This window comes from Macrosteles quadrilineatus, unplaced genomic scaffold (genome assembly GCF_028750875.1).
Source record: "Macrosteles quadrilineatus isolate MER2022 unplaced genomic scaffold, UCM_ALF_1.0 Scaffold_7__1_contigs__length_78375512, whole genome shotgun sequence".
Lineage (NCBI taxonomy): Eukaryota > Metazoa > Arthropoda > Insecta > Hemiptera > Cicadellidae > Macrosteles > Macrosteles quadrilineatus.
This window is the reverse complement of record NW_026542600.1, coordinates 2,092,066-2,380,423: the sequence shown is the minus strand read 5'-3', so window position 1 is coordinate 2,380,423 and position 288,358 is coordinate 2,092,066. Positions and strand designations below refer to the sequence as shown.

At 36.1% G+C, this 288,358-nt stretch overlaps 7 protein-coding genes and 3 long non-coding RNA genes across 18 annotated transcripts; 4 read left to right on the top strand and 6 right to left on the bottom strand.

Moving 5' to 3' along the window:
- Positions 1-24,917: 24,917 nt before the first annotated feature.
- Positions 24,918-79,791, bottom strand: LOC128998035 (TBC1 domain family member 5-like). Of its 3 annotated transcripts, none has more exons than XM_054423976.1 (15): positions 79,437-79,791; positions 73,406-73,492; positions 71,956-72,130; positions 63,711-63,881; positions 49,001-49,089; positions 48,265-48,315; positions 46,195-46,297; positions 44,639-44,766; positions 42,707-42,849; positions 41,632-41,738; positions 40,824-40,975; positions 39,028-39,112; positions 36,342-36,491; positions 34,199-34,273; positions 24,918-30,217 (listed from the first exon to the last, which is right to left on the bottom strand). In XM_054423976.1, the coding sequence occupies exons 1-15, from the start codon at positions 79,520-79,522 to the stop codon at positions 30,077-30,079; spliced, it is 1,743 nt and encodes a 580-aa protein (XP_054279951.1). In that variant the 5' UTR covers positions 79,523-79,791; the 3' UTR covers positions 24,918-30,076. The 3 variants fall into 3 exon arrangements, with proteins under 3 accessions (XP_054279951.1, XP_054279952.1, XP_054279953.1); XM_054423977.1 differs by lacking the exon at positions 79,437-79,791 and adding an exon at positions 76,901-76,979; XM_054423978.1 differs by lacking the exons at positions 73,406-73,492; positions 79,437-79,791 and having other exon boundaries at positions 63,711-63,879; positions 71,956-72,117.
- Positions 79,792-84,206: 4,415 nt separating this feature from the next.
- On the bottom strand, positions 84,207-91,620 carry LOC128998037 (uncharacterized). Of its 2 annotated transcripts, none has more exons than XR_008491178.1 (4): positions 91,498-91,620; positions 86,142-86,312; positions 85,523-85,625; positions 84,207-84,421 (listed from the first exon to the last, which is right to left on the bottom strand). It is a non-coding gene; the product is annotated as an uncharacterized LOC128998037 (long non-coding RNA). The 2 variants fall into 2 exon arrangements; XR_008491179.1 differs by lacking the exon at positions 91,498-91,620 and adding an exon at positions 87,687-87,945.
- Positions 91,621-92,867: 1,247 nt separating this feature from the next.
- LOC128998036 (uncharacterized) lies at positions 92,868-97,383 on the top strand. Its single transcript, XR_008491177.1, has 3 exons — positions 92,868-93,278; positions 94,184-95,943; positions 97,167-97,383. It is a non-coding gene; the product is annotated as an uncharacterized LOC128998036 (long non-coding RNA).
- A 6,073-nt stretch (positions 97,384-103,456) lies between these two features.
- LOC128998105 (uncharacterized) lies at positions 103,457-104,380 on the top strand. Its single transcript, XM_054424101.1, has one exon. It carries the CDS (start codon positions 103,457-103,459, stop codon positions 104,378-104,380), a length of 924 nt encoding a protein of 307 aa, XP_054280076.1.
- Positions 104,381-104,551: 171 nt separating this feature from the next.
- On the top strand, positions 104,552-106,870 carry LOC128998104 (uncharacterized). The gene has a single exon (XM_054424100.1). It carries the CDS (start codon positions 104,552-104,554, stop codon positions 106,868-106,870), a length of 2,319 nt encoding a protein of 772 aa, XP_054280075.1.
- Positions 106,871-108,834: 1,964 nt separating this feature from the next.
- On the top strand, positions 108,835-214,590 carry LOC128997887 (deubiquitinating protein VCPIP1-like). 5 transcript variants are annotated; one of them, XM_054423668.1, is made up of 18 exons: positions 108,835-108,922; positions 111,719-112,192; positions 116,679-116,826; positions 118,301-118,496; positions 130,308-130,439; positions 132,286-132,393; positions 142,296-142,433; positions 156,209-156,338; positions 157,003-157,150; positions 164,636-164,687; positions 172,937-173,115; positions 180,863-180,966; positions 185,316-185,412; positions 191,688-191,799; positions 195,303-195,496; positions 199,262-199,515; positions 211,646-211,735; positions 214,275-214,590. In XM_054423668.1, the coding sequence occupies exons 2-18, from the start codon at positions 111,723-111,725 to the stop codon at positions 214,339-214,341; spliced, it is 2,619 nt and encodes an 872-aa protein (XP_054279643.1). In that variant the 5' UTR covers positions 108,835-108,922; positions 111,719-111,722; the 3' UTR covers positions 214,342-214,590. The 5 variants fall into 5 exon arrangements, with proteins under 5 accessions (XP_054279643.1, XP_054279644.1, XP_054279645.1 ...); XM_054423669.1 differs by lacking the exon at positions 108,835-108,922 and adding an exon at positions 109,892-110,073 and having other exon boundaries at positions 172,937-173,106; XM_054423670.1 differs by lacking the exon at positions 108,835-108,922 and adding an exon at positions 109,892-110,073 and having other exon boundaries at positions 191,688-191,784.
- Positions 214,591-219,005: 4,415 nt separating this feature from the next.
- On the bottom strand, positions 219,006-238,513 carry LOC128998349 (uncharacterized). Of its 2 annotated transcripts, XM_054424452.1 has the most exons (6): positions 238,401-238,513; positions 227,239-227,356; positions 226,326-226,445; positions 224,692-224,933; positions 223,970-224,103; positions 219,006-219,485 (listed from the first exon to the last, which is right to left on the bottom strand). In XM_054424452.1, the coding sequence occupies exons 2-6, from the start codon at positions 227,347-227,349 to the stop codon at positions 219,223-219,225; spliced, it is 870 nt and encodes a 289-aa protein (XP_054280427.1). In that variant the 5' UTR covers positions 227,350-227,356; positions 238,401-238,513; the 3' UTR covers positions 219,006-219,222. The 2 variants fall into 2 exon arrangements, with proteins under 2 accessions (XP_054280427.1, XP_054280428.1); XM_054424453.1 differs by lacking the exon at positions 227,239-227,356.
- A 12,850-nt stretch (positions 238,514-251,363) lies between these two features.
- LOC128998033 (protein yellow-like) lies at positions 251,364-273,633 on the bottom strand. The gene is made up of 6 exons (XM_054423974.1): positions 273,541-273,633; positions 258,368-258,650; positions 257,719-257,928; positions 256,953-257,189; positions 253,690-253,991; positions 251,364-253,346 (listed from the first exon to the last, which is right to left on the bottom strand). The coding sequence occupies exons 2-6, from the start codon at positions 258,647-258,649 to the stop codon at positions 253,088-253,090; spliced, it is 1,290 nt and encodes a 429-aa protein (XP_054279949.1). The 5' UTR covers position 258,650; positions 273,541-273,633; the 3' UTR covers positions 251,364-253,087.
- Positions 273,634-278,216: 4,583 nt separating this feature from the next.
- LOC128998102 (major royal jelly protein 5-like) lies at positions 278,217-283,236 on the bottom strand (the record flags this gene model as incomplete). The annotated part of the gene is made up of 3 exons (XM_054424097.1): positions 278,217-279,580; positions 280,078-280,232; positions 283,000-283,236. Coding segments are annotated over 3 exons (873 nt in total), but the record flags the coding sequence as incomplete, so codon positions are not given.
- Position 283,237: 1 nt separating this feature from the next.
- Positions 283,238-288,130, bottom strand: LOC128998553 (uncharacterized). The gene is made up of 3 exons (XR_008491218.1): positions 288,043-288,130; positions 284,393-284,596; positions 283,238-283,281 (listed from the first exon to the last, which is right to left on the bottom strand). It is a non-coding gene; the product is annotated as an uncharacterized LOC128998553 (long non-coding RNA).
- Positions 288,131-288,358: the final 228 nt, after the last annotated feature.

Here is a 288,358-nt window from a genome sequence, read left to right as displayed (position 1 = left end):
GTCGTATTATAATCTGTATTATAATGTGTTTTCACGCACTATCCAAAATAGGATAAATATGCCCACGCACCAAACAATAATTCTTTCTAAACACAATTATGTAGACTAGCCTGACATAACTTTTCAATTGGAACGTATCAAAGCCTTGCCGTACACAACTAGTATTGAGTTAGGGCCTATGTTTGGTAAACATTCAGTAGGCCTACTCATGAGTCATTATTACCACACTGTTATTATTGGTATTTACACTTTATAGTATTGATGTTGTATTGATTTTTATATAGGTAAACTTGTATTGTTTAATTTTGTTAATGTCGTCTGTTAGTCTATTAGTTGATCCCTCGCTAATCTATTTGACTAACAATTTATGTCTCTCGCCAGTTGTTTTTGTTTACTTACTGAACGAGTTACATATTATATGATAAATGTTCATTGGGTTATGGCGTTGAAAGAGTTAAAGAGAGCTGAGTCTGCTATTAGTTACTCTTGAGTTACGCACTATTCTACTTTTAGCTCCATAATATTTCTTGTTGATAAATCATTGTTTTGAATTTATAAAACTATAGTTAGTTATATTAGAATAACAATTGAACCACAAAGAAAACCTGCGTCACTCTGTTCCGAATTTAAATGTGGCCGGCCTAGTGTTTAAATGTCGATGTGTGTGTAGGACGACGTTTGTTGTATAAACTCTCTTCTATTTTATGTCAGATCGGATAATGGGTTACACTAGACCCGAGACTAGTATTGCTTTGATTGTCCAAAAAAACCTAATTCGGACCAGGTTCGTTAATCATTTATCAGACTCGATGGCAATAACTCTTACTAATTCCTTAATTTCTAAACCAAAATTGCCATTTAATGATAGTAGCTTTATTGACGTTGCTGAATTACTGATATTGGGACGAGTTCTGACTAGGTTGGATTGAGGAGACGTATCCCTTGCCTAAGTTAAGTTACTCGTATTGTTGTTTTCATCAAAGGATAGGCCTACATGAACCCTATTAAATATTTTTTTCAATATTTTTTAGAATCTTCGTTAGAAGAAGAATACAAAATTGTTTTCCATTTCATTGCCTTTCCATTGCATCAGTATATATTGTGAAAGTTTTCGGTTGCGAATTGAGTTTCATGCAAAGGACGAATTTAATCAAAACTTTGCCGCTTGCTGCAAGGTGATTTCCATGATGTTAATAACAGATATTCCACACACTTACCTTTTTTTATCTACATCAAGAAGTATAAACTACTCATATTACATGTCTAGATATATTTATATCTAAGTATGTTAGAAAGTGGGAAAACAATTTGTTTTATTTTCTCATTTTATAATTTGCAAATGGGTTACACGAAGAAAACAACTCAATAAGGTAAAGTTGAAAATCTACTCTATTAGTTTTCACTTGGAGGTAGTATCTAGATGTCCTAGCGTATGCACTTACTGGCCTACAGTGTACAATCAATGTTTGAATCATTTCTCACATGTTAACACTAAACTTGTTCAAGAAATGCCTCTGTCGCATCAAATGTGCATATTAAGCTTGTTTCCAAAACTGCAAGATACAAGAGTATTTGAGTACTGAGTAGGCGTATTTAGATTTGCTGCGGTATGAGATGCTGATCGATGTTTAAGTAAATGTGTGAAGAACGGGGGATATGTGGTGAAATCATTCCCTATTTTAGCGAATTTCCCATATAGGGAATAAGCTAATACCGTAGGTCTCATGGTAAGACCTGGACCCGGGACCGATTTACTTTTTTCGTTTTGAGGTCCCTGAGGCCAATAACACCCTCCGTTCAAATATATATATATATATGCATGTGTCCGTTAGCGCGATAACTAGTTCAAAAATGATGCGATTTTCATGAAATTTGGTAGAAACGTGTAAGCCTATGTTTGTTCGAACGAGTTCGCGAACCTGCATGATCGGGCTATGGGAACGGGGGTTTATGGGGGAATTTATGGGGTAAAAATTTGCTTTTCCCATTTTTGACTCTAAAAACATAAAATTTCACAATTTATTTCCAGAATATTTTGTACGGCTTAAAAAAAATAATTTTGTATATTGGAGCGTTGTTGTATGCCTAACGGTCACGGAGATAATTTAAAAAAAAACTTTAAATTTAAAATTCCCATGTTTTTCTTATTGAGAATAACTATTGTAGTTTTGTTTGTTTATGGATAAATTTTAATCAAATTTGGCAATTTTGTTTATATAATACTAAGCTATCAACATTTCAACAAAAATCTCACCTTCCCTGTAGCAGCAAACCTAGGTACTCACTAAAATGTATGATATTTAAATAGGAAATAAATCTGAAAATTTTCAGGGAATATTTTAATAGAAATCCAGAGCCCGGTTAATGGAAATTCGCTAGTCTGCAGGTTTGAGGTTTCTTTCTGGGACATATGACTTTAAACATACTACGTAGCATCCACTTTTGGTAGGCATTCTAGTTACCACTTTTACTGTACAAGACCCTTACCATCCTATCACACGTATTAAATGTATTATTAAGTCAGTTGTTAAGACGGTGACACACTATCGATCTTTTTTCCGAACAAGACCCCGAACCGAGCAGGGAGCAGGGAGAAGGGAGGTCGAAGGGAGCATGTTCGATAGTGTGTCACGGGTCCGTACAACGATCCAGACGGCGAACCAGACATCGGGCCGAGCAGGGAGACGAGCGCTCTGGAGGCGGTTTTTTGGCGAAAGATCAAAGAAAAGATCGGTCCGATGTACGGAGTGATGTACGATAGTGTGTCACGGTACATTTTTTCCCCGTACGCCGTCGCGAGCGCCGCACCGAGCGGCCGCCTGTGCTAGCGTTGAGTTATAATTTAATATGGCAATTAGACCCTTTAATTGGTAAAATAAATAAATGTTGGGTAATATGTTGCCGTTATATATTATGGCCATTTAAGATGTAATGTTGTGGTTTGTTTGGTCAAGGTTGAAAATGTAAAAACCGTTAAATTAATTATATCAATAATATTAAAGTGAAATGAGTAATTCATGTAGCTTAAATTCTTTCAAAATTAATACAAACATTAATATTATAAAAAAATGATCATTCTGTAACGTTTTTTTAATGAATAAAACCAATAAAAATCAATACATATAACTCAATACATATCAATCCACACATATCAATACACATACAAGCATACTTTCTAGAATATTTTATTTTTGCGACAAGTTTTCAAAAAGCGACTTTTAACGCGCTCTCACTCGCACACACTCTCCATCTCTCTCTAAACTCCCTTTTGCCGCGCTCGGTAGGATTCGTCTGGTCTTGGTCTTGTTCGGGGAAATGTTCGGAGTGAAATTTTTCTTATATTTATCTCCCTTCTCCCTTTTCCCTGCTCGGTTCGGGGTCTTGATCGGGGAAAAGATCGATAGTGTGTCACCGCCTTTATATTGAATATTGTACCTAAAATATATCATTAGTCAAACACACATATGTCACAGACTGATAATGAAATATAATTATAAATTAAGAGTTAAAACAAATAAGACATTGCATGTTTTATCCCTACTATTAATGTTAATGTAGAGTTAAATGCTGCTTTACACGTTAGGTAGTCTTTTCACTACATGAGATTGTACGACTAAACTGACACTGTTGTGAATAAACCGATGTAGATTAATAATAAATATTTATTTGTCGTAGGAATACGGACGTGTCATTTATAATGTAGTTTGATTGAGTATAAATGCCAGGTCATGCTAGTTATTTTAGGAGCTCTGTTAAAAATACAGGGTGTGGCAAAACACCCGATTTCTTTTCTGCAGCCCACAGTTCAGCTTCACGTTGTCTGAGGGTGGTGGGTAGAACACTTGCGTTTGAAAACGAGTCGTATTTAAGAGTACTGATTCAGTCATTACAACTCAGCGGCAGTTCCATGCATTCTTCTAATTAGGTTAGGTTAGGTTAACATGGAGAGGTTCCGTCGCGTAGCACAATGAAATGAAATGAGGCGAACTTAGGACCTCATGGTTAAACATTTCAATAGTTATAGTGAAACTTACGTTAACTAATGCATTCATACAAGACCAAAATAGATAATTTCGTTACAAGTATGGTTAGTTTTCCAATTTCTTATATCTAACTAATTGTCAGAGTTTTGTACAATATTTTAAAAGTTATTAGCAGACATTTTTATGAGAAAAAATCGTTTCTATCAGAATCTTTAATAAATAAAGCATTCTATTTGGTTTTTTATACATGTATTAAGTTACAGACAGTCATCGATTTTGAATAAGTTTAACAGTTAAAATAACGCCTTGGGCTTTGAGCTTCTACCATCACCATTTAGCACGGAAATTACACAACTTTGAGCATAACGACAGAACATAATATTTGGGGCTTACTGAAACTGCCCTTTACTTAAGGGCAGCAACTGTGCCAAATATAACCATTGAATACTCAATGATTTAACACAACTTGCAAAAATATCCATACGACTTTCACCTAAATCCCAGTTTAACTTATATTTCAATATATAAGTTTCAGTTGATTCATTTGGGAAATATTTAGTTAAAATTATCGCATACGATATGTTTAATTTACTGGATATTAAACATAACGTATAACCGAACACAAAATGCGCTATTGTACTGCTGTATGCCTGTTTTACTTTTGGAAATATTACACAACATTAAATAACTTCTTGATCAGCATTGTACGTGTTATTAAATTTACGGAAAGTAAATAAAAGAAACGTCTTATAACACTTTAAACATATATTTACGCTTATACTGCTACTCACAAGACGGTAAATATACAAAACAGATTTTAAGTGGTGATCGATTTCGATTGGACACTCCAATCATCATCAGACCCAATAGGCGAATCTATTCTAATCAGCTAATCTAAATCTATCTAATCATTCGCCTATTGGGTCTGATGATGATTGGAGTGTCCAATCGAAATCGATCACCACTTACCATCTGTTTTGTATATTTACCGTCTTGTGAGTAGCAGTATAAGCGTAAATATATGTTTAAAGTGTTATAAGACGTTTCTTTTATTTACTTTCCGTACACAACATTCTCACCTAAAACCTAAATGTTGTAAACATAAAGATTTGTTGGTAAAATTAAAAGCATTGACACGATTGGCTTGTAGATTTTTCTTTATTTCGTATCATGATATATTTAAGTTTTAAATAGGTACACTGATTTTTTATTTTAGTGTCTGCCATAACGTTTTAACATACATATTTTGAACAGGAAAGTTGATGTCAGAATATAATATACAAAGATGCAAATCCCAATAGCTCTGCAACACAAAGTTTCCATACAGAGAGCCAGGCAGGATTATAAACGCCGAGCCGGATTACTGACTTATCTATATTCACGATAGAAAAGTCGGTATATTCGTGTATGTATAACTGTGCGTCATATGGTCATACAAGTTTTGTTCCCCTGATATGGATACTCGAAACTACCGAATTATTTACAAAATATTCCCACTTAAATATAAAACGTATATCCGACGGTTCCTTTCGTTACTTGTGAATGGTGATTATCTATATTATGAGTTTCGATGTTGCCACCTTGGCGTTTTGTGGAGGAAGATCTCTGATGAAAAGAAAATACTCCAGTCCTAGAGAGCTGTCTGGAGGTGGACTTTGCATAATCGTATCACTACACTAATATGTAGTAGATAATAGTCATTAGGGATTGGCGGTATTTGAACACGGAACGCCAGGGCGGAATTCCCATCCCCCTAATATTCCGTTGAATATTTATTTTCACCGTTACTGCAATCGCTCAGTTACTGATGTAAGATGGTTCAAAAAACAGATTCATTAGCATTTTACGTGTTGACATCGTTACAATAGTATAATAAAATTAAATACGTCTTCCAACACTTTGAACATACTGAGAGCAGAATCAAGTCGGTATATTTCACACTATGTACAAAACCAGACGTTTAGCCCATACTACGATGACGCATTCTCAGGCCAAACGTCTCGAAAGATCAAGAATTCAGTGATGTCACCGGTAGCCCACGAATAAAGACTACTAAACATATTTACTTTCATTTGATAAACATTTACTAAATAATGTATAGAATAGATATATGTAATATGTTACATTGTACATGCATTTTGAGTCTACCGGTCACCACCAGACTCAATTGAGTCTGAAATAATCAATTTGGCATCCATGCTTGAATAACATTGACTATCGAAATATTCAGGGACGAACAAGTGTGTGTGCAAACTTGAACCAATAGTGTTTTTGGCCTCTGTAGTAAGTTTTCTTCCCTATTTAAGAAATTCGGTCACACCGGATGATTATATATTCAAAATGATTTACGTCTAAAAGTTATTCTTAAGTTGTATAGAATATTTCAATTTATAAAACAATGATTAAACAAATTAATCGAGGTAAGGTATGTCTTTTTTGAAACATTTGGGATTGAAAACGAGAGTTCAATGATCTAGTATTGAAAATATACAGAAAATAAAGTTAAATCTAGGTTTATATATTATTTAAATAAATTAGATGAAACGATACACAACATATATGCTTATAACGATATGTAAGCTCTGGAAATAGTAATTTTACTGCTTAAAGAAGAGAAATTAAAGACTACATCTAAAATGTAGATGAATTAGTCGAAAGACCCAACTGAATTATATTCTTGAACATGATTTTACGCACAATAACTTATACCTACATTATAAAAAGAAGGTTCAGGAATTTAAAGTGAAATAATTAACAATGAATTTATTTCTTGAATTACATATTTCTGATGTCAATATCCATATACCTGATACTAAATTAAATGGGAATTTTCAAAGTTGTTAGACTGGAAAAAACTATTTTAGGTAAGAGTGCTGAAGAACGTGATTAACTTATTTATAGTGATATATTTTATAGAGATCATAAAGATCAATAATCTAAAAATGAAAGTGTGGTTAAAATATTGAAAGAAAAAGTGTGGAAATTGCCAAGTTTAGAAATCAGGATATCGGAGAAAGATTAATAACTGATATTCCAACAGTTGCTGCATCGTGGTAGAAATGGGCTTGGGAAATGCAAGTTGGATTAAAATGCTAACCTATATATATGAAGAAAGTAATGTTGATTTTATACTGACATTAAAAAAACAAATATTCTGATTTAAAGAATAATAGGGTAAAATTTTAATTTGAAATAAAGCAATTTAATAATGATTAAAATGTTAAGGTATATTATTAACTAAAAGACAAATCTTTTTAAATTGATTAAATTACAAACTAGATTAATCTTTTACGAGGGCACTCGTGTGCAAAAACTTGTCCAGGCAGAACGAATAATTGATTTATGTTCTTTTCAGTTATATTTAAAACATTGATAAAGGAAGCTGGCCAGCATCATTGAATCTTTAAAAGAGAAGCCTAGAAATAAATGAAGCCCTCATTCGTCACCTGGCTAGATCCAGCCGTAAAAGTCGGCTAAGTAGGGTTGCTGATGAATGGGTGTTACAGCGAAAGCCCTTAATGTATTATTGTATTAGATATGTGAGTTTTAAGTTTATAATCCCAAACATCAAGAAAGTGGTATATAGACAATCGATTTTACCATTTCATTTAATCAATCACAATTAATAAAAGATAGCGAGTTGTTAACAATTAATTATTAAATTCATGTTTTAGCCTCTGAGGAGTGATACTGGTTTACTTTGTCTACACCTTGCGTCACGGCCGTTTTGTCATTATAATGCCATCATCAGACACCTTCAGTTAAAGCAGCGTAGTCTCATTAGAAACTCACAACACGAACGATATTTTACATTTAAATAAACAGGCTTGTCGCACACACGGTACATGATCTGTACTGGATGCCGACTGGAGGTTAATCCTGCATCGTTCTTGACGAGGCGGTGTTATTCTAAATATACAAATCTTGTTGATAAGTTAGATCCTGAGTTAAGATTATGTACAAAGATCTGGATTCAATTAACACACTTTAAAATACTGTATGAACAAATAGAAAAAACAGCTCGACCCATTAACAAATTAAGGCAAATTAGAAAACTTATCCATAAATATATGCTCCATTAATCCGTCAATTTGATCTAAAATTATGTATTTTAGTAATAAAAAAGTGTTGTTTTGACAGAAATTAAGTGTTTATTTAAGTAAATCATTTATTTGATTAGAAAAATACCTGTTATATTATTTTTTTAACCTTTCATATTATAGTAAGTTAGTTTTAGAATTTATTCTAGAAATGAAAAACGTCCTATCAAACTATGTTAATACTTTTTCCACGAGTACAGGTAAAAGAGTCCTAGAGACAGTGGTAAAAAGACAAACAAGGCTCTCAACCAATCAAAGCCTCAAAGATTTGTTCCTAGCCGTGGTTATACAGTATACAGCTAATCTGTAACAGTTTACCCTATTTTCAGTTAGTAGCCTATGTGACGTAATCAAATTCCGTCAAATCTAGTTTATTCTCCCCACTTAGGATAGGTATGTTTTAGAGAATTTCCCATCTAGGGAATACGCTATTACCGTAGTAGTCATAGTAAGACCTGGACCCGGGACCAATTTACTTTTTCGTTTTGAGGTCCCTAGAGGCCAAAAACACCATCCGTTCAAATTCATATATATATTACTCATGGTATATATATATATATATATATATATATATATATATATATATATATATATATATATATACATAGCCTATGTGTGCCCGTTAGCACGATATCTTGAGCAAGAATGATCTGATTTTGATGAATTTTGGTATAAACGTGTAAATCTTTATTTTATTCTAACGAGTTCGCGAACCAGCATGATTAGACTATGGGAACAGGGGCTTATGGGGGTTTTATGGGGTAAAAGTTGGTTTTCCCCATTTTTGACCCTAAATACATACAATTAACCATTTTATTTAAAAACCATTTTGTAGAGATTTAAAGAAAAAACAAATAGGCAATTAAGTATATTGAAGAGTCATTATACGCCTAATGGATGCGGTGAAAATTCCAACAATTTTAATTTTAAAATTCCCATGTTATTCTTATGGAGAATAAGAAACGTGTTTGCTTGTTGTGTGGTTTGCTTGTTTATAAACATATTTTGAGCAAATTTGGAAAAATGCATTTATTTCATTCTAAACTATTAATATTTTACAAAAGAACACTTTTTACCCTCCCTGTTTCAGCAAACCTAGGTACTTGTTAAACTAATGCTATTTAAATAGAGAATAAATGTGATATTTTTAAGGAGACATTTTAGTGTAAAACCGATGAGGCAAATGGAAATTCGCTTATTCTACAGGTTTGCTGCAACAGGGGTATTTAAACTATAGTTTTTGTAGATAACATTTAAAAATTGTATAACATTTTAACTTAATAAATTAATAAAAATGGTATAACGTTTGATTTAATATTGGCTTATAAATTACGAGGAAATTGGATCATACTCAATAAATATGAAAGGTTTGGGAGAAACACTATTGTGTTAGAAAGATGCCATTTGAGATTGAACACAAATTTTGAATAAGAATGAAATTTATTTAAGAGCACTTAAAAATATAATTTTATTGAAATAAGCCATAACTTTTAATTTAATATATAACAATAGATCAAGAGTAGGTCTACATACTCACGTGAAAAGTTGTATTCTTGATTTTTTATTCTAAGTCCCTTCTTTAGAGTGTGTTATGATTTTATAATGTCATTGCATTGGATAATAAGTTAAACCGAAAGAAAAAAGTATTATTGCTTGTTGGTGTTTCATTGGCATAATTCAGTATCACTTTAATAACAAAGAACTTTACCAAGTCCAATGTGTTAAGGTAAAACTAAATATAATGCTGCGCTAAAAGCTTGGAAGTCTGTCTGTAAATTGAACTTATGGTCCCCTAGAGTGATTCTGGATCTGTAAGGGTTCCATGGAAGCTTATTTGATAAAGATAAGATACACTTTAGTCTAAAAAGCAAAAATGTATGTTGTTATCTACCATTGAAACAAAGCATTAAAAGCAACAAATCTTACAACATCTAAAATTTGCATATTATTCTAATGTAATACAAATTAAAGAACCACTCTTGGCATAAGTCATATAAACGAGTGAACCTAGTATGTTTTCTATGCTAGTGTGGGGGGGGGGAGATAGTAAGATTCTGGGTCATACAAATTGGTTTACTGGCCTGGGGGGTAAATTTCCAGTCCACACCCTCTTGGTTTTAGTGAATTTCCCATAAAGGGAATAAGCTATTACCGTAGTACTCATGGTAAGACCTGGACCCGGGACCGATTTACTTTTTCGTCTGAGGTCCCTAGAGGCCAAAAACACCATCCGTTCAAATTCTTATATATAAATAAATAAATATATATACATTATATACATATGTGTGTGAGTCCATTAGCGCGATAACTCGAGCAAAAATGTTCCGTTTTTGATAAAATTTTGTATTTACGTGTAAACCTTCATTTATTCGAACGAGTTTGCGAACTATGATGATCGGACTATGGGAACGGGGGTTTATGTGGGGTTTTATAGGGTAAAAATAGGGTTTTCCCTTTTTTGACCCTAAAAACACAAAATTTCACAATTTCTTTCCAAACAATTTTGTAGAGCTTAAAAAACAAATAATTTAGTATATTGAAGCGTTATTGTGCGCCTAATGGTTAAGGAGAAAATTCCCAAAAAATTTAAATCGAAAATTCTCATGTTATTCTTATGGATAATAAGTTAACTGTTGTAGTTTGCATGTTTATGAAATATTTTTGATCGAATTTGGGAAATACATTAATTTCTTACTAAACTATTAACATTTTACAACAAAAACACTTTTTACCCTCCCTGTTGCACTAAACCTAAGTACTCATTAAACTAATTATATTTAAATAATTAATAAATGTGATATTTTTAAGGAGGCAGTTTAGTGTAAATCCAATTAGGCAAATGGGAATTCGCTTAGTCTACAGGTTTGCTGCGGCGGGGGTATTTTAAATTATATTTGATGTGATCAAATTCACAACCATGAAAATATTTGCCCCCTTTAATTTATTCTACTCATACTGTGCAATTCAAGTGTTCGCGACCGCAATTTTACCCCCCAGGCAAGACTGACATTACAGCACAAGGGGGATAAAATTCCGCTTACCCTAACGGACTTCCAAAATTAGGGTTGGCTTATTAAGAGAAAAATGTTTACAATAGTTGTTCTGAAACGTTGGACAATGTTTAATTGTACAGTTAGAACGATTGACGTTTCTGGGCCTGTTCCTTTCTAACAATCAACCATGCGTTATACTAATATTCTGTAAAAAGACAATAGGGTTCATGTTTTGTTTTTGTAATATACGACCCACGGGTGTGAATTTATTGTCGACTGAACAACGCTAAACCGGAAATGGTGATGACAATTATAGCTCTAGCCATGACGTCATCAACCGGACATCCGCTTTAATGTGTCATTCTAGAGGTTAGGTTTGGCGTTTCTATAAAATATATTACATCTTATATTGTTTACTCTTGAACGTTCATTTTATATCCCTAAAACCCATTAGTGTGACTACTAATAATGAAATAAATCTATAATGTTCGTGGCATTATTAAACAGTTTTTTATAAATATAAATACCACAAAAATGAACTAGACGTATACATTTTTGAGATGATAAAACCTTATCATGTTAACAGACATGACACCGATTGAGAATAAGATCTGACAGTAGCCTTTTAGAAAGAAACTAATCATAATTTACTTAAACTGAGATATTTATACGTAAAACTTCATTGATTTGGTGAATATTAACAACACATTTGATTAAAGCATTATTTAACACCTACTATGTAATTTACATGAATGTAATTAAAATAGTTATCACTATTAGGCTAGTTGGGAAATAACAGCTATGCTAGTGAATCTGTGATTTGACCTGTAGCTACCCTACTGTACTGGATTAATGGATTGGTGTTGGTGACAAAATATTCCCACTTAAATATAAAACGTATATCCGACGGTTCCTTTCGTTACTTGTGAATGGTGATTATCTATATTATGAGTTTCGATGTTGCCACCTTGGCGTTTTGTGGAGGAAGATCTCTGATAATAATAAATCTGAGATAATAATAAATAATAAGATCTGATGATAAATAAGTCGCGAATCCCTTAATCTAACATCTGACACGTAGTAAGGCCAAGCTAGAGAATAATCTAATCTAGATATAGCATGGCATTTGGATTATTTTTGAGAACCAGATATATCAACCACTTTTTTCATTATATTTATGGCAGAGTTGCTTGCCAAATTTACTTGAGCAACAAGTCTTTCAGCTTGATGACAGCGTTGATATTGACCTGATGTTCTGGTTCTGCAATCCGCTCAGGGACCTTATCAAGACTCACTCTCCCTGGAAACGCGTAGGTCACTCTCACTAGCCTATGTGGTTCTCAGTGGAACTACCTAGTCATCCTCAAGAAGACACTCCACAGGCAATACAAAACATCTCTTGATTGGCGGGACTACCAATAATTTTGCAGAATTGGTGACCATTTCAAGAGAATTTCAAGAGAATGCCGATCAAGGTTCATCGACCACGTCAACTCAACCATCACCTCCAATGTCAAGGTGTTCTGGAGCTTTGTTAAAGACCTCAATCGTTCGCCACGTATTCCTGCAACTGTCAGACTAGGTTTGTATGAGGCTTCTAAACATGCGGAGTCGTGTCAACTCTTCGCTGACTTATTTTCATCCGTCTACTCTCCCGCTCACCATTGTGAACTGCCGGTGCGTGTGTTCAACACTCCCTTCATTATCTCCTAATGCTCCGTCTCAGTTCATGATGTCGACAGGAGAGGCCGAAGCTGTTGGCTCTGGACGCAACCAAGGGAAACGGGCCAGATGATATAACTCCAGGAGTGCATAAGTATGCAGGAGTGCATAAGTTCTTCCACTCTGAATTAGCCTTTCTACTCCAATACTTGTTTAACTGTAGTCTGTCCACTGGCACTTTTCCATCGGTCCTGAAGAATGGTTTTGTCGTCCCCATATTTTAGTCGGGAAAAAACCGCGACGTTATGAACTATAGGCCAATTGTCCTTTTGTCTGTTCTAAGAAAATTGTTCGAAGGCCTAATCTTAGATATAGATCGGCCCTTGATCAGACAAGTGTTGATAGACAAGCAACACGGATTCACCTCTGGCCGCTCTACTGTGACCAATCTCCTCTCGCTTCAACAGTGCTAAGTCATGGATGCCTTCAGCCAACGAAGCCAAGTTGATGCTATATACATATATTTCAGCAAAGCAAAGCTTTTGACAAGATTAGTCAAAGTCATCTTCTTGCTAAGCTGGAGGGCTATGGCGTTGTTGGCACGATGCTTCGATGGTTTGTAAGCTATCTTTCTTATCGACGTCTGGCTGTTGTCTTTCAGTCCCACGTCTCTGCTAGTTTCAAGGTTCTCATCTTGATCCACTCTTGTTCTCAATTTTTATCAACGACATTAAAGAATAAAGGTGCCTTTCTACTGTTCGCTGTTAACATAAAGCTGATCGCGGAAGTCAGCTCTCACTCTGACCGTCAACTACTTCAAGAAGCCCTCGACAACGTCATCAGTTGGTATTTAGCGAATGATATGTCAGCAAATCCTGCCAAAACTTGACGGGAACAGGGTGGAAAGGTGCGACACGATCAAGGACCTAGGCATTCTTATTGATGCTTCGTGAATTTGGACCGCACATAAGTCATATATGTACCAGGGCGTCACGCATCCTGGGATTGATCTCTCGGACGTCAAGACATGGTTTGAGTACCAACTGTTCAACGATCCTGTTCAAGTACTTAGTTCGTCAGCTGCTCGAGTACGCCTCTGTGGTCTGGTCGCCCTATCTCCTCGGCCAAATCAATCATCTTGAATCAGTCCAGCTCCAGAGAAGCTTTTTGAGACGTCGAGACGGTTGCCACGCTGGGTTTAATTTCATGGACGTCCCAGTCGAGACAATAAATGCAGCTTATGGTCTCCAAAGCTCGGAGTGTAGAAGAAGAGTTGCTGATGTTGCCTTCCTCTCCAAGCTGCTTAACAACCAGATCAGCTGCCCTTTTCTGCCGAGAGGATCGATATACACGTTCCCAGAAGTACCAGGCATCAACGCTTGTTTGAGCTTGACCATGCTTCGACCAGCTATCTACGCTTCTGCCCCATACCCCGTCTGATGCACTTCGGGAACGAGATCTGTTCGTCCGTTGAATTTTTAGCTTCTAGTTTGGAGGCTGAGGCGAGTGGCGGCAGAGGGACGTGACGCTCTATAATATTTCACATTGTTGGTGATGTAATTGATATATGTCGCATGTTTTCTCAAATCATTTATTATTGTTGTTCATTTAATCATTTTATTATTGTTATTCATTTCATTATTTACTATTGTGACTCATTTAATTTATATTGTTATTCTTTTCATTATTTATTATTGTTAACCAAGTATAAAACACAAACATTCATCAGAAACATTCAGTTGTATCTGTCAAACTATTATCTTTGTAAATTGGTGTATTGCCGTTGGTAAATAAATAAATAAATAAACTTAATTCTTATCGGCCGTCCCCCATAGGAGACGTCCGATAAAAAATGTACACAAAAAGGTAGCTTACTATTACCAGTAATGATGTACCAAATTTGGTTGTGATATATCTTTTCTTTTTAAAGTTATAGAGTCGTCCTAAGACTTAATAATTGTCACCCTGCATAAAAAGGCTTTATTGTCTCTAGTCAAAATATACAGCACCAACTCGAGTTAAAAAATGCTAGGATCCAACCCTTGGTATAAAAATTGTATAATGTTAACGCTCAATGAAACAATTTTTATTCACTTAAAACGAGCCTACTTTTTGGATTCGTAAATCAGCTCTTGGCATAGGAAGAGAAACGTTTGTAGAATGTAAATTAGATCCCTTTCAACTCGTCGAGTCCCTAAATACAAAGTTTTATTGTGTTGTTTTGTTAGGCGTTAACTTTGGGACAGGAAAGCCATTTAAATTAAACAACGCATTGTTACTAATTCATTGAGGCAACTTGCTTTCAACTTAAATTTTGGATATATGTTGTGTATAAACGTTAAACTCTTGTATTCGACCATAATCCTCAACTCATAATGCAGTGTATACAAATTGTTTTTCTAATGTTCTAAAAGACCAAAAACACAATTTTTTAGGTTAAGATATAACGTGGAACAATCTACCCAATAATAATTTGTAATTACTTTTTTCATACAATAATGATTTGAACTATTCAATACATGGTTATTGCATATGACAAGTTACAGCATCATCTATGAATACATGGTTTTAATTATATAACAAAATAGATTATACACCAAACATCCTAATCTGACTACTTAAACAGGCGTGCAAAGTTAACGGATTCTGCACAATATTACGACGGGAGCGGATTCGATTCCCGACATATTTACAAAATATTTAATGGGTTTAATGACCCTCCTTCCAAAACGCCACTAGCATATTGGCAAAGTTGCCTATGGGTTAATTGGTAAAATAAATGAATTGGTTATTGGGAATCATAATTGATTTAGAGTAGGCCCTTAACACACAAATGTGTGTGTACCGTGGTCTATCGATTCAATGTTTCTATAGGATAGATACTACTACTAATTTATCTAATTATTTATTTTACTCCCAATGGCTATTTGCCAATACACACAAAACATTAGGAGCAGTAACATGCAACTAGCACCATACATAAAATGCAACCAGAAGTAAGTACAACATAAAATAAAACCAGCAGGACAAAATAAAATAAAACTAGTAGTACAACATAAAATGCAACTAGCAGTATACATAAAATGCAACCAGCAGTACATCATAAAATGCAACCAGCAGTAAGTAAAACATAAAATAAAACCAGCAGTACAAAATAAAATTAAACTAGTAGTACAACATAAAATGCAACTAGCAGTATACATAAAATGCAACCAGCAGTACATCATAAAATGCAACCAGCAGTAAGTACAACATAAAATAAAACCAGCAGTACAAAATAAAATTAAACTAGTAGTACAACATAAAATGCAACTAGCAGTACATCATAAAATGCAACCAGCAGTACAACATAAAATAAAACAAGCAGTAAAAAATAAAATAAAACTAGTAGCACAACATAAAATGCAACCAGCAATACAACATAAAATGCAACCAGCAGCATACATAAAATGCAACCAGCAATACAACATAAAATGAAACTAGCAGCATACATAAAATGCAACCAGCAGTACAGTACAACATAAAATGCAACCAGCAGTACAGTACAACATAAAATGCAACCAGCAGTACAACATGAAATGCAACCAGCAGTACAACATAAAATGCAACTAGCAGCATACATAAAATGCAACCAGCAATACAACATAAAATGAAACTAGCAGCATACATAAAATGCAACCAGCAGTACAGTACAACATAAAATGCAACCAGCAGTACAACATAAATTATAAACAACAACGAGTATACCAATAAATATTGATAATTAGCAGAAAATAAATGGCACATATAATTTATAGTGACAGACTGTAATATAAATATGAAAAGAATGTGGTAAAAATAAAAATTATATCTACTGAGAAAAAAAACAAAGCTAAGGTAACTGAAATACAAGAAAAATAATTAAATGAACATTGCAACTTGTGTTTGTTTAGTTCAGTTCGAAAAGACTAAAAGTCCACAAAATCACAAAGAACTAACTATCACGACAAAGACATAATGGTAGTGACTTTTGACGAAAACAGGTACACTTGGAACAAAAACAAACTTTTGTAACTTTGGTTCCGTCCATTTTCTCTTTTTAGTATTTCAGGCTACTGCAGAAAAGGTCCGCGTCGGCAGGAAAAGAGTTATTGCTAATAAAAAAAATACCTATCAGCCAGCGTTTCTCGTTTCTCTGATACATATAAGTTTCATAATTTTTTGTCATTAAAATAATTATCTAAAACTAAACATTTATATTTTTTTAGAGTTTTTAAAAATTAATAGTAAAGGTATTGCTGGATGCAACGGTTTTTAGGCTTTCGGGTAGTCCGTTGTACAATGGGTTCAAAACGAGAGAAACTTTTATTTCCCATGTACACAAAAAGGTATCTTATTACTATTACAAGTAACTATATGAAAAATTTCTTTTTGTTGTTTCAAAGTTATAAAGTCGTCATAAGACTTAATTGTCACCCTGTATAAACAATTATATGTTACATTTTTGTTAAAATGCCTATTTTACGTTATTTTATGTTTTTGTTTTTGTACTATGGAAGCAAAAATGATTTACGAGTAGAAGAAACATTATTTTGGACTTTTGGAAGGCCATGACTCTTATTCAGTACGTAGGGAACGTTTTATACCATTGGAAATAATTATCTTTATAAATAGCCTCCATATTTACTATGTATTTTAATCCGGTCGGTTTAGCTTTTTTCTTTTTAGCAAATTTCCCATATAGGGAATAAGCTATTACCGTAGTACTCATGGTAAGACCTGGACGCGGGACCGATTTTTTTTTTCGTTTTGAGGTCCCTAGAGGCCAAAAACACCATCCGTTCAAATTCATATATATATATATATTTATATATATATATGTGTGTGTGTCCGTTAGCACGATAACTCGAGCAAAAATGATCCGATTTCGATGAAATTTGGTACAAACGTGTAAACCTACGTTTATTCGAACGAGTTCGCGATCCAGCATGATCGGACCATGGGAACGGGGGTTTACGGGGGGTTTTATGGGGTAAAAATAGGTTTTTCCCATTTTTGACCCAAAAAACATAAAATTTAGCAATTTCTTTCAAAACCATTTTGTAGAGCTTAAAAAAACAAATAATTTAGTATATTGAAGCGTTATTATGCGCCTAATGGTTACGGAGAAAATTCAAAAAAATTGTAAATTTAAAATTCCCATGTTATTCTTATGGAGAATAAGTAGTAAACTGTTGTAGTTTGCTTGTTTATGAACATATTTTGATCAAATTTGGAAAACGTTTTTATTTCTTACTAACTATTAACATTTTACAAAAAACACAGTTTTACCCTCCCTGATGCAGCAAACACAAGTACTTGTTAAACTAATTCTATTTAAATTGGGAATAAATGTTATATTTTTAAGTAGACATTTCAGTGTAAATCAAATCAGTCAAATGGAAATTCGCTTAGTCTGCAGTTTTGCTGCGGCGGGGGTATTAGATTTATATTACGTAAAGAAATATGTTGTTTCACGGTGATTCATGTTGTTGCTTATTTTTCAACACTATTTGCTATTTCTAAATTCACTAGTTTAATAATCGTATCGTAATCCTCGGTCCTTCGCAAACGCACAAAGCAATGACAACACCTGAAACTGACAACATCCGGCATTCGTTTCCTGTAGAGCATTTCCTGTTCCCGGCACACTCGATTGTTGTATTTGCATGAAGGGGTACATTCAATGTCATTTAGTAAACCCTTAACATTTACATTAAATAGTAGTAAAGTATTAAAAGCACGTGCTGTCAATGTGAAAGTTCTGTTATATGACGAAGCAATATTTGCATAGATGGTTCTTCCGCACTGTAAAGAAAGAGTTCTTAATATGGAACAAAATTATATATTTTAAACAAAATATATATATACTTTTTCATGATATATAATTTTTACAAATATTAAAAATTTCCCCCACTTAATTAAATAAAAGTCTTAGATAATTTTAAATAATGTAATTAACTAGTTTTATACTAAATTAACAGTTATTTAGGAATATTAAACATCTAAATAAATAGCCTGTTTGTCATTACAGTGTCAAGGGCCTCGAACATAAATAGTATAGTAATTATTTTGGTAGTTTTTAATGCTTAATATTGAACAGCTGTTTTTTTTATTATTTAAATTGAATTATTAATTTATGTCAGTTAACTGCAGTTTTAACTTCCCTAACTGACTATCCCTACATTTTTCTGATTAAATAGGCCCACACTTATTTAGTATGCGAATTTTAAACGTGCTGTTAGTATCTTATTTTCTCAACTAATAAATAAATAATATATCTTGACATATTAACTACAAACAAAAACTGTGCATACCTAAAAGACAAATACAAATGTGTGTACATAGAAGACATTAGTACCAACATCATTAACTTGTGCCTACTTAAAAAATGAGCTTCTACTGTCACTACACATTAATTCAGATTTGGTAAATAGAAAACAAACAGTCTATATGCATTGTCGTTCTATTTGGAAGTAATTCCTACAACCAAATATTGCTGAGAGAAATGAAAAATTCCTGAGGACCAATCGTCTACGTGATGTTGCGTAAATAGTTCCAGAGAGGCAACAACTTCGTCATAAGATTCATTGCTTGATATTGTGGTAGTTGTCATCACTATGAATATAATCCCACATATAGCCTCTTGGTTTTAATAATAAAATATTATTCCATAGCCTATTTATACTCTCTAAAGTCATAGCTGGCTTTACAATTTATTTAAAGTTTGAACAATATGTCTTCTAATAATAAATACATACATAGTGCTCCTGATGAGCTAAATGGGAAAGTCATCCCTACATGGGAAACCGCTAAAAGTGAAACTTGGGGGAAATATATATTTGATTAATAATACACCTTTTATAATATAGGCCTAGATGTAGTGTAGCGTTTCATATTTTCTATTTGAGGTATTTTGCAAAATAGCATGTACAAATTTGTATCCAAACAATAAAATGCTTGTTAAAACTCTGTCTGGAATTAAGTCTAAAATTCACTTAACTCATAAAAATACCCCCGCCGCAGCAAACCTGCAGATTAAGCGAATTTCCATTTGCCTGATTGGATTTACACTGAAATGTTTCTTTAAAAATATCACATTTATTCCCTATTTAAATAGCATTAGTTTAACGAGTACTTAGGTTTGCTGCAACAGAGAGGGTAAAAATGTGTTTTTTGTAAAATGTTAATAGTTTAGTATGAAATGAATGCATTTTCCAAATTTGATCAAAATATGTTCATAAACAAGCAAACTAACACCGTTTATTTATTCTCCCTAAGAATAACATGGGAATTTTAAATTTACAGTTTTTTGGAATTTTCTCCGTAACCATTAGGCGCATAATAACGCTTCAATATACTAAATTATTTGTTTTTTTAAGCTCTACAAAATGGTTTGGAAAGAAATTGCTAAATTTTAAGTTTTTAGGGTCAAAAATGGGAAAAACCAATTTTTACCCCATAAAACCCCCCATAGACCCCTATTCCCATAGTCTGATCATGCTGGTTCGCGAACTCGTTCGAATAAACGTAGGTTTACAAGTTTGTACCAAATTTTATCAAAATCGGATGATTTTTGCTCGAGTTATCGTGCTAACGGACACATATATAAATATATATATATATGAATTTGAACGGATGGTGTTTTTGGTCTCTAGGGACCTCAAAACGAAAAAGTAAATCGGTCCCGGGTCCAGGTCTTACCATGAGTACTACGGTAATAGCTTATTCCCTATATGGGAAATTCGCTAAAAGAAAACATTTTATTGATATTTCATTAGGTAAATATTTGTCTAATTGAGTTGCAAATTAGTACTCTCATGGAGATCGTTATTAATGAAAATTTAAAACGGATTTATTTGTATTTTCTATATTTTATATTGTATTAAAACAAGAAATATAGGGGTAAAACTGTGTTTCCTTAAAAGGCAAAGTATTGCATCTTTATACGGGAGGAATTTGTTTAAACAATATTTTATGTTCCACTGTCGGTTTTCTGGAGAGATTCCAGAGAAAGGAAAGGTTAAAATAAATGGTTTGCCATGTTGTCCCCCCCTTTCACCTTTTCTCTTTAGACTGGAGTGTTTTAAAGTATTACCTAGAATTTTATTTTACATATTTGTATTTTTAACTAGTGGCATGTAGGGACACAAGTCCCTAAAAAGCTCAAATGCAAAACAAATTATTGTTATATTTAAACAAACTAAAAATCAAATGACCTTGGACACAGCATTGAAATTGTCATTAATCAATTTAACCCACTTTAGTAAAAGCAGAATTATTCATCAAAATTTTGTAATATAACTTCACGTTCTCTATCAACAGAATTAAAAGTAGAATTAAATGATAATACCCCAAGTAGCAATAAAATGAGGAAAAAATTGTTTTGATATCAATTTTAAACTTGTAAAACTGTTATTAATATGAGTATAGTTGACAACAGGCAAATTTTTAAATAGTTCAAAAATTGTTTTACAACTATAGTGCGGTAACTTTTACAACAATTGTACAAGAATTTAAACAAATGTTTTTACAACAATTTTAAAATTGACTTTACAACAATTTAAAAATTGTTTTCACATAGGACCAACCATCACATGGGGGTATCATACATAAAACACAAAATAATGAAGATTTTGTATGAAATGCATATTTATCAGTTGAGTATTTTGACTAAATAGTTCATAAAAACAAATAAATAAAAAAAAAACTAAAACAAAATATCTTCCTCGCCGGCCCTGAACCTGAGACATCCAGATTATGAACCCCTTACTAAACCTCTGAGCTATCTGTGACTGTTGATATTTGATGTTTCCAATCGGTCAAAGAAAAGAGGAGCCGACAGTTGCAATAGTTGCAATACTTAATACTTTTGATACTATGATTATGTTTAGGCATTATGTTGTTGAATTGTTTTCTGGGAGTTGAGGAGGATACCGGTATTTGAATATAGATTAATTAATTAACATTACTAATGTTATTATTATATTTGTTGTATGAGTAGGCCTAATTCATCTTCCCCCCCCTTAAATTGTTCAACTTCTAAAAATTTGCTCAAATAAGTTAAAGGAAATAAAACAAAAAAAATATTTGTATTATTATTATTATTAAATGTTAAGCAGGTGTTCCACCACTGTATCTATTATTGCAACTATTACAATTAACGTAATCGGTAACTTATGCATTATGAATTTACCCATTCAAGTAATTCAATATTCATAATGTAATAACTACTACGGAATTATAAACAATTGTATTATATTTAAAAGAGATGCTTTATAAGAATTAATTAACTGTCAAGCTTTGCCTGTACAATAAACATAATTTTTTAAATATTTTAATAGGTACCTAGGTACTTTTCCAGTTACTTCATTTCATTTTCAACTTCTTTTAATTCTTCTTATAAAGCATTTATTTTAAATATAATACAATTGTTTATTGTTTATTCCGTAGTAGTTATTACATTATGAATATTGAATTACTTGAATGGGTAAATTCATAATGCATAAGTTACCGATTACGTTAATTGTAATAGTTGTTATAAGAATTATTGTAATTTCTGTAACCATTTAATTTTCATGGAATAAATATTTGATTTGATTCAATCGAAAAATTTAAAACATTATAAGCTGTTATAAACATGATTGATAAAACCTATTAAATACAAATTGAATGCAAGCGAGTTTAAAACCGGCCAAAACAGGGATACAACACATCAATTAATTAAACATCTCATATTAAATCAAACACAAATTATCAAACAAATAAATTGTTGAATCTTGTATTTTAAGAACTACACAAACAATTGTAAAATAGCATTGTAAACAATTTAAATATTGTTTAGAAAATTGTTTATAACAAAACTAAGAATAAAACAATTTTAAACTTGTAAAATAGTTACAACTCATATTAAAAACTTATTTTTTATACTGCAAAAAACTGATTGCTGAACAATTTAAAGATTGTTTCAATCTTATATTAAAATTGTTGTAATATGAAGTTTGTATCAAAATGTTTTAAAATTGTTAATATGAACAACAAATGTAATACAGCTTTTGACTATTTTTCAATTGTTTTTGATTATTGTGACATTTGTAATCACATGTTTAATGTAAACAAAGCAGACGTTTTTCAACCCCAACGCATTTTAATGGAAGATATTTTTCGTTATTTCCCATTTGCTGGTGGATTTGGTCATTATCTGCTATTTTTCCAGACCCCCTGGGACCAAGACCTTTAATTTGAGCCCTGCTCATCATCCTGCAAGGTCAAACTCTCAAATTTTAATTTAAAAAAATTCTTACAGAATTAATAATATAGATTCTTTTGTATGCAAAGTTTTTCAAACCAAAGATTGAATTTTCTATCTTGCTCAGAAAATTTTAAACGTTCTTAAAATATAAATTTGATAGTTTAAAATAAATAAATAGTTATATTTGATTAATTTGGTCTAAGTGTTTGGAAAAGCTGGCATAGAAAGAAATATTTTTATGTTGTTACGTTGTGTTGAATATTTTTCAAAATGCTAATTTCACAGTTAATTGTATTTGAAAAGCAGAAATACAATAGTATATGGGCTACTAGTGACACAATACGTAACTGAGTGATCTCGCAAAACTATTTAAATTTACCAGGTTGTTGGAATATTTTCTCTGTACAGGGTGGCTGAAAAGTAACTTGCACCCCTCTTTAACTTGTCAACCATTTGATATATTTGAGCGGCAACCTTCTTAGATATGAGGGGCTACAATAATGATGGTCAATTTTGTCCTTAGGGGTAGTGGGGGTAGGGGTTAGCTCAAAAATTTCATATAACATTATAGTCTAGATTGGTATCATTTTACAGGTCTTGAGGAAACATAAAAATTGACATAAAGAAAACCAAAATCGGCCCACTAGTAACAAAATGGCGCCCTAAAACGTTTGAAATCCAAATAACCATGTTTTTGTTTATAACCACTCATCGCCAAATAGAGTATAATCAGGTGGTTGGTGTCAGGTAATAGTAGTTTACGCAACGATTGCGTTAAGTTAGTCTTTACGACACGAGTAGAAAATTTAAGGAACGAGCCTTGGCGAGTGCCTTAAAAACTTCTACGAGTGTCGTAAAGACTATTAACGCGAGTTGTGTACACTACTTTACCTACAACCGTTTTTTAATTACTAAAAATCTGGTTTTTTATTACTAACAATCACTACTCATAACTTCCTAGAGAGGTTATGTTTTAAAATATATTTCAGATTTGAGAGCACTGACAAGAATGATGGCTTATAACACAACCCATGTTCAGTACCTAATACATCAGAATGAGCTATACAGGGTGTCCCAGTACTCTCTACCAACTTGTTCATGTATTATTCCTGGACCATAGACAAGTGCCATGAAAATATTCACTCTACAATCTCATCGCCTCACTTGCATTTCCAAAAGTAGCTCCATAGAGAAATGCATATCACATTCACAATACTCAACAATACTATAGCTAGCCATTTATCAATAAGGACAAACTGAACAAATTAATAAATAATAATAATACTAGACCAGCACACTGATTAAAAATAAGCAAAACACCCAGGAAATAATCACATTTTAACAATGTATGGTTTCAAACAGCTGATAAGTCTAAATAAGCATGAAACAGCTGATTGTGGCTCACTAGCAGTGGTTTTACATAGTAACAGTTGGACATCTCAAAAATTAGTTTTCTCCCTTATTCATGAACCGATTTTTAAAATTTTGGTATCATAAGATTTGTAATTGAATTCTGTTAAAAAAAACATAATAGTTGAAGTTGTTTCATATGCAGTTTTTGAGAGATTTACGTTAAAAATTTTTAATCGCCTGCAATTTTGAAAATAAACACTCTAAAAAAATTGTTTTTCCTTTATTAGTTCTTAATGTAATAAGGAGATATACCAAATTTAATTTTTTTTTACAACAAGCTGTTCTTGTATTAAAAATGTTTTTGTAAAAAAAAACTGAATGGCGGCTTTACGAGTAACTTTTGAGTTTTAGAAATTTTGAATATAATATTTTGACTTGTCTATGGTCTAGGAATAATACCTGAAAAATTTGTTAGAGTTCTCGGACACCCTGAATAACACACAAACTAAGTTCCATTCGATAAGGTGAAAAAGACAATTAAACACAATTGCTTTTTATTGCATAAAGAAAATAGTTTTACAATAATATATTAAACTTTTTACAGGTATATTATTTAATCACAGTCTATAATATTCAAAAGTTAGAATGAATACTTTCCAAGAAACTAGAAAAAGCAAAAGTGGAGAATACTCTTGATCCTTTCTCTTGAATATGGAATGAAAACGATCATTAGAAACTAAAACAAAATTCTTTTTTGAGAACAACTGAGAAACAAGCTAGGACCTGAAAAGACTTTTTGAATCTTGTGGTAAAGTATATTTTTGTCACAATAGACCATTCTTTAGCTAATCAATTCACACTTCAAATACATACACTGTTTACCTTAACTAATTAATTATATTTTAAAACAGTTTACATCTAGATTTTAAATTAAATACAAACAGATTTACCCATATTTAGATACATTAAATACTGATTCCCCAACAGAAGACTGAATTCAAATTCAAATTGCAAAAAAAATTATACAACTCATTTTGCCTAAATGTAGGAGTATTTTTATTTCAGTGATATTTTAAGGTAAACTACAACTTATGATAAAAACAAAACATTCAATAACGGGACATGTAATATTTTTATTTATAAGGAACATTTCTTAAAAAAAGTCTGCAAAACTTACAACTACAGCAGATTGTAACTCAAACAAAGGGTAAAAAGTATTTTAAAAAAATTACCGGTACCTCACAACATACATATTAAATAACAATTTTTGCAGCGGTAAACTATTTTTATTACTATACAATTTTTCATTAAACTACATAGGTAGTAAAAGCTCACAAACTATGGTGAAAAATGCATTAAGTACAAATTGTCATACCTAGAGGAACAAATTAACCCAGTTAGATTTGCTAAAATGCCAGCACATTTTTTAAAGTTAATTTTAAAAATGAACACAAAATATTATTTTTAACCCCTTAACCGTAAATTGGCGCGGTACGGTTTCGACGCGATCAGTGGCGCATGGTTTAATTATGCTCGCCAATGGCCCAGCACGGGGTTTTTTGCAATTTTTTGTGGTTTTTTAGCATTCTGAGGAATTCTAGTTTAAAACGCATTTTAAAGCAATTAACTATGATAAATGTTATAATAAACATTTTAATAGTATTCATGTTAACGAAAATGGTAATATAATTTTTTAGTTTTATAAATAATTAATAATAATAAACTAATAAATAAATAATAAAATATTTTACTCATCTTATTTACTTACGGGTTTTATTTAGTTTTCTGGTCACATGAGTGGATGTTTCAAGAAGTAAATATTGGAAAAAAATATATATACACTATATTCAAAGGTTACTTTTAACTTTTTAGTATTTCTTCAGGCTATGATATTCCCTGAAGCATGGCATTACGCACAAGGAGACCGCGCAGTCCTGGTACTGATACCACGACTCCCGCCTGGCTGGTTCACGTCGCGTAGTGTGACAGCAAACATAATATTGACGTGAGGTATACTTTTTTCAGTTGAAGGAATACATGATGGAAAATGACGCTGAGTCAATCTTAGTGGTGTATCACTCGGGGAAGGACAACCACCAGTTTTTTTTACTGTAGGTCTGAGCTGCAATGTTTTCCGCTAAACGTTGGCGAACTAGCTCTAAATGAAATTCTGTCAGTGTTTGGTTTCTTGCCAATTACACATAGGTATATTGCATGGGAATTGAGTATTGCCAGATCCACAAAATGTAAAGTAAACAGTTTTTACCACTTTTGGGTGTGCCTAAGACATGTAACATTCCTTAGCATCATATCTGTGGGTCTACCGAGCCGATTCTATAGTTATATTCTTGGACACATTTTGGCTTCATTCAGTGCCGGATTTAGGGTACTTGTGGCTCTAGGCCAAATTACTTGAGCGGCCCTCCCCCTGTGGTGGAAATTCCTTGCGATCGCGGAAATAACCGTGAGTATTCCTATGCATCAAAGAAACATCATCATCGACACCTGTGTCATGGATGAAATCGTGGAAATCTCTCCTAAACCAAGTCAAAGCCATCATAGGTATCCGTGACCATGACCGCAGCAAAATCATGAACATCCTCCACGGGCTGCAACAAAGGGACATCATCCTCGACACTCGCGACCGTGGCGAAATCGTGATCATATCCCGTGAGCTGTAACCATGAGTGTATCATCGTCACCCGTGACTACAGTAAAATCGTAAACATCTCCCGCGAAGCAGCAAGCACGGGGACATCATCATCAACACCTGCGATCGCGGCAAAGTCGTGTTAAAAACATCTCCCGTGGACTGCTGCGATCATGAGGATATCATCATTGTCACCCGCGGCCGTGCCGAAATCGTAAGCATCCCCTTCGGAAAGCCATCACGGGGACATTTTCATCGAGTCTCGCGAAAGCGGCTAATTCTTGAACGTCTCCCACGGGCTGCGATCGTGAGGGTACATCACCATCACCCTCGGCTAAATCGTGAACGTCTCCCGCGGGCCCCAATCACGGGGATATCATCTTTAGCAACCGGGGCCGCGGGAAGATCGTTAACATCTCCCTAGGTTAGCGGAGACATCATTATGTTCACCTGTGATCGTGGCAAACTGGTGGGTTTAAAACATATTTTTTTATCTATAACATGTTTTCCTCAATCCTCTGCGGCCCCCTTTTGCTTGCGGCCTAGTGGTAAATCCGGCACTGGCTTCATTACCTTTTATTTGTAATGTAGTTTACTTTTCCAGAGTCTAACTACTTTATCATCATGTTCTGTTGTGATCATCATAACTTCTCTTTTATCTGCCCACCTTACAACCATGATTGTTCCAGTATTGACAACCTCCTATTTGCAAACTAGTAACTCTTTCTGAAATTCAGGCATATCTATTCGCTCCCATCCTACTGTACCACAGGCATTGGTGTCATTCAAATGCAAAAACATAAACAGATCAGGACTACTATACCAGTTATCAACGTACAAACAATAACCCCAAGTTATGATCTCAACGCGACAAAAACAAATACCAAAAACAACTATCACCTTTGATACTGGTCTGTCAATTCTCAGTGCCACAAGGGTGTTGCACGTGATATTCCGTGCGTCGTGACAGTGTGTACAGAATACTACTATGGAATAATGCGTGTGTCGCGATTAAGGGGTTAAGAAAGTTATACCAGGTACTATATTGTATATCAATTGATTCAGGAAGAAACAGAGAGTGTTATTATGTTATTTGTATAGTGAAAACTTAACCATAATTTTGGAAATAAATATAATTTGTTGTAAATTTTCCATAAAATTTGAATGTTTTAAAAAAATTTTATAAAATGACTCATCAGCTGACCTTGGATTTCCAAGTCAGCAGACAATGAAAACAAGAATTCAATCAAGCTAACCAAATAAAAAATATTACAGCTGAGTTAGCAGGATAGCCAAGATCTTTAACTTTACATCCATGGATAATCTGGTCAATCAGTTAATCCCAAGCTTTAATGTATGTATAATAAATGGATCGGTCATTTTGTGACTGATGGCAGGAAACAAAGTCCCCCGATCGGCCATAAAATGACCGATCGTCAGTCCTAGGGTTAAAGAAATGCAAATTTTTATTTCCAGGATATGTTGCACATTCTTTGATTTCAATCAAAGACAGCAAACAATTATTAATTAATTAAATAAACAATATTTGTAAACGTTGCCATATATTTTACTGTCATAGATATAAGTTAAATACCTATTGCATGACAAAATAACTGAACAAATTAACATAAATAAAACCAATATGGATATTTTATTCACTTTAAATATTTAAAACCTCATACATAGAAGATATTGTAAACTTATCATTTTCAGGAGGTTCTTAACTTCTTGTATCAATACTATACTTATTAGTTAATGAGAGTATCTAGGAAAGAGAATTCAAAAAGCTAATACTTTTTTTTAGACTACATAGGGTACTACTAACATTACAGTAGGCCTATTAAAAATTAACCTAATCTTCGATGACAAATAATTAAGCTATTAATCTACAATAATAGAACGTACAGTAGAAGCTCGATAGCTCGACACTCCATATGGTTCGACACAGGCATCCCAGGATTCTATGACGTAACATGTCGGCAGCGGTCGATGACGGGTTTGCAGAGGTACTGACTAAATCCATCTTATTGTTTATGTGCACGCAAAAGATCTATACTTGAATCATCCCATTAATTAATACTTCTTTCAAACATCCAAAGTAAAAAGTAGTTGAAAATTACAAACTATTTTATACAGCCAAAGCTATTATTTTTTTTTTTGTAGCCAAAGAACGTTTAGTAGAGATGTAAGTCGATAAATTTGTTTATTTTGTCCAGTTTTATACTGTTCATTAAATTTGATTGTTTTATCCTGTAAATACTCCCTTATGTTTAAAATGTCCAATGGTTTGACTCCCTATAGTTTGACATTTCGATAGTTTGATACCATTTTAGTCCACAAAGTGTTCAATATCAAGGTTCTACTGTACTTTATCATTAGGTATTCTGTTTAACCCAAAATACCAAACAACTGAAACACTAGTATTAAAATGGCTTTTAATAAAGAGAGAGACAGAAAACCAAGATCGCATTCAGTCTTATAGTTTAAATTTTTGAAACAAAATTAAAACATTACACCCACCACAGCAAACCTGCAGACTAAGTGAATTTCCATTAGCCTGATTCAATTTTTACTCAAATGTTTCCTATACTTATGTTTGCTGCTACAAGGAAGTTAGATCATCTAGAAAGCCAAGAATATTTTCTATCATTCTAACCATAATCATTACACTATTGTACAAGTTAAAAGCCTGTTTTCAGAGTAATACAAAACATAAAATGTGAGAGGTTTTACACCAACACCGTGTAAAATAAATTGAGTTTTAAATATAAAAATATGTCTTGTTATTTTTATCTACTGTATTCCCTAGGACACTATTGCCTTTCCAAAATAGCACAATACCTTGATATTTCACAAGGCGAGACGACTTTGAGTTGATGGTATAATCCTCTAATGCTTTTTATATGTGTTATTACCATATTAACACTATGAGAATATAAACAACACTTTTTAAACTAATCACAAAAATAAGTTGAGGACTTCCTGAGGATTCACAATACCAAAACAAATGTGATAAAGACAAAGACAGACAAACAAGAAAACAAATACATATAAAGTAAAGGATATTATCTCTTAACAGGAGATCGCAGTATATCTTCAGTTGTGTCTATCACAGATCCTTGAGTCTCCCGGAAGACAGTCATGTCAACGTTGGAGCATGGAGGGGGGAGGTTTGGTGGAGTAGGAGTACCCACAATCTCGCCAACCTATCAAACAGAAACTTATCTATAATAAAGATGAGGTGGTACTGTGTGTGTGTGTGTGTGTATTTACACAATAAACACAAAAACTAATGAACCAGCTAGGCTTAAACTAATCAGAAATAAAACTACAGCTCGGAGGATTTGTATACAACTATTCTCGCTTCCCACTGCTTCCAAAGTTTAGAGGGGTGAGGTTCATTAAGTCCAAATTTCACAAAGTCCAAAAGTGAAATACTAATAACATAACATATAATACTAAAAACAAAAATGAAAAATGAAGTGAAATACTAATAACATAGTAATTCACAACTTCCAAGTTTCATTAAGTCAAAAAAAATCAAATGTTAAATAAACCTTGTTTCACAAAGTCCAAATGTATAATATTTAAATAAGCAGAGCGTTTCACTAAGTCCAAAATTAGCTTAAAGTACATTGTTGTTAACTTAGTGTTTGTGTTTTTCTACGCAACTACTTAAATTAAGCCCAAGGTAATAATATTTAAAACTAAGTTGTATACAGTTGACTTTTGTTTCTAAAATCAATGTTAAATGTGTTACTGTCTTTTTCTATAATCAATGGTAATAGTGTAAATGTAAATGCCTTGGACTATGGAATGGGTAAAGTGACACTTAGTATGCTGAGTTACCATATGATGCCAGCTGTTGTGTGTTTTTGGTGATGACATTTCTGTAGTAATTAACAATAGGGGGTGTTTTATAAACAAAAGGTAATGAACAAATAAAATAATGATTTTCTTTTTGCTTACTGTAAAATCCACTAAATGATCTGCAAGTTAAATGGGCCTAAGGCTGGGTCCACACTGTTTTTGAAGGAAGACGCCAACACACAGTATATTAAATTGCTGCGCACACATTGTTGGGTTAACTTTTATGTGGCACTAATGATTGTTTGCTTAGCTACAGTACTCTAGGCTGTAAGGTTCATTTGACCCATTAATTGACTTCAAAAATGGGTTTTTAATTAAATAGACTTATAAATAAGCGTATATTTTAAACCGTACACCACTTTTATATCATTTAGGGTCAGTGGTGCCCATACCACCCAAAGGCTTATGATGCAAATCCCCCCCCAAAACTGGTCAAGAGGCCAGTAGACCATATACTATCAAAATCTGTCGTGGAGTTCTGAATCCACCATCCTACCATCCACCCTCTAAAATGTTGATGGTACAAATGACAATGTTTGTTATGCATATTTCAATATTTGGTACTTATTTACCACCAATATTGAAATGCTGGTCAAACTCTTTGTTGCAAGAGTAGTTAAATAAACTTAACTTTCTGCAGTTTTAACATTTGTTGTTACACTTAGAAAATTACGAGCCGTGCCTTGCAATGTGAGGGATCTTTAAATCTATTATGAAATAGTTACACATCCACCATTGATTTTAGAAATATTATTCAACTATACTGCATAATTTGATGAAATTCTCTGTCTTTTAATTCAGATAAGTGGTAAGAAAATATCAAGCTACCTAGAACGATGTAAGTGGCTCTGATACAAGTCTCAATTACCGTAAATGTATTCAAACTGTTTTGACAAAAAATTAGTTTCTCTAACTATAACTAAAGAGAATAGCTAAAGAAGAATACAGCATGTAACATGGTACGGTAGCAAAGCAAATACGGAATTATCAATTCCAGGAATCGCTTTAACAATTGAATGCTTGGAAAGCAGTCATAAAAGGTGTTGTTTTGAATGAGAGAACTAAATATAATATTTTTCCATCAGTTATTAGTGAAAATTAACTTTTAACTGCAACAATTTAACAACATAACATACCAACACCATCAACAAACAAGAATAAAATTAGCATTAGTATGGCTCAAGCTAGAATATAGGTGGGTGGTAATCTAATCTATTTTGGTGAATAATCAAAAAACGATCGATGAAACAAAAAAAGGGCTGGAAACCGAACAGATAAAAGTTGTAACAGACACATCACTAAAAGTTACAAAGTTATAAGACATGTATATTTACTAAACAGTAAATAAATTGGCTTGTAAGTTGCTAACACATACAATCAATACAAGAGACACATTAATAACGCCGACAACACAAGCTATGTGGTAGGTATAAAGCAGAAGCAAATAACATTTTTTTAGTATTCATTTATATTTAATATGGCATATATGTATGGAACTAAAATATACCAATGGCCACTCCCATATACTGCTAGATAACTGGAATAACAAAGGGGAATATTGTCCCACCATAGACGATGAGTCAAGAATATGTATCATATAAAGTCAGTCGCTAGCTTTCCTAGTGGTTTGGTTTGACACAATCTATATCTGAGATTGAACCAATAGTACTCTACAGTTGACCCGTTGGAAGTTCAAACGTTGACACACACGTGGCCGTGAAGCAGAGTCTCAAACACAAGCAAATACAAGAATGAATCGTACGCTAAGCAGCAGGCTAAATCAACTGTGACATTTACGCAAAGTCTTCTCTAATGAATGTCTTATTATCCTTTGTTTCACTCGATTATACTGTCTGGATTAGCCTCTAGGGGAAGTAACCAACATGTTGCAAAAGTTTTGAAATGGCAAAAAAGGCTGCAAGAGTAAATCTGGGCTTAAGACTCATTGTAAACCTTTATCTAATAAAATAATATTGTTACTCTTGTTCATGTGATGACTCTTCTTTGTGAAACTCAAAGATAATTTTCATCTGTTTAATACCAAGACACAAAATTGGTTAGATTCTATTAGTGTGAAAATGTTTACAGTAGACTCCCTCTTATTCGGACAACTTTTATCATCATATCGGTTTAACCGGAAATGAAACCGACTTTCATCGTGGGAAAGATTTGACACCAGTGATCACGTGCCTGAATAAATATTCTCCCAAATTAAAGTTAAATATTTGGCTTAGTTTTCGAGTGATTCTTGCGACGTGCACATGTATCATTAGTAGACGTTCCTAATTTAACGAGTTTTATGGAACGTCGGTTTAACCAGTTAACCCGTTATCCGGACTAGCTTTGGTCCTGAGGAGTCCGGATAAGAGGGGTTCTTCTGTTATAAGTTACTATTACATGTACATTAAGTGTATGTTAGTTAACTTTAAACTGTGTTGGTTTGTTGCATAGAATAGAACTGGAATTTTAGTAAGTTGACCTTTTTTATGATATAGATGCATTTTTTAAAGTCGCTGCTGGTGATTTAAACACTGCATTTACAAAATGATATAATCTTATTTTAATTTTTGTTAAATTTTTATTTGTTTTCATTGTTATCATTTTATTGACCGTGAAATATTATTTAACTTATTGACTATTCAAGTCCATCGAGTGTTGATATTCATTAGACTAAATGATTTTAGACCTATCTATTGTTTTTGACGTGGTATATTATAATAATTGTAATTGTTCAATGACCAATTAATGGATCTTGAATCTTTGTTGGAAATACAGAACTCACATATGTGCGCCTGCCACCTGCTAATAAAAGAGCTCATCACTCCTAGACTGTGATTATTCATTGTTATTATTTTTGTCACAACTTTGTCAATCATTGCTCTTCAATAAAAACATAAAACAGCAGTACATTAAAGCATTGCTGTTAGATTTGGCTGCCTAAAATTCACTAATGGTTAATCTAATTCACAGTTTAAATGGTCTCTTAATGGTCCAACCTCCTCCTAAATCTGGCTTATTGCCGCCCATTTCAACTGGATTATCGAGGTTCTACGGTGTTTTGGAAAAAGGTGTACGAAATTCAGCTCTTAATATAACACATCTGAAAATTTTACTTGCACACCCACTATGGATGGTTTTTGTGATCAATTAGAGAAACCACTTGCATATCTCAAATAGAACGTGTGAAGAAGCGTTTCACATAAACTTCATGATGGGCCTCCCGCAAATGATAACCCACTTATGACCTTTTATATTGCCAGCTTATACTGGCAGTAAGAGTAAGAAGATGTAAAAGATGGTTAATTACGATGAGGTACCTCAAAGGCAGGTTCCACTTCAATTGAGACCGAAGGGGACGGACTTCCTCGATGTGGGTCCAACAATGAACAAAGCTGAAACAAACATATATAGTGATGGATTCTGAGATAATAAAATATTAAAGTTTGCCGCGTCCACACATCCTCATGTCTCCATGAAGCTCGAGGGGGTTGAGCCCTCCAATGTATAGGGTTTGGCCTCCCAAAAACTATTATTATTCTTATTGAAGGTTTGTGGGAATCACCAAAATCACAACAGGATGGGACTAAAGTCATTTATGACCTAATTTTGGGACAAAGAATTTTGGGGGAGTTTGGGAAAAGGACAGGATCAGACAATTTCACTGAGATCACGGAAGACGATCAAAATTGTTCTACGTTCGTGGGAGATGATTATTATACCCTCGGGGCTTATTTATTTTAGTTATTTATAAAGTTATGTTATTTACTTTAACGAGAGGCCCTCCCAATAATCTTCAAAAGAAGGTGTCCATGCGTGTCTTTGTGTTGGCCTGTTTGATCATCTAGTAGAAGTGTGCGAGCCCAAAGATTTTAGATCAAGCCGACCTCAAGTCATCTCCCATGGGTGTGTTGACATAATCATCATCTCCTGCAATTACGCAGATATTGTCTCCCGTGATCTCGGAAACATTAGCTTCTTTATCCACTATATCAGTGAAAGCTAGATTTATTGATTATGCTCTTAGAATATGCGTTCTGTTACTGTATCACAATTGAAATACTCGCCTTGAGCTTGATTTTTTTACTTGGTGATTGGGAAACTTTTGGTAGATATAACAATATACACACAACAACAATATAACAATATTGTTGTTGGTACTCATATGAAAATAACTCATATGAAAATATTCTATGTAAAAATATTACAAAGTAAGTAGACACATGATAATCCACGAGTGGATTAACTACAATTGCCTAGTAGGCTATGTTATACAGGCGACAACCAAGATGTTCAGCATGAGGAGACCAATCATCATTTTACAGCCAGACTATTTAGTTGCCATTGTTTACTTCATTCACCAACAGGGCAATTGATTATAAAACTACATTTTGGGTGTTTTAATTTTTAGAGAATTTTCCACATATGGTAAGACCTGGACCCGGGACTGATTTACTTTTTTATTTTGAGGTCCCTAGAAACTAAAAACACCATCCGTTCAAATTCATATATATATATGTCCATTAGCACGATAACTCAAGCAAAAATGATACGATTTTGATGAAATTTGGTATAAACGTGTAAACCTACATTTATCCGAACGAGTTTGCGAACCAGCATGATCGGACTAACGGGGGTTTATAGGTGGTTTTATGTTTTTAAAAATTGGTTTTTCCCATTTTTGACCCTAAAAACACAAAATTTCACAATTTCTTTCCAAACCATTTTGTAGAGCTTAAAAAAACAAATAATTTAGTATATTGAAGTGTTATTATGCGCCTAATGGTTAAGAAGAAAATTCCAAAAAATTGTGAATTTAAAATTCTTATGTTATTCTTATGGAGAGTAAGTCAACTGTTGTAGTTTGCTTGTTAAAGAACTTTTTTTGATCAAATTTGGAAAATACATTAATTTCTTACTAAAATATTTACATTAAAAAAACACTTTTTTACCCTCCCTGTTGCAGCAAACCTAAGTACTCGTTAAACTAATTTTATTTAAATAGGGAATAAATGTGATATTCTCAAGGAGGCATTTTAGTGTAAATCCGATCAGGCAAATGGAAATTCGCTTATTCTGCAGGTTTGCTGTGGCGAGAGTATTGTTATTACTAGGCCTGGGCTCTCTACTATATTTTTTTTGTAAAATTTACATAGGCATAATGTAAAAGAAAGTTAAAGGATATGAAGAGTGCATTTGAAATGTTTCATTCTTAACCTAAACCGGTATAAAAGATTCACCATACATTCAAAGTCGATGTTAATTGTTTTCTGAGCACTTTTGTTTAGGTTTGCATTATCCACAATTTCAGTTATCCACGATCATTTAGCCACTCATTATCGTGGACAATAGGAAATCAACTGTATTCGGTTTGATCCGAAAATCACTTTTTGCACATCCATATGTAAATCATAACAAAATTAGAACTTACAATAAAGAAGTAGTTAGATAAAATGAAAGTACCTCGTGGATGCCGGTGAGTGCTTGTTGTGCTGGAATGTTACTGTGAGGTACACATTGCTCTAGGACGCTGTGGTACTGAGCAAGCTTCAGTTGTACCAACGACATTACAGCCCGGCAATGCTTGAGCTCACTACGAACCACCCCAGGATCCTGCAATACGCAATACAGTGATATCTAGACCAATGCAGAGTTTCAGACTATTTATCACGATAATTCTTCTCAGGTTATTGTTGGTTGCCAATGATTATAGCAAAAATAAACTTCTATGGCTTTGTGTCTTGGATTCAAGTTTTGAAAGGGATATATTTTGTTTTATTTAAAGACAAATTAATGCAAACAGAGGAATAACTTAAGAGGTCACAAGGCTGCTAACACTAACTTGTCTTCAGAAGGAGGTCTTATCATCGTAAAAAAAATTTAACTTTGAGAAGTGGCCAGATGAAAGGACATGAAAACTCAAGAAAACTCACTGAATATGTGGAGTTTTACAGCATTTTGTTCAAACAAAGGAATTTTTAACAACTCAAATTATCTCGAGCATGAAAAACTTGAACGATGTATGTGTAAAACATTAATTAAACTCTTTATTGTATAATCTCCTGTCATGTGGATGTGAGCAGTGATGTGTCATTGTGAAGGGTTACAATCAAAATCCCAACCATTCAAAATGCTTAGACTACTACAGTCGCATTCAAAATGCTTCGACTACTACAGTCGCATTCAAAATGCTTCGACTACTACAGTCGCATTCAAAATGCTTCGACTACTACAGTCGCATTCAAAATGCTTCAACTAATACAGTCGCATTCAAAATGTACTTGACTGCAACTGCACAATCTCACACTTGGACAATGAACGGGAAGCTCGTTTTTATCTTGAATGATTTCATTTGTCACGGGTTATTTCTCTTCTTAAAATATCTCAGAACTTATATATACAGGGTGTCTCACAAATAGGTTTAAATGTTTAATTTTGTTGCGAATTTCCCTATGGTGAAGTAGCTATTACCATAGGTGGCACGGTAAGACCTAGGCCAGAGACTGATTTACTTTTGTCATTTTGATGTCCCCAGAAGCCAAAAACACTTTTTGTTCAAATTTATGTATACATATATAGCTGTATATGTGTCCGTGATCGCAACAACTTGAGTAATTTTTGCCCAATTTTGATTAAATTTGGTTTAAAGATGTAAGGCAGGATAAACTTGAATGAGTTTGCGAACCAGCATGATTGGGCCATGATGGGAACGGGGTTTTACAGGGGGTTTTTATGGGGTAAAAATTGGTTTATTTAATTTTTTACAATCAAAACACAAAATTTCCCAATTTTATTTCTAGACCTTTTTAAAGACCTTAAAAACAAATAATTTAATATGTCGAAGTGTTTTTGTACATTGGTAACGGAGAAAATTCAAAAAATTTAAAATTCCTATGTTATTCTTATGGAGAATATTGTAAAATGTAGTTTGCTTGTTTATGGATATATTTTGATCAAACCTGGCAATTTTTTTTATACAAAGCTATTAATATTTTACTTAAAACCACACTTAATTAGTTTTCTTGTCGCAGCAAACCTAGGTACTCGTTAAACCCAATGTTATTTAAATAGATTTAATTTGAAATAAATTCAGACAAATGGAAATTCGCTTGGTCGGCAGGTTTGCTGCAGCGGGGGTATTGTATTATTTGCCAATTCATGCATTGAACATTTTGAAACATGACACAATTTATAAAGTAGATTCTGAAAATATTCTTGGAAAATTTCAGCTCCCTAGCCCTCGTAGAATAAAATAGTGTCATATTGAAAAATTATACTTTAAAAACTTTAAAAATGTTTTTCATGTTTAATAAAATATTTTTATTGCCACATCATAAGGGAATACAGCTTTTTAATCAGGAAACTAGAACATAGCCAAATGAAAAACCTAAAAGTAGAGTACTAAATTATTCAAAATGAGATCCATCCACAGCGACACACTGATAACAGCGATTTGAAAATTAATCGTAAACTTTTAAAAAGAAATTCTGCGGTATCCGGAGAGGTTCCTCTTTAATTGATCGTTTTAGTTCCTCGTCATTATTGAAGCTATGAGTATAAACTTGAGCATTCAAGTAACCCCATAAAAATAAGTCACACAAAGTTAAATCTGGGGATCAGGGCTAAAAAATCACTTCCACGACCAATCTAACGGCCATGAAGGTTGTCATTTGGTTGACGATTCATTTGTTAAGCGCTGTTATTAGTGTGTCGCTATGGATGGATCACAGATGGAATAATTTTGGACTCTACTTTAAGGTTTTTTATTAGGCTTTGTTCTAGTTCCCTGATTAAAATCTTTATTCCCCTATAATGTGATAATACAAATATTTTATAAAACAAAAAACACCATTTTAATGTTTTTAACATTTTCAATGTGACACCATTTTGTTTCTACAAGGGTTAGGGAGCTGAAATTTTCAAAAATTTTTTTTAAAATCTACTTTATAAATGATGTAAAGTTTCAAAAAATTAGGTGTATGGGCTAGTAAAATGAAATCAAACGTTTAAACCTCTTTGTGGGACACCCAGTATATATTGGTGGGTTTGGCCTCTGGGGACCTCAAAACAAAAAAATGTGGTATTTTATACATTTGTGTTTTGTTAAGTCCTAATTTTTGAAAAGCTGGATAAAGAGATATTTATTTACATCAAGTGTGAAGCCATCAATTATGTTAGAGTTGTCGTGTGAGCCATCAGAGATACTGGCGTTTCTGGTTGATAGCTTCTTCAGTCTGTAAAGTAATAAAGATGTTATTAAACACTGAGTGAAGTTATGAATGCATTACACAAATAGATAAATACTAACTCTTATACTGTTTCTGTCGACATTCATTGTGGTTTAACTATTTTATAATTAAAACAAAGGACTTGGATTGACTTAAACACATTGGAATACCATTACAAACATCTTAATATCAATTGCACAGGTGTTGTTAAAAGAAAATGCATCTTTTGTAAAAAAAAACTTAATTCCTTAATAAATATGTATCAAATGTACCGTTAGTAGTCCACTATCTTGATATTCTAGTTGGTCTGAACGTGGACTCACAGTATGCAGAAATATATTGTCATCTATGGAATACGTAATTATTAAAAAATAAAATGTTGTCTGATAGAAGTAGTCTTTTTTATCTGAAAACTCAGAAATAAACATGAATATCTCGAATGAAGGTGGCTTGTTGAGGCTAACGCAACAACACAGACATTACAATACCGGGACTACAAACACAAAATACCTAGGCATCATAATTGACTCTAAGCTGTCATGGAAACCCCGCATAGACCAGCTCTGCAAAAATCTATGCTCATGTCTCTACGTCATACATAGGATCGAGCAAGCTTGCAGCCCAAAAGTAGCCAGGGTTGCCTATTTTCCTCTATTTGAGTCCCACCTCAGATATGGCATTGCGACTTGGGGTGGAACCTCAAAAGGCAACCTGGAAAGAGTACTCCTAAAGCAAAAAAGAGCAATTAGATTCTGGCCAACCTAAACTATAGAGACAGTTGTCGAGAAGCCTTCAAGAACCTTAAAATTCTCACATCAGTTTCACTCCACATAAGAGAAGTCATTATCCACACCACTACAACAGCGCAGCCAAGACACAGAGACATACACCAGCACAACACACGACATGCAGCCAATATTTCCCTCCCACAACACCATCTGAGTCTGTACGAGCAGAAACCATCCTATAAAGGTGCTCTCTACTTTAACAACCTACTAGAGCACCTTAAGAGAGAACAACCCAATCTGTTCAAGAAGCACCTGACAACATGGCTTATGGACCGGCCATTGTACTCAGAGGATGAATTCCTAAACAATAAGCTATTATAAAAAAATGCTAATTGTAATAGCAAATAACTGTAATAATTGTACCTGACGCATGAATGTTCTCAAGGAATATTTCAATAAAGAATTTATCTATTGTCTATTGTATAGTTAGCTAAAATACCATATTATGGTGGTTTATTCACAATTTGGGATTTTGTAATCAACACTTTATTTGAAATATAAACTTAATTGGCACTCTGAATCAAGCTGAAACCAAACAAAATCATGATGGTAACTTCAAGAAAATATAACTATAGAAGTGTTCATAAAACTTTTAGAATAGTCAGTAAAAACACTTTGTGATGTAAAACATAAAAATATACAACACTATTTGTATTAAGTGAATGGTTCTGGTGAATAAAAATGTTTAACAAAATCTTCAGTTGTCTCTGGCCAAGCGACCTCCATCGGCTGTAGAATCCTGAAATACATCAAATATAAACAGTTTACACAAGTCAGAAACATTGGTTCCTTATACAAACAAAAGCCAGATCTATATCTACAACCCAAGTTAGCCATACTTTGTTTGGGGAAAGTTTTCATCTTGATACTTTATGTGTAAGGAGTATAATATATTTCAATCCTACAACTCATGAGATTCTGCAACTTACCTGGTGGTAATGTAGCTAGTCTTGTGAGTTGTGGACTCACTCAGTTTCTGAGGTCTGGGATAGTGGTTTGGAGCTCGATGCATATCTGGTCTTCCCCCCACTGTCACTGGAATGAGATTGGGGAATGCTGTCTGGGTAGGTTGTTTGTAGCTCTGCAACAAAAAAGAATCTTAATCAAACTTTGAAAAATAAAATACCCACATAGATTTGATGAGAAATTCCAATATGAAATCATTTTCAATTGATCAACAAAGTCTTTACCCGTCAAAGTACAAATTTGTTCGTTTGAAATGGTGTCAAGGGGTTATAAAGTAAATAAGTAGCAGAGAAGAAAGCCATTAAGTGATACCGGTGCTACTTTTGCTGCTCTAGTGACCTTACTTGTGTCACACTGGCTGGAATGTAGATCAGTCTACGGCTTCCGCAGTAATGACCGTTTCAAGTTTATTACAACAGCTGATGATTTAGTATTCATTTTGCCATTTTAATTACCATATCATAATGTAGAATAAGACTGTTACAGTCAACTGAAAATAAATAAAAAATATACTTTTAATCATTATAATATATATAGCCAGTTGATCTAAAATGTATTATTGCAATATGTCTAGAATAAGCTGACCTAATTACGTTTAGTGTTTTGACAACAGTTATATTGAAAAACAAAGAACTGTACTTTGAATAACGCTGGCTCAATAAAGACGTTTTTCAATTCATTTCATAATTAATTATAAATAAATGTTTACACTTTGGGATTGACCCATTTATTTGTATTTGAGCATTACTTATACATTCAAGTAGGCCCTACCTGTGGGTTTTTAAGGTGCAATGCATGGTCGATGATGCAGGATATATCCATAGTTCCTGGATATCTCATGAGCATAGTAAGGCACGAGGTGTAGTCTGAAATGAGCACTGCAATAACAAACAGTAAGAGTACAATTATAATCAAACATTAATAATTTTGAGTCAGGTCAATTTAATTGCAAAACTTCTACAGTAACAAAACTGAATAATAGTGTATTTTCAAAACGATTATCTATATATTACTACTCAATGAAATGCCTAAAGATCCAGTGAGAACACTCTTCTTCTTCTCATGTGCAATCTGATGCAAAAGTAATTCTATATTTTAACTTGTCAACTGCCAAGCCAATTTATATGTATGGCACCAAATTTTGACTAACCTGGTTTCTTGAGATTTCAATGAACTAGTCATTATATTTATAAATGTGTAATTTTGCTATTAGTAAGCATTTACGATGCAAATAGTGTTACAAACCTGGCCCTGTGTTCAGCAGGGCTACCTGTCTGTTGGTCGTGGTCCAAGCAATAACTGTGGTCGAAGGCAGTTGGCGTGTGTGTGTGTATGTCTGTCAGAGAGAGAGAGAGAGAGCTTGTGTGTGTGGTTGTGTGTGCGTGTGCGAGGAGGTATAGTCTCATTTTGTCTGGACTTTATTAGTCCAAATTGCACTAATTGTCCAAATAAGAAAACTGTCTTACCGGTATTTTGTATATATTTTTATTTTTTATTGTAGTTGTTCCATAAATATCAATTTTTTGTTTATTTCTAATATTTATTTCCTGATAGCAAAAATCTCTCATGCATGGGCAGTAGCCTATGTGAGAGGCATTTCATATTTAATGACTATGTTAGTATATTATTACATCACTATAGCATAACTATAAAATTTGTACTGACAAAGTATTGTAACAGTGTATTTTACTTCCTGAAATAAACATGATTTTATTTTATTTGATCAGCAAGGAAGTAGATTATCAGATTATGTTATGATTGTGATAAAAACTATTGTGCATTGTAAGACATCGGTTCTCTAACTCCGGATTGAAATAGCCTGTTGTTAACATGTAACATAACTCACACTGATGCCTAATGGCGATGAGCATAGCAACAACAATGTAGTCTACCAGTTGGAAGACGGTGCCTTCAGCAAAGATGGCATCCCATAGTACTAGAAGGTCTTGTAGGGGGAACTCCCTGCCAAACAGTAGCCTCAACCATCGACTGTGACAAAACAAATACATATATACACTCATACTGTTGACTCAAGACGGTAAATACATATAAAAGATGATTAGTGTTGATCGATTTCGCACCATTTTGGCAAATGTCATTCGCCAATTGGGGATTGGAGTGTCCAATCAAAATCGATCACCACTAATAATCTTTTATATGTATTTATCATCTTGAGTCAACGGTATAAGTGTAAAAAAATAATATATTATATTATTACAAATTTTATACTGTTATTAGTCTATTTCTAGTTACTCTAATTACTATTACTATCTTTGGATTTTTAGAAAAACTAAGTAGAAAATAAATACTAGTGATATAACGAGGAAAAAAATGTATTTATTCTCGCTACTGATAACTTAACATCTATTTTTAATTATTGATACCGATACCATTTTTTTATACTATACCAAATTTTCTCTATGGAATGGTTATACTAAACCAACCCCTATCTTTATGTCCGTCCATAAACTCATTTTGGAGTAATAGGGTGTTTTTACGGTGAAGAAAAATATAGTACACAAATGGAAAAACCCTTCTAAGCACATAAATAAAAATACCATATCAAAGGAAAATGAAGATAGCCTACCTGTTACAAAAAATATCAAAAAGAACAAGTTTATTAACTAGAGGGTATAACCGTCAACCGACCTAATATTTTCGATCAATCCAAACTCGAGATAATATTTGTGAATACTCCTGCAATCAATGGGTATGCGATCACTGCAAAATTATAAAAATCTTCCTCAGTCACGGAAACGTCATCACTGTTTTCTCTGGTTGCAGCAAAATCTTGAATAACGTTCAGCGGTAACAAAAACATAATTATTGTCTCCCACGGTTACGGAAAAATTATTTTCCTCTTCTGTGCTCATGGAGATATCATCATAATTTTACAAGATCGTGGCAAATCATGAACTCCATAGTCCATGGTCATGTTAATATTATCATCGTCTTCCGCAATCGCGACAAAATCCTGATCTGTCTCCCACGGTCACAGCAAAATTCTGAATATCTCCTGCGGCCATGTAAACATAAGCATTTTGTCTCCCCCGGTCATGGATTCATCACTGTTGTCAAGTGAGATTGGGTCAAAAGCGGTAATTTTACAATCGCACACTCTTTACAGACAGGTATCGGCATCGACTTTTGACAATCAATTTTTTATATATTTTAAAACCTGGAAAATGAATCTAAAATTGATAAAATCTGAGGTGGCATGTTCCATTTAATTAACAGGCTTGTAAATCTCACAAACATTGTATTTTATGGTGCAAAGCTTAATTACAATGACTTCAAAGATTGATCAGTCACTTATATGAACATTTCTGTGAATTGCACTTCTGGTTTTAGTTCATTGCCGATGTCACAGGAATTAATGATGTTCAAACCTAGTGAATTATGTTTCAATTCAATAAAGCATTTTCTATTTAATTCTCAGTGATATAATGTTACTTACAGTAAAACCTCATTAATGTGGACTCGATCAATTCATAATATGCCTAATCCGGACGGTTATTTGACAATAGTTTATAAACATTGAAAGCAGCTAAGTCAGGAATGAGGTATAAAAAACCCACAAAGTTTTATAGCATGCTGTTTAATAGTGCATGATTGCCTCTGTGCATGCGGGGATAGAGGTAGGTGAGTGTACTGTTGCAATGTAACTCACAAATCTTCTGTCTTTGTAGGGATTGAACCTTAAAAGAATGTAATATTCCTTGATAAAAAATGCTACTGACATAAAAAATTTCCAAAAATGTTTAAAATAATAACTCACATTCCAAACAAAGGAAGAGAAATGTCAAGCTGTTGGAGATGCTGGTGAAGCTCTGGATCAATCGGAGCCAAGAGTTGATCTTTGATCCAGTTCAGCTGCTGCAGCACTTGGTTTTCACATAAAGGACTCTGGAACGACATTAGTTAAACTATCAAAAAACTTAAGACACAACTCTTAACCCATAGGGTCGTCCATAGCTTAAGGTCTCAAATCAGCACTCTTTTTATACTTCTATAAAATTTGTTCAATAAACACCTATCAACTAGCGATGGATCTACTCCTTCCACAGAAATATAATAATAGAACGTAAATTGGTACTTGGCGTGAGTGTCAATTTTCCCATCGGAATTGGCTACTACGAGGAGACTAACAGGAGTAGCATAGGGGAGACCAGCTCACAATGCTGGTGTCAGATTTGGACTAGCTCACTTGGAGGCCTTTATTTACAGGCAACTCTTGTACTTACAAAATCAATCGTTGAATGACTGATGAGAGTAAGGTGCAATAAACCCATGGAAGGGTTGGAAAGCTATATCTGCCCTGGTCGAAAATGTCTATTCCAAAAAGAAATTATGTTTTGGTGGGTAACCAGACTTCTCACAGAAGACCACAAAGGAAAAATGGTTTTCACGGCCATTTTTAAACTCCCTAACTGTTGATACATATGCTATATATTTTATGCCAACGTTTACAAAAGTATTACTCTTTGTTTATTCTCTTTTAAGTAGGATTACATCCCCAACAGAAAATTCAAGATATCGACTCAACAACTGCAGCCTGTTGCTATATTTCAGTAGACTAAATGGTATAAATATTTAAATTCTAATAAATAGTCTCAAAATTTACCTAGTGAAAATTAAAGACAAACAACACTAACCCATTTCTGCACTATCTTAACCTTATTATTACATTAGGGCCATAAACTTCAGTCATCTTCTTATTATTATTATTATTTTATTCAATAATTTTGAAAATATTTCTTGACACACAGCAAAGTGTACACGATCAGCTATGGAGCTGCAAGCAAATGGCGCCGTAGAAAGTGGCAAGGAGCCTCGTTTTGGCATTCCTCATGAACTAAGAAGCAATAGGCATTGCAAACACGGCCCTTGCTTGAAAAACTGACTTTTGGTTTGGATAAAACTCTACGGTTTAAAATCAATTGTTTTAAGAGAAAGAGATATATTGCATGAGGAAAGTTAACTTTCAACTCTGAAAGAATATGATGTTTTTGTAGTTTTAAATTAAGTAAAAAGTTGATGGTTTAAGTTTTTAATTGGTCAACACTTTACCAACAATTAAAAATATGAATTAACTATAATTTAACTACAAAAAACTCCAACACAGATTTGTTTAGCTTTTACTGTTTTTAAATATACATAGTTTACTTACAACAAAAATGTAATTATATTGCCGAGTTCTTGAGCCAACTAAGAATATGATTGTTATTGTATATTTGAACATACCGGTATGTTGTTCTCTGATAGGGTCTTAATAGAGAAACAAAAATTGCTAATATTTATTTGGAAACAAGTTAACCAGTTTTGGATACTTACTGAGGGGGAGGAATCGGTTGGGAAATAACCAGTGCTGGACAGTTCAACATTAGTTATGTGGTAGTAACCTTGAATTGCAAACATCACTTTGAGGAACAGAGCGCTGTGAAACACATAAACAGTTAGAAAAGTTCTAGGTAAAGTTCTTCCAGGTAACTAAGGACTAAGCAAATTTCAACTTGTCTGATTATAGTTTTGCGCAATTAAAGGGTCACCGAAAAAGGCCTATCCTAGGGTTGAAGTAGGGATAACTTCACTTTTGGCAAAAATTGAAAATTGAGCCGCGCAGCTCTAGTCGCACGGCTCTAGTGGCTCTAGTCGCGCGGCTGTAGACGCTCGATATGAATGGGTTGCATTTACTTTGCATTGAAGCAGTCAATTTTTAGAGTCGTAACAGTTGCAGGATAGGAATCAGACCTTTAATGAGAAAATTACATTTCTATATAGGGACTAATGCCAATACTATGATGCAATATCAGTGATATGATTTGTCCTAATGGTAGATTATATGAGCTTTGAAGAACTATATCTCGCAAACTGTTAGGCTTACTTTTAAAATAGTCATGGTTGTTGCAGTGAAAAAGTTATGCTTCAGGGTAAAAATTATCCAAACTTTAACAAATTATTTGCAGAGCATAAATCTTGGAAGCTAATCAAATCAAATCAAATCAAATTATATCTCTATTCACTTTATACATTTTACATAAATGAATAGTGTCAACAGGCTATTAGGTCTATTAGTGCTATTAGGTCTGTAATAACCAATTTGGTCTTAAACTATTGGTAATTTAATATAATCTACTTTTGAAATGACTATAGTTGTTTTCATGTAAAAGTGATACTTCAGGGTCAAAATTGGACAAACGTCAAAAAAGTGCAAAAATCTGCCGATTTCTACGCTTTTTGGCAATGATCCGATGATTTGGCAATGAGGTCGATAATTTGGATTTAGCATCTCGGTACTATCACATACAACGCAAAAAAATAAACCTACTACCCCATTTCATGCAGGGTAAAATGCACAAGGTTACTGAATTATCTATTTTGATTGAGACAAGATAAAAAAAAAAACAGTTAAAAACGCCTGCAGAAAGTCAACACAATACCCGCAATACAGGAACGTGTTGTTGTTGCGTTTCCTTTGCGAAGGCGTTCTTATTAAATTAATTCTTACATGTATACATTAATTTTAACATGTAAATATTGCTTTAATTTTTTTATAATTTTTTGTTCTGACATTGCAAATGATGAGAAGTTTGGTTAAGTGTAAGCAGTGTGAGACATGTTTCAATACTGTAAACATAGCCAAAACAAGTCACTCCAAAATCATTCCAATCCTAATATATAACATAAGACTGAAAAATTGTAACTTGATACTTCACTAGTAAGAATAATGTTTTAGACTGATAAATTTGGTACTTTTAAAATTCTACTATTAATACTTAACTAGTAAGACTGATAAATTTTGTATTTATTATTTTTAAGGTTATCTGATAAAAGATATGAATTATTAAAGAAATTGACAGCAAAGCAGGCTTACCTTTACATATGTCCATAGAGACGTTTTTGTGTTTTGTATGTTATGTGTCTCTGTGGACGTATTTAAAGGTAAGCCTGATTTCCTGTCAATTTCCTTAGTATTTATTATTTTATTTTTCAAAGTTACACAATATTCTAAATTGATATCACCATGTTTCCTATGCGTACGAGTTATTTTTAATAGGGTAGGCCTTATTAATACTTGATTTTATAACTTATTTTGTTATTATTACTTTTTTTTGTTACTTATTTTTATATTACTGGTGTTTTTATCAGGGTTTTTATAAAAGATTTAAAATATTCTTGAATATTATTATTATTTTTATATTTAACTATGTCATCTGTCATAAATCATTAGGTGTTTCACAATGTTACAAAATCAGATTGAAATGTCAAGATCTCGTCTCAAAATTTGATGAAAAATAAAAAAATCCTGCCTTGTCCTGTCTTGAACTAAAAATCCAATCTCGTAATCCCTAGTATAAATTTATGCATTTCTACTTAATTATACTTATGCTTAAGTACACTTACTAACTGTCTTCTTCAACATATTTTGGATCCAAAAGGTCACTGATGATTTCACTAAAAATAGAACAAAAATCATAAGAATACATTAAACAAGAAAACTTGGCAGTTCACTGTTTTTATTGGTTTTTTTATCATAGGAAGAATTCATCCAGTTACTTCAGTACAGAATAAAGGTATACGATGTTTCTGAGATTCATTTCTCAAAATAAATTTCAAACTCTATTTTGGACTAGCATGCAGGTCCAATATTTGCGTATTTGTGTCAATTTTGAGGGCAAACAGTGTAAAAAAAGAACTATGCTAAGTCACCATAAACTAACTAACCAAATAAAAAAGAAAACAAAAACCTAAACATAACATTAAGCAAATGAAAACTAACAAAATTGAATAAAACTATAGAAAGAACAGACTAATAAGCTAAAATTAGTTATTTCATTAGTCCAAAATAACTATAGGATACACAATCGAATTAGCTGGAAGAGTATCCATGGATTGGCAATAACGTAAAATATAAGTAAGTTGTAACTTAATGTAGGATATGTTAGAAACGTATTCAAAAGCACACTCTTCACACAACACTGAAAAATATCACCCAACTAGTTCATTTTTTAGGCTTTCTTTGGGGCATGATTTTTTTCTATCCCAAAATGTTCAAATAATGTTAAAGTTAAACATAGTAGAAGATGTACATGTACAATTTATTACCTACTGTATAAGTATATCCGAGCTATTGTCATACCTGATTTGGTCCAAGTCCCGTACATGCAAGTAGGCTTGATGATCACAATGTATCACAAATAATAGCGGGGCCAGGATTTCATGCATGCCCTGTAAATATAACCAACTACATTGTAGCACTACCTATAAATATTACCATAACTATCTGACATACATAAACTGTATTCTACAACTTAACCCTTTCAATATATACGGATATGGACAGTTATATCTGCCAATCTTTGTTTACTTTCTTTCTGGGCTGAAAACAGATATACTGTATCCGTCCCGAGAAATTTCTTTTCTGGTCTTTAGATGGATATATCCGTCCAAAAAACTAATTGATATACAATGTTTATAAACATTGCACTGGATTATAAATGGGTTATTTTCTTTTTTGTGGTTGGCAATAATAATTTACGCAGCTGTTTCAGCTATTTTGCACCATAGAGTGTGTGTAAGTAAATATTGCTGTCACTTCACACATGGTTGTTAGTGATGTTTACATGTTGTATTTTGTACTATATTTTTATGTTTTAGAGCTAAAGTTACTAATGCAAACGATCTGATATTTAAAGATGTTATCGAGATGCTTAGTAAAAGTATGTCTGAGGGGGTTTTATAAGTATAAAACCCCCCTCAGACATACCAAGTGGCACCAGTGGACATACTGCCAAGTGTTAGTGAAAATAATAGTATGGAATGTGATGGATATGATGAACCTGAAGAACAGTCTTTACGTAGTGGAAGTCTTGGCGGGGAATGGGATTGAGGACATGGGAGCAGAACTGAGTGGTTTAGATTTACTTGAGAATGATAGATACATGTTAATGGAAAAAAAATAAAACGAGGGAAGGAATAGCTTAAGGTTGACGGATATATCCGTCTGCCACCCACAAGAATACTCAAGATTATTGGTAGTGTTCATATTTCGTGATTATCACTAAGGGTGGCAGATAGATATATCCGTCAAATCAAATTTAATTTTGTTAATAACTTTTGTACAAAAATTAATGTTAAATTAATGTGCTGCCTGCAGTACCCTCAGTCGGCAATTAATTTTACTGAATCCGTCCAATTTTACTCTAATTGTTATAGAAAGAAAACCTTAAGTAATAAGTTTTTTGCCATTTTGTTCACAGTAAAAATGTCTACAAAACAGTGGTAATTAAATAATCAAAGTGTTATATAAAAATAGAAATAAATTATAAAATTACAAAGATTAAATAAAAATAAAATATTAAAAACATTTTTTTAAAGTAAACTTGACTATCAAATTCCAAGATTAATCCAGACACCAAATGACACTACTATTATAAAGTTTAATTGATTCCCTACGTAGAAAAAAATCACAAGTTGTTTACTTTTATAAGTAATATCACAAAGAATATAAGTAATCACAAATACTTAAGTAATAACATGGGAAAAGTTTTGTTTACCTAGCCGCAGCTGATTTTGGGTGATATCTGGTTTCCATGGCAACACATTAATGTTTTTATTTGCAAAAATAAATGAGTGAATACGCAAAACAAGAAGCAAGATATTTATAAACATTATAAAATTAAGACAATAACAAAAAGGGGGAAAAATAATAATAAAATAACTACCGACAGTGGTGCTGCGAAGCGGTGACACAAGCAGCACTTGTAAGTCAGCCGCCGGGCCTGCAGCGGCCATACGAGTAACGCTTGTAAGTGGGCGCCAATGGGTTTAATATACAACAAATGTTCCCACAACAATTTTGATCAATCTAGTTCTGACCTGCAGAAGTCTCTAAGCACCTGGACTCGATTTTATTTAGGTAGCTAAGCTAAATGTGGATGAACTTTATTTTTATTTAGGTAGCTAGGCTACAGGTGGCTGAACTTTATTTTTATTTAGGTAGCTAGGCTACAGGTGGCTGAACTTTATTTTTATTTAGGTAGCTAGGCTACAGGTGGCTGAACTTTATTTTTATTTAGGTAGCAAGGCTACAGGTGGCTGAACTTTATTTTTATTTAGGTAGCTAGGCTACAGGTGGCTGAACCTTATTTTTATTTAGGTAGCTAGGCTACAGGTGGCTGAACCTTATTTTTATTTAGGTAGCTAGGCTACAGGTGGCTGAACCTTATTTTTATTTAGGTAGCTAGGCTACAGGTGGCTGAACCTTATTTTTATTTAGGTAGCTAGGCTACAGGTGGCTGAACCTTATTTTTATTTAGGTAGCTAGGCTACAGGTGGCTGAACCTTATTTTTATTTAGGTAGCTAGGCTACAGGTGGCTGAACTTTATTTTTATTTAGGTAGCTAGGCTAACAGGTGGCTGAACTTTATTTTTATTTAGGTAGCTAGGCTACAGGTGCCTGAACCTTATTTTTATTTAGGTAGCTAGGCTACAGGTGGCTGAACCTTATTTTTATTTAGGTAGCTAGGCTACAGGTGGCTGAACCTTATTTTTATTTAGGTAGCTAGGCTACAGGTGGCTGAACCTTATTTTTATTTAGGTAGCTAGGCTAACAGGTGGCTGAACTTTATTTTTATTTAGGTAGCTAGGCTACAGGTGGCTGAACTTTATTTTTATTTAGGTAGCTAGGCTACAGGTGGCTGAACCTTATTTTTATTTAGGTAGCTAGGCTACAGGTGGCTGAACCTTATTTTTATTTAGGTAGCTAGGCTAACAGGTGGCTGAACTTTATTTTTATTTATGTAGCTAGGCTACAGGTGGCTGAATCTTATTTTTATTTAAGTAGCTAGGCTACAGGTGGCTGAAACTTATTTTTATTTAAATAGCTAGGCTACAGGTGGCTGAACTTGCCAACCCCAAACAAAAGGATCTGAAGAGGAGAGAGAGAGAGAGAGAGAGAGGGAGGTGTTTGGCCGAAGCCCAGCGGTCCCTCCACCACCCCTGGTTTAAGTCAGAGACTTATTCACCAGGCCGCTTTCCTGAAATATCTTCGGATTCCTCTTCCTGCTGTCAGCTTCAATCCATGTCCTTCCAGGCACATTCTGTGCCTAACCAACACCTCTCCCCTCACCTAGTACCCTCTGTACTAAGATCATCGGATTTTTATCTTTCTTTCCAATCTTCTTAATTTTATCTTTCTTTCCTAACATTTTTCTTTTCAAATTCCAGCCTGTCTTCCTGCATTTTCAAATTCATGCTTTTTCTTCCCTATCCTTCGGCACATTCTGGCAAACTCTAGCGCGGATTCTTTGGTTCTCAAGAAGTTGATCTTCTCCCAATCCCATGTCTTTTGTTGGAGGAATTCCCTCATGTCACTTCTTTCTTCTTCATAGAATGGGCACTCCATCAGTACGTGCTGCGATGTCTCCAGCTCTCCGCAATGAGTGCAATGGTCATCATCGACGAGGTTGAAACTTTTCAGCTTTGCCTTGAAGTTGCCGTGCCCGCTGACGAACTGTGTCGTGTAGTGATCGGTTTCCCAATGGACTTTCTTTCTGAACCTCACGTCCGGAACGAACGCAAAGGTTTCCCTTCCTTTTGTGCTAGACTCCCACCGTCTCTGCCAGTCAACGAGTGTTTCTTCTCTTCGGATCCTCATGCTATCCTTGATGTCGATACCTTCTTCTTTGTCCCTTCTTCTCTTAATCCTTTCTTCAACCATCAAGTCAAGCGGGATTACCCCGGCAATCACTCGGACCGCTTCGTGGGATATCGTGCTGTAGCCCTTGATCACACCCAACAACAGTTTTCTCTGCAGACTCATCAACTTAGACTTCTCACCTCGTCCTCTCATTCGTTGGCCCCACATCTCACAGCCGTACAGCATCATTGGTTCAAGCGCACCGATGTACAATCTTCTCAAGTTCTCGCATCTCATGCCGTTGTTTGCCTTGGCCAGTCCTTTCAACTTTCCGAATGCCTTCATAGTCTTGTCGATTACTTGCTCATAATGTCCTGCAAATTTCAATCCACTTCTTACTGCGACTCCTAAGTACTTTGTCTCATTTGAACACCGAATTGTCACGTCTCCCATGTCGACACGGATAAATCTTTCAACCAACCTTCCTTTCAGGAGCACCATCACTGTCTTTTCCCTCGAAAAAGTCATCTTCCTGTCTTCCCCCCACCTAGTGACCAGTTCCAAGGCTCTTGATGCCTTCCTCATGAGATCAGGGCTTGTGTTCGACTTCACCAATAGCAGTCCGTCATCCGCATAGGCTCTCGCGGAGATGCCTTCCTCGAAAGGCAGCCGCAGAAATCCATCGAACAGGATGTTCCACAACAGAGGGCCCACCACAGACCCTTGGGGGCACCCTTTGGTGATGTTCTTGTTCACCTCTCCGTTGCCAGCTCTTAGTGTCACGGTTCTGCCTCGGAAGTAGTCCCTTACCAATCGGTAGATGTTGTTCGGACATCGCCATCTCCTCAAAACTCTCAGAATCTCTGGCCACCAGGCGGAGTCAAAGGCTCCAGAAATATCCAGGAACAATCCAACTACGTATTTTTCTTCTGTCTCTTCTACTTCTCTTCTCATATCCAGAAGTGCGTCTACAGTTCCAACACTTTCCGTGAATCCATATTGCAGTGGATTTGCCCTATTTTCCCTATCCATCCATTCTTTCATCCTTTTCACTATTAATCTTTCGCCTAACTTTCCTAAGACAGGTAAGAGGGTTACTGGCCTGTACGATTTAACCTTACTTGGGTCCTTTTCCTCGCTCTTTAGAAAAACTTTGACGATTCCTTTTTTCCACACATCAGGATACCTACCTTCTCTCAGCATCTTGTTGTACAGGTTCAGCAGCGTCCCCTTGATCCTTCCAAACATTCTCTTAACTACTTCGTTCTTTATTCCATCCACTCCCGGGGCCTTCCTATCCTTCATCAGTGAAACACATGCAGTTAGCTCCCCTTCCGTGAAATCTTCCTCATCTGTTCCAGTGCTTTCATCAATCATCCTACTTCTAATTCTTGCTTGTTCCTCTGTATCCTCCTCTTCTCTATCGTCTGGCAGCAATCCTTGTATCATTCTCTCTAGGGTCTCTTGCACTGTCTCTGTCATTGTTCCGTCTTCTTTTTCCAGGCTAACCAGCACAGTATCCTTTTTCAGCTTCTCTGCAGCAATCTTATAAACCTTTCCCCACGGGTCACCCTCTTCCTCCGCAATTAACTTTTCCCACATCTTCTTCTTTTGCTTCCTGATTCCCCATACGTAATCTGTCCTTGACCTAACAAACGCTCTCCTGTCCACTTCACTCCCTGTCCTTCTCCAGATCCTACTTTTCCTTCTCATATTTACTCGCAATTCATCCAGCTCTTCTGTCCACCAGTATACCTTTTTCGTACCTAATTTTGCTTTTGGGAACTGTTCCTCCATCAGCTTGCATGTCATTTCTGTAATCCTTTCTGCATGAACCTCTGTTGTAGCCGTTTCAACTTCCATTTCCTGCATGCTTCTCTGTAGAGCCTCGTCAAATTTCGCCCAGTTTACCTTCCTTAAGCAGTATGATCCTTGCCTCTGTTCATTCTGGATTATCCGATTACCTTGATCTCCTCGCAATTTCATAGTAATTAGCCGATGATCACTTAATGTCTCTTCATGAACTAACCAGTCCTCCATTTTTCCTGAAAGATCCCTTGTCACCAATGTCACGTCAATGTTTGATTTGCCTCCCTGTGTATTTTCAAACGTTGTCCACCTACTAAATTTGTTAAGAACCTGCAAATCCCAAGCCAGTACAACATCTTCTACCTTAGATCCTCTCTCATCCGTTGATCCACTGAGCCATAACCCTGACCTCGCATTCAAATCCCCACCACACAGCACTCCTTTATTTCCTTTCTTTCTAATGATATCAGCTAACCATGTCATATGCCCATCTATGGGTTCCGATGGCCTACAGTACAAACTGATCACTTGCATAGCCTTTCTATCATATTCCAGCCTAACACTGACGCACGTTCCATTCGTTTCTCTGGCTTCCATGATTGCTCCGATCTTCTCATTGAACACAAGGATCACACTCCAAATATCCTCCCTTCCGCTTCGATCATGAAAAACCCTACATCCTGATATCTTTACCTTTCTGTCCACTGTGTATGGCTCCTGAACCAGAAGAACGTCAATCTTTTCCTGTAAACACCTCCTAATTGCCTCATCTGTAGCTGCCTTTCCCCTACCTAAATTCCACTGGGCTATCCTACAATCCATAATCAATCTTCTCGTTGTTCCTCTTCACTGCCTTTTCATAAGCAGGACACTTTCTTGACCCTGCATCGTGCTTCAAATCACCTCGATTTTCTCTTTTGCAGTTGGCACAACAGACTGCTTCTTTCTTTTTCTTATTAGGGCACTCCTTGTAGTCATGCTCACCAGCGCAGTATGAGCAGCTAGGCGTTGTCGCAGTGCAATGCTTCGCTATGTGGCCGAACCTTTGGCACTTAAAACATCTGGCTATGTCTACGTAGTCCTTAACCCTACAGCATTGCCATTCTACAAATATCTTGTCCTGCCTTCGCAGCCAGTTTCGTACTCTCACAGAGCACTCCACCACGATGTGATTCTTCTTCCCAGCTGATTTAACGTCTTTGTACTTATGTCGCACCTCAAACTCCTGAATGAATTGTCCCTGCTCAATTTCACTACCTTGCATATTTCTGTTGAAGACTTCTTCCTTAACCTCGTTTTCTGTCAGCTCAGCGTTCACGTCATAAATCATTATGACGGGTCTCTTCTTTGTCGGCTTCTCGACTTTTAAACCTGCATCCACTAGAGATTTCTCTTTCATCAGATTGTCTATTCCTTCTTCGTTCTCTGCTTCCACGATTACTCCATTCCGGATGTTAACTATTCTTCTAACCTTTAATCCTATTTCCTGCGGTTTCACTAACCTCTTAAGAGTGCTTAGAACTTCGGCGCTCTCCTGGTTGTCACTCTTCACTGTTACAATCTTAGGCGGTGGAAGCACGGGGCCTTTCACGCCTGTGACCTTTGGCACCGTGACTCTTGGAACGGTTGGGGAATCCTTCTTCAGAGCTGCAGAGTAGCTCCCTCCACCTGCGCCTGATCCGATCTTATCCTTCAGATTTTCCATCTCGTGCCGCACAGTTGAGCTCACAATCTTCAAAAACTCTCTTCGTTCCTCCAATCTTGTCTCCATCCTGACTCTCTCCTCTCTAGCCCTAATCAGCTCTTCCTGGAACTTGTTTAGGTACCTCCCGAACCTCTCCGTCTGAGGCTTTGTCACCATTTTTATGATGGTTGGCTGCTTGAACCATCCCTTCATCTTCTCCAATACCAAGCTCAATCCTTCTAATGGGTCCTCATCATCCTCCTCAATTTCCTCACCCGATTCCAAATCCTCAGTCTTCCTGGTTTTCCGCTTTTTCTCTTTCTCCCTTTCCTCCGGACTTCTAATTCTCTTACTTCTTAGCTTCTCCGCCTCGGACTCCGACTCCGCCATACTGCTGGTCCCCGAACGATAGCCTTCTCCTAACCCAGGCATCCTGGAGCTACTCAACCTTCTGTCCCTCTCCTGTTTCTCCAGAAACTCCTTTTCAGCCGCTATCCGGTCCTCATCAGCCTTTCTAGCTTCTTGTTTCCTAGCCTCCTCTTCCTCCTTACGTCTTATTTTCTCCTTCTGTATTTGATCCATAGTTTTTAGAATTCAAATTGCTATTTGTAATATCAAAAGTTTTTTCTCTTAAAAAATATTCAGCCTGGAACCTGAAAACTACAAAACAAATTCATTAGTGTTGGGGTTTTTTTGAGTTCCCCGGTTCATTGGAGTATTGCCAATCACTCCTGCACCGTCCATCGGCCGAGGCCCTACATTTCACCAATCAGGCCAAACCTCCTCGGACACCGATGCCCACCTATCACAGTCGTAGGCACCCGCATATGCCCATGGTTCTTGAGCCGATTTCCGACAATTTTGAAGCACCGCTTTCAGCGTGGCGAGGCTGCTTACTAACGGTGGCCCCCACTGATGTCAATTTCACAGCAGTGGCTGCCATCAAGCTTAGGTCTGGAGTTGGCATGTGAAGGCATCCCCACTAGCGTCCCCCATTACCCCGACCAGAATGCAAGGGGAGGTCTGGTTCACAATGGTGACCAGCTCAGATTCAGGGCCGTTTGCCATGGGCAAGCCATGACGTCCCCGGACACCCAATCCGCCTTCATGTTTTTCAAAGACCCCACACACACCGCCTCTGTTCCACAGACCGCCACTTGATTTCCCTTGATTCCACTTCAATGCCAGGGGTAGGCAGGCACGTTCTGGCAGTGAAGGTCGGGACTCGTGTGAAACGTTTTGTGGGTTTTTGTTTTGCTTTGTTGTTTTGTTTTGTTTTTTTTTTTTTTTTTTTGTGATTTTTGTGTTTTTTTTTTTGTGTTTTTTTTTTGGTTTTTGGTTTCACACGTCAGGTCAAGACCTAGGATTTTTAGGTCAAGACCCGGGATGTCAGCCTAGCTATCAACAATCTATGGTTGATAGTACAAATCCATCCAACGTCCCTTAAACTTGGCTTGTAAAATACAGCCTAATCTCCTTAGGGGAGAAAAGGTTTGGGCTATTGCGACTCCTAGGAGCCGGGCCATGCGTTCGCCAACTCGCCAGGCCGGAGAGGTGTTTGGCCGAAGCCCAGCGGTCCCTCCACCACCCCTGGTTTAAGTCAGAGACTTATTCACCAGGCCGCTTTCCTGAAATATCTTCGGATTCCTCTTCCTGCTGTCAGCTTCAATCCATGTCCTTCCAGGCACATTCTGTGCCTAACCAACACCTCTCCCCTCACCTAGTACCCTCTGTACTAGGGTCATCGGATTTTTTTTCTTTCTTTCCAATCTTCTTAATTTTATCTTTCTTTCCTAACATTTTTCTTTTCAAATTCCAGCCTGTCTTCCTGCATTTTCAAATTCATGCTTTTTCTTCCCTATCCTTCGGCACATTCTGGCAAACTCCAGCGCAGATTCTTTGGTTCTCAAGAAGTTGATCTTCTCCCAATCCCATGTCTTTTGTTGGAGGAATTCCCTCATGTCGCTTCTTTCTTCTTCATAGAATGGGCACTCCATCAGTACGTGCTGCGATGTCTCCAGCTCTCCGCAATGAGTGCAATGGTCATCATCGACGAGGTTGAAACTTTTCAGCTTTGCCTTGAAGTTGCCGTGTCCGCTGACGAACTGTGTCGTGTAGTGATCGGTTTCCCAATGGACTTTCTTTCTGAACCTCACATCCGGAACGAACGCAAAGGTTTCCCTTCCTTTTGTGCTAGACTCCCACCGTCTCTGCCAGTCAACGAGTGTTTCTTCTCTTCGGATCCTCATGCTATCCTTGATGTCGATACCTTCTTCTTTGTCCCTTCTTCTCTTAATCCTTTCTTCAACCATCAAGTCAAGCGGGATGACCCCGGCAATCACTCGGACAGCTTCGTGGGATATCGTGCTGTAGCCCTTGATCACACCCAACAACAGTTTTCTCTGCAGACTCATCAACTTAGACTTCTCACCTCGTCCCCTCATTCGTTGGCCCCACATCTCACAGCCGTACAGCATCATTGATTCAAGCGCACCGATGTACAATCTTCTCAAGTTCTCGCATCTCATGCCGTTGTTTGCCTTGGCCAGTCCTTTTAAGTTTCCGAATGCCTTCATAGTCTTGTCGATTACTTGCTCATAATGTCCTGCAAATTTCAATCCACTTCTTACTGCGACTCCTAAGTACTTTGTCTCATTTGAACACCGAATTGTCACGTCTCCCATGTCGACACGGATGAATCTTTCAACCAACCTTCCTTTCAGGAGCACCATCACTGTCTTTTCCCTCGAAAAAGTCATCTTCCTGTCTTCCCCCCACCTAGTGACCAGTTCCAAGGCTCTTGATGCCTTCCTCATGAGATCAGGGCTTGTGTTCGACTTCACCAAAAGCAGTCCGTCATCCGCATAGGCTCTCGCGGAGATACCTTCCTCGAAAGGCAGCCGCAAAAACCCATCGAACAGGATGTTCCACAACAGAGGGCCCACCACAGACCCTTGGGGGCATCCTTTAGTGATGTTCTTGTTCACCTCTCCGTTGCCAGCTCTTAGTGTCACGGTTCTGCCTCGGAAGTAGTCCCTTACCAATCGGTAGATGTTGTTCGGACATCGCCATCTCCTCAAAACTCTCAGAATCTCTGGCCACCAGGCGGAGTCGAAGGCTCCAGAAATATCCAGGAACAAGCCTACTACGTACTTTTCATCTGTCTCTTCTACTTCTCTTCTCATATCCAGAAGTGCGTCTACAGTTCCAACACTTTCCGTGAATCCATATTGCAGTGGATTTGCCCTATTTTCCCTATCCATCCATTCTTTCATCCTTTTCACTATTAATCTTTCGCCTAACTTTCCTAAGACAGGTAAGAGGGTTACTGGCCTGTACGATTTCACCTTACTTGGGTCCTTTTCCTCGCTCTTTAGAAAAACTTTGACGATTCCTTTTTTCCACACATCAGGATACCTACCTTCTCTCAGCATCTTGTTGTACAGGTTCAACAGCGTCCCCTTGATCCTTCCAAACATTCTCTTAACTACTTCGTTCTTTATTCCATCCACTCCCGGGGCTTTCCTATCCTTCAGCAGTGAAACGCATGCATTTAGCTCTCCTTCAGTGAAATCTTCCTCATCTGTTCCGGTGCTTTCATCAGTCATCCTACTTCTGATTCTTGATTGTTCCTCTGTATCCTCCTCTTCCCTATCATCTGGCAGCAATCCTTGTATCATTCTCTCTAGGGTCTCTTGCACTGTCTCCGTCATTGTGCCGTCTTCTTTTTCCAGGCTAACCAGCACAGTATCCTTTTTCAGCTTCTCTGCAGCAATCTTATAAACCTTTCCCCACGGGTCACCCTCTTCCTCCGCAATTAACTTTTCCCACATCTCCTTCTTTTGCTTCCTGATTCCCCATACGTAATCTGTTCTTGACCTAACAAACGCTCTCCTATCATCTTCCCTTCCTGTCCTATTCCAGATCCTACTTTTCCTTCTCATCTTCACTCGTAATTCATTTAGCTCCTCTGTCCACCAGTACACCTTCTTTGTTCCTACTTTCGCTTTTGGAAACTGCTCCTCCATCAGATTGCACGTCATTTCCGTAATCTTTTCCGCGTGAACTTCCGCTGTAGCCATTTCAACATCCATCGCTTGTATACCTCTTTGTAAGGCTTCATCAAATCTTGCCCAATTTACATTCCTTAAGCAGTATGACCCTTGTCTCTGTTCATTCTCATGTCTCCGATTAATTTGATCCCTTCGCAATTTCATTGTTATAAGCCTGTGATCACTTAGCGTCTCTTCATGAACCATCCAATCCTCTATTCTTCCTGTAAGATCCCTCGTCGTAATCGTCACGTCAATGTTCGATTTCCCTCCCTGCGTGTTCTCATAAGTCGTCCATCTACTAAATTTGTTCACCACGTGCAGATCCCAAGCAATTACAACATCTTCCACCTTCGACCCTCTCTCATCCGTTGAACCACTGAGCCACAGTCCCGATTTTGCATTTAAATCCCCTCCGCAAACAACTTCTTTATTTCCTTTCTTCCTTATTATATCAGCTAACCATGCCAAGTGACCTTCAATGGGTTCCGACGGCCTACAATAAAGACTGATCACGTGCATTGACTTTCCATTCTGCTCTAACCTAACACTAACACACGTTCCACTTGTTTCCTGAGCAACCATTATGGCGCCAATGGTATCATTCATCACAATAACTGCACTCCAAATATCTTCTCTTCCGCTCCTGTCATGAAATACTCTGCAACCAGCTATCTTCACCTTTCTCCCTACCGCGTATGGCTCTTGGACAAGAAGGACATCTAATTTTTCTTCTATACATCTTCTGAGTGCTTCATCTGTAGCAACTTTACCTCTCCCTAGATTCCATTGCCCAATTCTACAATCCATAATCTATTTTTTCATTTTGCCGTCTGACTGCCTTCTCATAGGCCGGACACTTCCTTGACCCAGCTTCATGCTTGCTATTTTCCTTCTTATCTCTTACGCAGTTTATACATCTAACCTTTTCCTTCTTACCCTTGTTGGGGCAGTCCTTATAGTCGTGCTCCCCAGCACAGTGGGAGCAAGCAGGGGTTTCACTCTTACAGTGCTTTGCCACATGTCCAAACTTCTGACACTTAAAACACCTAGCAACATCCACATAGTCTTTCACCCGACAACTTTGCCATTCTACGAAGATCCGCTCTTTCCTTCTTAGCCAGTTCCTCACCCGTACAGAACATTCCACCACAACATGACACCTTTTCCCTGTCGATCTTAAATCCTTATACCTATGTCTTACCGCAAACTCCTGCTTGAAATCCGCCTCAACAATTTGGCTCTCCCCCATGTTTCGGGAGAAAATCTCCTCCTTGACCTCATCTTCCGTCAGTTTAGCACTAACATCATAAATCATGATGAAAGGTTTTTTCTTCTCCGGACGCTCTACTTTCAACCCTGCCTCTTTCAACGTCTCTTGCTTCATGAGATTTTGCACTCCATCCTCATTTTCTGCTTCAATAATCACACCATTCTTGATATTTATTAGCCTCTTAACTTTCAAGCCGATTTCAGAAGGCCGTACTAACTTTTTCAAGGTTTTAGTCACTTCTTCAGTCTCCAAGGTGTCATGCCGCACTATAATTTGTTTCGGTGCTTGGACTACGGGTCCTTTCATTCCAGTTACCCTTGGAACCATTGGGGTATCTTTCTTCAGCACTGCTGAGTAGCTCACTCCAGCCGCGCCTGGAACAACCTTGTCCTTCAGATTGTCCATTTCATGTCTCACGGTGGAGCTCACGATCTTTAAAAACTCTCTTCGTTCTTCTAACCTTGTTTCAATCCGGACTCTATCCTCTCTTGCCCTAATCAGCTCTTCCTGGAACCGGTTCAAGTACCTTCCAAACTTCTCTGTCTGAGGCTTTGTCACCATTTTCATGATGGTTGGCTGTTTGAACCATCCCTTCATCTTACCCAGAACCAAACTCAAGCAAACTAACGGGTCTTCATCCTCGACCTTTTCTTCCTCATCCGATTCCAAATCCTCAGTCTTCCTGGCTTTCCTCCTTTTCTCTTTCTCCTTTTCCTCAGGGCTTCTATTCCTCTTCTTTTGCTTCTCCGCCTCGGACTCCGACTCCGCCATACTGCTGGTCCCCGATCGATAGCCTCCTCCCAACGCAGACGCGGACCCCCTGGAGCTACTCAACCTCCTCTCCTTCTCGTGTTTTTCCAGGAACTCCTTTTCCGCCGCTATCCTGTCCTCTTCAGCCTTTCTGGCTTCTTCTCTCCTAGCCTCATCCTCCTTCAATGTTCTCAATTGATCAGCCGACATCTTGATTTGCAATTAATGTAATATAAAAATCTTTTAAAAAGCTTCTCTTTGGTGTAGGTCAAACTGAAACCTGAAAACTACATACAATTCATTAGTGATGGTTTTTTTGTGTTCCCCGGTTCATAGGAGTATTGCCAATCACTCCTGCGCCGTCCATCGACCGAGGCCCTACATTTCACCAATCAGGCCAAACCTCCTCGGACACCGATGCCCACCTATCACAGTCGCAGGCACCCGCATATGCCCATGGTTCTTGAGCCGATTTCTGACAATTTTGAAGCACCGCTTTCAGCGTGGCGAGGCTGCTTACTAACGGTGGCCCCCACTGTTGTCAATTTCACAGCAGTGGCTGCCATCAAGCTTAGGTCTGGAGTTGGCATGCGAAGGTATCCCCACTAGCGTCCCCCATTACCCCGACCAGAATGCAAGGGGAGGTCTGGTTCACAAATGGTGACCAGCTCAGATTTAGGGCCGTTTGCCATGGGCAAGCCATGACGTCCCCGGACACCCAATCCGCCTTCGTGTTTTTTAAAGACCCCTCACACACCGCCTCTGTTCAACAGACCGCCACTTGATTTCCCTTGATTCCACTTCAAAGCCAGGGGTAGGCAGGCACGTTCTGGCAGTGAAGGTCGGGACTCGTGTGAAACGTTTTGTGAGTTTTTGTTTTTGCTTTGTTGTTTTTTTTTTTTTTTTGTTTTGGTGTTTTTTTTTGTTTTTTTTGGGGGTTTTTGGTTTCACACGTCAGGTCAAGACCTAGGATTTTTAGATCAAGACCCGGGATGTCAGCCTAGCTATCAACAATCTATGGTTGATAGTACAAATCCATCCAACGTCCCTTAAACTTGGCTTGTAAAATACAGCCTAATCTCCTTAGGGGAGAAAAGGTTTGGGCTATTGCGACTCCTAGGAGCCGGGCCATGCGTTCGCCAACTCGCCAGGCCGGAAGCCAGGCCGGAGAGAGAGAGGGAGAGAGAGAGAGAGAGAGAGAGAGAGAGAGAGAGAGAGAGAGAGAGAGAGAGAGAGAGAGAGAGAGAGAGAGAGAGAGAGAGAGAGAGAGAGAGAGAGAGAGAGAGAGAGAGAGAGAGAGAGAGGAAGAATCAAGGAAGGAGTAACCTGTGGTAGTTTTGACTCGCCTTTTACCGATACCGCATAATATGCTATTACTACTTGGCAGAGTTGATTTTAGTTTTGTTAAATGTCTGTTTCATCTCTATGTTTAGGTGTTATTATATTTTGTGTCCAACAACCATGACGAGTTTGACTTTTAAACCTGAAAATTTACTCATACCGAGTATGAAACAGCTGTAGTCACAGTAACTACAAAGGATCTACAATTTTTGACCATGAAAGCTTGTCCATGAATATTATTTATGGATATTGAGAACGGGACATATTTCATGGCTTATGTAGGCTGATGTTGACACTTACCTGTCTATAGCACATGGTGGGGTGGTCACGGGCGTAGCAGAATAATATATTGACCATGGATTCCTGTATTCTCTCATCCCGGAAGAAATCTACTCCAGGAAATGTCCGGATCACATCCTGTTTGATGACAAAACGCAGATCGTTGTTGCAGAAGTACTGGTGCCAGGGGCTCTAGCAGAAAAACATATGTTATTTGCGGAGGTCTTTACACTCTTAATATCTTGCGAATAATTTGGCGAAGTCTCAAAGGAGAACCATAACTGTAACAAATTATTAGTTTTGAGTCTTTAAGGACTGTAATTAATTTTAAAAATATTTAAAGTTTGATTTTATGACATTGTTGATTTTTTATGAATCAATGTTGTAAAATTACTTTTTTAATCAATACAACTTAGAATTGATAAGAGTTGTACAAAGTTGACATTTTTAACTAAATAAAAATATTCACAATAATTTTGTTGAGGGCCATTAATCTGTAAATTATAAATGTTTTTTTTCTGTTTTTTATCTTTTTTTTAAGAAATTAACATATGTTCTGAGATGGTTAAACTTTAATTTAAATCATTTAAAATTGTTGCGTAAAAAGATTGTTTTATAGATTATTTTTTAGATTTTTATGCAGTGTTATATTTAAATAACATAATAACAATAAGATTGACCATAAATTAGTAAACTGGTCTTTGTCTTTGAGTCGTATTGTCCCCAGAGGCCCAGATGTCCCCAGAGGCCCAAAATATACTCTGTTCAAATTCAAATATATATACATACATATACAAATACTCAGATTTGGATGACATTATTACTTATTAAAGAATAATTCTACATATTATTATGAAGCCACCATACAAATCCTGACAATCTACTTGATACAATGCAAACCCAAAAATAAAACCAAATATATGAACAAATCTTATAGAAAATATAAAAGATAACTCCAGATCCAACTGTGTTACAAGACGAACATTCCAAAATCATATGATAATTTTAATTTAATTATTTATATTTATTAATTTATTATTTACTGTTTACTTACTATTTAATCACATAACTGTGATCCTAAGAGCCGAAACATGTTAGCTATAGTGAAATAATAACTTCAAGGGTGCTAAATGTTTAATACTTTTATTATATATAGCAAATACCTAAGTACTTGTCAAAACTAATAAGTACTCGTTACTTAAACACTAAACAGTGAATAAAGCTGGAGATATTTTAGTAAAAATACAATTAGGCAAATGGAAATTTGCTTAGACCGCAAGTTTGCTGCGGAGGGAGTATTTTTATATCCATTATTTAAAGACATTTACATAAGTATTGTCTGCATTCACTTGGATAAAGCTGTCACAAAGACACATTTAAAACATGTGTGTAATTCATAGATTGTAAGTCTTTTAACTATGTCATCATGCACTAGCAGCAATTTAAAACAATTATAACACACCACATGTGGGAAACCAATTGGATATTTGACATCAGGCTGTGTAGTAAGTGTGTGTCGAGTATTTTACTTGATAATGCGATATGGGCCCCAACTTCATATGATAACCTGGGATTTCACAAACTCGGCACCCGTCCAGTCCACATTACGCTGAGTTTGCGAGACTCTACTGTATCAACAATTTTATATAGCAAAAGAAACAGATCAAACAAAGTTCAGTAAATTACTGTGTGTGTATATATATATATATATATATATATATATATATATATATATATGTATATATGTATTTTATATATAATAAACCTAGCTATTTATTCCATTGATGAATTCTCCACCTCCCACATGTAGTAAGCAATTTAGATAAGAAATGATAATGTTGTAGATTTTATGATGGTAAAAATGGTCATGTTTTGGTCTCACTGGTAAGACCTAAAAGACCCGAGACCGATTTTTCTTTTGGTTTTGACGTCCACAGAGGCTAAAAACACAATCGGTTCAAATTCATCTGTATATATTTGTTTATTTATACATTTATTGTGTATGTCAGTACGTTAGCAAATAACTAGAGTAAAATTCATCCAATTTTGATGAAATACTAACATGTAGGCATAACCCTAATTTTATTTTTATTAACAAGTTTGGGAACCAGCATGAATGGAGTATGAAAACTGCATTTTATGGGTTAAAAATTAGTTTTTCTCTTTTACCTTCAAAATACAAAATTTTACATCTTTAACTAATCTAACTATCTAACTTTACATTTTAATCCTAGCCATTTTGTAGTAGGCTACTTTGTTGTAGGCTTACCCTTAATGGTTAAACAGAAAAAATGTTTATTAAAAATTCCTATGTTATTTTTATGGAGAATATGAAGAAAGAAAGAAAGAAAGAAAGAAAGAAAGAAAAAAGTGCTTTATTCTTCACAACTTATTTACATCTTTTACAATAAAAAACAAAACACACAAAACAATGGTTTATTTAAACCGTCTGTTTGGTTGGCACCTTGCTGTAAAATAACATATTTTAAAACTGTAACATGTAAGTAACTATTTAACTAGGTATACTTATATAAAAAGTACATTTATAATTATTTTTAAATTTATGTATACAGCTCGTAAAAAACATAAAATAAAAGCAACATTAATTCGTTTAAAAATGTGGTTCCAAGCGAGTCTCATGATTTTTAATTATAATTGAAGAGAAATAAATAAAGAAAAAAATTTTAGCTATAAATTGAACTCATTAATTATGTCCCACCTATATTTCCATGCCTTACTTAAATACTGGGCTAAAGCTCGCCAATTCCACCCATTTAAAAAACACTCATATTCTGTTTCGTTTAAAGTATTTTTTCCAAGCCAAAGACGTCTGATATGTTTTAAAATAGGGCAAATTGCAATAAAATGATATGCAGTTTCATTTTGTTGAAGATTACAGAGAGTGCAAAGATAATTTTGTTCAGACCACGGCTTGTAGTTTAGATTTATCAGTTCTGCTCTAGCTTTAATAGCCCAAGAAGCGATATGCGTATTGTTGAGCATTATTGGGCTCCTATCGCCAAGTTCAAGGTCGAGCGTCAGTAATTGCCTGTGGTGGACAGAGGTCCGCGCTCGGCCTACACACTCCTCCCTCCACCTGCCACGCAACACTTCCGCCACCGTCCTCAGCTGGAGGCCCAACCCCTCTGGATCGAGATCTTGGAAACTAAACTCAATATTGCATTTTTGTCCCAAATACTCCCATTCTCTACACCAAGATGTTTTTTTCTCGATTATTTGTTTTGCTAAAAAGTTTGGCAATCTTTTGGGTGGCAAAGTTAAACATCTCAAAATATAGTTAATATTTAAATTTATAGTGTAAAAATAAAGTTTATCGAAGTATGTTTCAAGGTACAATACATATTTTGGCGTATTATAAGGCAGTGCAAATATTCTTTTTAGAAAAAAAGTTTGTACTGATTCAATTATTTCACTTTCTATGAAACCCCAGGTCTGTGCTCCATAACAGATTGTCGATCGTACAACAGCCTCGAAACACGATATTTTGGAAATCATTGGCACTTTATTGTTTTTAAATAAAGAATTCCATACAGAATTGATAACAAATTTTCCTACTCTGGCTTTTTCCTTAAAATGGCTGTTCCATGATAGGTTGCTTGTAAATGTAACCCCTAAATACTTATACTGATTTACCACCTCGATAACGTTTCCTTTATACCTCCACTTATCACCTGCCTTTAGTCTTCCACCCTTTCTGAACACCATTATCTTAGATTTATTTAGATTGACAGTTAGATTCCAAGTGTCACAATAGTTTTCTAATTTTTTAATCATATGCTGCAGCCCAGTGTTTTATGGAGAATATGTTAACTGTTGTAGTTTAAGTTTACTAGTTTCCTAGTGTATAGATATATTTTTATCAAATTTGCTTAAAGGACTTACTTTACTTTATAGTAAGCTATTAAAATTTCAATAAAAAATATACTTAGTTTATTACATTCCCTGTAGCTGCAAGCCTAGACGCTCAACTAACCTAATAGATAAGTAAGAAACAGAGGATAATTACATTCAATGGTACACTTATATGGTGTCTAGCACCAGTCGCTGGTGTCCCCTTCCGGTGCGATACCAGGGGCTCCCGACGACACAGACTCCCGACGACACAGACTTCCGAAATGTGACGTCACGGCCGACCACCCCTCTCTCTATCTGAGTGGAGTGGGAGAGAGTCGTTGCGGTAACGCCCCCGATCCAGCCGATGGCTTGTCCTCCACACGAAAACCCCTACAAAACTATGACGTCTCGGCCGTCTATCCCTCTCTCCGGGTAAAGTGGGGAAATGTGAGTTTTCGTCCGCGATTTTGATGTTGTTGATTTCCACTAAATTAACGATATAATTGTTTTAAACCAAATTTGTAAAGCATGGCATAGACATATTTTTTTGATATTGTTCATTCCCACTAAATTAGCAATATATTTTAATCAGATTTGAACATAATTTTTAACGCAATTTGGACATTATTGGGAAAGTGTTGAGGTTTGTGAGTTAGTATGACATCCACATAAATCACTAAACTGATTAAAGTGAATGTTGGCTTTTGAATGTAATTATTGTATATTGTATTCATGAAAGCAATAGGAAGACAATGTGATGAATTTACTCTGACTTTTAATGTAAACCTGTAGAAGTTTCAACAGCACATTGGGATATACAACGTCACACAGCTGATTTAAACCAATAATTTAATTCAGAATAATTGTTTCGTTTGTTTAAACCATCGATCTCTATTACTTAGAGATCGATGGTTTAAACTAATTGGTGGGTTTATTAATTATAATACTGTGTTATTTACTGTAGGACATGGGGATTCTATAATGTTAGGGAAAACAGACCAATTATGTATTATTCAAGAGTATTTATGTTTAATAGATTATTATTACGCCACACTACAATGATTTAACGAACTTCCCACGAAAGATTTAGGCCTAGTCCAGAAAACAGCTGTTTGCCGCCAGCTTTAGTCAAATGTGGTTTCATTACGTACTAATGTATTGTAATGAGTTTTTACCGGACAACAACCAGCTGGATGATTACATTAGGCAATGAGTGGTTATAAACCAAATCATAACCTCTCTTAGAGGTTATGAGTAGTGATTGTTAGTCCTTTAGTCGGTGGATATATATAAGGATTTTTTATTGTTAAGTTAGCTTAGAGTGGTATGGTGTAAAATATCTTACACTCGTCCAAAATGTGTTTACCGGACTCGTATGGTAATCCCGTACGACTTCGTGTCGCACGGGAACGACCACACACTCGTCCGGTAAACACCTATTTTCAGGACAAATAACGTAATAATATACTATTACGTCACACTACACTGTTTTGACGAACTTCCCACGCAAGGATTTAGTCCAGAAAACAGCTCTTTGCCGTCAGCTTAATCAAATTGGGTTTCATTACGAACACTGTACTGTAATGAGTTTTACCGGACACCAACCAGCTGAATATATAATGTATTTTGCTTGGCAATGAGTGAGTGTTTAGTTTATAAGCTAAAACATAACCTCTCTTAGAACTACTACATCGTAGATTCAAAAGTGCAACGTGTTTTATTAGAAAACTAGTTATAATATTTTACCATAGAAAATAATGTTTTTCTACTGTAATTTTAAACTGTAAGAGATATAAAGAAAACTGAAATACCGTACGTAAAATGTTTGTTTGAAAAGGACCTTCCACGTGATATGAAATTGTCATACCTTGCTATTTAAAAATTTTGAGTTTTCAGCTTTCTTTTATTCTTCAAATTTGAGATTTTTTCAAATGGAAAAATAACACGGAAAATGCCCTTAATACAAATTATTTTAAAGAGTAGCTCAAGAATAAGCTAGGAAAAAGAATTGGCGCTATTCCGTTCAGTTGTTAAGGTAATACGGTACTTATCTTCAAAGTCCTTTTTTAAAACGTTTTGACCCACCCTGTAAATACGGTTAAAGATAATTAAATTTTTTTGCACCAAAATGATCAGGGTATATAGACCTTTAAATTGATGTATCACACAACCCGTGTTAACATTTGAAAATTTCTCAAAAAGCATCCCTACCCCCCAAATTAGGCCCTTTTGGGGCATTTTTCAAAATTAAAAATAATTTTATTAGATTCGGAATGTCCAAATTAGGGGGAAATGAGAACGATTAAGTGTTAAAAGCCTTACCTTTGGATACAACAGATATGGAAAGTTTTCAAATTAACACCCTGTATATAAAATCAGCTTATTAAAGAAAAGATTTGTTCTGCAAATATTCAATGATATGTGTCTATTTAGCAACGAGAAATCAGTAGTATGTGGCAGTGTTTCACAGCAAGAAGCTGCATTGTTTATATTTTGATTCGATACTAAGATTTTCCCATAACTAATTTTAGTGGACTAGTATTTTTTTCTGACGCCTCAATTATTTTAACCCCAATTTTAATATTGCTTGAAAATAAACCTGAACTATTACGGGGTGTATTTTTATTATTCTCCGGATGACCATACATGACTACCCAGATATATAATTACTAAATAGAAAACATTATATTATTTTGCAATCTTTTATCAATAATACTCAAATTAATTGGTAACTTCCATATTTAGTTTATGGGGTTTCCAATAATTCAATCCCTCCTTATTCAATCCGATGCTCTCGGGTCAAACACCTATTCGGGGAACCGAAATGTTTTGGAATTTGAGTGACGCATACAGTACTTATTTTCGCCCCTCCTCCTACTTTAGAACGAATCAGATAGTTTTTCAATATACGCACAACCCACATTACCCTAAAGCCACTTAAAGGTTTATTTGTTGAAATGTTTAAAGGATTAAAATGTTGATCGGGAAGTAGAACGGCATGTGGTGGGTAACGGGATGCATCGAAGTCACTAAGTCGTGGACAGGGCATATCTGAACAAGGAAAAGGCTACCTACCTACCTCGGCTATTGTGGGGTGGTCCGCCTGGCCGACCCTAATTAATTTCGCTTGACTGCGCTCAACAAAAACAACTACTATACCCAATACCAAAAAGTAAGTTATCTATACAAAATATTAACATTCATTATCATATTATATTTTGTTTTTTCATGTCAATTATTTTGTTACTAAATTTGATGTACTGTAATGAATAATAATATAGTTTAACCATATCCTGTTGTTGTAATATTTTGCTAAATCTATTATGTTGAAAAAATACAATAAAATTATACATATGGTCATAATGTAAACAGATGTGTTGAGGGGACTTTAAAGGCCTCTGGGGCAGAGCCCTAAGGGAATTTATCTCGTTTCTCTTTTGATGGCTCATCTACAGACCAAGACCTTTCTTTAGAGACCCCTACCAAGTTTCTACGCCCAGCCGTTCTCTGAAATTAGCTGTGGCAAAAACCCGTTTTTCCTCCATAAGAATAACATGGGATGGGAATTTAAAGGCCACTGGGGCAGAGCCCCAAGGGAATTTACCACGTTTCTCTTTTGATGGCTCATCTACCGACCAAACCCTTTCTTTAGACACCTCTACCGAGTTTCTACGCCCAGCAGTTCTCTCAAATTAGCTGTCACAAAGAAAAACAGTTTCAAATTAATATATAGATCATAGCATGTTAAAATCAAGCCACGACCTAAACACAGTACAAAAGGAAAAAATGCAAATGGTGATTACTGATCAAATAATACAGAGAAAGTCTTAAGTTGACATTTAAATCACAATTTGGAAACGACCACTGATTGAATGGGTACAGTATTTTACGGATTTGAATAAGGTCGTTTTTTGTATGAGCTAGCTCCCTATGGAATAAGACATATTTAAATTGAATATCACATGGCCAAGATAATCGAGTTTTGGCAATGAACAATTTAAGGATTTCGGGTGACTATTTTAATAATTCTAATAATTTATTCTAATAATTTATTGCTAATTCAGTGGTAATTACGTGCCCTCGGCTGGACCGGGGGGGGTTGCCGCAGGGAATTACGTGTGGAGGTTAAGCCGTCGGCTGGACCAGAGGGGTTGCTACAGAGAATTACGTTTGAGGGTACTTTTTTACTACCTTCGGCTGGACCGGGGGGAGTTGCCACAATGACTCTCTCCCACTCCACTCAGATAGAGAGAGGGGTGGTCGGCCGTGAGGTCACAGTTCGGAAGTCTGTGTCTTCGGGAGTCTGCGTCGTCGGGAGCCCGTGGCGCGTTCCCCCCCTTCCGCTCTCCTTTCTCCTCTTGCCATCGCATACTACAGCACTCACACGGTAGGTTTTACTGTAGCTACTCACCCAAGCTTCCTGAGACAGGGGGTCATCTTCTGTTTCTTCATTGTGGGGGTCCACGCTATGTTTTTCCAGCAGCTCACGATAACTCTCTCGAGCCACCCGAGTCTCTTCCACCCATCTTTCTGGATGTCCCGAACTCAAAACCCCGAGTAGCAGCCGCCAACACACACTTCGGAACCTGCCGAGTCAGACATTTATTATCAAAATAGATTCGTTTGGTGTGAATGATAAGGTGTTACACAGCTAGGCCTTGTTACAGCAATATTGTATGATTTTCAGATGGCAGAATAAGTTGCAAGGATCTAGGCACTTCTCACTTTACAGAAAATAATCAAAGTAAAGAAAAGATAAGTACTTTCTGTAAAACCCTAGAGAAAAATATTATTTACTAAAATCCACCCTCCTACCAGCCAGTGAAACTTGTGGGGCAATAACCAGACAAGCATGAAATAATTAGGTACACCTTTGTCTAAGAAATTGAATACCAGCATGGGCTGCCATGACCCAAAGAGAGAGGGAAAGAACATGATAGGCCTACAAGAGAAACTACCACTCAGGATATCTAATGGACTTCTAGTATGTGGCACCTTATCCTTGTCCACAATAAGACCTCTTTAAAAATAATACAAACCGCTAAAACCCCAAAATTATAAATGTTCAGTGGCTACTTAAATTTTGCTGACATTAACATTTGCTTTGCTTTGAAATCAGTTAAACACCACTGAGGTATCTCCCTGGTGATAAATGCTTAGTTGCACTATTTTAGAACCTCACCAATAGCAGATGTCTACTAAACCTCAAAGCAAAATGCCCTCAGGAACCCACCGCAGTTAACACTCAAGCGAATTTCCATTTTCCTGATGGGATTTTCACTTCAATATTTTCTAAAAAACATGATTTTAATAATTGACAGTCATAAAGGTTTAAATACTAGAATCACACCAATCTTCAGCAACTGCAGCAATACCTGCGAGCATTTCTTGGGATAATGCAACATTTACTAACCACGTTTGATTATACTAAAAGAGAACCTGCGGAAACGTTCAGCCATAGGCTACTATCCCAGATTTCACTAGCCCATGTAAAATTCAAGTAGCCAACAACTCACAGACTTTATCCTGGCCATCAAAATTCACGTAGAAATCCCCTGTTGGTTGGCTGGACACACTGCTACACTCAATCAATCAATCATTGAGATGGGGACGCCACCTAGGTGTGTATTTTAACCCAAATATGAGTGAAGGATGAGTGTAGAATGGTTTGTGATGACCTGTGTAGCTTTTTTTTTGTTACTGACTGAGATCAGCGGTTTCATTAGTCAGGATAATTTATTCAAAGCCCAATGATCAGGAACAGCTAAAAATGACAACTTGACTACTTGGCAAAATGACTAATTAGGCCAATAGTTTTCTCTTTTTTAAGATATACTTGTTGATGTATTTTATTTTCTTACCGAAAAGCTCTCAACCCGCCTTCTAACGCGCGTTTGCGCAGGTTTGTCAGCTGTTCATCCTCAGACTGCAGAAACCTCCATTCCAACCTAAAAACATAACGTAGTTGGTCATAAAACTTACTCAATTTAAAAACACATGGCTGTGACGTTGGTTCCAATATAAATAATGCTTAGGATTGTTATATTTGTGGTTTTTATGTTTAAATGCACATACAATAGGATATTATTTCACTGACCACATAACTAGCTAAAGTAGTAATTCTTTATTTCTAAAAATGGTATTAGGCTAATATAAACTGTATGGTTTATAATGTAAAAATATTGGCTAAATTCTTTTATTCATAAATCATAATACACACAAACTATAAAAACAACTCCATGATTAGGCCTATAGTGCATTTTTTGTGCTTCCTAATGGTTTAGAAATAATGATTTATGCCCGACAGTAACAGTAACCATTTGAAACTGGTGTCAAGATGTCTAAGTTTTTGTGTGCGGCAACAACACATAAATTTGATCATAGTCTATGCAATTAAAAGGCACTCAATTAATTCACAGCACTTAAACTAATGATGACGTCATTTGCTCCACCACAGTTAAGGCTTGTGGCAAGATTAATTGCTCAATTTGTACTCCAACAATAAGCTTTGTACAAAAATGTTACACTTGTTTTCTGAGGATATTCTGTTGCTCGTTAATTGTATTTATTTTAAACAACAAACAACTAGTAGGCTATCTAATTAAAATCCAAATCAAAGTTTACTAGCTTGTAATTTGGTGAGGGCACTATGAGCCTATATGAAAACACAAAAAATAAATACCCCTGCCACAGCAAACCTGCCGACAAAGCAAATTTCAATTTGTCTGAAAGTACTGATTTTCAATTAAATTTAGATAACATTAAGTTAAACGAGTAGGCTATCTAAGTTCTCTGCTACAAGGAAACTAATAAAGTGTGTTTAATTTTTTTGTAAAATATAATATATCTATAAACAAGCAATCTAAAACATTTTACAATATTCTCCATAAGAATAACATGGGAATTTTAAATTTACAGTATTTTGATTTTTCTCCATTAGCCTACCAATAACCGTAAAAAACACTTTGCTATAACCTATTAAATTATTTGGTTTTTTTATCTCTTAATTCTCTTTTTAAAGGTCTTGATAGAAATTGGGACATTTTGTATTTTGAGGGTCAAAAATTAGGAAAACCAATTTTTACCCCATAAAACCCTCCGTAAAACCCCGTTCCCATGGTCCGATCATGATGGTTCGTGAACTCATTCAAGTTTATTCCACCTTACACCTTTAAACCAAATTTCATCAAAATCTGACAAAAATTACTCAAGTTATTGTGTTCACGGACACATATATAACTCTCTCTCTCTCTCTCTATACATATATATATATATATAAACATACAGTAGATACAAGTTTGAACAAATGGTGTTTTTGGCCTCTGGGGACATCAATATGAATAAGTAAATCGGTCCCGGGCCTAGGTCTTACCGTGCCACCTACGGTAATAACTACTTCCTTATGGGGAAATTTGCTAAAAACTCAAAAAGTTTTGCCAACTGCTGTGACGTCACTAGGACCTACTTAATTGTCATGTCCACAGAACAAGCAGCACTAACGTGCGTCAGCCATTCCTGTAGCCTTTGTTGAAGGGATCAGAGGTTTAAAATATAACTTATTTTTTCCAAAACAATGTACAAGATGTTGCAGACAATAGCTGATTTAGCTGAGGTCGGTGGCAAAATTGTACATATTTGAAACAAGGAATAACAAAATAAAAATAGACTAGTTTGTTTAGGATTAGGCTAAGAACTGGGTGGACCATGGTAATGTTATGGAGATTCCATTGACAATATTATTTCATACTTTAATGGGGGACCTATAGTTCCTTATGTAAGCAAAAGTGTTCTCACTCATCAGTCCTCAGCCTCACTACCGAGTCTGATACTAATCTTCATAAGCCTATTAACAGTAACATCGATTTTATTTATTAGTAAATGTACAGGAAGAATACAAGATTTCTGTATGACAACTAACTAATAGTCCAGTCATTTTAGGGAAAAATACCCCTCTACCTGGAAATAATTCCCTAAGTGGTGAAACTTTGCTCATGTGTAGTACTAGTACCCAGTAACAACATATCACAAATCAACATTCGTGCATGCTGTGCTACAGCCGCCATCTTAGAAAATGGCAGCCTCCGATTTTTACTTTTTTGCTCATATTTCACTAACCATTGAGAATACAGATATTTTGTTCAAACAACAGTTATAGAACACACAAAAATACATATTTTACTTATTTACATATTTGCCCTATCTCTAACGGTTATTGAGAAAAATTGAAATTAATATTTTCAAAACATTAATTTTGTTTAAGTTCTGTCAGTTTCATTTTTTTTAACAAATATTTCATTGTAGCGGACCTGCTACAAAAAAATCACATAGGTAACAGTAAGGTTTATATATGAAATGTATACATTATAAATATACATAGCTATTGTAAAATACCCCCGAGGCAGTAAACTTGCAGCCTAAGCGAATTTCCATTTGCCTGATTTGACTTTCATTTAAATCTATTTAAATTACATTAGGTTTAACATGTACCTAGGTTTGCTGCTACAGGGAGGGTAATAAAGTGTGTTTTTAGTAGAATATTAATAGCTTGCTATAAAAAGGTTTGATCAAAATACATCTATAAACAAGCAAACTGCAACAGTTTACAATATTCTCTATAGGAATAACATAGGGATTTTAATTTTTTTAAATTTTCTCCGTAACCAATAAGCTTACTAAAAATGTTAACATACTTAATTATTTGTTTTATAAGCTCTTCAAAATAGTCTAGAGAGATATTGGGAAATTTCGTGTTTTGAGGGAAAAAAAATGAGAAAACCCAATTTTTACCCCATAAAACCCCATTGCCATGGTCCGATCATGCTGGTTATCTCATTCAATGTTATCCCGCCAGAGACCTTCAAGCCAAATTTCATCAAAATCGGACGAGCATTACCCGAGTTATCTTGTTCACGGGGACACGTATATATATCTCTATATAGGCCCTATATATATAACTTAAATATCAAACGTTTAAAAATATAGGCCTTTTAATTTCAATTTTTCTCAATAACCATTAGAGATAGGGCAAATATGTAAATGAGTAAAATATGTATTTTTGTGAGTTCTTTAACTGTTGTTCGAATAAGAATTCTGTACTTCCAACAGTTAGTGAAATATGGGCAAAAAAGTTAAAATTGGCCGCCATCTTGGAGCACATTATAAACATGCATGCACGAATGTTGATTTTTGATATGTTGTTACTGGGTACTACACATGTGCAAAGTTTCACCACTTAGGGAATTATTTCCACCTAAAACCCTAATATGACTGGACTATAACTAGTTGAGTACACAAGTAGTGAAAAAGAAAACTATGGAAGCAAGAAGAGGATGTGGAAAACACATCCACCGAATGACCTTGTTTTTCTACTCATTCATAGTATTTCACTTGATGTTGATTAGGGCTGCTATTGGACGAGCTGATTTCTGCGTCGTTCTCTGACTCTACCACATCTACAGTGGAATTTTGGTCAACTTCCAAACAGAGATCACCACCCACTGGGACAAAGAATATGTCAAAACCATTGTTTTGTCAGAGGTTTTCAAATAATATTTTATAAAAGTGGTTTGAAAGCTTTCTCACAGCTATTGCAAGAGCAAAACAGACTTATGCATAGGACTTGATTATTGGAACTTTTCTATGTATGACAGTTTTCTCAGTTAACCAATATCCATCGAAACGGAACGATGGAGCTCCTGGCTAACCGTTTTATTAAAGAGTATAATATCTAAGTAGGCCTAAACCTATGGAAACTTAAGACGGGTACAGTTCCGCAGAGATATACAATCAGATGAAATTTTTGTTTGATATACGGTATATCGATTAAAATATTTCATTCTCGATATAAATATTGATTTACTTTTTGTCCTCTTTTTATTGGTATATACCGGTACTCAAGAAGAGAGCCCACCACGCACCACTCTTTAACAGTGCACTGCGGCGTTTAATTTTGGTTAATTGAGATCAGTTTAAGTTTATGATGATAGCAAACAAGGTAATATATATATAGATAGGCCCTACAATTTACAAATTTATTTTAAACTTGTGAAAAAAGAGGACAGAAAAGCAAATTGACAAATTTGTAAATGTATCTCTTTAACAAATTACACGAAATGTCAACTGTGTTATAGATGTTAGGCCTACCTTGTCTTGTTTGTTCCTACCTATTGTAAACTAAACCATGGACAAAAAGAATTAAATATAGACCGTCAGCTGTGCTGCGGTTACCATAGGTTCAGGCGCACACCGCTGGGAGCGCCATGTTGTTATGGCCTACGCACTACGTAACTACACGGCGCTCCCAGCAGTGTGCGCCAGAACCTATGGTAACCCCTGTACGACTGACAAGTCTATTAATTCTTTTGTCTATGTCTAAACTCAACTAAACTTGCATAAGTAAAAACTAGTCACCGCAGAATAGTGAGAAAGAGTATTTTTGGAAATACACTAAGTTTAACTTATGACTTTAAAAAAATTGTCTAGTTAATTACATAGGCTACACCCGATATAAAATTGCTGGAAAACAATACCTGATTTGATATGTATACCCTAATACAGGGTGTCCCGAAACTCTCTACCTACCAATATTTTAGGGCATTGTTCCTGGGTAAGAAACATATCTGAATATCATATTTTAAATTGTCCGGAAGTCCTTAGTTACTCACATAGTCACCATTTTGTTTTTTCCACTAATAAATTTGTTTATGAAAAGCGGTTAAACATACGAAATTGAAACTTTGCACACACATTTATGACAACTAGACAAAGCTACAAAAAAATTATGACAATTTTCAAAACTCATATAACAAAATGGCTTCCATTTATAATTTTGTTTCTTGAATCAACGGTTTTTGAGTTATTAAAGAAACAAAGCTATAAAATGGCCGGCATTTTGTTTTATGAATTTAGAAAATTGTCATAATTTTTTTGTAGCTTTGTCTAGTTGTCATAAATGTGTGTGCAAAGTTTCAATTTCGTATGTTTAACCGCTTTTCATAAACAAATTTATTAGTGGAAAAAACAAAATGGCGACTATGTGAGTAACTAAGGACTTCCGGACAATTTAAATATGATATTCAGATATGTTTCTTACCCAGGAACAATGCCCTAAAATATTGGTAGAGAGTTCCGGGACACCCTGTATATTTTACTTATAGGTACATAGCAGTCTGGTTTTGTCCTTGGCCGGCATTGCGGGCTTGTATATAATCCTGTAAATCAAAATGTTTCTGTACGGTTAACTTAAATGCTTAAGTAGGCCCTACCTATGAAGTATTTTTGACAATGGCAAATGCACAAGTTAATATATGTTTGACAATTGACGACTGAACAGAAAGATTTGAAAATGGGGCTTTAACTCAGAATCTATAGTCATCTACGACAAATAGAATTGATTGACGACAGTTTGGTAACCTTATTTTATGTCATATAATAGGCCTATGTACAAGTTATTTCACTAATCGGCTGCACTTTACTTGACGTCCTACACTCATTTGAATGAAAATATCGAACCGATATATCGATTGCTTCATTATATATATAGATTGGTTAGTTAGGTAAGGTTAACCTAACCTAACTAACCAAACGATATATCGAATGAAAATATCGAATAAAAAAAAACAATCGAATGAGTGTAGGACGTCAAGTAAAGTGCAGCCCACTAATCTTTCATCCGATAATATATTGACGGATCTCTGCCGAATTCGAATTGTACCTTTAAAGACTAGCCTAGGCCCTACTTAGATTTCCATTCTAAGCTGTAAACAATTAAGCTAATATTTGCTGGGTCTAGCCTATATGTGTCTAACTTGACCAGAAGTGATCTTGCTTGACTAATTAATCATAACATTTTAAGCATTAAAAATATGTGTATACATTAGTGGACTTCCTTACCAGGTAGACCTAACTGAGGACTTTCCATTAACACTAATTAATTCCTCTTTAAAATATGTATAACACAGAGATTTTGAATGGGACATGAGCAGTAACCTACTAATTATTGTGTCGACCTAACAACTGAAAACGGTAAAGCAGTGTTGAAATTTAACTTTTGGTTCCCTAACCTATCAAACACTTGCAATAGCTACAATCCAATCCAAATAATCAAAATCAAATTATCACGAACAAGGCCTGAAGGATAGTGTTAAGGAATAAAATTGGTACTTGGCAGTTGAGTTGGTATGGTTGACAGCGACAGTTGACACTAAGCTAAGCTGAACAGCTGAAGCTAGCTAAGCACAGTCTAACAATAAATAATTTATACAGTCCCGACATTCCCTATCCTTTATAATGGGAATGATGTGTCGCCTGGAAGCGACTGCAGCGCTCGTAGTTTTTGGAGGTATAACTAACACGACTGCCATATTGGATTTTTGGATTTTGTATTTTTTGGCAAAGGCATTGGGCAAAGCTCAGTGGGCTATACAACACTTTATTGGTCCATGAAAATATAATTTACCCATAGATCGTATAATATAATTAAAAAAATATATAATAAAATATAATAAAGCATCAGCTTGTAATTAGTATAAATTACAAGGGCGGTTCCAGAGAGGGGGCCATGGGGGCCATGCCCCCCCCCCCCGAGAATGTAGATAAACAAAATTAAACTCCAACCATAATAATTTATTTTTAAAGTTTTTTATGTGAGTAGGCTATCAAGTACAGATGTATTCATTAGGACAAGAATAGGTAGCACAGGTAAGGCGGAGCTGGCGTTTACGCGGAAAATAGTACGGGAGTGAGAGCGCGATAGTCATCGTCGTACTCAAGTTGTACTAGCCTGGGCCACACACATTCGCCACAGGTGCGCGGTGCCGCCAGCTCGTAGTTAAACGGGTAATGGTTTTAGGCCGGCGCGTAGTACACATCGATGACTCATCACCATCACGCCATGTGACGAGCATCGATATATAGTAGTTATATATCGATGGTGACGAGTAGCCAATAGCACTGCCAGCACTGGTAGCAGCACTGCTGTGGTAGTAGTAGCGACCAGCCGACTACCACTACAACACTGCGACTAGCGAGTAGACACTGAGTAGAGCAGCAGTGAGAGTGAACTGAACATCTACTACAACACATTTTAGGATAGGTTAAATCCAAGCGTTGAACAAAATGGGAAACACTGGAACAGCTGATTAGAATGTAGTCGTAGTACCAAGTGTTGCCAACTTATTTTCAAGCGTACGCACCTTATAAAAGCACAATCTTTTGTGTTGTTTATTTTGAATACTTGAGTGCAGAAAAAAACAAAAAATTGGTGCGGCAAAAGTAAATGCAGCAATTAGCTACTTTGCATTCTATACCTAATCAGTACACATGGAATTTGAATTTATGCTACGTTGTCACTAGTTGATTTTATACCCTTGCATTGTGATTGGTTATTTATGGGTTCTTCGTCGGTATTTGAGTAGTAATAATGCAGTATCGTAAGCACAACACAAGATTATAGGTCTCTGTCAGTAAATTCAATGGACCATGGACGCCATATTGAACCTACAATTTCAATTTCCTAAATTAGCCGAGCCTGAAAAAAATGTTTCAAGCTGATACCTTACAAGCATTTTGCAGAGGTTTGTTTTCAACGCAATACAATTGTAATTATTGAGCTCCCATATGCATTTAAAGATATTTTAAAGTAGCCTATTAAATCTGTGTACATAACCTCAACAAATTAACAAGGACCGCACATAGTCGTCCTAGTCTAGGACGACTATGTACAAAGTTAGAGGTAGATAAAGAGGAATAGATTATAAAGGCCAACTTGTATAGTTTTTCATAAAGCCCAAAATCTCTTGAACACGTTGATTTACTCAATGACACAAACCAATTAATTACACGGCTTTACATTGTATAAAACTATTAGACTTCTCATCTATACAAGTAGATCAGCCAACTGTGTTAGAGAGTGTTTTAGGCCTACGTGGATTTTTTGCTCGTCTATGATAAAACTAAGAGCTTGCAAAGGCACCCGAAAACCAGGGCTAGAGATATCCCCGAAAACGGGCAAATGACACTACTTGCCTATGCTAGGTAGGCTATTTAGTCGACACGAGACACACTGGTGTGACATACAAGTACTACACCTTAGAAAAAGCTTCACATTTTAACATTGGATGGGAAGTTTTTTTTGTGTTAGCTTGTATACGGTTCAACATGCCTGATGAGTTCACTGGAACCACTACATGCGCCCTCCGTATATTTCTGCCCAAGTCGGCACCAGGTGGTCAAGAAGTTTTATTGCATATAACCAAATTCATGCCTATACTATTACTATACACTTTTCTTGAATTGTATCAATAAACCTAACCTAAAACTAGGTTCGAGTTTGACTGTTTGCACTTTGTTGCTGAAGAAATGTTCATGAAATTCCACAATTATTCTTAATAAGGCAACAACCTCAAATGTTACATTTTTTTAAATCTTAAAGCTAGGGTCTCAAAATAGCTTTAAAAACGCTAATTTCAGCACATAATTTTCACAAATTTCCGGGGGAGGACCCCCAGACCCCCCGGTGGCCCCCCCCCGAAACTCAGCCCTGGAACCGCCCCTGATAAATTATTTAAGAAATTGAAATATATTTACAAATAGGTACTAGTAAGATTTCTACAATATAACAATAGCAAAATATACTTTTTAAAGGTAGCCTATATTTTTATTTTATATTCTGGATAGGCCTAGTTGGCTTTTTAATTAAGCTATAGTGGTTATAAAAGTGTTATATATATGTTTACAATGGTTTTTTTTTATAATATTAAGCTATGCAAGCTATATATGAGCATAGATTATCCAACTCCTTAGTTCATCAACGAACTTATTAACTCTTGAAAATTGGTTCATCTAGCTATGTGGTATGAGTTAACAAAATCTAAATGTTTTCTTTGTAGGCCTATTGGTTTTAATTAATCAATTGATACAGTATAAGAAACAATATCTTCTCGTAAAAATTTCAAATAGGCCTACGTATTTGTATCGTGAAATGCCATCATTTTCTTTTGATTCAAATATTAAATTAGGCCTAATTCATTCGGACAAATATCTAAATACTGTGCCTAGGCTATGACAATATTATAAAGTTGCTAAGGGTATTTTATTTTAATAAAACTACCGGTACTAGGCGCAGCTCCACGAACGCCAGTCTTAAAACTACCGACCTTATGAGCGGGTTTTGAAAAACATATTTTATTTTCATAAAATGACCTAGGGTAACAATCCCTTTTCAAAGGGACCACTCCCACACTCCCTGTTTATTATGTTTTAATACGTGTCATGTGCTATTTTCCCGTGCGGAAACGTGCATCTGCTGGTTTTAATATTTAGGCCTACAACTGTCGAATTATTCTCTTGACTCACAAATACAGGCCCTAAAATAGCAAAAAAAATAGAGTCCATTCGCAAACTAAATGTAAGAGGTCAATGTAAAAGCACGCCATGCACAAAAAATAAGCGTATGAAAATAATTGTTGTAAGTATGGAACCTAAAATATGCTAATCCAATCAATATCATAAAAAATCAACGATATTCGTATGTAAGGATTTGCATTAGTTTATCTCTTTTTCAAACGCGGCGTCATATTTAAGGCCTAATGCTAATGCCATTTTTAACATAAACCAAGGTTTTCTATTAAGGCCTGTCGTGAGTAAGACCAGTAGACTGTGCTTCCGCTTCATTTTTCTTTTACTTCTTGTCTTCTATGAATGCAATGCATTTTTGTGTGGTCAAATTGGTGCAATATGCCCAGATAGCAAAAAATACTTGATTAAAGCTTGAAACAAGTTTGATTTGTCAAATCTGCAAACTTGATTCAAGTTTGCTCGGATGGGTTCGTAAACTTGATTCAAGTTAATATCATGCAACGAAATTCCCGCTCTTCAAGTTTGAATAAATCTTGAAACATTCAATTAGAATAACACTAGAAATTTCTAATTTGAATAAAAATTGAAACATCTAACTTGAATAACATTTGAAATATCTAATCTAAATATAAATTGAAAAAATACTTGATTCAAGCTTGAAATAAGTTTGGTTTGTCAAATCTGTAAACTTGAAGGATCGGGTTTGCAAACTTGATTCAAGTTAAAATCATGCGTCGAAGTTCCCGCTCTTCCAGTTTGAATAAAACTTGAAACATCTAATTTTAATAAAACTTGAAATATCTAATTTGAATAAAACTTGAAAAGTCCAAGAAATAATTGTTTTTTAGCCACTTACAAGCCCTTTTTTATTTCTGCAAATTTAATTCATATGCTTTTACCAGGATTCACTTATCCAAGTAAAGCATACGACACTCAAGGCTTGTTAATTTTTTTACTAAAAAGTATAAAATGTTGCACTTGCCTTGACACATGTAATAACAATTTCATTTTTTTTTAGGTTGAGATGCATAGAACATATAATTTTCTAATATTTCAGATATTTTTTCACAATCACAACATAATCTAATAACTTCAATACCTCTGGTTGTTAAATGCCAAGACACTTCTCTAAATAAAAAAGCGAGATATCATCTAAAAACTTATTTTTATAAAAGAGCAGGAAAAGACGAGTTATTACAGTTTTCAATCATACAATTAATTTTACCTATTATTACTATTCAGTGTACATGGAATTCCAAATTCTTTGAAATTAAAAATAAAACACAAGAGGTAATTTGTCTAAATAGATTTATATTGAAGATTTACATAACACATTTACATTTGAAAATGCCACGTCTCTTAACTTTCAACAACATATAACGTATAATGTTATAACAACTTATAACATATAAGTTATTTTTAATTGAATTAAGTGGTAATATATATGTTTTCCGTACAGATCTTCATCCCCAATGAGTGGAACTTCTTCCCCAATGTCCACAGTGACAGGTTTTTTCCCTCTGAAAAAAGTAAAAACAAATAGAATCAATATTGAATTTAAGAATAATTAACCAGAATGATTAGTTTTGTATCTGGTACAACAAAATAGGCAAGTAAGAAAAATTTTAAACTAACACAGTTTAACTCACAACCAGGCCTGTTTAGTGAAAATTAATTTATTCCTACAATGATATACAAATACAATATATGATCTTCCCACAATATGTATAAAACACATTACATTTTTTTGTCAAAAAATGCTAGACACGAGCCCAGGATTGTTTTCACATTACTTCAGGCGAGATCTAGGCGTTGCGGCATTACCACTTCGATAAAATCCGTAGGTGAATCTGTGAGATTTTATATTTTATCGTTTAAGTATAAAACTAGTGATAGTTCTTGGTAGGTTATCCTAAATATATCCAAGACATTTGTTACAAATTTTGCTCATACTTTACAAATATATTACCTTTAATTTAGTGTATAAATAAACCCAGGTAAGCCCAGCATTGCTATGAAACATGAAAACTTCTCTACAAGAATAAAAATACTAGCATTTTTATTTTTTTTTAGCTTATATACAGTACTTGAGTACTGTAATCATAATGCCAAATAAACAATAAAAAAAATTTTATGAAAAACCATTACCGTATGCACTATGCAGTAGACTCGCATTTTACCCGAACACCTTGTAACCAGACTGTACTCAGCAGAAGTTATATCTCTTAAACCAGACAATTTTTATCAGTACGGTTTAACCCCACTGGATCGGCAGGAAGTGGGCGGTACTGAAACAACTTGCCTTGTAGGAAAGATTTGAGACCATTCATCACATGTCTAAAGATCAAAAGATTTAAAAGATACAAAGTCTTTGCATCTTGTGTTTTGTTTACAGTAATTATCCCGAGGTGTCTATAGTTTGGCTATTTTTACAGGATTATCATTATTGGCTTATATATTTTGCATTAGACTTTTATCATGTAACAAGTATGAGGGCACGTCAGTTTCAACTGTCTCCTCCCCTGTATAATAGAGTCCACTGTACAGTATTATTATGCTACCAATGGAATTCTATTAATGATGAGTTTAATAGTTAGTTGGTGAAAATTTTTTATCCTTACCTTCTTTCACATCTGGTTTTGGCTTGTTGAAGCCACTTAGCAACAACGCTTGAAACTTTGGCTTCTGTGGCTTCCCTCATGCTGAAAATTTTCTGTGCAGCAACTAAAAAGAAAAAAAAAATACTTAAAATGAACTTAATACAGAATAGTACATTTAACCCCTAAGACCTAAAGTTTATCTTCCCATTTCAAACCTGGGGTTAAGTTTAATTTCTGAAGCAAAGTTTAACATTTTTCTTTCATATAATCCTTAATATTTTAATAAATCAACTGTTTGAAAAGTTCGCTCCTGATCGCGCCGATCAGGGTACATGCGCCGGTAGGGCAATCAAAATAGACCGATCCTAATATTCAACGTCACTGATAGACTAAAGGTAGTAAATTGGTCAGTAGCTCAGACCGGAAATAAAAACCTGTTATAATCAATTGGTAAGTAGTATTCTTGCTTAAGATATTTTTTACATGCTTTTGTCAAACAATAAATCTGTTTTATTGCTCCAAAGAGTAAAAGATAATATTGCTCTATGACAGGCAAATCCAAGGTGGCCATTAGCCACTAAGCCCCCCAAAAAATGGTCTCTTAATGGTTAATGGTCTCTTAATTAATTTTAAAACTTACCAAGTATGCATTTGTTGAGCTTAGTCCTCTTGAATTCTGCCTTGCTCTGCCCCCCATGACTTTTCCAGAATAGGAAAATTTTGTGGCAAGCTGGTCAACAAACACCCTGCGCAGCATATGGTGGATGGACTGCTGGAGATCTTTGCCACCCAAACTGCTCAGCAATGTAACCTGTATACATGAGTGTGTTAGGCAGACTGAAACGGAGCCTTATATTTTGTTATATGTGGTACTTTAGGTGGATCACATTTGTTTGCCTAAAAGTAAACCTAGAGTATAAAGAAATAGCATTTAAAAATCACAGAGTAAGTTAATAAAATCTTGAAAACAAGAATCAGTAAAAAATATCAGATTCAGTTTATGAGTTCTTGTAGGCCTAATTATTAAAATAGGGAATGAAGATGCCTCCATATTTGCTCGGGGCTTTAATAAAAAATTGGCCATGGCTGTGGGAGACAATGAGTTTCAATTTTTCTAAGATAGCGGGGTACGATAAATATATCTTTGCCTTCGGGGCACGATTACTAGAAAAATACTGGTATGGATCATAAACATAAACAAATGACGTTTTTGGCCCGAAAATAAACATTAGGGCCTATTTAAAACATTGCTTAAATGGAACTGCCAAAACATATGTTCAATGCTATTAGTATAGGATTCGGGCCAACAAAGTCATTTGTTTATGTTTATGATCCATACCGGTATTTTTCTAGTAATCGTGGGTTGGTTTATTTTACAATAGGTAAGTAACTTAGCTAAGTTTGAGTTAATATTTACTTTTTCGTATTAAGTTAACTTGTGGTTAGCGCAGCCTATTTTTGATTGTAAAATGTTTATAATTTGACATAGCCTAAGTTATTTCACTTTAAATCCAATATATACTTAGGTAGGCCTAACTGCTGAAATAGTGGTCTCAAAACTACACATTTACCAATATTTTTGCAGTTACAGTCAGGTAACTTATCTGAGGGTTTATAGCATTTTTGCTTGAACAAGTTTCATACCAGCTTATACCCTGGTTCTCTACCATTCCGTCTAGTCTAATGATGTGCCAAGTTGTGTTGGTGGCTGCACTTTACGTCCTACACTCATTCGAATGAAAATATTGATTATTCAATTGTTTCATTCGATATATCGTTTGGTTAGTTAGGTTAGGTAAGCTTAATCTTACCTAACTAATCAAACGATATATATCGATCGATATTTTCATTCGAATGAGTGTAGGACGTCAGTAAAGTGCAGCCGTGTTGGTGACAGGTTATTTGTAGGCTTAATTTAGAAAAATGTCCAGCTTAAGTTAATTGTAACAATGGCCGAGGCCTAACTTACTTACTTGAGGGACATTTACTTAGACATAGCCTCTACCTACCCAAATAATTTTTAATTCAATTACAACTATACGACCTTTCCATCAAGGCATATAGGCCTACTAGCCTAGGTTTAAATTAATGCAAGTAAGTTATGTACCAACTAAATTAGGGCCTACTTAGGCCCTAACAACATTATAAATAACTTATGCTAGGACCAACAGACATACACACTTACCAAAAGATTATAATTTTGAAGATAACACTTTCAGGTTCGTTGCAAGCGTAATGAAGATTTAATGATTGGATTACCGTGTTAACAACCACAAGGCCCTAGCCTATAAGTATTTATTAATTGACAACTTGTCAACCTTTACGATTGGGATTGATGAACTCACTTTCTCTTCTTTTTCAAATTCACAAACACTTCCCTTACAATAAATCTCTATAAGTATTCTTGTCGTGTCATCTCCATACATTTCCTGAATAAAATATAAGAATAAATGTTGAAGAACCTAGGCCTATTGTAATTTACAATGTTGGACCGTTGGACCGTTGGTACAACCGTTGGAATAAATAAATGAATAAACAACCCTACTTGCAACGTTGCCAATTCTACCAGGCCGCGGCCTGTAGTTAAAGGTGGCCGTGCTTGAGGGCTGTGAAGCATTCCTATCACATTTGTGTAAGTGTTTGGTTTTATATTTTTGGTTTACATTTTTCTTTTTATGAAATTGTGGAAGTCTGAGTTCTTGGTATATTTTAATGTCAGTTCTGAGAATTTCTGGTAAAGAGTCGGAGCTGTTCCATTTAATATCCATATCTTCTGACATCTTCTGACATCCATATCTTCTGACAGCTCGTGACATCTAAGCTGGCACTTGGCCGATCGCTAATAGTACCTTTTTCAAAAACATTATGTCCCGTCATGCGGGTTGCATCAACTGTCCTCGCGACCCATATGAAGGCGCTCAAGTACATAATACCGATAATACAAGGGGAGTCAACCCCGTGACGCAGCGGAAATGTTTGCAGTCCGATCTTTTCCCTACCTCCACCCTCCTCCCGCCTACACTGCCCGCGCTAGCCCAAGTGCCAGCTTAGGTGTCACGAGCTGTATTAGGTTGACACACCTATTTCTGGCGAATTCATGTACCGGACATTCGATAATTATATGTTGTACTGATTTCTTTCAACCAGCTTGATTCCTTGCAGCTTTTTTATGCCAGGGTGCCAGTTGAATAGAATAAAAATTCTAGTGGTATGGAATCTAATCTGGTAATAAATGTTGAGGATTTATTCAACTGGCACCCTCTGGCACACTGGCATGAAAAGATTTCTTACGCACGGATGATGATTTTAAAATTTTTTCTAGTTGTTGTAGGCTTTAAATTTGGCTCAGCCAGCAGTAGAGTATTACGTCATATACACTACCATCAAATAAAAAAAACACTTTATATTTTATTAATTTATACCGTGATTAGTGTGAGCATAGAGAGTGTGTAAGCGGAAAAGAGAGTGCATCAGGCATTTTGCTGGAATTACAAAAAAACATTCGACACAATAAACTATGGAACAATTAGCTACACAAATTTCAACGCAGTACAAAATCAATATGAGTAGGCTACTTGATTTGTTAAAAAGTAATAAACAACAATAATATGTAGAATTGGAACATCAGATCAACAACAATTTAACACAAAATAATTTTTACTAAGAACATAGAACAACCACCAGAGGCATGTCTCAAGGATCAATACCACCACTGTCCACTGTCCACTATTTTTACAGTCAACCTAAACAATTTCCCGGAAAAAGTTAGACAATAACTCAGATACATAGCCTACTCTTCACAGATGACATGACAATCATACTTCCCACTGGCCAATCAGCAGATAACACAAATATCACCAACGAAATACTTAATAAGGCCACCGAAATATTGCAATACAATACGCCTGAATATAAATAAAACCAAGACGATCCAATTAAACAACAACAACAACGCAGCAGAAGAAAGATGGACATTCAAACGACCAACTCGACCAAATTCCTTGGCATTATTGTCTACAGAAACCTAAACTGGTAAGATCATTCAAACTATTTATGCAAAAAAACATTCATCTGCAAAGCATGTGATGAAAGGAATCCGCACATACCCAAATTATGATGTACCTGTAGTGGCCTACAGTTCGGCCAAAACTTCTACGCGCAAGGACGGGTCGCTACTAGCCGAACTAAAAGATACGGGTACCGGTTATTGGCAGTGCTGGGGAGGGGGGAGTGAGTAGAAAGACACAAATTTTTTTCACAAAAGTACCCCCACCAACTCAAAACAAGATATGGTCGCGCGCACAGAAACTTCGGCCGAACTGTACCACTCGCTTTTTATACCCACATAAAATATCACCACCTGGGGATCAGCAAGCTCAAGAAACAATAAAAGGATCTTAATCATCCAAAAGAGCACTATCCAATCAATCCTGAGACTACACTACCCAGAACACTGTAAACCCCTTTTCAAAAAAAAGATCCTAACAATAACCCCCCAGTATATATTTGACACAATAATCTTAGCCAAAAAATCATACCTCATCTTACGATCAGATAAACACGCTTACAACACCCTGAACAAACACAAAATTAACACAAAGAAATGCCGACAACAAAAAATCAAGCAATAGCCCCATCAATACACCCCTCAGAGTATTTTCATAGATTAAACATACTCCCACAAGTACTATAAGTACTACTACTTGTGGGAGTATGTTTAATCTATGGTATTTTATACTTTTACAAGTTATTGGACATATAAAATCAACTACCACATCAACAGTTTCACAAGAAAAATTCGAAACCCCTAAGGGAACAAATCTGACGACTCCCCAATGTGAAGATTGTGGCAAGGACTACGTGGTAAATGGTAAAAGGCAAAATCCAAAAACTCTTTCGTGGAGGATTTTTCGTTGTCTCCCGTGGCATAAAAACATCGTCATCGTTTTTCGATATCACTACATCTTGAATCTTGAATGCATCCTGCGGTCTCACCTTGGGGGAGACTTCACTTGAGGGAGACGTCATCTCATGGTCTCCCTTGGTCACGGAAACGTCACCTTTTTCCGCGATGACGGTGAGTGTTGACGATAGTCCCTGGACCTCGGCGCCCCCCCCCTCACAGTGGGGTTTATGGGGGTGTTATTTACGCCACTGAGACACTGGTATCTATAGAAACGTTTGTTATGTTATATGAACGATTAGGGGTCCCCATAACGTCGACAATATATTTTGTCCATCTGGGATCATATGCTTTATCCTATAGAATCGTATGAAAAGAGGCCTAATATTTTTTTTTTTTATATCTCTCTGTAGCTTATTGTTTGCATTTTGCACAGTGTGGAAAGATATCTTTAAAAAAACAATAGAAGGAAAAAATAACCAATGCTGCTTCCTTGATATTACTATCTAGTGTACCTTGAAGTTGCATGGATCTTTAAAAGCCATGTCCTAGCCATCAAGCCATCAGCTTAAAAAGAGAAAAAAATGCCTACTGTCTCGTACTGTCACTGAGGGTCGGTTTCTCCAAACCTCGTTTAACTTAAACGCTGAAAATTGTAAACGCCCGTTTAAACGCTGGTTCGGTTTCTCCACGATATTCATCTTTGAGTTTAGTTTAAACCATCTAACATCTTGGTTGGCTACCCTGATCGTTCATCCCGGCCTAGTTTTCGTCTGCTGGAAGATATTAGCCTGACTGACCTCGCTGTATTTTCTGTTTGGATTTTGGAGGTTATATTACCGTAGCCGTAAGCTAAATAACTGAGCTCCAGAGTCCAGCTGGAGCCGAGTGTCGTCGTAGTATCGAGTGTCGCTCATCCTTCACTGTCATTGTCATTGTCATTTGCTTTGCACGTTTGCTTGAAATATCAATCTCAATCCTGTAGCTGTAATTTATAACTAATTCTTCAGAAGCAGTGAACCAATATATTGTGCAAATTAAGGAATTTAAGTTTCCTATATTTCTGTGACATCGGTTCAAATAATATACCTACCTGATTGTTTAAAAGGGTGATGATTTCCTGTTGATATAATTTGGTTTTTTCATAGTTATTCCTTTCACGTATGCACGTAAAACTAAAACTGCCAATAAACCAACATTAAGCTATGACGTCAGCGTCAGATCAGTACATCAAGAAGGCCGTGGCTGAAAAACTTCCTAACCTCAAAATGCATTGTTCACTATAAGATGTAAAACATATCTTTAGGCAGTTTCATGAAAGTTTGCTCATAAGAAGCATTTTGGTTTGATTTTATAACACGATTCTTACATTACACCAAAGTAAATATTAGTTAAAATTCGGGCCTAACCACTAGCCTATTATCATGAGTGAATTAACCACTGTCTACTATTGTAGTAGGCCTGAAACTAAAATTTAGTTTCGAAACATTGATCGTGTCTAGTGCTGAGTAGCCTAGGCCTGCCATTACAAAGGATAGGCTCTAGTTTTAATCTACATCAAACATTAATTTTGCATCTTTCCCAATATTTTATTTTCCCATGATTGTAATTAATGCAGTTAGTTTATGCGTACAGTAGTCCTACTGTTTAATTAAGTTTATTGAGCTTAATTAAACACAAGAAATGAAATGCTTAGGCTATAAATTACCAGTAGCCTACAAAAAAAAAATGTTTGTTTTTTAATGTCAACAATTGGAGACAATGACACGAATCTTAATACAAATAACCAAAACAGGAGATAATTAATGACAGATTATGTCATAGTGGGGAGCTAAACAGCTAATATTGCAGACGAAATTGCATAACAGTGTTGCCAACATAGCTGCTTGCATAGAAAAGCTAGGTTAAACTAAACTTCCATGACAAAATAGTGGGGAAAGCCATCCTAAGTTTAACCCGCCGATTAAAGTTAACCGAGATTAAGTTAAACTTGATTTAACTTGAGCCGCTGGTCGGAGCGGCTGAAGGGAGCCTCTCGGGATGAAGCAAGAAGAAGATGACGTCACCGTCTCTCGCGATTCGCGAGCGGCGAGAGCAGCAGACGTGATCAAACCCGGTGGGGCACACGGGAGGGACTAAGGCTAACATATCTTGTAGTGTCAGCGTTCGCCGCTAGGACTGCCAAGTTGAAAAAATTTAAATTAATTTTTAATTTTTTGTTATAAAATTAACTTTGTAATTATTAAATTAAAATTACAAAATAAATTTTTAATTTTAAAATTAAATTGTCATAACATAACCTAACCAACCAGACTTGCTGATAATATAAAAACTATATAAGATAAAAATCTAATTAATGATAACTTATAATTTTTAATTAATTATAAAATTAATTTTAAAATTTAGTATTATAAAATTAAACTGTCATAACCTAACCTAACCAACCAAACTTGCTGATATGAAAAATTTGTTGATAAAAAGTTAGTGCCACCGGCGGGTTTCGAACCCCGGACTTGCTGAACATCAATCCGAAACGCTACCAACTATGCCACGAACGCCGCTGCAATCACATCGTTTCGTTACGGTAATCGTGTCGCCTCAAGAGAAGACATTAACCACTAGAGATATGACGTCACTACACCTTTAGCCTTAGTCCCTTCCGTGTGCCCATTCCTGATCAAACCAATTTGTGTCCAATGTAAACAAAAACACTCAAGAGTCAAGACTCAATCACTCAATGTTAGTTGTTTGTTAGTTTTGTTTACTGTTCGTTAAATGAAATTTTAAGTTTCACCATCGACTATACGTTTTACTGATGAACTGGTGGATGATTGTACTATGTTATGGTGTTGGCAAACATTTTCCTTTTTAAAGGTAAGAAATCTAAATAGGTAACATAATAATTGTAATTCATAATTTAAATGGCATATACTATATGCCTATTTTCAGGCTTCTGCCTTTGTTATTTTTGTCCCCCAAGGAGACATCATACGCCCTATGGTAACAATGTAAAATTAGCAACCTTAATGTCCCATTTGCTTATAAACCACTAGAGCTATCAACCTGACTTTTTTAAGGTTATGGGCCTTTTTATACTTTAACTTACCAAAATTACTTACTGACCCTAACTACTGAGTAGGCTCGGGTACACTTCCATATCTGTTGGCACAAACAACCGAATGAGAATATCGATCGATAACTTATATAGATTATTCGATATATCGTTTGGTTAGGTAAGGTTAACCTAACCTAACTAACCAAACGATATATCAAACTAAACAATCGAATAATCATCATTACTCATTCTGTTGTTTGTGCCAACAGATATGGAAGTGTACCCGTAGGCTCTGTCAAACTACAAATTTAAATTGTTTCGGGTAACTTTTAGGGCAGGAACACTTGTCGTTAAGTTAGCATGAAACAGTTTGATGGCAAGGGAAGGATGAATAAATTGTGTGACCAAGCCGACAGGGAGGTTGATCCAGGAAGCTCTGCAGGTGTCAGTAACTTATAAACTAACTGTAGGTCGACAAAGTTACTTAAGTGGCTCATCCAACTGTCTTAAGTTAATTTGAATAAAAAAATGGCTAGTCTACAGTAGGCCTATGTGTGATTACATTAAGTCAAAGTATTATCTTGGTCAATTTTAAGACTAACTCATCTTTCACCTCCTTGAGACAGATGATAAGTTAACCAACACCATTTAACCCAGAAGTTATATGTCTAACCAAAAAAGTGATAACTTATGTTTAACTTACACTATTATTGTCTTGTTACAGATTCCTTGAAGGTGGCTCAATAAAATGCTAGGCATCAAAAGTAACATCTGATCTTAATTTAATTACCTTAATTACCTCCTTCGTCACCAAGACCAGCTATGCCGGATAGGTTGTGTCAATACTATTTACATATATTACTAAAAACAAAACTTTTCTCTTTAGATAAACTTTTATGTCATGGCGGTGGATACACCCATACTTTCAAAAAAATCTTTCAGGCTATAATATGGCCTATCTTTTAGCCATGTCTTCAGGGCAGTGCTAAACTTAGGAGCTTCCAGGTTCTTCAGTGTTTGGGGTAGACTATTGTAAATCCTGAGTGCCATGGTCGGGTATGAATTTTTTGTTTTTGAGAGTCTGCAGAAAGGGATGTCTATTTCATTGTTACGCCTGGTTTGATGTGCATGTATGGTACTTCTTGTAGGGAAATTTAATAGGTTGTCTTTAACATGGACGGAACACAGAAGGATGTATTGGTTATAGACTGTTAGGACCTTTGTTTTCATGAAGAGCGGCTTACAGTGATCCAGTCTCTCACTAAAAGTAATTACACAAATTGCCCTCTTCTGGAGTATGAGGATATCCTCACAAGCAGGCGCGTGTCCCCATAGCATTAGACCATAGCTCAATACACTATGGAAGAGAGCGTGGTATATCACCAGCAAATAGTGTGGACTTATCATATGGGTGAGCTTTCTAAGTAGGTGTACAACTCTTGATAGCCTTGTGCTGACCGCGTCTATATGATTGGTCCATGTAAGTTTTTGGTCTATTTTAAAGCCAAGGAGAGAGACCACGCTATTTTCTTGGACATGCTTAGCTAAGGTGCAGACCATCGCTTGTGTTTTGTCCTCATTTAGTTTTAGTTTATTGGCTGCAAACCATTGTTTGGCTTCATCAAACAGGACTTCCGCTGCATCAATCGCAAGGGCAGGGGTAGCACCAAACGAGAAGATGGTGGTGTCGTCAGCAAATCTGAGCGCGGTGCCATGGAGCTCCAAATCGTTAATGGCCACCAGGAAAAGTGCAGGCCCTAAAACTGAACCCTGCGGAACGCCTTGATTTAGCTCTGGTTCAAGAAGAAACGGGTGTTAAATGCTGATGTTTGTTTTAAATCAATATTACTTGGTAAGAACAGTTAAGACTATTTTGTGATCATATCCATGGTTTTAAAGATTAAAATGTGTGTAATAATGATAAGTCAACTTTAGTCTCTTGCTGGATCCCGTTTGGCTTAGCCAATCAAATCAACACGGTCAGAGCCACGTCACAGAGCCGGTCAGAGCCAATCAGCTGTTAGCTTGCTGAAGCATCTGACAGTCGAGGCTTTACTATAGTTTAATGATAGTTGGTTTACAAGTAGCCTATATAAACTTACCAACATACGAAAGTATTTGGGAAAAATTAAATCATGTTCAGCCCAGCTAGAGAAGATTTTATTTTATAATTTTAATAAAATTGTAGGCTATTGCAAAGCTATCCTCTTAACACTTCAGGTAGTCACATTCAAAAATATGTAGCCTAGGCTTATAGAGGATCAAAGTAAATGTTTACCTAAATTTGTTAATGTCAACAGATTTTTTAGATTTCTATTTGACTTTATGATCCTAATCATTATTCAACCTATCACTAACAAATTTGTGTTATTATTATGTTTAGACTCATGCATCTTCGGCTAAAGCGACAGACTCTAAATTAGAGGCAGTTAATCAATGACTGGCTCGGACAAGCTAAATCAAGAGGTCTGAGCCAAATACAATGTAAGTCTTGGAATAGGCTTTTATAGTACAGTAGAGTCTTGCTAATTCAAATTTTAGAGGAAAGACAATATACAGTGGAGTCCAGGTAATCCGAACTTCGGTAATCCAAAAGTCCGCTTAACTTAATCTGAAAAAAAAATTAAATTAAAATTTTTTTTTTATTATTAAACTTTTAACACAGTTAGCTGTACTTTGTCAAAGTATTCTGTAGCGGCCTGGCGAGATAGACGTTTTTTGTTGAGTATTTTAGTAGGCCTAAATATTTCCCCATTTTTGTTAGGCCAACTAACATTTTTCATTTTCGTCCCGTGTTCCAATCCCGCCAAATCACAAATGGATTTTACTAAGTGATAATGCTGCAGCCACTAGGTCTAGCCTTAAGTAATGTAAAAAACTATCCCGGGCTCGTCCTAAGACAAAAAAAAATTTAAAAATCAAAAAACCGTTTAATCCAAAATGGGTCCGGTTCCAACCATTTTGGACTAACGGGACTCTACTGTATTTCGAATCATGGGAAGTTTAAAAAAATGTAGAGAGTTTGATTTATAGAGGTCAGAAAAATAAAATTTGAATTATGGAGGTCCCAGTTTTAAGTGCAGAGACTTTGAGAGGACGGAGACTTATGAACACATCGTGGGGGACAGATTGTCAGTTTATGTTTCAACACCTATATTTTTTAGGCTTACGGTAATACAGTTCAAATTGTAGAGGTTGACTTCGAATTTTGGAGGTAACAGTTTGAATTACGGCAACAAAATTCAAATTGTAGAGGCTCGAGTATGTGCAAATTCTAATTGTAGAGGCTGCATTAAGCATTAAATGGCTTTGAATTATCGGTACCTATATTATTTTTTGGTATTTTAGAGGTTTTCTGAGGGTAACAGATAAACATTTCTAACAATAAGTTAAAGGTTTTCGAATTAGCGAGGTTCTACTGTATGGGTACAGTTTATGACTTGACATAGTGAAAAATGTAAATTTAAGTTCCAGAACATTAAAATTTGACGATGAATGTTTTTTACATAGTAAAAATTATTTCAAGTATTGCAGTAAGAGCTGTTTGCCATGTCTTATTCTGTTTCTTCATCTCTAATAAATATTTAGCCAGCAGCCTATCAATTTGTCTCTGTTTTAAATCAACGTCAGTCTGCAGACAAAAAATATTGTTACAACATAACAATGTACATTGCCATATTGTACTATTGTTTTTCAATTTTTTTTAGGAACAAATGGGACAATATTCCTGGTACTGGAGCCAAGCAACACCCGATACTTCAAGACACAAACAAAGACCAAGAATAATGTTTTTAAATTTAAAGTTTTTACCCTTTTACTTTACAAAATTAACACCTAAATTTTTAAAGCTAGCTTTGTTAAATAGATATGTGTGTTTTATATACAAAGAATTATATGTGGGCCTATTTTACGAGTAAAACTATATGCATTTTTATGTGTAAATAAATATATGTGATTTTATAAGTAAAACTATATTTCAATTCAACAACCCTTTTGATTCAATTGATATGCCAAGGTATATTGCTATTTTTGGTTTAAGAGAGAAAATATTAGTCTTAAGATATATTTATTTGACCCTATCAACCATATCATGTATTTAGCTTGTGCCAAATGTTCTCTATAGAGAAGTAACTATTACTTTAGGTGGCACGATAAGACCTAATCCCGGGACCGATATTTTTTTATTTTGATGTCATTTAACATTCAACAACGGCTGTTACGGTACGTCCAGAGTGCACGCCGATTCAGATGTTCGGCGCGTGGTTAATCTGAGTCAGATACTTTGTCAGTGGTCACAGTGGAAGCAGGAAATACAACACCGGTGCTGACTCGGTTAGCAAAGAAGCAAGTCAGTCATTGTTATTGAATTGTCGGATGAGGAATTAACGTGTGAAATAATAATGTCTGAAACTGTTGTGAAAAATGGAATTAATGATATTATATGTCTTTTTTCCCATAGCTAGAAATGAAAGAGCTTCTTTATTTATTGTGTTGCATGGAGCCCGAAACCATTGAAACAAGAAATTTGTGTGACCTGTACAAACAAAACAATTTTCCTGAAGAGCGTAAACAATTTTCCTGAAGAGGGTTTAGTGGTAACCCTAAGAGTAAGGATGAAAAAATTAAATAGTTTACCATAAAAACGAAATTTATTTAAATAAATAGTATGCGTACGAGCAAAATCTGAATCGAAATCTGAAACCAGAATTCCGGTAAGTAGGTGCCTGTGCGCGGGCTCGGAAACAGGCAGCCACTACGGCCACTTGCATTTGAATGCAAGTGCCATTCCTGCCGCCGAAAATCTCAATCAGCGTGCACTCTGGACGTACCGTTATATGATATTAAAAATTACTGGTTCGAGAAGTACACCCAATCCCTGCTGCCTATGGCGAAGCAACAGATTATTCACTATAGAGAGTTATAAAGCGACCTAAGCTTCAAATTTCACTTATTTTAAAGTCTAATGGCAGCTGGGCAAAATGTAAAACAGAGAAGTCTGAAGCCTTTGCTCAATACTTTGAGGATGTGTTCAAATGCGGAAGTAAACAATGAGGAAGAGATATTTGAGCATTTGGAGTCTCCATTGCAACTTGACTTCACATTGCAGTTAGTTAAAACCTTCGGAAGTGAAATCAATCATCATCAACGATCTTCATTCTGACAAGGCTCCTGCTTAAACCTCATAACTGGCAAAATACTTAATGAGCTTCCACATAAAGGAATTACGTTTTTGACCATGTTATTTAGGCCTAATACAATGTTATTAATTGTAATGTTGTATATTATTACGGCGATATCTTGATAAATATTAATCAGCGGTGAAAAATAATGGCATATTTGGATTCAGGAGGTAAAAAACTAAAAAAGTTAGACATAAAAATTAATAAATAACTTATACTAAATAACTAGGATACCTCAAACTGAGTTGATATTGATATATTAATTATTAATCAATACTTAATATGTTAATATATTGCAGGTCCTCTGTGGAACTTTAAGTAAACCTAAGATGGTGTAGGTTTATCCGTTGACACGAATGGATAAAAATAACAACACCTAAAGTTTCATCAATAAGTTTTTATTCGATAAATACTTAAATGTCATTAGAACACTAAGTTACACAGCCTAAGTAAGTTAATTTTCAAGTCGAAGCTTGCTTTTATATTAGGATCTTAGATGCTAACTTAAAGTATTCCAGCAGACAATCTGACATCTTTGTTTCAGATTAATCCTGACCAAGTAAGTTTAGGCAAGGCCTAAATAGATTGGGTTTCAAATTTATCTATCGACTGATTTGTTAACAACTCAATTGATTAGGCCTAGATAGCCTTAATTCAAAGGCTTTGAGTTTGTTTTTTTATTTTAGGTTTATAAAAGCTTAAGTTTAACTTAGTATTTTATTTTACTGGTTAAAAAATGTAATAAGACTTAGTATTGGCTTAAATATGCAAGATTAATTTCATATTCATGGCTAAGTAGTTATGAAATTTAATTGGGATAGCTTTATGTGTAACCGGCTGCACTTTAGTTTACGTCCAACACTTATCAGAAGGAATTTATTGATCGATAAGTTATATCGATTATTTCATTCAATATCAAGTTTGGTTAACTTAGTTATTTAGGTTAAAACTTAACCTAACTAACCGAATGAAATAATCAATATATCGAATAATCGATAATTCGATACTTTCAATTTGAATAAGAGTGGGACGTAAACTTAAGTGCAGCCGTGTAACCAACTAAGTTACTGACTGGATGTTATTGAAATTGAAATGAAATCGTTAGGCCCTATACCTACATCATTTAAAATTTATGGGTGTTTTTGTCACAGTGTCATATCTTCACTTATATAAATGTCCCACAGGTAAACTTGGTTTTAAGGCCTAACTTACTTGAGCAAGTTACTTAACTTATTAAATTAACATAATTTACATCGATAAATTATGTTCACTTAATTACTTACTCTCATTCTCATTTCTCAAGAGACGTTTGAAACCATAAAGGATTATGACCATAGCCGAATGAAGTGAGATCAATGTGCTACTATTGTACTATTAGCACTAACTTAACATCCACTTCACTTAATTAATCAAACTGTATTATTATTACAAACCAAACCTTACTACAAGTAGGCTTCTTAACCTAACCTAACTCAACGATTGAACGATTCAACAGTCAACAAATCAAGTAGAAAAAATGACGTCACACGCCAGTATCAGACAATTTTGTTTACGACTGCTCTCGCCGCTCGCGAGTCGCGAGAAACTGTGACGTCATCATCTTCATCCCGAGAGGCTCCCTTCAGCCGCTCCGTGACACTGGTATCTATAGAAACGTGTCTCTTCTATCTCTTTCTAAATACTATACAGCCGCTTGTGAAACTAAGGGATACAAATTCTAGACCACTTCTATATGAGCTAGAGACTTGAAATTTTCGGTGGTTGTAGGTCTAGTGCCCAAACCCCCAGGAAAATTCCAAAAAGTCGCGTTTTTTAATTTTAACCCCCCCGAAATCTCGTATTTCCCCCCCATGTTATTCTTATGGGAAATAACATTGAAAAATACCGAATTTCGTATGCTGATCTGAGCCGTTTAGAAACGTGCTAGAGACTTGAAATTTGGTAGTAACGTAGTACGGTATCTTAAATTAACGGGGAAATTTGCAAAAGTCCCATTTTCAAATTTCAACCCCCCCAAAAATCCAAAATGGCGGACATCTAAAAACGACAAAACACGTTTTTTTCAAACGGCTATAGCTCGAAAACGGTAAGAGCTAGAAAAGATTTGAAAGAATTTTCATGAACGGGAATTAAATTTTCTACAAAACCCTCTTAAGCGTTTTCCGAAAATCGCACTCATTCAGCTTCAAAAAACGCCCTACTTTCAAAATTTTGTAAATTTCTTTCATTTTTATACCGGTTTTCGCTATTTTTTCATACTTAAATAATTAATTTCTGCAAATATTATTATTGATTTGTATTCTCCTTTCTTTACCTTAAATTTTACTCTTTACATGTTTTTTCGTAACTTTACTCCTTGACCCCCAAAACTTAATTTTAATGTCAAAACTTGAAAGTTTTTACGAGCCCCATGTTATTCTTATGGAGAATAACATTGAAATTTAATGACTTTGTTATGGTCATCTGAATCGTTTAGAAACGTGCTAGAGACTTGAAATTTGGTTGTAACGTAGTATGGTATCTTAAATTAACGGGGAAATTTGCAAAAGTCCCATTTTCAAATTTTAACCCCCCCCAAAAATCCAAAATGGCGGACCTCTGAAAACGACATAACACGTTTTTTTCAAACAGCTATAGCTCGAACACGGTAAGAGATAGAAAAGATTTTAAATCATTTACATGGTCAGGAATTAAATTCTCTACAATATACTCTTCGGCGTTTTTCGAAAATCGCACTCCTTTACCTTAAAAAAACGTCCTACTTCAAAAAATTGTAAAAAAGTTATTGATTTTTTACGTTTTTTTTGTTAAATTTCCGGACATAAAGTTTTATTTTTTATGCTCCTAATTTTTTATGCTGAAAGAAAAATGCCCTAATACACATAAATAAACTTACAACCCTTAAAAAGATTTAAAATGGCGGATTTTTGGTAAGGACACAAGTCGCTAATGCAGTATAATGAGTTGGTTCTCGCTCTTATTTTCGCTACCAAATTTGACTATACCTGTTACAGTTTCACGTTCAGTTTCTTACTCCTATTTGGACTATTATATTTCAGATTTTGCGATCTATACTTGTTATTCGATTAAACTGTTAGTATGGATCACTATTGTGTTGCTGCTGGGTCTTTCCATCAGGGAGATCTTAGATTCACCGACAGCAACAATGCTCAGTGCATGGCTAATTCAGCCTGTGCACTCGCCTGGCAAGTGTTCTGCGGTGGATTCAGTACCAATGCCATTGACGAGATACTCATGGCCGGCGACCGTTTGTACACTCAATCTCGCCATGAGTATAACGTCATTCACAGGTATCTGTTTCTCGAGGACCTTGCCAGGAACTTCGTGGTTGCGGACAAACGTGTAACCATCGAGGAGATTTCCAGTGTTGGAGATGGTTTGTATCCGCGTTGCATCGCCGGCTTGGATGACGTGACCAGGTCCCTATCATCGATGTTGGAATCAGTCATGCCCGGTGATTCTGTTGATGGCGGCTTTTTGTTCACGGGTCAATTGGTAGCAGTCGCTTTTTGGCGTTACCAAGGGCGGCTCTACCTCTTTGATTCTCACGCGGTGAACGAAAGCCGTCGTCGTGACATTGATGAGGACAAAAATAAGGCAAGGCTGTTTGTGTGTGACAATTTTCCTTCTCTAGCCTCCCTTATACTGGCAAATGCAGCCTTCGTCGGAGGACAGTACTCCATTACAAAAGTTAAATTTTCCATCGATCAAATGGAAATGATCGAACGTCCAGACAATTTGTTGTCCCAATTATCAGAGTCTCTTTCCCAAACAACCGCGGACAAAAGTAAAGGTCCTGGTAGACCTAAGAAAACCAAACGTGGTCGTCCAAAATCTCTGGACACGACCCGGGAAGAGCAAGTGGACGCGGCAAAAAAAAATACCGCGAGACGCATCCGGACAAAAACCGCCATGATGTTCGCACGCACAGTCAGCGTCACCCCGGTACTTCTACTGAAAGGGTTCAGATATTTCGATTGAAATATCCTAATTTGTCTGAACTTCGGTATCTGCCTACTCCGCTTGCTCGATCAGTAGTGACAAATGGTCCAATGTCTGTTTGGAGTGGAGACTTATTAAACTCAATCCAACCATACACATTAAAAAAGGTCAGTCTCTGGGTGGACGATGTTTACAAATGTCGTCATTGCCAGGCACGGCTCTTCGAGGAAGAGAGGAATCCAAAGCAATGGTGCTGCGGTGAGGGAGCCTTTAATGTTCTCGAACTTCCTCCTCTACAAGAACTCTTCTATTCCAATCGTCACTTCCTGGAAAGAGCCCGTGCGTACAACGACCTGTTTGCTTTCTGCGCGCTCGAAGTGTTAGGCGGGTATCGTCATCCCAGTGGTCTTTCTTTTTTCAAGATCGAGGGAAGAATGTACCACCAGGTCTACAATCTGGACGCCCCAGGACAAAAGTTCACCACTCGTTCTGGGAACGTTCAGTTTGTGAATCGGTCCCGCCTGTATATTGACGATGGCGAAGAGCGCCGTAACATTGCGATGGGTAGATCGCTTGATGCCGAGATCATCGACGGTATTGCTGATTTCCTGTCTAGGGAAAATCCTTACATTGAGCATTACCGTCGATTGAGTAACGAGCCTTCCGTTACAGCTCACTTGGCTTTTGAAGTAACAAGCAGGTCTACCCATGGCCCTGTTCTCGGCGATCGGCAAACAGGCATTGAAGTGCACGCCGTGCTCAGCAATGATGAAAACGACACTGAGCCCCGGTGACTGACAATATGGAAATCTGGTTCTGACAGACCTACTTTTATAGATCTTTTACATCCCCTAATGGAACCTTTCCAATATCCCCTACTCTACCCGCAAGGCACTGTGGGATGGCACGTTGGTCGCCTTGACAACAAGGGTGCCAAACTAACTCAATTTAAGTACTCGCGGTGCCTCCTACTTTCGGAACCTCGCTTCTCTCACCTAGGCCGTCTCTCACAAGCTTGGCAGGTTGAGATGTTCGCGAGATACGAGGAGGAGAAACTGCGTTATATTAAGTTTACGCAGCTGAAGAATACCGATAGTGCCTTGCGGGTAGGGCCGGTTGACGAGATTCGGAATGCACAGCAGGTCTTGAACGACATCGCTGGTGATGAAACCGTACAAGGCGAGGGCGGGGTGCAGGCAGGAAAAGTCTACCTCCCAAGTTCGTTCACCGGGGGACCCAGGTACATGAAAGTAAAATACGAAGACGCTATGGCAATAGTATCGCGCCTGGGTTCCCCCACTTTCTTTTTGACGTTTACGTACAACGCGACTTGGGAGGAAAACAAGAAAGCTTGCCCTCGTGGAGGTACTCGCAGTGACCCTAGCACTGCTTGCAGAGTTTTTAGAATTAAACTTCTGGAACTTCTCCGAGACCTGCGCAGCGGAGCAATGTTCGGACGCTCTGTCTATATCGTCTACGTCATCGAGATGCAAATGAGGGGCCTTCCTCACGCCCACATTGTTTTCAAGATTGACGGAGACGGACCAGTTCAGGCGTCCGAAATTGACTCCATCATCCGCGCGGATATTCCCTCGGAAGAAGAGGCCGGAGGCCGACTGAGGAAGTTGGTCCTAAAACACATGATTCACGGTCCATGTGGTAATGATCATAGGACTGACTTCCTCTGTTGGGACTCTGCAAAGGGTTACTGCACCAAGTACTTCCCCAAGCCCTGCTGTGAAACCACCCACGTCGACGAGAGGGGATTCGTCCAGTAAAAGCGAGATTATACCAATCAGGGGACAATTATTTCAAGAAACAGAAACATCACCGTTCACGATGGCTGGGTTGTGCCGTATAACTCCGCACTTTTATTGAAATACGAGGCCCACATCAATTTGGAGCTGGCGTCTACTCGCCGCGTGATTAAGTACCTCTTCAAATATCTTATGAAGGGAGGATCTCTCCAGAACGTCACAGTTACTCCCTTCAGTAAGCAAGATGATGAGGTACAACATTACGTGACGAAGAGGATGGTGGGTGCCAGTGACGCGTGCTGGCGTTTGTTAAACTTTCCAGTCTCAGAATCTGAACCGACGGTTGAATGTCTTCCCGTCCATCTGGAGGGCAAGCAGTCCGTCCTGTTCAGACCTGGCCAACTGGCAGCGGCAGCCGCTAGGAACAGCTCAAAACTTACAATCTACTTCAACCGGCCTCGTATTTCACTGTTTGACGACGTGACATATCAGGGTTTTTACGAAACGTTTGTGGTCCACGTCAAGCGCCCTAAAACTGCGGAGATATACGAGCACCCCGACGGCGTCCATTTTATCACTGCCCGCCAGCGTGGTGAGAAGGTGTGCAGACTGTTTTGGGTCTCTCCGAGCAGGACTGAACAGTACTATCTGCGAATCCTCCTCATGACTGTTCCTTGCCGTGGATATGCTGACCTCCTGTCCCGCGGTGGACCCAACTGCCGCACTTTCCAAGAGGTCGCACGGCATCTCGGATTGGTGCAAGATGAACAGGAATACCACCACGCGTTGCGCGAGGCCGCCACTTTCATGACTGGCCCGAGACTCCGTTCTTTCTTTGTGATACTCTGCAACATGGGAGCTCCCGCAGCCCTTCTGTGGGATGCCTTCCGTGATTCAATCTGCGAGGACCACATTGAGCGTAACCCTCTCGATGTTGAACTGGCCTACAAGCTAGGTCTCATCGAGATTGATCGAAGTCTCCGTCGACAGGGCTCTTGCGTCGCAGATCACGGCCTCCCCGATGTACACGATGACACGACGGAGTTGGGCAGAGAACTGCTCTTACACGGCGAAAATCAACAGAGAGCGTTTGTGGAGGAGTGGGTGCCAAAGCTCTCTGAAGACCAACACCGTGTATTTGAGTACGTTACCTCCGTTCTTAATGCCCCAGCCAGCGGAACGTCGTCGAAAATCATTTTCCTCGACGGTCCGGGTGGCTACGGAAAGACCACTCTGATTCGTGTCATCCTTGCATACGTGAGAGGTTGTCGTCAGGTTGCACTGGCAGTCGCCAGCTCTGGGATCGCCGCGGGTAACATGCCTGGTGGGACTACAGCGCACAGCATGTTCCGGTTGCCACTCGACTTCGGTGACGGCACTGGCTTTTGGAATATCACCAACGGCTCCCAGCGAGCAGAGCTCATCCGGGCCGCAAGGCTCATTGTCTTTGATGAGGCCCCGATGGCACATCGGTTCGTTTTCGAGGTTCTTGATAGATCCCTGCGAGACCTCATGCGCTCCAATGAACTATTCGGTGGCAAAATCTTTCTCTGCTGTGGTGGCTTCCGCCAGATCGCACCCGTCGTTGTGAACGCTCGAACGCCATCCGACATCGTTTGTGTTTCACTTCGGGCCTCCCATCTGTGGCAGCATTTCAAAATCTTTGCCCTGACAACAGCTCATCGGACTAGTAGTTCCACAGCCTATTCCGAATTCCTTCTTAGGGTAGGCAACGGAACTGTCAGTTCGACCACTTTCGTGGAGGGACGGAACGAACAAAGTCTAATTCCGCTACTCGGAATTAGACAAGTGACGTCTTTGACTGATTTGGTCGATTCCGTCTTTCCCGCAAACGTCCTACTCGACTCTGATATGTGCTCGCGACGCGCAATCCTCTCGACTCTGATAGTGAACGTCAAGGAGATCAACGACCACATCTTGAACTCCCTTGACGGTCATCTGTACGAGCTGAGGAGCGCCGACACAGTGGACAGAGAGAACGACGATGGCCTGGATGTTGACGTTCAACTCCTGAACACGGCTACTGGCAAGGGCGTACCAGACCATGTTCTGCGCCTGAAGATCGGCTCTGTTTGCCTCATCATGAGGAATCTCAACATCGCTGAAGGACTCGTCAACGGCACTAAAGTCATTGTGATCGGCATCTCCAACCGTCTGATTACAGTGAGACTTCCCGGACAGACGCAACCTATCGGGATTCCCCGGATTACCTTTACTTTTGCGTTTGTCGAGGGTTCGCCGTTACGTGTTCGTCGACGTCAGTTCCCACTGATGTTGGCCTATTGCATGACCGGACACAAGAGCCAAGGTCAGACAATAGATTCAGTTGGTGTTGATTTACGGACCGATTGCTTCACGCACGGGCAACTGTACGTCTTGCTCAGTAGAGTCAGACATCCTGACCATATTGTCGTTCTGGTACATCCCGAACGTGTCCGAGGTGGAATCGCATACGCGAAGAACATCGTGTATGACGATCTCCTACTCTAAACCGGACTTGACACCAGCAGTAGGCTAGGGGATCTGCTTCATCAAAACTCCCCGTCGTGACTTGACAACACCGGCAGTACGATAGGGGGCCTGCCTTACCAAAAGTCCCCGTTGTTGTACATATTTCCTTTTAGTTATTTTTTTTTTAGAAATAAGTCGTTTTTTGTGTGTGTTTAGTATTCTAGTTTGGCAGTACGATAGGGGGTCTGCCTTATCAAAAGTCCCCGTTGTTGTATATATTTTTTCTTCTGTTTATTAGTTAGTTTAGTTGTATATATTTCCTTTAAGTAGTTAGTAAAGTTAACTAACTTGTACATTTGTAAATGATTGTAAATATGGTTCCGAAGTTTCCTGGCCTCCTCGTGGCGGAACTGGATATGCCATAAAGTTTATGGCTAACCGACAGGGAAACAAACATTACTTTATCTATTTTATTAAATATATATATACATGAATATCTAATATAATCTATTTACTTCATATAATACTTTACTATTATCAACTTATTAACTTATCAATCTACTTATCTTATACAAAAGTTTACTAACTTGTACATTTTTAAATAATTGCAAATATGGTTCCGACGTTTCCTGGCCTCCTCGTGGCGGAACTGGATATGCCATGAAGTTTATGGCTAACCGACAGGGAAACAAACATTACTTCATCTATTTTCAAAAATAAATATATACATGAATATCTAATATAATCTATTTACTTCATATAATACTTTACTATTATCAACTTATTAACTTATCAATCTCCTCTAATATATTATCACTATAACGAACCCTACTCTCCTTATATTAGTACTTTACTTGACCAAAAACTCAGTTTTGAAAATACTTAACTAACATACTCTCTTACCGCAACTTTAAAAATTATTTTTTTATGAGAAGTTCTTTAAGGTCGAGCTCGAAGATAACTTTCCAATCTCCTCTATAGAAAGTTTTCAAAAAAATTTCACCTCTTCCTGCATTGTAAAGACTAAACTATAATCTACTAATGACGACTAACAGCTAGGGGGCCTGGGGGCGGAGCCCCCAGCGAGCCAAAGGCGAGTGTTATGTTATATGAACGATTAGGGGTCCCCATAAGGTCGAAAATATATTTTGTCCATCTGGGATCATATGCTATATCCTATAGAATCGAATGAAAAGAGGCCTGATATTTTTTTTATATCTCTCTGTAGTTTATTGTTTGCATTTTGCACAGCGTGGAAAGATATCTTTAAAAAAAGGAAAAAAATAACCAATGCTGCTTCCTTGATATTACTATCTAGTGTACCTTGAAGTTGCATGGATCTTTAAAAGCCATGTCCTAGCCATCAAGCCATCAGCTTAAAAAGAGAAAAAAATACCTACTGTCTGCCCAGAAACGAGTATTTACTCAGGGGAGGTATAGAAGAGGCTGCGATGACAGCTGAGGGCTTCTTATTAGCTGAGGGAACGCCATTACCGTAACAAAACGTTCAACAGACATCGGCCTCGGTGGACTATTGGTTAACGTGCCGGGCTGATATACTATAGGTCCCGGGTTCGAATCCTACTGGTAGCATTAACTTTTTGTCCAAGATTTTTTATTATCAGCAAGTTTGGTTGGTTTTGTTTGGTTATTACAGTTTAATTTTATTATTAAGTAATTATAAAATTTTAATTAAACAATTTCTAGTTTTATTTAATAAAAATAATTATTTTTCCGATTACTAAACTTTTGTTGTATTATTTCTTTATCAGCAAGTTTGGTTAGTTCGGTTAGGTTATGATAGTTTAATTTTATAATTAAAAAATAGTAAAATTGAATTTGAGGCATTTATAATTTTATTTTATGAACAGAACTATTTTTGCGACTAGTAAACCTTCATTGCCAAAGTGCTCTCTACTACAGCGCTGTTCACGGAGGAATTTTGAACTAAATGCCTCATTTGTACCTCCCCTAAGTCAGACCCCCAGAAACGCTCGCGATTAGACTCTTCTAACTGGTCTTAGTTCGTTCTTGTTTCATCGGCAAGTAAAATCTTCCTGTTATGTAGTGTTTGGCTGAACCCAAAATTGGGTGAGTAAATTTAATTTTATTTAGGGCCGCTTTCCCCAAATCAAGTTTAACTCTGATCGCGGTTTAAACTCTAGTTTAACCTCAGATTCACTTTCCCCAAAATAATTTCTCCGTTTAAACTAGGTTTAAGTTAACCCTAGGGGTGAGGCTGGTTTAACGGTTTAACTGGCGATCCGTGGGTAAACCCAGGAGAGAAGAATAATAGCTTGATTTTGATTTAGTGATGTGACGAGTCGAGTACTTGACTCGTTAAGTATCGAGTCCAATGAAGTATCGAGTCGACTCGATACCAAATCGGCGATACTCGAGTACTATTACTCGTGAACTAAAGCTTACTAGATCCGCCGCTACGAGTCCATAGCGCTTGGGTTGGGTGCATTTAATACTCGTCTACTCGAGTCGAGACTCGGATGTTGTTCCAGATTTTGCCACTACGAGTCGACAGCGCTTGTGTGCTTGACACTACTGACAGTTCGTATTAATACACTGCTGAATGTTCAAGATATAGTTTCAAAACTATCCGCTACGAGTACATAGCGCTCGAGTAATTTGCTTACTCGAGTCAAGACACTGTTTGTTATTGATCTAAGTTTTATAATAACGAATAAAATCCATAATTATCAACTCAATGTGAGATGAATAACCTATCTCGCTCTCATCTTAAATATACACAGAGTATAAAACGAGTCCGAGCCAAGTCTGTCCGACTCGAGTAAAGGGACTCGAGTCCGAGTCAAACAAGCTCCATTACCAGTACTCGCACGGCAGCTACGAGTCAACAGACAGAGCTTCGGTGCTATACAGGTCAGAATCGAGTCCAGTACTCGAGTACCGACTCGAGTAGTTGTGGTATCGAGTCGAATTAACTCGAGTAGGGAAAGTACTCGACTCGTCACATCACTATTTTGATTGGCTCTTTGGCTGACTTGTTACGTTCGGCAGACGGCAATGGCAAATATCCTTGTTTGACGTTTGTTAAACATAACCTAAAATAAATTGAACTGGAAATAAATTAAGAAATAGCAAACCAGAACCTATGTAGACAATTAATTCATGACTATTCCAAATTTAAAGATATAAGGCTACAGATATACAGTAATGGTTTTAAGGTTTTTAAATGCGTAGAGTAGGCCTAAATTGTTATATTTTCGGTAGGTAGTATCGTAGTTGTGTACAATCGATAGGTTACCTTGTCCACAGCAACGCAACAGTGGTTGGAAAGTTTGCTCATAAGAAGCCTTTTGGTTTGATTTATATTAACTCGAGTCTTACATTACACAAAAGTAAATATTAGTTAACATTCGGGCCTAACCCCTAGCCTATTATCATGTGTAAATTAACAACTACTGTAGTAGGCCTAAAATTACAATTTAGTTTAGAAACAATTGATCGAACGTGTCTAATGCTGAGTAGCCTAGGCCTGTCATTACAAAGGATAGGCTCTAGTTTTTAATCCACAAACATCAATTTTGCGTCTTTCCCAACATTTTATTTTCCCATGATTGTAATTAATGCTTTTATTTGATGCGTACAGTAGGCCTACTGTTTAATAAAGTTTGAGCTTAAACACAAGAAATGAAATGCTTATAAATTAGCATCAGTAGGCCTACAATTTATCAGCCTGCAAATAAAAATGTTTCTTTTTAATGTCAACAATTAATTGGAGACAATGACACGAAATCTAATACAAATAACCAAAACACGAGAAAATTAATGACAGATATGTCATAGAGGGAAGTTAAACAGCTAATATTGCAGACAAAATTGCATAACAGTGTTGCCAACATTGTTGCTTGCAAAGAAAAGCCAGGTTAAACTAAACTTTCATGACAAAATAGTGGGGAAAGCCTTCCTAAGTTTAACCCACAGATTAAAGTTAACCGAGATTAAGTTAAACTTGATTTGGGGAAAGCGGCCCTAAGTAGGACTAAATTAATCTTGCCTTGCCAACCAAAACAATCATTTAAAGTAATTAAAACCTTTTGTTAAAAATTGTAAAACGTTAAAGAACTTGCTCAAAAATAAAAGTTTAATTCTGATTAATTATGTAGGGGAGAGTGGTACATACTGGGACAGAAAAATTAAAACATTTTTTTCTTCATTGACATAGAAGAACAATCTTTACACAAAAATAAAGCTCTTTTAAAACACTTTTATTGATATTTTTTTTTAAATTATAAACATATTTAAAAGGCCAAAAACCATTTGTCCCGCTTTATACCACTTGTCCCAACATGTTCCGACCCTGGTACAAGGTGGGACAGGCTATGGTTCAAAGTGGGACAGCATATGGTACAAAGTGGGACATCCTGTTATGCATAGGAGGTATACAAAGTTCATTACGAGTAATTGAATCACATTGGCTTCAGATTGAATACTCGTCGGCCCTACAGAGTCATTCTAAAAGTTAGGCAAAATTCTCCAAAACACTTTAACAAAGGCTGGGATGATATAGCTCCAACTGGGCGTCTGCAGGATTTCCTGAGCGCTTCTAGAGCTCTGAGCCTTCGATTAAAATTTAAATAAATTGATCAGTCAAAGCCGTGACAACTTCGTATCGACCCCTGGATTTTTCTCGGCTCCTTCTGAGCACTCCGGGGAAGAAATTTGAGTGTGGCCGGTTCTAGGGGTAGGCCTAGCCTGACTTAGGTGAATATTAGTTTATTCCCCCCCCTATAATTTTGCGTCACAAATATTTAGGCCCTATCTAGTCCATAACTTATAATTTTTTATATAAGTTCGCCTCTAATATGTCTTCAAATATACGAAACTAAAATAGCCTATTTTCATTTGCAGGAGCATGTTCCACAGTACTTGTATAGACGAGTACTGTCAATACCGTATCATTTTCCCGGCTGATTCAACAACAGTGGTGTGCCGGGGATGCGGACAGACTCACAATGTGAAAGAATTACCCGATATAAAACCTGTGGAGGGATTGGAAACCAAGCTGCAAAGTCTACTGACCAGTTTGTCGGTAGAATCTCAGGCTCCTGAGAGAGGTCCTGAAAATGTGAAAGTGCTTGGAGCTTCTAACTACCACCACAAACTTTTGTCCCATCTTTTAACAACGCATGGAATGGATGAGAAAAAGGCGAGACCGCTCAATGAGCTCCAGAGACCGACATTGGGCTGGAGCGAGTTTGGAGACTTATGCTTCAGTATCGAGGAGAGACATTTGAACCTCAGCGGCTACGGCAGGGATCTAAGCGGAAGCGCTCAATACCTGAAAGATACCCTGGATCTGATACTGCAACATAATGATAACAAGTAAGTTATTTGTTGTCAAAGCTTTAACCCTCCAAGTGTCCATAGTTTAGGCCTTAATGTCCACCTATTTTTGGCGCATTTGCAAGGTTTTATTAAAACGGATCTGAGAAGCTTAAAACAATGTTAATTCTAATGTTCTATATACCATTTTGTTTGGAAAATAATGGGCTTCAATATTATATATAAAACATAAGGAACATTTAAAAAAAAAAAAAAAATTTTTAGGTAAAAAAAATATAATTTCAAAAATTTTCAAAAAAAAAAAATAAGTTCGCGCTCAATGAAATTTTATAAATTATAGGCCTACAAATATTTGAAAATAGCCACTTTGTTCTAAATTTTATGAGGATTACAAATATATAATAATATAAGGAAGTAGATTTGCAAATAAATAAGTTATGGGCAAAAAACAGATTTCAGTACATAGCGTTTAGCTAAGAATGCATAGCCTAACCATAGCTAGGAATCTGGCTGATAATTTACATCAATATCACTACCTACTTCTTCAGGATCATCAACCAGCACTTCAAAACCACTTAAATCTTCTTATAATGCAACACGTATATCACTACTTTTGATTTTTAACACTAAAACAATGATAAACGTAATAAAACACATCAGTCATCGGTCCGAGGGTAACCTAGCTGTTTACAAATAATACACGCACACGCACGTCAGCTGTCTGCTACAATTAATTACGATCGGCTCAGAGAACGTACAGCGCTGAGACAGACCTCTGGAGAAAGCTTAGAATATTACGGAAAGAACGATACCTAACTCGATCCAGTTCAATCCGATTCAGTCAGTCATAGAGCCTTCGCCGTAAACGATGTCTGCGTGTCGAAAAATAGACGCGTGACACTACACAAAGTGTGCTGTTTATTTATATCTTATTTGTCAAATAGAACACAATACGTAGTTTTGGGAAGTGATGTATCATCTCTTAAGCCTGTATTTTGTGGAGTTCCCCAAGAATCTGTGCTTGGGCCTCTGTTGTTTTTGATAGTAGTTAATGACTTAAGTGTTAATATCCCTGCAAACATTGTTCTATATGCCGACGACACAACCATCATTAGGTAGGCCTACTAGAGATGCAGATCATGAACAACTTTTGGCTGACTCTATGCATAATCTAAAGCTGGCTGAAAACTGGTTAATTTCTAATAATCTTGTACTAAATAATGATAAGACAAAAACTGTTTTGTTTAACCTGCGTGAAGTACACAGTACGCCAATGGATGAGAGAAATCAAAAATTTTTAGGATTAACTTTTGATTCTACTTTGACCTGGCATGACCATGTTACAGTTTTAAAAAATAAACTGAGTTCAAGTATATTTGCACTTAAACAATTATGTGGTGAATTAGAACGGCCTTCTCTCATACAGGCATACTATGGACTTTTCCATAGCCATTTAAGCTATGGGTTACTTGTTTGGGGGTCTTCTGCTCACGCAAAAGAAATGTTCAATCTGCAGCAAAAGGCAATTAGGGTAATAGCTGCTGTAGATAGGCACCATGATTGTACTGAATTTTTTAAAGAATACCAAATATTATCACTGTTTTCTCTATTTATTAAGCAATGCCTGTTATATCTAAGACCACAATTAGATAAGCTGGAATATAGGAGAGATATACACTGCCATAATACTCGTCATAAATGTAATATACATAAATCTTCCTTATGTTAGACTTGCTAAGTCTGATAAAAGACCATTAATTTTAAGCAGTAAATTTTATAACAAGTTACCAATAGCCATAAGATTACTTAGTGATAAGGATTTCAAGATTAAAATAAATAACTTTCTTTGTAATCAGCCATTATACTCAATAGAAGATTATATGTCAAGGACACTGACTCCACTGGATTTTAATTAATGTTATGTTATGACTAATTTGACTAATCTGTATTTGTATGGAATATTAACTGGCAAATAAAAATCTCATTCTCATTCTCATTCTCATTCTCATAAAAATTAAGATAGACAATGTTAATTTGAGAGAGGATTTTCATGAGCATGACACTAGATCTAAGAACCTTTTTGATGTGCCATTTGTTAGATTAAGAAAAAGTCAAGTTCAACACAGCTTATTAAGTTTAAGATTTTTTAACAGACTCCCATGTGAAGCCCGAAACCAGAATTTTTCAAAATTCAAAACCAACCTCAGAAACCTTTTATTGGCCAACCCACTGTATTCCTGGAATGATTTTTTTAATATACCAGCAGCATCCGTAAGTACCTATTTTTAAGTTTTACCTATTTTTAAGTTTTGACTCTTGATATGTGATATTTATTTGACTTGCATGTGTAATTAGACCTTGCATCTTTTAGTTTTTTAGTTGTGAACATACAGTGATTATTTATTATTATATATTTATTTATTTATTGTAGAACTTTTGAGAGTTTTGTAGAAAGCATGTTGATTGATATTGAATTTGCCTTGTGAATGCCTTGTGATCATTATGCCTGGTTTAACTGACGATTCCAAATGCATGTAATTTGTCAAAAGGAAAATAAATATTCTTATTCTTCTTATTCTTATTCTTATTCATTCATTATTATTGATGATTTCTTTTTGATAAAATAAGCTTATCGATATTTTTGTTTTACTTCACCATCCGTATTCCATCTGTTTTAATATCTTCAAACGTGTTTAAATTACAAATTAAATACCAACCTTGTTTAGATCAAAATAATAGCCTAACTTATATAAGTTATTGGATTAGGAAATGAAACTATTCACCTAACATATCTAACCAAACTTGCTGTAGGCTAAGTTACCGTTTCACGGAAATAGCATGTGGGGAATAGGCTATCAAACAGAATTTTGAAATGTTACAGCAAGTTGGTTGGTAAGTTGGATACACTTCCATATCTTTTGGCACAAACAACCGAATGAGTAATATTGATTAATCGACTGTTTAGTTTGATACAAGTTATCGTTTGGTTAGGTTAGGTTAACCCTTACCTAACTAACCAAACGATATATCGATCGATATTTTCATTCGGTTGTTTGTGCCAACAACTTATCAGGCTATATTCGAGGATATTTATTCAAGTACTGTTGATACTCTAAACGGATTAATTATCTGGAGATATAACGTACGTGAGCATAACATGTGAATTAGGTATTTGCAAAACATCAGTTCATGAGGGCCAATTTTATACTAATGTGAACAAAAACAATGTGTTGTACACACTCATAATACGCTTAAGCCTACGCTCATACAATTCCCTTTTTGCCAACTTGTAAATAAGTTTCCAATATTTTTAATGACCTAAGACGGTTCCTTTGATACAAGTTATCGTTTGGTGGGGTTAGGTTAACCTTACCTAACTAACCAAACGATATATCGATCGATATTTTCATTCGGTTGTTTGTGCCAACAGATACGGAAGTGTACCCCAATATTTATTTACTGTAGGTATCCTTATTGTAGTTGTCAGCTGATATGTTTCAATTTGTTATTATCAATGGGGTAGGGCCTATATCGGATAGAAAAATAAAATATCGATATTCGATAAGAAATCATCGATAATAATCCCCATACTTCCCCAATATTTCATCTATAGTACTAGCCTGTAAATATTTTACCTACGGAAAGTTACTTGTTAACATGTCAATAATTAATTAACAATAATTAAGCTTACATCATGTTATTGGGTATCAACTAAAACTAGTTCAACAATTTAACTTTATTATGGTTTCCTTTATTTATTTATCCTATTCCGTTGGCTATCTGCTTGCTTCTACCACGCTATTATTGCAGTTACTGTAGTTAAATCACCTATCAACCACAATCACAAAAACTTGAGGTAAACAAGCAGACGACAGGACAGACAGAGACTAGCAGACTACACTCTGCAATACTATTATCAAAACAACTCGTAAACAAACATTTACTAGAATGTTAACAGTCGAAACAACAACACGAACCAGCTGTGTTTAACCGTCTACTATTGCGTAATGGTTTTTGATTGGTTGACCACATTTCTCCGCTCCATTGTACAGTAAAAGAGCAAAATAGTTGTTGCCAACCTCTTTCTCATTTGGTGCGATTTGCAGCCAGCTTTATTAAAATGTGATATTGTATGAAGTGATATTCTGTGCATCTCTCACGAGACGATCGTCTGTGTAAACTGCAGACCACCGCTAACAGTCATTTTGTTTCTGGGTAGTATCAAACTGGTAACAAGATTCATTCTCAAGTCCTAAAACGTCTTTACAAAAATAACCTTTTAGGCTTTCAGCGAACCCTCTTTTTACAAAAATACCCTAATAATACTTTTGGACCTGAAAGTTATAAGTTGAATAGGCCGTATTCGTTTGTGTTTTAACTATAGACATAACATTACGTTAACATATTATGTACCTAGACTGTTGACTTATATCAATTAACTTAGGTACAATTGTATTGTTACAAGACTGAACTAGCTGTGGGGATCAAGTAGTCAGTTAAATTACTACTAATTTTATTTGTGCAGAGAGACGCTAGTTCCGCTGCATGTTGATGGCGATGGCCATTGCCTAGTACATGCAGTTTCTAGAGCGCTGGTTGGCAGACAAATATTATGGCACCCACTTCGTTGTCACCTGCAAATTCACTTCAAGGCTTATTTGGATACTTACAAGGTTCGGACATTTGATTTTATTAATGTAGGCCTATTAAGTTTAGGAACAATGTGTACAAAGCTAATATGAATGAATGCCAAAGCTATAAACAGATCTTGGCATAGTCCAGTTTTCAATTTTCTGTTTTTTTTAATTCAGTCAAATTTTTTCTTAATTATTGAGTTTAGGAAGAATGTGTATAAAGCTAATATGAATGCATGCCAAAGCTATAAACAGATCTTGGCATAGTCCAGTTTTCTATTTTCTGTTTTTTTAATTCAGTCAAATTTTTCTTAATTATTATCATTTCTGTTTTAACGCAGCTTTTATTCCAAATTACAAACTCAATTTTTAGCACTTATTTTCCAATGATCGTCAATGAACTATGGGGTTTTATGATCTCCAGACCTCCATGTCTGGTCCAGTACAATTTTCTTGTGATGCCCTTGCTATTGGGCTGATATTAAATTGTTTGTGAGTCTGTGATGTTGATTGATTCAGATACTTTTTAATACTTTTTAATACCTTTCAATGAAATGGCGACCATGTGGTGAGTCGGTAGCGTCACGGTTACAGACTCCGGGCCCAAGGCAGCGATGTCTTGGGATCGGATCCTGGTCACTGCTGATACTTTATCTGTGCAGTTGACCCTTTTTATCAGTACAGTTGACCCTTGTACAGTACCGGCTCACCCCTTGCCTCGCTGGATACGTTCCATGCACAGGTCCATAGCCTATGTGTACGGGCAAAAGCAAGGTTAAAAGATGATGCCAACCTCATTAAAAAATAGTAAAGTAGGCCTGAACAAAATTAAATTAAAGCTTAAATAAAGTATAAATTAGCCTATATAGCATTTTTATTTATTGTTTTAAATCGCAAAAAACAGCCAAAGCACGTGTTTGTCACCTCCAATCACTAAAATGCAGAGAAATTTGCGAGCTGTAAACTTGATAATGCCAGAGTTAAATTCAACTAACTTAATTTCACTTCATTATTAGGTTAGCTAGGTACAATTAACTCAATCCATTTTCTTGTCATTAATTTAAATACTGTCCTGCAACTCCTTTATACCTTCCCATAATCATGAGAGAAAAAGTGATCTTTTGTTAGGTTCAAGATAGACACCTGCGTAACCAACACTTCCCTCGATTTATTTTAATAATTTTGCTTTGGGAGGAAACAATTTTTGTTCACTTTCCACGAGGTCAAGTGGCTCAGTCAATTAGCGTATTTCCCATATGGCCAATATTTGTGAAGGGGTTAAGCTATTACCATAGGTCTTATAATAGGACCCAGAATCAGGACTGATTCTTTTAAATGTCTACAGTCAAATAATCATTTTAATATACATATAAGTTGGCACAATAACTCAGGTAAAGCCGATCCGATTTTTATGAAATTTGGTGCAAACATGTAAATCCTAAGTATAATATTTCCACCATTTATGCTTCATAATAAAGTGTATAAAAGTGTTTTAATTTCTCAACTTGTACAGAAACTCCTTGGAGAATTCATCACGGAGTCGGATTGGCAGCGTATAATTTCAGAGTGTGACCCGTACTTTAACCCACCTGATGATATCGTGGGTCTGAGACCGATACATGTGTTTGGGCTAGCCAATCTACTGCGGCGACCTATCCTCCTGCTGGACTCTGTGGCCGGCATGAAAACTTCTGCTGCTGACTATGCCGGTATGTGCAAACTACTCATGGTGGAGAGGAAGGGTCTATGGGCCAGTCTTTTTTACTTCTGGTCGAGCCAAAAGTGGGTTACTTTGGAAATGATTTAAAAAATAAGAGGAGACTGAACCATTTATGTCTTAAAAATGCAGTTTTTGTTTTTCATCTCAAATTAATCTACGTTACTTCCTGATTAAGAAAATATATAATATTTAGAATAGTTACTTTGTTATGATAACAATAAATAAAAAAAGCTAACTCTACCGAGGTTTGGGCCACACTATTCTTATGGCTTTAAGTGTGGGCTGCAAAGCTTTAAGTGTGCTTTTCCAAAAGTTTGTTTTTTAATATTTAGGTACACATATTTTAAAAACTATAATACTATTCCAGGGTGGCCAATTGAATATAATTATATGGTGTGAATTTAGATCCACTTCCTTTAGCTTGCGGATCAGAGCCAAGAGGGTCGCCAAGTTGACCAGTGAACGAGGGGAGTCAAATAAGAATGACTCAGTGAATTACGGTTCAGCAATTTATTACTTTTTAAATAAAATAACCCTTTTCACATACGCTATAAGTAACTGTTATTAGTACCCAATAAATAATAGATAGACTGGTACATTACTGAATACAGCAGGGGTGGGCTGGGCCATGTTTAGATTTAGCTGTACAAATTTGACTCCCGTCTGCAAAATCATTACACAAGCTTAAATTAAAATAAAATAAAATTACAAGAGACCTGTTGGAAAAAGTATAACTTAAAAGGTATAAAACATTGATTTGGATTGCTTATAAAGTGTTCAATACAAAAAAACATTCATTGAGTTAAGTTACTTTAAATTGAATAAAAATTACATTTGACCAGAACCTAATATTAAAATTATATAGTTCTCATTATTAAATTTATATAGCTTTCAAAACATTTCTGATGTTTTACTATTCAAGTTACAAGAAATTACAAACTCAAACAGGCTAACTGACCACACGTGGCAAACGAAATTTAACAGTAAATAAAGACTTGTACAAATTGGTTAATTATGTTTTTCAATTAAATTATAGCACCTGAAAAAGCGTTTAACACATGAATATAATAATCCTTAAACTAAATAAATGTAACACTTACATTATCACAGGAGCCTTGCAAACCTGTAGCCAGCACCCCTACTAGTACATGATATGATTTTAAACCCAACGGACAGATAAGCATTGCTGACCTCGGCCACCGCAGGTGGCGCTAAGGGCGGGAAATTCAAATTGAATCAAAATAGGCTTTAAAATTTCTTAACACACTACGTACTGGCATAAAATTTTCCCCTGCTTTTAAAAATTTTACAAGCCTATAAAAAAACAAATAAACTCACTTAGCTCTTCTAAACATTACAAATTTTTCACCTAATAAAACCAAACATAATTTATACATTTTCTCATTCAAAGAAATCAAAGTTTTCCGACGCGGGAGCGTCCGTTTGAATTAAAACTACTTGGCGGGCAACAATTGCAATAGTTTTAGTTTTCCTCGTTGCCGTCCGCCAGGGTACAGAGCGCTGCTATCGCTCAGTCTACAGGTTACAACAACAATCAAGATAAGACAACTTAACTTTCACTCTTGAAAATACGGCAAACCGATTGTAAAATAAAGTCAGACATTTTCATTTAGAACCTTTCAGAGCAAAGTATTACATTTCTTAGCCTAAATACATGCTGTTAGTACCCAAATCTTACTTTAACTAACCTTATATGACCTAGTAATCCTGAATCACAAAATTGTATAAAAACCTATGTCAAACAAATTTTAACATTAAACTCTCATTTCCCTGTATATTCCCGAAAGTGCGCTTAAGGCGAAACCAAAATGGAGCATAATTATAATGTTTGTGTGCTAAAAGTTGCAAAAATAACAAGTGTCAATATTCACTGTGATGTACCATGTGTGTCCCGGGCCAAGTAAGTACCAAGTGTGAAGTGTGAAACTAAATAAAAACAGAAAATAAGTGTGAACATTCATACCACAGACGTGCTAACCTTTTGCTAATCCCATTCATCAAACATTCATCCCTAGCATTCACTGATTCATCCATCCTCGATCATTAACGAGAGTTTAATTTATTCGATTTATCATAAATAAGCCAACTTGACTCTAAAACCTTTTTTTTACCAAAGCATTTATTAATTTTAGGTCATATTCAGTTATGTCTGCCGTATTTAAAAAATTCTTAACTGAAACATGATTTGTCCCTAATTCTTATTCTGGACAGTAAAAATAAATAAAATCACAAAATATGGAATTGCCTTTCATTTGACAGGTTTATGATTCCAAACAAACAAGATACGGACAGTAGTAGGAATCCTTTCTCGTTATCAGTGCCCTAATGATCCTACCAAACAATCACGGTCAACTAGTTCTCAACTGTTTCGTTTACCCTCAAACAAATCTTATGTAAAACCTTATGTACAAATTCAAAATTGCAAATAAAATGTTCAGTCTGATTTAAAATTATTTACTAACATTACATGATCTTTACCCTACAATGCGTTAAATAAAAACATTTTATTTTTGAGAGGAATAAGGAATAACGGAAAAGAAGGAATCGTATTCTTTAATCTATTCTTCATTCCGTCTTCGTTTGTCTTCAGTTCCAGTCTTCATTGTTGTTCATCGACAATATACTCCTTTTATGTTATAATCCATGTAATCACGAAATATTTTTGTAACTGCCTTAGATCTTGCTATTTAATAAATGTCACCTTTGTTAATCATTCTCAATAATAGAATAACTTAGTTGCCTTCTCATTATTACAAAATAAATAGATACTCCTTTCTTTGTTTACTATTTACACTCAGCCGTACAATGCATCCAGTCTCAATTGTGATCTAACGACTGTTATACTAATTGCAGCTTATACTGAGATAACTTTAGTTAGCGGTGCCTTTATAACTATTCATATAAATAGGCGTCGCTATTTTCACCAATTCTTGTTATTGACGATATCACCTTATCTTTGTTCACCAACGTAAATAAACATTCTGAAACTCATTTTAGCGCATACTTTTATGCTCATAAATCCTTCTGCTCCTCCGAATTCCTTATCTTCATACAATCTCCTTCATTACTCCTTGAATACACATATCTATGCGAATTTTTTATTCACTCCAATGTATCCATAGTGGTTATATTTTACTAATACAAATAATATGTACACTGTTCTTCATGATCTCAGTTTCTTAGCCTAAACATTTCCTAATCTACTATTTACAATTTAAGGATGTTTATTTACAATAGGATTTTTTTTTTTAATTCATGTCTGACAGTATTTGGAGACACATACTTTGTACCTAATCACACATACAGTTTTAGTTCAGATATGTGAAATTTCCTTACGTCTAGGACGTTATCGCATCGTTGAATTATGGTTGTATTGGGGCTTACAAACCAGACAATGCGCCAGGGACCGTCATATCTTGGGGCTAGTTTCTTACTGAATTTGTTTATCTTTTTACTTAAGTAGTGTGTTTTCCAAAATACTATAGAATTCACTTTGAATGGATGTCGGATTCGTTTCTCCGAATATTTCTCACGTTTGTTGCTACGTGCGATGCTAGACTTAACATTTCGTAAGGCCTGAGTTAAATTTTTGACTTTATCATCACGACTTAAGTTCTCACTCAATAAATCATCCAGGTTCCATATGTTTGAGAGGGCGTTACGGGGCTCGTGGAAAAACATGAGCGAAAATGGACTGAAACCAGTGGACGAATTTTTCGCTGTATTTAAAGTCATCTGTATTAGCGGCAATTCAGCGTCCCAGTTAGATTGTTCATTGGCATAATAACACTTAAGCAAAGTGCCTAGATCTCTTAACTGTCGTTCCACACGATTAGCTGAGGGTCTGTACAGGGCAATCAGGTGATGTGTTACATAATTTTTGAACAGGTAGGCTTTAAACTGTTGCGAAGTGAAGTAAGTGGCATTATCAGACACTAAAGTGCGTGGTACTGAAAATAATCCAAAAATTTGATCCAACTTAGCTATTATAGCTTTGCTATTCACTTCCTTCAAAGCGAATGTCCAGGAGAATCGAGTGAATGCATCTAACACAACAAAAATATATTTATTTCCTCGAGTCGTGCGTGGAAGTGGGCCTAAAATGTCACAAAATAATGTTTCAAAAGCAGATGTGACTGGTCTCGATACTAACTTTCCTTCGTATTTTCTTTGAGCAGGTTTAGACATCATACATGTGCGACATTCTTTAATTTTACCCCTAATAATACGCTCCATGTCTGGTCGATAAAAATACTGTTCGATTTTTGCCACCGTCCGTGCGATGCCAAGATGTCCTCCATTTAATCCATCATGAAAAAACGTATATGCAACGTTTATTAACCTCTCGGGTAAATAAATCTTGTTTCCTCCCTTAGCTCCTTTGTACATCAATAGTTCGTTCTTCATAACGTAGTTTAATTGATTGGTACCGTCGTTTATACTCTTCATGATCCTCTTGCATTCCTTATCTTGACGTTGATGGTATTTCAGGTCCTTCATAGCCATAGGTATCTTGCTGATAAAGTTGACTCTTCCATGTTGTTGTACAGGGTGTTCTCTGAGCTCTTTAATTAACACATTCAGCTGTTCTACCGGGTTAGGTGCGCTTTCACTGCCATAAGTAACTGTGTTATTTCCAGATGCTTTGATTGTTTTACTCTCCGAAGTCTCTTCAGGTAGCTCGTAGAGTCTTGATAGGGCGTCCGCTATTACGTTCTCTGTCCCAGGTTTATGAACTACGTTGAATGGAAGTGCTAGTAGTCGTTCTACCCATCTGGAAAGGCGTCCTAATTTATTCTTGGTGTTTAACACGTAGCTTAATGCCTGGTTGTCCGTCACTAAGGTGAAGGGTTGAGGTGATAAGTAAGCGTTCCATTTTTCCATAGCCAATACTGCTGTATACGCTTCTTTCTCGTAGATGGAATAACGCAGTTCGTTCTCGGTGAAGGATTTACTATAAAAAGCAATCGGCATCAGATCACCAGCATCATTATACTGTAGGAGAGCCGCTCCGGCACCTGTGGCGCTCGCGTCCGTATGTACCACGAACGGTTTGTTAAAGTCAGCCATGGTTAATATTGGAGGATTTGCTATTTTCTCTTTAAGAGTCTCATAGGCGCTTTGACATTCTGCTGTCCATACGAATTTTGTATTCTTTCGTTTGAGCGCATGGAGAGGTCGACTAATATCGGCATAATTCTCAATATATTTCCGCCAATAACCACACATGCCCGTGAATTGTCTCACTTGCTTTACTGTGCGAGGGACTGGGAAATTCTTGATAGCCACAGTGCGCTCTGGGTCTATAGTAATAGAATTATGACTAATTAAATGCCCCAAAAAACTTATCTCAGTGCAAAAGAATCTGGCTTTGTCCGGGTTAACTGTCAACTTGTTCGCCGCTAAAATACCAGCGACTTCGTGTAGATGTCTTAGATGCTCTTCTTTGGTTTTACTAAAAATTAGAAGGTCGTCACAGTATATCAATAGATGCTTATATTTCAGGTGATGAAAACGGAACTTTCCCACCGCACATACAAATGAGGTTAAATCCCTACTTTCCTCATTTAATGGGCACTGCAAAAAAGCCTTATTAAGGTCGAATATGGAAAAATAATTCGCCCCTTGCAGATGCTGATACATGTTTTCAATGTCACCCAGTGGATAAGAAATATTTTTTATACGCTGGTTAACTTGAGCGTAATTTACAACGAGACGGTCACGCTTGGTTAAAAATGCGGGACTTTGATAAGGAGACGTGCTATGTTCAATAATTCCTTGTTTCAACCATTCATCAATAATTACCTTCATTTTAGCAATGGCCGGGGGACTTAAGTTATAAGGCCGTATCGAAACTGGAGTGGGGTCAGTGACCTCTAGCTTTATCTCAAGGTCAAGCGCTTCGCCGATTTGATCTGTGAAGACCGAAGGATATTTAGCAATAAAGTTTTCTGTTTCGTCTTGCATTTCTATGCATCCTATTTTTATCGCATTTAATCCTGGATTGATCTGGTCGTCCACATTTAATTCAATTAAATATCCTGGTTCAAATTTGAAATGACAGGTCTTACTCTGGAAATCAATACAAAGCCCCTTATGCTGTAGTAGGAAAGGCATTCCTAAAATTATTTTGTATCGATTTGACTCAATTACTAAAAATTTCTCCCACCATGTAAATTTTCCAATTTTAATCCTTAGTTCGCACGCATTTATCACATTTATAGGAGTCTCATTTGCCGCCATTAAATGACTAGGTATGCTTTGTTTACATTTAATTGCATGTTTACTCTTCAATAACTGTTCAAATAATTCTAAACTTAAAATGTTGTAGGAAGCACCACTATCAATTAATGCTGAGATATTTATATTCTCATTGACAATAACATTTACGCACGGCAAATTTGCTACAGTTCGGCCCTTTGTCGGCATACAATTTTTCCTATTTAAACTATTCCATTGTTTTGTTATTTTCCGGAACTCCTGCTTAAAATCCTTACTATGTGTATTGAACTCATTATTGTGATTAACTGGGCAATAGGTTTGTTGATTGTTTTTATTAGCGGGAACATTTACCTTAAAGTGGTGCTCTGACTTGAGGGTAAATTTTCCCGCGTCTACTAGTTTTTTGAACCACGATAACAATGACGTGCTAAATGGCCTGGTCTGTTACAAACAAAACATCTCTTTATATCACTTGGTTGGCGACTATGGTGGTTTGAGTGCCGGTACACATTTTGCTCATTTACATGATTTGAAGACAATCCAACAGGCCGTGATACTGGCATGGCTGCGGTTAATACCGGTCTCGTAGGGACTACGTTGGCACACGCTCTGTTGCGCAAATAATCATTATAGTCCAAATTGTTCATTTGCACCACAATAAGTTTCAACTCATTCATTGTTTCGGGGAATTTATATACAGCGATCTTGTTGCGGGTGTCCGGGTTCAATCCATTTCTAATAGAATCAAGCAATTGTTTCTCTGTTAGGTTTGCCATAAATACTTGGTTATTTAATTTAATTTCCTCGCAATACAGCGATAAACTCTCATCGTAGCGTTGGGGACGATGAATGTACTCATATTTAAGTTGCTCTCCCAAAGCTGCTGGAATAAATGAATTTAATATTTCCCTGCGTGTTTGTATGATACTTTTCCCGCCGTTTTGGCATTCTATTATTGTTCCAATGAGCGGAGAAATAGCGTACCTGCTAATTATTCTAAATATCTGATCTTCGGGTAGGCGCGATTCCTGTTGTAAAATTACTGTCTGTCTCAAAAAGTTTAGTAACGGGGTTATCTCCATACCAGTACAATTCTCCGGAAATTTCGACAAAATTTTTTCCAATGGGTTTGCTAGTTTCTGGAACAAGTCGACCGGTGGCAGCGGTGCAGAAGCAGGACGAACATGGTCCGCGGGCGTACTGTGACCTTGAAGCGGGACGTGTGCCGTGTCGTGGTTCCCTATTGATTGATTGATTGATTGATTCTGTAGGGGCGGACCTTGTCCTGTTGTGGTTCCCTAATCTCAGCTGATTACTAGGTGAAGAGGTGATAGGCTGCCCGGTTGATACGCCGTTTATTTCCTCATCGGCTGACTCACTCTCGATTAACGATTTATTTAATTCTTCTTGAAATCGTTGGTATTCGTCCGGGGCGATTTTATTCTCGATTTCTGACAGTTTATTACTAAGACTAATCCTCGTTTTGTCTAACTCTTCCACGGTTGTATTGTCGGTTTCTAACAGTATACTTCGTTTTAGCATGTTTATTCTTAGCTCTAAATGTGCTAGCTTTGCATTAATCTTAGCTAAATTCAGCGCCGTAGGCTCTTCAGACTGTCGATCGATTAGCACTTGCAATACGCTTGACGCTATTTGGCAATATTTAATCTCCACCAAAACAGTCAATTTATTTTCAATGTTTGAAAAATTAGGTGCCTGCCCAATGATTTTACGCAAGGATTTTCTGAGTTCATCTACACTTAATTTATTTAAGTCCTCCTGTTGACAGTCTTGGTCTCTACACATAATTTCATAAATCAACTCGCCCTTTAGAAGATAATTGACATTGTAGTTCGCCATCTTGATAAAAGGATAATTGCTGATAAGGTGAGGAAAGGAAGGATTTAGCGAACCCTACTTATTACTTTCAAAATTCGGATCAACACATTTAGAATTCTTTAAGCTAATTTAAACCATTTTGTTTAGCACCTAGCTGTTTGATTTCACCGTTGTTTACTTCAACTATTTAAAATCAGCTTATTTAATAAAACCGGTTTCAGTTTTTAATGATACAATGCCCTAAAATTCTTATTACAATATACTTATACCGACATGTCCTTTATCATCCCTTGATAAATATACTAATTACAGTTCAACATAATAACTTCTTAAATTAATAATCACACAACACCACACTGGATTTTGAGTGTTCATAACAGTTCAAATGAAATTCTCGGAGTAGCCTAAATGACCTCGTTCAATGTCTTGGTTATCTTAAAGCTCAGGAAGTTTAGCAGAGTGGCGCAAATTAATTATATTCCAGGGTGGCCAATTGAATATAATTATATGGTGTGAATTTAGATCCACTTCCTTTAGCTTGCGGATCAGAGCCAAGAGGGTCGCCAAGTTGACCAGTGAACGAGGGGAGTCAAATAAGAATGACTCAGTGAATTACGGTTCAGCAATTTATTACTTTTTAAATAAAATAACCCTTTTCACATACGCTATAAGTAACTGTTATTAGTACCCAATAAATAATAGATAGACTGGTACATTACTGAATACAGCAGGGGTGGGCTGGGCCATGTTTAGATTTAGCTGTACAAATTTGACTCCCGTCTGCAAAATCATTACACAAGCTTAAATTAAAATAAAATAAAATTACAAGAGACCTGTTGGAAAAAGTATAACTTAAAAGGTATAAAACATTGATTTGGATTGCTTATAAAGTGTTCAATACAAAAAAACATTCATTGAGTTAAGTTACTTTAAATTGAATAAAAATTACATTTGACCAGAACCTAATATTAAAATTATATAGTTCTCATTATTAAATTTATATAGCTTTCAAAACACTTCTGATGTTTTACTATTCAAGTTACAAGAAATTACAAACTCAAACAGGCTAACTGACCACACGTGGCAAACGAAATTTAACAGTAAATAAAGACTTGTACAAATTGGTTAATTATGTTTTTCAATTAAATTATAGCACCTGAAAAAGCGTTTAACACATGAATATAATAATCCTTAAACTAAATAAATGTAACACTTACATTATCACAGGAGCCTTGCAAACCTGTAGCCAGCACCCCTACTAGTACATGATATGATTTTAAACCCAACGGACAGATAAGCATTGCTGACCTCGGCCACCGCAGGTGGCGCTAAGGGCGGGAAATTCAAATTGAATCAAAATAGGCTTTAAAATTTCTTAACACACTACGTACTGGCATAATACATAGAGACTTAAAACTTTGCATGCATAATTTTTGATATTTGGCGAGTATGTACATTAAACCAAAGCTCTATCAATTAGTAATATTTTTATATGAAAGATTATTTTTTATTATTTTTTTTAAATGACATAAACATTTATATTTTTGAAATGGTTGAAAATATTGCTTTTGTCCATGTTTTTCTTAAAAAGGTGGTTTAGCTTAAAGATATCAATGTGGTTAATAGGTGTACAAAATATCAGTATGGTAGGTTCAGTGGATTTCCTGCTATATGTACCTGGACTTAAAGGGAATCCCCTTTGAAAACAATTGTGCAGGAAAAGGTACCCTCTCCCCTTGTATTACTACAATCGGTTTACATAATATTGTAAATTTACAATCGGTTTACACAATATTGTAAATAATCTCTGCAATAGCGGTTAAATTGTGAACCCTCCCGCTGTCATGGTGAAATCAATAATGTCTTTCCCAGTCACTGCGATGTTTTAAACATTTTTGGTGTAGTCGCGGAAAAAGGTGTGAACAATTACCTCCAACATAAATGACACAACCTGAGCTTAAGACTATGTTTGGCCCAAACCCAAACCAACTGTTGGCTTGACCTGTTCAGAACTGCAGACTTCTAGTAAAGGGAACTTGCTCAGTTTCGGGTTTTCATCATTATATAATGTTGCCTAAAGAAATTGTCGTTCATCTGCGGATTGAGTTTCTCTCAACAAGTCAATTTGTTCATTTAGGTTTCAATAATAGATTCAATAAGATTTATTGCAGCCATTAAACATAACATTTTGTAATAGGCATTGTTACAATAGTACTTAAAAATAGATCATACATCAATTTTATAAATTTCAATATATACAATACCCTATTTAGAATCTAAACATGATATGTTACTATTTAAAAATTCTTCCTGTGTGTAGAATGCTTTTGATTTTAAAAACTCAGTAATTTTTCTTTTAAATTGGTTTAAAGGTAGTTCACAAAAACAAGAGTGTAGCTTGTTGAAGAAAATATGTTGGATGTAAAAATGGCTATTTAAAGTTTTTGAAAGTCTGATTTGAGGTGTGACTAGGTTGTTTTTGTGCCTCGTGTTGTATGGATGAGAATAGCTAGAAAATTTTAAGGGGTTGTTTTTTATATGAATTAAATTACAAAGAATGTACATAGATGGCAGTGTAAGCAAATTTAAATTGGAAAAGTGATCCCTACAGGATTCATGATCTTGCAATCCTAGCATGGCTCTAAGAGCTTTCTTTTGCCAAACAAATGCTTTCTGAGCTAAATGTGAACCACCCCAGGGACGCAAACCATAAAGCAGCTGTGTGCTACATAACACAGTCTCAAGTTCATTCTATTGTACACTTAAAACGAATACGAAATTAGATTAAGTTCTGTATTTATATTCATTCTTGACAATCCTTTGTCCGTATTGAATGAAGAGAATGAGTGTAGAATGGAAGATAGCTCTAGACTGTCATCAGTTCTTTAACAAGAATCATTCCAATGATGAAAGTTAACAGAGTTCCAGTTTTTAATCATCCATCTCAGTTTAGTAGGTAGTGCTCCGTAAACTAAGTCTAGGCTACCTACTGCACAGTAGATGGTTTTACAAATACACAGGTATTTGTGAAACCATAAAATAACTTTTTTCTGTGTAGAAGTAGCAGTTAGAGAATATTATGTATTGACATAAATTACTTTTTGCCACACTACACTGTTTTAATAGACTTTCCGGATGCATGAAATTAGTCCGGAAAACAGCGTTTGGTGCCTGCTCAATCAAATGTGGTTTTATAACGTGCTTACTGTACTGTAATGAACTTTTACCGGACACTAGATTATAATTGGCAGTAAGTTGACGAATCAATTAACAAAAACATAACCTCAGCTCTTAGAAGTCATGAGAGTAGTGAGTGATGACGTCGTCACTGTACGCGATTCACATTATTGTGATATCACATACGAAATGAAATTCACAAATGACAATATATAGGATTTAATTCAACACCAAAATGAGCCTGTGTTCTTTACAAATCCAAATAACAAACTTAATTTATTTACATTATTTATGAAACAATTAAAACACTTAAAAATAGCTTATGAAAACAAAACAGACTTTAAGCAATAAGTAAAATCCAGTCTCTGAGCAAAAGTGCTTTTTAAATATATATTGAAGTTTTAACCAATGACTTACAAGCCATATAACGACAGTGATTGTTAAATTGCCTGGAACTCGTCTCTTAGGTTACTTATAATTCCTGTGTTCCCTAGCTAAATGATCTTCTCTCAAGTGACTATAAAGTTTTGATGTGTTTCAGCTGTATTCTTACCAAGGTTGTTTCCACCAGGAAGGTGTTGTAACAAAGCAGGCAGGCTAAACCCTCCGCTTTGTATAGCCTGGAGCAGCTCAGCCCGCAATCATTATGTTCCTCTAGTACAAGTAAAAGAACGTAAGTGAATAACGGTTCTCTCATTTGCCAGATAGATCTAGCTATGACTATCTAGCAGATAGATCAGATAGGTAGCTAGAGCTAGAAATACCTTGTTACGAAATCCTCAGACAAACAAGTGTTCATTTTATTAGCTGTAAAAAAAATATTGAAAACGTATAAAATTCCAACCTGAATTGTTATTATTTGGTAAGATTGTTTTTCCAGTATCAGATGTAAATGTTTTAATCAACTGTTTGTTGTTTGTTGTTGATTGAAAACTCATTTTGTTTCCAGGTTGCTTATGTAAGACTAAGACTTTTAAGACTTTAAGGGCGGGTTTCTGATTCAGGTATTAGCGCTAGTCTTAGACTAAAGCTCGTTTTAGTACTGGACTAAGAAAAATATCTTTCTGATTCGAGTACTTATAAGTCAGCGACTAATCTTAGTCAAGAACTAGTTTTTAAGTCTGAACTAAAGAAATTATGCTTTAGTCCACGGATTAAAACATGCTAGATTTTAATCCTGCACAGGGGTAGGATTAATTTTAGTCGTCCACTTTTTTTGTGTGTTAAAATTGAAGGTGATTATGGAATACATTGATTATCATGATTTTTACCGTTTTCGTGGGCCGCGAATTCGTCGTGAGCGGGAAAACAATCCATTTGATGACTTAAGTGAGGATGAATTCAAGGATAGGTATATATTTTCAAAAAACTCTGTGAGATAATAAAATAGTTTAAGAGAATAAAATAAAATAAAATAAAATAAAATACTAAATAGAGTTGTAAATAGTTTAGGGTTTTATCTTGTGCAGACATGATCCAGAGACCTTTTTCTCCTAAAGGTTGTAATATTTCATTTCATACATTCATAATTTAGTATTGAGTTTCTTAAAATATGTTTATTTTGTTCATACACCACTTTATAATTTCCTTGTCTTAAATCACTCATCAGAAAGTAATCCAGATCTATAATTATAGGGCTGACCTAGTATACATTTAAATTATTTATACAATTAACTTATTTAAAAGAAATAGGATGAAACACCAGTCCTACCTTTAAAATTTTATGATACAACTAGTTTACAGCAATAATAAAATATATTACAATGATAAATGAATTAAAAGAGAAATAACCTCAAAACCAAGGTTTGAGGTTTGACTGAGATCGTTGTTTGTTTAGTTTACTATTTCAGAGCAGTGTGCACATCAAACTGACAGTGTTGCCAGCACGGCGGCACAAATTACCCTACATTTCCCTTGAAAATCATGAGCTCTTTTAATCCATGACTAAACTAAGTACCCGCGTTAAATTAGTCCGTGTATCCTTAATCCTTGACTCAGAAAGTGAATTTTTAGTACATGACTAATTTTAATCCATGACTAGCCTAGTTCTGGACTTATAAATCCCTGATTCAGAAACCCGCCCTAAGTATTTTATAACATAATACCAAGTTTTTTGTGCAACTTTTTTAAAATTTTGCAGAAACTTCACACAGTGCTTAATACTGGAATCATCATTATTGGTAGGCTACAAGATTTGATATAAAACACTAGCACAGCTTAAACACATTTTTTTATATATTCATAAAACATATAAACTCTGCATGAGTAGGTAAAGTCAATTTCATACATGAATAAATATAACTATCATTTAGAAATGTTTTACAAAAAATTATAGTTGTTCAATAATAATTTACTACAACAAGGAACAAAACTCCGTAGCATGCTATGCTGTAGTGTAATATATAAAATTTGCAAAATGCTATCCTGTAAAATCCTAAAAATCTAGGCCCTTTTGCTCTATGTCACACTCTTAAAATAAACTATCTGTGTGTTTATCAATATTTACAAAATGTTTACAGGGCCACTACCACAATTCCCCAAATCTTTACTGCCGAAAGTGTGGGGACTTCCCCAGTCTGATCTGGAGAAGTATTTACAGTTCAATAAAAACGACTGCGTCGTCATTGGTGAGTCAAAAGAACTAAGTTAGTCAGGGTGTCTAGTAGTCGGGAAAGTCGGGAATTAGTATTCAATTTCAAAATGGTCTTGAAAAGTCAGGATTTAGTCTTAAATTTGATTTCAGTCGGGAATTTTTATGATTTTGCCGCGATCGTCGTCTTCCACGTAACCGCGAAAGCCAATGATGATTGTCCTCACAGCCTCGGGAAATGTTCACGATTTTGCCGCGATAGTGGACGACGACGATGACGTTTTCGAAACCACGGGAGACAACGACGACCTTTCCGTGACCGCGGGAGATGACGATGACGTTTCCGTGACCGCGGGAGACGACGATGATGTCTACACGGCCGCGGGAGACGACGATGATGTCTACACGGCCGCGGGAAATGTTCATGATTTTGTCGCGATCGCGGACGACAACGATGACATTTCCGTGACCGCGGGAGATGACGATGAAGTTTCCGTGACCGTGGGAGATGACGATGATATCTGCTCGGCTGCGGAAAATGTTCATGATTTTGTCACGATCGCGGACGACGACGATTCAATTCAATTCAATTCAAAACTACTTTATTCGTTTCTTGTACATAATACATTGAATAGTGTCAACAGTTCAAGTAGGCCTAATAGTTATTAAATACATTTCTAACATAATAAAATAAAAACAAAATTTCACAAACTTAAATTTTTTTAAATAACAAAAAAATACATATATTGAATTTTATTTTGACCTCAAAGACTATTCAACTCTTCAAAAGAAAAAATAGCCTTGCTGATGAGAAATCTTTTTAATTTATTTTTAAATATTGTTTTGGAAGTCTCTGATTTAATTTCGATTGGGAGATTATTATAAAATTTTGATCCCGCATACATAATTTTACAAGCTTGTCATTCCACAAATTTTTTTTATTATTTTTGTTATTATAGGCTCTGTAGGTTTTGGGCATGATTTCTTCTATTTTTTGTAACCCGCTTCCGGGTGTGTTTCGTTAATTTGTTGGGTCGGAGCGTTACGCGTCCCTGATAACCTAGCCGAGCTGGGTTACTCCGGGGGTCAATTTTGGTCGGGTTTCCCGCTTTTGTCTCCTAAAGTCGTTTTCCTGGCTCAGGCGGGAATGTTTTGCCTCTTGGCTTTATTCGTGCCTCATCATCGCCAGGAAACGAGTGAATAAAAGAGGGAGGGCGAGATTTTGTTTCGAAGTTATAGCTTCGTGCGCGACGCTGTTCACAGCCTCGTCGGTGGAGTATTAATTCTTTATTTAATTTATTACCCGACGTCCATGCGCCACGGACCGAGCAGAATTAGTTTAGATGTGTCTTTCTTATTTAAAATAATACAATGCATTTCGGGCGAGTGGACTAGTTTAAAGCCCCGTGAGAGAGTAGGAATATGAAAAGGTGCAAACGAACATACAGAGTAGGGTGGAGAAGGATCGTTAACAGGAAGAGTAAGATACGAGAACGAGACACACACACACACAGACAGTTTGAGCACACAAAGACTTATTTAAAATAGATTAAGCCTAACTAAAACCTAACTTATTCCCAGATTTTCCGGGATAGCTTAGGTCTAACTAATACTAACTTATTTCCGGTGTGCCCGAAGTAATTAAACCTAACCTATAAATAACTTATTTCAGGGTTTTCCGGAATAGATTAAATCTATTTAATAGCTAACTTATTTCCGGGTTTTCCGGAATAGGTTAAAGCTAACTTATAACGAACTTATTTCCGGTGTGCCCGAAGTAATAGCGAAAGAAGAAAGAAAAGTTTGTGGCAAGCACATTCATAGTCATAAAGTGACAGAGTAGAAGACTTATAGCTAAGAGCTTAAGTGCTAATTAAATCTAACTTATTTCCGGTGTGCCCGAAGTAATAGAGAAAGAAGAAAAGCTACTTAGCAAACTACAGCTAACCAAAGCAGTTAGCTGCACACACACAACACATACAACACACAGATCGGAGATCACTCAATTAGCAACAGTCCAGGAATCAAGGAAATGGTGAAGAATGGAAATAGAAGTTGGGGCTTAGCTGTCTAATGTCACGGCTAATTAAAATTCCCAAAGCCAATCAGTTTTCCCAAAGCATCTTAGTTAAGCATTGATAGTCTAAGGTTAAGCAAAGGTTAAGCGTTATGCTAAGATTTGAAGCAATGTCGATGGTTAGTGTGTTAGTAGTGGAATCGTATCGTAAGGTAGAATATTTAAATGCATTGTTCAACACATCAATAATTAGTAGAAGGCTAAAACAACTACCTAAAACATTAACAGTTAATAGCGGCTAAGCAACGACATAGAACATAACTATTGTGCACTTTTTTTTTTTTTTTTTTTTTTTTTTAGGGTGAGGAGGGAAAATGCTTTTACGCACACAGGTAGCCAGCCTGTAGTGTGAGACTCCTGAGTTTATCACAGACTACTCACTAAAAAACCCCCTCTACTCTGTTGGACACAGACCTGGAATTGTTTGTCACATTACTTCAAGTCAGGCCAACATGTGACCTAAGCCCACAGGGCTCGCACCGTTTCTGGCATTATTTATTTTTTGACCTACACCGCATCCCGGTCGAGGTCAAGCTTCTTGGCGCGGAGAACACCCTGGATGTAAAGTGACACACAGGTCCAATTGTCCTCACCCTCCATCATCATCGGTATGACCGTGTCCACCGACAGCAGTCCTACGAACTGTTGAGCCTCTAGGCGGGGCCTTTCCCAATGCTGGCAGTGGAAGAAAGTGTGTTCCACGTCATCGGGAATGCCTGGGCAGTATATGCAATCGGGTGACACGGCTTTGCCCATCCTGAACAAGTACGACCGGAAAAAGCCGTGACCCGTCAGAAATTGGGTGAGGTAGAAGTTCACCTCTCCGCACCGCCGATTAACCCAAGGTTGGACCTGTTGTATCAGTCGCCTGGTCCAGAGCCCCCTTGTCTCCTGTTCCCAGCTCTCCTGCCACAGCTGGAAGGTCCGGGTGCGTTCCTCAATACTTGCCTGGTCCTCCCCACGGCGCTGATAAATTGCCTTCCTCTCCGCCGCCAAAAGTTTGACGGGGATGACTCCAGCAACCACCAGGACGGCGGGTTCGGACACTGTTCGATAGGCAGATGCTACCCTTAGTGCTGCCTGACGCTGCACTCGGGCGAGCCGCATCCTATATACCTCCTTATTGAGAGCGTCTGCCCAGACCTCCGCACCGTACAGGAGCACTGACTGGACCGCAGACATCAACAGCCTTCTGCGGCTGGACCGTGGACCTCCGACATTGGCCATTAACCGACTAAGGGAAGAAACCATTTTAGCGGCCTTGTCCGCCGTACGGGTGATCTGGTCTCGCCAGCTGAGCTTGCTGTCCACCATGACCCCAAGGTACTTTGCGGCACGAGTGGTTTGGACTTCAACGTTCCCCACCATCAAAGGCACGATGGTGTCAATCCTCTTTTTAGTCAGAATGACAATCTCAGTTTTGCTCAGAGCGAGCGAGAGACCATGTTCTGCCATCCATGCGTTAATGGTTCGCATGACTCGATTTAGTTTCAGCTGGGCAAGCTCAATGCTACGTGCAGCTATTAAAGCCGCAACGTCATCTGCATACCCAACTAGGACGGTTTCCTCAGGCATCTCGGATCTCAAGAGGCTGTCGTAGGCGACGTTCCAGAGGTCCGGGCCCAGTATGGATCCTTGAGCAGCACCAGAAGTTACATCCATCGTCCTGGAGCCTTCTGTAGTGTCGTAAATGATGAGGCGGTACCGGAGGTAGTCCTCTATCATGCGCATGAGGTATGCCGGGACGTGGAAAGTGTTCTCCAGTGCGTCGAGCATATCGCACCACCTCGCGGAATTAAATGCGTTTCGCACATCAAGTGTTACAAGCAGCACAACCCGACGAGAATAGTTGTTAAACTCCTCAGCTCTCATTACGGCTCGCTTTACCTCCTCAATAGCGTCAACCGTTGACCGTCCCTTCCTGAAACCGTACTGACGAGGGGATAGATTCCCTGCAGCAACCACGGCTGAATTCAGTCGGGAACGGATCAACTTTTCCAAGACTTTCCCAGCAGTGTCCAACATACAGAGAGGTCTGTAAGAGGAGGGTAGGTCTGGGTTTCCTTTTCCCTTCCCCACGAGCACAAGCCTAGCTGTTTTCCAGCAGAAGGGAAACTTCCCCTCGGCCAGACAGGCATTGTACGTGCTCAAAAGGATTTGTGGGTTTATTGAAAAGACTTTCTTCAGGGCCTCACCAGGTACCCCATCCGGTCCAGGAGCCTTGTTGTTCTTCAGGGACAGAACGGCCGCCTCCAACTCCTCGAGACTGAAAAGCGGTACGTCGTCCACCCTTCCGAACTCCCGCAATGGACGCAGTGTGTGAGTCGGGAAAAGGGACTTTACGATCCTCTCCATAGAGGCCCCGTCCATAACGGAAGGTGGAGAGCGGGTGCCAAGCTTCTTGGTTACTATCTTGTAACCAAGGCCCCACGGATCGGAATCGACATCGTCCCTTAATTTCTCCCAGCAACTGCGTTTGCTCCGGTTAATGGCCCGGCGAAGAGACTTCCTTGCCACCTTGTAAGCGTCAGACTTAAGACGTCTATCTTCAGGTTCTCTAGCCCTGGTAGCAAGACGTCTGGCTCTCAATGCTGCCCGTCGTAGTTCTGCGATCTCGGTTGTCCACCAGTACACAGGTCGCTTATCGCACCGGGATATCCTGCGAGGCATTGACTCTTCGCAGGCCGAGACTATCAGCCTCATCAATGATGTAACTGATGTCTCTGCGTGAGCCACGCCGGATGCAGCAGGTACCACTGGCTCTCCCCGTAGTATGACTTCGGTGAATTTGGCCACGTCCAGCTTTTTGGTGTTCCACCGAACGGGCACCTGCCGAGACACGGTAGCTTGTCTCTGATGACTATCCATGACATCAAAAATGATGTACTGGTGGTCACTGGCCGTATAATCCTCTAGGACTCTCCAGGCTCGTATCCTCGGCAAGAGGGACTCAGATGCAAGCGTGATGTCTGGGATCGTTCCCCTCATTCCGGGACGCTGGAAAGTTGGCGTGTTGCCCTCGTTTATGACAACAAGTCCAGCCCTGGCAGCAAAGTCCAGGATGTACTTCCCCCGGGAATTAGTGAGAGTCATTCCCCACTCGACAGCCCTAGCATTGAAATCCCCCGCCACGACAACGTGCCCGGCGGTATCGCGCACGCTCTCTTCCAGGCGGTCTATCTTTCCACGAAAGTCACGGATAGCCTCGTTGGGGGTGAGGTATACACTAAAGTAAGTGACATCCCCGCACCGGACCCAAACGAATCCTCGGCCCTTCGCGTGACTCCTTACCTGCACTTTAGCTGTATTACGAACCCAGAACGCAGCAGTACCAAGTGTATCGGGAAACCAAAGAGATGGGTCCCTGTCCCGGTACTGGTACTGTTCGCTGACCAAGAGCGCGTCAACACCGTGTTCGAGGGCAAGCTGACTGAGAAGCGCGTCAGCCGTCCTGGATCGATCTACATTGCACTGGAGGATCCTTATCTTCGTGGTTGGGCTTTCGCTTGTTGTAGTGCGCCTTTAAATGCACTGCACTGCCCAGACCCAGCTATATGTTTAGCGTTTTTATCATTGAGGCCTTTCTCCTTACAGAGGAAACAGGTCTCAACTTTACAGTCCCTACGAGTGTGACCCACCTCCCCGCATCGAAGGCAGTTCTTGCCTCGGTCGGGCCCTTCGCAGTTTCGGGAGGAATGGCCGAAATCAAGGCATTTAAAACACCTCGTTACTTCCACCCTCCGTCTCAACCTGCAATTAACCCATCCAACCCTCAAATGCTGGAGTGCCAAAACCTTACTGGCGTTTGCGTCTGCCATTTCGGCGACCGCCATCCGCTGTTGACTCCGGTTTGGTTTCGTGAGCCACACCCTCAGACTAGCCGTTTGTCCGGCAAGCTCGGGGACAGCTTTTTTTAGGGCATCAATGACGTCATCCTCCGTTGACACACAATCCATATCCCGAACCTCGACGGACGTCTTGGGTTCGAGAGCACGAACGGTGCCCTGACCTTCCACAGCTGCCTTTAGTTCGGCAGCAAAGGCGGCTTTATCTTTAGACTTACCCAGTTCGAGGAGGACGTCCCCGTCCCGGGTTTGTCTAATCGACCGTACAACCGTGTCGGTTTGCTCTGGCTTAGCCTTGGCCTTGATAACACCCAAGACTTCGGCGAATGATCTTCCCTCCAAAGGCTTGACCAAAATTGCCTCAGTCCTGGGCTTTTTGGGCCGCGACTTTTTAGCGAGTGCCGAGCCAGGCACAGCTTGGGCCACGCCGGTCGATTGCACTGTTGTGCACTGGTTCTAGTATAAATAACAATGAATAGCTACAATGGTTAGTACAGTTCTGAAGTATGTACAAACAAATGAAAGCGTGTTAGTTAGTAAAGAGCCAACAATGTATTAAAATCACTCTAATAAATCAACTATTTACTCTTACTCCCATAAATCAAATATCTCACAGCTGAATTGCTGCTACAGTAATTTGATAATATTTAATATAAAAAATAATTCGATTAATTTACTTGGCCTACGTGACAAAATGTAGTCTAGGAATATCTACAAGTTTCCTGTTGGGACAGGCTTGTGGAGATGGTGCCAATGCGATGACGAAAAACCGTCTCGTATATCTTCGGGGAGGTTCGGGAGCCGAGGGTGAGTTCGTTAGCCAATAGGAGAGCTCGAATCATAGGGGTTAGGTGTAGCAGGTAAGCGTTGAGCAGGCACAAGGCCGGTCAGTTGAGGTATACCACCGTAGATGAATGGACGTATTATTGTTTGGCTCCGATGTATGGGTGATTAGTACTGTCGTGCTGCAGTGGACGAAGTGAATGTGTTTCCAATTCGAGACGCCTACACATTATATATTATTCTTCTGTGTTGTGAATCCGATTTGTGTGATGTTAACGTTGTTAGCGACAATATACGATAGTGCTGTTGTACATGTGAGTGTACATCGACATTTCCCGTCTATTGTGAGGGTGGATTTGATGATTTAGCTGCGTATATCTATCCTCAGACCGACGTTGGGTATTTTCAACCTCTACTATTTACGCAAAGACTGAGTCGGCTCGGCATCAAAGAAACGTCTTGTGGAAATCGAACTATTCTTTCTGATATCACCGTATCGTCTACAGTGGGAGACTGTCGTCTAGTTACAGCTCAGCTGCGGAACCGTAGTCAACGATGAAAACTTCAGATCACCACTCAAACAGGCCAGATTTAATCTAATTTAATTTAATTTATTCAAGCCACAAATATTACATATCAATAATTTAAAATCATATAGGTAGGTTTGTCTAATTATTTAAAATTCGTAAACAATCTCAATATCCAACTTACTTATCGTTTTGGATTTATCAATATCTTAACTTGTGCTTGCTTTTGAATTCTGTAAGTAGTTTTTAAATCATTACATTTAAATAAAGGTCCATTGTTGTTCTCAATTTTCAGTTTTTATTTTTCCTGGTTACCGTACAGCAATAATATAGACCCTAAGTATAAAATCAAAAACGAGGTAGCTTAACTTAACTTATTGGAACCCAAATAATTATATCCAAATTTTAATTAAATTTAAATACAACAAAAACCCCGTAGCACTACGCGATAAACAAAACAAACAAAAACACACGAATATGAAAAGCCACACCGTGTTCTCACGGACCTATGCGATAAACAAAACAAACAAAACACACAAATATTAAAAAGCCACCTTGCATGACCGGAACCGATTGAACTTGAATATATTTAAACAATACAAATAAAACAACACAATTAAAACAGAAAGGAATTATAACCGGGCGGATCTCGTTCTGACCGTTACTTCTTTGAACTCACGGTCTATAAGTTATGTATCGAACAAAATTCAGATATTCCAAAAAAAGCATAGCTGATCGTTATATATTTACAAAGCTATTTTAACAAGGCAGATAACACTCTATGTTGTAATAGAACGATAGGAATAATCACAAGTTTAAATAAAGCAATCTCTGTTAATTATTCAATTAAATTTAAGACTAAACTTCCCGCGGACGTTTGACTTAAATAGCATAATTGATTAACAGTGAATAAACGATAGGCGTAATAAAAGCCATAGCGAGTGAGGTCGAGTTATCCTAGGCGCCCTAGGTACAACAACGGCGAATGTCGGCCACTTACTTGGCGTGAGCGAGAGTGTAGGGTCGGGCGTCCTTCTTCTGCCTAATTGCTCAGGCCACTGCTCCTGCTGACTGTCGACTCTTGCCGACTCCGACACACTGTCTCGGCGAGTGCCGCGCACATCCAGCGCTGTGGCTGGGGTCCCTGCGCAGGCGCGGGCGACTGATGCGCGGCCCGGTGGTACGGCGGTGAACCACAAGATCAGCTGTTGCTGAACTTGTGTCATCTGCTAATTTGTTTTGTTTACATTTTTGGAACTTAACTTCGGCGAATTGGCAGGGCGATTCTGCTAGTAAGGGTTTAGTTGTATTATAAATATTCACAAATTTTATGAACCCTTACATTTTCTTTGGATAGTTTTCACTAGGTAGTTATATTTTTTATTCACATCCGGAGTTGTATATATGTATGACCAGTCTTGATTTCCAAGTGATACTTTTAGCTCATCTAATTTTGTAGTTGTTATTTTTCTGGTAAGTCTTTTGATGGGGGGGGGGGGGTTAGTTTTCATTTTAACTGCTCCCACTATACACTTTAAAGCCTGATGGTCAGAAATTGAGTTCCAAATAGATGATACTTTAAGTTTTGATAGGTTAATATTTGTTCAGCACCAATCAATACATGTCTCAGACGTGGACGTTATTCTGGTAGGTTCAACCTCAATAGGTTTCAGGTTATGTTCCGTTAGTATATTTAAGAATTCAATTGTGTCAGGGTTTGTTTTTTTGAGGTAGTCAATGTTTAGATCTCCCATAAATATAACTTTTTTGTTCTTGTGCGTGAAGTTTGATAAAAAATCGGAAAATCTATTAAAAAATGTATTTAAATTGCCACTAGGTGATCTGTATCCTCCTATAATAATAGTTTGTTCTTTTACTAATTTGATTGCTACAATTTCAACTGTTAATTCTTCGGTGAAATCCTGAATATTTATTTCATGAATTTGCTTGTGTTTCATCGTTTCTTTGATATAAATTGCTACTCCACCCCATTTATGAATCTGTCTGGAGAAATCAGAGGATAAAATACCCATTCCCTACAGGGTAACTGCATTCTACCTACTATTTTTGTAAAACTGGAGATCAAGATTTTGCCTATTAATCTATCCCAAGATGTTTCCCATGCTGAAGCCACAAAGTTGTTGCAATTCAGTTAACGGTTAATAGACAAAGTTGTCTGTTAATGGTTGAAATTTTTTATTTTTACTTTCACCCAACCAAATTGTTTTTGTCAAAATGTTCACATTTTAGATATATCTGTTTTGAGTCCCCCTAAACCCAAAAAGTTTGTATTGATAATGTTGTGGATGTTAACAAGGGCTACTAGATCACACCTGTGGTCCTATTTTGATGTAATTAGGGTGTGTGGGTACTAATCCATGGTAACTCCAGGCATTTTAAATCTTTTTAGATATTTCTTTTAACAGGATTTTTACCATAAAAACTCATATAAACACGTTAATGTCAGGTTTACATTTAAACGGCCTAATCAATTGTGATTCAAATTTAGTAAGCTATGTCCTTTTAACTCTAAAACAAACCAAACCACCCCCGTTGTAAAAATTACGGCCCAAAAGTTACTACAACTTTTGTGATTTTACCTATAAAATATGTTATTTTCTCCCATCATAATATTCATTATAAGGGTTGTCGGTAGAAAGTATGTTTCAGATTGCTGATACCATTTATTAACTATTGCAATGTCCAGGAGGTGAGAACTGCGTACAGGCCGACTACATGCTGCAACTAACTTCTGCAATGGATGAGTTGTTTCAACAAAAATATGGAGTTCAAGCTCAGCTGGTATCAGACTTCTATCTGTGTTGCTACGCCAGCAAAAACACTGGTGAGTCTGTTATAGACGACTCTTGTCTCATATTATACTATACAAGGTGTTCATTTGAAAACTTTCCATATCTGTTGTGTGCAAAGGTGAGGCTTTTTACACTTGTTTGTTCTCATTTCCCCCTAATTTGGACATGCCAAATCCAATAAAATTATTTTCAATTTCGAAAAATTCCCCAAAAGGGCCCAATTTGGGGGGTAGGGGTGCTTTTTGAGAAATTTTCAAATGTAAACATGGGTTGTGTGATACATCAATTTAAAGGTATAATCACCCCGTCTATTTTGGTGCAATAAAAATGTAATTATCTTTAACCGTATTTACAGGGTGGGTCAAAACGTTTTAAAAAAGGACTTTTTTTAAAAGTTAAGTACCGTATTACCCGAACTACTGAACGTAACAGCGCCAAATTTATTTCCAAGCTTATTCTTGATCTACTCTTTAAGATAACTTGTAATAAGGGCATTTTCCATGTTATCCTCTAATTTTTAAGAAATCTAAAATTTTAAGAATAAAAGAAAGCTGAAAACTCAAAATTCTTAAATAGCAAGGTATAACAAATTTCATACCACGTGAAAGGTCCATTTTTAACAAACATTTTACGTATTTAAGTTTTCTTTCTATCTCTTACCGTTTAAAAATTGCAGTAGAAAAACTGAATTTTCCATAGTAATATTGTAACTAGTTTTCTAATAAAACAGCCAAAATTTGTCTCTAGACACATTTAATGGTGCATTAACTGAAGGAAACAATTCATAATTATTGATACCCTGATTGACAAACAAGTCATTACGTTTTAATTTGTGAAAAACAAGTCTTATAGCTGATGAGGACAACCTACATGTGGGCCGCTTTCTGTAGTACCATTGACTAGTCAATGGTAGTACTCATTTCAAAAAGTACTATTTTCTGTAGTATCTAATCGAATATGGTCTACACTTAAAAAAATAGACTTTATTTTTACTTATTGGGCAGAACAAAAGTGTTTCAGGATAACTGCAAAGTGTTTAACAATAAATATCCAGGTAAGACCTTAAGTCATAAAGCTGTAAATGATTTAGTTTTAAGAAATTTCTGAAACTGGCTCAGTTACCAATGAGAAAAGAACAGGATGAAGGGTCCAAGATGAACTGACACAAGTAAAAGTAGTTGATCAATTTGTAATTAATCATAATACATCGTTGAGCAAAGTGCAATGTGTTTTGTTAGAAAACTAGTTATAATTTTACCATAGAAAATTCAGTTTTTCTACTGCAATTTTTAAACGGTAAGAGATAGAAAGAAAACTTAAATACGTAAAATATTTTTAAAAAAAGGACCTTTCACATGGTATGAAATTTGTTATACCTTGCTATTTAAGAATTTTGAGTTTTCACCTTTCTTTTATTCTTCAAATTTTAGATTTCTTAAAAATTAGAAAATAACATGGAAAATGCCCTTATTACAAGTTATCTTAAAGAGTAGATCAAGAATAAGCTTGGAAATAAATTTGGCGCTGTTACGTTCAGTAGTTAGTGTAATACGGTACTTAACCTCAAAGTCCTTTTTTAAAACGTTTTGACCCACCCTGTAAATACGGTTAAAGATAATTACATTTTTATTGCACCAAAATAGTCGGGATGATTAGAACTTTGAATTGATGTATCACACAACCCATGTTTACATTTGAAAATTTCTCAAAAAGCACCACTACCCCCCAAATTGGGCCCTTTTGGGACATTTTTCGAAATTGAAAATAATTTTATTGGATTTGCATGTCCAAATTAGGGGGAAATGAGAACAAACAAGTGTTAAAAGCCTTACCTTTGCACACAACAGATATGGAAAGTTTTCAAATGAACACCCTGTATTGTCTCATATCTTTTATTGACCCATGGTACACATACTTCTGTGTATATCACCATGGTGGAGATATACAGAGATACACATGGTGCACAGCTATACAAGGTGTCTTAGGTCACTGAAATACATTAAGACATAAGACATGTCTATTTCCAGTAGACATAGTTACAAGAGTATTGGAAGAGTCAAACATTTTTCATGCAGAGCAGTTGTCAAATTGAGAAGTTTAAGTTACAAAGTATACTTTGAAGTCTACGAAAAAAAAATGCATTTTAAATTATTTAATTATTGGTCTTAAACTAATATCACAGAGTTTATCACTAACGAGAAGTAAAAACAACCATTTAAGAGGCGGCAGGTGTCAAGTTCTAAATCGTCAATCTGCTACTCCTGCAATTGTATGTTCTGCAACCCGCACGGCTAGCGTCTGACCTTGAGCAGTATTGATCAAAACTTCTATGGATATACAGTAGCTGTGCTGACAAACGGGCAGTGGCAGTGCCTACCTTTCTAAATGGTCTATACTGACTGAGGGTTGAATTAACCTGTCGTCTTTTTACACAAACATACTTATACTCAACCTACAATGCTACACTTATTTTGTTATGTAAACATTAATAATATATATGGTATTTTACCATAAAAGCTGTTGATTATTACTATTATTATTACTACCTATATTATTTTGGTGAATCAAAACTGATTTAAATTTAAACATTTATGTTCTGATGTTCATGCTAATATGCAATTTACTTCATAGCATCAAATTAAATGGTGATCAATATTATTTTAAATTCCCAACACTGTATACTGTATATAACAGGAAAAGTATAAAACAGTTTTTCCTTCTCCTGAAAAGTTTGATATTTTGTGGTTATAAGGTTTGTAAATTAAGGTATAAGACTATAGTGGAGAAAACATTAAAACGTTTATTTTGAAATAGTAATTTTAAACATTTACAGTACAACAATTCCAGCTTTTTACAATAAATGCAACATTTTTACCAACCATTTTCATAGTTTTACAAGTTTACTCTGTTTTTTCTGCCTTCTTTTCTTTAGATTTTGTCTGAGCCTCTACTATATACGAAGGATTCCTTATGGGCATAGACCAGGAATGCCGAGGGTCGATGATTTCGTGTAGTATGCAATTCATGTAGAATCTTTTTAGTTTTGGCAACATTTCTTCCTGCCAAAACTGTTCATTCCGCTCTATTACTTCAGTTTTTATTCTCTGTGGTCTCCATATGCAAAATACACACATTCTTCTCTTTGTGACTTGAAGTTGGCCTTGAACTTGATAATAAAAGTGGTGTTTTTTTTATATCACCAATTTTCCCATCCTTAGTGACTGCCCATAAGGTACATTTCCGCTTTCTGATAGCCTCGTCAGGTGTCATATCTTTAGCAGAAGATGGACATTTAATTTCAACAGTTCCATCTTCATTCAGAAGGCCATCAGGACTTGCACCGAGATAGGGGTTGTCGCGGTCTATGAAAAGGCCGCATTTACTTATCTTTTGACCTAACATGTTTTCGAGTTCATGTCGAGCCACTTCTTCATTTTTCATACCATAGGCCATGGCCTCACAATCAAAAACGGTGTACAAGATTTGTTTTACGATTTTTTCATAACCCGTTGTTGCTCTCATATTGCAAACACGCCCGAAGTTCGAAGCTCTCAAAAGATTTCGGCGAATCTCTAGCCACTCATTTGAATCGCTTTGTTCCACAGTTTCTCTTTCAATTCTTTTGAATTCTGCTTCTGACTTGTGTAAGGTTGCTAAAAAATCACTTTTTTTCTTTTTCCATAGTTTTTCGTCAATATCGGGCCGTTGTGCTTCAATACCGTAGTCTTTTCCATCAGCAATTTTTTCCCGATCAAATAGTGTTTTCCTGCACCTTTTTCTTTGTCTTTGGCTGTCCACCTTCTTCTTCCTCCTCATTGCCACACTTTTTGCGAATACCCCTGGACTAGCACCGTACATTTGTTTGTGCAGCTTGTAGCGTGCTAGTCCGGAGTTGTGTTGAATGACAGCAGCTGTACATCTAGTCTGATATGAACCACTACAGCAAAGTTTAATCTTTTGCCGCCAATAAATTTGGCAACAATTGAATTGAAATGTTCTACATAGTTGCTAGTGACGTCAGCAAGTAAGCTGCGGCTGTTGCGGGGGGGGGGGGGACATCTCTGAACACATCAGTGATCAATGGCTAAAGGCCCACTGTGACAAGATTAGGTACTAAATTGTCATCTGGCCGGGCAGTAGTAGGGTCCAGCTCGCAAAAATACCCCCTCTCAGCACATTTTTTGTGTTCCCCGAACACGTGACTTGGAATATTCAATATATCCATTCTGAGATTTTCTATTGCTTTACTTGATTCCCCTTCATTGATTGCATCATTCCTTTCCTTTTTATGGTGCTCAGTGGCTTTAGTTACTGCCATTCTGCAGCGTAACAAGTTGTCACAAATTTTCTTTCTGAGCCAAACGGAAGGTTTGCAGGTTTTATAGGCTGCAATCGTTTTGAGTCTAGTGCACATATTTCTCAAAAGATGGTTCTTGCATTCTATCTTCTGAACAGTGCAGTTTTTGTAGGGCCGAGAATCAATTATTTTCTTATATACGCTGGAGTCCCCATCGGCAATAAGTCTTGCATACCGTACATTGTACATTTCCTCACTCTTTTTGAACCCCTCGCATACTAGAGCTGACTCCATACTGGTTGAGCTTTGCTTCATGCTCCAGTTTTTATAGCATGTGTGTTCTTTTGCTGGCTCCCCTCTTGTATCAGCTCGAGCACAAGTTGTGCAGTACTTGTTTTTTACGCCAATAAAGAGTACTTTCCGCGTCCGAAATCCAACAATGGCAGCCTGCAAAAAAATCCTTTGATTTATTTAGGTATATATGTATGTACAGGGTGTTTTTTCTTAAACTTGAATCTTTATTTATGTAAAAACTGCAATAGATAGAAATATGCAGTTTGCGGGAATCATCTTTTTACGTAGGGGGCCCAATTGTTTAGAATTCAACGTTACATTAACATTCCCCCCCTTTCCCCTCTGCCACCAACTTATCTTTTTTAAATAGCAAGGTAAAAACACCCTGTAAAAAACACTTTTTCAAAAACCTTTTAAAAACACCCTGTATATACAATATGTATGTATATACTCATTCTCTGGTATGTATGTGTGTATGTTTGTATGTATGTACGTACGCTTAGGTTTAGTTTGAGACTATTCCAGGGCTACAGATATACAAGGGCTGGCTCACTCCTTTGATGTTAGCGGCCGCCGCCTGATCCTACTTCCCCTCCCCCACCCCTCCTCAGTGACGTAGCGACGTAGCGCTGTTTGGCGCTGTTTACAAGCCTAGCACGGCAGTGCATATGTCGCTCGGCATCTACCATAGATATGCGTTGTTATTACAATATCTATGGCATCTACGCGCATATTAATAATGTGTTTATAATAATGTAGTTTTATTGAGTAATACAACTTGAAGTGTTCGTAATGAAATGAAGAATTTGAAAATGGCAACAAAATAAATATTAAAAAGATTGTAGAAAATATTGACAGTACTGTATGTAGAAAAATTGCCACATGAACCAAAAATGTTTCTTAACACATTCGCTGCTGAAAACCTTTAAACAGGCGCTCGCCAATTGCGGCGAGGCCCGGGCGGAGCCCCGACGCGCTAACTGAATCAGCGATCGCTATTGGTATTGAAATATCTCAGTAAGACGAATCACAAAAGAGCAGTGGTGATTGTTCTGCGTTACTCCGAAAGTGGACGTAGTTCACTGAAACACCCAAAGGTAGCAGCACTGCCTGGATCAATAACCAGAGTCTTTGTAATACGGCTCGAATTGAGATATCCCCGAAAACGGGACAAAAGCATTGCCAGACGGGATTTTACGGGCAATTTTTGTACCAACCTACACCAGAATAAAGCTCGCATTATAAGCTACAGGCTGGTAAAGATTACAACGTTCCCCGGACAATGGCTGAACCACACTGATCCGGCAAACAATGCAATGCGCGCTCCCCCACCGGTGGACCCCCCGCTCCTCAGCTGAGACGCGCGGGGTCCACCGGTGGACCCGCCGCATCGAATGTGTTAAGATATACAAATTGTTTGAAATACTTCAGTTTTGTTAGGTTTTTAGCATTGTTTTTAAGTGTTAATTCGATGTTTTAAGTCAAATTTTAATTTATTATAATTAAAAAAAATATATTTTTTTAAAGTAATTATTATTTTTTTAAGAGTAAGGGAATACATTAAGGATCACACTCACCACTCCAGATAAGGAGGAATAGTTGGTGCGATATGATCGTTTGCACCAGGCACCATCAGCGACAACTGTAATTAGCGGTACGCCGTCCTTGTCAACCTCGTTGTTTTCCCTCGCTAGCTGAGCCTCCTCCGCCGCTGCCGCTTCCATCTCTGCCGCCGCAGTCGCAGTCCAACCCTCTGATAACTGTTCTTTAGTTTTTTTGCTCATTGCAGGGATGTTGAGAGTGCTGAGGAATTCCTCGAGTTGAGCGTGGCCACCTCCTGTTACGATAGTAGCACAAACACCAGCTTTGTTCACGTCCATTTCTTTCTCATTAATTTTCTCAGACCAAATAGTTTGTTTGAATTTACACATGGTACATTCAACGACAAACCCATTCCTTAGTCCCTGTCTAACTTCAGACACTACAACCATATTCAAAAAATTACAACCTATTGGGCTATGATTGTCCAACATTTTAATCTGGTCGATAAAATCAGCTATTTTAACAATTCTTCTTCCACTTAATTTAAATTCTTTCTTGTTAGGCGTCTTACTAGGGTTTGCAGATTGTTCTTCCGCTCCATGAGTTTCTATAACTTGTTGTTCTGCCAAAGCAGTATTCCTCTTCCTGGAAATATACAATTGTTGTTAGATAATTTTAATATTTTTCCAACCCAATAATCACATGATATTAGGCTTTAATTGGGTTGTCAGTTTTTTAATTGGGTGAGAAATAAAAATATTCCAAAATATGATATATTATGAGTGTGTTTGTTGGCGGTCGCCTCACCCCGCACATACACCCGCCAGTCAAGGTCACTGCTGCCCTTTCGGCTGCCAAGCCACACTGATCCCCTGGCCATGAGGCGTTTTCCCGCCTACATTTACCTCAATCATATTTTTACCGTCAAAATAATAATGAATTATTTTACAAACAAATTAATATTTCTTGTACCTCCTGTAATTTGGGCGTGTTTTGCAGTCTTGTGGCTTTTATAAAGATAAGGCAAACCCTCACAAATATTAATTTAAACAATTATTTTCTTATACAATTTTTTTTTATTCTTGATTCAAGTTCTTAATGCTCATTCTGGTATAAAAATAATTAACAGTTTATTATTTTACAATTCATTAGAATCAAGTTAGTTTAAATTTACTTACTTTCTTCTGTTTATTGCTGCTTCCAAACTAGCAGGAAGTCTTCTTTTCTTCTTCTTCGAAGGATAAAACTTCAAATGACCCATTTGATAGGTTGCTGAAAATTTCCTAGCGGACTTTGGGTAAATGAACTGCAGACCGTCACCAATATTCAGCTTAGCCACTATTATATATCCACTAACTACTGTAGGCTATTAGCACTAGGCACTGTATATAAGCACTAGTTAAAAAAGAACCAATAATCGCATGCGAAATGCGAAGTGTTGCAAAACCGAATTTCAACTAATATTCGCTACTGGGACTGGACGACTCTATTGTTTTATTAAAAAATGCAGTATCAGAATGGTGCGCGTGCCGCGTAATATTCTGTATTTAGCAATTCGAAGGTGGTGCTATCCGGCGGGAAAAAGCTAAACTACCACCGCTCCCCGTGAGACCCGCAACACACGTCGACACAGTTGAAATTGCAAGCTGTTTTATAAATTACTAGATAAAATATTATAAACGAGAATTTGTAAAATATGGTATTGTACTTTCAACGGAAATATGTTGTAGTTTTTATAGAAACGTGTTTTAACATCCTAAGTTGAGAAATAAATTTTGTATGATGGAATTAGTTTCAGTGAAATAACCTAAATCCTTATGGTAAAGTCAACTTTGTAATTCCGAAATAAAAAATAAAAAAAATATTTTCTTTACACGTGTGACATATCAAATTGTACGTAAGATAAAACCTCACAATAGTACAATAAACTGAATAAACATTTTTGGATAATATGACGATTTCGTGTAGTAGCATTGGTTTTTTATCCTTGGTCCATGCTAAACTGAGGAGCAGAGCAGTGCGCGGCCCGTATCACTCCCGCCGGCTCTTAAAAGTTAGCAAAACATTACAAAATTAGACAGGTTGTACTACAAGGCATTAGGTGAAGGCATAAAAGTTGAAATGAAATGAAATGTGTTTATTGTCCTTAGAATTTTCACAAATTATTGACAAAGTCATACAACTGCTAAGGTTTATAGCATAGTCAGTTAATAAATACAGTAAGATACAATATAGCTAACTACATAAAATGAGAAATTTTACAATACATATTTTAAATATTACAATTGAATAGGTGATCTTATTCTTAAGAAAAATTTGTGGGGTTGAGAATAATGGAAGTGATTAAACCGCATAACCAACAAAGTCCAACAGTACTTTGGTCAATTCGCTAACTCTACTTAAAAATTAATACCAGACATTTCAAAAATTCATTTAGAGAATAGAATGGGTTGTTCAAAAGCCATCTGTAGAATTTAGTTTTAAAAGTATTTTCAGGATATTTTTGTATTAAATGTATTAGCTTGTTGTATATTTTTAGTGAGATTACAATATGGCTTTTAATAGTTTTAGACAGTCTGAAAAAATCTATGGTAGCAACACTTTTATTCCTTGTATAATGAACATGAGAAATTTGTTTGATTAAGTTGGGATTTTTTAAAACGTATGATACAGAGTCGAATAAATAAATGTTAATCACTGTTGGAATTTGCATCAGAATGAACAGGGGTTTACAGTGTTCCTGTTGGGGTTCATAAGATATAATTCTAACCAACTTCTTTTGTAAGACTAAAATTTCCTCTATCCTACTGCAATTACCGTAAAATATAATATAGTATCTAAAAATGGATTGAAAATAAACAAAGTAGGCTATTTTAATATAATTTTGATCTATACAATGTATTAGTTTAGTCATAAGACAAATTACCCTTGAAAGCTTAGAACTTATGTAATCAATATGAGGTCCCCAGGAAAGAGTCTTATCCAGATAAACACCAAGAAATTTCACATTGTCTAAATAGCCATCCAACATATTTAATTCACACGGTCTAAGGCGAAAAACAATGTTTTGAGTTTTATCTTTATTTAAGAGGAAGCCATTAGATTCAAACCAGATAGAAGCTTCATTAATTGAGTTTTGTGCTAACTCTTGAAGTTGTTTAAGATCGGGATTAATATTTAAAAATGTTGTGTCATCTGCATACAAATAAGTTTTACTAGTTATACATGTTAGGAGGTCGTTAATACAAATTAAAAATAACAGAGGACCTAGAACAGACCCCTGAGGCACGCCATATTTTATTTTTAATTCTTGGGACCATTCTCCACCAATATTGACTTTTTGTGTTCTATTGTTTAAGTATGACTTGAAAAAAGAAAGTGGAGTTCCGTTGATACCGTAAAAACTTAATTTCATTATCAGGTCATCATGGTCCACACAATCGAAAGCCCTACTCAGGTCGCAGAAATTGGCCTGAGCAAGCGACTTCCTCTCAAAGACCATTAGTACCTCATTAATCAATTTATCTATTGCGTCTGATGTACACTTGCCCTTTCTAAATCCAAATTGCGAAACACTTAAAAAGTTGTTTCTTTCAAAAAAAGAATTCAGCTGATCAAAAACCATGATTTCAAACAATTTTGATACTACAGGAATGATTGATATTGGGCGACAACTTTCTGGAATGTCTTTTTTACCTTTTTTAAAAATGGGACAGACTCTGGTGACCTTTAATTCATCTGGAAAGACGCCTTCAAGGAGACAGAGATTAAAGCAGTAAGATAGAGCTTGTCTATTTAAAAGAAAGCTGTTGGCAGCAAACCATTCTGTGGCCCTATTAATACCATGATCCATAGAATTTTTGAGGTTAGATATATCTCTACCAATATTAAGCATGGTCGTATCATCTGCATATTGAAAAAATATTTCCATTTAAGTTACAAGGTAGATCATTCACAGCAATAAGAAACAGTAGAGGGCCAAGTACAGACCCCTGGGGAACGCCACAGTTGCTAGTTGCAATCGAGGAAGTCTCTCCTCCTATGCGAACCACCTGCCTTCTGTCCGCGAGGTAGGTCTCAAAGAGACTGAGCGCACCATCATGGACCCCGTAATACTGCAGTTTGCGCAGTAAGATGCCATGATCAACACAGTCAAAAGCCTTACTTAGGTCGACAAACGTGGCCCAAGCATAGTTGCCGCTCTCAAAAGCGCTCAAGACTGTGCGGACCATGCCATCAACAGCACCCATGGTAGAGTGACCAGCCCTGAAACCAAACTGATGTTGATTAAAAAGTGAGTTAGATTAAAAAAAACTGACTGATTTGATCGTAAATTACATGCTCAAAAATCTTTGCCAAGACAGAAACCAGACTTATAGGCCGATAACTACCCACATTATTCCTATCACCTTTCTTAAATTTAGGAATGATTTTGGAAAGTTTGAGACACTCGGGAAAGTGTCCCTCTAGAAGACAAGTGTTAATGCTATAGGTGAGAGGTACAATGATTAGGTCAGAAACCTCCTTTACTAACCAGTTAGAAAAGTCATAGTAGTCCCTACTTTTGCTATTTTTCATTTTACCTATTATTGACAGAATGTAGTCACAAGAGACAGGAGCAAAGTTAAAATTCTTATTACTAGCAGGGAAAGTACTTAAGAGGTCATTAAAATTAACATTTGGGCGAATAATTTCAGATCTAACTTTGTCGACAGAGTCAATCAAAGATTTGTTAAAAACATTTGGATCTATAGGTACATTTACTGAGGAGAAGTTAGATTGACAGTTCTATTTAACAATTGACCAGGCTGTTTTACACTTGTTATCAGAATTTTCAATAAGTTTAGCGTTATAGACAAGTTTTGCATTATTTACAGCTTTCTTATACTCTTTCTTTAAGTTACAATAGTCAGAATTTAAAAAAGGTGAGAAATTATTTTTAAGTTTGTCATAGGCTACATCTAATTGCTCCTCGAGAACACTAAGGTTGGCAGTGTACCAGCTTTTATTTGGCTTTACATTACGACGATTCGTTTTTGTATTACACTTGTTCAGAGGAAAACAGATATCTATTTCATGCAAAAGAGTACTATTAAGTAATGCAAAAGCTTTACCTGGAGGCTGAGGTAAGTGGGTTCCAGTTGGAAAGTTTAGTTCACCTTTCCAGTCAATATTTTGCAGTCTAGTTTTAAAAATATCACAATTTTGCTTTGAGAAAGACCTTTTATACATGGATGTTAGAGTATGAGAAGGCACTGACTCACAATCACAGACAAAATGTAAAGATAGTCCATCATGATCCGAGAAGTGGAATTGCTTGACAGCACAGTAGACATTCTCTTGGCTGATGTTTGTGAGTATGTTGTCTAGGCAGGCAGTCCCACGTGTGGGTAGGTTGTTGTGATGGTATAAGTTGAATTGCCTAAGGAGATTAAGAAGTTCCGTGACAGATCTTCGTGCTGAAGTCACATCAAACTGTGCGTTGACGTCACCACCGATAACTATATGAAAGTCACGCCACTTTGAGAGGTAGTTAAGGACTTTTTCTAGAGTGTTTAAAAAAGACCATTCGTCGCTGTCAGGAGTACGGTATATCGAGATTATAAGGAGTTTATAAGCTTTGACTATAGCTGCACTAGCTTCAAAAGTTTTTTCTGCGCAGAACTTGGATAGGTCAATCCTTTCACATTGATGTTTCTGATGGGCAAAAATTAGGGTGCCCCCTCTACCTTGCGAAGTCCGTGAAAAATTGCTGACTAAGTTGTAGCCTGAAAGCCCACAGAGATCGATATTGTCACTTTTAACCCAATGTTCGGACAAGCAGATAAAATCATAACTATGAAAGTCTTTTTCAAGTATTGAGTGTTTATCGCCCAAACCTTGTATGTTTAGAAAGAGAAATGTTATTACAGTGAATAAACTTCTAACCTTACAGGGTAACCAGTCCATATTTACGTTGGATGAGTTGGAGGCACAGACTGTGATAAAAAATTACTATGACTAGGCCTAGTCCTACTAGGATCTTCTACACTGGAAACAGGATTTGAATGAGAAGTAGGCCTGGTACTTTTTTTAGGAAAATATTTTCCTATGAGTATTTCTGAGGGCCAGAAGTCAGCTTTCATCAGGGAATCAACGATTTCACAAGGCACGCCAATTTTAAACGAGTTATAAGAGTCGTGCCGTGTCGGGAGCTTTACACAGTCAATCATCTTGTTTGGGAAAGATGATTCGACACAGCCTTTCACATTACTTTCACTGGTCGCTACTTGAAATCGTGTAACATAGATCCACGATTTTTTACTAACAGCTTGAAAGATACCATTGCCATTACCATTCCCGACAACCAATTTATTGCCGGAAGTGTTCTTTGGACCTTTTACAATTTTAGGGCGAGATTGTCTAGGACTACGATGATAAACAACACGAGTAAAACCTTCTTCATCACATTTACTGCCACCCTGCCTGTGTTCTTCACTATTGGTATCTAGACCTAGGCCTAGTCCAATGTTAGAATCTAGGTTAGGACTACTAGACTGGCTGTTCCTTGACTCACCTGAGTGGTCGTTTTTCTTCTTAGGATTATTGGGAGATTGTCTTACGTGAGAGGGCACAGATTTTAAGACCGAAGAAAAGGTTTTGGAGATAGGCCTACTTCCTTCATGTAATGGTTCCTGGCTATCGTCATGGGCACTACACAACCGACCAATATGTTCTGTCACCAATTTATTGAGTTTATCGTGACTATCAAGAAGTTGGATCATAATTTCATTTAAACTTTCAACTGAGAGTATTGAAGCTCATCATAACTTGCTTTCTGCGACAGTTGAAGTTGATCCTTGCATCCTTCATCCATTGCATCCCGGCAAGCAGTACAGATCCACAGCACTATTTTACCAAGCGATACAATTTGGTCAAATTTAACTTTATCAATTTTGAGACAGTTAATATGAAACCATAGACAACATTTCCCTTCACATTGAAGAACAGATTGATTAGATTTAACCTTCTTTTTACACAGACCACAAGAGTCGTCGCCTTCACCTGGCGCCATCTTAGATTTTTTGATAAGTAGGCTATAAGCTGAAGTACGTCTTTTAAGAGTAAGTAAACTCACTCTTTACACACCTTCAAAACAGGCTGACTCAAACAGCCTAAGGTTGATTTGTAGATAAGAACTAAGAAGAACATATTTTGGCAATCTGGTGTCACTTTCCTGAAAAGTAACCGATAGGCAGATTGCAGGCATTCATCAGGTGGCATTTCACTACATTTACATTTAATAATGTGTCTTTTCTGGAAGAGACAATGAGGAATTGTCTCTCGAAGTTGTTTCATAACAAGTTGTCTTTCTGTTTAGATTGTTTTAACTATTTTGGTATTCAAAAGAAATCATTAATTTAAACCAGCACAATCTGTTTGTGGCTCTGTTCAACATCCACTTTTAGTACAAAGCTGTCAACAACTCTAACCAAAAGTGTATTTTCTCTTTATTTATGAGTTTTGATTTTTTATACACTATACACTGATTATTGTGGTTTGCGTTTTGTTATGAATCTCAATTAGACTTCACTGGGAATATTGTAATTAGTAGATGAATAGAGACAGAACTAGGTCGTACATTCCCAAGAAAGAATCCCAAACACAAGAGCTGAAGTTATCTTCTGTTTCCAGGTGCAGGACTGCAGATTAAATCAGTAGTAAAAGCTACAACCAGAGCTCTGGAGAATGGCAGGCTGCAGCGCTGTCTGAACTGCAGCGCAGTCGCAGCTCAAAATTCCAATATTTGTCGGTTTTGTAGTGGGTGAGTAGAGTAAACCATAAGCCTCATGAAATAGTTCTAAATTTTACATTCTTGTATTAATGTTAGTATTGTTATTTGGTGTAAAAGATTATTGGAGAAATTTTCCATCTCGGATTCTGAAAGCATGGAACATTTAACATTTTGAAAGCTCATTTGATTTTGTCCTCGAATATTATCAGAGCTTCAAATAACGACAGGCAACACAAATCAAATCTGAAACAACGCAAGTTTTTAGATCATTAAGCGGTCAACAATTTCTAAAACAAAGAAAAAAATATTAGATTACAAGTGTTTCTGACACACAATTACGATTGCATAGCTGTAAAACTTTTGCAATGGTAACTCGACCTTCCAAACCAAACCCCCTTGACTAATTAAACAGTTTCCTGAAGCATTGCAACATGTTATTTTATTCATCTATATTTGAAGCGCATATTTAAGTAGCATTTATTGTCACCCCATTTGCTAAAATGGCAGTCACAGAGATGCTTTTTATTTTAAAATGGCTCTCTAGAAGAAAATAGCCTTCTTGACATGGTTAGGCTATTGTTTAATCACAATGTATATTGCATTGAACATAAATTGCAATTCATATGTTGGTACCTTTTCCTTTGCTGTATATGTATGTAACTTGATCGGTGATGTTTATCGGATTTATTTGCAGGAAACTCCGCATGATTCGTCATGATGGCACAGTGGCATACGAGAACGGAGACGTGACAAACGAACCCGTCAAGAACCCTTTGAATCGTTGTCCCTGTGGCTTTAAACATTGGTGGAATGGAGTGGCTTACGATAATCCACCTGTAGAGGTAAAAGATTATATGCTTTTATAATTTTTTTTTTTAAACAGTGAAGTTCTATGATTGTATGAACAGGGCTGGATTCAAGCATAGCAACACAACCATATCCCAAGGAGCTCACACTACAATAAACTGCAATTTTCAAAATAATCTCATTGGTCAGGTTGTATTATTGTAGATAGTGTGTTCAGTGGAAGCTGTAAATTTTCCTGTGTGGGAATGTTCACAATTTCAATGTGGTCACAGATGATGTTAATGGTTTTGCCGCGATTAAAAGAGACTTTTTTTCATCACGATTGTTTTTGTAAACTACTTCTCTTTAAACAATTTTCTATCACTACAAAGCTTTTACACTTTGGCTCCCTGTTTGTGTTTTTTATTTTTGTCACGTACTTTTCTAAGTACAGTAGACTCCCTCTAGTTCAGCCACCTCGGGACCGGACCACTGGCCGGACTACAAAATGGCCGGACTAACAGGATGCAGTGCATTTTACATAATCAAAATACAAATAATAGTATTGCGCAATCGTGATATGTCAAGTCATTAACCTTGGTTCAGTAATAAAAACTGTGACGTTTAGAATCACGCTTACTCAAGCAAAACAAAAATTACACAATACTGTACGTACAGCAATAAATCACGTAAAGAACATAACAATAGAAAGTCTAGTACTGCAAGCTACTACTACCATAGTCAGCATAGGCAACTACTACATGTTGTTTCAGAACATAAGAATGTTGATAAAAACATCAGATAACTCATAAAACAGCATAAAATCATAGTGCCTACTTAGTCTTACAGATAATAACGACAGTCGTAAAATAGGATAAAGATAACAATGGATGACGTAAAACACCGCTTATTCTTTTTTCTTTGTTCTTCTATTCTGTCTTTGGTTTCTCTTAATCCACACATCCAACAAGTTGCCATGGTTACTAATCAGTAATCACCCAATCACAAACTGTTGTGAGATAGCAAGCGCATAGCAGACGTCAGTTGTGTAAAGAACACACGATTGTCAGTGCAAGCGGATAGCTTGACCTTGAAGCTAACGATGGCTTTTTATTTGTTTTGCTTTAATTTATTTTTGTCAAATAAACCGTCGTGTTTCAAAAACAATAATGGGGGACCTACCACATAAAAAAATGGTACGAAATATTTAATTATACACTGCATTTCAACATTTTAGACTGAAGAAAAGCTATTTATAAAATTTTCTTGGTATTTTTGAGGTTATGTAACAAAGTTTTACATAGGTAATATGCAACAATTCGCCCATAGAAGCACCCGTCAACTAAACTGACATGAATTGTTTACTTCAATGGCCGGAAACTAAACATTCAAGTTGAATCCTGTTGAAGGTCATTCGCCCGTGACTATATGACTTGTCCCCCTGAGACCGGGCCGGACCATCCGGAGGCCAGACCATCCGGAGGCCGGACCATCCGGAGGCCGATCCAACCGAAGCCGAACTAGAGGGAGTCTACTGTAATGCAGCATGGATAATGCCCTGGCTGCAACGTCAACATTTTCTAGCCAACGAACGGCGCAGAACTTTAAGGCGAACTGTATTGATCCGGTATTTGCAATGAAATCTCCTCTGTGGGCCAGGACGTCCTTGAAGAGGTTGTAGATCGCCCTTAGAAAATCAATAACCTCCCAAGTGGTTGCCTTTATGCCATTTTTGAATGTGCTTCTCACTTTTGAATGTGCAAAAGTTTCTTTTTGAATGGCATGCACAGTGTGAATGCCGCAGGACCCAGTATCCAGGTGTTGTGGATCTTCGTTTGTTGTGACCAACTCCTCCTTAAGCATTTTCACCATACGATGATTCACGTTGGGCCCATCCATTGAAATCTGCAGCAACTTCTTTAGATCAAGGTGAGCTAAAGCTGACTTCAGGCCATCCAGCAAATCTTGAGAGGTAGTGTGCTCCAAAAAAACGGAAGTCAGATATCTAGTGGATACTCTATTCAGATCTACATCCCAAAACCGAATGTTAACATCCATTTGTTGTCTCTGGGCAATTTTGTTTATGCTTTCATCAAAGCCAACGACGAAATGGTCACATTTTTGAATTGTTTTCTTCAAGATGTTTCCAAAAAAAGGTCCAAGGCCATGAGTGATAACGTATGATATTTTTGTTTTTTGCAGGTTCATGCTTTGTGCGATTTCACAATCAGAAAACATGATTTTAAACAATGAACAACTACTTGCTGCTGCTCTTAGAGATTCATGATTGTTTCGGTCTGAAGACACCACAGGATTTCGGCGCGCGTTATCTTATCCTTTATAATAAAGTTGTCAAATACCCCGCGCGAAGTGGAAGGGGTAGGCTTGGAAAGATGTTGTCCAGATCGCGATGATGTAAAGTTGTCAAATACCCCGCGCGAAGTGGAAGGGGTGGGCTTGGAAAGATGTCCAGATCGCGATGATGATTCTAAGGACGTAGTTGCACTTGAAGTGAGTGGAACAAGCTCCAAGGGATGTTGCACAGAGCCTGATGTGGCTTGTGATGACGTAGTTGTAGCTGCTGGGGAGGGGGAGGGGATCGTCGTTTGCTCTACAGATGCTACTGTCGCTTGGCTACAACTTTTATTAGTGAAAAATGTATCCAGTGGCACAGATTTCATTGCGTCGTTCACCCTCATTTTGTGTTTTTTGCCTTCGGCATGGCTCTGCAAAGCTCTTCTGCCCATACTGTCAACAGCAAAATCTTGTTTGCATAACGAACATCTTGCAGCATGTGGATTAGCTTCAACAGGTTTCACCCAGGAGAATTTGTTGACCCAATTGTCTTGAAACCTAGTTTTTCCACGAATTTTCTTCATTTTCAAACCTACAATAAATAAACTGTAAAGAAAAATAAAAAGAATAATTCCTATATTCTTTTTGTAAAGAAAATAAAACTCTTTACTTATTTCTTTGGTAAGGAAATATCACTACTTCCTCACTTAATTGATCATTCCATCAAGTATAAAATCACCTCACACCTTTATGTAATACAATTTAGGTATTCCATACAGGTGTGAGTATAACAAAAAGTTGCCCCCTGGTGGGGTTTTAATGAATTAATTTAATTTTTAATTGAACTACTGAGGACGTACAATTACAGAGCAGTGCGCAGTGGAATTAAAGATGTTAAGTGGGCCCTGTAATTAAATACCCCAGAAGTCCGATTTATGGACCGTGAGAGGTCTGATATGTCCTCCTGAATATACCTTCAATGATCTTATAATGTAACACCTCTTAAAATGTAATAAAATGTGAACCAATACTCTGAATGCAAAATGTACTCTTTGTTGAAATTCTATTAAAACATGGCAATGATTCTGTAGTACTGAAATAATAATACCAAACACTGATTGAACCAATATGTAATAAATTATATAATGATAGACAATTGAATGATATTGTATTTTACTGCAATTGTTCGGTTAAGCCGATTACCTTGACAAAGACCAACACAGGAGAATTAATAAAATTGTTGAAAGAATAAGCTTTGTATATTGTCACTCAAATATTACACAGCTGTTACAAGTATCAATAATAATTCAAGGTTTTTGTTCTACTGACACTTCTATGTAAACAATGGAGAGTATTGATTGTGATTTTGGACCTTCTTTTGTTTTCTAAAATATTGATAGCAGAGCCTCGGGAACCTAGGTTTAATTTATTCAATTTATTTTAGGCTATCAGGCTTCCCAAAATATGGTTTTTACTAACAACTGGCCAGCTGACTTTAATATGCAAAAGGGGATTTTTCGTAGTTTGTGTGTATTATACACTCCTTACTGCTCAGTGGCAAACTGGGACGAACCGACTTCTGAGTCGATTGTTTAATTTGTATTAATAAATGACTTTTTATGACCTTAATGGAAGCCTATCCTTATAGCCTCTACTTCAAACCCTACCCTTCAACCGGGACTATGCTCTGGTTCAAAAACTGAATTTGATACACAATCAAACACTCTCAGATCTCTATATACACTTTAGAAGTGATTTAAATCCAAATATTTATGAAAGAACAAAGTTGTAACAAAAATAATAATATCACAGATAAACATTGCTCTTAAAATTAATATACCATTTCAATTCAATTTCGTAAATAATTTTCAATTTGACTATGATCAATATTATAACTTAAATTCTTTATATGACATAACAAAATTTAACAAAAATCATTTTTCCCGAATTTGTGACCATGTGCTTGCTCTAAGCAGACCAAGTGAAACATGAAATTTTCAAACCAAACAAAACATGATTCCTAACTTGTGAAACGAGTGGTACATGTGAAAAAATGTGGCAGATTTGCATTGCTAAATTAATACTAAAACACAAATTTACACAAAACATTTACTTACGTAGACATGTCGACACATTCACATTCACACTGACGAAAGATTCACACGGACGGAACATTTAAAAACTGACTCGTGGTGTTTTGTGATTTTTGTCTGACCGAGCTGAATATCACGACACGGTTTTTTCTGGTGTAGGACTTATTAATTCTTGTTTTTTCGAGCTGGCGTTTAATGATTCAATTGAAAATACCGTCACGACGATCCGCGATTCGCTAGAAACTGACATTTGCTATCGATATGATGCATGTACGAATTTTCATCACGAACGCGAACAATCAATCCGGCATCTCAACTGTCTCGACCTAATACTAATAAAAACACACCCCCAATTGCAGTTCGGCGAAATTTTGACAATTGCGATCAATTGATGCACGTACAATCTTCGCCCGAACGCGAATTTCCGAGCTACAAATGAAGATATTAATAAAATCGTCCTACACCAGCGACAAACGCGACTTTACATGTTGATTGTACGAACACCGAACCACGAGTGACGACGAGACGTTTGAACACGGCACGGCTCCCAACGGTCTTCCAGTTCGTATCCTTCCGCGTTACGTCATGTTGGACTGACTTGTCCATTGCCTGGCGCGGATTTTAAATCTTTGCATTTAAAATCGGCACAAAACTATGTAAAATATTTTATAAAAAATTAATCTATTCCTAGAGAATTTAATATTAAGTTTCGTAGGTACTATCGTATGATACGGAGGCCACTTATTCTAGAGGGATTTTTTTCCCGGAGACCAAAAATAACCAAAAATTGAAAAGAACATACTTTAATTGATTTACTGTCAAAATTTGACATGATTACGATTAGCGGTCTTTGAGTTCTGCCTCCAAGAAGGCAGCGATGTCGGCGAGGATTGAATTGAATGTGTCGCCGCGCCGCCGCTAGCTGCCACATGTACTCCGCCAAGTAAATACAGCGCGCTGCGGCGGTTATGGTTTATTTATGTTAGGTTGGGTTATCAAAAATATGTTTGTAGGACTTTGCTTGTTTCGTTATGAATCGAGCAGATGTGTCATCACTCGGGACACTGGCCCAGATACAGGCAGACGGTGACAGGTGATGTGCGCGCTCTGGTCAACGACCTGACCTTGACCTACTTGTAGGGGGTTTGGCGGGCAAAAGTACAGTAGCCTATTACTCATCTGGTGGGTGGCCTCCGTATAATACCAAAGTACCGTTTCGTATTAATAAATGAAACAAAATATATTATATTATATTCGAATTAAATTAGCCACGGCCAGTCAAAAAGAAACGTCGGTTACAAAAGAATCAGCCGAATTCGCAATAAAATGATCCATCGTGAGACAGCGTTCCGCCATTTCGCACTGTAGCCTACACTGTATAGCTGCGTGGGACTGGCAAATAAATATAGGCTACATCCTGGAAATCCACAACTTCCGCCATCAATGAATAGATCACCAATTCCTAGAATATCGAGTGCTGTAGAACCAACGCGATAATATGCTAATTAAAGATTAAGATTTAATATTCATTAAGACTAAAAACGGAGAATATTATAATGTAATGGAATGAAGAAACATAAACAAATTGGCTCAAAAGTAATTTTATTATGATTTTATTTATATTAGAAGAGTATCAATTAAGTTTTGTGTCCAGTTAATAAGGTACAGTAATTATATATTTTGTAGGCCTACTGTATAACAGTATTACTAGGCCTGGTCTACACTAAAGGGAAAAGGAAGACAAAAATTTGTGCCATTTTTGCTGTAAAAATAACCAACATTTGCATTTTTAACTGCTTGCTGTACGACAGCAGTTAATTACGTCCTTTCCAAATAAGAAAACCTATTCTATCACCACCTTGTCAAGCGATTATCGACCTTCTGATCTATTACACCAAAGGAGCATGTAGTGCAAGTAACATGCGATATTCGACCATCTGCTCATAGGCATACGGTTCATATTGGACGAGCACAGTTTGGACAGACACTGCAGTTCAAGCGATATTAGACCTTCCGTCCGTAGGTTATTAAACCGCCGGCAAAACAGCATTTATAACTTCATAGAGGTTAGGATTCATTACCAATTATTGCATTACATTCATACACTATACATACAAAATAATTGATTAATTAAGAACAACACAAAACATCTTTTGTTAACAGATGAAACTGAGAACTTATGTAAAGAGTATGCCTTGCGCTTTGAGGTTTTGTCACTCGGTCAACTTAAATAAAAATAAGTTTATATACGTTTATAAATACAAATCAAACATTATTGTGTTTAAGATATTTCAACTTACCTCTATATCCCAGAGAAATTGGACATCCGTAAACAAGAACAATACGAACTGAAAAACTGTTGCTTGTTTTCAAACTAGACGTGCCTGCGTAGCAGACAGTCGAGACATTACACTAGACCGGCCACGGCCACTGTCAGAGTTGTATCCACTGCCACTCGTTGCGTCGTCATTACGTCATTCGGGAACCGACTCTGACGAAGTGCCCGAATCACGATCCTGTGATGGACGGCTTCAAGAAAATGGCGTTCGTAGCCTATCGTCTTTGTAACGTGCTGATTTTGTTTTTTATCCTAATTACAGTTTCCGGTTGAGGAAGTTTAAATTTTAGACGTGTTCTGTTTGACTCTCAATAAATGTTGAATATTTGAAATAAAAAATCGATCCCAGAAAAATTCCCGTACATTACTGCCATAATTACAGAATTTCCGTATAATTCCCGCATAGTTCGCGGTGTCATAATATTCCAGTATAATTCCCGCATAGTTCCTGGCGTCATAATATTCCTGTATAATTCCTGGTTTTCCCGGTCGCCGGACACCCTGTAATCGTCGTGACATTGTTATATACCTGCTACAGGGTTTGTTTATGTAATAAAATGGAAGTTCAGAATGTGATCTTTCGAATGGTATACATATTATTCTCATCTGAGTTGATTATAAGTGTTTTTTTTACGTTAAAATAATTTCGGCCCATACCGTCACCAGACGGTAAGATAAGATTAGAAGAAGATAAGATAAGAAGGTGTTATGTTGACATGACCGGTCAATTGAGGTTGACAGCTGTTCCTAGAACAAGTAGGTGTGGTGTAAAGCTTGTCGGTCATGCCCCTTTAACCCCTCCAATCTCATTCCAGGACTCAAGAACTGTCAAGAAAAGCTGGGCCGAAGCTGGTCGCCGTGATGAACGTGAGTTCTCATGTACATGTCCTAAACAACATAGTTCTATTCGATTTGTTTGTGGCCAGGTTAGGGCCAATTTGGAAATTTTGAACAATGGCCATTTTCAAATTTCCAAAATCAACTATTTTGGAATTTTTATTAGGCCTATTTCAAAAAACCGTTACTTGTAGCATATCTCAGTAAAGCTAATTTTATAACGAGTAAGAACATTCAACCGGAGATGGGCTAAGTGCATTGGTAAAGGAAACACAGAGTATTAATAAATATTGATTTTATAAAAAAAACTGCCACCAATTTGAAACGGGAAAAGATAATTAATTTCTGTTTTCACCAACATATTTTTCTAACATACCTTTAAAATGGTGTATAACATGACATATGTTTACATTTGTAAATTCCGAGATTCGAACTAGTGACCCTAGTTTTTGGCACACCCTGTATTGGAAAAAAGTTAAATATGTTTACGTTACTCTTTGGGGTAGGGGTGTGCGATGCAGCATATTTTTTTCGATTCGATGCATCGATGCGATTCAAAGAATTTTGATTTGAATTGATGCGATTCGATTCGATGCAGCACGGCATGATTTTCTTTAAAAATTAAATACAACATGTGTTTCTGTAATGGATCCTTTACCTTAAAAAAATAAAGTAAAAAATGTACTAAATAAAATTATGAACAAGAGGATAGTTGCTGACCTAACCTCACTAATAGACACTGCTAATTTTATGGTTGGCCTAAGGAAATTCACCCTTCACTAACAATTAGAATAAGCCTATATATCAATAAAGCAATCGTTAAGTTTATTTATTGACCTGTATTAAATAAAATAGAGTTTATTTTATAATGTAGTATTGTTACTTAATTTTCACATTTATATTTGGTGGCTTTCAATACTTCTGGTTCATTCTTAAATCAGCACGAACCAAAAAAGTTGATAATCAGTGTTTACTGTCGATTTGATACATTATTGCATGCTATGAATAAATAGATCTGAAATTAAAAATAAAGATTGAAATTAATAAAAGTGTGTGTATACTAAAAAGTTCAAAGAGATCAGTGAGGCCTATTAAAAAGGTAATAGTTATTGATTAGAACTTAAATAATATATAATGTCATTTTCTCACTATTTATATCTTCAAAATTTGTCAAACTATGAAAATAAGTCACTAAGTCTAGCTGAAAACACATTAATAAATTACGATATCTTTTCAATACAGAATAATAAAACAAACCACATTTTACAAACATTTTATTTCCTAACATTTTTCCTTGAACAGGGTGAGGAGGCCAACATTTTTTTAATGACTATTAACAAAAGTTAGGTATCAATTATTATTTCACGAAAGCCGCTGATGATTGAGCTGTGAAGAGCAGACGACAGAATTACGTCACTACCACAACAACCCAACCCTACTGCGGTTGCAAACTGTGGGTGTTAAGTGTGAAGTGAAGCACCCCCTCCCCTGTCTAACGGGACAAGGGGTATGAAAAGAGAAAGTTTGTCAGAATGGCAGACTTGCCCTTTGTAAAGGCTGGTTCACATGCCCTCCCACACCCTCAGTCGCTTGCATAATTAATTCTACTAAACAAAAGTTTTTGAGTGTAATTTTAAAATAAATGTTTGAATTCAATGACTAAAGCATAGATCTGATAAACTTTACTCCAATTTATAAATGGGCTTATCAGAATTTTATCAGCCATTTGCCAGTTTTTTTTATTTCTTTCTTTTTATATGTAAAGATATCTTTTAATTTAGCCTTCAAGAAAAGGAAGATTATGTTTTGTTTGGGACTTAAATCTCCTTGATAAAAGAGAAAAGACTGCACGTTTGATACAATTAATTTCAATAAGTTAATGTGCAACTATGCGCAAATTTTTCTAAAAAAAATAACAGCCTACAGTGTAAAAGAATCGTGTGCACTGATCTAAATGACTAATTTCTGTCCAATACACAATGTTTTTTTACAAAGTCAAACTTATGGAATGACTTATTATGAGCTGTATCAACTGTTATGACCCATCAACTTTGTCAGCAACAAAAATAAGGTAGAAAAATGAATTTAAGACAAGCATTCGATGTGATTCACAACTACATGTTTTTTAATTTAAAAATTGTGACAGCTGGTCCATAGAGATGGGATGTCTACTTCAGTATCCAATAGTCAATACGTGTAAATTACATGGCCAAAAACACCATCCGTTTGAATTCATATATATGTGTCCGTTAGCACGATAACTCGAGCAAAAATCATCCGATTTTTATGAAATTTGGTACAAATGTGTAAACCTACGTTTATTCGAACGAGTTCGCAAACCAGCATGATCGGACTATGGGAAGAGGGGTTTATGGGGGGTTTTATGGGGTAAAAATTGGTTTTTCCCATTTTTGACCCTAAAAACATAAAATTTAGCAACTTCTTTCCAAACCATTTTGTAGAGCTTAAAAAAACAAATAATTTAGTATATTGAAGCGTTATTATGCGCCTAATGGCTACGGAGAAAATTCAAAAAAATTTTAATTTAAAATTCCCATGTTATTCTTATGGAGAAAATTGTAAACTGTTGTAGTTTGCTTGTTTATGAGCTTATTTTGATCAAATTTGGAAAATGCATTCATTTCATACTAAACTATTAACATTGTACAAAAAACACTTTATACCACCCTCCCTGTTGCAGCAAACCTAAGTACTCGTTAAACTAATGCTATTTAAATAGGGAATAAATGTAATATTTTTAAGGAGACATTTTTGTCTAAATCCAATCAGGCAAATGGAAATTCGCTTAGTCTGCAGGTTTGCTGCGGCGGGGGTATTTATATATTAGTATAGATTTGTATACTAGGTGGCGTTTGCAGAGGCATCCACAAAATTGAGCGGAGTCATCAAGGGTTCATATTATATTGTTTTTGTCATACTGCAGTAAAAACAGTAGTTTTTAATGCATGTGTTGCGGGTCTAAAGTAGCATTTTTAATATTTAGGGAGTAAAAATAGTTTTTAGCCTCTATGGAGTGAAAATCAGCTGTTGTCAACTCAGTTGTAAATTTTGATTGTAAACGATTGGATGTATAGAAAATATGTATCGATTCGTGCTTCGTAATCATTTTTACATACAGTCTACAGTCTCTTCCCGTAGCATTTTAGCATTGCAGATACATTAATCCATTCCTTCCTTAACTATTATTTATAACATGTACATAAGTTGGTTAGCAGTACCACCTAAGTTTTAGTTGTGATAGTCGTCGAAAATCATAATTTATTCTCAAACTCTACGTTTACAACTATGTTGTAAACACTCGCGTTATCCTCCGTGCTAAATAGGTTGAGTAATACAGTTGGCTTGTAATTTGTTGAAATATGTTTGGTTTGGAAAGATTTTACTTCCATTCGTGGAATTATAAGCTTTCGATGCAAGCGTTGCATTTTTAGAATGTTACAAAATTCCCCTAACACTCCGAAGGGACCAGGCGCATTCTTTAGGATATTTCAGTAGGAAATATTTCCTAATGAGTTGTTCTCCGTATGCTGTGAGTAAACGCCAATACTGTATTAGATTACAACAACATTGATTAACAATCACCGATTTAAAAGAAAACACATCGTTAAGTTTCACAATTAATTATACTCTCAGCTCCCATACCACTAATAGCATTTTCAAAGATTAACTTTGAGGTCTACTTTAATTTGCACTCAGCTTACTTTCCACTGGCAAGTCGTAAATCAAAAGGGCAAAAAATCATCTAGGTCGTCAGATAGGATCGTCAGCTATCTTCAGGCTAGTTGTACAAGTTATCTTTGTTAGTAAGTATACAGACTATCCCAAAAGTCCCGGACCGGTTTAATATTTTCTAAACGACAACAGATAAATCAATAAGATTTGGTACATCAACACCACACCTAAAAATCTACTTTTATAAGGAAATATCAATTTTCTGTCATATCATGGGGACGTTCCGCAAGGAGTCAGAAGGAAATCTTAAATAGAAGCATAGGTTGACATGTACATCAAATTAAAGACCTTTACTAGCAAAATATAATGCCGCAAATTTGAACTCAAACGGGAAACTGAGTAAAAAATGGCAGCCGTTCAAAGATTTCTTAAATCAGCCATTTTGAATCTTTGAACGACTGCCATTTTTTATTCAGGCGTTCTTTTGAGCTTGAATTTACGGCATTGTAATCTACTAGTGAAGACCTTTAATTTGATGTGCATATCGACCTATGCTTACTTTAAAAATTTTCTTCCGATTCCTAGGGCTGTGCCCCCTCAGGAGTAAGTGTATAATAGCAATGCAAATTAAATGAATCTTTGAACCACTGTCATTCTTGGCTCGGTTTTCCGTTTGAGTTCAAATTTGCAGCATTGTATTCTGCTAGTAAAGACCTTTAATTTGATGTACATGTCAACCTATGCTTCTATTTAAGATTTCCTTCTGACTCCTTGCGGGACGTCCCCATGATATGACAGAAAATTGATATTTCCTTAAAAAAGTAGATTTTTAGGTGTCGTGTTGATGTACCAAATCTTATTGATCTATCTGGTGTCGTTTAGAAAATATTAAACCGGTGCGGGACTTTTGGGACAGTCTGTATACATTACTAAATTTTACCTAGGCCTATGCATGTATTATTTATTGATTTTAAAATTCTCACTGTTGTTAACTTGTATAATTATTTTTAATTTAATGTTAACTAGTTTTAAGAATTTAAATGCTTTTAACTGCCGTAAAGATGTCCACCAGCACAAAACCCGTTTCAGAAATAAACTTGACATTCCCTATGTTAGACTGGAGAAATCTAAGGAAAGCTATGAAATAGTAGGCATGCAATGTATTAATAAGATTCCTACATTTATGTTCTCTCTCCCATATAATCCTTTTAAATATAAAGTGTTCCAATGGCTAGCTGTTAATCCGTTTTATGAACTCGAAGACTTTTTAGACCTTCCTTCGTCAAAGTTGTTTTTAGTTGTCATTGTCTAACTGTCGAACTATTATGCCTTCACCTAATACCTTGTAGTACAACCTGTCTATTTTTGTAATGTTTTGCTAAATTTAAATTGTTGTTTTTACTTCTCGATAGCGATAAACTCTGTGATATTAGTTTTAGACCTTATTAATTAACTTAAAATGCAATTTTTTTAGACTTCAAAGTATACTTTATAACATTCTTCTCAATTTGACAACTGCTCTCCATGAAAATGTTTGACTCTTCTAATACATTTGAAATATGTCTACTGGAAATAAACATGTCTTATGTCTTATAGGACAAATGGATAGGCGAGCATTACTTAAACCGTCACATTTTGGAAACACCAAGAAACGTAGGCTCGTAGAATGCAAAAACCTGAGGAAAGAGCGTAGCCTTAGAAGGTCAATAAATTTTGACTTTCAAAGGCAAATAGTACCAGGTCTGTACAGGGGTGCCCAGAGGGGGGGGTACTGTGGCGCGTTTGCGCCACAGGAATTTTTGGGGGGGACTTTTTTTAAGGGTTTTTGGGGGGATTTTTAATTTTTGTTAGCTGTCATAATGGCTGTATAATTTTGTACAAGCAGTCCGAAAAAATGTCTCACTAAAAGTAGCTCACTATCAACACCAACAACACTTTGCCGTTCGTAATTAAGATTGCTTCTAAGAATGGTAAAGCACCTTGTCAGACAATCCTTAACATGCCAGTGTCGAATTTTACATGCTACATAATATGTTTTGTTGGTTCTTTAACTCCACCATAGTCAGGATTTACAAAAGATCCCCTTCTGGAGGTGTCGTCAGAATACGTTACAAACATTTAACACAAAACACAAAACGATTACAGATAGGCCTATCAATTCACGCGTGTACATTGCCGTCGGCAAGACTGGAAGTAAACTGAATCGGGTTCAGGTTCAGGTTATGACGGACCGACGTGGTCTCTGGATTGTCGTCTGCGTTTTCAACAGCTGATATTGGACTATTGTAGTCACTGAGAAGAGTATTGAAAATATAGTCAAAGTCAAAGTCAAAGTCAAAGTCAAAATAAACTTTATTCGTGTAAATACATAGCAGTATCAGAATAGAGTCACATATAACTACTAAAAATCACATACTTTCATGCTATATAGCTAAAATACAATATAATTAAAACTATATATAAAACCCAGGCAACCAGTAGTAGAGCCCTCACTTAAGGAAACTCTGAAAAAGAATAGAGAGCTTTATTAAGAAGATATTCTTTCAGCAAGTTTTTAAATTTATTGTAATTTTGCTCATTTCTAATTAAATTTAGCAACTGAGTAAAAAATTTGGTGCCCATATATTTAGTTTTGTTTTTATAAAAATGCAGATTATGTTTATCAAAAATAATTTTATTTCGGGTATCATAATGATGCTTGGATTCAAAAAATATATCACTTTCATGTTCTTTGACATACTTTATTGTTTCCAAGACATAAAGACTGTAAACTGTCAAAATTTTAAGATCTTTCAAGAAGTTTTCGACACTCTCTGTGCTTTTTAAACCTAACATGATTCGTATTGCTTTTTTTTGTTTTATCAGAATTTTGTCCAAATTATACATTGAGGTAGCTCCATATATACAAATTCCGTATGCCAGATGAGAGTGTATTAAAGAATAATATATTGTTTTCAGCACTGTAAGGTTAATATAATGGGTTTCATAATTAATTGAGTGTTTTCACTCAACAATTTTGTGCTGTCCCCAATTTTATGTATTCATATATTTCAAACTCCTCAAAGTATTTAATAAATTTCCTTTTGTGCAGTACTGTAGAATTTCGAGACCATCATTTATATCCAGCACATAAATTGGTTATTATTGTCAATGGTTTTGAATGGAAAACTCAATTATGAATCCCATTATATTTTCAACATACTTTCCTCCGTCATTACAATTAGTCCAATATCAGCTTTTGATAACGCAGACGACAATCCAGAGACCACGTCTTTCCGTCATAACCTGATTCAGTTTACTTCAGTTTAGTCCTGCTGACGGCAATGTACACGCGTGAATTGATAGGCCTATCTGTTATCGTTTCGTGTTTTGTGTACAAACGGATTATCTGACAAGATGCGTTCCTACCATTTTAGTCATAAAAGGCAATCCTGGGGCTATAAAAATGAATTATAAGATTACTTCGTCACAAAAACCTTTTGTTCTGGTGGCATGGTATTTTGCCCGGCGATTTTTGTAGAAGGCAGCCTAGAAGTGGCGAGCAACAAGTCTGACTTATTTCGTGACTCTGCCTATAATTTTTAAACAATTAAGATTGTAAAGAAAAATAAAAGGATCCTTACTCATTTCTTTTGTAAGGAAATATTACTACTTTATTTCCTTACTTAATTGATCATTCCGTCAAGTATAAAATCACCTCACACCTCTACGTAATACAATTTAGATATTCCATACAGGTGTGAATATAACAAAAAGTTGCCCCCTGGTGAGGTTTTAATGAATTTAATTTATATTAATTTAATCAGACAACTGAGGACTAATCACAGAGCTGCGCAGTGGAAGTAAGATGTTGAATTGAGCCCTGGTAATTATATACCCCAGAAATCCGATTTATGGACCGTGAGAGGTCTGATATGTCCTCCTGTAAATACCTTCAATGATCTTATAATGTAACACCTCTTAAAATGCAATAAAATGTGAACCAATACTCTGAATGCAAAATGTTCTCTTTATTGAACTTCTATTAAGTATAGCAATGATTCTGTAATAATGAAATAGTTATACCAAACACTGATTTGAACCAATATGTAGTAATTTATGTAATGATAGACAATTGACTAATATTGTATTATTGCAATTGTTCGGTTAAGCCGATTACCTTGATAAAAGACCAACACAGGAAAATTAATAAAATTGTTGAAAAATAAACTTCATGTATTAATCATTCGAATACTTACAACTGTTGAGTGAAAATTTAAAAACGTACGTTTTCAGGAAAAGCACTTTTAAAATTTTTTGTTCCGTTTTTGAATTTTTTTTTATTTTTTTTATTTTACTGACATTTGAAGTTTCATAAAATGTCCATGGTAACGCAATATCTTTGGTGATTTTTTATTAATAGAGCATGTTTGATGGAAAGACACGAAATTTTGTCACGACCATCACGGACATAAAACTGAATATTAAAAATAGTTAATATTATTTTTATAACTATGTTTTGCTATAAATTAATTTACTTTTATGGCCATTATATAATAAACAGCTCACTAAGCTTTTGGTATATTTGGTACTTTTTCACTTCGTAGGTCAAAATGAAAATGAACCACCAAAGGAACAAGGAACAAGGCTTCTTAAACTGAGACAGTATAAGGCGGCTAAAGAAGCTTTGGCTTTGAAGAGAGCAAGAGTAGAACGAAAGCCGCCTTTTATTTTATTCGGATCCGCCCCCCCACCAGTCAAAAGATCTTTACAAGGGGTAAGAGTGGTTAGTTAAAAAACATTTTTCTGCATGCTGTTTGATGGTTATTGCTTGCACTTTACCTTCTTTAAAGATGGGTATAGGAATACACTATTTTAAAAGTAGCCTAGTTGGGTCGCCGGATTTCTACCCCCGGATATTTACCCCCATGAAAAAACGCCTACGTCATTTTGACGTCACGAGGGGCGGGGCTTATACATGGTCGAGAAACAGCCCGCGACTGGAAATCTACCCCCGGACATCTACCCCCAGACATCTACCCCCGGACATCTACCCCCGGACATCTACCCCCGGAAATCTACCCCCAGTGGTCAGCTCTGCCACGTATCGGCCAATATTCATTGTTGTAATTGATTTTATTAATTGTTTTATGTAAATCAACGTCTCTTCGGTTAATCATTACCCTCTAATATCTAGTATTAAGCATGTGATATGTTATTGCCTTGTTTAACATTATCTATCTTCCTAATAAAATAAGTTGTAACAGCCCTTTTTCACCCGAACTACTTCACTGATATTTATGATTGAGGTCTAATTTTAAATCTTAAGATTTAGCTCAACGCAAAATGGTATTTAAAACCATATGTTGATAAAGGGCTTCAAAAGTGTGACCCTTAAGCATTTGATTCATTTCCAGACAGTGATTTAAATGGTTGACAAACTTTCACATACAGTAACAGCTAACAGCGCATGCATGAGCGCGGATCGGAAGTGTTTATCACAAAAGATTGACCAACACGATTTTAATACTATTTAAAGGTTCTTCCAAAAGAAGAGAAACCGGTTAACATTGTAATAATAACTGTTATGACGTACGGTATGGGAAATATTTTATTCATTGAATGATCAACCATATTTTGTAACTAACACAATAGTCATTATTGCTTTTACACTTATTACTCATCAAAAGAGCTAAATGCTCAAAATTTGTATTACTTCAATCTATTTATCGCAGTTATAAAATGAATTAGCATAAGCCTTGAAAGTAACCGTCAGTGTCGACGGGTTTAACCTAATTCTGTTCTGTATACTACCTTAAAATGCCTCATTTTAACATTTTACTAACAGGAAACCTGCTTATTCACTTCCTATTTGGTATTATTATGAATGAATCTTTTGAACACTTATTTATGGACATAAGGTGACAAGTTTTGTTTTAAGGCAGGATTTTCCAATAAGACTTTATACATGCTCTGAATATGCGAATGTGCTGCAATGGGGTATTTAGGCGTATATATATATATATATATATACATATATATATATATTAAAAGATGTTAGGCTATGCTTAAAAAATTGAATGTGGCCATTATTTTGAATTTGAATAATTGTCTTATTTTAGGTATTTAAGAGAAAATACTTTAAAATCCTTTCTTAGTACGCATCTAAAATCTTAGAAACTAAATTTTTTTACTACTAGGTGATATGAAAAATTTACCATTATACACCTGACTTTTTATTGATCCTCTTTCTCAATTTAACAGTTTACAACTGAATTGTCTTATTTTAGGTATTTAAGAGAAAATACTTTAAATCCTTTCTTAGTACGCATTTAAATCTTAGAAACTATTTTTTTTACTAGATGATATGAAAAATTTACCATTATACACCTGACTTTTATTGATCCTCTTTCTCAATTTAACAGTTTACAACTGAGTTTTGTTTTACTAAACAATTATTCCTACTAGGCCTACATTGAATAAACCGGAAGGTCACCACAGTTTATTCACTTTATCCTTTAAGAAATGTGTGTAAAAACAATGGTTCAGTACGATGTAACACTTGACCATGTGAAAAGTGCGCAATATTATATTATTTTCATAACTTTTTCATCTCCTGTTTACAGTTGCAGACGATCATTCATGTTTTCACAACCTGACTTAAAAATTGATCTGATGAGTACTCCTCACATTTCACTTTTAAACTGTTACTGTATAGTGTAAAAGTTGGTCAACCATTGGAAGCACCTTCTAGGAATAAATCAAAGGCTTAGGGGTCAACCTTTTGAAGCCATAATCGAAATATCCTTTTAATTACCATTTTGTGCTGCGCTAGATCTTAAGCTTTTAAAAGACACCTCAATCGTAAAAATCAGTGAAGTAGGTCGGGTTGAAAAGGACTGTTACAACTTATTGAATTATAAATATGGATAATGTTAAAACAGACATCGACATATCGCATGTTTACTACTGGATATAAGAAGGTAAAGCAATTTATAAAATCAATTATACAACACAATGAATATTGGCCGATACGCGGCAGAGCTGACCAATGGGGGTAGATTTCCGGGGGTAGATGTCCGGGGGTAGATGTCTGGGGGTAGATGTCCGGGGGTAGATGTCCGGGGGTAGATTTCCAGTCGCGGGCTGTTTCTCGAACGTGTATAAGCCCCGCCCCTCGTGACGTCAAAATGACGTAGGCGTTTTTTCATGGGGGTAAATATCCGGGGGTAGAAATCCGCTACCGCCTAGTTATATAATATAAATACATTAGAACAACCTTTCTATGTTATCTTGTGACTTTTGTTTAATCCATCCATCCTTGTACTAGAAACATCTCAAACATTTTGGAAACATCTGTACAGTAGGCATTTTGGCTTTTTTGAGCAAGAGTTTTTAGGATCTGTTATACAGTCAGATCAGATAGCCTAGTCCATCAATATAGTTTTAGCTTTGATGGAGATAAAACATTCTGAATGTTGTTCCTTGTGAATTTTTAGTCTGTGCTGGGCTTTTTAATAACACAATACATTTCCCAAATATCTTATTTATTGAAAACACACTTTTTTAATGTTACAATTTACACAGCAAAACAACTACTCAACCTCTCATTACCACGGCCATTTTACTTCTCTCTTTCTATACAACTCAAAGACCTTCTTGATAGAAAAAAACTTCTTTTTTACTAAACTCAAAGGCAACAAAAGAGTTGATAATACAAACAAAATATATATATATATAATAATTTTAAATGAATAATGTTAAAATTATTGATCTCAACACCCCCTCTTAATTTTAACATTTATGTAACCAAACATTATAGGGCCTATCCAAAATGTTCTTTACAAACTAGTTCAATATTAATGGCCTATAAACAACAATATTGGTGATTTCATTGTGAAATCAAAAATATATATACATATCAGCCTATTAGGGCATATTTGTCCAGAATCAAAACAAATAGACATGATAACAAAGAAAAAATTTAGGCCTCTTTATAGTTCTAGGCTACATTTCATTTTCCAATTTGTACGATTCTTTCTTTGAACAAATTAAACTTTACTTTGCATAAAGGTTTAGTTAAGAGATCTGCAACTTGCTTATCTGTAGGACAATACATAACATTAATCTCACCCGTTACAATTTTCTCATGAATGAAATGGTACCGTACATCAATATGCTTGCTTCTTTTGTTCATAACACCGGTCTTCATCAAAGAGATTGCACTCTGATTGTCCACATATAATTTCACTTGCAAAGGGCTGTTTGTTATTTCTTGAATTAACGATTTTAAATAAAGTAGTTCCTTACAGCAATCCGCAGCTGCTATATACTCCGCCTCGGTCGATGAGAGCGCTACGATGGGTTGTCGCCTCGAACACCAGGCAATAGGTCCTCCAGCATATAGAATCACATATCGACTTGTACTTCTTCTGGTATCTTCATCTCCGGCGTAGTCTGCGTCACAGTAGGCTTCTAATAAGTTCATGTCCGAGTCTTTGAGATAACTTATTCCTTGATTTGTAGTACCAACTAGATACTTCATTATCCTCTTCACTCTTATGATGTCTTCTTCTACAGGGTTTTCCAAGTGTCTGCTACAAAAGTTTACTGGATAAGCAATATCTGGTCTTGATCTTGTAGAAAGATATAATAGGCTCCCAACCGCTTCTCTAAATGGAAAACTATTGACTAACTTCCCAGATCTTGATGTGTTTATCTCACTTGGGGTTGCAACAAACTTGGAATTTTCCATGTTGAACTTCTGTAACAGATTTGTTGTGTACTTTTGTTGAGTCAATTGTATCTTATCTTCTGTTCTCTGAATTTCGATTCCCAAGAAACTGATTGGCTTCAGATCTTCTTTAACTTCAAATTCTCTTTTCAGTTCCTTCAATACTTTTTCCAGTTCTTCTTTATTTCTTCCAATTAAAATCCCATCATCCACATATAAAGCAAGGATAACAGATCCATCTTCATTTTTAAATATACACTTTTCATTCATTGTTGGTTCAAGTCCTTTCTGTTTCAATACCTGTGTAAACTTCCTGTTCCAAGTAACTGGTGCCTGTTTCAAACCATACAAGGCTTTGTTCAATTTACAAACTTTATGAGGCTCTTCAAATCCTTCTGGTACTTCCATAAAAATTTCTTCTTGTATTTCACCATACAAAAATGCTGTCTTGATGTCAAATTTTAAAATATGATATTCCTTCAACACAGCAATTGCAAACATAATTCTAAGTGAATTAATACTTACTACTGGACTGAAAATTTCTTCATAGTTAAAGTCACTTTTCTGCTCACATCCTCTTACAACCAAGCGAGCTTTAAAACGACCATCTTCTTTTTTAGAAAAAACCCATTTGTTTGTTAAAACTCTTTTTCCTTTAGCTTCTTCTTCATTTTTATAAGTCCAAGTGTTATTTTTCTCAAGTGATTTCTTCTCTTCTTTGATTGCTTTTAACCACTCCTTCTTCTCTGGACTACTTATAGCTTCTTTAAACGTCAACATTGCAAAATCTCGAAACTTACTGGGTATTCGCCTTTCTCTTCTAGGTCTTATTTCTTCTTCTGTTTCTTCGGTTTGATTTACTGGATTCATTTCATTTTCCTCTTCATGATTTTCTTCATAAAATTCTGCATTTGAACTATTACCATCGACTAAGTCATTTTCTAGACTAAAATCAATTTTTCCTCCAACATCTGATTTAGGCCTATTTTCTTTTTCGTCAAAAATGACATCTCTAGCTGTAATGATCCTCTGTTTGTCATAACTCCACATTCGATAACCATTTTCTGCATAGCCTATAAATTTCATGACTTCACTTCTCGGATCAAGTTTCTTGATTGGTCTCACAATTTTTACATGTCCCTCACATCCAAATTTCCGTAGTCGAGACACATTAGGTTTTTTCCCAAACCATTTTTCTGCTGGTGTTACGTCCACCGCTTCTGTAGGACTTCTATTCAACAAATAAGCTGATGTTCTCACTGCTTCTCCCCAAAACTTCTTGTCAGTCTCTGTGTCATACAACAATGCTCTGGCCTTTTCAATCAGTGTTCGATTTAATCTCTCCGCCTTCCCATTGTGTTCTGGCGTATACGCTTCTGTATAGCTTAACTGAATCCCTCGATTTTTACACCAATCTTGCATTTCTTTGCTTCTATATTCTCCACCGTTGTCACATCTTAATTTTGAAACCCGAAGATTTTGCTGAGCTTCGGCTTCTAATACATATTCTTTTATAAACTTAAATGCTTCATGTTTGTTCGACAACAACTTGACCACTACAAAATGAGTATAGTCATCCATCAAGGTCAAAGCATATTTTTTTCCATCCCATGTACTCGGATCAATGGGACCACATAAATCTGTGTGTATGATTTGGAGGGGTCTTTCTGCACGTTTCCTTTCTTCACTGAATGGGAAACGGGTTTGTTTCGATTTTAAACATACATCGCAATTTTTTCAATTTCTTCACAATCTTTTTCTGTTAGTTCCATACCGTCAACTAAATTTTGCTTTACCATTTTCTTCATGTAGTTTACATTTAGGTGTCCCAAACGAGAATGCCAATCCAACGCATTAGGCCTATCCTTATACCCCGTTAACATAGTTTTACTTGATTGTTCAATTAGGCTACTCTCAGGTTCTAAATTAATTGTATACAGACCACTAGCCTGCTTCACACCTTCACTTACTGTCTTTCCATTTTTCGATATTACTACCCTGTCCTTGGTAAATGTCACTTCTCCTTCATTATCAGTGACCGCCTTTACAGAAAATAAGTTGGTGCTTAAATCAGGAACAAACAAAACTTTATTCAAATCAAACTCTCTCCCTTCAACTTTACCTTCTCCTATTGCTGTCATTGTTTCATTATTTTTAGCAACATGTACATCTGACTGCTTAAATTCTAGTGAAGAAAACAATGTTTTGTCATTTGTCATATGGGTTGTACATCCTGAGTCAACTACAAACTGAGTTACATGTTTCGATTTATTAAAATCTGAGTAGGTTAAGAACGACAATTTACTTTTGTCATTTGAAAATTTATTAGTTGATCTAAAATAACAGTCTTTGTCCTCATGGTTTGTTTTCTTGCATATTTTACAAAATAATCTTCTACCAGTACTCTGATTCTTACTTTTGTTAGGACATGAGTTTGCAAAGTGTCCTACTTTCTCACAAATAAAGCATTTGCGATTACCTACATTAAGACTATTTACATTTCCAGTGTTTGATCGCTGATTGAAATTTAAGTTTGCTCCAGGTCGGTAACTTGACTTAGGTTGCTGGTAGCTACTAGGCCTACTGGTACTAGGCCTATCATTATTACCACCTCTATTTAACCTTGGAAATTTTTCTGTTCCAGTTTTAAAAGCCAATGACATATCACCACTATGACATATGACATATGACCACTATCAGTTTTAAACCGTGATTCTTCAGCTAATAACCTAGTTGTTAGGTTAGTTAGGGATTTTTCATCTTTTGAAGTGGAGTCCCAAGCAGTTAAGAAATGCTTAAACTGCTCTGGTAATGATGAAAGGATCTTTGATATTAGCATATCATCATCAATATTTTGATTCAAGGATTTTAATTTAAAAGCCATGTTCTGTAGGTTAGACAAAAAATGGGTCATACTTTGGCCAACATCATATTTGTAATTAAACAATTCTTGCAATAGAGAACATTTTTGTTGTCCGGTCTCTCTGTCAAACAAGCTACATAATTTACTATACATTCCATGAGATGTTGTTTCATTTAAAATATGAACTAAATAGTGTTTGTCTACTGAGGTGACTGTTATTTTCTAAGCTAGGGCATCTTTTCTTAACCATTCTTTTCTTTCCTTTTCGTCTGTAATTGTGTCATATTCATATTTTTTTTTTCTTTTTAAAAAAAAGAGGTTGGCGGCCTCTTTTAACCTTGCATTTGCCCGTCCACATAGACTAAGCGCCCGTGCGTGGCACGTTAACAGCAAAGCAAGACCTACCTTCAACCTAGATTACAAGATTTACCTTCAACAATATCATAATTACCTTGGGCTTTGAATAGTACTGTTGTCTGAAATTTCCAATATTTGTACGACTCAGAGTCACTCAACTTTTCCACATTGTCGTAATTTCCACTTGCTGCCATGTTTCTGATTTTACCGGTACGTTTTTACTTTTCTGCTTCTGCAGGCGTACCTGGGCCCATGACCTGTGAATTTTTAGTCTGTGCTGGGCTTTTTAATAACACAATACATTTCCCAAATATCTTATTTATTGAAAACACACTTTTTTAATGTTACAATTTACACAGCAAAACAACTACTCAACCTCTCATTACCACGGCCATTTTACTTCTCTCTTTCTATACAACTCAAAGACCTTCTTGATAGAAAAAAACTTCTTTTTTTCTAAACTCAAAGGCAACAAAAGAGTTGATAATACAAACAAAATATATATATATATAATAATTTTAAATGAATAATGTTAAAATTATTTATCTCAACATTCCTTCAAAAGGTTTCTTTTTTCAGATTCCTTTTCAAGCCAAGGTGACGCACAGTGTAAAAAAACTGACGTCACCGTACACACCAGTAGTGTTAAAACGATCGCTCAAAAGAAAAAAACTCAGACATATGTAAGTAGGCCTACTATTTATTATTGTTTATTATTCTTACAAATAAGTATGACATATTCATAATTCGTAATTATGATTTAAAAAATCATAATTTTAACCCTCCGAGTGTTAAGCGTCGCACTGTGGTGTTATGCGTCGCTTTTGCGACTCACAAACATCGTTTATGGCGAAGGCTCTGGGACTGACTGAATCAGATTGAACTGGATCGAGATTGGTATTGTTGTTTTCGGCAGATTCTAAGCTTTCTCCTGATGTCTGTTTCTAGACGCTTTTAATTTTAGTTCCAATCATATTGTAGCAGACAGATGACGTGCATATTTGTAAACAACTTGGTTAACCTCACATCGTTGACTGATATTATTACGTTTTATTACGTTTATCATTGTTTTAGTGTTAAAAATAAAAAGTAGTGATATACGTTGTGCATTATAAGAAGATTTAAGTGATTCTGAAGGGCTGGTTGATAAGCCTACTGAAGCAGTATGTAGTGATATTGATGTAAATTATCCGCCAGATTCCTAGCTATGGTTAGGCTATATGCATTCTTAGCTAACGCTAAATGTACAAAATCTGTTTTCCACATACGGTAACTTATTTATTTGCAAATTTACTTACTTATATTATTATATTTTTGGAATCCTTATAAAATTTAGAACAAAGTGGCTATTTTAAAATATTTGTAGACCCATAAACTATATAAATGTATTGAGCGCAAACATACATGTTTTTCATTTATTTTATAATTTTTGAGAAATGTTAACCCCACAAAAATTGTTGACCATTTTTTTCATGTTTTATATATTACATTGAAGCCCATAATTTTCCAAACAAAATTATATATAAAACAGTGTACTTTAGAGTGTTTTTAAGTTTCTAAGATACATTTTAATAAAACCCTGCCATTGCGCAATAAATGGGCCAACATTAAATAACACTACAATTTTCACTATGGACACTTGGAGGGTTAAAATCATAAACATATAGATAGGTCAATATGCACATATCAAATTAAATGTCTTAATTAGTAGAATACAATGCCACTAATTTGAGCTCAAAAGAACAACTGAGTAAAAAATGGCAGCTGTTCAAAGATTCAAAATGGCAGATTCAAGATATCTTTGAACGGCTGCCATTTTCGACTCGGTTATCTGTTTGAGTATAAATTTGCGGCATTGTATTCTACTAAGACCTTTAAAATGAGGGGTCACAACATGGGTCTTTACATTTAAAAATCTTAAGTTGCTCCCTATCTACCTACCCTTAAAGGGGGAGGGGAGTAAAATTTAAGGGTTGAGTGGATGAAGGGGGCAAGTAACAATTTTATAAAAATTGAGTTAGATGCATGGATAAAGGGTGTAAGTGATGCTCTATTTAGTACACTGACTCCCATAGTACTAAGTATAATAATAACAGCTGAGTTATTTTTTAACTTAGGGGTTAAGTACAAGAAAAGCACCCAAATGGAGCGTATAAAGGTGGTAAGTGCTTCACTTGCCCCCTTCATCCACTTTAAGCTTCACTTACACCCTACATCCATACTCTCAGTGTGCTTCACTTGCCCCCTACATTGACGTAAAGCTTCACTTACACCCTTCATCCATACTCTCAGTGTGCTTCACTTGCCCCCTACATCCACGTAAAGCTTCACTTACACCCTTCATCCATAACTCGTTGTGCTTCACTTGCCCCCTTCATCCACATAAAGCTTCACTTACCCCCTTCATCCATACTCTCAGTGTGCTTAACTTGCCCCCTACATGCACACTCTCAGTGTGCTTCACTTGCCCCCTACATCCACGTAAAGCTTCACTTACACCCTACATCCATACTCTCAGTGTGATTCACTTGCCCCCCCATCCACGTAAAGCTTCACTTACACCCTTCATCGATACTCTCAGTGTGCTTCACTTGCCCCAGACATCCACTATAAGCTTCACTTACACCCTACATCCATACTCTCAGTGTGCTTCACTTACACCCTTCATCCATAACTCTTTGTGCTTCACTTGCCCCCTTCATCCACGTAAAGTTTAACTTACCCCCTTCATCCATAACTCTTTGTGCTTCACTTGCCCCCTTCATCCACATAAAGTTTCACTTACCCCTTTCATCCATAACTCTTTGCGCACATGTCCACTGCACTTACCCCCTGAAAATTTAAATGTTGAAAAATTTTTATTTTTCTTAAAATTTGTCCCCTTAAAACATGGAAATTCCCAAAATTCCCAGTAAATACTATGGTATACCGTAATTTTAAAGAAGCAAATTTTATCAAAATGTGTCCTGCTCTCCCATTGCAAACCCAAAGCTTGAGTATGACTGCAATATGCATTTTAACTTATATACCAACCCCGTACGAAGGACGGGCACTCAGCTAGTTCTCCATAAGAATAACATGGGAATTTTAAATTTAAAAGTTGTTGGAATTTTCTCCGTAGCCATTAGGCGCACAACAACGCTTCAACATACTAAATTATTTGTTTTTTTAAGCTCTACAATATGGTTTGGAAAGAAATTGTAAATTTTTTTGTTTCTAGGGTCAAAAATTAGAAAAACCTATTTTTACCCCATAAAACCCCATATAAAACCCTGTTTTCATAGTCCGATCATGCTGGTTCGCAAACTCGTTCGAATAAATGTAGGTTTACACGTTTATACCAAATTTCATCAAAATCGGATCATTTTTGCTCGAGTTATCGCGCTAACGGACATATATATATATGAATTTGAACGGATGGTGTTTTTGGCCTCTAGGGACCTCAAAACAAAAAAGTAAATCGGTCCCAGGTCCAGGTCTTACCATGAGTACTAAGGTAATAGCTTATTCCCTATGGGAAATTCGCTAAAAATACCCCCGCCGCAGCAAACCTGCCGACTAAGCGAATTTCCATTTGCCTGAATTGATTTTCAATTAAATGTATTTAATTAACATTAGGTTTTATGAGTACCTAGGCCTGCTGCTACAGGGAGGGTAAAAAAGGGTTTGTTTTTAGTAAAATATTAATAACAGTTTAAAATAAATAAATTTACCCAGTTTGATCAAAATATATCCGTAAACAAGCAAACTACAACATTTTACAATATTCTCCATAAGAATAAAATGGCCATTTTAAAATAAAATTTTTTTGAATTTTCTCCGTAACCAATAACTGTACAAAAACACTTTGATATACTAAATTATTTGTTTTTTTTTAAGCTCTTTAAAAAGGTCTGGAGAAAAATTGGGAAATTTTTTGTTTAGAGGGTCAAAAACTAGAAAAACCAATTTTTACCCCATAAAACCCCCTGTAAAACCCCGTTCCCATGGTTCGATCATGCTAGTTCGCGAACTCATTCAAGTTTATCCCGCCTTACACCTTCAAACCAAATTTCATCAAAATCGGACAAAAATTGCTCAAGTTATCGTGTTCACGGACACATATAAATCTATATAATATATACCGTATAGGCTATATATACATATATAAAAATTTGAACGGATGGTGTTTTTGGCCTCTGGGGACATCAAAATAAAAAAGTAAATCGGTCCCGGGCCTAGGTCTTACCATGCCACCTACGGTAGGCCTAATAGCTACTTTCCTATAGGGAAATTCGCTAAAAAAAAACAAATAATTTTCTATATTTTTATTTTATTTGTTTATTAACTTGGTACAGCACAGGTTATAGCCTACAATAAATTTTCCAATACTAAGTTGCATTACTTTATAAAAAGGCTTGTCCGCAGCATATCTTGGAATACTAATGTCTTTTGCATCCTTTTCTTGAATCAGTGTGAACTTTTAACTGTACAAAAAAATTCCTACTTCTAAATGGTAAACAAATTTGGATTATTACAAATATTCATCAAAGTGGTAAATATAAGAATAATAACAGCTAAAGCGAACTTTATAACATGTAATAAAACAGGAACTACTGTACCGTAGTCTTTGCAGATAGTATTTAACTATAATTTTGTAAATACAAACACCTACTATTGTCTTATTAAATTCTTCTTAATAAACTAGGAATATCTTATAGGGCGGTATGATTTTGATGCATAATGTTTTTTTGCGGATATTGCCCAAGTGCAGTGGACTTAACTCTTCTTATTTTGGGTATATTTTAAAACTAGGATGCTTCTCCAGCGACCTATATGATTGTCACCGGCGGATCTTTGTCATTCCTGTCAGATTGCCAATCTTGTATTCTTTGTAATCTCTGATGATGACAGTAGCCATTATATTGCTCATAGAGTAAATGAAAATAGACGAAAATATTTATATATTAAAAACTATATACATTCTATTTCCTTTAGCCCATATGTGTTTTTCAATGTCATATGTTTGTTTGAAGTCATTATGCAATTTCAGATCAAATTTAGCAAATAAGTCGCAAGAGAAACTTGAAAACTCTATGGAATGTGAAGCTGATGAAGTGTTAGCAGCCCCTCTTGCCTCAGTGACAAAGGTAGGAAAGAATGATGACCAACAATCATTTATATCAATTATTTATATCATTTAATTTTTATGAATGATGGTAGGTGGCTCAGTCAGTAGCTCAGTCGATAGCACCATGGACTTGAAATAATGAAATACTGTAATGAGTTTATTCCTTCAAAACAAATAAATACAAAATAATACATTCACTTGGAACTACGTTGCCACATTATCCAGTAATCGTGGCAAACGTAAAACAAAAAATTAAACAATTATATTTACAACTTAGTGAGTCCAGTCTCTTCACTTGAAAAATACAAGTTGCCGCTCTCTGTGGCGTCTTAAGTGGTCTATATAAGTCTTGCAAAATATCAAAGAATTGTTGTTAAACACATTTAGCCAGAGTGTGTAATTTTGGACTTTGATGGAACACTATTAACTTAATAACATGTATAAAACACTTGTACTATGAGCATTGTAAACTGTAAAAATGTTCTGATTTAATTTATTACAAGCTGCTATACCCGTGCTTTGCAACGGGAAGAAAATGTGACCTAGAGAGCTATTAAAGTAATTCTGATGTTTGTTTTAAAATACGGCAACTCTATGATTTAGTAGGAACGGTAGAAACTGATTTAAAAGTGTAAACCTACTTACTGTCAAACCCCTACTTTTTATGTTAATACATCCAAAAGAATAGGACAACATGCCTTAGTGTAGCAAAAGCATCAATTGCTTCATATTGATGCTTCACGAATGACATGTTTTACCATAACTCTTGAACTTTAGTCAAGCCTCTTTACATGAGCCTACTATATAAATTACAAAATGAAACTTTGAGCAATACTTTACAAAACGTATGCAACATTTCTTTAAAACCAAACATAACCCTCCTAAATCTACATAAAGCGTCACAAACATCTTATTCGAGTAAATAAACAAACACCAGTTCATTGTACTGACCAGCTGTTTCATTAACTAAATCAAATTAAATCATGTAAACTTGCCAGGCGTAGCCCTTTGGAAATCAGCCTGTGGGGCAGAGCCCTTAGGAAATTCGTCCATATCAATACTTTTCGGCAAATCTACACACTCTAAGCTTCATTTTGATGTGCCGTATGCCTATATTTTTATTTGGTAAATGGCCTTAACCGTTTACATAAAATTTGATTGTATCACTTTAATAATATAATAGATTAATTAAGTTCATTTAGTACCGAGAATGAGGATTTTTCTTAAAAATTCCTAGAAGTCCCGTTAAAACTCCGATTATCCGAATTTTTGATTATCGGAATGGGGTCTGGTCCCTATTGATTTGGATAATCAGAGTTCTACTGTATATAGCCTATTGCAGAATTGACAAATGAGTAATCTAAATGTAGTATTGCTTACTGGCTTAGTGATAAATCACGATCAGCTGTATTGAAGTAAACAAAAATCTGCAGTAAATGGCTTGTAATGCTATTCTTATGGAGAACATTTTACGTTATATCTCGTTTTATGGTAACTTTGTGAGAATTCTGCTATTTTTCCCGAGTCCCTGGGGTCAAGACCTTTAATTTAAGACCCCTCCCACTTTTCTGCGACTTGCCAGACGTCCACAATTTTCTGGTAAAGATTTTGGCTTACAGAATTATACAGGGTGGTAATTAAGTCCGAAGACAGTTAAATATTTTCTAAATGACAACAGATAAATTAATAAGATTTGGTACATCAACACCACACCTTAAAATCTACTTTTTTCAGGAAATATACATATTCTGTCATCATGGGGACGTCCCGCAAGGAGTCAGAAGGAAATCTTAAATAGAAGCATAGGTTGACATTTACATCAAATCAAAGGTCTTTACTAGCAGAATATGATGCCGCAAATTTGAACTTAAACGGACAACCGAGCCAAGAATGACAGTTGTTCAAAGATTCATTTAATTTGCATAGCTATTATACGCTTACTCCTCAGGGGGCACAGACCTAGGAATCGGAAGAAAATTGTTAAAGTAAGCATAGGTCGATATACACATCAAATTAAAGGTCTTCACTAGTAGATTACAATGCCGTAAATTCAAGCTCAAAAGAACGCCTGAGTAAAAATTGGCAGTTGTTCAAAGATTCAAAATGGCAGATTCAAGAAATCTTTGAACGGCTGCCATTTTGTGCAGGATCAACCTTTTGAAGTGCGGTTTGCGGCATTGTATTCTATTAAAAAAGACCTTTCATTTGATGTGCATATTGACCTATGCTTCCATTTAAGATTTTCTTTTGACTCCTTGTGGGCCGTCCACCTGAAGAGTTATTAGATCACTGAATATGTGTTAAAATAAAGTTTTATGGTCTGTAACTTTGTACCAAGTATTGTAGCTCTATCTACATTATTTTTTAAAATATTTAACTGTCTTCGGACTTTATTACCACCCTGTATATAAGGATTAGGCCTACTATTGTTATCTATACTATTATAAAGAAGAGGTGGTGTCTGTGTGTGTGTTTGTATGAGCTAATCTCAAAAACTACTGAACCGATTATGCTCAAATTGCACACAAATGAAGCTACAGCTCCGAGGATGGAGGATACATATAGAACTATTACCGCTTTGATATTGACCTAGGGCTTTGCCCCGTGGGCTTTCAAAAATCTGAGGTGAGAGAGTAAATATTGATTGATGGTATCCATGGTAACAACGAACAAACCTACAAAGTTTAAAAGTAAACTAGCAGAACTAACTAAATAACTGTCAAATTAATTTTGATTTCACAATTCCACACAGCTGGCTTAAACATATTAAATACTGCACGAATATTAGAACAGAGAGGGTAAGGATTATAAATTTAAAATAATGATGTCACTAGCCCGAATGAAAACATTATTTAACATTACTTAAAGGAGCTGTCAAACCATATGTTAATGTAATTTTGTTAGTATAGGATTCTTTTAGTTACTTCATTTGTTTGATCTAACTATACTGAGTCTGTTATAATGTTTGTGAAATGTTGTAATAATATTTATTTATTTTTATAATAATTCATTGTAAAAGAAATCATTCATGGATATAGGAAATAATTAAGATTCTATATTGCCTTATCAACCTAGCCCTTATCCTGAGTTATGAGGTATATTCTTTTGATTTATTTGTTTTTAAACAGTAATATAATCCCCCTGCCGCAGCAAACCTATAGACTGAGCAAATTCCCATTTGCCTGATTATAATTTCACTAAAATATGTTAGAAAATTACCCTATTGACAGGTTTGGAACTGTTGTGATGTTTACAGTGCAAACCATTAAACACATTCTTTTATTATAGGTACCTTAAAATCTATCATTGGTTTTGTATCCTTGGTAGCCTAAATAAGTATTCACAGTATGAGTTAACAAAAATGTGCTTTTATAAAGTTAAGTAATAGAGTTAAATTTCGCTTCTAAATTAAACGGTAGGAGTGAAACCGTTTGTCATTTTCAGAGAACCAACATTGTCTCTTTTGCATACTGACCCTGTTGCAAGGGCACGGGTATAGCTGCTAGCAAATACGAATAGTAGTGCTGGTTGCAGTAGCGCCATTCAAATAACAAGCGACCGGCGCATTGTCCTGTTGTGACCAACGGGATTTATTTATTTATTATCTTATATAAATTAGAGTTAATCATGTATTACCACAAAGTCTTCTTTCTAAATAAATAACAATAACATAATACCCTCGCCACAGCAAACCTGCAGCCTAAGCAAATTTCCATTTGTGTGACTTTATTTTCAATAAAATCTAATTCAATAACATTAGGTTTAACGAGTACCAAGGTTTGCTGCTACAGTGAGGGTAACAAAGTGTGATGTTTAGGAAAATATTATTAGCTTTTTATAAAATTAAAAAAATTTCCAATTTTGTAAAAGATATATATCTATAAACAAGCAATATTACAACAGTTTACTTATCCTACTAATTTAATAAGTACCGGTAAGAAAGATTGAGTGGATGGATGTCTGTGACAAGTAAACGCAAAAATACTAAACAGACAAGGTTGACGTTTGGTATGATGATAGCTGACATTCCCGATTAACATATAGGCCCTAGACATATTCTTACCTAAAAAATCCTTCCGGGCTCCGCCCCAGTGGCTCTGGAGTTTCTCATGTTAACCTTATGAGTATTTAAAGGAATTAAATAATTTTGTCAGCCGTTTCAACTGCACAAGTTGGTTCTATGATATTACATAGCATTAAATCGTTATAAGGCTTACTAACAGGGTGCAGCCCTAATATGTTTTTGCATTTATGACAACACCTAATTTGAACCAACTAGCAACAAAAAGTTGTGGTACACAATGAAAACTTTACTTTTTTCAATGGTAGAGTGCAGTGGTTGAGTATTAGGGCTATGGTATATCTGTGCTACACTATAGGATACCGTATAAATTAAAAGACCAAATTTTCTTAAACCGTCTCCTCTTCAATCACTGCAATGATCATTTTGGATTAAATAAATATATAGGATGGAGAGGACACAGCTAACTCACCTGATGAAGGTTGCAGAAGAGTCAAAGAACACATAAAATTACACACATAATAATACTTAATATTTCGCCTCTTTCAGAGGCTTCTTCAGAAGTAGGCCTAGATGGTAGTTACAAGAACAACAGTTTCTTGTAACTATATTATAACACTCCTGGCACTCTCGTAAAATCTCAGATCCAAGCAGCTCAGAACCCACGTCCTACTACAAAGAAAAATACCAACCATCTTCAAGTAAATTTGATAACCACTTACCACCCTGGCCTGCAACAACTAAACAACCTCCTCAAAACAGGTTTCAAAATCCTAGAGTCCTCCAGCCAAACCAAAAACCTCCTTTCAAGAGCCCCTTCCATAATCTATAGGCAACCCCCAAATTTGAGGAATATGCTAGTCCACCCAAAACTCCCAAATCCATCAAAAATACCATCTGAGAAACCAAGACCGGGCTCATACCCATGCAATGAAAACCGATGTAAATCTTGCCAGATACACCATCCTACAGAATCTTTTACCAGCACACACCATAACAAAAATTACAGAATCCAAGGCCATCATACCTGCAGCTCAGAGAACCTTATCTACCAGCTTCAATGTTCACATTGTCCAGCCCAGTACATAGGCCTAACAACCGAGACTCTCCGAAAACGCATGAACGGCCATCGACATGATGTTAACACTAGCAAAGAAAAACCAGTTGCACAACATACCTTATCCCACCAACTTCTATTTGATGACTGTTTCACCATAAAAGCTCTAAAATCATTGCCAAAGAACCAATGCAATAGTTCAATGCTCAGAAGATGGGAATTAGCTTACCAGTTTGTGACCAACTCCAGAACCCCACCTAACCTCAACATTAGATAATATCCTATATCCTCACCCTCACAGCTAACTCTTAAGTATTTATTTCCATGGACAAAACTAATTTGCTTTTCAATATACATATTATATGTAAATACAATATTGCAATGTGCCTGTATTTAGTGCTTTGTGTAGTGTCAGTTGGACAACCTGTCAGACATTTTGAATTCAAACTGTGTCATCCTATTTTAAACTGTTGTTCTTGTAACTACCATCTAGGCCTACTTCTGAAGAAGCCTCTGAAAGAGGCGAAATATTAAGTATTATTATGTGTGTAATTTTATGTGTTCTTTGACTCTTCTGCAACCTTTCATCAGGTGAGTTAGCTGTGTCCTCTCCATCCTATATATTTATTTAATCCAAGCTAAATGCTTTTTCCTAAAAACATAACCTTTGCAATGATCATTTTGTACTTATATGCCAACCCCGTACAAAGGACAGGTATTCTGCTAGTTCTACAATACACAAGAGCTGTCCAGAAAGTTATTAACTTAAGGTTAAACTTTTGCCACTTCTTTACCCCGGAAATACAGGATTAAATAAATGAAGATTTAAAATAAAAAATAAAGAAAAACATTGGTTTGCACAACAAAAAAATAGTGAGAGTGTTTACAGTCGCATTTACTCTGGGCGCGCGGACCCTAGTGTACTAACCGTCTTGAGAATTACGGCTCACTCACCCCCACAGCCCACAACCCTCAGCCGCTGCACTGACGGCTTTACCGTGTGGGCCAGATGTTTTTGGAAATAAGCAATAAACACTCCCCTCTACACCCTCCGCCCTACCGCGGCCGCGCGCCCAGACTAGCTGCGACTACTGTACCAAAAACCAATATTTTTGTTAGGATCCCATCTAAACCTCTTATTCAAGGCTTACGTTTTCTTGATTTTCCCCCTTATGAATGGATATAGATTCAAAGGCTTTACTTTTTTTGTTCACAGGGAACAAGTGAAATATTATCAACCTTTCCTTCTGTTTCATCTCTAATTAATCAGGAAAGCGCAACAGCTGGAGTTCTCAAGGAGCTTGGATTGCACTGTAAGCAACAACAATGTAAGCCCAAATACAAACAAATACACAAAATGTTTTTACAAAAATGTTTGGCAAATATTTTTGCAGTAAGGAATAACAATGTATTGTCACACTCTCGTAACATGTTTCCTGAGCCAAGTAAATGTAGTTCAATATTTTCTCCTAACAGCTAGAAATTTTAATTTCAAATTGGCAAGTACAGGGCAGTACAATTACTATCAATTAATGTTAAAACACATTCACTACCATGTCTCACAAAGCCCTTCATACAGAGGAGTGTGGCGGTGGTAGACAATGTTTTAATACATCTATACCTTAATAATTTTTCTTTACTACTTTATCTTTACAAGTTAGCAATATAGAGATTGTCTTTAGCCATTAAAATATGGCCTCACTACTTTGTAAATAATATTACGAACGTTCAAAAATGTAGTTTTGTGCGATTTATGTCAAGTTTTCGTCCAATTTTTATTGCATAATCATCCATGAAATAACTAACGGCTGTTCGGATTATTTTTCCTAGCTGTCACTGATATGTTTACAAATGTTGTTTACAAATGTTGTTTACAAATACCGCAACCTTTTTCAATCACTTTTTTAAATGCAAATCCCAACCAAGTGAGATTAAAAACGTTTTTCTTACATAACGGATTTAATTAATCGAAAGTGCAATAACATAGTGTAATAGTGTAACCGTAAATGAAATTAAATAACTAGGCATCATCCAGTTCAGGAACCAGAGATTCTTTGTGTATAAATTGTTCTTGAGTTTTGATAACCAGAAAGAAGACCTTGAATCAGTGTTGTATACGGCTGGGAAACTTAAATTTAATAATGATCGTCGCCAATCTTAGAAACATGGTTTCCACTCATTGACGGCGCTACAATGGCGGTTGTGTAAAGTGTAAAGTAAAAAATCACAACTGCAGTGGGTGATTGTAACATAGGTTTACGGATGATGCTAAACTCGCTTTTCTAATGTGTTATTTTCTGTTCCTACCATTGACTATATATATATATATATATATATAGTCAATAGTACCTACTCACCGTGTGATGCAATCGCTGGACCATACAGCCAATAGGCCCATAGCCCATCTCTTGGGTACGTACGCCTACCAATTTATTCATAACAACCTTTTCGATGACGATCCTTGATACCGGTACTTTTCCATGGAATACATGGCCTACCTACTTAAGAAATAAAATTACAAACGTCCAAAAACCCAACGTTGTGTGATTTTTGTCACATTTCCTTCTAATGTTAATAGATAGCCTTTACCAATCATTGTTTAGAGAATACGTAATCTATTAAATAACAAAAAGTTGTTTGTATGAGGTTGTTTTTTTTTCTCAAACTGACACCGATAAGTTTACATTAAAAGTTGTTTACAAATAAAGTAATTAATGGGAAATAGCTTTGATTGCCGTTTTAAAACATTTTACGAGAAAATCCAAAACCAAGAGATCAATAACCTCTGGACTTGATTAACTCATTTCATTAGTCGGCTGTACTATAGTTCTCAACTGTGAACGTTGGTTTTTGGTACCGGTTCTATTCCTTAGAACCGTTGGTACTGTTGGTAGCAGCAAGAATCATTTTTAAGTACCAACACATCACTGTACTTTACAAATTTTTTATCGTTGGTGTTGCACCTTATTTATTATTACAGGCGTATTCAATTTAATTGATGTCTTAACTGTACAATTTTTGCTTTTTATTTCTTGATTCCAAAATGTTAGTTTATGCTAAGAAAACGATAACGCATTTTAGTAAAACATTTATTCAGCAAACAATCATGAATTGTTTAAACGCTTTACGTTGTTTGCATCAATAGTTCGTGGCCTATTTTAGTAATTTTTATTATAAATTACCAATCTAAATCGTCTATAGTACTTCATTTTATATAGTAAGCCGTCATTTCGGGTCATCATTGGTCCAAACAAATATAAATTGTTATGATGAAATTTGATGACATTAACAAAGATTTCAGTAAACTACAATAATCTTTGTTTACCAACAAACCCCAACATCAGGTCTTATATAATCATATGATTTATATTAAGACAGAAGAAGAGACCAGCACATCCTCCTCTCACAAGTCGAGCGTCTGGGGTTGGTCTAGTGAAATTCATCTTTAAGATTCGATAAATGAACTCGGTTTCTTCTTAATCTTCCCCCATTTTCCGTTTCCACTATGTAGGACCTGGGCTGTTCGTGCTTACGGATGATTCTTCCTTTTACTTGCTTGTCCCTGACATAAACCATTTGTCCATCTTGTAGCTCTTCTCTTTCTCTCGTTGCATGCCTCTTATCGAACCAGATTTTCCTTTTACTTCTTATCTGTTCTTCTTTGGATCTCAGTGTTTTGAGACCGGGTGTTTTTGGGACAAGGTTGACAGGAGCAATGGGCACAGTCCCTCTTACCTTCCTGTTCATAAGCAACTCTGAAGGAGAGTAACCATTCTCTAAAGGTGTTGAGCGGAAAGCCAACAGGCCCTCATGTATGTCTTTGCACTTGAGAATAATCTTCTTAGCAGTTGCTACTGCTGACTCGGCCAGACCATTGGACTGTGGATAGTTAGGACTACTAGTTGTTATAGTAAAACCCCAATCTCTTCCAAAGTTCTTAAAATCTTCGCAATCAAATGGGGAACCATTATCACACCGAAGTGTGTGTGGAATACCAAATTGTGAAAAGATCCTTTTCAGTATTTTGATTGTGGGTACTGCAGCAGTCGACTTTGTTGGTATCACATCCAAATACCTTGAGTAGTAGTCCTGTATCACAAAAAACAATTGACCCTTGACTTTGGCGAAGTCACATCCGACTAGGGACCAAGGGAGATCAGGAAATGGAGTATTAATCAAGGGTTCCTTTCGTTGATTCCTGTGGAGCATGCATGTATAACAATCCATCACTTTTTGTTTGACATCGTTGGATATCCCAGGCCACAAACAGTGTCTTGTGCAAGACGTCGACATTTTGTAACTCCTAAGTGGCCAGAATGAAGTTTGTTTAAAATCATTGGCCTTAACCATTGAGGAATAACTATTCTGTTCGCCATCATGAGTAAACCATTATTCCATGATAAAGAGTCACGGAACTTGTAGTAGGGAGTTAATTTTGGATCTATTCTACCATTAGAAACCCAGCCATTTTCAATGGCATGTTTGATCATTTTTATAGTCAAATCACACTCCGACGTTTTTTCAATTTCTCTATGAAGAACATCAGTTACGGGTAAGTTTTCCTTAACACTTGTTATTTCTTCTTCCAAAACTTCACAAGCTGATATTTCTACATCATTAATAATATTTAAACCTTCCACTCTGGAGAGAGTGTCTGGTACAAAAAACTTCTTGCCTGACACATGTTTCAAATCATAATCGAAAGCTAGCAACTAAAGACAAAATTATCCAAAATTATCCAAAATAACGAGTAACTGCATTTTTATGTACATAAATAAATCTACAATAATAAATAATAATAATAAATCTTCATTTTTTCATCTGCTTATAGGTAGCAGTAGAATTACAATTTCACCACGAACTCGCCTTGCTCCGGACAAACCTGGAGCTTCTATTCACCAATCCTCTAAGACCAATAAAAGAAAAAAAAGTAAAAAAATCACTGCTTTAGTTAAGAAATTTGAAGCGAACCCCCTCAAGGAGAAAGCTGATCTTGAAAAGTCATTGGAGCAAGCTAAACATAAGGTAATTTTAAAAAACTCAAGCTAAGAGTTTGAAACCTATCTATTAAACCAATTAAAACCAATTGCATTTACATATAGTTTAAGGGTGTAGCATAGAGCACAAGGGCCTAGATTTTTTAGGATTTTTTGAGAGGATAGCAGGCTTACCTGAATGGGAAAGAGTCCAAACTGGCACAGGAACACAAAACATTACACTATATACAGAAAACATTAGAATATTTCACTGTCACTGACAGCATTTTCAACTAAGGAAGAGAGAGTTTTCTAGATGTCCAAAATGGTGGGTGAGTTGTTGAGTCAGTGTTGCCAATAGTATGAATTCAAAAAACACAGTTTCAGTTTATCATATATGCACTATATATATATATGAATAAATATGTAAGCCTGCTAGTTGGGTTGGATGTTGAAGTGGATTGGGTTAGATGAAAGGTGGTTGTCCTTGAACACTTTCAAATCAAAATTGAAAACATATTTAATACAAAAATGCCCGTATACAGTGGAGGATTTTTTTACATGTCAAAATATTTCTATTTAATTGTGCCTGTATTTATATATTTATAAATTTTTTAATACTAGAACTTATTATATTGATTTATTACATCTAAGTATTAATATGCTGTATTAATTTATGTATTTTATGACGATTGTTAAAACATTGTGAAATGTCTACAACAATAAATTGATTTGATTTGATTTGATTTATTATCTTAGGTTTATATTTAGGTTTGGTTTTACTAAGTCTAGACAACCCCCAAACATAAACCTAAGATAATACCTTTCATCTAACCCACTCCACTTCAACATCCAACCCAACTAGCAGGCTTACATATTTATTCATATATATATAGTGCATATAAGATAAACTGAAACTGTGTTTTTTGAATTCATACTATTGGCAACACTGACTCAACAACTCACCCACCATTTTGGACATCTAGAAAACTCTCTCTTCCTTAGTTGAAAATGCTGTCAGTGACAGTGAAATATTCTAATGTTTTCTGTATATAGTGTAATGTTTTGTGTTCCTGTGCCAGTTTGGACTCTTTCCCATTCAGGTAAGCCTGCTATCCTCTCAAAAAATCCTTACATATAGTTTAGTTAGACAATAATACCATTATTAACTTCATTATCACTACTAGGTAATACACGTTGGGAAACTAATTGTATGCAGGCTATGTATAAAAAAATAAAAGGTTTAACACAAAAATATTTAAAAATACAAGTTTTTGCAAAATTACAAAAAATTTACTAAACAAACATGCGAAAAATTTGTCAATGTAAGAAAGATAGCACGTAAACTTATCTTTCAAACAAAAAAAGTTTTTCCCAATCCGATACATGGTATGTAAAATACAGGTATTTTTAATATAGCCCTGTCTGCCATTTTGATGACGTCATAACCGGGAAATGCAGTAGGGGCAGACGTGACACCCAAGATAAAAACACTTCTTTAGACACCTACATCACGGTACTTAGACACTTAGATCGCGCCACTGATCCTTCGGGTTAAAATACGCACATAGTGGCGTCCCCATCTTAAATAATTGATAATTGATACACCAACATTAAATGGTAAAACTTTATATGACTTGCACACAGCCCTAGATGTCGGACTAGTAGGCGTTTTTGCACCAAATTAGGTGTTTTTGTGAGATTGATCTAGTTTCTTGACTTAAGCTTTTGAGTAAAGCATATCGAATGTGGTATTTTTGTAAAGCTCTTTAAACGTTCTACAACCTTTTCCATAGATTTTTTCTGATATATTGTATCAATAAAATGTTATTAACAAAAATAACACAAAAATATTTAAAAACAAGGGTTTTTGCTAAGTTACAAAAAATGTACTAAACATACAACAAATGTTTAGTGTGTTTTGTTATTATGGGTGTATGAAAGATAACATGTAAACTTATCTTTCAAACAAAAAAAGATCATCCCGATCCGACAAATAGTATGCGAAATATATACTTTGAAAGAAATCCTTTGCCGCCATATTGATGACGTCATAGCCGGAAAATGTGGGGGGTAGAAGGGAAACACCTAGGTTTTTTAAACTCCCTAGACATTAAACTAAAAGGTTATGCGAGAATATTGAGTATACGCAAGTTTGCACACTAAAGTATGTAGTCAGCTGCTGGACCACCATTTACATTGTCTCAAAAAATATTGGTGTCTCAATAATTGCCCTATGAGACCAGTAAGATTGTATTGAGAGTTTTTTTTTACCTGCCCCTTAAGGATATATAAAGCTATATATGCTTTCAGCTCATCTGAGCCTACTTCTCGCCACTTTTCATCTGATTTCAGAGACTTTCAGCTTTCATTCAACGATTGTTTTTGTGTGTTCATTATTAGTCTCTGTACACACCATATCCTAACCCAGAACTCCTGGCAGAGAAATGCCCCCATACAGTCCATTTCATTTGGGTTCAGTCCTAGGCTACAAGAGGTACATAAACCAGGTGTTCCTTTTAATCAAATGACAAATACTTATAATAGATATTCAATGGTGAGTTTTCCACATCAAGCCAAGGCCAATCACCATCTTGGAATTTTGGTTTTTTAAAAGCGGGTTTGGACGCAAGCATACGCGGCTTGGTCTTCGAGGTTTTTTTTATTATTCACTTTTGTGGTGGATGAGGCTTACTTATTTCACCAATCACCTCGGCTTGGTTGTGAAATAAACAACTAGGCTTTTCTTGAAAATCTGATCGTAAATTCTGGTTGGGGTTATTTGTGATTTATACACTAGGACTACAATCACCCCACACAAAAGTGTGTTTTCATCAATAGCAATGAGTTCATGACCTACTTGATCAACATCCATATAACCTGGTTCTTGAACAGAACCATTAATTTGCCTATCACTAACATCAATTTCTTCGTTTTCAAATTCAGTTTCGTCATTATCAAGATCAATGTCATTGTCCCGGTACTCATGTGGAATGAAGTCGTCTTCGTAATCACTTTCTAAAAGCATTAGATCTATTTCAGAACGCCTAATGTCTTGTTCCATTTAAATAAAATAATACAGTAACCAAACAAAACATGACATAGTGAAACAATAAAACGTCACTCACACAAAGTACCAGGAAACAATCGTACAAAACAAATAAATGTTTTATAGACGGTAATGTTAATCTTTGCCATTGCTGACACCACGACAACAGTAAATGCCACTTCTTTGAAAACAAAACCAATAAAAAAATGTATATATTATAGTTATTTTAGCTTTAAAAAGCTTTAAAAACACCACCGACTAAGTTCTGCAAGCGCATCAAATGCACAGGTCTGTCCATATTTAAAATTTTTTAAATGTAATTTACGCAATATTTTTAACAAACTAAGCATCATGTCTGACAATACTACCCACACTATCTAGCAGCATCCAGACGAACTATAAATACACCAGCGCTGTAGAGAACATTGTGTTTATTAAAAACGGAACCATTACTATCGGGCATGGAAGCCTAATATCGGGGCAAGCGGCTGCTGCACGGGACAGTTCCATAAGTCTAGGCCAATAAATAATTTCATTTTGCGTACTTTTTTGGCTCAGTTTTTTTTTCTTTTTTTTTATTAGCTCACCAGAAGATTTTATAAATGATATAATAGCTAACTGGCTAAATAGTTTGACGTTCATTGTCCTAGCCAGTATGTTTGTTAGCAGTTTCAATTTAGACTCATTCGGTCTTTTAGCATAGTTGCCAAGTTAGATAACAATTCCATCAAATTACTCTGATAAATTTAAACCTTAACTTTATAGAGAAATGAGCTGGAGTCTGAGGACCAGGAGCAGATGTGTGACGTCACTGTAGGTCTACGAGCTGACAGTGAACATTACAGAATTCTCAGCTCATCTGTAAACTCCTTGCAACAACAACTTCAGAAGAGCAACAAGGAAATACAGAAGAGCAACAAGGAAATACGTAAACTGAAGAACTTGTGTAAGACCCACAGTCGGAAGATCAAAGAACTTGAAAAGCGTAATGGCGGTTCCAAACTGCCTCGATCACAAAGGTTTGACTATTTAAGAGATCTTTTTAGGTGTAGGTATTGTATCAGCTACAAGACACATGTAGTTCAAGGTCAAGTTGTATCAGTGGACTGTAAATCTGGACTAATCCTGTGGGCTGGTGGAGTCAACAATGTAGATTGTTCACTGCTTCCCGGTTCCTCATTGTCTCGTTCGTCAGTGTTAAAAACACTTACTTGTTCCAACCTTTCTATCAAAAGTATTTGCATTTTTAGCGAATTTCCCTACAGGGAAGTAGCTATTACTGTAGGTGGTAAGACCTAGGCCCGGGACCGATTTACTTTTCCATTTTGATGTCCCCAGAGGCCAAAAACACCATTTGCTCAAATTTTTATATACAGGGTGGTCATAAATTATTGTACACATTTTAAGATTAAATAAATAAATAACCAAGCTACATAGAAACATGGGAATCGTTTAATTAAATAGCAAATTTAAGACAGTTTTATACAGTAATTTCAAAAAATGTATTATAAAAATGTCAGCAATTATGAAAAGTTGTTATAAAGACTGTAAAAATCACTTTAACTGTTATTGTAAATTATGTCCTTCTGAGATAAGGACCCTTTATACTATATTGTGGACACTTCCCAGTTGTTCGAACTGTCTGTACCACCATTTTATAGAATTTTTAGGCGGAGAATTAGGCCGGCCGCACACCTGATACAGCACGGCACGGCAAGGCGAGGCGAGACGTCTTTGCCTCGCCTTGCCGTGCCCGATGGAGATTTGAGATGCATACGGCACGGCACGGCAAGGCGACTTTCACATGGTCGATCCCATGGTTTCAGTAAAGTGATGAGATACTGTGTGTTGTGAGGTTGTTTGTACATTTTGTGACACTTTGTACTACACATTTTGTGAGAATGGATGCAGAAAGCGAAGAAGAGGCTGCTGCCATAGCTGCTATATGGTACCTAATGAATGTAATGGATGATCTCTCCAACAGAGCATCGTTGGTGCATCTCATCAACCAAAAAAGGAACTTGAAACCATTCATTGCAGAATTAAGAGCAGATCTGGAAATATTTCATAATTACAGGGCTTGTAACAGGTTATTTTTTTTATTTTTTTGTTATTTTTTTTGCTCTTGGTTATTTTTTGTTATTTTTTTTGGAATTTGGTTATTTTTTTATTTTTTTGGGGATTTTGGTTATTTTTTTTTATTTTTTAGGGCAATCAGGTTTTTATTGATCAATTTTGATGAAGCTCGTAAAACTTTTAAAACTCATGAAATGCCCCCAATGAAGAGGGGTAGGATTAGTAACATAAACCAAAATGAACATAGATTTATATTCTTGTCTTTGTACATTTGATTCTGTATTTAAGACCTGTGACTTTATACATATTTGTATGTTTACATATTGTTATGCTATTTAAAATTAACAATTTGTTTAAATAATTAATACCTGTTTTATTTGGTTTATGATACTTGTCAACCTGAACTGAGGGGGAAATTTCCCGCTCCAAGGACAATTAAAAAACAAATTAATTATATTTGTTTTTGTATTTTTTGTCTAAATAAATGTTTAAAAAGGAAAAAAATGGAAAAAGTAAGGGGAGGATGGGAGGACTTTTTTCTATTTTTTTCATTTTTTTATTATTATTGCCTTAGTAGATTATCACTTACCTAGTTCAAAATTATCCTATGTCATTTTATTTTATTATTGTAAACTAGCGTTTTTATGCAATCTAGACATATTAATTTTTAAAACATAAATTGATTTTTAATTGAGTTTTTATTATAGGTATTTAACCTATTTGATTAAGGTGTTTAAACATGAATTTAAATTTGTTACCGTTTTACAGAAGAATATTAAAAATGTAACTAAAATAGTTTCTTAATAGTTTTGCCTGCTTTTCATTTTGCTAACTTTGGCCTAACTTCAGTTTCTTTCCAGGCCGCTTACAATTATCATCACTCATTCTTCAGGACTATCTTAGTTAATTCAACTTCAGATAGGCTATGTAAATGTAATTAATCACAAGGATAATGATGAGATAACGTAATATTTCAGCACCCAATAATCGATACGTAATTTATCTAAAAGTTCACAACCTCAAATCACGGTCAATTGTTTTACAACGCACGCAGTAAGGGCATCAGTGATATGTCTAGTGTCTATGTGACCATAGATAAAAGGAGTATAGACATAGATAAAAGGAGTATAGACATATACTCCTTTTATCCTTTGTCTATACTCCTTTTATCTATGATGTGACTAACTGACAGTGACAGTGACACTCCCCCGCGCAAAATGACGGCTAGCGAATCCACAGTGGGAACGGGGAGCGAGTAGAACTGGTGGAAGTGGAACCTGGAACCACTATTTTAGTAGTGGTCCAGCTCTTACTACATGGCTACATGTGATAGAATCAATGCCCGCCCCCGTACCATCAAAGCTTTTGGTGAATATAGTCGTAGTGTACGCCTTTTGCCGTGACATGAAAAATGTTGTAAAACACTTAATATATTTCTAAGACTAGGTAAATTGTTTGGTACTTTCTTTATTTACTGGTTAGCATAAAAGTATACTACGAAAACATATTTACTTCAACAGTAAAATATATATATAGGGACACCCAAGGGGGGGGGGTTGTAACCCCCAAAACCCCCCCTTGGCTACGCCACTGACCGTATTTAATTATGAAGACATTAAGTCGTGCAGTGTGCACCGTGTACAAGTAAACTTGTTGGTTGGATTGTAGTAAATAGTTAACCTGTCTTCAAAATGCATTCAATGCTGTGCTGTTGGCTGTTGGCTGTAATAATATTACTTATTAGGGGAAAATATAAGAAACACAGGTAGCTTTCATAGTACAGTGCAATTAGCTTAGAAAAAGGGCAAACCGGGACATCCAAAAAAAAAGTTTCAAACCAGCGCCAAATTGTTGAATACACTTCCCTCAATATGTAAAAAAAAGTTACACTGATTTGAGTGTCGGGTTTGGGGGGGAGGGGGTGAAAATGGGGTGAAAATAGGACTTTTTTTACATTTTTGCAAATAACTCAAAAACGGTGCGTTTTTCTCAAAATATAATGAATTACATAAATAATCTACATTAAATTTTGTACAAAATGATACCATACAACACCTATCTACTATAAACGGTTCAGGAGATATTGGGGGACAAATGTTAATTTTTCTAAAAATTCTAAAAAAAAGTAGGGTTTAAATGTAGGAAAACCATGGACACCCATAAAAAAAGTTTCTAATGAGTGCTAAATTGTTCAACAGACCTCCCTTAACATTTGTAAAAAAGTTACACTGATTTGAGTGTCGGGTTTGGGGGGGGGGAGGGGGTGAAAATGTGGTGGAAATAGGACTTATTTGACTTTTTTGCAAATAACTAAAAAACGGTGCGTTTTTTTCAAAATATAATGAATTACAAAAATAATCTACATTAAATTGTGTAAAAAAATATACCATACAATACCTATCTACTATAAACGGTTCAGGAGATATTGGGGGGCAAATGTGAATTTTTCTTATAATTCTAAAAAAATAGTTTTTTAATAGGAGGAAAACCATGGACACCCATAAAAAAAGTTTCTAATGAGTGCTAAATTGTTCAAAAGACCTCCCGTATAAATAAGTTTGAACGAATAAATAATATCATACTTTCATCAGGTTTGATAAAATTATTTTGTTTATTTATTTTTAACACAGATATTTACTTAATATCTTATGATAAAATACACAAGAAATTGAATGGTAGAATGTTCACTGTTTTTTTGTATCTAGCAAGGTCGGGTTGTCTTTTCAGGTATTTAAGTTATATTAAGTAAAAGTTTCGTGTCCAGGTAAGTACATACATCCAGTTCAGTTCATCCTATTTTAATTTCCTTTTCAGTCCTCTCCGAACATATCAATCTCTTCCGCTGCATCCTCGTTAGTGATTATATCTCGGTTATCACACCCTAAACCTGAGCAGTTGCCGCACATATTCGAACATTTCAGTCCGCTTTGTCTGCACTCGCATTTGCGCACACATTCATCCTTACATGAGCATATGACTAGGGATAGTAGCTCAGGAGGAGCTGCGGGGCTCTCTGTGGTATGAGGTCTAAGATGTTCCCCAACCTTCTTCCAACCCCAATCAAGGGGACTCTTATTGACCCCTAGCCACTGCTGCACCTGGTGGTACACTCTGAATGTGTGCTGCCTAGCAGCTGCTGAAGTGGGAGGAAGAGCAGCTAACTTGATCATTGAATGCAAAGGCTGCTTTGATATAGCTTGTAAGTAGCACTGGTAGCGAAGAGCATCCAACCCTCCAGTAATCTTTCCTCCAAATACTGCTACAAAAAATTTTTCTCCAGCATCAGCAATTTCATCTTGGTCTGCATTCGGATCATTAAAAACAAGGAGTTTTGATTTGAGAGCCTTGTTAGCCTGCACCTTTCTAAAGGGTGTGTTCTTGCCTTTGTTAAATACTGCTGACACAGTGTCACATCCTGTGAATGCGTACACTGGTAGCAGGACTTCTTTCATTTCACCCATGGCTTGCTGAATTTTTGAAATGTAGTGAACCCTTTTCTCTTGATTGCCTTTCTTTGGTAACACCATTTTCAAATTGTTATTGGGTGGTGCAAGGGCAGTTAATAGGACTAACAAGTCTGTGTCGTCACCTACCACTGAAGCTCCAAGCCCCTTCTCTGCTTCTCTCAGCGCTGTATTCACTATCATTATGTCTGCATCCCCTGGTGCTTGATATACTACGCAGCCAGTCTTCTTTAGGTGGACCATGAGGAGGGAAATCAGTCCCATTTTGTTTTTGGGATTTGCGAGGAATTCATTTTGATTCAAGTTCACAATAATTGAGTCTTCAACTTTAACCTCGATACTCATGGTTGCCCGTGACCTACGCAGGTGTTCTTCGTCTTTAGTGTTTCCCTCCTCATAGCTGTCAAATACAACAACAGTACCTTGCCCATAGTGAGTTAAGACATATGTTGTGTACTGGTTGCAAATCTCCCTGAAGTGAGCTGGGCGTTGCCAGACCACACGATGGAGCAGGTGACCTCCGTCAATGATATAAGGACTTTCATCTTCGAGAGGGATTGGCGATAATTCTTTTGCTTCTGTCTCCAAGACTGTTACAAATGAAGATTTTTTACCCTTTCTCATTAAACCAGATTCGTCAAATAGTGATGGGGGATACGCACAAAGTTCGAATTTAAATATTTCTGCCAGCCTCGCGTCACTCCTGACGGTGCAAACCATCCGATGTAATAGTGTATTAGGGTTCACACAAACAGTGTCATTGTTTATTCTCACCGATTTAGTCATAGAGGCTAGAGACTTCACAGCTACCTTTCTCCTTAGCTGTATCTGACTAAATGGTTTACCCTCAATTTCTTTCATAGCTTGTAATCCAATTTCAAATGCTTGGTCGCAGTTGACATTTTTATCTGCGACAGCCCCTGTTGAGAGCGAGGAAAGTTCTTTGGATTTCAAAAATGGGTTATGCTCCTCAAGCCAAGAAATAAACGCTTGCAAATCTTTAGAATTTCTTTTTTGTCTTGCCTCTCGTAGTTCTACATGCTGCTCTGATTTGACGCTTCGCACTCCTGCAAACTCCTCCACTGCCTCGACGACTTGGGAGCAAATCGGCATGGAGTTAATCCACGTTGCAATAGTTGCCGCTGTGATTCCTCTGCCCCCGGTTAAGCCACCAATACTACTTAAGGATCGCATCAAAACCTGTTCAATGGTCATGTCACTCCACACTCCAGACCAAAACTTTTCGGTGCGCCGGAAGGTAAAATAACCACGATTGACAAACAGTTCGTATTCTTCAGGATTCATTGATGTTTTAAGGGCTAATGAGCTTATTAGGTACACGAATGCAGATTTAGCATAATTTAGGTGACCTGATGAATAGAAAATAGGAAGCATTTGGTGGACACAATACAAGTGGAGGTTAAAGTCACCACTTCTTTCTGCTCTAATAAACATTCTAACTAGTTCAACCATTTCTATGAACTGAATCCATAGCTTTTGTGTTCGCCCTGATTCTTTGGATTGTTGAAGCTGGTCCTTCAAAATTTCCACAAAGTTCTTTACAGCAGTTGACTGTGTGATATCTTCAGCGGATGCTTTTCCGTGCTTAAGAGATGAATAGAAAATGTACAGCAGTTCTTTATCAACAATAAAGCAAGATGATTTGGTCTTCAGAAATACGGTAATTAGTGCTTCCTCGGCTAAGAAGAGAGCTCGAACAGCCCTGGAATAAGCTTTTCCGTTCATCATTTGTTGAACACTGTTTTTAGCATAGACTGTGCAATACAACTCTTCCAAGCCACTACCTGCCATGATGAATCCAATCGCTGACAGAAAAGACATTAACAGGTGGAACCCTCCAAGGCGAATAAAGAGTGACTTCAATGGGCTGTCATCAGGTGCTGTACCTACCATTTCACACGCTTTAGCGTACAAAGGCTGATCAAATGTCACCATTGTAAGGCTTTGTCCATTGCCAGCACCTTTTTCGGCAGCTTGAAGAAGGGCCGTGTATATTGTTGATGGGTTTGACGGAGCTAAGTTTATGAATGGAAGAGTGATGACAGCGGAGGTTTGGTACTCTTTCGTTGCATACAACATTTCCATGCAGCCACTCCAACCGGGTTTGTACTCTTCTGCACCTTCTAGCCAGGTACCACTCAACCACAACAAATTCAATGTCTGGTCGTGTTCAGATGACAATGGTTTTATTTCATGGGGAGGAATGTTTGTAGCTACTACTTTGGAATAGCCAGACTTACTTTGGGCTCTGTAAGTTTTAACAGCAAATAAGCCTCGCTCATGAATAGCGTGAGAACTAACATTCGATCGAGGAACATATTCTTCGACCTGAAGAGCAGATTTAGGCGTCACGCAAGCGATTCCACCCATGGCGTGAAACGTATTGTGGCCATCTAAAGTGTGCACATTGTAGTCTGCGTTATCGAAAACAAACTGCAAATATCCTTTCTCAATTCTGTTACTTTCCAGGGAAGTAACTGACCTTTCATATTTCAAAACTTCTTTATAGGGTACACAGACACCCATGTTACATAGGACATCAATCAAGATCCTTGAACCAAACTGTCTGTGTAATGATACACCAGTACCAAGTTGAACAGGGGACAAAAAAGATCTTGGTCGGGCAGCACTTATTATATTGTGACATATCGTGGTAGTTTTCCTGTCAATAATTTGTTTCGTCCTTTCAATTTTCTGTGGAGTTTGTCTTTTTGAAGTAGGTTGGATAATATCAGATATCAGAACCTTAAGCACTTCAGGAACCATTGCAAGTCCTCCAGTTCTAATTTCATTGATAGTTGGAAACTGTGAGCAGTTATAACTTTTTGACTTGATCTCACGACGAATAATAGCAGCTGCTGTTTTTATGATTCGTAATTCCTCTTGAATTTCATTTTCAATGTTTCTGTTTTTATACCAGTTGTCTGATAAAATATTATGATTTGTTCCGGAAAAGCAAATTATACATTTTTTTCCAGGCAACACTGTAAAATGCAAACTGTTGCCGAAATGATGGGCCAGTTTCCTTCTTAAATGCTTGTCAGTGTATGGCTCTACCTCGGGATTGAGTTGCAGAAATACAGTTTGCAATTCTTCCAAGGAATACTGACATTCATCATTTTCTTCCAAGTAATCACACAACTTTTCAAATGCAAGTTCTCTGATGGCATCAACACTAGAACCACCTTTAGATGTTATTGCTCTTTTGTCAGGCTGTGAAGATCCTGGCTTTAAGAATCGCTGATAGCAGTACCAGTGATATCTCCCTTCACAGCTTACGAAATCTGTAACTTGAGAGAGTCTGCAACTTACCTCATCTCCCCACAGGTCATGCCTGTTGTTTGCATCCTTTCGAATATTGTCAATAACACTTTGCTTTTGCACCAAACTCCATTTTTCTTGGAATAAATTTCTATACTTTGATACATCCACACATAATTGACCACACAGAAAACACAAAGTTTTGAAGTCAAATGACTGACGTGATATCTTAGCAGGAGGAACTGCATCCTGTTTAGGTGGCTTTGGCCTTAATATATAACTTTGTCGACACTTACTGTGTACTTTGGGTGAGGCATCATACAAAATGTTTTCTTTTACTGTGTCCTTTTTAATTTCGCTACACAGTATTATTTTGTCAACAGCTTTTTTAGAAAGAGAAATAAGCTCCCCACCTTTGTCCCTGCAAGGTTGCAACACACACTCTCCCATAACATAAACACTATCACAATTAAAAATACAGTTAAACACAGTATATATTAAAAAAAATATTAAAACACATAAGGACAAAGTTTAAAACATTCCAGCTTCATGATGAAATAAACTTTAAAGCTTTCATTACAAACTGCTTCCTACATTAAGTTATATTTAAAATATTACGATTTAAAACGTTTAAAAACACTAAATTTAAGTAAAACATTGGGTAACCTCACTCTTGGTTGTAGGTCACCTAGCAACATAACTGTCATATTTTTATTTTAAAATGATCATATGTTATTTTTGGATCAACTTTGGTCATTGTTTTTGTTAGAGACAGAGAACAGAAAACAAATTACATTATGACTGACGGTTACATTAAAATTCATTGGTTTTGATGTCTGAAAGACAACTATAAATTTATAAGCCAGTGTAAATTGGTTACATCACAAAAGTGATGCAAAAATTATAATTGTGAAGATGCCATGGTAACAATTATTAAACAAGTTTAACATTAAAGCGTATTGTATAGTTATTATATAAACATAATGTTACTTGTGATTTGATTTTTGTGTGCCATGAAAGTACAATTTCAAAGTAATTTGAGCGATCAATTCTTCAAAAAGCGTTAAAAGGGAAAGAAAAAGTGTTACTTAACGAAATTTACAAAATTACTTATAAATACAATTTCCTGCCCCCGTTTTCACCCCGTCCTACAAAAATCCGACACTCAAATCAGTGTAACTTTTTTACAAATATTGAGGGAGGTCTGTTGAACAATTAAGCACTCGTTAGAAACTTTTTTTCGGGTATCCATGGCTTTCCTCCATAAAAAAACTACTTTTTTAGAATTTTAAGAAAAATTACCATTTGCCCCCCAATATCTCCTGAACCGTTTATAGTAGATAGGTATTGTATGGTATAATTTTGTACAAAATTTAATGTAGATTATTTTTGTAATTCATTATATTTTGAGAAAAACGCACCGTTTTTGAGTTATTTGCAAAAAAGTCAAATAAGTCCTATTTCCACCACATTTTCACCCCCTCCCCCCCCAAACCCGACACTCAAATCAGTGTAACTTTTTTACAAATGTTAAGGGAGGTCTGTTGAACAATTTAGCACTCATTAGAAACTTTTTTTATGGGTGTCCATGGTTCTCCTCCGTTTAAAAAACTATTTTTTAGAATTTTAAGAAAAATTAACATTTGCCCCCCAATATCTCCTGAACCGTTCATAGTAGATAGGTATTGTATGGTATCATTTTGTACAAAATTTAATGTAGATTATTTTTGTAATTCATTATATTTTGAGAAAAACGCACCGTTTTTGAGTTATTTGCAAAAAAGTCAAATAAGTCCTATTTCCACCACATTTTCACCCCCTCCCCCCCCAAACCCGACACTCAAATCAGTGTAACTTTTTTACAAATGTTAAGGGAGGTCTGTTGAACAATTTAGCACTCATTAGAAACTTTTTTTATGGGTGTCCATGGTTCTCCTCCGATTTAAAAAACTATTTTTTTAGAATTTTAAGAAAAATTCACATTTGCCCCCCAATATCTCCTGAACCGTTTATAGTAGATAGGTATTGTATGGTATAATTTTGTACAAAATTTAATTTAGATTATTTTTGTAATTCATTATATTTTGAGAAAAACGCACCGTTTTTGAGTTATTTGCAAAAAAGTCAAATAAGTCCTATTTCCACCACATTTTCACCCCCTCCCCCCCCCAAACCCGACACTCAAATCAGTGTAACTTTTTTACAAATGTTAAGGGAGGTCTGTTGAACAATTTAGCACTCATTAGAAACCTTTTTTTATGGGTGTCCATGGTTTTCCTCCATTTAAACCCTACTTTTTTTAGAATTTTTAGAAAAATTAACATTTGCCCCCCAATATCTCCTGAACCGTTTATAGTAGATAGGTGTTGTATGGTATCATTTTGTACAAAATTTAATGTAGATTATTTTTGTAATTCATTATATTTTGAGAAAAATGCACCGTTTTTGAGTTATTTGCGAAAATGTAAAAAAAGTCCCATTTTCACCCCATTTTCACCCCCTCCCCCCCAAACCCGACACTCAAATCAGTGTAACTTTTTTTTACATATTGAGGGAAGTGTATTCAACAATTTGGCACTGGATTGGAACTTTTTTTTTGGATGTCCCGGTTCAGGTCTAATTGCACCGTACTATTAATAAAAAGTTTACAAACAAACTTAATTAATTGCAATTCATGGGTGTCATCCCCAAAAGAAATATTCTCGTCGTGCCCCTTCAAAATAGTGCCCACAAAATGGGAACACGCGGCTACAAATAGTATTTTTGTGTTAAAGTTTCCTTTATATTGAAGCTGACAAGTTAATACAATGTAAACGTACTTAACTACATAAAAAACATCTTCGTGTGCCCTAATGAGCTTACCTTTAGTTACATAATCAGTCAGTTGAGTATAATAACTCAAATTGTCTTTTCCTTTTTTTTGTAGGGATTTATTGCACAAGATGTGAATAGTACATTATACCTAATGAATATCAACCCGACCTACCATCATAACCTATAATGTTGACTGACCTCTGAGAAAATAAGCCCGGACGCATTTATTTCATTGTGCATGTTTTACAATGTACAGTTTTAGTTTAGCCCTATCAACAAAATAAAAACAAAAAACAAATTTCAGTTAAGTTAAACATGCTGTAACGAGTTAAGGAATCACTTATCAGACACCTTTGTAATATTATATTAGGCCATATGATTATTATATTAGGCACTTTACACATAAAACGAAATGCCACTGCCTTTCTGTACTCTGTTGATGCAGTTGTAAGCGGAACAAGACACAACCATTTTAAACACATACTTAGCGTACAATTAAAGTTATTGATACATTTTAATCACAGTTTTAAAAAACCGCACACTGTTGTTACATCAAACAAGTGTTGAAATGGGTGACAGTTAGCATGCACGTGAGGTACGCCGCCGCTATCTTGCCAGTAGAGAGTGGGGGAAGCGAGACCGAAAACAGTGCCCGCTACGCCACTGAGAGCGCAATCCAGTGGCCTGGACATCGTTGGCCGCGGCCTGTAGTTAAAGGAGGCCGTGGAATAGCTCAACTGCTGAGATAGATAAAGATAACGAGTGGTACAGACACGTCCAGCTACACCACGACTCAGCATACAATGCTTTGTTGACATACAGTAAAGCTCATTAAAATACAATCAAGTAGCATAGGCTATAATACTTTACACTACTGTGTAGATACTCGATTACCTGAGCTAGTAGGGAGGGGGGGTAATGAAAAATACGGTTAATCCAATCTATAATATTAAAACGTCATAGGGTTTTTTTTATTTCACGATTCTGAATTAACCACTTGACGGATTTTCACGATTTTTGTGTTGAAAGAAAGATAATTTTGAGAACTAGGGAATGCCGAAGCCATAATTTTAGTTTAGGGTTTTAGTTTTTTTAGAAATTATGTTTTACATTTTAAAAAGTCCAGCAGCCGACACTAACATTCTACTCTAGCTCTAGCTTTTGGTATAATACCATTTGCTTAACATAACAGCTGTAAACATTCAGCGTTTTGTACACAAATTCAGCATTTGGATGAAAATGAAATGACATACGTAGAATTGACTTATTTATACTATGTGTAATGCTATAATCATTGATACGTTCATTTATTCGGTAAGATGATGAGAGATTACTTAAATATACATAGTGAAATACTAGATGTTCTAATTTATTTTTTTGAGCAGTCTTTAAAATATTTAGTTTGTTTTAGTGGAATATAATTTGTTATAACTAACAGCTGGTTGAATAAAAAAATAATCCATAGAACTATGAGGTTAGTTTAATTACTCTGTGATTTTGTCATTGATTATAGGAAATACAGTGGACTCCCTCTAGTTCGGCTTCGGTCGGATCGGCCGCCGGATGGTCCGGCCCGGTCTCAGCACAAGTCATATCGTCACAGGTGAATTGCCTTCTACAGGATTCAACTTGAATGTTTAGTTTCCAGCCATAGAAGTAAACAATTCATGTCAGTTTAGTTGATGGGTGCTTCTATGGGTGAATTGTTGCATATTACCACAGAAAACATACTACTGTATGTTTTCTGTGATATTACCTATGTAAAACTATGTTACATAACCTCAAAAATTCCGAGAAAATTTTATAAATAGTTTTTCTTCGGTCTAATATGTTGAAATGCAGTGTATAATTAAATATTTCGGACCATTTTTTATGCGGTAGGTTGCCCCATTATTGTTTTTGAAACACCACAGTTTATTTGACAAAAATAAATTAAAGCAAAACAAAGAAATAGCCATCGTTAGCTTCAAGGTCAAGCTATCCGCTTGCACTGACAATCATCTGCTCTTTACACAACTGCTGTCTGCTGTGCACTTGTTTGCTATCTCACAACAGTTTGTGATTGGGTGATTAGTAACCATGGCAACTTGTTGAATGTGTGGATGAAGAGAAACCAAAGAAAGAATAGAAGAACACAGAAGAAAGAATAGGCAGTGTTTTACGTCATCCATTGTTATCTTTATCCTATTTGACGACTGTCGTTATTATATTTAAGACTAAGTACTATGATTTTATGCTGTTTTATGAGTTGTCTAATGTTTTTATCGACATTCTTATGTTCTGAAACAACATGTAGTAGTAGCCTATGCTGACTACGGTAGCAGTAGCTTGCAGTACTGTACTAGACTTTCTATTGTTCTGTTCTTTACGTGATTTTATTGCTGTACGTACAGTGTTGTGTAATTTTTGTTTTGCTTGAGTAAGCGTGATTTTAAATTTTAAACGTTACAGTTTTAGTTTTTATTACTGAACCAAGGTTATTGACTTAACATATCACGATTGCGCAATACTATTATTTGTATTTTGATTATGTAAAATGCACTACATCCGGTTAGTCCGGCCGTTTTGTAGTTCGGCCTGTGGTCCGGTCCCGAGGTGGCCGAACTAGAGGGAGTCTACTGTAAGTAAGATTCTATAACTATTGCTGTATATAAATCGCAGCTCACTAATCTTCTAAAGAAAGCTTATGAAAATTATTTTACTACTCGACTGTTTAAGGAAAGGAATTCATCTTGGCAGCTTTTTCTTCACTATACATTTTGAACTGCTTAAACTAAGCTTGAATTAGTAATATACACACACTATATACAGTTTTAATGGAGTACTCGATTTCCGTACGTAGGACGGGCCAACAGCTCGTATAGTATAAAAACAGATGACAAACCCATTAAAACGCTGTAAACAGCCATTAACGTCACGATTTGCATTTTTATAAACAAAATTCAATATTGCACAATCATTATTATTGTGCAATTATGACAATTTAAATCATTTATCTTGGTTCAGTTGTACAAACGGCAACGTTTAAAATTATAGCTAACTCAAACTCAACTAATAACTAGCCAAACACTGCACTGCTATAAATAACGTAAATATTAAACCTTAGAAAGTGTTATAAGCAATAGACGTTAAGCATGATAGACGGATAGGCTACCGGTAGGTGCTGTATCACAACATAGGAATTGGTAGATAAGTAATAAAAAAGTGTAAAATTATATTTAGAGATAATAAAAACACTCTTAAAAAAGAATGTAACGAGAACAATCTTGTTATTCTTTTTCTTTGTTCTTCTGTCCTTTATTAGGTTTCTCTTCAATTCATACACAAATTCAACAAGTCGCCATATTTAGGCCTACTCATTGCCCAATCACACCTTAGGTACTAAAGTTACCATGGTTACTAATCACTCAATCACAGTTTACTAAGCATTATATTGTCATCATTCCCCAGCTGTTGTATCTGAAATCTGTTGTAACATAGCGCACAGCAGACAGAAGTGTAAAACGGAGCAGACGAATGTTGGCGCAAGCGTTGTTTCCATTTCATTTTCATCAAAGGAGCTGTGATGTTTCAAAAGGGAGGGAGAGGGGGTCGTTATATCAAGAGAAAGGCGCTGACAATTCATTAAGCAGAGGTTACGAACGCTATATAGATATTCTGGCAAAAATAAATTTCTTAAATTGAGGTGACTTATAAGACTCTAATTTTATTTATATAGAAAGATTAAGTTTTCCAGTCCTGTACAACACTGATTCACGGTCTTTTCCCGGTAATCAACATTCAAGTACAACTTGATACACACAATCTCCGGTTCCCGACCTGGATGATGGCTAGTTATTTAATTTAACTGACAGTTACATATTAGTACCCGTGATAAATCAAACCCGTTATGTAAGCCAAAGCCACACGTTATTAATCTCATTTGGTTTTGGATTTGCGTCATGAGTCTTGGGGGGGATGGGCACCCCTGTTTATAGAGATATATTTTTATCAAACTTGGCAAATTTATTTATTTAATACTAAGCTATTAAAATTAGCTCATGATTAGTCATGATTTTGCTGTTATTGTGGAACCCAATTATCAGGGTAATTTATGTTAAATAATATTGTGACCGAGTGTTATTAATTTGTTATTATTTCAGGCCTGCTTTGAAAGAAATTAAAGAAAATAACAGTGTACCACCACCATCACCTACAAAGACTATCTAAGGTAGCTTCCAGTGAAAACGTCGATGGTTCAATTGGACATTCCAAAGCTTGGCTGGCAACTTGGCTCTATTCTAAGCTTGTACCAATTTTGTACTAGTACCTATTTAGTATTGTTCCATAAAGGAAGTATTGTCCGTTAATTGAAATTATGTATTTATTTATATCCATAGTGATGTTTTTTCAGTCAGTATTAATACACTCTACCTTTACATTACATCTATGTTAAAAAAAAAGTTATTTATATTAAAGAATATCTCTTATGTAATTATGTCTTTATTGACCTTATAAATTATTTATATATTAATTACGTAAGCCGATTCTTTGCGTCAAAATTGTGGGCGACTGGGAGGTCGTAGAACGACGGGAGAGGGCTCAAATTAAAGGTCTCGAACCCGTGACGGCGGGAAAAATAGTGAAATTCCCCAAATTTTTACTTAAAATAAAATATAACGTAATTGGGTATTTTTAAGTAAATTAGTTACGCGTATGATAAGTAGTAGAATGAATCATAGGAGTTGGCTCAAATCAAAGGAAGAACGGCTGAAAAAATAACTAAGTTTTTTTCTTCTAATTTTAAGGTTGTTGTTGTGTTGAAGAAATGTTTAACATTAAAAAACATAACATGTTTAACATTGGCTATATAATAAACGATTCAAGATAAAATGGAAAACTTCTGCTTTGTTTTGATTTCAAAACATATGTTAAAGATTTATTCTACACTTTTTTTGTAAATTTACTAACTTGAAATTTATTGTAGTGTATAAACTTTGTATGAAGTGGAATAACCTCAACGGCTACTCTTAGAAAACCAACCTGGGAATAAAGATGAATTAGGAGATTTTTGAACCAGGTAAATGCCTGTTGCTCCAAGCAAAAAAGGAAAAAGGTTCAAATAATAGGTCTATAGCCTAGCATGCATGGTAGTAAAGGGAGCATCCATATATAACAGTAAAACCTAGAGGTAGTTTCCGTTTCTTAAAACTAACCAAATATATGCATGTCGAAGATGCTGATGAAAAGTAATTTCCTGATTGGTTTCGATTACTGGGCAATGGAACCCTAACCAGTCGCAAAATAGTCTGTGATCAGGCATTGTAGTTTTGTAAATGTTTATCAGAAACAAATCTAGGTTTAAGTTTGGTCAATGGAATGCCTTTACTTTACACTAATTTTGTTAAAACTTTACAAAAGGAGTATACACTTATAAATAATAACTAGGTCGGGGTGCTAATTTAGCGGGTTTGGCCAAGAACTAAGCTTATCTCAACACACCTCTTTATTTGCCTTTTCATATTTGACGATGACAATTTCCAATGTTTTAATCAGGGAAGCCTTTTTATCATCACCAACCAAACTACCAAAGCTACATTAGTAAACCAATATTTATATTCACAAACAATCATGTTTGCTGTTTTTAGCAGAGTTAAACATCTGGAGGCATTCAATTTATTTATTGAAAATAACATCAACAAAAGCAACAAAGACAAACCACAAACTGTTTTTACACAAAAGATATGTTGTAGTTGTACTGGGAGTCCAAGGGCTGTCCTAGACATATATTTTGGGGGGGGTCACCGGGGGGCCGGGGGGTATGGAATACCCCCCAGTAAAGCCGGGGGGTCCGGGGGTTCCCCCCCGGGAAAAATTTGGAAATAACGTGCTAAAATGAGTGGTTTTTAAGCTATTTTGAGGACCTAGTTTAATGTGTTCAAGCTTCCCAGTTTATTTAAAGGTCAAAGAAATGTCTAAAAATAATCTTGAATAATGTCATGATTTTGCATTATTGAGACTTGTGGTTTAAATATCAAAGGAATACCGCAACATTACAACACATTCAAGCATTATTGATTTACGAAAACCCCCTTTCAACTGGTGCCGATGTTCATGCTAAACAGAAAATGTCCAAAATCAGACCAAGATTTCGAAAAAGAGAACTTATTTTATCTAAGAAGTGTTTAAGAACTTGCACCAAACACGACTGCATTATACCTGCCCAGTAAGCAACAGTTAACCTACACAAAGTACACTACCCAACTAAGTACACATCCCAACTAACGTTGCGTCGGCGTCCCGTCACTGCTACCGCCTGAAGAATTGGTTCTCAGTGTTCTCATTTTTTTCTACTCAGTGGCATTTTACAAGGGGTCAACGTGAGAATAAAGTTTTTGTGCAACGTTTTTGTGGTTGTGCCGGGAATTAAATCCGTCCCTTCCGCAAGTCTGACACACTACCATTTTGTTGTTGTTTTGTGGCTAGCAACATGCCAATTGGGTTGTGTTATTCTTAAATATGATATCAGGTGCTTTAAATATGAATACTATTTAATATTGAAAGTTTTGAAATTTTCTACGGTAATCATTGAATTACATTACTGTAATTACAAATTCCTAACGCTGAACTCAGATAAGTTAATATTCAACTACCTTTCAAACTTTGACTATTGATACAACTTCTTTTCTTTATCCAATACCAAACTGCAGTTTTCAATAATCTGGATTCTGGGTTAAAATGAATTATAACATTAAATGCCGAAAAATTAAATAAGAAGAAGAATGCAGCCGAACGTCGAACGTCAGCATCGGACACTGCCGTTGCCATATATGGCTGAAAGCGTCCGTTGTCTGCCGATCTTCCCTACTTTTCATAACGTACAAAAACATAGTCAGACTTGAACGATACCAAGTTTTAGGTTAGACTTTGTAATTAGTCCTTTCGTTCGCTACAAGTGTAAAGACTACAACGAATTTCAATTGAGTAAAACGATTTGCAATAAAAATTATTAATGTATCCCTGGTATAATATTTTATGTATATAAAAAATATTTTGGGGGGGGTCATGACCCCCCTGACCCCCCCCCCTGGGACCGCCCTTGATGGGACATATATCCTGACACAAAGATCATTTGATTCTGAGTTTTGTTTAAATATTACAATGATTCGTTTTACACTTGAGCTTTTTAGGGACTTGTGTCCCTACAAGCCACTAGTCTATATATTAATTACGTAAGGTGATTCTTTGCGTCAAAATTGTGGGTGACTGGGATGTCAAGGAACGACGGGAGAGGGCTCAAATTAAAGGTTTCTATCCCGTGACGGCAGGAAAAATAGTGGTCTTCCAAAAAAAAAGCCAGGGTTGTACGAGATAGGCTTCTTCAAAGAGCCTACTATACTCCGTATGAGAGAGTATTTTGATGACAAATGGTAGAGTGCACATCATCACCTCCGTAGTCACCCGCCAGGTGTTAAGGCCTATTTTAATTTTTGAAACTTTCAAATTTGTTTCCTTGAAAGATACAAGTTTTATTTTGTTGTTGTAAATAATTTATATTTATACTTAAAAATTGATGCAGTTTATCCAGCTATGCTGGTCAACAACGCAGCTTTGGAAATATGGTAATGAGCCACTCCACGCCTTGCGCTTTAATGCAAGCTTCCATTGCGATCCTTATACGAGACTCTCAATTATTTGTTATTGTTTACCATGCAACAATATAACCAATCAGCTGATAAAACTGCTACTCTTGTGACACCCTATTGTATACATATTTAAAAGGAATATGTGTTATTTGCCACCACTCTAGGATTTGTGTCATTTGCCACCACTGTATACCTGGCTGGGTGAGTCATCAGCCCCAACCCTTTTCCCCCCTCCCACAAACAATTATCCAGTTGTATCGCGAACCTTGGGTGAATCATTATATAGCATATATAGCACCTCTGAATGTCAGAATCGTCATTTTTGGACATGATGCTAACAAAATACAGTATTTAGTATAGGCTATAACTTTTTTACAAAATTTTTTACCCCCAAACCATTATAAACATGTTGTAGTGTATTCATTTACCTTTATAAAAATGTATAACACCTTGGGTATATCATTATATAGCATATATAGCATGGCGAACTAAGGTCCGTCTCTACAACAATCTCTGAATGTCAGAATCGTCATTAGGACATGATGCTAACAAAATACAACCTTTTATGAACACTATTTCACACAATTCAGTAATATTTATGCATGAAGATTACTGTTATACACACACACAAACTTTACTAACACTAACACTACGAACTAATAACGTATTTAGTAATAAATCGCGGATAACACGAGAACGAACACTATTACCGGCAGCAACACAAACAATGGCGAATACAAGACAGCTGACAGACTGTAGCAGTAATGACTCACTTCCGTCGTCTACATGCGAGCATACAGAAATAACCCTGAGTGCAGGGCTGCCACTCTCTGAATCTATATTTCTTCCTCTTCAAAATGACATACTATATGACTAGTAATAATAAATTACACTGCATGTAATTCGTATTTTCCATACAGTCACCAGACGACTGTTGGCCATTTGTTAGAAATTTCGAAAACAGCTGTTTTCATAAAATCGTACCGATTGTGCAATCAATATTTAGTTATAAATATCACTACCACAATGAAGATAAAATCAATGGCTATCCAGTGGTACCACCCGCAACATCCCAAGACAAAAATTACCCGAGCAGGGTAATGCCAAACAAGACGTGTTTTGCCAGTTCCCAAGTGTCGGCTGCAAAAGTCGTACCGCGCCAAAATTTCATTTGATTTCTAATCGTCGTGACATTGTTATATACCTGCTACAGGGTTTGTTTATGTAATCAAATGAAAGTTCAGAATGTGATCTTTCGAATGGTATATATATTATTCTCATCTGAATTGATTATAAGTGTTTTTTTACCGTTAAAAAAATTTCGGCCCATACCGTCACCAGACGACTTTGGCCATTCTAAGCATCAACGTCATACCGTCACCAGACGACGGTTGGCCACTGCTAGGGTTAACTAACACAAAAACTGCTCTGTAATAGTTCTAATCTTGTCATGACGATTTGGAGATTATCGAGCGATGAGGTAGTCAGCGAAGGAAAACTTTTCGAAACCGACATTGCGAAAGACAGCCTCGGATCTCTTGTTACCGAGGATGACTGTGCAGAAAGGAATCCATCCTCGTTTCCGGATCTCTAGGACCATTCGTTGTACCAGCTTTGAAGCATACGACCTGCCTCGGAACTCAGGATTTGTGTATAACACAAAGATCCCTCCCGCGTAGTTGCACAGAGCTGAAGATATCAGTAGGCGATCAGAGATACGGAATATTCCTGAAAATAAGAACAAAAAATAGTACCGGTACAACATTTATCCTAGAATATGTGTTCCTTGGCATCGACCCATTGTTTAACCTTACATTACAATAGATGACCACGGAAGAGCTGATGGAGACAGACAAGAGGAGCACAATCCTCTCCCAGCAGCTATAAAGTGTATAGTATAATTTATATATTACCAGTATATAATACTGTGTAAAAGGTACAGCGGTTCAGGGAAGCTGTTGTGGACAAAACATTTCAAACTGATGCGTTGTCTCATATAAAAATAATATTTCTAAACTACAATAGTAAATCTAGAATCGTACAAAAAACCCTGCCACAGCAAACCACAGAGCACACAATATTCAGCAAACCTGCAAACTAAGCTAATTTGCATTTTCTGATTGGATTTTCAATAAAATATTAAAAACATGTCAGATTTATTTCCAATTTAACACGTTCGCTACTGAGCGTCGCATATATGCGACGCCGCGGTCATTGCCATGGACCGAGATATGCATTTGAATCTTACACATAGACCGGTTGTCACTTGGATAACAGTACACACAGACCATGGGCGAAACCCTGTAAAACAGTGATCATTTACATCGTAATACGCTACAATCGTGTTTGTAAATAATTTATTCTTGTTTCTTTTGTATTTTTTATAACCTTTTGTAATGTTGCATATTTGCGACGCCCGGTCTACAGTGAAGACAATAGTGAAAACCATCATAGTTTTCTTGAAATAGACCAAACGTCGCATATATGCGACAGTTCATTTTTGTTTGTGTTTTGAGGTGAAAGTAAGTAAAAAGAACAGATTATTCAAGAACAGTTTATAACTGAACAAGTGAACAAATATAACAGCTACATAGGATAATGCAGCATACATACTGCACACATACATACAGTGATACAGAAAAGTAAAGACCAGTTTTTCCAACTATCATATGACATCACCAATCATCATATCCACAGAAAAAGCGACGCATTTGTGCGTCAGACATCTCTGTAGACCACTGCAGGGAATTCAGTGCCTTCAAATAGACCGTTACAAAGATATATAAGTATTTTAATAACATTAGAACCCTGACGCAAATATGCGACGGCAGTCTATTTTGCGACGGCAGTCTATGGGTGGAAACCGGCCGTCGCATATGTGCGTCGCTGGTCCATGTGAATGAAAAATTTCGTACTATTGCAGTAGCGAACGTGTTAATTAACATTACCTACTTAGGTTGGGTGCTAAAGGAAACACGTAAATAGTTTTTTACACTCCTACGTTAGTGTAATAGTAGGGGACAAATACTGTGAAGAGAAAGTGTTTGGAAATGTTTGTGTGAGTAGCCTGGAAGTGAGGAAGTGTATAACAACAACTCTTAATGACCAAGAACACTGTAAGTAGTTTGGTAGGTGTATTTGGCCTATTGTGGGGGGGTGAGGGGGGGGGAGTTTGGGCTTGGTCCAATTCTTCAGCCTTTGGCCTAGGATCCAGGTAAGATCTTCAGGGGTTTAAAAATTTTCGGTTAAGAGTATTTTCCCTTCCCATATCAGAGTTTCTGTTCTAAATTACTAACACTGTTGCAGTGTCCAACCTTTTGGTTTTTTACGAATTTTCCATATAGGGAATATGCTATTACCGTAGTACTCATGGTAAGACCTGGACCCGGGACCGATTTACTTTATCGTTTTGACGACCCTAGAGGCCAAAAACACCATCCGTTCAAATTCATATACCATATTTATATGTGTGTCCGTTAACTCAAGCAAAAATGATCCGATTTTGATGTAATTTGGTATAAACGTGTAAGCCTACATTTATTCGAACAAGTTCGCGAACCAGCATGATCAGACTATTGGAACTTGACCCGAAAAACATAAAATTTAGCAATTTCTTTCCTAACCATTTTGTAGAGCTTTAAAAAACAAATAACTTAGTATATTGAAGCGTTATTTGCGCCTAATGGTTACAAATAAAATTAACAAAAAATTTAAATTTAAAATTTCCATGTTATTCTTATGGAGAATAAGTAAACTTGATTATGAACATATTTTGACCAAATTTGGAATATGCATTTATTTCTTAATTAACTATAAACATTTTACAAAAAAAAAAAAAAAAAAAAAAAAAAAAAAACACTTACCCTCCCTGTGGCAGCAAACCAAAGTACTCGTTAAACTAATTATATTTAAATAGGGAATAAATGTGATATTTTTAAGGAGACATTTTAGTGTAAATCCAATCAGGCAAATGGAAATTCGCTTAGTCTGCAGATTTGCTGCATTGAGGGTATTATAATCTATGTTTTCTTTGTATTGCGAGATAAATAAGTTAAGTTGCTGAAATCCAAAGCTAATAGTCACGCAATAATCTAACAGGCATGAGTGAGGCTGTCAAAAATAATAAAATGATAAAAAATATCACTGTCAAAGTTTAATAGTAGTAACAAAAATGATGAACTGTAAAAATAAATAACAATAATAAAAAGATGTACGAGGAAAATTACTGGAATAATGTTGCCATGGGCAGAGCTTAAATTGGCGTTTCGGCCCATAAGTGTGTATGGCAACTCGCTGCCACCCCTGCTGCCGTCAAGCTGGCTGGTTGTGTTTGTCTGATCTGACAGTTTTTGTTGGCACCATTAAGTGTGTTTTTTGCGATGGCAAGTGAAAGTGAACAATGTGTAACTTTTTAACTGTTAAGTTTTGTTTTATAATCGGTAAAATAATGTTAAAGCTTTTAATGTTCAACAGCTTGAAAATATTAAGCTGTGGGGAAAAACTCAAGTGTATGAGTGATTTACTTGTTAAAAAAATGGTGACATTTCCTTTATAGACAAACCTCGTCCTGGACGTCCATCAACTGCCAGAAAGGACATAAATGTGGAAAAAATTTGGGATCTGGTGCTTGAAGAATGTTTACAGACAATTGATCAATTGGCAGAGATAAGTGGAATATTTTGGAACTTACACCAGCGGATTTTAACTGAAGATTTAAGAATGAAAAGAGTTTCTTCCAAGTTTGTTCCCCGAGCTCTGGATGGCAATAAAAAGAACAGCGAGTGGAAAATTCTCAAGTTTTGAAACAGTAGCTTCATTCAAGTTTTCTGTCCACAATAATTACTGGTGATGAGTCCGCTATATGGTTATGAGCCAGAAAGAAAGCAACAGTCAAGCAAACGAGAGACGCCATTGCCACCCTGTCCACAAAAATTCCATCAGGTCAAATCAAACATTGTGACACTTTGCACATTATATTTTTCCTACAGTTGATATAAAGCATAACTAGTCTTTCAGACACTGTACAGCACCACACTTTTAGGTTAGTTTAAATTCATGCGTTGAACGAAATGGGAAACGCTGCACCAGCTGATCGTAGTCGTAGTATCTTCAAGTGTGGCCAACTTATTTTCAAGCGTACACATATTATTTGCCTAATAAAAGCACACTGTATTGTGTTGTTTGGCTGTAATACTGGTGTGTAAAAAAAATTTGGGAGGTAAAAGTAAGTAAATGCAGCAATTAGCTACTTTGTGTGCTATGATCAGTGCCAAGGAAGCCCACTTTGTCAGGTAACTGTAGGAAAACAATGTTGATCTGTTTTTTGATGCCGAACGCAATGTTCACTCAATAGTTCGTTCCCCCAGGTCAGAACATGAATAAGTCCTTCTATTTGTAATTTTTTTGAAGATTGCGTGACAGTGTTTTCAACAAAAAGTCCCGATCCGTGGCAGACACAGGACTGGTTCTTCCACCATAATGCACCTGCGCTGCACACACAGCCATCGACGTTTGCTTGTTTTTGGCTAAACACAAGATTTTTGCGCTACGCCACACACCTGATTCACTTGACCTGACTCCATGTGACTTTTTTCAGTTTCTTCGCATGTAAAGATGTATTTAGTGAGTGGTATGTAAAAAAGGACAACGATTTGACACCATTGAAGATGACAAGAAAAATATGAGGGAGGAGCTGATGGCCACCCGAAAAGATGAATTCAAACATTGTTTTGTACAGTGGAAAACCGTTGGGACAAGTGCATAGCGTCTAATGGAGAGTAGCCAACTTTGAAGGTGATACGGTCGATTTGTAAATAATTTGTAATTTATTTGCGTATTTTTTTAAAACTCCGGTTTTTTGTGCCCCTCATAAATTAATTGCCCCCTTAAATTACAATGTAATAAAATGCGGGACTTCGGGTCCTGAGATCCTGGGTTCAAATCTCGCCAATCACCAATGGATTTTATCTAAGTGATAATGCCGCAACATCCAACCTCTTCTAGCCTGAAGTACTGTAAAACTAGAGCCTAAAGAAATAAACTTTGTAGGCCTAATAATGTAATAAATTAAATGTGTAACACAGATCGTTACATATTACCTACATGATTAGGATAGCTTCTCCTTAACTGAATTTATTCTTCAACCATTTAATTATTACTTATTTGGGATAGTATTACAAAATACAAGAACATTTAAGAATTTTCAGGCATACCCAATCCAAAGTTTTTTTCTATATTCTCTTTAAGAACCAACTCAGATCGTGGACTTCGATGTGGCCAGTTTTGATTCATTTCATCAGCATGAGATCCATCCAGGAAATCACAAATTGTGTCTTGGGGCAACTCCCTGCAATCAAAAAGTTAATTGAAAATTATTATTATTATTGTTTTCTCTAAGTTGATTGAAATACTGAAGTAGTGCTGTGCAAGATTAGTAGGCTGTGGATGGAAAATATACCTGAAATTTAACATGAAAAGAGGAATTAAAAGGCTAAGTGCATAGTGAGAAATCTGAGTTGAGTTTTATCAATCCAATATTACCCTGGCTTTTGGCTCTCTCATTCTCAACAGTTTTATAACATTACAGCTCCACAGGCTGCAGAGTGGACACAAGAGTGACATATTGGAACTTACACTTACAACTCAATAGAACATCGCACCTAGTGTAGTCTAGGCATTCCAGATTTTGCTGGGCCGATTGCTCTAAGAATTTTTGGGAACGACTATCAGAGTTAAAAAGCAACATAATTACAACTGAATCTCTATTTCCAAGTGATTGTGAAAAGGCCTCTTCTATTCTATTTCAGTATTAGAGAGTTTGCTTCTTATTGTTGTGCCCATAATAATAATATCTGCACAATGATAACTAATCAGGGATCAAAAGATCGCTAATATAGAACTAAATATTAGTTGACTAACCACCCTATGTACTCACGACATTCTGATTGTTTTTCCAGATGGAAACCAGAACATGTTGTTGGGAGATACATCGAAGCTGTTAGCTTTGTGAGATGCCAAGACACCCTGAATGATGGTGGAGTAGTCTGAGTGTATATGGGTGAAGGTAAAAGTCTTCTCCCATGGAATAATATCAGTTTCTGACAGAGCCTTTGTCACCATGCTTGTATCTCTTGCGGTTGCATCAACATAAATCTTTATTGCTTCCTTATCCCCAAGCTGCCGACAAGTTTCAAAATAGTTAGTACAGTATTGTATTCATTTACCATCTCTGAGATGAATAGTTGGGTGTTTCATACTGCAATAGGAACAGCTGTTTTCAATGTAAAATTCACACTTCAGCTACAATCCCAAGGGACGATGATTATGTCTTTGCGACCACAGTAAATATTCAGTCCTATTTTGCTGTGATTGTGGAAGGCGATGATATTCTATACAGGACCGCAAGAGATGGTCATATTATACTGCTATCAATTAAACTTCCCAACAAACATTTAAACTAACACGACTTACATTTAACTTCCCATTAAACACATTACCCATCGTTGAGAAAATAAAGAAGTGCTGGCGTTAAAATTTAAAGGTTCCTTACAAAAGTGTTCGCAAATAAAGTGTTTGATTTAATATGAAAATTTATTTTGTAATATACGAAAATATCTAATTTATTTCTTGGAATACTCAATACTGTTATTTTACAGTTGAAATAAATAAAAAAAATAACTCCCTTTAAATAAATATTTTAATATAGGGAACACATTTGTAAATTTCCTCCTATTTTAAAATATTTTTGTTGATTGTGAAATATTTTCTTACATTTATTTTGATAACAACCTTTATGATAATGCATTGGTAAGTTCTTAGCTTTTCACAAATCAAGTAAACGGTGTTAGCAATCTGACAAATACTTTCTCCCATAAGCTTGTCAACAACCATTATGGTTAAGAGGTGGGAGTAACTATGATATTTTATAGGGAAAATCACAAAGGCAACAATAACTTTAAAGTCATAATTTTTACAGCAATGAGCATTATCTTATTTTGTTTGAACATACTTCACATAACAGTACATGCTAAATCTTAATCAAAATCTGTCAAACGGTTTTTTGAAAATCAAATTTTTCCGTTATTTTACAGGTTTTTATGAGAAAATCAAATAAATTGTGATACAGTAAATTTTTAAATGCAATTTTTAAGCAATGGGAGTTAAACTGGTTTGTTTGGAATTGAAAAGGCTATAACATACTAAATTTTAATCAACACTGCTAAATCGATCAGCTGGTGCAGTGTTTTTTGTCGTTCAACTTTGACTATTGATAGACTTATCGTAAATACCAACCACAGCGACAGAGCCTGGTACGTTAACAAATAAGCAATATATTCACAATAGATAGCTACATTCATTCAACTCAGTCTTTGACTACTTAAATGGAAGTTCTTGAAAATTTATATTATATATTATATAATATTTATATATTTATTTATATTATATAAATACCATTTCCATATGATTGACTCTTTTCCATTATACTCTGTGAAATAAAATTTTGATCCAAATCAAGTTTGTTACCTAACTACAAGTAACTACATAAGTTACTACGTTATAAAGTCTTACCTCCATTTTTGTGATATTCAAGAACACCCCATCATGCAAGGTCCCATAGAGGTATAAGGAGTTCTTGAACTTGGTTTTCTTTTTCTGGTATTCCATAAAAACCCGAAGAAGTTGATGAAGCTGGAACAAAAATAAACCAATGGGGGGTAAAATTGAATCAATTCTTAAGAGGTCAAATTATTACCAATTTATTTAAGACTAGGTCCTTGCAAAACAACTTACATTATCCTTACCTATAGTCCATTCATTGACAAATCACTAATTCGTGCCAATTTTAAACAAGACTTGTTGAATTAGTTCGGGAAGTAAAACCTTTCACGGTGGAATGTTTGTTGCAAAGACAGTTGGGCTCATATGTTGGTTTAGCAAAACTACACAGGACAAGCTTGTTCACAGAAGGAAATAATGAAAAACATGATCAACTAAAGCCTCCCTCAAAATATTGTCTTACCACTATATTCCCTTGTCGTGTGAGGGGTTGTACAATAATATATTATTTACAAACAGGATTGCAGAGTATTACAAAGTAAATTACCACTGCTTAACAGGTTATCGCCCGTGGTCTGCGTGTACTGTTAACCAAGTGACAGCCAGTCTATGTGTAAGATTAAATTGTAAACCTCGGTCCGTGGCAATGATCGCGGTGTCGCATATATGCGACGCTCGGTAGCAAACGTGTTAACTCTATTTATTATTTCTTATTAACAGTATCTGTAATAGATGATACAACCACTAGTGATAGTTGGAAAGTTTATTATGAAGAGAAACCTCTGGGAACACAATGGAGGTGTTGAAAACATTATTTTGGAAAATCATTATCGGACAAATAGACCACAGATTAAACTGTTCTTTCATAATTTCTTATACTTTTGTGTGAAAATGGCAAAATGAAAATAGCTAAAGTATCACTTACCACAAAGTGCTTTGGCCAATCTCTATTGAGTGTTTCAAGCACTTTAGGGATTTCACTTAATACAATTTCCCTGAAATACTCAGTACACACATCAGGGGTTTTAACCTCCATCTCTCCCCTGCAATGACAAAACAATCTCAGTAAGCCATTAATTCATATTTTGTATTAATTATGTAATATTTTAAATTTTTATACCATATTTCTTTAATAGGGAATATTAGCATTAGCGAATTTGGGTCTTATATGGTAAGACCTAGACCAGGACCGATTAATTTTTTTGTTTTGATGTCTCCAGAGACTAAAAAACACACCATCCGTTCAAATTCATATATTAGCGAGTTTCCCATATAGAGAACAAGCTATTACCGTAGGTCTCATGGTAAGACCTGGACCCAGGAGCCATTGACTTTTTCGTTTTAAGGACCCCAGTGACAAAAAACACCATCCGTTTGAATTCATAAATATATATTTGTGTCTGTTAGCACGATAACTGGAGCAAAAATCATCCGATTTTGATGAAATTTGCTATAAAAACGAACAAGTTTGCGATCCAGCATGATCGGACTGTGGGAATGGGGGATTATGGGGTAAAAATGGGGATTTCCCCATTTTTCACCCTAAAACATAATATTTTGCAATTTCTTTCCAAACCATTTTGTAGACGGTGGAAATCTTTCTCTCTAGACTAAATGGTTTCAGCTGTGTTGCATCATACTGCAGAACTACCATATGTAGGAATCTGGTGTAGACCAGGCTTGACTTGTGAAGCTTTTGGATTGCACTGATTTTGTTCAAGAGAGTGTTAGTGAGCTTGCTGCAGTGTCCGTGGCAATTGATACGATAGACTCTCTCTTATCCGGACACCTTTTAACCGGACATCGGTTTGACCGGACTTCACTCGGCGGAAATGACATCTCTTTAACCGGACAATTTTTATCAGCGCATCGGTTTAACCGGACTAGATCGGCAGGAAGTGGGCGGTACTGAAACGACTGTTCTCGTGGGAAAGATTTGAAGCCAGTGATCATGTGTCTGAATACAATGCTCTCCTAAATTTTAGTCAAATCTGTATACAGTATGCATTCAAACGGTCTGTTTTAACGAGTTTTTGGGGACGTCGGCTTAACCGGAAAACCGTTATCCGGACTGGCCTCGGTCCCGAGGAGTCTAGGTAAGAGGGAGTCTACTGTACTAATACCAAAATGTTATTACTGGCAGCTTATAGACCTCTCTCTAACCTACATGACGCGTTTCTTGACATGATCACCGAATGTCTAAATACGCATCAAAAGCAACACAAAATAACTGTAGTTATGGGTGACATTAATATTGACCTCTTTTGTGACTCCTTTATAACCCAAAAACTAGTCACAATGATGGCTTCTTTTGGACTAAAAAACATTCTTAAGGGATATACCAGTGAAGTAAATGGCACACATACTCTTATTGATCATGTATTTACTAATGAGACTAATGTTGATTGTTCAGTCATCACCCCTTGTTTATCTGATCACCATGCACAGACAGCAACTTTATATTACAACCTGACCCAACCATCTTCTAAAGACCAGTATGATCGTTTAAGGACATTTTCATATAGTAATATACAATTATTTAAAAGTTTTATACCGAAAGAAAACCGGATTGACGTTTATGTTGCCTTAGACTTGGGTACTAAGTTTGATATTTTCATGACTAAGATTCTTTATTCTTTTGAAGCTGTGTTTCCCCAAAAACTTAAAAAACCAATCATACAACTTGCAAAAAAAGTTGCTTTGACAAAGGAAGTACCATACGGAATCAACTCTACTGTCTTTAATCAGGTCAAACATCTTCAATCATCCCACTATCTCAGTATATACTATAGGAAACTAAAATGCCAATACAGTCGCATGATAATAAGTCTCAAACAAATCTTCATAAAATAGAAACATCGGAAAATAAATCTAAAGCAATTTGGGACATTATAAAAACAAAAGAGAAACGAAACAAAGACTTTAAAAGTGAACTTGTTCTTGAAGACAAATGGCAAGCTAAATTACCGGCCCTGATGATATTTGTGACAAATTTAGCAATTATTTCTCCAATGTAGGGAACTTCACTAAAACCACTGCTGGCCAGAGTTGTCTCACAGGATGGCCAGACCGGGGATTTACACATCAATGTTCCTCTACCCGACAACCGAGAAGGAAATCAATAAGGTCATATCAAACCTAAAAAATAAAAAGAGTGCAGGAGCAGACAAAATATCTCTGATGCTTCTTAAGAGCATTTAAAAGCAGTTGTTGACACCTCTGTGCCACCTTATAAATTTTTCCTTTACGTCAGGATCATTTCCCCGAGGTCTAAAGGATACTGTTGTTAGACCGATATTCAAAAAAGGTAACCCCCGAGTATGCAGCAGCTACAGACCAATATCTATAAAGGTGTTTGAGAAGGCGATGGTCACTAGGTTATGGAAATTTCTATAGAGTAATAATATAATTACTAAGAAACAACACGGGTTCTTGAAGGGGAAGTCTACGCTATCGGCTATGTATGACTTCTTGACTGGAGTAGTAAATGAGCTCGATTCCTGAAATTGTTCAGCAGGGATTTTCTTCGACCTCAGTAAGGCATTTGATGCGGTTGATCTCAGGTTGCTGCTATGAAGTATGTACTATAATTTATAGTAACGGTACTGGACTTATAAGGATCGTTAAGGCTCAATATAATCAGCTTATTGCTGGGAGCGATATTCTGAGTTGAATAATAATAAACTTAAATTAACTACTGAGCCAAACCACATCCATATCACAGCCATTTTGATTATCTAATATTTCTAATGCATCTAATTAAATGTAATATATAGTTTAGAACAAGTAAAACTTCCAGGTGCGCTTAAGGGTACGAGTGTGCTGAAAAAGTATAATTTACATATTAAGCTGAAATAGTTAAGAGTTCCCTAACCCCTTAATCCCCCCTTCCTGAAAAAAAATTAGAACATATTTTAAAATTACTTAATATAACGACAAGTTATCAATTCGGTGACTATGTCCAGCGTCGAACCGCCACGGCCAGCCGCCAGAGCACAACTACTAGTACTACTCTCTGCGCTTCCTATCCCCTCCCCCAAGTTCTCTAGTTATCAGCTGATTTGCCGTCTGACGCGTCTCCGCTGTGACGCAAGCGTCACAGCTACATTGAATGAGTGAGGTGGGAATACGTGGCCTGGGTTTAAGCTGGATCTCGAGTTACCTTTAAGGCAGAAATCTGTTTGTGGAGATCTGTTCAGCGGATGAGACCAGACTTTTGCGTACCTATTCATCTGCCAAGTTCCTTAAAGTGAGGGGGGTGCCTCAGGGTTCTGTAATCGGGGCTGTTCTAGTCCTCCTTTTTATAAATTCCCTCCCTTCATCCACTCCAGCTAGTAGCTGCAAAACCTACTTTCTTTGCCGACGACACCTCCCTTTCAGTTTCCTGCGATATCGATCTGTCAGAATTTAGTGCCTTTTCTGAGGCAAACAATTTAGTCCAACGGTTTGATGACAACTTGTTAACCATAAACCCTAAAAAAACCCAATTCATAAATTTTTCTATAACCAACAAACACCACAAGAGTTTTAGCCTTTTCATAGATGAAACAGTGGTTCACCCAACTGACAGAGTTATCGAGTTACGTTCTAGGGATTGACCATAGACAACGGTCTCAGTTTCAAGAGCCATATAGAAAGCATTTCAGGAAAGATAAGCTCTGGAATATTTGTGTTGCGCAGCCTGAAAAACACAACAAACTTCCATGTCCTGATTTCAGCATATTGTGGCCTCATCTACCCCCACTATGTTGTACCAATTTGGGGTCATGAGAGTAGAAACACCAAGTTTTTATTCAAACTCCAAAAATGGGCAGTGCAAACTATTTTTTCACTGCCCAAGCGCCAATCTTGCAGAGATTACTTCAAGAAATATAAAATTTTAACTTTCCCCAGTTCATATATCCTGCAAACGTTAGATTTTGTCAAACAACATTTGTCTTTATTTGTAGTCTCAGATAAATCTTCAGCATGGCCATACCCTTTGAGAAATTCATATGATTTACCTGATCCGAAATATGCAACCGCCTTCTTCAGAAAGCATACATTCTATAACGCGCTATTAACTATTCAATAACCTTTTCCGGTCCCTGAAGTTGGAATCAAACCATTCAATATTTAGAAAACGTTTGAAAGATGATCTAATTAATTTCTCATGTTAATGCCTCAAGGAGTTTTTTTCAACCTGTAATAGAGGATGAGAAGCTCAATTTGCTCTTGAAATTAGATAAGCTTATTTTTGTATATATATTATGTAAGTGTAGCCTAAGATGAGTTGTACTTTTTTTCTGACTTAGCTAATGCAATTACTTTGTTAATTTTTAGCTGAATAAACGAATTTGAATTTTGAATTGAATTATTCGAACGAGTTCCCGAACCAGCATAATCAGACTATGGGAACGGTGGTTTATGGGGGGATTTATGGGATAAAATTGATTTTCCCATTTTTGACCCTAAAAACACAACATTTCATAATTTCTCTCCAAAAAATTTTGTAGAGCTTAAAAAAAGAAATAATTTTGTATATTGAAGTGTTGTTGTATACATAAGGGTTACAGAAAGAATTCCAAAAATGTGTAAATTTAAAATGGCCATGTTATTCTTATGGAAAAAAAATAAACTGTTGTAGCTTGCTTGTCTATGGACATAGTTTAATGGAATTTGGAAAAATATGTAACTTCATACTAAGCTATAAATTTTTCAATAAGAACACAACGGGGTTTAACAACAGAGTGCAGGACTATAATTTTATTTTGTTAGAATTTACGATGAGAGGTGTTTTGAACTGAACAGTAACAAAAAGCTGTCACATGATGAGAACTGTCGAAGTAGGATTGCTTAAAGAGTCAGTTATGTTTATGTGTGTATGGATAGGGCGAATTTATTTTTTAAGTGCATAATTTATCAACTTAATAACTTTCAATTTCAATGTGTTTATAACAATGTATTGTATTGTGTTTGTATGTTTGTTTTCCTCCAAAATCATATATGGAAAACATATTTTTAGCTCATTACTGATTAAGTCAATGACTGATGGAAGGAACTAATATTATAGATGTGAAGATTTGGAGTATGTCACATGATCAATCAGTGAAAACTACTGAACCAATTGAGCTGATTTTATCCATGAATAGAGTCAATATACCACAAGCCTAAAAAGTATAATATCATATTTTTATTTTAATACTCTCCTAGGGCTCTGCCCCGCCGACTTCCTACTTTTCTATATCATTCTTATGAATACACTTTATATTAGGATTGCCAAATTGATTTAAACCAGGTGTTTGAAAGGTCTTTGTTGGTGCTTTATAAATTTGTGGACATATGTATATAACATAATTATAGAATTCATTCCTAGAATTCATTCACTGACTGGAACATCAGTTATTAATAAATAATATAATGTTACCTTCTAACGTTCCAAAATGGTGTAGTCTTACGACGCGTTTCGTCAACACAGAGACATCTTCAGGTGATCCGCTATCGCTTCGTCTTGAACATTAACTCAAAACAGTCATAACACATATCACGAGTTGTGGCCACAGCGATGACAATACCGATCGGTCCTTAAATGTAGTAAATATGTGTTTGTGATATGTGTTATGACTGTTTTGTGTTAATGTTCAAGACGAAGCGATAGCGGATCACCTGAAGATGTCACTGTGTTGACGAAACGCGTCGTAAGACTACACCCATTTTGGAACGTTAGAAGGTAACATTATATTATTTAATAACATAATTATAGTCTTTAGCATTCTCTTCCCGGATATGACAGCTAGTTAACATTTAGAACTCATTAAACAGGCCATGATAACATAAGTAATGATTCAATAATAAATAAATAGATGTAGAGAATATAAATAAATAAATATATGTAGAGAATATAAAGAAACAATTAAACCAGGATATGAATTAAGTTGTCTTGTGACATACATGGATAAGATGTTTCTTTTGATTTTCTATATAGAATTCTTCATATGTTTGATTTTCTTTTTGAATTTGTAATGTGTTAAGAATATTGTCCAGATATTTTTTTACTGTGGCTATATACCTATTTGAAATGCTTCTTTATAATAAATAATATTTCTTTATTTTGTTAAAGTTCAATTGCTATTGCTGCTACATTTTTCGGGGTCCATAAAAAAGGGTTGAGTAGTATTTGCGCCGAGTAGTATTTGCGCCGCGTAGCACCAGCGCCGCGCCAGCTAATTAAATGAGGGTTAGCAGTTTTGACAGGTTAACAATGGCGGAACCAATCAACTGCACTAATAGGATTATTGAGGACTTATGTTCCTACCACATTTTACTTTCAGCGTAAAGTGGTTGCATGCTGTCACCACGTGGCCCATGCTAATGGTTACACATAATTTTAAATCTAATAGGCCTAACTGCAAAATTGATGCCACCAAAAATATCTGCAAATATCGTTCACTGGTTGACAACAATACACAGTACACTCCGCCGTTTCAGTATAAGGGCTACCTAAAACCAATTAATTACCAATAACTCAAAAGAGAGGAAATTACGAAAAAAAAAAAATAGTTTGTTTCTGTACCAGGTTTGGTAGTAATACATCGCGCTTCGTGAAGCCTGGGAGTTGAGACAGGCCTTATATCAAGTTTATCTTAAGTCTAGAAATACAAGTACATATTAAGTTTACAAAATAACTCTATAAAACGTGTAGTGGCAATACCACAAAGATATCCCACTTTAGGCGTTTTTCACCATAAAAATAACATGGGGATCATTTTTTTGCCACTAATTCCAAAAATCCTGATCTTTGCCTACATATCCCTACATATAATCCTCATATACTATATTCGAAATCAAGCTAAAAAAGCTAATTCTTTCATTTACTGACCCATTAAATGTAAAGTACGGTAGGTATAATATAGTAATATGACCTCACTTCAGGCACTTTTTCTCCATTCATAAGAATAACATGGGTGAGTTTTTTTAGCCATTTTCTAATGACCCTGCTTTCGGCCTATACAAGCCCATGCAAATGTTCAATACTATTGTACAACTCAATAAACATTACAAATCCCCATCCATTCCCACGAATATGTTAAAAATCAGCAACTTGACAGTGCGAGGTTTGCACGTGAACTCGGGCGCGCTCCCGGCCTATGCTTATCGCTTCTCGTGCGATTTGGATTAAATTTGGAATGAATGTGTAAGGTTGAATCACCTTGATTAAGTTTACGAACCACCAATATCGGAATGAAACCTGTTGTTATTTACCTACACATATAGGTATAATATAAATAAATTAATGATACTTACGTCTTCTGTACCATAATGTTAAATTCGCAAAAAATGGATGTTTTTAGCGAATTCCCTGTAGGGAAGTAGCTATTACCGTAGGTGGCACCGTAAGACCTAGGCCCGTGACCAATTTACTTTTTCATTTTGTATAGATTTATATACGTCCGTGAACGCGATAACTTGAGTAATTTTAGTTTGCTTGTTTATGGATATATTTTGATCAAATTTGGCAAATTTATTTATTTTAGACTAAGCTTTCCACATTTTACTAAAACTCCACTTTAATAGTTTCCTTGTAACAGCTAACCTAGGTACTCGTTCAGACAAATGGAAATTCGCTTAGACGGCAGGTTTGCTGCGGCGGGGGTATTGTCTGTTTAGTTTAGCTAAGTGTTAACACACAATGAAACTGTGTACCTGATACCATTTTTCACCCGTTTTGATTAACCAATGTTTTCGATGTAGGTGTCCTTGTACATCTTATGATATAGCAGAGGGACGAATGGTAGCTGAAAGTGTCATTTTGGGCTTGCCCCCCCCCCCTCAAGTTATTGATTTATTTACATGGTTAACTTTTTTAGAACCTGTAATTATGACAAACCATTTTATAATGGGGTTTTATGTATGAACCCGTGATCCTTCACTTCGATGTATAACCTTTACATAGCAAACAAAAAACGAAACCATATGGGTCTAAACTATATAACGTTTTAATCACCAGTGGTAAAAAGCCTTTTTAGTCCCTAGGGAGTACAAGTCAACTGTTGTGAAGAGTTGTAAATGTCGATTGTAAGCAATTGCATAGTTCGAAATTATTTATCGATTCATTTATTCGGTTAGAGGTTTCAGAAATGTGTTATTGTAGCTTATTGTTGCATTCTTATCTACTGAAGCTTATATCGATGATATGATGTACCGTAGGTCAATTGTAGTAGACGAAATGATTGAAAACTGAGCCCTTCTTTGTGGATTCTACGATGTTCATTCTGCTAAATTCTACTCGAAACTGACAATGACAACACCATTGAGTGACCAAAGGTAACATAAGGGAGTGGGTTACTACGAAAGGTATGGGGATATATACCCCTAGCAAATCCCCTTAATACCAATATGCCGAGCTGTTTGCATTCCACATAGCACTGCAGACTATCCTGGTGCAACTATTCTCTAAAAACTTCATAGGAAAACAAAAATCCCCCTTTCTCCTAAATTAGTAATGTGATAAGTAGAAATGTCTACTGGTTATAATAATTATAGTTCAGGAAAAATATCTATACTAACTCAATACTGCATGTGGGGGTATACAAGGGTTTAATCATTTTTTATGTGCAATAGTGCACTATTAGTACAAGTTAATTAGGAGTATGGAAAACGACACTATTTACAAGCAACTCAGTCAAGTAATGTGTAAAGTAATTATGACCCTCGTCACTTCTGCATCATTGAACTAATCAAACTCCGCGGCGCTGGAAGCACGATTTAATCCGCGGCGCAAATGCTACTCGGCGCAACTGCTACTACACGATAAAAAAGACAGCATTGCTCATGAGCATACTACAGTATTAATTCAACTGAAAATTAACTAATTAAAACATTTAAGAATACCACTCTTTTTTAGAAAAGAATGCTAGATAGTGTAAATCTGGCACAAAACAAATCTTTAGATAGCTTATCTAACAGAAACATGCTTACTTGACTGGATCAGAATAAACTTACAGAGTAGTCTACTTTAAACACTAAGTTGATCACATTTTGGTATTGTCATAGTATTCAAGAGATTAAAAATGATTACTATTCATTTAAATATAGAAAAACTAAAGGTGTATTTCAAGAGTATAACGACCTTACAGCGATTTTGATAATTATGTGCAAATACAAACGTACAAAACATAAAATTAGCATGAGTAAATATCAACAAATTGTACATAAAGGTAAACAAAATATAATATAAAGATAAATACAGAAACATGTGAAAGGAAATAGCCAGGGATATACGTAGTAATTACTATGTATAGGAATAATTTTTTAATTAACCTCATGTTGCCATTTCTTGTAGTTTATATTATTCGGAATAATATAAAGTACAAGAAATGGCAACATTAGGTTAATTATAAAAATAACAAGTTGAGAATGAGATGACATCATACAAGCACATGTGAATTCTAGCCATCAAAAGACTAATTGCCAAAACACTGTGATCCCTAAATGAATTACCACACACCACAATTGTTGGTTCAAGGACACAAACTTATACACACACAAATATATAAATATTTGAGTGTTTTTGGCCCCTGAAACATCAAAATAAAAGTAAATCAGCCAGGGTCTAGGTCTCACCATCACCTTCTTCTCTCCATGGGCAAATTGGCTTAAATACAAATCTTTACACAGACTATTATAAAACATCTCTTGTTTCAGACATTAATATTTAATTACTTCCTGGGGCCTGTTCCATGATAATGTTAATTTCCATTAGATTTTCATTGGGTGGTCAGCTAATTTATTAATAATATTATTTTGTAGTTTATTCAGTGAGCACATAGACCTTTTGGTCTTATGTGATTGCTGACTTTATTATGAAACCCTCCTGGACGAAAATCATAACATTTATTATAAGCAATACAAATCTAAGATACGTGATAACATTCTGTCGGGACTTTATACTGAAATGTTGGGAACTCTTTTGGGAGATCAGGGATACAGAATCAAACTTCAGCAGCTATTCAGAATGGGGAGACTTTGGTGCTACCACTGCAGACTGCAGGCTTCTTCTTTCTTTGAGGAACACATCACCACGATGACATTTATGTACCTACATAAATAGGAATTTTATGACAATTTGCAATGTACTGGTAATCGTATGGACACTGATATTTTTATCATCTGAAGTTGACCTTTAGGTCAATGGCAATAATAACATGGTCCAAAATTAGGGCTTTCAGCAGATAATAACTATAGTAATCAATCAGCTGGTGATGTATTAAGATTACGGTAACAATAAACACAATTCTTAATGAACATGATTTTTCCAATCCCTTTGCCCTACCAGAAGTGTATATATATATATTTGACAACCATAATTTGTAAGACACATTATTAGAGTATCACTGTTATTTTTAAGTCGAGTCATACATGCTTATAGTAGCATGAAAGTACCTAACATAACAATTAATTAATGGTTATTATATTCCTTTTGAAAACTTTAAACACTATACAAAAATACTCTAAAGCTGCCATCTATGTACATTTTGCAGCTTTCACACTTTGATGTAGTGATCATTAAAGGTCTAGGCCGAATAACAAATAGCCAAATTCAAAAATTCTAGTAAATGTTAAATAATAGGACTGCCACTAACACAATATTGACTTGATGCTGGGTTATAGTATAAACCCCCCCTCTCCCTCACCCTCTCCCTCACCCTCTCTCTCTCTCTCTCTCTCTCTCTCTCCTCTCTCTCTCTCTCTCTCTCTCTCTCTCTCTCTCTCTCTCTCTCTCTATCTCCAAGTTTCTCTCCTCTTATCAAATCAGCTGTTTAGAGTTCAGCCTTGAACTCAATTGGATTTTGTTACAAATAAACCAATTAAGCAACGAGTGTTCTTTCGAAAGTGTAAGCTGTAATTAAAAACTCTCATCTAATTTAAAATTTATAGATTAAATGTTGTTTTCCATGTGAATGTGCAGTTTCCCTTGTTTGGCTTTGTTTTTAGCTCATTAGTGACGATGCCAATAGCGATGTATTTATCTAACGGGAAAAAATATTCTCATCCTCAAATAGCTACAAAAAATTAGCCAACATTACAATAAATACACAACTAACTTACTCGCTTCAGAGGGTCGGATGATATGAAGTTGTTGACACAGTAAACTGAGAAGCGAGACTGGATCTCGCACACTTGACTGGTTCACTACCTACTGATACTGAACTGAGGCAGACTGAGACTGATACTGATACTGAACAGAAGAACCCTGAACCACTCACAACACTCAACCAGTTTGCGATTTACCGATAAAAGCAACCGAATGAGCGATTCAGAAGAACAGTCTGCGAATGTTTATTTCCAGTTAGACAACACAGTTATTGTATGTGGAAAAGTAAAAAAGGTATCATGTTGGTTTACGTTTGTCAATAATGAATACAGGAGAAAAAACAATAAATACAGAGGAAATAAAATATGCAGATGAGGATAGCTACAAGAGAAAAAAATACCCCCGCCACAGCAAACCTGAAGACGAAGCGAATTTCCATTAGCCTGATTAGATTTACACTAAAATATCTCCTTAAAAATATCACACTATTCCCTATTTTAATAGCATTAGTTTAACGATTAATTAGGTTTGCTGTAACAGGGAGGGTAAGAAATGTGTTTTTTGTAAAATGTTAATAGTTTAGTATGAAATAAATGCATTTTCCAAATTGAATAAAAAATGTGCATAAACAAGCAAACAGTTTACTTAGCCTCCGTAAGAATAACATGCGAATTTTAATTAAACATGTTTTGGAATTTTCTCCGTAACTATTAGGATAAAAAAAAAAAAACTCTTCAACATACTAAATTGTTTATTTTTTTGAGCTCTACAAAAACGGCTCTAAATAAATTGAAAGTTTTATGTTTTTAGGAAAAAAAATGGGAAAACCCAATTTTTACCCCATAAAATCCCTCATTAACCCCCGTTCCCATAGTCGGATCATGCTGGTTCGCGAACTCCTTCGAATAAATGTAGGTTTACACATTTTGACAGATTTGTACCAAATTTTATCAAAATCGGATAGTAGCCGGGTAGTAGTCGAGTTATCGTGCTAACGGACATATACATTTATATGTGAATTTGAACGAATGGTGTTTTTGTACTCTAGGGATCTCAAAACGAAAATAGTAATTCGGTCCCGGGTCCAGGTCTTTCCGTGAGTACAACGGCAATAGCTTATTCCCTATAATTATGAGAAATTCACTAATAAATTCATTATTTAATATATAAAAGTCTAGGAAGTTCTAGAAAATGATTTAGGTTGTAAAAACTAATTTTTACCACATAAAAATCCACATAAACGAGGGTTCCCATAGTCCAATCATGCTGGTTCGCTAACTCGTTTAAATAAACGTAGGTTTAAAGGTATACGTTTGAACAAACATTTAATCAAAATCGTTTAATTTTTAATGAGTTATCGCGCTAACGGACATACTGTATACCGTATACATGAATTTAAAAGGATTGTGTTTTTGGCCTCTGGGGACCTCAAAACGAAAAAGTTATTCCATAGTCGGGAAATTCACTTAAACAAACATAACCCCCCCCAAAAAAAAAAAAAACAAAAAAAAACCTAGCCATCAGTTTAACCTTGGATAAATAACTATTAAATACAAGATATTTAATAGTTGCACTTGCCTGAATCATCAAAACACCCTGTATTGATACCCTCTCAGTGTCATTTAGCAAACCCCTTATGTGATTACTATCACTTGTATTCTCTACATGGTGGTCCAAAACTAGTACAACCATTAATTCAAAGACGCTTCTGGATTATTGGTGCATGAAATCGTATAAGAAAACGATTATTTCGATGTATCACTTGCTACAATACGAAAGCTAAACCCACACAACCTCTTATGGCGGATCTTCCACCCTCACGATTTCAACAGACCCGATGCTTTATTAATGTTTAAAGGTTTATTGCAGACATTTTCCATCACGATGGTAAAAAAAATAAAAAAAACAATACACAACTTACCCTACACCTTTTATATACTGTATGTGTTTTGTGATTGGTTATTATTTGCATGTTATTGTATCATGACTTGACTGCTATACAGTGCATATTTTTTTACTGCTACTCTATGTAGTGTATTCCAACTTAGGTTGGGCGTTTGTGTATTGTTAGTTGTAATGGGTTAGTTAAGTTTTTTTCACCTGAGGACGGGATCAGATTCCAGATCCCGAAACGTTGTATATTGTTTTTGCCATCGTGATGGAAAATGTTCGCAATAATCCTTTAAACAAAATATTGAAAGATATACATGTGGTAATATGTTTCTAGGTAAATCTGCGCAGATTTGGTAAAAAATAAATATATTTCTCACTATGCATTATGTAGACAAACGTGTAAAGTATAAACAATATAAATACAATTCTACCGCGTGTCCTAATTTAAAATATATTGCAGAATGTAATGTTTCACATAACATCCTTTATACTAATGTATTATTACAAAAAACATAATTGAAAACAATTATTAGCTAGTTGATGTATGTTTTGTAGTCTTAATCTTATTGCATTTAGTTTCCAATTAAAATATTACAGTTATATCTTCAATAATATCAAGTACCACAAAGTATGAATAAAACGACAAGACCAAGTTTAGGATGATTAATGTTGAATATGTAGAATCAGGGATGGATTAAAACATAATTAACAGGCAATACAAGGGGTTACATAGTGATTAGAGTTTAACATGATAAGCAGGCCTTGATTATCCATCGACCCTATTGAGAGTCTGGGGACTTTACCACCAATGTTGGAAAACTAAGTGAATTTGCATTATGTAGCAATTTAAAATTAATTAGTTTTATTAGCTGTTACCAGTTTTGTTAAGTCTAGATAATCTAGTCTAGTGTTGCGCTATAAAGCATAAGAAACAAAATAAACAAAATAATCATCGCAGCAGATACATACATTACAGGATACAGCAGATACATACATTGCAGGATACATCATATACATACTTTGCAGGATACATCAGATACACACATTACAGGATACAGCACATACATACATTACAGGATACAGCAGATACATACATTAGAGGATACAGCAGATACATACATTACAGGATTCAGCATATACATACATTACAGGATACAGGAGATACATACATTACATGATACATCAGATACATACATTACAGGATACGGCAGATACATACATTACAGGATACAACAGATACATACATTACAGGATACATCAGATACATACATTACAGGATACAGCAGATACATACATTATAGGATACAGCAGATACATACGTTACAGGATACAGCAGATACATACATTACAGGTTACAGCAGATACATACATTACAGGATACATCAGATACATACATTACAGGTTACAGCAGATACATACATTACAGGATACAGGAGATACATACATTACATGATACATCAGATACATACATTACAGGATACGGCAGATACATACATTACAGTATACGGCTGATACATACATTACAGGATACGGCAGATACATACATTATAGGATACGACAGATACATACATTACAGGATACAGCAGATACATACATTACAGGATTCAGCAGATACATACATTAGAGGATACAGCAGATACATACATTACAAGATACAGCAGATACATATTCACCCAATTACAGGATATTATTTTATCCCATTACATAGAAATCGTTAAAGAACATCTGTAGGGATACCTTTGAACAGACTGTTTGAACTAAATTCTGTAGGCCTAGGCTACTTATAATTAGTTTTCCCCACGTTCGATCACCAAGTACACTTATGATCAAATATCTACGAAGTAAAAGTGGAAATGCTTCAAGAAGGTTTAACAAAAGCTGCATCTACACTCTCGCCAGTTTTCCCCAATTCAGAATTATTGATTAAGATTGCTCTTATTTAAATAAAGGGGGTTAAGGGGGTGCGGTAGTTCCTCGGACAGCCAAGGCTGCATTGACATCTGCAACTGAGGAACTATTTCGCTCCCAGGGGCATCATAATGGTGCTCAAGACCGTCCGAGAAGGTCAGCACAAAAAATGAAGTGCAGGCCTGTGTAGTCCGATGACTGCACCGTTCATGTCGTGGCCCCTGTCACGCTGATCTCGGCGGATCTAGGCTGGAGTCCCGAAAGACTCCCTGGTGTGGGGCAGCAGCATCACCAGAACTGGGTGTTCGTAACTGGCCTAGGACGAGGCTTGCCTCTCTGAGAACAGGACGCTCACCCAGACGTTCGGGTATAGCAGGAACTATGCCTGAGCACTGCGGGCCCTGGGCTAAGGTGGAATGCGACCCGTGCTGAGAGTCTCGTGGCACTGGGGGCCTAAATCAAGAGTGTCTCAAACGGAGCCTGCTGGGCACCAGGGGAAACCCAGCAGTATGTACCCCTTACCTCTCTAATCGGGTCACTGGAGAGGTGGACTGTAGAAACTCGGTACTCGTGGGACAAACATGGAGACAAAAACGGCGGAAGCCAAAAAAAACAACCAATTCAGAGGCAGAAATGACTCAACAAACACAGGCATTAGTGCCTCAAAACGCAGGGGAAGCAATTCCTCAAACAGCAGAGGTCCTTATGGCACCTCCAGTGGATGAAGCTCCCCAAACTACTGTAAGTTCAGAGCTCAACCAAGAGATCGATGGAACTCAGGGTGAGCTAATGGTCACAAACTCCGAGGAAGAACAACTCCTGGATGAAACCAGCGGTGATGACAAAGAAATCACCGAGAAAGCCAAGAAACTCAAGCTGCGGGACAGAATTCCAAAAATGGGAGGAGCCCGCCAAAAAAAAGATACAGATGGTATTTAAATAAAACCATCGCCATAAATTGGTGTTGACCTCAGTCGGTTTATTTATATGTAAAAGAAGGCGACAAAACCTAAACATCGAAATGGATATTTGCTTAAATAGCCTATTCTATGTGTCCAAAAACTAGTATCATAGAAAAGTGTTCATCCCTTAAAACAGGCAGTTACTTACTTCCGGCTTATGAAAACTTGTGCTGACCACTTCAATCTTTTATACTACAATTTTTACTACGTTATTGCTGATAGTTTTGCAGCATAACCATTCTTGAAATCACTATTACATTTATATAGTACCATTGACTCAACATTCAAGATACGGTTTCAGGTTCAGGTTATTGCCAAATACGGTTAAGGCTCAGTAGGGACAATAAAATTATTAAAAACAAATTTTAAATCAAGATTATTTCTCAATATTTTAAATAAAACGGGCTTTAACGGATAAAAAACGTCCTATAACTACTTATATCAAATTACCTATGATAAACGATTTGAGAGAAATACCAAGTAAAATATGAAAACATACAAATGAATCTAATTACTGTATTTAATAATATGTAAAGAAAATTGAAGAATGTACAACATATACAACAACAATTAACCATTCTAATTAGTAGAATATATTAAAATAATACAAATTATTTCATATTTAACCACAATTCAACAAAATTTTACTGTTTAGGGTGCAGAGTGTTAACAACAGTCTAATGACAAGGGAATCTCCAAAGATGTCGTCTATCGTCTTTTACAACCCTAACGGCACAGTTATTACTATAATTACAAGCCTTTCTGTTATACTCAAGCCTTAATACACTTTAATTGGTTTCCGACAAAGGCTTATCCGTAGAGTTTCTTTCATTATTATTATTGAAAATGGAGCTTTGACTGTTGTAAACCTTTTGTAAGATTTATGAGGGGGATTAAAATACATAATTAGTTCATTTTTATTCATCAACGGCTTGTTTCAACCTTTAGGTCATAATTATGTTGTTGAAGAATAAAATTGAAGTTTTGAAAGGGATAAATAATGTTTATCTGTAATATAGTAACAATAATCACGATAAGCCTGGTGTGTGGGGCTAAGACCCATAAAATTTCTCCTCTACTATTAGGAAATTGGCCACTAGCCAGTCTGATGTGGGGCTAAGACCCATAAACTATCTCCTCTACTCTTGGGACACTGGTCACTAGCCAAGGAACACTTAGCCACCTTGGCGTTTGGGGCTAAGACCCATAAACTATCTCCTCTACTCTAAGGACACTGGCCACTAGCCTCGGAACACTTAGCCAGCCTGGCGTGTGGGGCTAAGACCCATAAACTATCTTCTCAACTCTTAGTACACCGGCCACTAGCCTCAGAACACTTAGCCAGCCTGGTGTGGGGCTAAGACCCATAAACTATCTTCTCAACTCTTAGGACACCGGCTACTAGCCTCGGAACACTTAGCCACCTTGGCGTGTGGGGCTAAGACCCATAAACTATCTCCTCTACTCTAAGGACACTGGCCACTAGCCTCGGAACACTTAGCCAGCCTGGCGTGTGGGGCTAAGACCCATAAACTATCTCCTCTACTCTAAGGACACCGGCCAATAGCCTCGGAACACTTAGCCAGCCTGGTGTGGGGCTGAGACCCATAAACTATCTTCTCAAGTCTTAGTACACCAGCTACTAGCCTCGGAACACTTAGCCAGCCTGGTGTGTGGGGCTAAGACCCATAAACTATCTCCTCTACTCTTGGGACTCTGGCCACTAACCTAGGAACACTCAGCCAGCCTGGTGTGGGGCTAAGACTCATCATAAACTATCTCCTCTACTCTTGGGACACTGGCCACTAGCCTAGGAACACTCAGCCAGCCTGGTGTGGGGCTAAGACTCATCATAAACTTTCTCCTCTACTCTTGGGACACTGGTCACTAACCTAGGAACACTTAGCCAGCCTGGCGTGTGGGGCTAAGACCCATAAACTATCTCCCCTACTCTTGGGACACTGGCCACTAACCTAGGAACACTTAGCCAGCCTGGCGTGTGGGGCTAAGACCCATAAACTATCTCCTCTACTCTAAGGACACTGGCCACTAGCCTCGGAACACTTAGCCAGCCTGGCGTGTGGGGCTAAGACCCATAAACTATCTTTTCAACTCTTAGGACACTGGCTACTAGCCTCGGAACACTAAGCCACCCTGGTGTGTGGGGCTAAGACCCATAAACTATCTTCTCAACTCTTAGGACACCGGCTACTAGCCTCGGAACACTTAGCCACCCTGGTGTGTGGGGCTAAGACCCATAAACTATCTTCTCAACTCTTAGGACACCGGCTACTAGCCTCGGAACACTTAGCCACCCTGGTGTGTGGGGCTAAGACCCATAAACTATCTTCTCAACTCTTAGGACACCGGCTACTAGCCTCGGAACACTTAGCCACCCTGGTGTGGGGCTAAGACCCATAAACTATCTTCTCAACTCTTAGGACACCGGCTACTAGCCTCGGAACACTTAGCCACCCTGGTGTGGGGCTAAGACCCATAAACTATCTTCTCAACTCTTAGGACACTGGCCACTAGCCTAGGAACACTTTGCTAAGTTAGTTTACTCTCAGAGGACTCACGACCATATGACGTATTTTCCACATTGAAATAAAAAAATAAAAAAAATAGTCAAGTACGGTAGGATCAAGTAGACAAATACAATCACCAAATGAGTCTCAGGACCGAATCCCAATGACATTCTGGAGGTTCAGAACCCATCATATGACCAAAAGATGAAAAAAACAATAAAGGCAATTTTTTTCAAATGGACAGAGTTAATAATGTATTGAGTAGTCCTTTTACTAAATAGCAAAGACAAATGCATTCAGCAGAATCACGCGTGAACCCCCTACTATTAAGTGAATTTCTTTGACGACTAAGGTACAGAAATGCAACTCGTTTTAAGCCAAGCATGAAACCATGAAGCGTTAATGATGCTAGAGGTTTTGCGAAGTTAATAGGACAATATCGAGTATGGATAACATGCCGTATGGGTCCATATATCGAAGAGAGCCAGCTTATGAGATACGTGCCCAAAATACACGAGGAATTCATAAGACCTAAGCCTTTCTTTTCTACGAAAATGATAAATCCATTTTCACGTAAGAAATTCAAAAAGTAAAATTGCAGTTTTGCCTATTAAACTTGATGATGATTGAAGTGTCCATTCAAAATCTATTACCACCGTCGATGTATTTACCATCTAATTAAATCGGTATAAGTGTATTTATATGTTTCAAGTTTTATTAGACATATCTCTCTTACTTTTGGGTAATCGGTTTGTAGATTTAGTTTATTAATCCAATTAGTGAGATAAAGACAAACATTTCATTGTCAAAATTTAAAATATATCATGAATCGTGTTTTCACAAACATGTGTTTGAAATGCAATATTCTTTCCATTTAGCTTAAATTTAGTGATCCAGAGGCTACCTCACCATGAAATATTATTTCGACTACAATAAACGGGTTATAATAATAATAATAATAATAATAATAATAATAATAATAATAATAATAATAATAATAATAATAATAATAATAATAATAATAATAATGATAATAATAATGATAATAATAATAATAATAATAATAATAATAATAATTATTATTATTATTATTATCATTATTGAGGTTGTTGGATTGCAATAAAGGCTGTTAAGCAAAATACATCTTTGTCAAATACCATAATGTTATTTAGTTTAAAATAAATTTGTAGGCCTGCGTACAAAGTTGTTATGAAAAGACCGCTGGTAATGTAGTAGTTTCCGCAACGATCGCGTAAGGATAGTCTTAACAACACGAGTAAAATTTAAGCTACGAGCCTTGAAGAGTTTCATTGCAAGACAATAACACAAGTGTGGAAAGACTTCACAAATTCCGTTACCAGAGTAGAGTTAGACTCAAGAAATTGTCCTCCTAGTTTGGTAGTCAGTAACACAGATTTCGAGTAATTATTAAGCATGCGAATTGCGATAAAATACGCAATTTGGATAGTTATACCTCACTTCTACTATCGGCAATAGTAGTTTTGGATTCTTCAAAATTTCTTGACGTTGCCTTGTAAAATCTCCCGTTTCCCAGCTGTTTCAACATAAAGATATTTCCAATAGCTTCTTTACAATCTGCTTTACGTATTTTATCAGAAAACGTATAGTTTGTTACTGCCATATACCATCCCATATAAAACCTTGTAAATTCGACTTGAAAGGCGGATTTTGGGAAAATAAATAAAAACGGTGCACAACCTTGCCTAAGAAAGGTTTTTATGTTTTTTGAACTGGCAAACAGTATAAAAAGCAATTTTAGCTTAAATATGATATACAATATGTGTTATTTTATGATCGCCTAAGGGGAGGCGTTAGACATAGAAGTAATAATTTTTTTCACTAACTGCTCTTAAATACAAGAACGCATTTAGTAAAAGTAGTGTGCACAAGGTAGCTGTATAATTAGTTATACTACAAATAAACTTGTAAAATTTTAAATATTACAATAACTTTCTATTTTAAATTTTCTTAAAAAAATATATATATATATATATATATAATATTTTAATACAGTTCAAACTAGTCGTTTTGTGTCAAATATCCACATATCCACATATACACGATTTTTGTCTGATTTAAATTAATTGAATGGTGGTATCTTGTATTTTAAAATTTGTCTTGTGAGACAACGTAAATTGCAAATATGTTCAGTACTTTTCCTACAGTTACCTAACAATGTACATGTTCTCTCACTGATTTGAGAAAGCAAAGTGGCCAATTCGCTCATCAGTGAGACAATGTTAACATTGTCTCACTCTAATTACTTTGTCTCACTCCAGATTTGCAACGTGAATGCACGAAATAGTGAGCACGAAACATGCAGGCAACGTCGTATGCGCGTGAAATACGTTGGCAGCACTGGCTGTAAATCAGCTGGTCAGCTGTTATACTGTTGTATTTGTCACTTCACATTAAATGTTATATTAAAAGTTCACTTCTGTGTAAAAATAGGTTATGTTTCTTCACAAATTTATTTGTTTTATGGTAACTGTAGGAAAAGTATAATGTGCAACTCGAGTTCAAAGTACAATTGCCTCACTCGAGAAACCATTCCTCGTGAGTAAAGATTTCTCTCGAGTGAGTCAATTGCTCACTTTTCTCACTAGTTGCACAAATAACTATTTCCTTTTAACTTACTTCTGACTTGTGTATTTATAAAATAATCTACTTTAACCTGGTATTCAATACTCCATGACTAGTTGTAGTTGTACTAAAATATTACTTTGCTTGATGCATAATTAATACAGTTACCTTTTGCACACTACACTTCACTAATGTGTTCTTGTAATTAATGGCAGTTGATATGGACATAAAATGTCACATGTATATTATTTGGAAGTTTAAAATGGGTAGAGATTTTTATACTATTTGGCAGTTTTTCAATACAACGAATCAGCAGATTTTCTTAAGCAAGTTGTGGACACTTCAGAACAAAGTGGTAAAACATCAAAATAATGTTGTGTTTTTGTTCAATTAACCTTTTTAGCAAAGCCAATTCATATTCGTGATTTTTTACAACGTTACTTAAGTAAAATAAAATACAATTCCAGAACGTGCTAAATCATGGATTGAGTTAATTTGATTGAGTTCATAAATCGCTATGATCTCTTTTTTAAACCAGGAGAACAGTAGTTTTTGCTGATATTGTTACTATATTTTGTTACTATCTAGTTGCTCCGCCTTTTTGATCATCGGGATATTTTTCTTTTACATTTTGATGTACTTGTTTAACTGTAGAGTTTTTAATTTGTAGCGTGTTCGATACTTGTGTTATATTATTGAAACATAGTAACCTCTTCGTGGGACACCCTATATATGATACATAACTAGAAAACTTTATAAAATATATTTATACATGCTTTTAGCGAATTTCCCTATAGGGAAGTAGCTATTACCGTAGGTGGCACGGTAAGACCTAGACCCGGGACCGATTTACTTTTTCATTTTGATGTCCCCAGAGGCCAAAAACACCATTCGTTCTAATTTTTATATATGTATATATATATATATATACGTCCGTGAACGCGATAACTTGAGTAATTTTTGTCTGATTTTGATGAAATTTGGTTTAAAGGTGTAAAGCGGGATAAACTTGAATGAGTTCGCGAACCAGCATGATCGGACCATGGGAACAGGGCTTTACGGGGGGTTTTATGGGGTAAAAATTGAGTTTTCTCACTTTTGACCCTCAAAACAAATAATTTAGTATATAAAAGTATTTTTGTTCGATTATTAGTAACGGAGAAAATTAAAAAAATTGTAAATTTAAAATTCCCATGTTATTCTTATGGAGAATATTGTCAAATGTTGTAGTTTGCTTGTTTATGGATATATTTTGAAATAGATATTTTCAAACTTGGCAAATTTATTTATTTTGTACTAAGCTATCAATATTTTACTCAAAAACACACTTTATTAGTTTCCTTGTAGCAGCAAACCTAGGTACTCGTTAAACCTAATGTTATTAAAATATATTTAATTGAAAATCAATTCAGACAAATGGAAATTCGCTTAGTCAGCAGGTTTGCTGCGGCGGGGGTATATATTATTACTATCTAGTTGCTCCACCTTTTTGATCATCGGGATATTTTTCTTTTACATTTTGATGTACTTGTTTAACTGTAGAGTTTTTAATTTGTAGCGTGTTCGATACTTGTGTTATATTATTGAAACATAGTAACCTCTTCGTGGGACACCCTATATATGATACATAACTAGAAAACTTTATAAAATATATTTATAAATGTGTTTTAAAATATATTACAATAATCTAACTAATTAAAGCTGCCCTCTCTAAAAGCTAGAGATGTAGGCAATGTCTTGTAGTGAATTACAAAATTACGCATGTGAGACAATAAAATTAATTGAGTCGATATTCAATTATTATAACTGAAAACAACATTAGCTGAAAAATGCATATTTACCTAGAACTTTTACATACATATATATAATACATGGAACAAATATGTTGTATTTTTACATACAGCTACTTGCGGGAACGCCTGTAGTGTAGAGGAGAGCGCAGAACTTTCCTCTAAAATATTTAAGTTTCCAGGTAACGTTTGGTAGGAGTTCCGAGATCCCTTTTCTAAGTAAATATTTCAACAAGAAGCCTTGGGGGATGTCAAACAGGGATTCGCCATACCTTACCCTCCCCTCTCCCTACAGTATCTGGATCCTGGTAATGAAGTGCAAACTTGTGTTTAATTGTCCGCTGTTCCTACTGAGCCAACACATCACCACTCTCCGACAAAGCACCTTCTCATTGCTCTGATACAGGTGATAGGTGATATTGATTTATCATCTTGTGGCAGAAAACTTGGGAGCAAATAGAAAACGTTAATGCAAAAGTTAAGGAGAACTTCAGGAAAACGATTCGAGGGATAAAGATGAAACGAAATCTTTCACCTACTAATGCCGTAGCATATAACATAGCTTTACAACATATATGTGTAGCTTTAGACTAATTAATGATAACAAACTACACATATGATGTGATTCCACCATGATAATGTAAAATAAACAGATCTAGAATATGTTTTAAAATGGGGTGTTGTTAGTTGACGAATTAATTCATTACAGATTTACCATCTTAGTTAAGATGTATGTATGAGAATTTGATGTTTCTAGCATTGTGGTCAGTGAACATATGAACATAATAAACTATTAGCTGATTGACTTCAAAGAATATAATCTATAAGCAGGTCGCTTATAGGAACTTTATCTAATGAAGAAACGCCCTTGACATAAAAAAACAATAACAAAGGAAAAACAATGGGATGATAGTGTTTCCTTGTTAGTAATAACTAACAAAAAGTCAATAAAAAAAAATGAAGACCTAATGAATGTCTAGATGGAGAAACACGCCTTCAGCGTCGCATATTTTGCTCATTATTTACAATTAAAACGAGAACGCAGGAAATTCTCTGGGCACGAAGGTTTTCTACGACGGGGTTACTTATTTTGACATAGGCTACTTCATTTGAAATTTTAAATAAGAAATGTACGAATTTCTTAAATTTAAACTCTTATGCCATTTTAGGTCTTATACAGTCAAAGAAGATAAGGTTGCAATGTAGTTAGATTTGGCTGACAAACGGCATGACGACTCCTTAAACAAAACTAAATTGTATGACAAAATACATAGATATTAAAACAAGACTCCTTTTTTGAGAGAATGATAAGTTTTAATTTACAAAAGTACAAAAACACCCCAACTACATTTATACAGTATATACAAGCTATCTAAAAAATTACGTATGATAGGTTAGATAAAACTAACAATCACTAATGTAAAGACAGTATGGAAAACACTGAAATTAATATCTTTACTTGATTAAGTATTATAAGGGTTTGGCACGATTGGAGGAAAATGTCTACATCTTGGGAAACTACTGTTGGCACAACGGGTTTATGTAGATATTTGATTTGAGATGTTTCAAGATTTAATTTTGTCATAGGGTTTTGAAACAATATTAGAAAACATATTGTTTAGTAGAAGAATGTGAATACACATAATTTAATATACTGGGACCAATGTTAATATTTCATCATGAAGATCACATAATTAATATAACATTTTTTCGATATAAAATTTGAAAATGGGTTAAATAAAAAGTAAAACTATTTGAAAGACAATCTGGTAAAGTATCCAATAGGTATTGGTTTCAAATGTATGATACATTATTAATTATATTATTAATATGATACATTATTAAATTATAAATCATTTCGTAATATTACTCGCTACGTGTGCTAGAAGAATCACTAAATACAATATTTTTTTTTCTCTAAGGGATTCAAACCAATTAATAGTGCTTTATGAAAATATTTTGTTTTGTTTATCCTGGACTTCATTGATCTATGCATTCTGTATTGTTTTGATAACACGAGCGAGTTTTAGTTAGGTAATCCAAATCTATAATTAAAATTGAATTTTACCTCTAATTTACTTGCTAATAATATTTTCATGGATTGTTATTACCGTAGTCTTACCCGTTATGAAAGGGGAAAATTTGTAAAGGTATCAACTGTTTTGCTTAAGTCTATTATATTATTTTCATTGGCAACAAAAAGCTTTAATCTGTCATAAAAATAAATATCCTACTACTAAGTGCAGCAAGAATTGGAATAACTTATCAATGGAATTGGAAGTTGTTTAAATATCTGTTGGCTTTGTTTGTGTTCAAATATTGTTTTTATATTATTTACTTCTTTATAAAGTTAACATTGGTGGGTTTTGTTTTGAAGACTATATCCCCCCATATAATTAACACTGGTATCATTATATGATGGTTTCACCTAGTAACTACTTGCACATTTCATGGATTTATAATTCTACAAAATGACTCTACAAATCAATATTGATCATAAACACAAACAGATGACGTCGCTGGCCCGAATATATACTAATAAAATATAAACGTAAAGTTTTTAGCAGATCCACTCAAATATTGTTACAAACACTGACTTTCGGGCCAGTAACGTAACTTGTTTATTATCCATGCAATTATATTTTCTAATATCCATGGTTAACAAGTAGATTGCAAAACTTTTTAATTGACATTCCACTGATCTTATTTTATCGTTATTACTAAATAACTGCTTAGTATCATTGTACAACATTACATTATATAACCGCATATACAAAGTAATGAAAACATTTACAATATCTATTGTTTATTTTACCAAGGAAAATGCTTTTTCACCCTTAACGTAGATGAAAAAATCAAATATTCCAAGCGTGAATATATCCAACACAATAAAACTCAGGTTTCCAACACGCATGGAACTTTGGACTTTTTCTGGACTAATTTGTTATTTTAAAAAGTATATCACTGTCTACATTACATTAGGTACTATCCATTTTGACGAGTTTCATTCCTGATCTTAGTAGTGGAGGAAGTTTCCATAGGGTGCAGGAGCAGGACTGGGCACGACGGGTGCGACAGGGGCAGGATGGGAAGGATGGACAGGGGTGGGCGTGACAGCTACTCTCATGATCCTCAGGTTGACCTCTTGTGGACTGATGGTCCGTCTTAGGAATTTCTGGAGTCTTGTGGAGACGACCCACAACTCACCACGGTCCCTCTCTGCAGAACGGATGTCCAAGACGAACTGGAGTTGCTCAGGATCGTGCGCAAGAACCCTGGGATATAAGTTTAATTATTATATATGCGCAATTTGTAAACATGGTTTAAATATTATTTATTATAATAAACTGTTAAAAACATATCTGTATTTGAACAATAGTGGGGCTGCCACGACTTTGAATTGTGCATACCTTTATTTTTTGCCAGTAATAATCTGTTACCTGTTTAGTTGAGCATAACAGCTCGCTAGGAATAGTTCTTAACTTAACTGTTCTATTCAGATTTCGTTTGTTCAGATATAATCAGATTCCCATAATATTACCATTGTAATAATTAAAGTGACAACCTCCTCGAGTGAAACCAAGTTATATTACAAGTCTCTTCTCTCCATGTTGTTACCTGTGGTCTTGGGAGCCGGGTGTCCAAGCAGCCAGTGCGGTCTCACTGACTGGGCAGAACACCAATGAACCATCTCTGAGGTCGACAGCGATAGGAGCAGCTTGGGAGCTCTTATGACCCACCAGAGTCACAGGCAGGTCACTGTCATCGCCGTTGTTGGGGCCAGCCTTGAGGACGGATGTCGGTATGGAGGAGATACGGTTGGAGGCGAACGCTTGGAAGTAGAGTGTGCGTTCTGGACCAGGGGCAGACAGGGCGAGGCCGATGACTCCGTCCATCAGAGTGAAGTATTCTCCGGCAACCTGTTTCAATTGTCAAAGGTTTCACATGCTTAAGCGTGCTTACAAATTATTTCCGATCAAAACATAGGCTTAGCCAAAACATAAGCTACATAGGCTTAGCCAAACTGAATATAAAACGGTTATTAAAATAGCGTGACTTCTTACATGATGCTAATCCCCAAAATTGCTTACAGCAACTAGTTTCAGCACCGAGTTGGTGCCATCTTCAGGCTTTATTACAACACATACCATTGCAGTATAGACTAGACTCTACTTCCGCCGGGTTAGTGTGGTTGGCAAAATCAGCTTTTTAAATATTAAGGTGTCGTAATTTTCCTCTAGTTTGTGTTTGACAAAGTGCTGTTTCGTTTTAGCGAATTTCCCTATAGGGAAGTAGCTATTACTGTAGGTGGCATGGTAAGACCTAGGCCCGGGACCGATTTACTTTTTCATTTTGATGTCCCCAGAGGCCAAAATCACCATTCGTTAAAATTTTTATATATGTATATATATATATGTGTCCGTGATAACGATAACTTGAGTAATTTTCATCCGATTTTGATAAAATTTGGTTTGAAGGTGTAAGGCGGGATAAACTTGAATGAATTCGCGAACCAGCATGATCGGACTATGGGAACGGGGTTTTACGGGGGGTTTTATGGGGTAAAAATTGGTTTTTCTAATTTTTGACCCTCCAAACGCAAAATTTCCCAATTTATCTTCAGACCTTCTTAAAGAGCTTAAAAAACAAATAATTTAGTATATCAAAGTGTTTTTGTACTATTATTAGTTACGGAGAAAATTCAAATAATTGTTATTTTAAAATTCCCATGTTATTCTTATGGGGAATATTGTAAAATGTTGTAGTCTTCTTGTTTATGGATATATTTTGATCAAACTTGGTAAATTTATTTATTTTATACCAAGTTAATAATATTTCTCTAAAAAACACACTTTTTACCCTCCCTGTAGCAGCAAGCCTATGTACTCATAAAAATTAATGTTAATTAAATACATTTAATTGAAAATCAATTCAGGCAACTGGAAATTCGCTTAGTCGGCAGGTTTGCTGCGGCGGAGGTATTTTCTTTAATCGACAGTCTTCAGAAGACGACGACTACATTCTTGTACAACCTGAAGATGTCACCAGCTCACACAAGAATGCATGATGGCACAATAGCCTAAGTGCTGAAACTAGCTGTAAGCAATTTTGAGTATTACCATAAATCAGGTATATACACCATTTTAATATTTATTGGTAATTTGGAGGCTTTTACACCAACTCAAAGTGCAAAGTAGATCAGAAAGTAGAAGGAAATCATGCAACATTCTGAAGTTTTAAATAAAAAACAATGGATGTTACAGTTCTGAACAGTTTTTAAAATTGTATATAGTTAAGAATACTTTTGAACAACCTCTTAATTAGCACTTTAACATGATGGTACTGTTATAGAAACGCAATGGAAATGCGTCAACCAAAACTATTTGATATGTTTGAACCTAAAATTTACAAGAAGGTAAATATAAAAAGAGTTTAGGGTGAGTCGGTGGCTCAGTTGGTAGCGTCACGGACTTCGGACCTCGGGCCCAAGGCAGCGATGTCGTGGGTTCGGATCCTGGTCATTGCCACAAACATTTGATCAGTAGGCTACAGTTCACCTCCGTACTGTACCGGCTTACCCCTTGCTTTGCTAGATATGTTCCGAGCACGGGCAGTTTTAGTCTATGTGGGCGTGCAAATGAAAGGTTAAAAGAGGACGCCAACCTCTTAAAAAAGTTAAAATGGCAATTGATGTCTCTGATGAGCGCGGTGATGATCGGTGTGACTAGTCGAAATCATTGGTTATTATAACACCTTATATATATTAACTGTCTTCTTATGTATCCAGTATGTATGTAATTATATCTAAAAGTATTGAAAGAGACACGTTTTACAATATTTCTGTACCTACACTTTAGATATAAGATTTTTTCTTAAATTCTTACAGTTAGTGTGGTTTTTTCAATGTAGGCACTGCTCCTACTTTTGAATTCTTTAGTGACGCTTATATAAGGTTACCAATTGACATTTGTTGTATCATAAACAATATGTTTACATACATTGGCGTGTGTGTGTGTCAAATGTTATACATATACAGACTATAGCATAAGTGAGTACAAGAATTTAGGAATAATAACGGGTCAAAATAATACGTAAATCAAGAATAAGATTATATTTCTCAAAAATGCCTCGTTAGCGATATATCCGCCATTAGGTTTTTACGGCTTTCAAATTTATATTTAGAAACCTTTTTAAGATACCTTTTTGAAATTTGACATAAGATGTTTAAAAAGCTATTCTTAGGAAAATAATTACTAACATTTATTGTTTCAAAGTGATGGCAGTTTTAATGTTTATAACTTAAATTACTGAAGAATGGGAGATTTTATGAAAAAAATGTCAAGAACAATTTGATATCAAACAACACAAAGCTAAATCTATAAACAAATAGCTGAGAAATTACGATTTTAGGCGCAAAACAGGGGCACACCTACAGATCGTGATTTGGAGCTATTTATTATGTACAGATCCTTTTGAGCTTGGTGTTATTTGATATAAAATGTTCAATGCTAAATATAGTTTTCTTACCATTTGTCCACAACATTTATCAATAAATTAAGTCAATGGTCACTATTTTGAAAAAAAAAAATAATATTTTTTTAGATACCTTTCCTGCAAATAGCTCATGACTGTTGAAATTCGTACGCCAAATTTCATAAAGATATCAGAAATAGTTTTAAACTTATAAATGTAAAACGCAACCAATAGTGAATATCTCACTGACGAAGGCATGGTTAGAAAAAGTCATATAGATGATTTTCTATTAGTTTTGGCCCATTAAATCTACTTCTAAATCTTTTGAGCGCCCTTTAAAACATTATTATATAAGCACAAAGCATTTTTCTCCATTTGCTCCTAATTAGCGTTAAATATACGCTTACCCTAAAAGTACCCCAGTCAGGTTCAGGGAAAAACGCGGGGTTACCGAGCCTCCAGGCAGAATCTCTTCTGGCATCATAGACGACCAGGCCAGGGTTGGTAGTATCACTCATGTACACGAAGATGTTATCGCAACTGGCAGCGTGACCATCCAGGCCCTCATTCTGGTCATCCAGCACGAGATTGGTCAACAGAGTGTTGGGCCGAAGGACTTCAGGAGGAAGAGTGATACTACGGATCTGCAAATGTTACAGAAGCGTTTGTAGGCTGTCAATATTATTGAGACATAAAATGTAAAAAATATACAAATTTAGATAATATGAATCACGCCTTGAAAATTACTAGATTAAAATTCAAATAAAATCATTTCGTCTCAAAAGCAAGAAGTGAATTGCGTAAACGCCGACAATATTACTGCTGCGCTATGAAGAACAAGATCAAACAATTAATCGATCAACCATTGCAAAAAATCATCGTGGTCAAGATTTACACCCAATGTACTATTTTTTTTATATCAACCTTCATAACCTACTAGCGTGTCAAGTGTGAGGTCGAAGATGAGGATTTTGGGAGGACAAGCAACTCTGAAGTTGACTAAAGAGTCCATGACTCTACTGTCCAAGTTGTATTAAACTTAAACTACTACCTACTAGAGTGTCAGTAGTGAGGTCGAAGATGAGGATCTTGGGAGGACAGGCAACTCTGAAGTTGACTAAAGAGTCCATGACTCTACTGTCCAAGTTGTATTAAACTTAAACTACTACCTACTAGAGTGTCAGTAGTGAGGTCGAAGATGAGGATCTTGGGAGGACAGGCAACTCTGAAGTTGACTAAGGAGTCCATGACTCCACTGTCCAATACCCAGAGACGATTGCAGCGGTCCAGACGTGTGCGGAAGACTGAGAGCATTCCTGTGCAGTTGTCGCCCCCAACTTCGCCAGCGGCGGCATCTCTGTGCCAGTCCCAACTGGGGTAGGGCTGTGACAGAATTATGCATCGTCAATAAAAATTCTAACCGTCTCTAGAATACAATAGATCGATAATGTGAAGATAAGTCAAGTCTGATAATTAAATTGAACAATTCAATGTCATTACTTCAGAACAAGTCCTTCAGCCGTAGTCGTTCATTAAAATCGCAAGGATCATAGTCCACAAAAGGTCATAGGTCATCATAGGTTCAAACCACAAAATAATGCTACATTTACTATGGATCAAGGGTTTGCATATTGTATTAGCACTGTGTACACAGCAGTTTGTTCAACAAACCACTTAGTTAGCGAGAATCTACGCACAATCAATAGTGATGGTTGTAGTATGTAATCCAAATCACATTACTTAAAAACATGAAAACAATTATCTATGAATGGGGTTGCATATAACACACATTAAATCTAAATAGCAATAAGAAAGAACATACTTGTAGTTTAGGGGAGAGTTCTGAATAGCCGCCAGGTCGGTTGCGAGGTATGAAGGCTAAGCTGAGGGGAGCTCCTGGCATAAACCTGGGCAGAGAGAGGAATATCCTCTCCCAGCCAATCTCTAGACCCGTGGTCGGACTCTGCGAGGTAGAGTAGTTGGCATTGGTAGGGTAGTTGTAGGGGATGTCAAAGTCAAAAAGGTTCCATTGGTTGATGATCTCTAACTCAGCAGAGACCAACTCGCACCCAAGAAATACCAGGAGTACAGTCCTGAAGATCATCCTGTCAAACAAACAATCGGCGTGATATCATAACTTAGACAAAGCAACAGTGTATTCTAATGCCGAAAAATTACATTATATATACATAATAATAATAATAATAATACAATAATAATAATACAATAATAATAATACAATAATAATAATACTAGGAGAACACCTGTCCTCCGTTCAGGGTTGGCGTATAAGTATAAATTGCTGATTGCAGTTATACTCCTGCTTTGCGTTTCCAATGGGGGAGGACACGGTTTTAGAAAATTTGGTCCTTTTAATTTACGGTGTGCTGTAGCACACATCTACCATAGCCATAATGTTCTGCCACTACACCTAAACAATAAAAAAGTAAATGACCGAATATTCGCACAATATAAAAAAACTATTTATAAATGAAAACATAAACTTAACTTAAAAAAACTCCTATTTTGACATTTCTCTTGTGTTTCACAGCTTTTTGTTGCTTATCGGTTCAAATTAGCTGTTGTCATAAATGAAGAAAAAAATAGTACTGCACCCTGTTGGTAATCCTTGTAACTTTTTAATGATATTGAATATCATAGAACCGACTTGTGCAGTTGAAACACCTGACAAAATTCGTTGATTATATTAAATAATATGAATACTCACAAGGTTAACATGGGAAACTCCAGAGCCACGGGGGTGGAGCCCGTAATAAGTACATATGTCTATATGTTAATCGGGAACGTGAGCTATCATCATACCCAATTGCAGCCCCATCTGACCAGTACTTAATGCGTGATTGAACTTCAAACAAACACACAAACTTTCATATTTATAATATTGAGTATGATATAATGTATGTATTTATATAAGATTACTCGAACAAAAACCATTCGGTTTTGATAACATTATGTACAAACGTGTAAACAATTACTAAACACGCTGTTATTCTTCCGGTTTGGTGCAATATTTTTTTTTGTAAAATTTCTGTTATTCAAATTCACAGAAAGTACTCACCACAAAAATAATAACTGGTTGAAAAACATTATGGGCGGAGTAGGCGAGGAGTAACGAGGAAGTAGGCCTTTGGTTACGCCAGCTGTGAGCTGTGAGTTGTTCACTTATCGCAGCATTTTATGTAAATGTTACCACGCCTAAATGGGACGAGGCCCTTTACATACGAATATCACGACTCGTACACTACTTTCTCTTTCTCTCTTCCAATTCGCGCTCTCATTCTGTCCAATTTAAATCATATTGTATTGGTAATACCATTGATACAGTTCCTGTTGCCCTTTGGTCAATATAATTTCCAGTGTTTGAAGTAATTTATGTAATTAAAAAAAAAAAAATAATATACAATTTGTGATGACACTTGAGTTAAATAATAATAAGGAACGGTGCTACTGTAGATGTTTAACTGAAATTTACGTACATTTTTTTATGTATGTGCAGCACTGCTTGGTAACAGTGTTGATGACTTCAGTGATTGCATCAGTCCCCTATTGTATAAGTACTTCAACGAACAGTTGTCTTACTTCAGAAGAAAATGCTCCAACATTATCTTTGTTATGCTTGTTTTGTAGCTGATGTTTGTTTGTTTTTCCTAAATCTCTTTCATTCTTGTTTTCATTCATAGATTTATTGTTGTTTGTTGTTATTTTTTCACGTAGAACTTAATGTCAACATAGTTTATATTTTGTTAATTCTTGAGGAGATATTTGTTGTTGTTACTTTCAAAATCTATATGCTTTTTCTAGAGTCCAAATTAATATTACATATTTTTTGTTATTATCTGCACAATACTTTGTTAATGTTATTATCTGTAATTTTTGTCACGTTGTTGTTTTCTTGTTATTATTTTTGTTGCAATGCTACTTTGTTTCATGGTCATTATTTAACTTATTTTGTTATATTTTTGTTATCTTTTCATTCTGCTCATGTGCTAAAACACATATTTTGTAAATGGTGTATCCGTTGATATGAATAAATAAATAAATAAACTGTTGTTACTAAGGCACAAACTCGTCAATTCTGTCTAAATACCCATGAAGGGTAACTTTTGATGTTATTGTAGTATGAATGTGTACACAAGACACGATAATAACAAACACGTTTTGATAACGTTACAATATTATTTTTATCCATCAGAACTACTTTATTTTGCAAAACAGGTGGACGAACTTTAAATTCAGACAGTCGTACACTGATGATGTCCTCGACTCGAGCGGATTCCTTTCTCGTTAGGGAGGAAAGGGCCTTCTTTACACTTTCAGTTTTCATTGTAGTACGCCTATGACGAAAAGTATGCGAACTAAGTAAAGTTAAAGGCGATGGAGATTGTACCCTTGTCACTTACACGAGCTTGACAACACATTGGGACTTCATCTTTGGAAATGGTACATCTTTATTTGTGGTTTATAAGAAAATAAATATAAAAAAATACTATGTAAGGTAAAATGCAAGGATTTGGCAGCTGTTTAATTCTATGTATTGTAGTAGTGCGCGTGTATATTGTGATTATCTTAATCGGAAAATAATTAGATCCAAGGGATAAGATGTAGCAAACATTCAAATTAATTTATCTTTGTCCTTGATGCTGTGTTTATGTTTAAAGTACCTATTATTTTAGGTTGTTTTTCACACAACGTACAACGAATAAAATATCGAAATCAAAGCATACTGCACAGTGTTTATTAAACTTTTTTAGTATCTACAGTTTCCACTTTTGTCTTTTCTTTTTAGAAAATTTATACATGCATTTGTTTTTTCAGCCAGCTCTCTTAGCAAACAACAATACATTTAGAAATCAACCACCTTCCCAAACTGGAATTTTGAGGCGCAACAGGATGATTTATATTTCCTTAACAAGATTGAGGTGGGAGTCAGTAAAGGATGTAACATAATTAATCGACCGGCGACCGGGTATTCGGTTACGCAATGACTACTTTCGCGATCTGATAGAGATAGAGATGACAATGGATAAGTAGAACAGCTGTTTAAAATTACTGCTTTCAGTGCTTTACACTTGGATTTCACAGATAACCTTTAAAAAGAGGCTTCAAAACAGGGTGTTTTCTGCGCAACCCAAATTAAAAGTAATTTGAGACACGTTATAACGACAAAACAAGCTTATACAGTGTGTAAATTAAGTATGGAAACAAATCTGTATTTTTTAAACCAAAATAGATAGAAATATTTGGTTTGTGGCATTGACTGTTAACCAAGGTTCCGGAATTTTTTGCATCAGAAAAAATTTTTCACCCCCTCAGGGGGGGTAGGGGTAGGGGGTAACTTAATTTTTTTAAATAGCAACCCCTATTGAGTGACCTCTCATTTTGAAGGGTTTGTCAAAAGAAATACAATGCCGTAAACCCGAGGTCGATATCTTACCCCTAACCAGAATGGCGGCCATTTTAAATTTCGAGATGGGCAAACGAAATCCAGTGTGGATACCCATAATTTACCTTTTAAATGGGTTACATTGGGTAAGCCGAACTCCAGATACCATTATTAGATTGAAAAGTGGATGTTTTTATCGTATTCAAAATTTTGCCCCAGCCCCCAAAATAGGGGATTTTGGGGGCAGCCCCAAATTTTTAAACGCAAACCCCTATTGAGTGACCCCTCGTTTTGAAGGGTTTGTCAAGACAAAAGCAGTGGCACAAATCTTAGGTCGATATGTCATCCCTAGACGAAATGGCAGGCATTCAAAAACTTGATTGGGTAAAAAAGCGCCCATTTCACCAATTAAAAATGTTGAATGCCTGCCATTTCGTCTAGGGATGACATATCGACCTAAGATTTGTGCCACTGCTTTTGTCTTGACAAACCCTTCAAAACGAGGGGTCACTCAATAGGGGTTTGCGTTTAAAAATTTGGGGCTGCCCCCAAAATCCCCTATTTTGGGGGCTGGGGCAAAATTTTGAATACGATAAAAACATCCACTTTTCAATCTAATAATGGTATCTGGAGTTCGGCTTACCCAATGTAACCCATTTAAAAGGTAAATTATGGGTATCCACACTGGATTTCGTTTGCCCATCTCGAAATTTAAAATGGCCGCCAATCTGGTTAGGGGTAAGATATCGACCTCGGGTTTACGGCATTGTATTTCTTTTGACAAACCCTTCAAAATGAGAGGTCACTCAATAGGGGTTGCTATTTAAAAAAATTAAGTTACCCCCTACACCTACCCCCCCTGAGGGGGTGAAAAATTTTTTCTGATGCAAAAAATTCCGGAACCTTGGTTAACAGTCAATGCCACAAACCAAATATTTCTATCTATTTTGGTTTAAAAAATACAGATTTGTTTCCATACTTAATTTACACACTGTATATTGGCATCCCTGTTTTCTTTACTTCATTGCCGATCAGCTGATATGCATGCATAGTTATATCTATGAATTTTAGTGTTGTTGGGCATTTATTATAGATAAGACTCAACATGGTGTTTTCACAAGTTCAAATAGGCCCACGATTTATGTTTACTACGGATTCGGTGACCTTAAAGTTGTATATGTCAATCACAACTGTTGACTTATTAACTGAAATCACTGGATCACACCTAGAAACATAATTTGAAACTTATCTTGGCATAAAACCAATAATATACTTTTAACGTATTCTTATTGCGAAGATACCATGTTGTGTCTTATTTAGAATAAATTCCCAATTAACCTCAACAATAGCTAGAAAAAAAGCATTTTAGCTGATCGGCAATGAAGTAAAAAAAAAAAAAAAAAAAAAAAAAAAACAGGGATACTAGCATATAAGCGTGTTAGAGAATTTCCCATATAAGGAATAAGCTACTACCGTAGGTCTCGTAGAAAGACCTGGACCCGTGACCAATTTACTTTTTCGATTTGAGGTCCCCAGAGGCCAAAAACACCATTTGTTCAAATTAATATACAGGGTGGCTGGTCATTAATGTTACAGAAATATTTTTGTGTAAGTATAAAGTAAATGATATGTGATGATGCATATAAGAGGTACCAGGTCTCAAAAATGGCTTCCCAAAGAATTATTTTTATTTTTTTCAAGCAATTTCTCAATTAGCTGCAAACGGGTTTGAGTAGATGATGTAAATTTCGTGTTCTACATTAAATTTTGAATACGAATCATGGAAATTGTTGGAGGATCAATAATAAAAACTCCATTGTAAATAGTTTCAAAGATTTAAATTAAGGTATTTAATAAATAATTATAAAAACATGTTCGCTTTAGAGGTTTGAATACTCAAAAACACGGGGTTTTTAGCACTTAAAACATAAATAGTAGGCATTTATTCAGCAAAACTTAACTTGTATTTTAGTATCAGTTCATACAGTAAAAACGTAAAAACAGTAAAAAGACTTCCCGTTTTCTAGTATTCAAACCAATAAAATAAAAAAAAGCAGATATAAACCTCAATAGTGTAGCATATGGTTGGAAATCTAATAAAATGGCGCAGTTCTCAACATATTTTGCTACCTTCTTGTATACAGAGTGTAGAAAAATACGATAGGCCAATTTTTTTTTAAATTTCCATCATAGACCTTAATTTAAATTTTTCGACTATTATCGATTTTTTTGTCGAATTTTTCGATTATTGTTATATTTTCTAGGTTAGTCTCACTTGTCTCTGTTATGTACATATTTCTTAGACTTAAACTTTTAACTATTTATTCAATTACCGTACGTCTTGTATTATTTATGTCTTGTTACTCCTAGGTATAAGTAGTTTTTTTTACTGTCTTAGATTTTGCATGCATCCCTATTGTATTGTTCATCAGTTTTGCATTGTTACTTAGTTTTAGTATTTAGTCATGATGAGTATCACACTATATTGTAATTCTTATTGTAAATTGGTGAAATCCGTTGGCAATAAATAAATAAATTAATAAATTCGCATTCAAAAACGCTTTAAGACGTATTTATCTGAAGGCCATTTTACAGTGGACTGGATTATAAATCCTTTTTAGGAACCTGAACAAATGAATTGGAACTAAAGAAAAGTTTGATCAATCCCACACAAGATAGTTCCTTGAAAGATTATTTTAAAGATAACTTTTGGATTGGATGTAAAACCAAGTACACTTTTATATTTCGACAAGCTCTGATATTTTCGATGCCATTTATTACGAGATACTTGTGTGAGATTGGATTTTCTGAACTCTTGTAGGCCTACATAGAAAATAAACACGGAAGCAGAATAAGTGTTGAAGATGATTTAAGAGTGATGATAAGTTCAATTACTTCTAATATTGATATTTTAATCACAGGCAAACAAAACGTTTCGAACTTAAGACTTTACAAAAGAATAATTTGTATGATGATTAATTTTTTTGCTGAGTTAGTAGTAGTTTTTTATTCGAGTGTTTATAAACCCAAATAGAATGATTACCGGTTTACACTATTTATCCTCTTTTATTTATTTTATTTATGCTTATTTATTACAAGCATATTATTACGAATAAACCAATATCTAACCATTAAATATGATGTGTTTTCAGGAATTTACTTCAAAAAACCTTTTCACTCTTTTAGAAGAGTAAAAAAAGGTTCCGGCCATCCAGCTCTAGGTCATCCATGGGAGCGAGAGTCCTGTTTAAACTTTCCGATCTGCTCAATTTATTGCATTATATAAGATAATATCATGGCGTCTTTGCAATTTCCAAGCCAGATAGAACAATGTCATGTTAAAGTACCCTTGAAATAGCAGCAAAGCATTATTATTTAAGTGCAGGTTATGTGAGAATGGTCCATATGGCCGTAGCTTTGCATGTTGAAACAAAGGATCTTTTTTTATCATTGAATTTTTCACAAAATCCAAACTGTCATGTAGCATAATATCATCAGTGTATTTATTGTAAAATTGTGTATATCATGCTAATAAAATAAAATAAGATAAAATAAACGAAATAAAATAAAATAGTTTCAAAGTAGGAATTCAGTGTGCTGTAATCAGTCCACAAACTGATATCTCAAGAATTATTTTTACTACTTACATCTGCTACGTAGTAGTTGAAAGGTTAGCAGTATAATGTACGGTAAGATATTATCTTCTTCACAATGCTGAGAAACTTTGAATTTCTCAGATTTGAGTTAACTTAAGGCTAAATGTAATGCTGACCTAGCTTAATGACACTGTGTGCCAGTTGTGATGTCTTTCTTTCTAAATTGACTATTTTAGATTTAAAACTAGCAACTTCTTCACTCATCCTAGATTTTGAAAGAACGTCCATCTCCTTGGTCCTAAACTCTTAAGTTTGATATTAGTACTTGTACTTCGCCAATTGAAGCTTCAAGCGTATCACGCTGGTTTACAGACAATTTGTTGCATAAGTAAAATCCTAGTGGGGATTGTTAGTAGTAAATTTATTTGGTTTGAAGTCAATTTAACAATAAAATCCTCGGAAATGTCATCGGGCACATTGTTTTGAAATACCACTTTATTACTAACACACCCACAATGATTACACAAAACAAACTAATCCGAAAATAGGTGAGATGAGGGCAAGTTAAGCGTTTGCCTTCCAGTTGCGGCTGCAAGCTAAAAACATAGTAGTGTAGGGATTGCGTTCCGTAGTTCACAGGCGTCGAGTACTTGAATCTGAATTGAATTTGAATGAATCGGACTTTGACATCGCCTAGACAACAAGATTCAAATTGCTCACGTGCCGTCAAGTCCACATTCTTCATTATAGGTAGATTAAGTCTACTTGAGCGACGGACCTTCCAACACACTTGTAGCCTACTTTTACACACATTTTATCCTTCGATTATTGTTGAAAACCTGATGCAGTTTGTCAAAACTTCTTTGATGGGTCGAATGCTGCACTATCTTTCTCGTTATTTTGTCAACTTTAACATCAATATTAACCAAATAAAACGGTTTATTTATAATCTGTTGACTATTATATGTTAATAGAACAGAAAACTCAAGAGTTTGCGGCAAAACTACCCTAAATTACGGAAAAAAAGGTTTTCACATAAGCGCAACCGAGCATGTGAATTATGATTAGGCCTATAGTTTCCTAAGTCAATGGTTGAGATGGGTGGGAGAAAGCACACCGGGATCCCGTTACTGTTTATATCGACTCCAAGGAAGGTCAGTGTTTCACTTTCTCGTAGAAAGTGATAACAGTGAAAAGTTTTTTGACTCTCCGCCAATGTCGGGAAGTGCGGTTACGTAACAAACCAACTAATCTACGTTCGTTCAGTAGGTTAGGTTAGGTTCCACCATCGCACTTAGTGGTAATCTGGATCTATACAAATGCAAGATTACAGTGGATGGATTTTCAACCTTAGTCTGCACAAAAATATTTAAACGATTTTTTGTAAGGTTTCGCCGATTATAGTGTAATATTGCAGTAGTTAGAGTGCAATCGGTCGCCAAGCATGAACAGTTTTCAATCACCTTCAGCTTGAGTTTGAATCGCAATTTATCATATCAATATATATTATTTCCAAATGTTGAAACATTTGTCGAAGTTAAAAATACGTTATAAAACAGAGCGGGTAAAGTATCGCGAGTGAAGTAAGTATAGTGAAGTTGTTATACTACACTCTGGATTTTTATTTACAATTACTTCTCCTGAACAGCTGAAGCGATCCGCAAGAAATTTGGCTCGGTCTCGGTAACAACTATGGGAAGGTATACATCTGAAATGGTACAAATCGGACTTCAGGACTCTATCCTTCGGCTCTTAAAATGTTACAATGTCACAAAGTTACAATGTTATTTTATAAGAAAAAAATGTTTTATTTGGTTTAACATATGAGCTGTCTGTTGACCATACAGCTGTTATCAAATCCAACTACAAACCGTTACTATCAGCTGATTGTAAATGCAGTAATTTATTGCAGTTCCGTTTGTGGAATTGGTGGTTTTCTTATTTATTTACAGTATTACACAATTGCAAAAAAATGTATGGTAAATCAATAGTAAATTCAATATCAAATCAGGTAAACGTGAGATTCTCTGTGTAAAACAAATGTCACGTTACGCAGAGAGGCACACATATTGGGCGACCCACCGAAGATGCATCCCGCCACACTGTTGGACGACACACCGTAGATGCATCCCGCCACACTATTGGACGACACACCGTAGATGCATCCCGCCACACTATTGGGCGACCCATCGTAGATGCATCCCGCCACATTATTGGGCGACCCATCGTAGATGCATCCCGCCACATTATTGGGCGACCCACCGTAGATGCATCCCGCCACATTATTGGGCGACCCACCGTAGATGCATCCCGCCACATTATTGGGCGACCCACCGTAGATGCATCCCGCAACATTATTGGGCGACCCACCGTAGATGCATCCTGCAACATTATTGGGCGACCCACCGTAGATGCATCCCGCCACATTATTGGGCGATCCATCGTAGATGCATCCCGCCACATTATTGGGCGACCCACCGTAGATGCATCCCGCCACATTATTGGGCGATCCATCGTAGATGCATCCCGCCACATTATTGGGCGATCCACCGTAGATGCATCCCGCAACATTATTGGGCGACCCACCGTAGATGCATCCCGCAACATTATTGGGCGACCCACCGTAGATGCATCCCGCCACATTATTGGGCGACCCACCGTAAATGCATCCCGCCACATTATTGGGCGACCCACCGTAGATGCATCCCGCCACATTATTGGGCGACCCATCGTAGATGCATCCCGCCGTGTATTGGGCGACCCACCGTAGATGCATCCCGCCACATTATTGGGCGATCCATCGTAGATGCATCCCGCCGTGTATTGGGCAACCCACCGTAGATGCATCCCGCAACATTATTGGGCGACCCACCGTAGATGCATCCCGCAACATTATTGGGCGACCCACCGTAGATGCATCCCGCAACATTATTGGGCGACCCACCGTAGATGCATCCCGCCACATTATTGGGCGACCCACCGTAAATGCATCCCGCCACATTATTGGGCGACCCACCGTAGATGCATCCCGCCACATTATTGGGCGACCCATCGTAGATGCATCCCGCCACATTATTGGGCGACCCACCGTAGATGCATCCCGCCACATTATTGGGCGACCCATCGTAGATGCATCCCGCCGTGTATTGGGCGACCCACCGTAGATGCATCCCGCCACATTATTGGGCGATCCATCGTAGATGCATCCCGCCGTGTATTGGGCAACCCACCGTAGATGCATCCCGCCACATTATTGGGCGACCCACCGTAGATGCATCCCGCCACATTATTGGGCGTCCCACCGTAGATGCATCCCGCCACATTATTGGGCGACCCACCGTAGATGCATCCCGCCACATTATTGGGCGACCCACCGTAGATGCATCCCGCCACATTATTGGGTGACCCACCGTAAATGCATCCCGCCACATTATTGGGTGACCCACCGTAAATGCATCCCACCATAATCGCTCGTACGATTAATGAAAGCTGTGTTACTGTGGTTGACATAAGTATTTTGCCAACAAAAGTCTTAAACATGTGCTGACTCCGGTGTGAACGAGACTGAGGAGAATGCTCGAAGGGTAACACTCGCATACTAATCAGCACAAAGGGCAGACACTTTAACACATTGAGCCATTATATACATGTACATATACATTTGTACCTCATGCGTGGAAAATCATCCGAAATGTTCTTTGGCCAACAACATGCAACCATAGATCGACCATCTCCAAGAATTTAGCATTTGTCAATGATTGAGCAAATGGCAATCGCTAATATCAATACTGTCCAATACTAGCCAAGAGCAAGTCTGTCCCTTGCTACCTGTGCGGTCGGTCATCTTTTGTTAGAACAGGCCTGTTTCTTAAATTTGTTTAATGTATTTATTCGTGTTCGTACTGTGTTTATCTTCTGACGATGTTAACTACTGATCAACTCTACATATGTACCTGGAGATGACGATGGTGTTTTAACACCGAAACATGCCCTGAATTGACATATTTTATCGAGCTGTGACGAGAATACGTAAGTAATTTAGTATTACACTGAATAGGAGGTCAAATATGTAATTTCAGTCTGTAAATGGTGTTGTGATTGTCCAATAAAATTTAGTGCAAGATGGTTTGAATTATTTTCCAATGTGATAATGTATTTTTCACAAGATTTTGTAATTTCTTCTTTGACTGTTCGAATGTTAAGATCACTATGATGTTGTTCTGTTGGTAACAAACCAAGGTGCGTTGACAATTTTACGTAGTAATTTTTATTGGTAACGTTGAATAATTTCATTGTTTAAGGTACTGGCTGATCCCCAAAGCTGAATCCCATAGGTCCAAATTGGTTTTTTAACTGTTTTGTACAGTAACAATTTATTTTGTGTACTAAGTTTTGATTTAGATCAAAGAAACCAATTAAGTTTAGTTGTTTTTAAACTTAGATGTTACTTTTAGTCCAGTAATGTGCCTTCCAAAGAGGCTTTGCATCTAAGTGCATGCCCAAGTATTTTGTTTCTGTTACTTGAGGGAGGTGAATATTGTTCATGGATAGTGGAGAAAATGTAGCCTGAGAGATTTAATAGAAGAGATTAAATACATATTGCAAGCAGACAACTGTTACAACTAGTTTTATAACCGGTCAACACACAGCAGGTCAAACACCTACTGGTATTTGGTCGTAGGAGAAACTGAAAACTGGAAGTTGAACTATAACTTTTACACACAGATTTGATTAATAAAATCGTAGAAATTAAAATTCAATACGATAGAATATACAAGCTTTTCCCTCGTCAGACTACTTCATACTTTTCAGTACTTTAAGGCAACGTAACAGTGAACCCAAGGTCGAATTATTATGGTAATAGCAAGGTAACGGGCTCTACCACCTCGTATTATTAAACCGATTTGCTCTTGGCTATAGTTTTGTTTAGTTGATAAAACTAAGCATGGATGAAATTACAGAATTAACAGTAGTCCCTTTATTCTGTGATAAAATATAGCGCATTTTAATCTTTATGGTCTAGAGGGTCTCTTTTCAAAACTAAGCAAAGGTTGGTAAAGGAGCAATGGTCGAAGGAACATTTTTGCCCATGGGGTGAATTCAATCTTTCGTTATGCTGCACTGTTAAGGTAACACATTTAAATAAATATTCCTAGATCTAATGGAATTATATCCTATTAATCTAATAGCTTTTCAATCAGCATACAGTATGTTTATAAACCGTATAACTTTTACAAGATAAATATTTTAATGACATAAACTAATTTCACCAAAACGTATTTTTCAAGGAAATATTTCTTGATCTAGCCCTGATTTAGCTTAAATTATCGGGTCTTTATCTTTGCTTTTACAACACAAATAAAATGTTGTAATTTACCAGGTTCGAACGTATGCAAGATCAAAGATCCACTTTACTAATGACAAAGAATGACAATAACTACTAATCTACTAATAATCTCAATAAGCTGAGTGACTGCTCCCATGTCAATATAGATGATATCGCCCTTCACACCTGTACATTTGTACAATCAACCGATGGTGCAACTAAAATCAGAAGAAAAACATCGTGGGACTACAGTTGCGTCCCATACTTGATAGCGCCTGAGACGATATCCCAAGTCCCATTGTTAACTAATTCTGTTTTGCAACTCATTTTTAGAAGCCGGTATTATATCGCAATAAAGAGTGTTGTGAGCCAAATCTTGCTAATAGATGAAAATTCTACGTGACATGTCCTTCCGCATTAGGTTTTCTGTTAATATGTTTCTTTTATTTAACTATCTTTACTATGATTGTTCTTAGTTAATTGTGTAGTTTCCCATGCAGAAAATGACAAGATTTCAAAACATCTCACTACCGGTTACTGTCTGTCACCTGTGTTTTGTGTCTCGATCTAAACTAACAGCTATGAATTATTTGGTTAGTTATTTCTTTCGTTTTAGCGAATTTCCCTATAGGGAAGTAGTTTAAAGGGTGGCACCGTAAGACCTAGGCCAGAGACCTATATACTTTTTCATTTTTATTTTCCTATAGGCCAAAACCTATATATATATATCCGTGAACGCGATAACTTGAGTAATTTTTCAACGATTTTCATAAAATTTGGCTTGAAGATGTAAGGCGGGATAAATTTGAATGAGTTCGCAAATCAGCATTATTGGACCATAGGATTGTTAACGTTTACGGGGGGTTTTATAGGGTACAAATTGGTTTTTCTTATTTCTGACCACCAAAACATGAAATTTCCCAATTACTCTTTAAACCATTTAAAAAAGTTAAAAACAAATATTTTAGTAGATGGAAGTGTCTTTTTATGGTTATTGGTTACGGATAATAAAAAAAATTTGAATTTCAAATTCCATGTTATTCTTATGGAGAATAAGTTATCTTTTGTGGATTGCTTATTTATGGCTATATTTTTAACAAACTTGGCAAATTTGTTTATTTTATACTACGTTTTTAATATTTTGCTAAAATACACACTTTATTGCCCTCCCTGTAGCAGCAAACCTAGGTACTTGTTAAACCTTATGTTATTTAAATAGATTTAATTGAAAGTCCAATCGCGCACGGTAAATGGAAATTCGCTTAGTCTCCTGGTTTGCTGGGACTGGGGTATTTAGTATTACGTTATTTTTTAATTTTGTAGGGCTAACAGCCTAAGTTTTGTATTTACTGGGAAAGATTTAAAAGGAGGTTTACTCATTGCCCATTGTAGTATTTTAATGAGCAAACCCTTTTTTATATGATAAGTTCTAATAACAATAATTTTAGGAAAGCCTATAACTTGTAAATAGTTCACAAGAAGTAATTGTAAAATAATTAATTAAATAGTTAATAATAAAACATCAAAATATTATGTAGATACTTAGTTTTGAAACAGTTCGATGCTTCTGATGTGACCACAACGATTAACAAATGATTATGTGAACATAATGACGAAATATTGAAATCGCGTTTGACTTAAATCTATCTCACGTTAAAATTCCGAAAAAAGTGGCTCTGGAAGTGTCGAGTACGAACGGGATTATCACTGAATCATAACAAATGAGGACGACCGGAACCACGGTTGAAGCAAGGGCGCACAGTGAAAATACCACGGACAGAGATGGATTATATGCAAGAGATAAAATGTGTGAAAGGCTATAAACAATTAGGCTCAAACTGAAGTGTTTAACTTAGGATGATACGATAAAAATATAAAGCTACAGCACTGATGAGAAATGTAGTAAGCTGTAAGTTAGGAAAGCTTTGACACATGGTATTTACATATATTACTATAACAGTAGGAAGGTGATAGATTTTGTTTTTAATTGTTTAGTCAAGAATAGATCAAATATATAATTCTAAGAAAAGCTTTATAAGAATGATAAGCGGTGAATGCTGTTATTTGCCAATCTGATAAGGTGTGAGGATCAGTTAAGAAATATAGTATGTAATTACTACGAAACTGATAAATTTAAGGCTGATACGTTTCAAATTCCTTGAGTTATCAAATTGAGACTACAAGATTAAATACGCGTTTAAAGTACGTTGATCCATAGTGGTTAGAGATGAGCTTTCTTACGAAATTGCTAAGATACCAATGTTATGGCTTACTTGCCAACTAACTTATAAGTTAAACTTGCTTTAAATCTATGGTGGCTTGAACATTTGTAGAACATTTAGACAGGACAATATAACGATATTTGACAATGCCTGTAAGCTTAGTCTACAATTGATTTGCATTAGAATTGTTGGTAAATGAAAATCACATTACACATGGTAGTGTAACCTCTTGCTAATAGTGTTGAAAAGATCGTTCTTCAAAATGTTTGATGATGTTATGGACACATTTGATCGTATAAGTAAACCATTGTCAATACTATTATGTGGTTGTTATGATAATTTCGAGGTGTACAACTGTTTAATTTTATAGGTAAAACATACATAGCCTAAATGAATAATATGTAGAGACGATCCTTTGAAAAGTAATTGTCAGTTATATTTTCTTACCCAATATAGTTTATATCCAGGTAGTAGCAGTCATCCACTCTTTCGGCCAGCGCTAAGGCACAGACTAACCGACTATAGGTTGAGGGGGGCCTAGTATAGACCACAGCCCCTCTCACTCACTCACACACACTCTCTCTCTCTCCCTCTCTCTCTCTCCCCCGTCATAGTAGTCGACGAAAAACCTCCTCGAACACCTCTCGCAGACTCTCTTGTTACAGTATCTTTCTTTCTCCAAAACATTGTATCAAAACTGAGGGCCCCACACTCCCTTTTGCAACATATCACATAAAGTTCACATAAGAAACATTCGCTTGTGAGGGCCCAGCTTTTCTAGTGACCTAGGACACATTCAGCGGCCCTTTTAAAAAAAGGGCTTTTTGTTCTTTTTCTCATGACATAGGTAATATTAATAGTTGTAGATTGTATTGGGTTAATATTACTTAGGTAATATTAACCCAATACAATCAAAAACTATAATAAATATTAAACTACTGATCTTTTAGAAGGAGAAGAACACTCCAGGGCAAAAAGAACAGCCCTGATAACAGTTTAGGACGTGCAGAGGAGCCAAAGAAAAGAGAAGTAGCTCATGACAAACAGCATACAGTAGCTCAGAAAAGAGTAACAGCCCTGGGAAAGAGGGAGAACCCAGTGCGAGAAGAATAGCACTGGACTAGGAGTTAGCCTAGAACGAATAGGAGAGTTCATAACAAGAAATTCAGCCCTGGACTAGAGGGAGATCTGAGGGCAAAGAGTGGCAGCCTCCTGGGCTTCCTCTTTGGTTCAGGGCTGTTCTTCTTGCTCTGGTCTGCTTCTCTTATCCTGGGCCGCTTTTCTCGTTCTCTGTTCTCCCTTCAAACAAGGCCTGCTTTCACCCTGGGTTACCCCATCTCGCTCGGGGCTTTTAGCTAAGGACTGCCTCTCTCATCCTGAGCTCTCTCTCCAACCAAGGCTGTTATTCTCAACGGACTGCCTCTTTGTCCTGTGCTGCCACTCTGGTCCTAGACTCTCGCTCAAATCCAGGGCTATACATCTCGCCTTGGGCTGCCTCCCACGTCTTTTGCCACCCCTCTCACCCTTGGTTCCCCTTTGGCAGCCCAGGACTAGAGAGATCTCTTCACAAGAACTTCAGCCTAGGACGTAAAGGACAACCCTGAACGATAAGGTTATATCAGTACTACGAACAGAGTTGCCCGGCATTAATGAGGACAATATGGACGATTCAAAACAAAAGTGGGAACGGGGCATTCTTAGATGAGGAACCCTAAATGAGTAGGACAGCCCAGGACTAGGACAGCCTAGGACTAGGCTATTGCAGGACTAGGACAGCCCAGGACTAGGACAGCCCAGGACTAGGACAGCCTAGGACTAGGCCATTACAGGACTAGGACAGCCCAGAACTAGAGCAACAGGACTAGGCCAGCACAGGACTAGGACAGCCTCGGACTGGGACAGCCCAGGACTAGGGCAGCACAGGACTAGGACAGCCCAGGACTAGGACAGCCTAGGACTAGGCCATTACAGGACTAGGACAGCCCAGAACTAGAGCAACAGGACTAGGCCAGCACAGGACTAGGACAGCCTCGGACTGGGACAGCCCAGGACTAGGACAGCCTCGGACTAGGACAGCCCAGGACTAGGACAGCCCAGGACTAGGACAGCCAAGCTGAAAACCATCTTATAATTGATGATCCTTGACTGCCATCCCTTCTCTTATTTACAAACCAATCATTTGTATTAAAAAGTATAATACAACCATTACCTGAAAGATTTATGTAGATAAATCCACGCGTGGTGGAGATAGCAAGATAATTTGACCTTGAAATATTGAGTAATATGGCCTTGATTGTCATCCTGGACTGATCTGTCTGTATAGCGTAATTGTCAGTAATTGTAAATAATTGTTTGTTTAAATAGTTGAGTTTCCTTGGTGTTTCCTATAATAACCAAAATAACAGTTTTTAAATAAGTGTATGTCTGAGTTCTTACGTTGACTTTGTATTCATAATTTGTATTTTAATATTGTCATAAAACGGATATTTTTAATGGTGGTATTAAATATGATTTTGTAACACCTACGAAAATCATTATCAAAATGAATTTATATTAGCTACATGCACAGTTGAATTTACAAAATAGATATTTAAGAACTGACCCGATGATCCTTACAGGCTGGGGAGTAACCTAAATGCATGTGATATTTATCTGGCACAAAGATTAAAAGTGTCATACCATGAAGTATAGAACGATAATGACATCAACGCTTCAAAATAAATAGCTGATCTAGCACGATTGCCGTTGAATTGATGTTAGGGTTCAATTTTAAAACCAATTTAAGGGTTGCAATAGTTTATCAACATAGTTTATGACTTTAAATTAAACATCAAATGTTGTATTTTTTTCCTACCACACCACAATCAGTAATACGCCGCAAGAAAACTCATAGCCAAGTTCTTTCTCTGTGTAATCTAATTAAAATGCGTCTCTTGCCATATTGATATCCAATCACTGCAAGTGTTAGACTGGCTTAGTTGGTCTCAATTAGGTTTGTGTTAGGATATGAGTTCGTATGCCAATAGTGACTTGGAATGCACTATTACTCCATTACACTTAATTATTGTGAGCTCTTTCATGTGAAAGTAGAGCCACCAATTAGGCAAAGGGGTATCAAGAACTGAACATTCCATACTCTTATTGAGACAAAAGTACTTTCCTGATTTTGGAGAAATGAAGTAAGAAATGTGTGAGAAATGAAAAAATATTCTCAAAACTCAATACTAAGAAGGCGACCCAGACCGACATTTCGTCTACTGCACTCAGGTCCTCCATGGACGTAGTTGCTAGTTCAGCGAAGCACCTCCCTTATTAAAGAAATTTCTCGCTCAAAACTCAATACTAAGAAGGCGACCCAGACCGACATTTCGTCTACTGCATTCAGGTCCTCTATGAACGTAGTTGCTAGTTCAGCGAAGCATCTCCCTTATTAAAGAAATTTCTCGCTCAAAACTCAATACTAAGAAGGCGACTCAGACCAACATTTTGTCTACTGCACTCAGGTCAATGAAGTAAGAAATATGTGAGAAATGAAAAACAATATTCTCAAAACTCAATACTAAGAAGGCGACCCAGACCGACATTTCGTCTACTGCACTCAGGTCCTCCATGGACGTAGTTGCTAGTTCAGCGAAGCACCTCCCTTATTAAAGAAATTTCTCGCTCAAAACTCAATACTAAGAAGGCGACCCAGACCGACATTTCGTCTACTGCATTCAGGTCCTCTATGAACGTAGTTGCTAGTTCAGCGAAGCATCTCCCTTATTAAAGAAATTTCTCGCTCAAAACTCAATACTAAGAAGGCGACTCAGACCAACATTTTGTCTACTGCACTCAGGTCAATGAAGTAAGAAATATGTGAGAAATGAAAAACAATATTCTCAAAACTCAATACTAAGAAGGCGACCCAGACCGACATTTCGTCTACTGCACTCAGGTCCTCCATGGACGTAGTTGCTAGTTCAGCGAAGCACAACTCTTATTAAAGAAATTTCTCGCTCAAAACTCAATACTAAGAAGGCGACCCAGACCGACAATTCGTCTACTGCACTCAGGTCCTCCATGGACGTAGTTGCTAGATCAGCGAAGCACAACTCTTATTAAAGAAATTTCTCGCTCAAAACTCAATACTAAGAAGGCGACCCAGACCGACATTTCGTCTACTGCACTCAGGTCCTCCATGGACGTAGTTGCTAGTTCAGCGAAGCACAACTCTTATTAAAGAAATTTCTCGCTCAAAACTCAATACTAAGAAGGCGACCCAGACCGACATTTCGTCTACTGCACTCAGGTCCTCCATGGACGTAGTTGCTAGTTCAGCGAAGCACAACTCTTATTAAAGAAATTTCTCGCTCAAAACTCAATACTAAGAAGGCGACCCAGACCGACAATTCGTCTACTGCACTCAGGTCCTCCATGGACGTAGTTGCTAGATCAGCGAAGCACCTCCCTTATTAAAGAAATTTCTCGAACGGGGTCAGTCGCGGAGACACCATCTGGGACTGTGTGGTAAAAGCATCTTTCCTGAAAGGAGAAAAGGCTATTGAGGCAAACGGAGGTCACCTCCAAGAAGAATGCGGCGGCGAAGGTTCAGTCGGCTTCTACTTGTGAAATGTCGCGGTCAAAAAAGTTCAGGACGAAGGTGATCATAGCAAGCCCTCAGGGGAAGATATTTTGCCGAGGTTTTAGGTTTAATCAAGGCCAAGGCTAACCCTGAGCAGACCAATACGATAGTGCGATCGATTAGAAACCCCCCAAGACGCGGACGTCAGCCTTTAACTGAGTGAGTCGAAAGATAAAGTCGCTTTTGCTGTCGAACCGAGGGTAGTTTTGGAAGGCCATGGCACTGTCCTTGCAAGTAGGGTGGAAGTAACGGTGCTTTAGGTGTCTCAGTTTCAGCCATTCCAAATGAGGGGCACGGGCAGGCAAGAGCTGCCTTCGGTGGAGTGGGATGGAATGGGTTACACCCGTAAGAACTGCAAAGTCAAGTCATGTGTCTAAGTAGTGAAGTGCATTTAAAACTGTACCTCAGCAAGAAAAACCCCGACCCACGAAGATAAAAAAACCATCAGTGCAATCTGGAGTGAAGGGATATGTTAAATGTTTATACAACCAATTAAACATTTATAATTATAAAAGCGAAAATATATTTAGGATCGTAATTTAGATGTACATATGACACCCCTCCAGTAAATAGAGTTAGAATACACAGTTTATAAACATATAATGGAAATAATTATATGGATATATATTCATGAACGATTTGTGAGAATCCAAATTCTGTTTATAACAAATAAATATACATTCTTACATTCAAAGTATACAAATTATAGGTAATTTTTAAACAAATTCGGCATCAATTAAATTCAACATCACCCTTGTGAGTGCCTGAGTATTTGAGTCTCCGTAAAGTAGTTTTTGTACAGAGAGATGCTCGTAAATGAAGGTGTTTTTATTTATTTATAAATATATGACAAATGTATTTTAATATAATTAAGAAATGTTGAGTAGTTGTAAACAAGTCCTGGTTTGAGCAAGTCCATAAGCTTGATTCTTCTCTTTTGATTTTTTAAAATATCAGGTTTGCAGAAATTCATACAAGCTAACATTTTACTCGCTAAATAAATCAAGACTATTGTTGGATGTAAACATAAGAGAGCTTTTTCAACACTTTATCGTTGAGCGGGTTTAGAATAAAACTGTCAAGTCTAGTATGGGGCTTCGTAAAAATAAAAGTGCTATGTGAACTTTTAATAGCCGCATTTATTATAAATAATAATTGTCTCATTTTACCAACCGAGTTTCAATTCAAACGACAATATAAGAACTCGTAGGGTCAAAGGTCAACTTAAGTTTTAATTTAGTTAAGTTAGGATACATTGATTTGCCCTAATCGAACCTTAGAAATATTTGTTAAGGTCAATATCGATAATATATCAAATATTTTAAATATATGAATAAGATATGAAAAAAATCAACTACAAAATGAAATAACATACAGAAATGCTAACTAACAGCTCTAAGGACCTGAACTGCACCCACTCCCACGGAACCCTTGAGAAAGTCCAAGAAGTTACTGAGGAGAATTCTCACTCTATTACGGAGGGGGTCGAGCACAGCGTGTGTCGCTAGGAGGGAAGACTCCCCGTGATGGATCTCCTTCACATTTTCCTTAGTAAGCTCCTCGTCTACACACCAGGAATAGACGTTAGGGTCTTTGTCGTATCGGAAGTACAAGACACCTGCGGAAGTTGCCGTTCCAATGATGATCATCTTCTCGGGTTTATTCTGTGAGACGACTTCCAACGTGCCTTCAGTAGTGCCTGCGCGAAGGTCTGCTACATTTAGAGAGTAGATGCCATTTCCGCAATGGTACGTCAGATAGAGTTTATTCACTCCCGGTTTGTTCTTGATCGTCGCAATGTAAAGGATGTCTCCAGATGCCTTGCACCCGTCAGATATGACTTCAGGAAGTACTGCTCGGTAACTGTAATCAGTGTCGGACAATTAGGTTAAATCAAAATCAGACATATGTTTACATCACGGACAAAATTCGTTTGCAACTAACTTTTACAAAATGAGTGGTACCTTATCATTTGGTTAGTTACCGATGCTTTTGGCTACGGCACAGCAAGTGGTGCCGACAAAACGCTGGCTGTAAGCCTAGTTTAGATATTAGTTTCGACGGTGCAGTGATTTTAAGCCATTGTACTTTATATTTTGTTCCACTTGGGTATCGGCATGTCTGTGATATCCCTTGGTATGTTTTGAACGTTTTAACATAGATATTTGAAATTCGGCATGGCTACGTTCACGTTGGTTGTTGATTGACAAATTGATTGAATCCTAATTCGTAAGTGTGAACTGTTTTTTAAAGGGTGGTAATTTAAAATAAGACTGCCGATCATCCTTCACAATCGTGTTTATATAACGATGTTGGAAGGTAGCTAAAATTAAACAACAAAGCAGATTAACTAAATTTACCCTGAGTCCTTATCCAGGTTGTAGACGATGACGGCATTCGCACCAGCGTCACTGACGAATAGAGTAATCTGCCCTGTCGAGTCCGTGTCCACGGCAAGGTATTGGAGACGTGAGTGTGGCAGTATGAACTCTTTTAACTCTATGGTATGCAATCTCTGCAAAGGTAAAATATAGGTGTTAGACTTTACAATATAAACTCTCCTCAAATAATGTTGGCATTTGTGAAGTAACGATACTATGTCAACCTTATCGTGAGCAGCACAGTACATATCCACAATATGTAAAAACTCTTGAGAACTTACAGTGCGAATGGTGAAGATAAAGTACTCGTAATCATTCTTAAAACTATTTCGTTTCATTTTGAGATTCGAAGTTGATTGGCTTTGTGTAATGTGTAGGGCCTTGAGGGCAAAACAGCCTTCAATGTGTTGGATGTGGTGAGCGGCATGCTTATAAAATTGGTCTGCCCCACAAGCCCACAATGTAGCCATGTTTACTCGACAGCCGATTGATCACCAGTGTAATAAAGTAAATTTATAATCTTAAATAATTAAAATGGCTGTCATTTTGATTAGGGGGGCGATATTGACCTCTGGTTTGCGCCATCCAATTTATCTTGTTAAATTCTTTAAAATGAGGGGTCACATGATAGGTGTTTACATTTGAAAATTTTGAGCTGCCCCCAAAATACCCCATTTTGGGGGCTGGGGCAAAGTTGTAACTTTGATGAAAAAGTGCAATTTCTTATGTTGTAAATATGTGCCGAGTTTGGTTTTCCTACTGCAACGCGTTAAACAGTTAACTGGGGGGTTCCAGACTTTTGCCTAACCCTGTATATCAAATGCTACTTTCATGACGCTCTAAACGTTTTCTTGTCCAGTATGTTATTGAGTAATAAATGTATTGTCTCGTGTGAAATGTTTATTCAGTTAGAATGTTTTGTTTGTTTATCACATTACGTAATGATCTCGGCCAATGAAATAATTATTCTATATATTGTGCAGATTCTTATTTGTTACTACAGAGTTCGCGCAAATTTATAACCTTTTCGGAATAGATTTTTCTTAGATTTTTTCCTTTATATGAATTTTGGTTACAAGTTGTAGTAAGTTATTACCTTGTTGCCAAACAATTAAGATACGAGTACATAATGTAAAATGCAATTTGATGGGGTTTATTTAGTGAAATATTGTAACCTATTGCCTGCTTCTTTAGACAGCTGGGAACGATGTTAGGTTTATTGGATTGTTAGGGTTTAAGGGAGTGGGAGTAGTTAGTTTAGCAAGGTAATGGTTCGCTCCTGCCTCCTCATAAATAAACTTTCGCCACCAACCAAGGTGAGCCGGTTTTGAAAACTTTCAGTCTCATTTGATCGGGATAAAATAGAACCAGGATTTTTGGGCTGTGAGAAAACCGAGAGCCCTTTAGAATCTACATACAATCTATTCAACACAATTAGTATGGACTGGGTGGTATTTTGAAGGTAGAATAACCAGCATGAGATGTAAAGCATTATCTTTCCAACTAACAGAATTTCCGAATTTAGTAGATAAAGAATGATTTGGAAGATTATGAAAAGTTCGATGATGGTAATAGTTGACATGAAACATGTAATAAAAAAATTTTTTTGCAAGTACTACTCGCAGTTAAAACATCATACTTTGTGTATACAACATATACTGAGATGAACAGTCAGATCAGATAAAAAAATTGAGTGTTTACAGATTTCGTAATACGTACCATACTGTAAAAAGAAGTGTTGACCTTTACATAGCTTGTCAGTGCTTGTAGTTTGTAGTAACTCATATGCCTGCTTTTATAACCACTGTTATAGTATTGAATACAGCAATTAAAGTACTGTTACTGATGAAGTAACATTACTATATATTATTATCGGCAATATATAATATCATATTACTTCATCTATCGTACTGTATTAGCTTACATATTTACACAATTTTTAAAACAAATCGTTAAGGATAGGAAACTTTTGCATTGTTCGTATTCCTAACAAGAAATATAGCATTAATTTACATTTACGAAACTATTTTCATATTTTGAATTTGCTCTACAAATGTGTGGAGTGAAATTTCTACTTCAGACCGTATTTTTATAAACACCTAACTTGTCAGAGTCTTACAAACCGTTAATGTCTCTGGGGAATTTGGTCACGGAAAGGCTCATGACCTTTATTGTGGCTGTCTTTGGTCATCTCCTCGTCATCTGATTAGCTAACTCCTGAGTCTTACAGAATGATGTGTTGCAAAGGTTACGAGATACGAATTGAAAGGGTAAGGATATTCGTCGATAGAACACTTATTAGAAGTTTAATTAGTGTAATTAGTAAATTAAAGTGGTCAAGTACAGTGTGACTAGTACTTGGTGCTCTATGATGTATGTAGTACTAAAAAAATTATGTAAGTGTTTTGTAAATCTAGTATGTTCGTTTTAAATCACTAATATTAAGATGATAAACCGGTTAAAGTTGAAATATTCGGTTAAATATCAAAGGTTTGGCTCCCGAATTCATTGTACATATTAAATATAATATGGGGTTAATTTTCTATTTTTTTCAGTTATCTTAAAGTTATGAACATTTGTTCTACACGACTATCAAGGAATGGTCCATTCTGATTTGTCAGTAATACTAAAAATAAAAATACATTCAAACAAGGAATTAGGGATTATCGTTTACAACAGTTCTATACATTCTTCGAAAGTACGATTGCTATGAAATGTATTAAAAGTGGAAAAACTAAGCTGCTATATAAAACCAGAGACACGTTGTTGGTGTTCACTACTCTCTAAATTTTATTGTTATATGTTCTAATCATGTTGTACATCTAAGTATCTTTTTCAAAGGAGGAATTCTGGTGAAATGTGCACGATGACGCTACGAGAGTCGCTACAAAAGTCCCTTACCTTTCCATTGGTGGGATCGAACCCAACAATCTTTGGAGCACATTTGAGCTTGGGAGCGGTCAAAGTGTCGACGATCCCATTGTCTAGAACCCACAGTGTATTTTTCGGACTCTGCTCCAAGACCACGTCGATGACGTTCTGCAGCCCGTTGGAGTCATTCTCCGTTTGAGCTTGCCAGGAGGGGAACGGCTCCCAGCTGGGCTCTCCGCTGGGGACGAGCAGCGAACTTTTGGCCAGGGTCGCGCATGCTCCTTCCCGATAACGCGGGAAAACCATGAACACCTGGAGGAAAACATGCATTGCTACATATTGCAGGATGTTCGAACCATTATGGGTCGAAATGAGTAAAATGAGTACATAAGAAAGAAGTTTATTTGTTCCACAATTATCAGGCCTACTTATTGAAATATTTGTCATTTTGCATCTTCCCTAAAAATATTTACCTAATAACCTTTTCGGTTCATTAATTTGGAATAAGTCACTAAAAAGACAAAATTGTTTCACTAATTGATTAATGGTACAAAGCCTTGGGCCATGTCTAGAGTAACTGCTGGATGATATAATTATGTTATGATATTTTTACAAAAACTATATTTTTAATGGTAGGTAAGCGTAGCTTTTGGGCACTATTTTTTATTTAATTTATTATTTTTTAAACCCGACTGATGATTGAAGAAGAACATTAAGGAACTGGAAATGATTCTGCATGAGTTGCAAAATAAAAGAGTGCACTTACAAAGAGTAAATAATAGTTATTTGTTGATTCACGTACATACTATACAATTCATAATAATAAAATACGAGAGATGAACCTAAATATAGGCATGCAAATTGTTTTATACCAAACACGTAGATGTCACTTACAGAACCATTAATCAAATAATAAAGGTTTAAATTTGTAGAATAATAACTTATTTTTAAGGAACAAAGTTATCAAACGCTACTCATAACAAATAACACGTTGTGCTTTTCTTTTCTCTTTGAATATATTGCTCGTATTAATACATAATCTTAAGTTTAAACACAGATTGTATCACTATTAAGGCCTAATGAAGTGGCAGGACATAATAAAAGACCTCAGTCTCATAGAGAACAATAATTTCCTGTTCCCAGCCCTCTAGCTGATAGACCTGCTCTGGCGATAGTGGCTATTTAGTCGTTTCTTATTTGACCGAAGCGGTTCTCCTAATCCTCCTAATGATAGAATCAATTTCATTAGTTTTTAAGTTCCTACACAAAATACAGTAGTGCATTTTTTGTATCTTGGCTATTTCACTGTTCCCAAAACTACAGATTCATTGGAAGAACCGACGAACGCTGTATGATCAAATGTTTAAAGACTACCTAACCATCGAGCAATATATTTACTCTACTAAAAATAATAATTACCTACCTGATCCCTGAACAAGGCAAACCTAGTGCCCACCATGTGACTCGGGTCAAAGTTTCCAGCGGACTTATACAGGTCTCTGGCAGCTTCGTTTGGCCACACCATGGGAGCGCCGGTCCAGGATAGGGTAAAAGGTTCTTTTGGGGGAGGAAAATCAGAGGCGTGAACCGAGGCAAGAGCACAGCAGAGCAGCAGTAGTAGCATCATCTGGGGTAGAAAAATAACATTAACATTGTACACAGTTGCATTTTCAGGCATTCCTCAAACTCCGCCCTTTTAAGTCATTACAAACTTATTTCAATCCAAACATTTAGTTTTTTTACTAATTGTGGTGGAAAATGTCCTGGAATAGTCTTAAATATCATCAACTTACTATCACCAAAATTAAACGTAAACAATGATTTATTTTCATATACTTCCTCCAACGATTTAACGACGCAATGTGTTGATTTGGAGTAGTCGCTAAAACCTTGATTAAATCGAATCACATTTAAAATACAATTATAGAAAAATTAATGTTTTTTATTACTTTACAATCCTGTAACACCATTATAGCAAAGTTAACGTGTTTAGAATCGTCGTAGTCATCGGTCACAGAGTTTGAGATTGTATTAGGAACCAACATCAATTATCAAAACTTAATAAAGCTTCGTACATTCCCCTTACCCGATCGTACATTCCCCTTACCCGAATTTCAGTTTTATTTACAATTTGTATTAAACATTCGTTGCTGTTCACATTGGTCTCAATAAAATTTGTATCTGATACCTGAACACTTGATGAAGAAAATCATAAAATTGTTGAATTCCAATATCAAAATCCCAAACAAAAAATTTTTATTTATATGTCGTTTGGATACCAAACACGTAATCATTAAGTTATAATTGCGAATTTTTATTTTTATTTGATCGATTATTCATTTAAAAATGGGTCTTGATTAGATGGTTGTTACCAAATTTTAACTATTTAGAGATAGAGTAAAAAGAAACTTTTGGATCCAAATTCCAATTCATAGATATCTACGTTAATATGATTTTTTTAGTGTAAAACAAAATTAACATATTCCTTCTAAATAGCTAATATTATTTATTTTTGAGATTTAAATTTTATATATATTTTTAAAGTTCAACGTCTTGTTTAAGCCAAAAATATTACAGAAAAGCTTTTGAACTTTACATGATTAAAACAGTCGATGTATTCGTAAAATCTTGTATATGTATGTAACCCGAATTAAAACATAATGGATTAAACAGTGGTTGCATTTATTTTAAAGGTGTGATTCAATGTCACTTACTTTACTTACTCTACTTACTTTACCAAGATTAACTTAAAATATACGTTTGAACTTTCTGAGATCGTGGCATAAAAAAAATTAAGTGTTTTTTAAATTTATATTTTGTTTTTGCTCAACTGAGTATGACAAAATATGTTAGCTACACATCATATTTAACTTGAAATATTCGCAACATTTAGGACACTTCATATCTTAAATTCTTATTCCAATCGAATTAGTTCTACTTTACGTATTATAATGTCTTACATTATACACAGTTATAATGCTAGACATAGTCTATGTTTGATGACTACAAGTATTTTCTGGAAATCCCCACTACAATTAGACCAAAACATTTCACGAACTAGTCTAATTCATCGTCTTTCAAAGCTTTTAGTTGTTTGGACAGGTGATCAACACATAAGAGCTGCCACAAACAACCACGATATGGCATAATAACATAGCTAAATATAAAACAAAATAGTGATATAAACACTAGTACCGTATTATACTAATTTGTGCCGATTTTCTCTGTAGCAAATGAGCTCAAGTAAGGTTAGGAACAACGGGATAAATTGTTATCCTTTAGATTAAAAACTTTTCCTTCTTATCTTATCGATTAAATACATTTCACATACCTTATTTCAAATTGTTCTTAAAGAAACAATACGGTTTATTTTAACCAATGGAACGGAAAAGGATTTTTTTCTAACGAGTTATTAGAAAGTCTTCAGTTTGGTACAGAAGAAATCTGGAGACTTTGCACTAGTTTAAATGGCAGGGAAAAATTAATACGCCAAAATGAAACGCAAAAACTGAAAAGTATGATGTTACGTGTTGAAATAACAAAGAGCAAATAATTTTGTATAAATTAATAGTTTTCTAGAACTAATAATGTAAATAATTTTATTTTCAATTAAATAGACTCAAGGTGCAACCCTCCGTTGAACCATGACACCATGACCTTTTTGAAATAAACTAAAATCCCCTTTTAAAATAAAAAATATCTATTTAAAATTTCAAAAATACAGGGTGATTTGTACTCAGTGTGACAAAAATCTTTTGGCGTGAGTACAAAGTAAATGAAGTGTGATGACGCATATCAAATGTTCCAAGTCTCAAAATTAGCTTCCCAAAAAAATATTTTATGTTTTTCAAAAATAACCATGCTTTTAAAATTAATACAGCGATATCTCAATTACCTGTATATGGATTTGAGTAGATAATGTCATTTTCGTGTTCTACATTAAATTTTGAACAAGAATAATGGAAAATGACGGAGGATCAGTTGTAAAAACTCCATTGTAAATAGATTCAAAGATAAAAATTAAGATATTTGATAAAAACTGTAAAAACAATGGTCTATTGCATTTTTCACACCCTGTATACAAGAAAGTGTCGGAATATGTTAAAAACTGCGCCATTTTATAAGCTTTCCAACTATATGCTACACTATTGAGGTTTAGATATTTTTTGTTTGTTTTAGTGGTTTGAATACCAGAAAACAGGGAACTTTTTTACTGTTTTTACTGTTCAAGCTGAAACAAAAATACAACTTTTGCTTAATACATGCCGACTTTCTATGTTTCAAATGTTAAAGACACCATGCTTTGTAGTCTTCAAACCATTAATGCGTACATAAGCAGGCATAAACCTCAATAGTGTAGCATATGGTTGGAAAGCTTATAAAATGGCGCAGTTTTTAACATATTCCGACACTTTCTTGTATACAGGGTGTGAAAAATGCAATAGACCATTGTTTTTACAATTATTGTTATCAAATATCTTAATTTTTATCTTTGAATCTATTTACAATGGAGTTTTTACAACTGATCCTCCGTCATTTTCCATTATTCTTGTTCAAAATTTAATGTAGAACACGAAAATGACATTATCTACTCAAATCCATATACAGGTAATTGAGAAATCGCTGTATTAAGTTTAAAAGCATGGTTATTTTTGAAAAACATAAAATATTTTTTTGGTAAGCTAATTTTGAGACTTGGAACATTTGATATGCATCATCATACTTCATTTACTTTGTACTTACGCCAAAAAAAATTTGTCACACTGAGTACAAATCACCCTGTATTCATGCGTTTCTTAGATACACATGTTTTAGGTAAGGGCACTAGTGACGGTAAGAAATAGGTGTTGAACAATAGGAAACAGAAAATGTCCCAAGCTACGGTACCTTCCTCTATTACGTTATGTTAAAAATATATGAGACCAACTAATTCGAATAAAACATTATTTAAATACAAGTTTCACCTTATTAAAGAAATCATCTTTATTGACATAAATTGTGAACAAGTAGGTCTACAATAGATTTATTTCAGATATCTGAAATGTAACGGATGAAAGATAGAAAAGATCTTACCTTGTGTAGTTTGACGGCTCTGTTTGAGTAAGATTGGTTCAAGTGGAGTGAATGGTATCAACAAAATTGCTGAGTGAAAAATAGCTGACGTAGCTGCTGATGTTTGGCATGCAATCCAAGCCATACGCGGTCCTCTAAACTAATAAACTGACCTTGAAATTCCCAGTCAGTTAACGCTGCCTTAGCATTCGATATTCTAAACATTGATTCAAGTACACACTACAAGATTCCTCTGATGTATTTGACAAAATGCCTATTAAGTTAGATGCTTTTTTCCTCGGAGAAAATCGTGCCAATCACCTCATTTCTGTCTAAT

Excerpts from the sequence above, each read along its gene's own strand:
- LOC128998035 (XM_054423976.1), bottom strand. The coding sequence starts at position 79,522 with ATGTCCCATTCAAAATCTCTGTGTTATACATATTTTAAAGAGGAATTA. Across the intron at positions 72,131-73,405 it reads GGCGGGTTGAGAGCTTTTCG|GTTCCGAAGTGTGTGTTGGC; the intron begins GTAAGAAAATAA and ends CTGACTCGGCAG. Across the intron at positions 46,298-48,264 it reads TATGTTGAAGAAGACAGTTA|CGCTCTGTTCCTCAAAGTGA; the intron begins GTAAGTGTACTT and ends TGTGTTTCACAG.
- LOC128998105 (XM_054424101.1), top strand. The coding sequence starts at position 103,457 with ATGGAACCTTTCCAATATCCCCTACTCTACCCGCAAGGCACTGTGGGA.
- LOC128998104 (XM_054424100.1), top strand. The coding sequence starts at position 104,552 with ATGAAGGGAGGATCTCTCCAGAACGTCACAGTTACTCCCTTCAGTAAG.
- LOC128997887 (XM_054423668.1), top strand. The coding sequence starts at position 111,723 with ATGTTCCACAGTACTTGTATAGACGAGTACTGTCAATACCGTATCATT. Across the intron at positions 199,516-211,645 it reads AAACTGCCTCGATCACAAAG|GAAATACAGTGGACTCCCTC; the intron begins GTTTGACTATTT and ends CATTGATTATAG. Across the intron at positions 211,736-214,274 it reads CACAAGTCATATCGTCACAG|GCCTGCTTTGAAAGAAATTA; the intron begins GTGAATTGCCTT and ends TTATTATTTCAG.
- LOC128998349 (XM_054424452.1), bottom strand. The coding sequence starts at position 227,349 with ATGGAGGTTAAAACCCCTGATGTGTGTACTGAGTATTTCAGGGAAATT. Across the intron at positions 224,104-224,691 it reads GGAAAAACAATCAGAATGTC|GGAGTTGCCCCAAGACACAA; the intron begins GTGAGTACATAG and ends TTTTGATTGCAG. Across the intron at positions 219,486-223,969 it reads AGAAAAAAACTTTGGATTGG|GAATATTCCGTATCTCTGAT; the intron begins GTATGCCTGAAA and ends TCTTATTTTCAG.
- LOC128998033 (XM_054423974.1), bottom strand. The coding sequence starts at position 258,649 with ATGATCTTCAGGACTGTACTCCTGGTATTTCTTGGGTGCGAGTTGGTC. Across the intron at positions 253,992-256,952 it reads CTGACTGGGGTACTTTTAGG|GTTGCCGGAGAATACTTCAC; the intron begins GTAAGCGTATAT and ends CAATTGAAACAG. Across the intron at positions 253,347-253,689 it reads CCCGGCTCCCAAGACCACAG|GGTTCTTGCGCACGATCCTG; the intron begins GTAACAACATGG and ends CTTATATCCCAG.